The 229,554-nt window shown below is 38.9% G+C and overlaps 18 protein-coding genes across 24 annotated transcripts; 9 read left to right on the top strand and 9 right to left on the bottom strand.

The window, feature by feature from the left end:
• Positions 1–25,943: 25,943 nt before the first annotated feature.
• slc25a4 (solute carrier family 25 member 4) lies at positions 25,944–28,040 on the top strand. The gene is made up of 4 exons (XM_028605842.1): positions 25,944–26,163; positions 26,846–27,332; positions 27,432–27,572; positions 27,682–28,040. The coding sequence occupies exons 1-4, from the start codon at positions 26,053–26,055 to the stop codon at positions 27,837–27,839; spliced, it is 897 nt and encodes a 298-aa protein (XP_028461643.1). The 5' UTR covers positions 25,944–26,052; the 3' UTR covers positions 27,840–28,040.
• Positions 28,041–29,392: 1,352 nt separating this feature from the next.
• cfap97 (cilia and flagella associated protein 97) lies at positions 29,393–37,564 on the bottom strand. Of its 5 annotated transcripts, none has more exons than XM_028598970.1 (5): positions 37,302–37,564; positions 35,539–36,497; positions 33,748–34,028; positions 30,789–30,951; positions 29,393–29,730 (listed from the first exon to the last, which is right to left on the bottom strand). In XM_028598970.1, exons 2-5 carry the CDS (start codon positions 36,470–36,472, stop codon positions 29,630–29,632), a joined length of 1,479 nt encoding a protein of 492 aa, XP_028454771.1. In that variant the 5' UTR covers positions 36,473–36,497; positions 37,302–37,564; the 3' UTR covers positions 29,393–29,629. The 5 variants fall into 5 exon arrangements, with proteins under 5 accessions (XP_028454771.1, XP_028454768.1, XP_028454782.1 ...); XM_028598967.1 differs by having other exon boundaries at positions 37,346–37,564; XM_028598981.1 differs by having other exon boundaries at positions 29,393–29,727; positions 37,346–37,564.
• A 1,621-nt stretch (positions 37,565–39,185) lies between these two features.
• ufsp2 (ufm1-specific peptidase 2) lies at positions 39,186–44,429 on the bottom strand. Its single transcript, XM_028600574.1, has 12 exons — positions 44,331–44,429; positions 44,051–44,141; positions 42,795–42,978; positions 42,621–42,687; positions 41,565–41,719; positions 41,215–41,407; positions 40,948–41,094; positions 40,672–40,836; positions 40,448–40,572; positions 40,271–40,347; positions 39,786–39,910; positions 39,186–39,690 (listed from the first exon to the last, which is right to left on the bottom strand). Exons 1-12 carry the CDS (start codon positions 44,331–44,333, stop codon positions 39,604–39,606), a joined length of 1,419 nt encoding a protein of 472 aa, XP_028456375.1. The 5' UTR covers positions 44,334–44,429; the 3' UTR covers positions 39,186–39,603.
• Positions 44,430–59,895: 15,466 nt separating this feature from the next.
• On the top strand, positions 59,896–68,914 carry gucy1a1 (guanylate cyclase 1 soluble subunit alpha 1). The gene is made up of 8 exons (XM_028599168.1): positions 59,896–60,344; positions 60,610–60,677; positions 61,308–61,396; positions 61,506–62,218; positions 63,946–64,431; positions 65,812–65,955; positions 67,873–68,027; positions 68,338–68,914. The coding sequence occupies exons 1-8, from the start codon at positions 60,105–60,107 to the stop codon at positions 68,480–68,482; spliced, it is 2,040 nt and encodes a 679-aa protein (XP_028454969.1). The 5' UTR covers positions 59,896–60,104; the 3' UTR covers positions 68,483–68,914.
• A 1,745-nt stretch (positions 68,915–70,659) lies between these two features.
• On the top strand, positions 70,660–84,925 carry gucy1b1 (guanylate cyclase 1 soluble subunit beta 1). The gene is made up of 13 exons (XM_028599174.1): positions 70,660–70,770; positions 71,075–71,148; positions 73,124–73,224; positions 73,345–73,463; positions 73,805–74,002; positions 75,161–75,391; positions 75,590–75,706; positions 76,346–76,479; positions 78,371–78,568; positions 79,907–80,144; positions 80,884–81,024; positions 82,507–82,661; positions 83,497–84,925. The coding sequence occupies exons 1-13, from the start codon at positions 70,768–70,770 to the stop codon at positions 83,639–83,641; spliced, it is 1,854 nt and encodes a 617-aa protein (XP_028454975.1). The 5' UTR covers positions 70,660–70,767; the 3' UTR covers positions 83,642–84,925.
• A 6,924-nt stretch (positions 84,926–91,849) lies between these two features.
• On the top strand, positions 91,850–94,980 carry fabp2 (fatty acid binding protein 2, intestinal). Of its 2 annotated transcripts, none has more exons than XM_028601544.1 (4): positions 91,850–91,931; positions 93,813–93,985; positions 94,342–94,449; positions 94,763–94,980. In XM_028601544.1, the coding sequence occupies exons 2-4, from the start codon at positions 93,821–93,823 to the stop codon at positions 94,811–94,813; spliced, it is 324 nt and encodes a 107-aa protein (XP_028457345.1). In that variant the 5' UTR covers positions 91,850–91,931; positions 93,813–93,820; the 3' UTR covers positions 94,814–94,980. The 2 variants fall into 2 exon arrangements, with proteins under 2 accessions (XP_028457345.1, XP_028457339.1); XM_028601538.1 differs by lacking the exon at positions 91,850–91,931 and adding an exon at positions 93,179–93,310.
• A 1,604-nt stretch (positions 94,981–96,584) lies between these two features.
• usp53b (ubiquitin specific peptidase 53b) lies at positions 96,585–116,045 on the bottom strand. Its single transcript, XM_028589348.1, has 18 exons — positions 115,654–116,045; positions 113,963–114,144; positions 113,404–113,558; positions 112,568–112,660; positions 112,155–112,289; positions 111,333–111,446; positions 111,031–111,113; positions 110,229–110,238; positions 110,006–110,104; positions 108,729–108,875; positions 108,173–108,322; positions 107,908–108,076; positions 105,429–105,551; positions 104,241–104,961; positions 101,195–101,256; positions 99,686–99,764; positions 98,737–99,575; positions 96,585–98,053 (listed from the first exon to the last, which is right to left on the bottom strand). The coding sequence occupies exons 2-18, from the start codon at positions 114,048–114,050 to the stop codon at positions 97,977–97,979; spliced, it is 3,144 nt and encodes a 1,047-aa protein (XP_028445149.1). The 5' UTR covers positions 114,051–114,144; positions 115,654–116,045; the 3' UTR covers positions 96,585–97,976.
• A 2,614-nt stretch (positions 116,046–118,659) lies between these two features.
• myoz2b (myozenin 2b) lies at positions 118,660–123,555 on the bottom strand. The gene is made up of 6 exons (XM_028602782.1): positions 123,329–123,555; positions 122,092–122,205; positions 120,969–121,135; positions 119,935–120,028; positions 119,025–119,181; positions 118,660–118,942 (listed from the first exon to the last, which is right to left on the bottom strand). Exons 2-6 carry the CDS (start codon positions 122,171–122,173, stop codon positions 118,717–118,719), a joined length of 726 nt encoding a protein of 241 aa, XP_028458583.1. The 5' UTR covers positions 122,174–122,205; positions 123,329–123,555; the 3' UTR covers positions 118,660–118,716.
• A 545-nt stretch (positions 123,556–124,100) lies between these two features.
• synpo2b (synaptopodin 2b) lies at positions 124,101–132,315 on the bottom strand. Its single transcript, XM_028589335.1, has 3 exons — positions 131,649–132,315; positions 129,403–130,742; positions 124,101–125,834 (listed from the first exon to the last, which is right to left on the bottom strand). Exons 1-3 carry the CDS (start codon positions 132,313–132,315, stop codon positions 125,298–125,300), a joined length of 2,544 nt encoding a protein of 847 aa, XP_028445136.1. The 3' UTR covers positions 124,101–125,297.
• Positions 132,316–137,222: 4,907 nt separating this feature from the next.
• LOC114546829 (solute carrier family 22 member 7-like) lies at positions 137,223–140,473 on the top strand. Its single transcript, XM_028565922.1, is given in 10 exon segments — positions 137,223–137,603; positions 137,741–137,844; positions 138,083–138,237; positions 138,376–138,544; positions 138,637–138,760; positions 138,878–138,987; positions 139,741–139,955; positions 140,039–140,147; positions 140,262–140,295; positions 140,297–140,473. Coding segments are annotated over 10 exon segments (1,578 nt in total).
• Positions 140,474–144,144: 3,671 nt separating this feature from the next.
• On the top strand, positions 144,145–149,279 carry LOC114546966 (solute carrier family 22 member 7). The gene is made up of 10 exons (XM_028566166.1): positions 144,145–144,525; positions 144,613–144,716; positions 146,014–146,168; positions 146,476–146,644; positions 146,858–146,981; positions 147,067–147,176; positions 148,187–148,401; positions 148,584–148,692; positions 148,901–149,107; positions 149,189–149,279. The coding sequence occupies exons 1-10, from the start codon at positions 144,145–144,147 to the stop codon at positions 149,229–149,231; spliced, it is 1,617 nt and encodes a 538-aa protein (XP_028421967.1). The 3' UTR covers positions 149,232–149,279.
• Positions 149,280–151,975: 2,696 nt separating this feature from the next.
• On the top strand, positions 151,976–157,275 carry LOC114562742 (solute carrier family 22 member 7). Its single transcript, XM_028589324.1, has 9 exons — positions 151,976–152,356; positions 152,490–152,593; positions 152,697–152,851; positions 152,988–153,156; positions 155,871–155,994; positions 156,174–156,283; positions 156,435–156,649; positions 156,797–156,905; positions 157,065–157,275. The coding sequence occupies exons 1-9, from the start codon at positions 151,976–151,978 to the stop codon at positions 157,273–157,275; spliced, it is 1,578 nt and encodes a 525-aa protein (XP_028445125.1).
• An 876-nt stretch (positions 157,276–158,151) lies between these two features.
• On the bottom strand, positions 158,152–166,712 carry LOC114568426 (pre-mRNA-splicing factor ATP-dependent RNA helicase DHX15). Its single transcript, XM_028598050.1, has 14 exons — positions 166,416–166,712; positions 164,730–165,066; positions 164,370–164,563; positions 164,082–164,241; positions 163,105–163,323; positions 162,832–162,999; positions 162,626–162,712; positions 162,196–162,345; positions 161,927–162,035; positions 161,635–161,826; positions 160,101–160,223; positions 158,994–159,184; positions 158,725–158,894; positions 158,152–158,601 (listed from the first exon to the last, which is right to left on the bottom strand). Exons 1-14 carry the CDS (start codon positions 166,478–166,480, stop codon positions 158,484–158,486), a joined length of 2,283 nt encoding a protein of 760 aa, XP_028453851.1. The 5' UTR covers positions 166,481–166,712; the 3' UTR covers positions 158,152–158,483.
• Positions 166,713–167,758: 1,046 nt separating this feature from the next.
• On the top strand, positions 167,759–170,428 carry LOC114568941 (extracellular superoxide dismutase [Cu-Zn]). Its single transcript, XM_028598628.1, has 2 exons — positions 167,759–168,017; positions 169,013–170,428. The coding sequence occupies exons 1-2, from the start codon at positions 168,004–168,006 to the stop codon at positions 169,662–169,664; spliced, it is 666 nt and encodes a 221-aa protein (XP_028454429.1). The 5' UTR covers positions 167,759–168,003; the 3' UTR covers positions 169,665–170,428.
• LOC114568930 (coiled-coil domain-containing protein 149) lies at positions 169,922–182,604 on the bottom strand. 2 transcript variants are annotated; one of them, XM_028598610.1, is made up of 12 exons: positions 182,387–182,604; positions 181,269–181,430; positions 181,079–181,117; positions 179,846–179,953; positions 179,457–179,573; positions 178,604–178,776; positions 177,610–177,682; positions 177,398–177,482; positions 174,710–174,857; positions 174,528–174,604; positions 172,696–172,761; positions 169,922–172,598 (listed from the first exon to the last, which is right to left on the bottom strand). In XM_028598610.1, exons 1-12 carry the CDS (start codon positions 182,435–182,437, stop codon positions 172,030–172,032), a joined length of 1,668 nt encoding a protein of 555 aa, XP_028454411.1. In that variant the 5' UTR covers positions 182,438–182,604; the 3' UTR covers positions 169,922–172,029. The 2 variants fall into 2 exon arrangements, with proteins under 2 accessions (XP_028454411.1, XP_028454419.1); XM_028598618.1 differs by having other exon boundaries at positions 181,269–181,412.
• A 1,174-nt stretch (positions 182,605–183,778) lies between these two features.
• On the bottom strand, positions 183,779–190,279 carry LOC114571820 (leucine-rich repeat LGI family member 2). Its single transcript, XM_028603020.1, has 8 exons — positions 190,008–190,279; positions 189,740–189,811; positions 189,431–189,502; positions 188,960–189,031; positions 188,757–188,828; positions 187,806–187,975; positions 186,817–186,981; positions 183,779–186,194 (listed from the first exon to the last, which is right to left on the bottom strand). The coding sequence occupies exons 1-8, from the start codon at positions 190,181–190,183 to the stop codon at positions 185,359–185,361; spliced, it is 1,635 nt and encodes a 544-aa protein (XP_028458821.1). The 5' UTR covers positions 190,184–190,279; the 3' UTR covers positions 183,779–185,358.
• Positions 190,280–196,858: 6,579 nt separating this feature from the next.
• LOC114571830 (uncharacterized protein C4orf54-like) lies at positions 196,859–205,487 on the top strand. The gene is given in 3 exon segments (XM_028603033.1): positions 196,859–200,619; positions 200,621–201,310; positions 204,770–205,487. Coding segments are annotated over 2 exon segments (4,329 nt in total). The 5' UTR covers positions 196,859–196,956; the 3' UTR covers positions 201,287–201,310; positions 204,770–205,487.
• Positions 205,488–215,834: 10,347 nt separating this feature from the next.
• On the bottom strand, positions 215,835–228,823 carry mttp (microsomal triglyceride transfer protein). The gene is made up of 18 exons (XM_028598455.1): positions 228,509–228,823; positions 226,590–226,777; positions 226,219–226,362; positions 224,035–224,142; positions 223,823–223,939; positions 223,594–223,733; positions 223,362–223,512; positions 222,441–222,598; positions 222,152–222,320; positions 221,364–221,471; positions 220,963–221,175; positions 220,630–220,841; positions 220,360–220,457; positions 220,017–220,138; positions 219,562–219,789; positions 219,166–219,290; positions 216,911–217,081; positions 215,835–216,802 (listed from the first exon to the last, which is right to left on the bottom strand). The coding sequence occupies exons 1-18, from the start codon at positions 228,567–228,569 to the stop codon at positions 216,655–216,657; spliced, it is 2,661 nt and encodes an 886-aa protein (XP_028454256.1). The 5' UTR covers positions 228,570–228,823; the 3' UTR covers positions 215,835–216,654.
• Positions 228,824–229,554: the final 731 nt, after the last annotated feature.

The following is a 229,554-nucleotide window of genomic DNA, read 5'->3' as shown; positions in this document are numbered from 1 at the left end:
TTGTGTTGCTTGTGTGTGTGTGTGTGTGTGTGTGTGTGTGTGTGAAGAAGGGGTACAGTTGAGCTTTGGGAGCAAAGGCAAAGAAGAAGTACACAAGCTGTGAGAAATCCAACAGTCAGTGCTGGTTAGTAATCACAGTCCTCCAGTGGCATCAGATCTCTGACGGCTCACCTCAGGTTGGTCATCTGATCCCCAGCATGAAAAGACAGAGACATAGAGCGGGGGGGGGGGGAAGGGGGAGACAGAAGAGAGTGAGAGAAACAGAAACAGTGAGAGATAGAGGGAGTGTTAAGAAAAGGGGGGAAAGGGATGAAGATCATTCCCACAACAAATACCACTATCTCACAGGGTTTAAAGGGCCTCCTTTCTGTACACCTCCCCCTCCACCCCCACCCCCTCCTCCTTACCAATAATGCCAAAACTTGGCAGCCAACCCAGAGCACATGAGCAACAGTTTCCCATCAGAGAGAGGCAGCCATCCTACTGCCTTGGCACCAGCAATGTGTGAAGAATGACGGCCACTGTAAGAAGAGAGCAGACATGAATGGAGTCTGTTAAGAGAAAAGAGCACAGCACATATCAATGCCTTTTGATTGTCTGGGAGTGATTCTGGTGAGAGCAAATCACTGAGCTCACACAGAGTGTAAAAAGTGACATTTGATGTGATGATTTGGTTTTCATAGAGAAAAAGGTACGTTTCTAGAGACAAACACAGAAAATGAATGTATAATCATAATGTTCAAGGCAAATTTTTTGTTTGGCCGAACATATCAGTAATGAAATCTGACTAAGTTGCTTTTTCACTGTCTTCTCTTCCCCCTGCCAAAGGATGAGGGCTTCACCTTCTTGCACTTGGCACAAGCCTCTATGTGCTCACCAGCAATGGCATCAGATTATGCAAATCCGTGGAGATGTCCCATTCAACACTACCTCCATTTAGAACTGAGATATTTGAGCCAAAAATGAATAGAGTGATAAAAGGAGCAGTGTTTTAAAGGAGCGAGAACAGAAGAAGGGTCAAAGACATCTCTGATATAAATGAAAACATAATGAATACTGTACATAATATCCCACTGTGGACCATCATTGCAGTCATACCCACGTGTTGCTTGATCTTTGTCTTCTTCTTGTTTTGTTACTTTTTTCTCATGTAGAGCACACAGACATCTGTGATCTGAGAAATATGGAGGCAGAGAGAGCAGCATGGGAACAGTCCAACAAGCGTGCAACAACACTATAGAAAAGAGTTACAGAAAAAAAAACAACAAACAAAAAGAAACAAACTGGAGCAAACTCTTTGTTATTCATGGGAAAAAAGAGCAAGCTTGTTAACTTGCACAATTAAGGCATCATTTGCCAAGAGAAAGTGCAGTTCTTTGTTTTTGAGGGGACAAAAGGTTGAGAGAGCGTGTTTTAGATGTGGTGCTGGGAGTTCCACGAGGGTGGGTTTGGTTATCTGGTGTGCCACAACAAGGGACACTTTTGTCACGAGCACAGACAGTGTGACATCGGAAAGTGCTCAAGATAAATCAGGTAATTTTGCATGGTAGTTAGACAAAGAGTGCCATACATTCCAGTTCCTGTGTGCGTTTATAAAGGGAGTATGTGTAAAGAGGAGGCAAATATAACAATTACACCATGTGAGTAATTTCACAAGACGTCTCCAATAGAGTGGCATAATTTATAATTTAAGGCCTTTTTGTTAAAGACTAATGGTATTAAGTTGGACAACATCAATAAATTATTCATATTTGTAAGACTATGTTAAATTAAAGAACCCTTAATAAAGATATTTACCTTATTTTGCATTCCTTCAGAAAAATAAACAGGAAAGATGCCATTTCTAATTTCTTTTTGCAACATTTTGCTTTTGTCAAGGCTCTGACTTCTCTCCAGTTCACCAAGCTTCATTCACCGGCCGATATAGGCTTACTGGCTTTTATCAAGGTGATGCCTGACATTGTTTACAAGTCATGAACATACCGTATCACAACTAACTTTTCAAAATATTCTTTACAATGTTTTATCTCAACCCATTGATGGGTTAAGATCTACCAAATTTTTTAAAACACAGTACAACAATCTTTTCCATTTCTAAATGTTAATGGATAATCATACAAGCCAATCTGCAGTTGATCTTAACCTTTCCTGTTGTTCTCAAAAAAATCCTGCTGTTTGAGAACTGAAATTAATTTAGTGGACACAAAATTATAGTTAAAAGTTGTTAATGTAACCCTCTTTGGCTTAGACTGCCCAAATAGAAAATAAAAATGTCTCCATGTTAAGGAGCAACTTCAAAATTGTTATTGGAACTACTTTCTACCAAAGAGCCGCTATGAAATGAAAATAGTTGACAGCCCAAATCTGTGGACCAGAGTAAAAAAGTATAAACCAGTAAATCAGAGTATAAGAGGAGTCATTCTCACCAGAAAGCGATTGTTTTTAAATGTAAGAAATCCCAAATGGTGGAAAAATAACTAAATACATATGCATTAGTACAGTTTGATTTTACATTTATTTGTCAGCTATAGTTACTAGTTACTTCACAGATAAAATATTTTGATGAGCTTTCAAAATATGATGTCTTATTAAAGACTAAACCCACCCAACATAGTATAACTCTGTTAAATTAGCTTAATTTTGATGAGATGACCTATAACACATAACATGCTAAAACATATGTTATAGTAATACACTAATGAATATCTTTTAGTTTAGTAAAGTAACCAGATAAAAGCAAAACTATCAGCATGGATGGATACTACCAGAGTAAGTGAAAAAATATGCTTAATTGTAATTTGGGTAAACCTGTCCTTTAAATGATATATAACAAGGGTTTGTTCCTGGCCAAACTTAATTTGAGTGAAATCCTGCAGGACTTTACTAGAAGATAAGCTTTTATCTTTGCCTAAAAATGGAAATAATTCAATTATCCTGTTGAGTTGTAAACCGCTCTTGTGTCTGTCATCACTTCACTTCTTATTCGCCAGCATCACACACTTAACTCGCCTCTTTCTCCTCTATTCAGCAAGTAGAGCTCAAGATCTCCAGCAGCACTGGAATTCTTATCTTGAGATTCAATGAGAAGAGCCGTCCTTTCAGCTTCAATCACTCTCGTGCTCATGAGGCTGCATTCACGTGTGAATGTTTCTATGAGAAAGCCTTTAGGTTGTACTGAAGCTGGTTTATTCCTGCCAGAAATCTTTCTCAAACATAACGCTTCAGTGGCGAATGGAGAATATGGAATCCGACAACGTGAATCAGGAGAATGCAACATGAAGCTCATTGGGAATGTGAAAGGCTGTGTGTGTGATGTGGTCAGACGGTCACAGCTGAGGCACCTGACAAACTTGACGCCCCAGTCAACTCTTTGCAGGGCCAAAAAGAAAGGGTAAATAAAACCCAGAGGTCCTAATGTGCTCCCTGTGCGCTTGGCTGGACTTATGAGGGGCGAGCATGGTATGTTTGCCCTTTTGTCCGGACGCTCCTCCGTATTTAGCTGTGTTCGGGGCCAGCGTAGGGCCAGCGAGGGGGGACCCCGGGGCACCACAGGTCACCCTCTGAGGTCACGATCTGAGTAACCAATCCAGAAAGAGAAATAAAGCAGAAATTAGATTGGCCGCCAGTAAGTGTCGAAGACTTCATCTCAAGTGACTGCATGCGGTCAAACTGAATGAGATCCAGCAAATACATTTTCTTGTGTGAATGTTGATAGTGTGACTGAATGCTTTTAATTGAGCTGAGAGAGCTTTTATTTTTATTTATTTTAGGGTAAATGAGGATAAAGCAGAACCAAAGAAATCCACACACCGAGAGGAGAGACACGTGGTTTTCAAAATAAGAAACAATATAGTAAATTGAGTGTTTCCTTTTGGTTTTACAGTGTTTAAACAGTCTGATTGGTGTTTTTTGTCAGTGGTCATCGTGGCGGTGGGCGAAGCGGTCATACCCTCAGTGACCTCACTGTGACCTTCACAGCAGGGCACCCATGTCCGACACCAAGAACATGTTGCAGCGCAACACAGGCTATGGAACAACAGCCACATGAGGCAGCAAATCAGTTTGAAACAATACAAGTCACTCATCAAATGAGATGGACTGAGCTGCCAGAAAAAACATATATATATATATATATATATATATATATAAATATTTTACTATCTTCTCATAAGTGTGAGAGTGTTTTATAGTATGTACACAACTGTTAAAGGCAGAAATCAGAAAAAACAAAAGCAGGTGTGAGAGTTTGCGTGTGCTGCTGAGGTAGTTCTCCATTATTATTCAATGTTTTTTTTGTTTAAATATTTATTATGCCTTTGTTGACTTTATGTTTATAGCAGTAGAGAGATGACAGGACATGAGAAGAGAGAGGGAGGATGACATTCAAGAAATGTCCTCACCCAGACTCAGACTGGAGACATTGTGATGACATGGCCAGTCTTAAACCACTAGGCCACCAGGGTGCACTCGGGACTCTGCATTGTGCTAATTATGAAAAGAGACTTAACTTATCTAACCTACACCCTGTTTCTATGGGCACAGTATGTGGATGTCAGAACAGCTTTTATTTCAAGTTAAATGTCGTGGTACAGTTCTTCATTAAAATGACAGAGGAAAAAAAAGTTATCATTTCTATTACAAATACTGTATCTGTTAGTGCTGTTTATCAACATGTATGTGAATTATTTTTTTTTTCAGTATTATTTTTAATGTGCACAGGGATCCAATGTAATTATCAAATCATGTCTTTTGTAGTTTCTTTTTTTATACAACTAAAAATTAAATAAAGTTTATTTTTAACACCAAATTTAAAAATAGTACATTCATTTTTGTTGCACTTTTTTTTCCAACTGGACCAACAGCTGATGTTAAAAGTTCATAATGATATGAACCATCATATAAACTAATGCAGATTAGATTAATTTATACTCTGCTTTCAGTTGTCATACATTTGAATTGTTAATGCTTATTGATCCCAGTTATCATTTTTTCATAGATAGTGAATAAGGAAGATTATTCATAACCTTGGGAACAGTAGTATGACAAGATAATTTTTTGGGCTTTTCCGCCTTTAATTGACAGGACAGCTAAGTGAGAAAGGGGAGAGAGAGGGAAGACATGCAGGAAATCCTCACAGGTCAGACTCAAACCTCTGCGTCGAGGCATAAACCTCTCAGTACATGTGCACCTGCGCTACCCACTGATCCAACCCGGCCACATGATGATAAAACAATCTTAATTTAAAGGTCTGCTCAATAGCTTTTTTACCCAATCTAATCCTCTATTAGCAAATTAAATATTTTAAACTCTATTCACTGAGACCGTGAGATGCAGTTTAAGCTTTGGTCAAAAATATTAAGAGGACTTGAGTTAATATTATTATTATTATTATTATTGTTTCAATAAGTTTATCTGACATTGCTGCAAAATGTCAGTCCATCTCCTGCTATGAGCACATAGCCAACATACAGACAAAGGAGCGTTTTTTGATACCCAACATTAATACCTATTAGGAAAACAAACAAGAGCTTGAGAGTGCATTATTCAGACCTATCTGCTGCACTCAGAGTTGGCAGCTCTGCCCTACTAGCATGCCAACATCGGGGGTGACTCTTTGGCTTCCTGAGGCGGGGCAGGGATCCATTCAAACAACGATCAAACAAACTGCTTCTGTGAATGTCTGAACAGATTATACGTTGTTTGGTATCAGACATTAATTTAAAAAAAAAAAGTCTTCTATGTCACTATTCAGAGCGAAAGTACATGATTTCTGTACGTTTGCCTTGTAAAGACAATACAGCAAAGTTCTGAATAAATTTAAACTATGGGGTAAAAATACATGATGTAAATAGAGATATTACCGTGTCACTATTTGCAGACACTCTCCCTCTGCTCTGTGTAATAAATAGGACATTTAAAGAGGCTCCCATTACATTATCAGTCTCATGCTTGATTTCATATCTAAGTGATGCTGCTTTTTCCCAAGAAATCTGTATCATAAGGAGTGGCTTGCTAAAATAATTTGCAATTTCGAATTTAATTTTTAGCATAAAATCATCATAAAGTAAGAACAAATTCAAAACGTTTAGGTTAGTCAGTGCCAAGAAGTTTCTCTTTTCATTCCATAATAGTGTTGGCAAGAAAATGCATAAAGATGCATCCATTAAAAACTTTGTATCTATTGAATGCTGATCTGAAATGCCAACGGAAACCCTGGTCTGTAGGTTTCGGTTGTGTATTTTCTGCTAAAATCCAGCGGTAGACTACGAAATAGGAGGATTAAAAACTGCCACAGAACAAGCCAGCATTTGTGAGGAGAAGACACCCACAGATAACTTTCTGAATGGCCGCTTACGCTTCTCCTTTTCTCTCCCCATCATAAGATAGGAGAGGAGAGAAAAAGGACTAACAAGATGCACATTTTACATTGAAAACTGTTATTGTTCCCCTCCTAATCTGGCCCACCATCTGAGAAGAGGGCTGCGCTAAAGAGTGAGGGGCTTTAATGGGAGGACGAGAGCCAACTCAGGGACAGGGGAGGAGAAGGGAAGAGAAAGAGGGGTGGCAGGGGGTTGGTCTTTGGCTTTAAGGAAGGGATCAGTTGGGAAGTGTAGAATGGATGTTTCTTTTTCTCTATGGGGGGAACTTTGTATTTGACTGTTGTTTGTATCTGTCTTTCAGGGGCCTGATCCCCGTGGGCCTGGACAGAGAGATGCCTCTATATGTGTTAGCATGTGTGGAGTAGTGAGTATGTGTGTGTGTGAGGCAGAGAGAGACTGATGGTGGGATCTACCCCTCTTCTTTCCTACAGCTGCAGCTCAGCGGATTAGCCGTCATCCACAAGGCAACATTACACAAGTAGCCTTTGAACAAAAGTCATGGATACTATTAATGATATGGTAATCCGTAATGGAGCTACCTCCCAGTAGTGATTATACTGACATGGGAAGAATGTCCAAGAGTCCTGGACGCAACTACCCAAACAACACTGCCCTATTGTTGGCAGGCCTGGTCTGAGGCCTGCACCTATATCCACTGGCATCGGCCGACCGACCAACACACACACACACACACACACACACACACACTGCCTCCTGCTTTCTTGACACCCTTCCCTCCACCCTGATCACCCTATGAATAAAAATGAAAAACCAAAAATGGATGGAGAGAAAGAGAGGGAGGGAAGGGGTGGGAGCGGAGAGGGAAGGGGTGGGAGCGGAGGGGAGAAAAACAAAGTGTCTTGGCCAGGATCAGCCAGGGATTTCTCCCTATGTGGTTCCCACACTGACTCGAGCTGGATCCCTCCTCTCTCTCTCTACCCGGTCCATCCTTTCTCCTCACAGCCAGGGAAGACCACACAAACACTAAATGATTTCATGATTTAATCTCGGACAGTGGTAGAGAGGATCAGAGTTGAGTCAGTGCTCCTCTTTTCATTCCTGGGGGGTGCTACAACAGGCCACTATAGTGGTTGTGTTGGGTGGGGGTGGAGGTGGGGGAGAGGCCACTGTTTGCCTGGGTAAATGTTTTCCGTTGGACAGCCTGGGTCACAGCAGGGTGTTTAACCCTAAAAACTTGTCTCTTTTAAATACAATTTCTCTGTTCACTGCAGCCATTAATCCACTCTGATGTTAGTCCAGTTACTGAGGGGAACCCACTTAGAGTGTAACAACTGTGCATAATGAAGTAAGTGTTTATGAAGTAATAACATTATGTAAAGAAATGATGTGCATCAGTTGAATAATTAAATCAATAACATGCATGTTTTTGCTAAAAATAACAGATTAGATTGTATGTTGCAACTCATGCAATAATTGTCCATTTTAACAGCTCAAAACATAAAACATACTTAATATTGTTTTATTAGCTCAATCAGTCTTAATTTTTTCTAATTTCATGTGATTCTATTCTTGTTTCTTTACAGTTCTCTCTAAACAAATCAATTAGAACGATAAAAACTGAATGGTTCTGGGCCAAAATACATTTCTGATCTGCTGCTACATTATGAACCATCCAGACCTCTCAGGTCGTCGGAGACAGGTCTGCTTTCTGTCCCCAGAGTCAAAGCTAAACATAAAGAAGCAGCATTCGGTTTTATGCGTGGAACAAACGCTCAGAAAATTGCAGGTCCGCTGCAACTCTCAGTGCTTTTAAATCAAGGCTGAAGACTTCAGTGTGACACTTATTATTCCTATATTTTATACCTTATGTCTTATTCTATTTTAGATTGTTTTTATTTTCTATTCTCTTTAATTAATGTTTTAATTGTTTTTGATTGCTCTTTAATGTTTTATGTAAAGCACTTTGAATTACCTTGTTGCTGAAATGTGCTATATACATAAAGTTGGCTTACCTATGAACATGATTTTGAAGTGATGACAATTTTCAGAAGTCTGCTACAGAAAATGATGCCATGGTTCTGTTTGGGGTACCCAGATATAAAATACGGTGAAAAATAATGGATCTTTATATGCTCTATATCTGTGATTGGTGTTGATAGTGCAGTCCACATCTCCCGAATCCCAAATAAGTCTATTAAGATTCTTGTTGTAGTTTAATAAGAGTTAATAAGAGGTGTAGCAGAGCATAGAAATACAGGAACGTCACTGTGTAAGATAACATACTGTACAGTTCTTTGTCTGTGACATGCTGTTTTGTAAAAAAATTATATCTTTTTGGTCATGCATAGACCATATTACATAGTTACAAAAGAAAACCAGTTCATGGTAAACCTAAACTTTTTTTTAAATATTATGTTTTAATAAGAAGTAATTACATTACATTTCTTTATGTGATTAATTTATTGAGCTGCACATTTATAATTGATTCACTGTCTTAACCTAATTGTTCCTTAAAAAAGGCTCAGAGAATATCCCAGCATGCATTAGGTGAACTAATTTCAACACTGAGCTCAGGTCACCTGTCTATAACAGAGCTAACGTTATTATTAGTAGGTATTGTTAGCATGGTGAAGCTTGCTTAGTATTAAAAAACAAGTATAAAGAATAACCTACGGTAGATGAAAAGGTAAATGTATGCCTACATGTAGATATGGCAGTTAGTGTTGAGTAACTCCTGTATGGACCTCACAGGGAGTTGAATGCAAGCAATTTAACATTAGACTTTACAAGTACAGTGCTCGTTCAAAATGGGCCTGTTTGGAATGGGCCGATTGCTTGGCCTGTGGTATTGCTACTTGCAGCTTTCTCCAGAACCATTGTACCCTAAAATTACTTATAAAATGAACAAAGCACTTCATATGCAACCCTACTGTATAGCTGACTTACTGTGTACTACTTCAGAGGAAAACATTGTACTACTACATTTACCTGACAGAGAACATTGCAAATTCAGAATTTACTCACAAAATATCACAATTAAAATGTGGACTAATCACAGACATTTGCCTCATGGATTCATGGCTGTGTGCTTAGAAGTGGGGAATTTACAGCTCACAGCAACTTAATACAATATACATACGTGTCCGGCTTTTGTTTGATTTCTAGTGTTGGCAAAAAATGTCTTTCCTCTTAGCGAAATGCTCTGTGTGAATTTAAGCTGGACTTTTATTGTGAAGGGTAGACACGGAAGAGTCAACATTATGGCAGCGTTTTTTTCCAACCTTTTTTTAATCCAAAATCTAATTCTGTCCAAACTGCTCCAAATTCCAAACCCCAAATTCATTGGGTACCCAGGAAACCAAGTGTGAAGTACATTGAATAAACGGTTCATGAGATATTTCAAAGACACACACACACACACGCACACACACACGCACACGCACACAGATATTCCGATCTATTAGAGCGGTAAAGTGTTAGTCCCCCATCACAAGAGACAGATTAAATAGCTAGGATATCCTGATTTGTAATCCTAGTATGGGTCAAGATATGGAAATTTCCCAAAATGCAACCAATATTTTTATTTGACCCTTCCTGGTCACCTTTCAAATTTCAAAAGTCAGTTTGTAATGCCCAAGCCTATAACTCTGACCCAGATTTCTCAGATTTGGCAAAATTCCTTCAGAGCCACAGAAGACATACTCATACTATGTGGGAGAACAAGAGACTGAGCTGAAGAAAGAGGAGTTTCACATCAGATAAATAAAGTCAAAGGTGTCAACTGTAACATGGAGAAAAAATAATTTTGGAGCAGCTGTTGATAGCACAGAGACAGACAGGTCCAGTGTGAAGATATATTGTAGCAAAAGGTTGCAGGACTCACCCCAACATGTGAGCGCCGCCCACTGAGATTAATCATGCAGATATTATGCCTCCCAAATGCCACACATTCACACAAACAACCCCCCCCCCCCCCCCATCTCCCCTACAGCCATCCACACACACACACACACACACACACACACACACACACACACACACACACACACACACACACACACACACACACACACACACACACACACACCAAGACAAGAGAAGACAAATTCTAACAATTTCAACCACATTTTCCAAGTGCAATTTGCAATTTCCACAACTGCAAGTTAAACTAAACTGATTGATGTTTGAGTTAATTAAAAAATGAGAAATTCTGCTATAAATTCTGGCATGATTTTTTGTAACTGTTATGACTGAAGTTTGTTGTGTGTTTGTTTATGTGTGTAGGCAGTTATTATGTTTTGAACATTTTATATGAACATGTTACATTCAGGTGCACCGTCTCAGGTAGTGCACCTGAATCTCACTGTATGTATAATGCAATGACAATAAAGGAATATTATCTATCTGTGCAAACACTGTAAACAAGTTAACATATCTTAACATGTTAATTGTTTGCATGTGAGCTGTGTAAGAGTTGTAGTTTGATTTTAAGCACTGAAAGGGTTTGAAGTTTCTGTTGAAGTGGGGAAGATGAAAGCAGTTTAAATATCAGTTGCAACCCGGTCTCACGCCAGGTCGTTATTTAGCAATGACAGCAGCTGAAATGTTCACTGAAGTTGAAATATCAGAGATAGTTGAAGTGTGTGCACTGTAAATAGCTGAAGTGTTGATTGGTATGTAAGCAGAGACAATGGGTGAAATGTCAACTGAAGTGTTTAAACTGACAGTTGAAGAGTAAAACCTAAGTCTCAGTTGGTGTAGAGGCTGAAAGCAGTTGAACCGTCAAAAGAGAGTGTGAGATTAAAGTATTTAAATCATCAGTTGAGGTGTAGCAATGAAAGCTATTGCATTTTCTCTTAACGCCCTAAAGATGTGTGAAGTGGGTCCGCTGTTATACAGTTGTATAGTTATACTGTCATAGTTGAAGTGTCAGTTGGTGTGTAAACGGTGACAGCGGTTGAAATGTCAAGTGAATTGTTTAAAGTGATGGTTCGGAGTAATTTCACCCTAGGGTCCTTTGCACCATGACCTCGAGCCAAACACCCCCCCAGAAGCTTTTTTCACCTGGGTCGAACATTGGGAGAGTTAGCGTAGAGTAGCATTATCAGCTGAATAGCTTAGCGCAGGGGCTAATGGACCCAGTGATGTATCTCGTAAATGACCCCACTAATAATGCCCGAAATGATACCAAACTTCTACACTAGTACAAATAGGTTATGTACTCATAAAACGATGGATTGTAAAGTTTGTAAGTACACCAGAAGTGTATGTAAAGTTAGACGAGTGCTTAGGGCCGTCTACAAATTACAACACCGAAAAGAGATGCAACAAAAATATTTATTAATTTAATGATTAAATAAGGTAATGTCTCCAAACTTACCTCAATTATAACTTGTCTCCTGCTAGTTATACTACAGCACTTACTTTAAAAAAAAAGTTAAATTACTGTAATAAATATTTTTGTTGCATCTCTTTTCAGTGTTGTAATTTGTAGACGGCCCTAAGCACTCGTCTAACTGCCGGCAGCAGCAGCAACAACAACAGCAGAGAGCAGAAGCCAGCAGGCAAATGTTATTTACATACACTTCTGGTGTACTTACAAACCTTACAATCCATTTTTTTATGAGTAAATAAACTATTTGTACTAGTGTAGAAGTTTGGTATCATTTCGGGCATTATTAGTGGGGTCATTTACGAGATACATCACTGGATCCATTAGCCCCTGCGCTAAGCTATTCAGCTGATAACGCTACTCTACGCTAACTTTCCCAATGTTCGACCTAGGTGAAAAAAGCTTCTGGGGGGTTGTTTGGCTCGAGGTCATGGTGCAAAGGACCCTAGGGTGAAATTACTCCGAACCATCACTTTAAGGTGAGTAAAAAAATAAAGTGCTTATATTATCAGTGGATGGGTCAGTTGGTGCATAAACAGTGGTAGCAGTTAAAATTCAACGTTATATGAGTGTAATAAGTGTTATTAAGTTGTTAGAATAGAATATTACCTTTTTGTATTACTTTACGTACATTGGTATGTATTTATTATTACACATCCTCATCCACATACAGTATTATTTTGTCTCTCTTCATTTTTTCATGTGACACACGATGTTACAGTACTTTTTGAGAAACAACACACAAAATATCATATTAAGCCTCAAAAACTTTAGCGGAAAAGGTTCTGTAGACGAAGCAATTTGAAGCGGTTCATTTCAAGAGGGCCTGTTAATTTATGCAAATTTACAAACAACATTTAAAATAAGACTTCTTAACCATTAGGCTGGCTCTGGATCAGTACTATTTGTAAAAGCTCTGTCCTTGCTTGACTGATATGTCAAAGTTGAGGACATGGCGAAAAGAAGAGAATGAAAATACCACACAGGCACTGACACAGGGATCAATCCGATTGGAATGATTTAGCATTTCTACGTTTTGAATAAAAATGAGTGCGCTAGACGGTGGAGCAGTTTGATTAGTGGGATCCCTAAGTCCCTAGAAGCCTTCATGGCCCTTTCTCTCTTCCGTCACTGCAAGAAGAAAAGTTCTCTTTCTCTCTTTTCAGAAGTCCCTTGGTACCCGGCTTTTTCCTCACTGTTGGTATTACAAAATCCCCATTCAAAACAACCCTTGTCACCTGTCAACTAAGCCAGGCTGGTTTGCTAGGTCTTTATCCTCAGCACATACACTCACACGTACACAGAGGCTGACTCCCAACCCCCACCCCCATTAATGCACATATCCCCTACATTTATACAAAATACATAGACAGACACAACCGCAAATCCCAACCGCACACACACGCCCACCCACTCACCCATGCTCACACACTAAAACCACATGTCTAAGAGCTGTTACTATAGCAGTTTAAAATTCATTACCCTGATCACTTTAACAAACGTCCACACTGGGATGGGCTGCTTTCAGCTGTGGCCCGAGACTTCACGTGCTCCAAGAAACAAATCTGTTGCATCGTGGGCCAAATCTGCTGACTGAATAAGACAAATTCATACAATCAGGACGTTTATATATATACTGTATATACATGGGGATTCAAAGTAAACTTCCTGATGACTGAACAGCCCCAATACTTACAATACAATAAAAATACAATGTACAAAATGGGATGCTTGTTTCAAGTTACAACTTATAAATCCTTAATAAAATATGCCATTTTGGAAAGTGGTTATCAATAGCAACAGCACATTATTTTAACCACCCACCTACTTAGTGTTTGTAAGCAGCATGTGACCAATTAGTAACATACTATAATGTAGTTGTAATCAGACTTAAGGACATTTTTGAAGTGCATTAAGTGCATATAATGCATCAATAACTGGTGTATAAACAGATAAGGAATGCCTGATAACATAACATATGTAATCACAGATTATGTCAACACATGTATTTGTACATGTTTTAAACCCACCTGCGACAGACTTATATAACCAATTAATAAATACTTTACAACACATTGTAAATATGTGTGATCTAATGTCATTATATATGATTAAAGTCTTGTTGTGTTATCAAGTACTTATTAACTGTTTGTACACAAGTTATGAGTTCTTCATATGAGTTATAATTGTTGACTTAAATAAACACATATATCTTCTTGCAGTTACATCATAGTCTTATAAACCATACATTAGGTGTTTATATACAGCTAGTTTAATAAGGGTGTTAAACTGAATGGTTACTCCAAAATTATATATTGTACTGCCAAAACACAGATAATGACAATGAGTTTGCATTACAGTAGCGTTTATTTGCAGGGATTGTATTGATTAATTGATGTTTGCATTTTTACTATATAATGTATGCAATGTATGTATACATATACTATAATGTGGCCTTGTGTGTGTGCTGTGTTGGGACGAGTATTACTGCATTCCAAACTGCCATGATGAGGGAGTAGTGAACATTTCCGTTGTTGACCAGTGAAATCTTGTGCAGCAGCTGTACAAACCTGAGCTTAAGTCCTGAGTCCAAGCTTCACTCTTGGAGGGGAAGGAAGGAAGAGGGAGGAGAAACACGTGTGTGGTGGAGGTGCAGGGGGTTAACTGATGGCCATAGAGAGGCGTAAGAGTCCGAGCAGAGGGTGGTCATCCGGCACGGTCACTTAGCCAAGGCCTAGCGTGCCCCGAGCAGCCGTCGCTTATTGACCCGCTGACAGGAGCTCCGGACATCGAGGAGCTTCACCCCACACAGAAAGGTCACAGGGTCAATCAGCCCTCTCTCTGCCATCAAATCAGGAATGGACGCAAAAGCAGCGACTTATCCCCCAATCAAAGGGTCAGTGATGTATTGTCAGGCACACAAGCACAACACACACACACACACACACCAAAATAAATTGATTTATCAAAGGTGTTAAGGCTTTTTTAGACTAATCTACTTTTAAGGTTTTCAGATCATCTTAAACTGTGTTTCAACAGAGAGAAGACAAGTATAAAGACATTACATTTGACTGAATGTGTGTGACATTTAGATGTTTTTGAAATAATTAATTCACAAAGGGTGTTAATGTGAAGGAGAGAATTTCCACTCACCTTTGGTGAAGTAAAAAATATCTGAAGAACAAAATCACACTCTGGGTTAGTAACTATTTTATTAGTAATTATCAAACTGTTAATATTAAAATAATTTTTCGTACCTAACTTAAGAAAATATGGGTCTGCAACTAACAATTATTTTAATTAGTGATTAATTGGTCTTTATTTAAAATAATGATTCAATTAATAGATCATTAAAATGCCCTTCACACACCAAAAAAGGGACATCTTCAAATTGCTCAACTAACCAAAACCCCCCAAAGATCTAATCTAAAATGTAGGGCATACCTCCTTGCCGGAACTATTTCCTGGGAGAACTGAATTCTCTGATGATCAATAATTGACAAATTGTTTCAGGTGTGTCTCATTCTGGAAATAAATCATAACACTTAAGATAAATAGAGTGGGATACATTTGGCTCTCTTAAACAGTGGACTTATATCACTTGAAATAAGTTACTTTCAGGTTGCACTTTAAAAATCCTTTATATCTATCACATAATGTCTGTTATATAAAACTGCAACAGAATTTACAATGTCTAGAGCCTTCCTGTGTATAATAGGGTGAAGTCATCCATTTTTCTCACTGTTTAAAGGTTTTTACTCTGAATACAAGATGAACATAAAAGATGTGTTCTCCAAAAAGAAGAACAACCTCTCTACCTCTCTCTCAACATAATGTGCATGATCAAACCAATACATTTACATACTAGCACTATAAACACAATAGAGACACTACAGGTTAAACTCTTAACAAGCTGTGTGACAAAGTCTTCCTCATTACAAACTTATTTCGCAGCTAAAATGACCCCACTAATTTGGGACTAAGGGCTGTTAAGAGGGTTCGAAATCCGTTTTAAATGGATTTAAGGTTTGAAGAGGTTGTTGTCTTTCTGAGCAGAAAGAAGAATGGATGAATGAAGTTCACACACTGAGGTGAGAGGGACCGTCATCTTGAGGGTGCTACAAATATATTACTCCTCTGAATTAATTAGTTTGTCTTGAGCGACCGCTGGTCTAAATGGAATTCTTTTATTGTGAGCAAGAGACGAGTGCTGCTATTTAAAATTTACATTGCATTTACATTCATGCACCTTAGGATACACAGGATGTATTATGGAACAATGATTCTTACGACAGTTTGGCTCAAGGCTAATTAAAGCACCGTCCTATTGAGAACAGGGAACAATTTAGGCAAAGATTAATTATCAGAGAAGGCCAAAAACTTATTAAAACAGGAAAAAAAAATAAGTTTGAGGTTACATAACAAAATGCAGAAATAATAAATGGACATAACATGTCTGCATTTATCTTATCACACACACTCTCCTCTATTTGGACTAACTCTAATCATACTCATCCTACAGCCTTCAAAGTTTACTTTGTCTAATTTATCCAATTTAGGGAAGCTAATCTGTGAAAGGGGCTGTCCCAACATCACAGCTGAAGAATAAACATTGTGACACGTTTGAACTCAGGAAACTACCAAACCGTAACAACAAAAGCAGAAACTGGAACACTTTAAGTCTATGCAATAGTACATTATTTTCATACACATATCTTAAGTGTCCTAAGTCATATGTAATGCTGTGTTGACTGTGTAATTAATAAGAAAGGTTACAAAGATTAAATAAGGGAAATAAAAATGTCTCCCCCGAGGTGAGCTAGTGTTGGGGGAGATCCGTACAGAAATAGAATAGAATATAGTAAATATGAATTAGTGGAGTAACAAGGAAACCCAAGATTCCCAAAATTATAGATTAGCTGTCACATTTGTTACACTGTCCCTCATACCAGGATAAAACAAAGTATCAACGGTGTCCCAATAGCAAGTGCAACACAGTAACTAATATGGTAAATGCTCACATAAAAAAAATATAAAGAAGAAAATATATAAGTATATATAAGTTAGACCAACAGTAAATTAACAGTTACTTAGAGTGTTGTTAGCAACACATTAGCCTCAGCCAGCTAGTATATTAGCTTGCTTGAATAGTAATTCCAACAGCATTTAACTCAATGTCATGCTTTAATATAACAGAGGACCTTTATGTTAACTTCAGCCCCTCCCAAATTGATAATTTTGTAGACGCTGCTACAGCCTGCCTACGGACAACTTTAGACTCTGTTGCTCCCCTCAAAAAGAAGATGACGAAGCAAAGGAAACTAGCACCTTGGTATAACTCCCAAACTCGCAAATTAAAACAAATCTCACGAAAACTTGAAAGTAAAGTTCCACCAAACTGGAAGAATCTCGTGTAGATTGGCAAGACAGTCTGAACAATTATAGGAGGGCCCTCAGAAATGATAGATCAGACTATTACTCATCACTAATAGAAGAAAATAAGAACAACCCAAGGTTTCTTTTCAGCACTGTAGCCAGGCTGACAGATAGTCTGTTATGGTTTTGGTGTTTTGCTTTGCGTTTGGTTTACGTTTGTTCCCTGTTGTGTTTGTTTTCTGGTCTGTGTATTGTGTGTTTTGATTATTTCTGTCTTCTCTGTTGTCCCTTGTGTTGCCTAGTGGTTTGTCAAGTGTCTGTGTTTAGTTGTCGTCATATTTTCTGTCTGTGTTCCTGTTTCCTGTTTTATTTTGATAGTCTGGTTTTCTGTCTTGTCTTGTCCAATTAACTTCCTGAGTTTTCCCACCTTTGTCGATTGTCCTGCCCCTCCCTGATGTGCTTCACCTGTTGTCTCACCTGTTTCTGATTTACCCATCTCCTCATGTATTTAGCCTCTGTGTTCCCCTTGTCTTGTGTCAGATCGTTTTGTGTCCGTGCCCGTTTGGTTTGTGACCATGCCCTTGTGTTTCCGTTCTGTGCCTTGTGTCTGTTCCTGCGTCACTTTACTCTTACCTGTGTTTTGCCCGTCAGTTTTGGTTTGTAAGTTTTCCAGTCTTTGTGCTGCCGCTTTTTGTTTCAATTAAATTAAAACCCTGAGTTCCACCATCTCCTGCCTGCCTGCCTGCCTGCCTCTCTCTGCATTTGGGTCCTCATCCTCCCGCAACATACAACATAGTCACAGCTCTATTGAGCCATCTATTCCTCTAGCTCTTAGTATTGATGACTTCATGAGCTTCTTTAATGATAAAATTATAACAGTTAGAGATAAAATTCATCACCTTCTGCCCTCAACTTCTAACGGTTTTCCTTTAAACGCAGGAGTGCTAGAAATAATGACAAGACCTGACATATACTTAGACTGCTTTAATCCTATAGACCTTCAATAATTAATATTAAAGGTCTCTTCAGCTAAGCCATCTACCTGTCTCTTAGACCCCATCCCAACGAGGCTACTTAAAGAAACGTTACCCATGGTTAACACTTCATTACTAGATATGATAAATATGTCTTTATTAACAGGTTATGTACTGCAGTCATTCAAGTGGCTGTGATAAAACCTCTTCTGAAAAAAAACACCCTCGATCCTGAGGTCTTAACCAACTATAGACCTATATCTAACCTTCCCTTTCTCTCCAAGATCCTTGAGAAGGTAGTCGCTAATCAGTTATGTGACTTTCTACATAGAAATAGTCTTTGAGGACTTTCAGTCAGGATTTAGAAAGACAGGCATAGCACAGAGACGGCACTGGTGAAAATTACTAATGACCTTCTAACGGCAGCTGACAAAGGACTTGTCTCCATACTTGTCTTATTAGATCTTAGTGCTGCATTTGACACTATTGACCACACTATCCTGTTACAGAGACTGGAACAGTTAATTGGCATTAAAGGAATCGCACTTAGCTGGTTTAAGTCCTATTTTTCTGATCAATCTCAATTTGTTAATATCAACGATAAATCCTCCAAGTACGTTAAAGTTAGCCATGGCGTTCCTCAAGGCTCAGTGCTTGGACCAGTTCTATTTTCCTTATATATTCTTCCTCTAGGCAATATTATTAGGAAACACTCAATTAACTTTCACTGTTATGCGGATGACACCCAATTATACCTATTAATCAAGCCAGACGAAACCTGTCAGTTAGCTAAACTTCAAACGTGCATTAAAGATATAAAATCCTGGATGACCTACAATTTTTTTATGTTAAATTCAATTAAAACTGAAGTTATTGTGCTGGGCCCTAAACATCTCCAAAATTCACTATCTAAAGATATAGCTACCCTGGATGGCATTGCCCTGGCCTCCAGCACTACTGTCAGAAATCTAGGAGTTATCTTTGACCAGGATATATCCTTTAACGCCCATCTAAAACAAACCTCAAGAACAGCCTTTTTTCACCTACGTAACATTGCCAAAATTAGGAACATCCTGTCGCAAAGCGATGCTGAAAAACTAGTCCATGCATTCGTTACTTCCAGGCTGGACTATTGTAATTCCTTACTATCAGGTTGCTCAAATAAGTCCCCTAAGACTCTCCAGCTGATCCAGAATGCTGCAGCACGTGTTCTGACAAGAACTAAGAAAAGAGATCATATCTCTCCTGTATTAGCTTCTCTGCATTGGCTTCCTGTAAAATCCAGGATTGAATTTAAAATCCTTCTCCTGACCTACAAAGCTCTAAATGGTCAAGCACCATCATATCTAGAAGAGCTCTTAGTACCTAATTGTCCCACTAGAGTACTGCGCTCCCAAAATTTAGAGCTAGTTGTGGTTCCTAGAGTCTCTAAAAGTAGAATGGAAGCCAGAGCCTTCAGCTACCAGGCTCCTCTCCTGTGAAACCAGCTCCCAATCTGGGTTCGGGGGGGAGACACCGTCACCACATTTAAGAATAAACTGAAAACCCTCCTCTTTGATAAAGCTTATAGTTAGGGAGTGAGGAGTTGCAGCGTACGGCTAGACTGGCGGGGCAGGGTGTATAGTTGCAGACACAGCACCCCTGCTTTTCTCTGCTTCTCTTCATAGTCACCAGATTCATCTATCATATAATCAATAATAGAATAAGAGTAGAGGGAGGCAGGCCAGTACAGCCCGATCCGGTTGGGGAGAGTTTTAGCCCGATCAGGCACCTCTCCTTAACCTGCCTCTCTTAGTTATGCTATTATAATTCTTTTTCTTTTCTTTTTCGCCCAGAATATTGCCTTGGATTAGGGTGGCACCAAGATCTGGGTTTTGGGTGCAGCTGTTGCTGTGGTCCTGCTACACCCTGCTACGCTCTGCGTTTCCCTGCAGTGTCCGGCTGCGTTCTGCTGCGTCCTGCTGCGTCCTGTTGCATCCACTGTGTCCACCCATGCTCTGCTGTGCCACACTAAATCCCGTAATGCCCTGCTGTGCCCTGCAATGACATGAACTACTACAACTACCATTGTAGTCACTGTTCCATTATCTTTATTATGACTATTATTGCCACTGTTCATCACACCCCCAACCGGCACCATCAGACATCGCCTACCAAGAGTCCGGGTCTGCCGAGGTTTCTTCTAAAAGGGAGTTTTTCCTCGCCACTGTCGCAATAGCTACTGCTAATGCTTGCTCTTGGGGGAATTACTGGAATTGTTGGGGCTTTGTAAATTATAGAGTGTGGTCTAGGACCTACTCTATCTGTAAAGTGAGATAACTCTTGTTATGATTTGATACTATAAATAAAATTGAATTGAATTGAATTGAATGAATAAACTAATCGCAGAAAAACTAAACATTCACAAAACAGCGCTGTTTCCCCATAATTTTTCATCACTGATAGGTGTAGTGTCGCAAAATTAATAGTCAGAGCATTGCATTGTGGGACATGCAATGACAACTACTTTTCTTTATATAGTGAAAATGTTGAAGGCACTACATGTAGAATACATCATACACTCAGAATTTGGACAATCAAAAAAAAAAAGGTGGATAGAGAATATAGTGCACTATATAGTATATAAGGAGTGATTTAAGACACAGCCTCTGGATGTGAGTGTAATGTAGTTTATGTACACCATACAACTAAGATGTCTAGCAAATATTCCATGATATCCCGATTAGTTTTTTTGTTTTTTGGATTAAAATGTATTTTCACAATTTCCCATTTGTAAAATGTGGCCACTAAAGTGAAGTCTTTGTTTGGTGTGCTGAAACCATCACTTCCACTCTGTTACCAGTTTTGTTATTAAGACATATGCAGTGTATCCAATGGCAAAAACTGCCTATTAATTCAGATTTTCTAGTCATACCGGGGACTTACTCGTATGTTTAGACCAGCATTCTGCTCTGTGCCGAGCCTTGCCAGACCACACAAGTTGTTAGTATATATTTTTTAGATGATAACCATACAAGGACAACTGTTGGTAAGTTTCAAAAACAGTCATGTCACTCACACATGATCACAGCCAAACAGCAATAACTCCCCCCTTTACACTCATCTTTTTCTCTCCATATTTCCATCTCAGCACCAGATTTGCCCTCATATTCTCCTCCAGTCTTCAGTTTCACCCCACCGCTCTTTCTCATGAACCTCGCTCCCTCTGCCTCTGTGTCTCTCACCCTCCACCCCCACTCCCACCATGTCCATTCCTTCGTCCCCCACTGACTGTGTGTCTCCAGGTCTTCCTGATTGGTCATGGGGATTTCTCCTCGTTCTCCACAGTAGTGTATTTATTTGTGTGTGTGTGTGTGTGTGTGTGTGTGATTGTCCACCTTGGCTGCTCTGCCATGGGCACTGCCCTGACTGTGGTAGAGAAAACGTCAGCTGCATTACGCTGTATCTTTTGTTGTTGCTTTTACACACAGGCTCACACACGTGCTTTTCACTCATATAGTCAACCTCTTTAACGTTAATGAAAACAGGCCAACAGCCAATAGTGGCACCAAAGAGAAGAAGAGGGGAAACACTTAAATAATCTCCTTCCCCCTGAGCCCAGGAGAGCTCAGTCTCTAAGTCTGCTCAGGGATACTTAGTGTGCATCCCAGCCTGTTGAATTTGAGGCAAGAGGATTGTATTAACATTTGGACTAAACATTTTGATTTTAAACAGGAGACCCATGGGATCAAGCATTGTGAGGGAATAAACAGCCAACATGATCTTCTACGAGGAAGGAACTGAGCTTTTGTTGACACATAGCCCTGTTGTTATGTGCTGGATAATGCTGCTTGTATTATTGAATATATCACAAACACAATGTAATATGTAGTATTACTTGTACATATTTAAAACTCCTCCATTGTTCTGCATAATTGTTAAGGTTGTGGTGTTATTTCTTTTAAAAGGGCAATGCTGGCATTAATCTATATTTGTCTTATTGTCAACCAATGCAATGAGAAACCAAACCAGTATTGTTTGTGTAGTATCTTTGCGACAGAGCTCCATTGTGGGCTTAAACCAATTAAAAACACACCAGCCACACCTTTGCACTGGGTGACATGTTCCTTAATTAAAATTACACTAGTTTATTTTCAGTCCCACATGCATGGATTGTCATAAATACTCAGTAGAGCAATAATTTTGCATTAATCCGCAGGGGAAAATAGTCCTCAGCAAATGCACTATTTACTTTTGTCTGAGTAATGTTTGCTAAAAATCTACAGTGACCAGCTGTCTTAGAAAATTAGTCAGCCTTTAAAAAAAGTGAAACTATAAATTTGTGAGCCATTTTTAAATATGTATGTATTCAGTAGGTACCAATGTGCTTGGTCAGACACACTTACACATTGTTGGTTTGGGTCTTTAAATGGGATTTGTTGACAATAACAAAATATACTGTAGAATAACATTAGCCTTAGTGATACAGCAACTAAGATAGACAAAATTATAAAAAATGATATAATAGTAAGTAAATGTATTGTTCACACGTTTATTGTAAGGTGTCATACAAATCTGTGCTGCATCAAAGTAAACCTACTAAACTTAACTAATCTCATTTTATCTTATCTTTCTGAGTTCTTATTTCCCCTTTACAACAAAATGGCTGGTTTTCTAATTTATTTAATTGACTTAGTTTATAAAAGAATAAAATCCTAATCAGAAATTCAGTCTGAATCACATGCCGGAGTCAGAAGCAACCAGTGATCCCATACTGGTGAGCTTTGACCCTAATATTTGTGGTTTTAACCCTGTCTGACACTCATTATTTTTGAGTCTCTACTGGTCTAAGGTCTAAGACAGTAGGGGACCAGAGGAATAAAAAGATGCTCATCACAGTTGCTTCTTAACAGATAAAATCAGTAACTGTATTGGTGTTGGAGCTGTGCGTAACGGCTTTGCGTGTGTGCATGTTTATGTGTGTGGCAGGGAGGGGGGTCTAACTGTCTGACACCTGCAGCTCTTCATACTCAAAATGCAAATCCATGGCCAAACCCCCTCCACGACCCCTCCTTCAATCTCCGAGATGCAAGGTTACTGAGCAACGACTTTCGCAAATCTAGATCAGATTTAAATAATAGTACAAAAAGAGTTTCAACAGCACTAAACAAGGAGTTGAGTAATATGAGAAGCACATTTTCTATAGGTCAACATACTCTGCCAAGTCTACTCCAACCTATGCAAATGGATACGAGATACTATTTAGATTAGAATTATTATCATATGAGCACCAGTTGTTGTCCATTTTGGAAATAATAAAAGGGGGACATTTGCTGAAACTCCCTCAATCATACAAACAGGGATGACAATCCAGAAAACTTGAGAAGTAGTTTACTTTTACGTTTCCTTAAAAAGATTGATAGAGGTATAAATAACTAAAAATAACAATGGCATACAACCAGGCAATCCCTGACAGATCAGAATGAAGATGCTTTAGAGGAGAAAGATGTGAATTGGATAAGTCTATGTGCTGTGACACTGCAAAAAAAATATGATTTTTGCTCGCCAAAAAGCAGGTGCAAGCCCCTGTGTCAGCAAGCATCTGCCTAACTGAAGTGTTGAAGTGAACAAGATGCTGAATCCCTAACCAGCTCTAAGGTTTGCAGCTGAGCCTGACCTCTGACCAGGCTGGTGGGGGCTACTTAAGAATATTTCCCTGCGGGAAACAAGTAAAGTGGTGCATTATTTGTATTGTTGTGAGTGGAGAGTGGAGTAAATGAAGAAAAGCACCTGTTTCACTGGGTACCACACTAGCACTCTAGGGATGCTAATGATGTCCTGTAGAGTCACCCAGCTTTCTAGTGCCACCCACTGACTATTAGACAGCACAACACCGCATAGAGATGGTGAAGTACAACCACAATCAAAGAAAGCTTTTAATAAGCAATTACCCCAGTTTACTTTGTAAATTTACGTCACTCAGTCTCAATGTTTTCTCCCATCATGTTAGCGACAGAAACTCGATTAATAGTGCAAAATAAAATCTATAAAAACACACTACAATTGTTTCATAAGAATTAGTGGGGTGATTCCTGATAACAGAGAACAGGAGTGTATCCTATTAGTTGTTCCATATCATAATTAAGATAAGATAAACCTTTATTTATCTTAAGTTGTTAAAAATGAAGTTACAGCAGCACAAAGACAGCAACAGATAATAGGGGAAAGTAAGAGAATAAATAATAAAGAGGCATATGAAAAACTAAACTAAGAATATAATACAAAAAGTAGAAAAACTATACAAGAACATATGGAGACAAACATTGCAATTGTAATTGTATTAGTCTCAATGTGATATTTGTAAGTGATATTTATAAGAATTGTATAATTATAATTATTGTTATTATTGAGGTTTTATCAGTGGATATTAGGAAACATCTTGAAACGGTTTAAGTTTGCCTTTGGATGACTACAGTCAAGCAGCGCCACCAAGTGGTCATGGGGGGCAGTTACAGTCCTGAGAAGAAAACCGAGGGTGAAACCTCAGAAACTTTACTAATGTATTGTATTTTCATTTTAGTTTAATTCAAGTCTTTGAGATATTCTTGAGTTTCATACTTTTCATCTTACATTTGACATTGCTATAATGAAAATGAAACATTTTGAGACGAATTTTGTTTGTAAAGACTATATTAAATAAATATAGAATACATTTTTTAAATGTATGTTATTGTAAAATCGTTACTGCGCTTCTCGCCACCAGGAAATTTGCAATATTGTATATATTCCATAGCAAATTGAACGCCGTAGCCCACGTTTAGTTATTACATGAATGGAGTAGCCTTGGAATCAAACCACACCGCTGAATGTCTAAAGACTCTTCAGCCAACTTGGCTTCGTTTTAGGATCATATTGCTTTTGTGCACGAGACATTTATACAGTATGTCCCACTTGTCAAGTCAGACAGAATTACATTTCCGGTATGATTTTACGCAACAAAATTGACTAAAACCATGTTGTTGCTTTATGATGGCAACTTATTTTGAAAGAAAATCAGTCTTTTCCGCTCTTCCTTTCTTCCTATCTCGAGTTGACTTGACGCGGGTTTTCAACAGGTGCCAAAAATGAATGTGCAGCAAAACTGTCAGTAAGCCGAGTGGAAAAGAACAGTCTTAAATAAAATAGAATTAGAGCAAGTTGTGGGTGGTGATTTAACGGAATGCTTTATTTCATTATTTTCCTTTTAGTACACTATCCATCTGACCTCTGACCCAGAATAAACAGGTTGTATTCAACCTCTCAACTTGAAGTGACATCCCCCTTGGTCTAATGAAATGTGGGTTTTAATTTGTGATTGTCTTTAGTAGTCTAAAATCATGTTTATATGTGAAAATAATGAGATAAAGGTAATCAGTGTACGCAAGTCTCTGTATTTGTCAGGGTCATATACACCTATGCTGTATAATCGTGAAAATGGTCTGTACTCTGTAGAATGACTGTAAAAAGTTCACCACAGTTGGTCCCATTCAGGATACACTACATATAACTCCTTTCTTTATGTAAAGGCTTCTGGAAACTTATTTGACCCATAAGTGTATGTTTGGATTATGGATGAGAAGGCTGGGCCAGCAGGGATGAAGGTAACATACTTTACTCTGATTAGGATTAAGTTAAATTACAAATAAATACATGTTTTAATCATAATCAAATTCCACATATTGTGTCCTTTAAACGTCCCCGGCTTGGCCTATCTTGATTTCAGGAACATGGCGCACGTCTTGAACTTCAACCTCGGATATTTATTCAGCCTCGTTAATCTGTTTGTCAAAACGCAAATCCATCACTCAAAATTCTCGCGATATATGGCGTTGGTATATAAGAACACATCGGGGGTGCCTCGTCCACTTTGAGGGGCGTTGGGTTTCCTTGAGGACCTTGGTGAAGTTGTTAAAAGTCAGGGGTCTCATATCTGCACAAGAAAGATCCAACCATGTCGGACGCGGTGATCAGTTTCCTGAAGGACTTTTTGGCCGGTGGCGTTGCCGCTGCCATCTCCAAAACAGCTGTCGCCCCCATTGAGAGAGTCAAGTTGTTGCTGCAGGTAAACTAATTGAACCAAATGTTGCCCAATGCATGGCTTCATGTTCATTCTTTTGTGCGTAAAGTGTGCGTAAATGTTCGTTTACTGATAAACCAATCGCTAAAATGTAAATCTGGAATAGGTTTTTGTGGACAAAAAGTTCAACTGTGCTATAGTCTGATTCCTATGGTCTGGTGCATAATGTCAAGGGGCAAGTGAGAGGTCCTGCGTCAATGTGGAGATGGTTTTACGCACTGCACTTTGTAACGTTGCTGCTATGATGGCGATGGTGACGAGGCCTCCTAATTTGTGTCAATAAAATGGACATAATAGTAGTTTGTGAGCTATTGGTACGTTTATTAAGTGTATTATTACTCCAATATAACAGATGTTCGCACTAATATTTAGTGAAATTGAATTGCTAAATTTAACTTGAACTATGTAATTTAATACACAGCAGATTCTCAAGTGACAGGAGTGTGCATGTAGACTGGGCCTACAACTACACAAAGTAATGCCTGACCGACTATGATGAAGTAAATCCAAGAAGTTTTTAAAATTGGAATAGGCTACAAAACATATTTTTTCGTTAATACAACATGAGGCATGACAACGTTCCTTTACACAACATGTTATAAGAGAATTATTTACATTTAAGGTAGTTAATGTGTTTTTTTAATGTTTTTATTTTCTTCACTTGTAGGTCCAGCATGCCAGCAAACAGATCACCGCAGAGATGCAGTACAAGGGAATCATGGACTGTGTGGTAAGGATCCCAAAGGAGCAGGGCTTTATTTCCTTCTGGAGAGGCAACCTGGCCAACGTGATCCGTTACTTTCCAACCCAAGCCCTCAACTTCGCCTTCAAAGACAAGTACAAGAAGATCTTCCTTGGTGGTGTGGATCAAAAAACACAATTCTGGCGTTACTTCGCTGGTAATCTCGCATCTGGCGGTGCCGCTGGTGCGACTTCGCTCTGCTTCGTCTACCCTCTGGACTTCGCCAGAACAAGACTCGCTGCCGACATCGGCAAGGGCGCATCTGAGAGAGAGTTCACCGGTCTTGGAAACTGCCTCACCAAGATCTTCAAAACCGATGGCATCAAGGGTCTTTACCTCGGATTCAACGTGTCAGTGCAGGGCATTATCATCTACAGAGCGGCCTACTTCGGATGCTTCGACACAGCTAAAGGTGCGCACATCTGGTCGACCTTATTTTATTATGTTTTAATGTAGTATGTGCATTTAGTTTTTCATGACGAGCGGGTGACTTAACTCCTCCCTCATACAGGCATGCTGCCAGATCCCAAGAACACTCACATCGTCATCACCTGGATGATCGCCCAGACTGTCACCGCTGCAGCTGGTATTGTCTCATACCCCTTCGACACCGTCAGACGTCGTATGATGATGCAGTCTGGACGCAAAGGAGGTGAGCGTCACTCATGCTTGTGGAATCATGTCCTCGTAGTGATGGATTTGCATTTTACGCATGCATCTATGGGCATTGTGCTTCACTATTCATGTCTCCATTTCCACAGCTGACATCATGTACACGGGCACAATCGACTGCTGGAAGAAGATCCTTAAGGATGAGGGAGGAAAAGCCTTCTTCAAGGGTGCCTGGTCCAACGTGATCAGAGGCATGGGTGGCGCCTTTGTGTTGGTGCTGTACGACGAGATCAAGAAGTTCACATAATAAACTTTCTAATCTCCCAGTCCCCAAGGAAACCCTTCACTTGGTTTGAGTCTTAATTACTGCGATAGAGTGATAACAGCTTGTGGTGAATTACAATGTGGGCATGTACAGGTAGGTATGTATACTTGACCTGGGTTAACATGCCTCCTCATAAATCTGTATATATCCCATCTACAACGCACAAACTGTCTTTTAGTGGGACAAAGTCAAGCCAGTGTTTCAGTGGAGATGTGATGATGCAAAAGATGATGTCACTACCTGTCATATATCGGAGTCAAGTTTGTAAAGCAGTTGCTAAGGCCCATGTGTTGTTATGTTGTGCCCACTCTGACCCATGTATCCCACTTCACACATTATTTTATTAAAAATAAAGATTTATTAATCTCATAGTTGATTATTTCTGATGCATGTTCTGTTGTAGTGGCAACATGCCATCTGCAGTTAAATAGGCCTTTTGTTTCTTGTTTTTTACAGCAGACCTTTTGATTCATTGTAAGACAAAAATGTATTATTCACACCTGCTTTTCCTACTGTGACATGTCAAATGTCTTCAGTAAAAAAAAAAATTAAGAAAACATTGCAATTAAAATACAGTAATTAGGATTCTGTCAAAATATCCACAATCTTTATATTGGAAAATATCCAGTAACTGTACGCTGATTTTCATTTGTGGTAGACTTCTTGGCAAAGATCTGTCGCCTGCACTGTTGACAACCAATATCAAGCAAATTATATCAACCATAAAGTAGCTGAGAAGTTTGTACCACAGCATTTTTGGTTTTGTAAAGAACCTCTAATAATGTTTAAAATATTCAAGTACCACAGAAATATATTTAGTAGTTTCATGTACAAACATTCCCCTAACCAAAAAGCTATTGTTTGTACCAATTGTGGCATGTGCTCAACTGTTATATGTTTCAGAAGGGATTAGAAAAAAATTCTTTCCACCATTACACTCTTTAAAGATGTAAAATAGCAAACTGCTGGAACCAGCAGCTTCACTTTATAAGCAACAGAATAAACAAAACACCCAAATAATATTTCAAATATATATTTTTAATTGTTTGAAAACATAATTCTCTCTAGCGCGTCATCAATTGTACAAATATGAGAAAAGGGGGCAAACAAAAACATTGCACATATACTCACTGAAACAATTAATTGTTTGTTATTTCAACATGGCTGTTGACATTTAGGACATATTTCTTACAAAAATACAGCTAGCTGGGCACCCGGATAGCTCACTTGGTAGAGCGGGCGCCCATATATAGAGGTTTACTCCTCAACGCAGCGGGCCAGGGATCGACTCCGACCTGTGGCCCTTTGCTGCATGTCATTCCCCCCTCTCGCTCCCCTTTCATGTCTTCAGCTGTCCTGTCAAAATAAAGGCCGAAAATGCCCAAAAGATAATCTTAACATAAATACAGCTAGCTGTCGTAAAGAGTTACAGCAGTACTCAAAAGCCACAACTACTCAAATGCATGACAATAGCTCTGAGCTCCTAGCACAATTTGCTATATTTCAGCATCAAAAAAATGGAAAAAAAGTCGTTCTTCTTTATAATTGATAAGCAGCACAACACAAATCACTGAATAGTTGATTAAGTGAACTAAAGGTATGGTGAACCCATGCATGTGAAAAAAAAAGATTCTTTAAGATTAGTACCTTTGAAACATAACATTTTGTGATGAATGGATACCAACAGATACAGTATCACTAAAGGGAAGCAGCGATTCTTTGTAGATTAGATATCTGGCATAGTTCTCAGCACCAGGCTGGTTGGGCTGCACTCAGTTTTTTTTTGACCTGGGTACGGGTGTTTTCCCGGAGTCAGTGTTGGTGGAAACTGCTCTGGAACTGTGGTGGGCAGAACTGGCCGTCCTGGGACCTGCTGGTGTGAACAACAGAGAGATAATTTCGGATTTCAGATGTACTGTTCCATAATAACATCAGAAACCGAATGCACCTTTTGAATTTCTATTAAGAAAATAAATCTTACTTTTAATATTTTAAAGATCCCATGGCATGATAATTTCACTTTATTAGTTTTTTTTTAACATTAATATGCATTCCCCCAGCCTGCCTATGGTCCCCCAGTGGCTAGAAATGGTGATAGGTGTAAACCGAGCCCTGGGTATCCTGCTCTGCCTTTGAGAAAATGAAAGCTCAGATGGGCCGATCTGGAATCTTCTCCTTATGAGGTCATAAGGAGCAAGGTTACCTCCCCTTTCTCTGCTTTGCCCGCCCAGAGAATATGTCCCACCCATGAGAGAGAGACATCATGGCTTTCAAACGAGCAAAGTAGCAGTTGGTCAAGGCCACAAACCGCTCTCCACTTGCAAAATGCGTCATTACTTATGTATAAATTAATGGGGGATTCTTACCAGCATCAGTCATCCACAGCTGCTTTTTACTCTATAAAAGTCTTCTTCTGTTAATTTAATTTCTGCAGCCATCTGATGGCAGCAGCTCAGACATGTGTGGTAAATCTGCAGCCTTCAATTTGAGAAGAACAGCACAGAGCCACATGCTGATCCTCATTGTTTACCTTGATTAGATCATCACATGCAAACATCAGGCTGCTACAAAATAACTACACACACTTCTGCTGGCGTCAGACTGCTCTTGTGGGATCAAAACACTCAGTTAGGGTTGGCAGCACAGGTGCTTTTGTTGTGTGCAGCAACCTCACAAGTGGGATCGTCTTAAAGTTATTATCCACACCTCCTGATACTGTGGTTTGTCAGTTTATATTAAATACCTAAGAGGTTGAAGAGATAGTCTTAATATGACCAAGAAGGCACCTTTTTGTTATTTTAACAGTCTTCCTATCTGTTTGGCTGAGGATGTTGTATGAGCTACTCAATCACCATGTTGTTATACAGTTTAGGGTACATAACACATTTTCAACACAGTAAAAGCTGGAAGATCTAGACCAAAGTTACCTACCTGAGGGTGTCTTGCTGGTAGACCTCTCTTTTTTGGCGGTGGACATACAGACAGAGTATGAAGGAGCTCCGGCATAGCCAATGTGTCGCTGGTAGTCTTCCAGTTGTTCTGAACGCTTTAGGCCAGGTGTGGGCTTGACAGACTCCAGCCTTTTCAGGAGAGCCTGAAAGAAACATTTTTGACGTAGTAAGGAGCGATTCAAAACATACTGTGAATGCCGATTGTCCTGGCAAACAGTTAAAACACACACACACACACACACACACACACACACACACACACACACACACACACACACACACACACACACAGCTTTTTTGTGAAAGTTATCCATCACTTTGAATATAAAGGTGATTCATATATATGCTCTTAAAGTCATCAGTGCCTCGGAGAGTGTTATGCCAGAATTCAGTTTTTTTATGAACTGCTTTTCTAGCATTTTATTCACTGAGCTCACAACATATAACATAACCATATAACATTTAATAAGTGTTTGTATCATTCTGAAAATAAACAAATATTTGACTCAGAAATAAAGAACATAGCCAAATTAAATTATGAAAACAGAAAAATATCTGGTGCTTAAACACAACCAAACAGCACGAGGCAAAACAGTGTAGGCAAGTGGCTGAATGTCATACATGCAGTCAAACTCCCACATGCATGCTGTGCAAAAAATCCCTCACTGAGCAAAAACTCTACATGAAGCAATGCAACCAGCAAAAAGCTCAGCAGTCAAGAGACTGTTTTTCTAAAGTTAACAAAGTCCACCAGAGGTCATAAAGGCACTGAAGGCTTCTAAATGCATTCAGACTGCTCACCTACTGCACTGCCAATATATGAATAATTTCAAATCTCTTCAAACCAAATCTAGCCCTCTGTATCAATATCACTTCCTTGATAGAAAATGAAGATATATTGTGGCCAATCTTGAAATACATAGAAGTAGTTTTACTTGTGCTGGGCAAACGGGGTGTCTTACATGTGTGCTGTGTGGGGTGGAAACACTCAGCAGATTCAATTACTTCACTCTAAGAATAGAGAAGGCATGGAGCACTAATTACAGCGTAGAGAGATGGACGCAAGAGAGAGAACAGTCTGTCCTGAAAATGACTGGAACATATCTCTGATAAAAACATCAATCAGCATTAATGTAAGATCTCTAATCAGCAATAATGAGAAACGTGTGATAATATTGGTGAAGAAAATGCAAGTTTTCATTAGTCAGAGGAGACAATAACACTCTGCTGGCTGCCTATTATCATTTTCTGAATGTTTTTTAAACACTGCTTTTTGTTTGCCTTTATCACAAAGTCGTCATCTGGAGTTAATATATGGGGTGAGAGGCCAAAGCTGCAAAGGCTGAACGGTCTTATAATGTCACTCCGTGGCATTGCTCGTGTCACATGCTGCCATCTGTCCAAGTCCATCTGTGTCTGCTTTTAGGGGTGGTCTTAGTCTGACACGAACTCAACCCAAATAACTAGTATCCTTAAATGAATGTAAACTTCAGGAGGCAAATATCTATTGAAATAATAAGCGATTAAACTGCATAAAATCACACAGGCTTAAGTTACAAAAAGATGTTAATCAATTGTATCACTGTGACAATTGTGACTGATGACTTAAACTACCTCTTCTGCAGATTCATCCAGAAAGTGTTTATCTTTCTGCTTCTACAATAGTTAGAAGAAATTACAAGAAAATTTAACTGCAGGGTAGCTGGTTCAAGTCCCTGTACGGACCAAGTAAGGAGTGTGTGGCGAGGTGCCCTTGAGCAAGGAACCAAACCCCCCAACTGCTTCGGGCGCCATTCTGTGAGGCAGCCTTCTCATTTTGACAATTCTCTATACATAATGCATGTGTATAGGTCCTGTTTGTGCATGTGTGTGTATTTGTTCTTTGTGTGTGGGAGTTAATTTTATGAAAATATGTACTTTAACAGAGATGAAAGCATGGTGTTATTGGAATGGAACAATTAAACAAAAGAACTCAAACAGTATATTCTCATTGACAAAAGTTAACCCAGAGATGAAAAACATTCAAAGAGCCAACAGCAGATACGTATCAGTTTAGTTAGATGTACAAAAATGAGAAATTTGAAATTTCTTTCTAGAGACACAGGAGCCCCAATATCACCTACTACCTGATGCTCAAATTAATTACTTTAGCTGTTTGTTTTATTTTAGAGTTTTGAAAATGTACCATCACAGATTTGTTTCAAGATTAATTTGCCTTTGTTTATAGGTCAATGTAAAGACAGACATAGGAATAAAAGCCATGTGACAAAGGTCATGGATAGATGGTATACTGCTGGTGACACACCAAAACACACTTTTTGCTTCACACTAATTCTAGTCAATGTCCCAAGATTATATGCTTCTTACCTAGAATCTGAGAATCACAGAAAAAACAATTCTGATGTAATTTTGAAGAGCCAACAAGAGAGAACATTGTGTGCGTTATATCAATAACACCACAGACATAAAGCAAAATATCCAACTTTATTTTAAAGGACACTGAATACTAGGGCTGTGCTTGATTGAAGAAATTCTTAGTCAACTAACACTCATTCAATTGTATCGACTAATCAATTAGTTGATTTAATCGACAGATCTGTAAATCAGAGTTTCTCCGTAAAGAGTCATGCAAAAGCACCACTTTAATTCTTGCGTTTACCAGAGATGTGCTCGTACATTTCTTGGAAATAAGTCATTCAGCATGAAAAAAGCATCAAACATGACTAATCGACTAAAGAAATGTAAGTTGACTAAGACCAAAACGACCGATTAGTCGACTAATCGACTAAGAGGGAGCAACCCTACTGAATACCTTGAAAATCAAAAAGAAAAAACGAAGAATTAGAGTGACAGGAATACCCATGTTCATATTAATGTTTAGGGTTCAGTCAGTGTTTATATTAAATTGAGTATCAATCCACACAAGAGACAAAACTCACCAGGTTCTCCCTCTCGATGCGTTGCTGTTCCCGCTGCCTGTTGAGTGCGCTGTGAGAGAGGCGACTAAAAGGCGACTTGTGGGCCATATGGCTTGTTTTCCTCGCTGTACTTCCTGGTCTGGGCCCTGGTGAATGGCGCGAAAGCTCCCGAAGAAGTCGCTGGTTCTCACAATCTATGCGTCGGACCTCAGCGTTGGTGAACGAGTAGTTCTTCCTGTTTCTCCCTCCAGGACAGTGGAAGACCAGTTTAGCTCCAAGCTGACTCTCTGAACTGAGCGAGCCTGATTTGTGAAAAGGATCAAGCATCAATAATAACGTTCTTTGGCCAAACGATAGCCAAATTTGTCAAAATCCTTCACACCTTGCAATATCATAATCTGATCAGTATTTATACCACATATGAGTCTATCTATATCACAGTCATGGTTACCCTCTACAGTCACAAACTTTTACATTAGTCTGTATTATTTTGTAGCAAAATTATTTATTCAGATCAGATGTTCAAAAACGTAAACGTGCATGGTTTGAAATAAAACAAATCTACCTGCATTTCTTTTATTTGAATATTTGTTTGCAAAAGTTAAAATGAAGCAATGCCCTCTGGGAATTTCAAGACAGAATCGAGTAGCGTCTTTATATACTGTCTATGGTCTGCGTCACCGTGGTTGTTGGAAGTTGAAAATTGGAAGCTATACTGTTGACAAAAAACTTAATCGACGCATCAAGTGACAGGGGTGGGGGGGTGGGAGAAAAAGACAGAGAAATATAAGAGAGCACTGTTTGCTGACGTTGAAAATGCTGCAAACTGACTGATTTGTTTTTTAAAGTGCAGCTTAAGCTAGCATTAGCGCTATATCTGAGCCAGCACACCAGGGAGAAAGACAGGACAGTGAGGAATATAAGGAAGAGGAAGAACAAAACGAGCAAGAGGAGGATGAAGAGATAGACACGGATAACGAATCTATGGAACTAACCAACACAGAACAACAAGCCTGCCATGGGTCTGAATGTGGATTACCAGAAGTAACAGAGATGGAGACCAATGCTGCAGGAGGGAGTGTAGGTACAGTAAGTTTGGCTACTTCAGAATATTATGTTATTATGGAGCGGCTGGCTCTGATGATTTATTCTTTTTTTTATATATACGTCTATGTTTTGGTGCAGTTGTAGCATGAGCATGAAAGTTTACGTTTACCATCACTGGGGCTATCAAAAGTGCGTGTTCTTTCCGTACGTCAAAAGTTCTATCTGCGACCCCACCTCCCCCCCCCCACCGGTGGGCCGCTGGTGGGTGGAAATGCCAGGGCCGTTTTTTGTTCCCAGTCCATCACTGGTTATGTTATATTATGTTAAATGTAAGAAGTTATGTTCTTGTCTGACAAATGTTTCACCACTGCATATGCATTTCTGGTCCCTGTGGACGGGGCATGTGAACAAGACGCTTCATAATAAAATAAAATCTAACCACACTCAAATCTAAACTAGCAGTTTTACAGTAGAGATCACTGGTTCCCCATCTAAGGTTCACAACGTCTGACTTTCCTTTAATATATATTTTTTGTTGTAAAGTAATAAATACCTCTTCAGTCTTTTAAACTCCTCCACATCAAACGATATGAGAATGAATATTCACTCTCTCTAATGTCCACACTAGGCCCTAACTTGTGATGAAGTGTGTCACAGGTAGATATTGCTAATTTTAAGGGTTCACGAGCCAAACAGGTTGGGAACCATTGATATTAAGCAAAGAACATAGCAAACATAACTGACAAATAAGAAAGGTTTACTCACACTCATCTACATCCTGGTCCGAGTCCACGTCTTGATGCATGTCGCTAAGGCCACTGGAGGGCACACTCTCCTGCTGCTGCTGCTGCTCTTTAAGGCTTCCCTCTTCGGCCTCTGTGTGGTTCAGGTCCAACGACTGGAGAGGGCTGAAGTCAGGAGATGAGAGGGGGCTTACATCTGTCACTGTGTCTTCTGACTCCTCTGTACGGCTGATAGGCACATCGTGAGATCCTGCTGAGCCCACTCGAGTCCCTCTCTCTCCAGGGGATACAGGTTTGTTGGGCCTGGGAAAGGTGGGGGATTCTAAACTACTTCTCCCATTGCTACTGCTAGAAGAGCTCTCTGAGTCTATGTCTACGCTGCTCTCAGTTGAAGTGGGGGATGGACTTCGGGTGCCCCGATTTCTTATCAGTTTTTTGGGAGATCGTTTATTTCTTCCTTTCAAGCCCGAGAGTTTGGATGGCAATGCTTCTTCTTCAGACTCATTTGGACTCTGGCTGTACATATCCTTATTATCTACCTCTCTGGCCTCAGCCAACAAAGCCATAAACATTCCCTTGGGCCTTTTAGAGTGCAAATTAGAGTCTTCCTCACTATCACTGCTATTATTGATTGCTTTATCTGATGTACAGGCAACAGATGATACAGCGGACGGCCTGTTCTTCTCTTCTTCCTTTGATTGACAGCTGTTCTCCTTCCTTTCTGCTCTGTTGCTGACTGGCTTCAGTTTTTTTTTTGTCCCATCAGTTCTCAGGGACCCGCCACTTTTTGTATTTTCAGTCTGTTTTGCATGAAGGCTCTCATGTGCTGGTGGGCTCTCCTTTTCAGCCTTCAAACTTTTCTCCAGCTGTTCCCCTCCATCTCTGCTGCAATCATCACAGTCACTGTCGAAAAACGAATGATCCACTTCACCTTCTAGCTCCCCGGGGCTAAACATGGCAGTCTTCCCTAACACATTGAACCTGTAAGGCAGTGTAAGATTGAGACGTTAGATTATTTAAAAGTTAAAGAACAGTGCAGTGGTTTTTCATGTTTAAACCATGCCATGCTATTGTGTCTTAATTGATCGCATTTCTTTCTACCACTCCACTGCATCCATTGGGTTTAATTCAGTTTCATACAACATGAAAATCAGTGACCATACTCTTGAAACTTGCTTAAGTTGTGTAACCCATCCAGAGAGAAAATCAAGTCTGCATTCATTTTTGTGACTTATGCTGTGAGGTAACAGTTAAGGCTTTTAGAGCTGCACTTATGCATACTTAACAATAATGTAGCTTTGGAAAAAAAAAAAAAATTCTCTGTGATTGAATACATATCTCAAGCAGGTTTCAAGATTTCGCTAATCAATTTACAAACCATAAAGACGTAGCTAGCTAGCCTATGGAAACCAATGACTTAAAATCTTAAAACATAATAATATATATTATTTTTTTATATTTCACATGATTGGTAGTTAAGGAGACAAAACCTACAAACACATTAGCATGCATGGTCCTTCCATGGTGTATTTTATCCAAAAGATAATTAATAACAAAACAAAAGAACAAATATATCTTAATGTAGCTAGCAGTGTCTGTAACGTTAGCTTAATAAAATTTAGCAAGATATTTGGACAGACAAGCTATGGTAACGGTACTTTCCAAACTTTAACCCATCATGAAGTTAAGGCATCCTTTAAACTTAGAACACACACTTGATAACGTTAGCTAGCTAAAGTATGCTAGCTAACTCAGTCCAACTCATAGACAGGTCCAACTACGTACGTTTAGGTTAACGTTAGCTAACTTCAGCTGTATGACAACAATACCTTACGTTGCGAAGGGTCGCCGATAAATAGTGTTTCACGTTACTGTTGCATTTACTTCTTTAAAGAGGATGTGCTCCGTTGAGAAGACGAGTAAATGAAACGCCAAGTTGCATTAAAAACATTTTTTTTTGTTAGAGGGCTACAGCCTACAGCTGGCTGCTGTCAGCGTGACATGGGGCCTAGTAACTAGGCAACGTCACTTCCTGGCAACGGCTGCTCTGGTGCAGAGCAAGAGCAGTAGTAGTGTTGTGCGCATAGACAGTATAAAAGAAGGTTGTGCGTCAGCTGTTACATTTGGTCTGTCAATGCGAGATGGAACGGTTACATTACAATTTGCTCTTTTATTTTGAAACAGATATGTTGAACGTCTTTTATTTCATTTTCTATTCAAGTTTCCTGACTTATTCCTCTTACTATGTGTATTGTAATGCACCAAAACAAATTGCTTGTATGTGAAAACCTACATGGCAATAAACTTCATATTACATTGTGTGTGTCTGTTTGTGTTGTAAGCAAATTTCATCTATTTATTTTTTTTCGACTAATTCTTGGGTGACAGAGATTTGGATCTTAAGCAGCTAATGCAGTGATTTGCCTTTTATTTAGCTAAAGGTTTAAACTACTGAAACATATCAAGAATCAGAACCGGTAGAGGAAAAGACAAGAGGTCATTTAGTTTTCTTATGCCAAAGTAACTGCTCCCCCTAGTGCATACCCATTAACAAGAAAGGGGATTAAGTGAAGGCGCGTCCCCTGACATTATAATTTGTCACGGGTTTTCTCTTAATAACATTGTTAGACCTAGAAATGACAAACACCAGTGAAATGCCAATGTCCTAGGACAATAGGACTTGGGTGAATCTATCGTATAACCTGTGTCTGGTCACTGTCAGAATTTACATGCCTATGCAGGATGGGTAGAGATGGGGATTGGATGGGGGTTATTTCTGTGGTTGTCCAAAACTAACACAATACACCCATGGAGTGTACACCCATGGACTCACAAAGAATATCAAATCTGCCAAATGAACCGTCCGGTCATAGCTCTAAAAACATTTAAGAAAACTCAACATTTACGCCTACTGGTGAGAAGAGAAAAGCATTCATTTGACTTGGACAACCGACTGGTTGTGAAAACTCAATTACACGGCGTAATTGCTTTTCAATAATGGTCTGTGTCAGACAGGCTGCATTCAGGCACAGCTTCTTCTCTACACAAGTAGTTCTCAGAGTGGGACCAAGGACATTTAATGGACTTTAAATGTTTCTAGGGGGTCCACAGCTAAATGAGGATACGTCTAATTTCACTGTATTCACTAGCAAATGTGTGTGTGTGTGTGTGTATATGTATGTATGCATGCATGCATGAACTTCATACATACATACATACATATATATATATACATACATACATACATACATACATACTGTACATATATATACATACATACATACATACATAACAGAATGCATATGAATGAGTATAGATTTTGGTTTACAAATGAATACAAAACAATAATCCTTCAATAGGAGTCCATAACAAGACATTTGTCCAATGGATGAAACTAACTATTATCTTATTGTATATAAAATGTCATAACATTGTGAAAAAGGCCCTCAGAATATTTGGCATTTTTTTGCTTAAAAAATGGCCAAAACAATTAATATATGTATTATACATATATTAAGCGTTTTTAGCTGTTTTTTGAACAGCTAAGCTATTATAAATATAAATATATTTATATTTATAATAGCTTAGCTGTTCATCTGATAATCTATTAATCAACTAATCATTTCAGCTCTGTAACTTAAAAAGATTTGAATAAGGAACAAAGACAAATTTAGGACAAAATATACTGTATAATTTAATTTTTGTACAATCAGCAATTTGTCTACCGGTAACATAAAGCAATGATAAAACACTGTTGACCTTGATGAACTGTATTTCCAAATGCAATGAGCCTATTTAGTATACATTTTTCACAAGCCTCTGTCTTATTAAACAATGAAAAAGTACAGAACATGATATAAACAATTTCTCTTTTCAATACCAAATTACATCAATCTCTAGTTGTCTTTGTTGCTAAAACAATAGATTATGTAGCACTTGACCAAAATCAAAAACGTTAATTACAAGAATTTAACATCATTACAGAAATAAGCAATGCTGGACACATAAAAAGGTCATAGTGTCACTCCAAAGATTTGCGGCTGCTTTACCAATCTCAGATGATGTTCGTCTGAAAGGCTGTGAGAGCTTAGATGACCTTTGGCCTCTGAGGCAGACACAGATTATAATACGCAGTTTGATCCCAAAAATCTGGTCCTTTCCAGCCACACCAGCCCTGGGAACGATAACATACATAGCACATTCAACACTACACAGTATGTGAAAAGGGCACTTTAGAGAGAGACATGCAGCCAGTGTAGATGCGGTTACCTTGTCTGTGATAACTTGTAAGTCCTCTGCTCCTGTGTAATGTGGATCTAGGATGAGATAGCGGATCTGCCCAGTGGTCTCACTCCATGCCACACCTAGAATAGTGTGAGCTAAAACTCCCCCTCCTGCAACACAGGAAAAAGTAATGTGAAAAGATACCTTCACCATGATTTTACCAAGGCTGTGTATGTGATGGGGAATTAAGATTTGCTACCCTGGTTAGACACACATGCAGACAGCAAAACATAGCCTATGTACGAACGTTAAGTAAAAATTTCTTATTTGTACAAAATATATAAATTCAAGCACTTTTAATGACTCATGTCTGATTTATGCCTATTTTCAAAAACATTCAAGTATTTCAAGGACCCGTGGGAACCATGTGTTATGGTTCTAAAGTTTGTGTAACCTGTTTAAGTTTAATTAAAGGACCAAATGCTTGTTTAGGAACAGCTCTAAAAAAAAAGTTAAGACTTCCAGCTTACCAATCATGATGGGAGTCCCTTCAGTAAGGAAGTGGTTGGCCAGTTCTCTGCCTTTGGATGCCAAGTCAGAACCTTGACTAATTAGTACAAACATGTATCATTAGATGAATCCAAATAATATGTACATGCAGCACATCATCACACAAGTTGCTATCCAGAAGGCGTGACATAACACACCTCACAAACATGATCTTGGAAGTGACCCCAAGCAGCTGGTTTAGAACAGCCTGAACCTCAATGGATCCGATCCACTGGCGTGATCCAACAAAGGATGCCTGTTTGTCTCCGACATCCACTAAAGCCTGGGAAGGTGAGAGCCCATTAAAAGCAGTCACTTGAACATTTCTATTGTATTGTGATAGTTTATATTTAGTATGTGATTCGTAGGACCGCTACTGTACCTGTTGAATCTCCTTGTGAGTTGGCACGGCCCGCTCTACGTAGCCTTGCTGCTGGAACCAGGAGCAGATGGTCTGGAGGGAGCGATAAGCACAGCCCCAGCCATTGTCATCCATGTGGTCCTGCATGTAGTGGCGATAGCTGTAGATCCCCTGGACCAAGTACACCTTGAGAAAAGATACACACATAAGAGAAGATAAATCAAGGTTAGGTCTCCGCATCCATCTTCAAAAGAGGAGATAGAGTGTGACAGACTTTATTTTGGCGATTAGCCGCACCTTTCCGTTGTCCAGGGATGGATGTGTGAGGACCAGATGAGGGTTTCGAAGGTAACCATCTTTGTAAGGCTCATTGGGAAAGTGGTAAGCAGCGGCTCTTCTAAAATAGGGCCAGTCATTTGGTAGGTCAAACTGTTGATGCAGTTCCTACTTAGACAATGGATACAATGTTAAAGGAACATAAATCAGGAGTTAAGCAAAGACAATGCTTTTAACTAACTGCCTTTTTGTTTGGGATTTTAAAGAATCTGGGTCTGAGGCTCTTACCTTACGTTGTGCCTCTAGTTGGCTGTCAGGCACCCCTGCTGGGTAAACCATGGTCACTAGTCCTTTTGGCTCTGGAAGGAGGAAGTGGAGCGGTTCAGGAATCAGCAGCGTGGTCCCCTTCATGTGTTGCAGGATCACTTTTTCCATCTCACACAGCTGATGAGTTAGCGCCTCCAACAGGCGCTCAAAGGCACTGCAACACCAGAAGAAAAAGATCTTTCACAGTGAGCAGAACTACTGTATTCATGGTAGTGGCTGGTGGTGAGTTCAAGTTTACTGACACTGATAAAGTATTATTTTAACATTTTGGTCGGTGATATCAAAACAAATATTTTTAAGGTAAGACATACTCTTTGATTGTGTCATTGCAGGTGGTATGGACGACACAGTCAATGGGAAGAGTCGTAGACAGGAAGTGGGATTTCTGGACTGTTTTGCTGAGGATCGGGGCTGAAAGAGGGCCTGTCTTTGTTGCCTCCATCATCAGGCGAAGGTTAATGACACTCTGAATGACATTGGTGAATTTACATTTGAGCACACAGACGCCATAAAGACAATAAGGCATAGGTAAACATCCTAAGCTTTAGAGCTTAAACTATTGACTACGATATACTACAACAATTTCCATTATCAATTCATTGCTTTTGTCATTTTTGTTAATCAAAAATGCAAATAATTTCCTGGTTGTAGCTTATCATATATGAGTGGACTTGCGGTTTTTCTTAGACTTTTGTGATAGTAAAATAAATATCTTTGAGTTTGGCCTGTTGGTCGAACAAAAAAAAGACATTGCCTAGAACTTGGAGAAACTGTAAATTTTTTAAAAATTGTATAGACAAAACAATTAATCTGCAGTGTTCGCTAAAATAAACAACATTAGACAGACACTGAATATTATGCTTCCCTGAGTGTACTTCACAAAAAGGCTGCTATCCCTGTCCATAGAAAATGAATTTACAAAGAATACGTGTCAGTGTTACTACCACTGAACACTGAGTTGTGCACAGTGGCTCCCTGTCAGCAGTAGCTAGCAGTGACCTAATGGAAAGAAACTATCCTCTGCTATGTTTAACATTTTACACAAACAAAACTGAATGTATTTAGTCTGTTGTATTTTAGTCTTCTGATCAGATAAAACAAACAGGTGAAGGTGTTGCCTTGTGTTCTGCGCAACTGTAAAGGGCACTTTTTCGCCCTTCTTTCAGACGTTTTACAAAACAAGTCATTAGTCAATTAATTGAGAAAATAATCTGAAGATTGATTGATAATGAAAGTAATCGTTGCAGCCCTAATGGGGGAGAACAAAGAGTTTTGCAGTGTTTCACAGCTTTCCCTCTTAGTACAGTTAATACAGCAAAAATCACAAATTCCAACCATCTCCATAAACATAATGTGTAGCTGCATACCACTGCTGAACTTTTTTTGCTTTTCTTTTTTGCAGATCTCTTGCCAGCACTCTCTTGTTCATCTGTCCTGAAATAAATAAAAACCTGAATTAGAATTCATTGTGTTTTAAAACAAACAAAATTACCAAAAAGCTGAGGATTCCATATAACAAAAGTACGTTAAACTGAACTTACTGTATCCATTGGTGTATATCTTCACACAGCATATTTGGAGATATTTCTTCAGGTGTTGCATAAACACCTCTATTTGGCCAAATAATAACAGGACTGTCACAGATTGTTAGAACACAGGACTCAGATTTCACCTGAGAGTGAAGCATCTCAAATGTTGTCGAGATGCATTTGTGTATTAGCAGTGCTGAAAGACAGACAGACAATATTAGTCCATTACCAATTACTACACTGTTTACACATTATATAGTATAGGATAGGCAAAAATAAGGCTTGGGCTTCAGCCTATTCCTTTTTGGGTTGTTGATTGTGTGCGTTAGATTGCGTGAAATGGATAAGTTGTTCATTTGAATGTAGGTTAAACCAAAATAAACTATTTATTCATTAATTTGTATATTTTATAACCTGCTAGTATTGTACTACTCTTGCTTCCATATGCATTTTATCTATTAATCGATTATTTTAAAACATAATGAAACCAGTGCACATCCTTTTGTGTGACACTGCAATTTATCTCTGTTTATTAGTCTTTATCTAATAGGCAGCAGCATTTTACTTTGGTTTTGATTAACTGTCTTCTCTACCAGTTTGTTTTTCTAGTGTGTACAGCACTAAAGGGGTACTGTGAATATACCACGAGGCATCTAGTCTGCCGGAAAGCCAACAGAAGAAGAAAGGGGTACTGTAAATGTAGAGAATGACAATGAGTTCTACCTTGTAATGACTATGATGGTATGGGTCAGTGGTACTGCTCCGCATGTGGCTGCAGGTAGAGCAGCTAAAACTGCTATTCCCAAAGATTTATTTTTACACTGAAACCACCAGGAAGCAGGGCCGAAGCTACCATTGGGAACACAAAAGTCCTTGGTAATATTATATAATATAGCAGTTAAAATCATATAGAAAGTGTGGGAAATTTGAATTTTACAAACATGTCTTATTGGCTTATTAAAGAAATCATTTAGGGTGGGTTTGGTTGCACTGAATGATGGGGGACTCTTGACCTCAGTATTTCTAAAATCCTGGCGGTGACCCTAGGGGTAGTGTTATAAAAGTTACATATTGTTAGCTAGGTTGTTAGGTTGTGAAGGCTTGGAGATAAATGATACAGCAACCGGGAAGGACACATCAGCAGGGAAAGGGAACCCTGTGATCAAAATAGGCACTGCAATCATGCTAGTACGATGAAACCTTACGGTATGTAACTTTGGGAACCACTACGTTCAAATATATTGTAGAAAACATGTCCATGAATATACCATCTGTGCGGTCCAGCTGACATTTGAACTCCAGCGGGCCTCTGACACGAAGGATGGTCCCTGTGTCGAAGGACTGTGAGACTGTAACAACCTGAGATAACACAAGAGAAGTAACGTTAGGTAACCTGAGAGAGAACCAGATGACAGAGTTTATAACGTTAACGTATCAATAAGACGCCAACAAGAAAGCGAGGAGCCGCTGGCAGTAATCTTGTAAAACATAAAGCTGAACAGAAAGAGGCATGGACGTTTCGTTTAGCTAATTTATCAGTAAACTTACCATCGTTGAGTGGAGTAATGTTAAATAACTAAGCTAGCTGCTGTTCTCTACACGCTGAAGGCTGACATATCTGTTGTAGGAAGTATTCTTCAACGTGTCTCTGGCTGCTGCATTCTATTGGACCACACTGACCCCGCCCACTTACGTTGCATTCAGGGTCATTCGTAATCGGAAGAGTTTACTCAATAACTTATTGTGGTACCAAACCTTTTTGGGTCTAAAAATTAAGCATGAAGTGATTTTTCCTACTCATATTTTTCTCAGATGGATTTTCAAAAAGGCCTGAGGAGGTGAAAGTATCTAGACAGTCCGATCTGCCGGTGATTTGATTTCGCCCTTCAGATTGAGCTTACTCTGGTGATAGCCAGACTAGAAAGTATCCACTAGTTCACAAGAAAATAAATTACAGAAACGTTTGAAAACAGCTAGTGGTGGAAAACAAAAATTCTTTGTTTCTAGAAAAACCCATTCAAACCCAGAATGGGCTCTGTCATTGTTACATTACAAGATTTTATACTATTATTGTTATTATTATTATTATTATTATTATTATTATTATTATTATTATTATTAATGCAGTAACATCTAAGATTAAGACATTTTAATGTTGTAGCTGGCTGAAGTAGAGCTAACTGTATTCATTTTTAAACTGTTGGGTGATTTAATTTCCTGTATAACAATGCATAGAATGTTATATGCTCATTAGTGGTTTTTAAAAATCTTCATCTGCAAAAACTTGTAACTACAGGTACCTAATAACAGTCAAGTAAAAATTACAATATTTACCTCTGAAATATCAAGTAAAGTACAAGTAACTCAGAATTGTACTTGAGTACATAACTTGAGTACATGTAGCTTACTTAGTTACTTTCCACCACACCCTTCTTAGTAGAGTTACGTTGTTTTTTTTTTTCCTATTCTGTGCTTTTGCACCTAAATGTGTCCCATTGTAGTTTTAAACATTTAATGGGTCATCTTCCAACTACCAGTCCACAAACATAGCTTTAAACATTCTCCAGTCAATCATACTGCTCAGTGCTCACTGCTAATGAGTGCAGTGTACAGTATTAAGTCCGTCTCTAATGCTGGTTCGGCTTTACTAGGATTGAGGCATACTATATCTAATTATTCCAGCATCAGTGCCCATGACAAACGTCTTATGCAACACTTGAAACATGCCTCAACATTCTTATATTTTTGTTCAGCTTTCTATATATATATATATATATATATATATATATATATATATATATATATATATATATATATATATATATATATATATATATATATATATATATATATCATGTTTTTTTTTTTTTAAAGGATAAAGAATGCAAGGAGTGTGCAAAGAGTCACAAGTACAACCCTGTTTCTTGGCGCATTGCCTGTTTGCCTCAGGCAATTACATGTCAACCATGCATGCTATAGACCAAGCAGGCTGAGCGGACACAGGGTTTGAGATGCTGTATGTAGCTGTTATGCATGAAGAAGTGGAATCTTACTTATCATCTTACTATTATTGCTTGCAGCAAACATAACCACTAAAACTCTTTGAACTTAACAGAAAAATAAAATCATCATCAAAGGCTGCACTTGCAGACAAATCAGATAAGAGTACACAATTAACTGCTTTTCGCCAAACAAAGGACACTTTCTTGAGCATATGAATTATGGGTAAACTGCATGAATATCTGTAGATGAAAGGACCTGCTGAAACTGATTTACATTACAGCTCCGGTACACTTAATATGTTCAAACTTATTAACTATTCTTATTCATTAATACAAAGTCAAATAAAGCACATGCCCGGAAGTGGAGTCGAAAGTGAGGTCAGTTTTAGGTCAGTCATGTTTTGTTTTAACTTTGCTTCTGGATAAAATCATCAAGGGTTTGTTAGGAAAAGTGGGAGCTGAAATGGTCCATCTCATGCAAGCAGTCAAAAACAATTGTCTAAATGTAGCAGATTGTCAGTAAAATTTGAATGAACACATTTAACAGGCCCCATGCACATGGCCGGTTTGTAGTGCTACCACTTATGAACAAACAGATGTAGTGGCTGCATTGTATAGTTTCTTTTTGGAAAGTAGGCCTAACATTTTTGGAAATAACCGTTATTTTGAAAATGTAGAAAAGAAAACACAAGATTAGTTTGGATAGAAGTATCTATTAAAGGGCTGTATGTGCCTGAATGTTGCAATCTGCCCGAGACAAAAGTTCTTCTTGTTAAACTGAGTGCAGCTCTAGTATATACATTGTAACTGTGTGAAGTCATGGCTGTTGAGTTCCTGTGGACTTATTGTGCTGGGCTTGATTTGTGATGAGATTAGCTATCTCTCGCTACGTATCATAAACAAAGTAGCATCTTTGAACGAGTGTGTGCGGGGACTAAATATATGGCAGGCACTATGGAAACTCGAGTTACAAATGCACATTCATCTTATGGACATAAGCAGAGTTTACATTTTGATTTGTTCGGTTATGTAATATTCGAGGAGGAAAGACGGAATTGTTATATTGCTTTTCGTCTCATGCCAGCTCATGACCTCAACATTGGTAATTGTTGTTCTGAGCAGTGAGACATTTAGGATCATGTTGTGCTCACGAGCTACATACACTGATAAAACAAGCTTCTGTTAGTCTTTCACAGCTATAAGAAGAATCTAGTTCATGCCAATCTAATTATTTGTCTATATCAGGCAATGTAGCAAATATAAATGCATCACCATCAGTGAAAACCTTGTCTATGATGTTTTGGTGCTCTTTATGTTCTTGTATCAGTGGAAGGATCACATATTCCTCCATGGGATGAGGTTATGGTACCCTAAAACTTTTCAAAGCCCATCAGATAATGTCAGAACTGTACCGTCAGCAAAACTTTAGACTGAAAGTTTCCATTTTGGAGACATATGGCTATCATTCAACAAGTGCTACTTATACTTATAAAAAAATGTATTGTTAATAGGGCAAATAAGGTGATTAAAGAAAGCCACATATGAGACAGGACATGGAAAGAGAGAGAAACAACAACACAGAACAAAAGAAAGCATATTGGGGGAAGAGAGAAAGCAACAAAGCACAAAAAAGTGGGCATTAAGAACAATAAAAATACGATTTTTACTCACAATATAATCACTTTATAAAATACGCATTCTTACAGATTAAACTTCCCAACAATAGTAGCTTCAGTAATGAATCAGTCAATCAACACTGAGAAGTGAAATTATGCTGAATAATAAGTTCTTTTACCTTTTCCTTTTCAATACTTGCTGATAATACTTCTGTTTACACCTCTCCCTGTTTCCTTGTAGCCCTGGCTGAGAGCGGCCTCCTCCCTCCCCACATCTTGACATCTTCAGCAGCACAGACAACCAAAAGCAACCTCTAACAGCGACAATTCCAGTGATCAACTTCAGCTCAATTCTGAGATCTGTAAGCGGATAAAGATGTTGTGTCTTCACACTAACAGTACTGTAGCACCACTTCTTTCTGTTGATGCAGATCCTCAGTTTTGTAGGAAAGGTGCTTAACAATTCATTGTCTTCTGCTTCGGCGCTCCACATCTGAGAAAATACAAGAAGAAGACACAGAGCAACCCAGAGCCAAGACTTTTCTGTCCAGAAATATGGTCCCACCTTGGCACAGATCAGAAGGCCCATGTTGTACATAGTCATGACAAAGAGTTTTGTTCATGCCAGTGCAGCTGCCATCACCTCCGGGTCCTGATGAGAGGCGGCAGATGGGTCACTAAGACCTGAGTATTGCGGCTGTAAGCAGTCCAAAAGGTGCTGCCGTGAGGGGCTAAACACTGAGAGATACACACTGTGAAGCGCTCAAGATTGTATTGCAATGATTTTTTATTCTTCTTCTTCCACACGTAAAATACACTTAGCACTGCAGTTACCAAATGTAATTGTTACCTGGTGAGTAGAATAATTGCTTTCATGCAGCGTGATGCGGTCAACAAAAGTGTTCACTCCCAAGCTCACCCCCTCTCTGTCAATGCCCAAAACCCAGGTGCACAGGTGAAGCAAACAAATAGACTATCACTTCTGCTTAAACCGCGATAAAACGCCCACCACCCACAACATCAAAGCACAACCCAATAATCAACAAACAACATGAATAAGACCATAAACATCAGCCAATATGTGGCTCCTACATTCCGGCCCCTAATTATTTTACCACAATAATTACATAACTACACATTATGTAGGAGACCAACAATAAATATCCCAATTCCCTCTTTTTTTTGTTTTTGTAAAAAGATAAAACATTCCATTTGAAAAAATGTCCTTTTCTTCTTGAGCTCCGAAAAACAAACCGCATAGAAAAAGTCCCATGGGAAAAAATGGCCCATGAGACAATGTCCAAGTCACAGTCAAAGTCTATAGTTCAAAGGTCAGCTTGATGTCCTCATGGATCTTCTGCTTCCTGTAGAAGACAAATCTTTGTAATAGGTCTGTCCAAATAGCTGGTCTTTGTCTTGATTTGCACCTGACGAACAAGTCCTCTTCTATCAGGGATAGTTTGCACAATCCTTCCTGTAAGCCATGAGTTGCGAGGTGCCGAGTCGTCAATTATGAGCACAATATCTCCAGGAAGAAAGTTGCGCTTGACACTTCCTGAAGAAGAGGCAAGTATTCCTTAGTCCAACGTTTCCAAAACAAGTCAGTTATATACTGAACTTGTTTCCATCTGCGACGAGCATAGATGTCTTCCTTTTGGAACTGTCCCATTGGCAAAGATGGCTTGCTTTTAAGCAGCAAGAGATGGCTAGGGGTTAGTGGTTCCAAATCATTGGGATCTGTGGATGCCTTGGTAATGGGACGACTGTTTATGATAGCTTCTGCTTCACAAAGAACTGTATAAAGACCTTCCTCATCAAGGTTCTGCACCTTCAGGGTGGAATTCAAGACCTTCCTCACAGATCTTATCAACCTCTCCCAAACTCCTCTATGATGTGATCCTGTGGGGGAATTGAAAACCCACTTAATTCCTTTCTGAAGGAGGGTGTTGTTGATTTGAGCAAGATTCCAACCCTCCATCGCCTCCCGTAATTCACGCTCAGCACCAACAAAGTTGGTTCCATTGTCTGAGCGTAATTCCAGTATTTGTCCACGTCTTGCTATAAAACGTCGAAGAGCATTAACAAAGGAATCTGTGTCCAACGACGATGCTACTTCGATGTGTATGGCTCTTATAGAAAGGCACGTGAAGAGAACTCCATACCTTTTCAATATACTTCTTCCCCGTTTAACTTCAAAAGGTCCGAAGTAATCCACTCCAACACGAGTGAATGGAGGTTCATCTGGAGAAACTCTGTCCTGAGGTAAATCCGCCATCTGCTGTTGCCCTGGAGCTGCATGAAGTCGCCGACAGACAATACACTTTGACAGGGTCTTCCTTATAGCCAAACTAGCCCTAGGGATCCAGTATTTTTGCTGCAGTCTAGCTAGCATATGGTTGCGACCACCATGTCCCACCTCTCTATGTATATGCTGAAGAATGAGGTCCGAAATGTGTAAATCTTTTGACAATATGGCAGGATGCTTAGATTCTTCGGGCATAGCTGCTCTGCTAAGTCGTCCTCCGACTCTCAGGATACCGTCTTCCAGTACTGGATTAAGCTTGTAAATGTGACTAGTCCTTTTCACATTTTCTCCCTTTTGCAAGCTGTTGAATTCTTCTGAAATCGCCTTTTCTGACAAAACTTTATAATCTCCATCTCGGCCTTTCTGAATTCCTCAATTGAAAGAGGATCACCGACATTCTGAGCCTTGAGACTCTGCATCTCCTTTGCTATCTTCCTCTCCTGTTGGTCCTTATCCAAGCCACCTTGAGCAAGAGTCACACTCATCTGCTTCCTCTTCTGACTGAAGCACAGTAGCAGGCTCCTAAGCTTAAGGATTCAACCAACACTCTTTTTCAGACGAATCAAGGAGGAGAAGTGATTGATCAAGCAGGTGACTGCATCGATCTTCTCTTCAGCCTGCACAGCTTTCACCATCAAGCTCATCTTGACTTCAGGGTCATCTGGTAAGATTCTCCCAGAGCCATCAGAGTTTTCAGGCCACCTCTCTTCTGGCCCAACAAGAAACTGAGGTCCAGACAGCCAAATGTTATCTTTCAGATACGTCGCCACCTTTACTCCCCTAGAAGCCATGTCAGCAGGATTGCTTGTGGTGTTAACGTATCTCCACTGAGATGTATTTGATACGCTGAGTATCTTTGAAACCCGATTGGCTACAAAGGTCCGAAACCTTGAGGTCTCATTGCTGATGTACTTTAGTACGGAAGTACTATCAGTCCAAAAAATGGAGTCCTGAAGTTTCATTTGCAATTCTTTCCTCCACAACTCATCCATTCGACCTGCAACCATGGCAGCCGTCAACTCCATACGAGGAATGGTGATTGGTTTCAATGGGGCCACTCTGGCCTTACCCATTATAAAAGCACAGTGAACTTGTCTGTGAATATTGTGTAAAAGCAGGTCACTGTTCCATATCCACTCTCACAGGCATCTGCGAAGTGGTGTAACTGAGCAGAGATTACTTTTCCAAAGTCCACTGGTTTCAGACATCTGTCAACTTTAAAACTTTCAAGCTGACGGAGCTCCTTCAGCCAACTTCTCCACTCTTGTACAGCCGAGTCTGGTACAACATCATCCCAACCTAGATTCTTTCTGCACAAATCTTGAAGGATCCTTTTGGCAGACAAGACAACAGGTGCCAAGATTCCCAAGGGGTCATATATTGAACTGACCGTGGAGAGGATACCTCTTCTGGTTAAGGGTTGCTCTTTGATCCAGACTTTGAACTTGAAGGTATCGGACTGAACACACCATTGAACGCCCAATGCTCTTTCTACAGGAAGTGTATCATTATCCAAATCCAAATCCTTAACCTCTTTCGCTCTCTCTGTGGTAGGTATAGCTGCCAGCACGGCATGTCTGTTGCTAATCCACTTCGTGAGTCGAAAACCCCCTTTAGCACAAAGGGCACGAAGGTCTTTGTAGAGTGCCGTTGCCTCTTCCTCAGAAGCCACTGATGTAAGACAATCATCCACACAGAAATTGTGTAGAATTGTTTCAATTACTTTGGAGCTGAACTGTTCCTGATTATCCTCTGCACATTTCCTGAGGGCAAAACTTGCACAACTTGGCAAAGATGTGGCTCCAAACAGATGTGCCACCATTTTGTGCTCTACCAGGTTCTGATTATGGTCTCTATTCAGCCACCAAAGAAACCTCAACAGATCTGAATCCTCAACTGGTACTCTGACCTGATGAAACATTGCCTCGATGTCTGCCATGAGTACAACAGGCTCCTTTCGAAATCTTGTCATAACTCCAACTAGCTTGCTAGTAAGATCAGGTCCCTGCAGGAGCTGTGTATTCAACGAGGTTCCTTGGAAAGTAGCTGCGCAATCGAAGACAACCCTGATCCTTTTCTTCTTCGGGTGGTATACACCATGGTGTGGTATATACCATACCCTACCGTCACTCCGTTCCAGATCCTCAGGTGGTACCGTCTCCGCATAGCCCTTGGAGATGAGGTCATTCATGAATGCAGTATAATCTGCGTGAAATAAAGTATCTTTACCTAACCTCCTCTTGAGGCTCAGAACACGCTGTTCTGCAACTCTCCTATTATTTGGCATGTTTACATCCCTTTTCCTCAAAAGGTAAGCCAATACTGTAATGGCCATCCATCCACTTAGCAGTTTTTGTAACGTATTCCAGAAACTGACTGTCTTCTCTCGATAACCCCATCTGCTCGTCCTGACTGCATTCAGGAAAATCGGTCTTTAGCTGCTGCTTCCACAAATCATCCAGGCTTGCAACAGAGATTCTATTGACCGTGACATCTGGATGTCCACAAGTAGTTTCTGTTATCCCGTCGCCTTTAAGCAGTCCATTTACAGTCCATCCCAGCATAGTTTTGACTGCGTATGGACTCCCATCCATGCTTCGGACAACTTGCCACGGCTCCAGTGACTTTGGGACGTTGGTTCCAATCAGCAGATCAATCTCTGAATCAATCTCTCTTATCTGTACATGCTTCAGATGTGGCCACCATAGAAGATCCTTCTGACGAGGAATGTTGCCTCGATGAACTGGCATGGTTTTCTGTGTGTAGATATCAGGCAGTTCACAAAAACAATCTCCGTCCAGTTCAGCCACCTCCAAATCTGAAACAATATGGCTTCCAACGACCTTCTTCTGACCCATAGTCCGGAGAAGAATATCAGTTCTTCTTCCCCTGAGATTCAGCTTGTTCATCAGTCGCTCCATACAGAATGATGCTGAGCTCCCAGGATCTAGGAAGGCATAGGTGATCAATGTCTTATATCCCTTCTTAGACTTAACTTGAACTGGAACTATGGGGAGTTTACAGTCTTGCTCACCGGCCCCTGTTAGACCACTGGATTGAACAGAAATCAGAGCACTGCTCATCGCTGTCTCAGATTCTCCTTTGGCTTGCACAAAATTTGTTTCCTTCTCTTTTGGGGAAATATGGAGTACACTAGGGTGTCTCTGACTGTATACCTTGCATGAGAGACGCTGCCTACAGTCTCTACTCACGTGCCCAATGCACAAGCAGCCAAAACAAACACCATGTTCCTTTAAGAAAGCAATTTTCTCATTGTGCACCCTCCGTCCCAATTGGATGCACAGATCCAAGGTGTGCGTTCCTCCACAAAACATACAAGCCTTCATATCAGATGAGCTTCTCTCCTTCCATTTTGCTCCAGATTCAACTTTCCTTTCCACTGTTGCTATGGTGGTAGCAAAGCTACTTCCCTTGTCTCTAGAACGAGGCTGAAACTTAGATTTCCTCAGATCCTTAGTTGCGGTCATCAATGGAGTATCCTGTATATCTCCAAATAACGGATCACCTGCTATCTTCACTTGTCTTTCAATGAAGTCAACGATGTCTGTAAACGTGGCTCTCCTGCCACGCCTTTCTTTCTTGTCCATGAAAGAGCCTTTTCCATGTAGGCAGAAGCAATTTTATGTACATTACCAAAATGCTCTTGAAACAAAGCCTTAGCCTTGGCATACCCTCTATCATGTGACATATGTTGGCAGCTTCTGACAAGTTCTCTTGGCTGCCCTCTGGTGTACTGTTCGAGGAAGTATAAGCAGTCTTTTGGATTGCCTACTTTCTCTTCGATGCTGTGTTCAAAAGCCCTTATGAATGTGTGATATTGCAAAGGATTGCCATCAAAATCTTCAATATCTCGTTTTGGCAAAAATTAAAGAGATTGTTGCTGAACCAATAGGGCAGTTATTTCCTTTTGTTTTTCCAAAACTGTAATTATTTGATGGTGATCATTGCTGCTTGGCACCAGTGCTGAATGCTGATTACTGTGGTGCTGCAACGGTGGTTGTGATTGAATGGTTTGTATTGCACCTTCATGCCGCCTGAACTCTGGGCATCCTGATGATGTAATTTGGGTTTGAGTTGGTTGAATGATATTTTCCACTTGAGGTTTCGCACCCAAATGTGGACTTGGCTTTCCATGTACTGGGATATTTATATCAGGCACAACTGATTTTTGCATTAGCACTGAGTATCTTTCATTTGTCCCCTTTCAAAATAAGAATCCATGCCATTGGACTTCACAGATAGATGACTTGAAACACGAGAACCTCCAGAGTCTCTTAGCACATTCACTTCAGCCATTGTTGCGGCTATTTCCACTTCCAGTGCAAGCTGTTCCTTTTTTTTTTCTTATCTGCTCCTCCATGTCTTCTAACTCATGTTTATCCTCCTTATCGTCGTGCAATGAGAGCAGCCATGGCCATGGCCTCAGCTTCAATGCGTGCTGATGAAGTTGTTGGGACACTTGACCTCGACCCAGCCGAGCTCCTCCCATTAGACCTTCTACTTCCAGAGTTTCACACACTGTCATTTGGTTTAACTTCATCTTGTATGACAGAGGTTTGAATATTTTGTCCCAACTGAGAATTATTCTCATCTTGATGTACATCCAGCTCCATAGGTTCCTTTTGTGATACAGACATGGGAACATCATTTGTGGAAATATAAGCAATATTGCTTCTTTGTCTCCCAGTTTCAGAAAGCCATCTTTGTGCATCCTCATGCAGTCCATTGTGATGTTTAAGTACACTCGAAAACCACTCATTTTGTTTTTCTTGTTCCTCACTAGGAAGTAGAGGAATCACAGACTCATGCAACTGAGTAACTTCATTCACTATTTGATTAATATTCTCCAGATGCAATCACACCTGTGAGGCATTGTCATTCATTTTGCATTAGATCCTTTATGGTCTGTGTTAGACCTTTAATTTTGTGAACCTTTCCTTTGCGTTCCTTCTGAAGTTTCTCAATTTTATTCTCCAAAGCTTTAGAGGTGAGTATGCTTTCTCTTTTTTGTTCATCCATCCTTGAGAAATCGACATTCAAAATGGCTTATGATCCACTTGTTGCTTTTTCCCAACGTTCCACATATCACACGAGAATCCACACCTTTAATCACTCAATCCACTGATGCCTCATCAACCACATTAAGAGACCAACATTAAACCACACAAGCATACAACAATGCATCCCCAATGGACATCCCCTTGTGTGTCGGTCAATTAATTGTTTTTATAATTATTGCACAACACAATAATCAACAAACAACATGAATAAGACCATAAACAACAGCCAATATGTGGCTCCTACACTGAGGATTGCCTGCAAGATCTGGTTCAAAATGTCACTGCAGCAAACTTCATTTGCATGTACCTCTTGAATGGAAAAGCACTGACAGAGGAAATCTGGAGTACTTCTGTCATATAGAATGAATTATTTTGACATGTTGTCATGCAGTGATTTCAATTTTTCTTTTGTTAGGCATACTGGGAGCTAAAATGGTTAATCTCATACAAGCAATCAAAATCAATCATCTAAACGAGCAGATTGTCAGTAAAATTTGAACAAGCACATTTTACAGGCCCAGTACACATGGCCGATTTGTAGTGTTGACCTCATTTATTTAGTCTTCATCATCTTGTACTTTTAAGCGAATGTGCTTGTAAAAAGAATAAGTCCTCTTCCTTGAAAAATAAGAGCATGTGAGATGTTTAACAACCTTTATCAGCTCAGTTGGTTTCTAAAAGCAGGCATGTTTGACAGGACCCTCACATTTAGATACAGCATGGTTTTAACGTAGCCCTGACAGTACTGTACGTTCTTAATGTGACAGTTCAGTCTCAATGAACTTCACCCTAAAGCCCTTCTCTTAAATTTAATAAGGATTAAGGAGATTCTTCTCAGAACAGTACATACAAGATTTATACAAAGAATTTTCAATAGACTATGGAATTTTAAAGGTTAAAGAAGTCCAACAAATCAAACCAAGACTCAGTGATAAGGTTCAACCGGGGGCCAGTTTTTTTCAGCAATGTTCAGTACAGACGTCGTATAGATGCAGGCAGGCATGGTTTCAATATGTTTATTTATTGTAATTCATTTAAGAATAATTTGATTTATAAACCTTTTTTAGGATTGTGTCTGAAGGCCATTTTCTCCATTAGTTAGCTTGGGCTAACAGAGTTACAGCGGTTTATAATAATACTTATTTCGAAACTCATATATTTGAATGTGAAATTGTGTAGCACAACGACAATGGATATATAATAACAGGTTAGCAACACATGATAAACAGTTGAATTAATTAGTTGAGGGTTGAATTAAAATACTGTTGTTTCCCTGGGGAAAAAAAGATGTAATCACTACATAATTTCTGACCTATTTGTTCAAGTAAAACAGCTAAAGCCATGGGGTCAAAACTGTGTTTGAATTCAAGGAGAACTAATAAGTGGATTAATTCATTTTTCTATACATTGTTATTTATCTGGTAGCTCAAACAGAACTTGTTATTGTAGCACAGAAGCCACAGAAGAATGTGTCCATGCCTCTCTTCATGTTTACATATTTGTGAGTTACATGAGCCAGATTTATGAAAAATGATTATTTATTTAGAAACAGAAAACTTCATCATGGGGCCAAACATTTTTATTAGAGGGACATATTTGGCTATTTGCCTATCACTGACCTAAAACCTCATCATTTAACATAATGCACCATAAAAGTGTCGCTGATAAAATAACTTGCACATTTCAAAATGGGCAGTTTTTCAGTTTACAGTGAAAACCACAGCTTAATGAATTGCATTAAGGGTGGCCACTCTGGGCCTAATGGAAGAATTCCCCCATTAATCTCTGACCTGTAACCTTTTTGTTGTAGTAGGAACATCCTGGGCCTTGTTGCTGAAAGATTGCCAATGTAAGCTGCATGCTCATCCAAAGTTATCCTGCGAGAAATGAGAAAACTTCCAAATGATAAAGCTGTTCATTATTTAAACTTTGAAATGGATTTATTATGTTAGACTATGAAAGTTCTCTTTTCAGACCAAACAAGGCCATCAAGCAGTGTGGTAGCCTCATCATGGCCAATAAAATCTATTTTTGATCAAGTTTAATAAATGATCACCCAACATGTATAATCATCACTGAACCATTTCCTGAAAAGTCAAACAGAACAAACAGAATAAAATAAATGGAATACTCTTCAAGTTGCAGTTAAACTTACACAGTGTAGTGTTTTCTGTGACATATAAGAAATCACCAGACCTGTTAGTGTGGAAAATGTGCTAAAATTGTAGAGTTTCTATTTAATTTCTTTATAAGCATGAAGCACATTAATCAGTAATGTTTCTGTAAATGTCTCACTGTTTGTTTGCTGAATGTGCAAAGTTTTTTGGCAGGATGTTTTAGTTTCACACTTTCTTTTTTCTTGTTAAAACCTGGTGCCTACATTACCAACAACGCAACTCGACAACAAGTCTCCAAACCATACGACAATATACTGTAGGTCACTTATTCCTCTAAAACGACCAATAGGAGCGTATCATAAGTTAGCGCCCCCTAGTGGTGGAAGGATAACCTTAACCACAGAACGTAGGTCAGGGTTTTAAACACGTCGTTACCGTTGTGAAACAGTCTCAGATTGGAGGTTTAGGCACCAAACTATTAGTTTAAAAAAAGAGCTTGGTTTGGGTTAAAATCAGTACATCAGTAACCTTACTTCACTTCTGATTACGCACGTGATGCAGAATGTGACATTGTTCAGCTTGTTTGGTTTGTTCCTTAAAGTTAAAAAACACACGCCATTTACTTTTATTTTCAAACAGGACACAAACCCCGGTCTCTTGGGTGAAAGTCCTGTGTTTGTTTGACCCATCTGTCACCAGAATAAGGGGGAAATTGGCGCTCTTATACTTACTTCCTGCTTTGCTTACGCCGTAACCACTATGGGCCACTAGAGTGCGCTGTCACTTTAAAAGTAAATATGAGTCGTAATTGCTGCTTGAACAAACGACTTACTGTATGTGGGTGTTTTTCAGGAGAGCAGTAGTGTTTTTTGGCACGGGCAAAGCAGGCAGTCACCTGGGGCGGCATTTTTTCATGACACATAGGGGGCGACATGAGCACTTAAAAAAATTTAAATCCTCTGCGCCGTGAAGCGGTTTTCTATTATCTATCATTTCACTGTGTGGGGAATTGGCAAATTGGCATCCCCTGCAGCTGCAGGCGCCCCTGCTTGCTGAGAAGGTCCCGTGCACAGAAGCTGCATGAGAAGGGGAAAGGGGAAAGGGGAGAGGGGCGCGGGGGACAGTTCACCTCACCGAACGGACAAGGGGGGGAATGGGGGATCCACTGTATAGAGCAATACTCTAATGGAATTAATGGGCTAAAGTCAGTCACACCTTGACTTTCTTTCAAATAACGCACATTTCATTCATACAGGCCTATAGTTCCTGCACATTTTTGTTTTTCTGATACCTCGTTTACACGTACATGGTTATTTTGAAAAACTGAGACATTTCTCTTTGTTTGTGCCCTTTGTTTACACGCAAACGGAGAATTCGCCTCTGAAAACAATTCTTTCTAAAAACTCCAGCCGGAGTGGAGATTTTGGAAAACTTTGTTTGCACGTTTGCATGTAAACTGAGACAAACAGAGTTTTAGGCAGCCAAAGAAGTGAGGAAGAGAAGAGAGAGGAAGTGATTTGTTGCTATTGTTGCTATTTTCGGGATTCTGATTGGCTAACGTGGGCTTGAGCTTCTCGTTACACTGCCACCTACAGGTTTGGCGTGCTCTTGACGGCATTGACGGCATATATACACGGGTACGTGTAAACGAACACTTTCCTGAAAACTGACAGCTGTGCACGAGGTTATTTTTGAAAACGGAGAGGATGAAATGACCATTTATGAAAATAGCCGGCCACGTGTAAACATAGCATGAATTGTGTGAAATGGCTAATAAAAATAGGTAATACAAAACAAGTATGTGGTCACCAAGGTGAATTGGTTTAGTCTTGACTTCTGGTTGTGAGTGACAGTGTTGGGGGGATGGAAAATCTGTTGATTGTCGAGTGCCAAATAAACACAAAGATGGACAGGAAAAGGTCAAAGCCATCAGGTGCAGGATTTGTACTATTCAAAATATTTATTCTATATTTTGTTTGTATATTATTTTTAATATTTTATATTATTGTTGCTCTCTGCTCTTGTTACATTTTTTATATATCTGATTGTATATATTTTTGGCACATTTATGTATATAGTGTATATTTATTTAAGTTCTGATAACTTATACTGTCATATTTTGTGCAGAATTGTGTTCATTTTCTTTTGGCAAGGTGGAGATTGTGCACCTTAAAAAGTTTCCTGTTGTAATTGCTCTTTGCTCTTTCGCTTATGTTGTCATACCCCAAGAGCTACAAACAGATTTTGATGGGTAAAATCTGTGAAGTACCCCTTTAAGTAATTTTTAAAGGAAAATGCCCTAAAATGAGTTGGTTCTTGATCTCAAATGTGAAGATTTGCTCCTTGTATTAGTCTTATAGTGAACTTAATGTGTTTGGGTGTAGAACATGTAAGTCTATAATGTCTTCAGACGACTGGGAACTCTCATTGACAAAGTATTCTTCAAATTAATTGATTAGTCGCTAGTTGTTAGCTGCAGGCAGTCCTACAAAATAACATTAATCTTTCTAGTGATGATTTTAATTCATTTAATACAGCTGGGGGAATAGGGATAGTGTGTGTGTGTGTGTGTGTGTGTGTGTGTGTGTGTGTGTGTGTGTGTGTGTGTGTGTGTGTGTGTGTGTGTGTGTGTGAGTGAAATCATATCAAATACAAATTTGAAACTATTAGTATTCTGTAGGAATATAGCTTGAAAAATCAATATCACCAAAAAGACTAAACACACCGGCTAGAACACCACAGGCACGTGCACGTAGTCCTAAGTGAACATTTAACAGAAACAGGATTATTCGTTAATCGGGGGACCAGTCTCGTATTATGGGACCCAGTCTGTAGGCTGATCTCAATAAAAAAAAGTCTACTGCATGCAAGGAGTCGCTTGGAAATAATGTCTCATTGCTGATAGGTTGTTGAGCTACACCAGCCCCACTTGCACATGGATTGGCCTACTGCTCTTTTTTCTCCAGTTTCTCATTGGCTTTTGGCAATGATAGTTCCCTGCAATCATTTGCCCGTGCAGTTTTCAATGAATATTGTATGCGGTCTCTATCTTTGGAGCTGATCATTTGAATCAGCGGGTCGCGAGGAGGAAGGTATTCTGGATAAGCACACCAGATGATGGAATTTCTCCCAGAGACCAGGTCTGTCTCCTCCCGAAATTAGATAAGAAGAGCAGAGCCAGGAGATTATACAGCGGGGAAGATGTTCTGCGCGAAGCTGAAAGAGCTGAAGATACCAGGAGAGTGTCCTTTCTCCACTAGCGCCCAAAATAATGAGCTCGGAGACTTTGAGGAGCGCTCAACTGGCGCCGCGGATTTATTGCCCATTTCTAAGGATGTGCACGGAAAAATAGGTGAGGATCTACCTCAACAGAAAACAATCAGAGCCAAAGTTAACCTGCATACACTTGGGGAGAGCATCCGAAAATTGGCATGTCCAGAGGTGAGTTATATTATATTCATGAATATTCACATCATGCAACTGCTACAGTATGTTTCACATAGATTTATTTATGAAGAAAAAAACATCTTGACTGCAGTTGTGTTTGTCGCATGTCTGCCTTATCGCTCAGACATCATGACTGTTTATTAAGATTAATGGTTTAATGGTAATGATGCTTTTTTTTTAAAGTATTTGTGGGCGCTCCTTTAATTAAAGCTGCTGTTCAGTCTTACCAGACGATGACCTTTAACACTTTGTCATACAGTTTCAAAGGCTGCACACTGCCCTCCAACGAATGATGAGACTATCAGATCAAACCAGGGACTCTGAGAGGTAATGCGTGTTTTTATATAGTTGCCAATAACAACTATACTCCTCCTAGACTGTTACAATTACTACTACTGCTGTTGTAAATTATAAGTAGGCCTGTACCCACCACAGCTTGTATTCCTAATAACAATAATGATACTACGATTTTACAGAGCCATTTACTCTCTGTTTACCTCAAGAATCCCTTACAAATGTATCTTGCTACTCTTGATACAAATGATGATGACAACAATAAGGTGTGATGCTGCTATACCCGGAGGTAGAGAGACATCCCTTACAAATCTGCTGGAAAACACATTACAGAAATTGACAAACAGATAATGAAATTCTCCAAAAATTTGAGATTTTGCAGCTTTTTTCTGGTCATATATGATAGTAAATGGAATATCGTTTTGAGCTGTTGGTCAGACAAACAAAACAAGACATAGGAAGACTTGAGGTTTGGGAAATTATAACAGCCATCTTTCACTTTTTTTTCTAGGCAACACAACGAGTCGATTAATTGTGAAAATGTTTGGCAGATTGACTAATAACAAAAATAATAGATAGTTGCAACTGTTGTCTGATGTCTTGAACAAAAACATGCTCCACTGAGTTGTTTAACGCGTCTGACTTTGATTTGTCGTCTTGCAGTCCAATAGTTTGCTGTACAGACTATCAGAGTTGCAGTGATGAACCGGAACATTTAGTGGAAATGATGAACATTTACTCAACCAAAACGGGTAATGCCAAATTTGAAGCTCAAATTATTAAATGTGTAATTTAAATTTTAAAATGCTGGGTATTGTTTGGCTTTACAGCTTTACCTGTTTCCCTTCATTTGTCTAATAGCAATCCAGATGGAAGCTTTGAAAGTTGCTCTTGGCGAGGAGCTCTTCAACATGTGTTATGAGGAGGACGGACACATTTTGAGGGTGGTGGGGGGAGCTCTCCACGACTTCCTCAACAGCTTCAATGTTTTGTTGAAACAGAGTACGCCGCCCAACCCGGGCAGAGAGAATTGTGTAAACGAACCTTCGGTGCTGTGCTTAGACAAGGATGCGGGTCTGCTTACTGTCTATTTCTTCAACCCCCGTCCAACCACTGAGCTCTTCTTCCCTGGAGTCATCAAAGCTGCAGCGCGCCTGCTGTATCACACCACTGTGGATGTGTTGATTGACACCCCCAGTGCTAAAGACAGCATCTTGCAGTCCAGCCCGCAGCCCAGTCTTCTGTACACAGTTGCAGTTAAGGATGCGAAAAATCTGACCCCCAGTCCGCTGCGGGCTACTTCAGCTGGGACCCTTCCTACCTCTTTGTTCTCCACCATCTTCCCTTTTCATCTGATCCTGGACAAGGACCTGGGTCTGGTACAAATAGGACACGGGCTCAGGAAGAGACTGTTCAGGAAAGATGGACTGAGGAGGTCTGCTACCTTCCAAGAACACTTTTCTATTGTCTCTCCGCAGATCAAATGTACCTTTCAAGGGATTCTGACCATGCTGAACACACAGTTTATCATTCGGATCAAGCATGGAGTCTCCATCGCAGATAACACAGGGAAGGTATGTCGACATGTCTGGGAGAAACAACCTGAGAAGTGACGTCACTGACTAATGAGGTGGAAAAGGTCTTCCGGCCGTTGTCTTGATAGTAAGATAGAGAGAAAAAATCATGCTATTTATAAGCAGTCGGGCTTATTAGTGTTGTACTCGGGTGCACTAGGCCTGAGGTAAAGATCAACATTTGACCCCCAGCGGAGATCAGAAGCAAATGTCAAACCATTTTATCCATCAAAGGCACAGCCATGCTCGTGCTATTTATGTGATGGTGCACAGCAATTGGTTGCCATGACAATAAAAATTAAATTATTAGTGAGTAAACATGGCAGTGGTATCACAGCATTCAGCCAGAGATACCTCCCCTTATACCACTAGTGTTCCAGTGGTAGATTTACTGCTAGTAGCTACAGCGCCCAATTTAAACAGGTAAATATCAGCAGGTGTCTCAGTCTCTTTCATCTGGGGCTCATTATGTATTACTCAGCTGACAAGTCTACTACACACAAACATGACCAACAGAAGTGACACGTTCAACATTCCTTATGTTACAAATTTAAAATTTTTCCTGAAGCTGAATTTGTACCCATAGCTATTGTTGTTATAACAGTTAAGAAGACTAACAGTTTACAGGCACACTCGTGGCTCTGTGAGGCTTTGATAAGAAAACCAAGTGATAAAAATTCAGGTCCCAAAATATTGTTTAATCTTTAGCTGTCGTGGTGACGTAAATGTAATTCAAGGGAGGTGTCATAGTAATAATAACATAAAAAGTTAGAAGGTAGGAAGTATTTGCCTCGAAATAGTGCCTTTGTTTTTAATGCTGAATCCTTAAATACTTCAAGCTATTGTATGATACATTAGTAGGGTTCTCACTGCTCCCATACTATTTATCATTAGTATTTTAAAGTACAGTAAATGCTGATGGGAATGTCCTACATTTTGAATGGATTTATTCATAAACTAAAGTGCTGGACGCAATGAAACTTTGACCTCATGATGGCGGTAGATAAAAAGTCAGGAGATCACTTAAGTCCAAAAAGACGTATGTACCACCAAATTTCATGGCAATCCATCCAATAGTTGTCGAGAAATTTACCTTTAAACCACAAATGTCAACCTCATGGTGGCCTATAGAAGAAAAGTCAGAGGATCACTAAAGTCAGTAGGTGTCATCCTCTGGGAATAATGAATGTCTGTACTACATTTTACAGCAACAGTTGTTGAGATATTTCGACCATGGCTAGTAAAAAATGTACTTGGGTTAGAAAGTGTTTAAAAATAAATGTGTTCCACTGGAACATAAATAAACCTTTTGACGTTGTTTACTGTTGTAGCTGACGGACTGCTGTATACAGCTTCCCTTTTATAAATACCAGGCAGAATCCAAATTTGGTTTTCTTTATGTCAAATGTTTAAATGTCTACTATGCCTTAAGGAGTATATGTATTTATGCATTGTATATTTACAAGTGCACAGATGCCACTGAGAGCGAAAAAACATTGTCCTTGTTTGGCTGTGGGAAATGTGTACATATAATAAGAATAACTAGTACTAAATAATAGGAGACATTTGCTCCAGGATGTAGCCTACACAGTAATCCTAATCAGTCTTCTTTCAAAAAACAAAGTCATCAGGCTATGAGGACAGCTAGACCCAATATTTACATTCCAACTAAGTTTAGCAAATTCCACAAAAATGAACTTTTCTCATCATCTAATATTTCCTTTCAGCTCATGGACCTTAAAGGTCAGATGATCTACGTTTCAGAGTCCAACGCCATCTTGTTCCTGGGCTCACCATGTGTGGACAAGCTGGAGGAGCTAACAGGCTGCGGCCTCTACCTGTCAGACATCCCTATTCATAACGCACTGCGTGACGTAGTGCTGGTTGGTGAACAGGCCAAAGCCCAGGACGGTTTGAAGAAGCGTCTGGGGAAGGCCAAGGCAGCCTTGGAGCACGCTCACCAGGCACTGGAGGAGGAGAAGAAGAAGACAGTGGACCTCCTCTTCTCCATCTTCCCCGGCACTGTGGCACAGCAGCTGTGGCAGGGCCAAACGGTGCAGGCCAAGAAGTTTGACCAAGTAACAATGCTCTTCTCCGACATTGTGGGCTTCACGGCTGTTTGCTCACGTTGTACCCCGATGCAAGTGATAACCATGCTCAGTGAGTTGTACACCAGGTTTGACCACGAGTGTGGAGAGCTTGATATCTATAAGGTATGTTAATGGAATATAAGAGTACTGTACTGCTGAGCATGATTTTGATTTGCACAAGCTGTTTACAACGTTAACAATTTAGCCTTTTTTTAATCTATTGCAACTGCTGAGTTTAGTATATATGAGACATTTCAGAAGCAGCTGACATTAGACAGTTACATTTATACAGTATTGTTACAAAATGGAAAATAGCATTTTTCTTCTAAATGCTTTTAGTTCTAACACATATATGTACAATCCTGTAGCCAGAGTATTTAAAGAAATAACATTTAAGATTTATTTATTAATCTAACGGTTCAATTATATTTTGTATAGTTTGGCCTCCCCAAATGTTGTTCTAATGCCGCCTCTACGTTGCAGTATAATTGTGGTGGAGAATAAAACATCTGTTTGACTTTTGTCAGTTAGATCTTCTGATGTTCTGTTCTGTATTCTGATATTAAGCCTAAAAAAATATCAGAATCAGCCTCAAAACCCTTCAAATTCACAGAAGCATACAACCTCTGTGTCCTCAACAGTAGCTATGGCTGTATGGCCTCTACATGTATGTCCTGTAGCTCACTAAAAACACACATCTGCTTTTAACTGTAGGTAAAAGGTAACTGTAGCTGCTGACAAAACTGGAAAAAACAACTACAGTAGCAGATTTATTTAGATCACAGATTTAAAAAACAGATGCACTTTTTTGTCTTTTGACAATTGAATCATTTAGTACATCATATGGTGTATGAAGATAAATAATTTGCCTTCACATTTAATTAAAAAAAAGAGAGACTATAGCTCAACCAACTACCACAGTGTCTCCCAAAGGCTGCTAATCTACAGGGAAGCTGGATAATGTAATCAAAGTGTCATGAAAGCATAACAGAGAGAGCAGCATGTTTGACAAATATCTCGTAAAACGCTAGGAAGTCTGAGGTTCCTTCAGGACCCTGTTTCCACTCCACATGTACTGTATGAGGCTAAAAATAGTTTCACTTTGTCTTTGTCACATGGCTGTTGAGTGCTCTCCGGTCCAGATTTACACGTACAAAGAAGAAGAAAAAAAAACCTGTGTGGACTTTTTAATATGACCATGGATCAAGTACTATTAGAGTGTAAGTTTTATTACTCCTCAGCTTTTTGCCCTTTGTCTTAGCTGCAAGATGGAGCGCAAGGCAAATTCTAAAGACATTTTGATGAATATCCATTTCAAATTTGCAATTTTGCTCAACATATACTGTCTATATTGCAAAGTGGAATAAAGTTTAAACTTTCAGATTAGATTATGAGAGCACTGTATAGATTCACTGATAAGGAAGGAGGGTGCACACACAGCTTTTTTTTTTCTTCTCAGTTGCCAGGTTAAAAATCATTTTAATGATCATCTGCTGTATTCAGGTGGAGACCATTGGTGATGCGTACTGTGTAGCTGGTGGCTTACACAGAGAAAGCGAGACTCACGCCGTCCAAATTGCACTCATGGCCTTAAAGATGATGGAGCTTTCAGACGAAGTTATGACACCAACTGGAGAACCAATACAGGTAAGGGTCATGTAATGATGTAACTGTCAACCACCAAAAGAGTTTTCATACAACCAATATATTGGAAGTTTTCATTTAAAAAGAAAAATATCCCATTTGAAAAAATAATATTCCAACTTTAACAGAATATAGTTGCTGTCACTAAGGTGAACGTTTTTTTCAAGTCCGTAGAGATTTTAGGACATCAACCAGTGAATAAATCAAGAAATTAACTGTCTACATTATGCTTTAGCTTGTTACTGTAGTATTAAAAATGCCTTTTATGTAAAGCTACCAAATCAAAGAACTAAAAGCAATAAAGGGAAAGTATAAGCTCAGTTGAATATACTGACCTAATTAAAACACAAAAATGGCAAATTACAGGGAAATGTTTACAAAATTATGCCAAAGATATTCAGTTTTCCATTTGATGCAAATGCGCAGCCATAAAGAAAGTATTGTGTCTTGAGTTTAGATATTTGATTTCTAATAATGTAAGTATAACAGACAGTATATGTGGCATATCTTTTGTTTGCCTACAATCAATCACATTTTAAGATATTTAACCTAAACATATCGTAATCAGCAACATGTGTAAAATCCTCATGTCATTAAACTCCTCAAATTACCAGAAAAATTACAGAGGATTGGCCTCAGTGTCCTCAATGGTACCTAACGCTGCACCACATTCTGCCTTTTCATTCATCTTTACTCTATGGTAACTAGCCGCTGACAACAATGGAAACAATAAACATACAGTATCAAAAAAAGTTAATTAAAAAATCATGCAACTACAGTAGCTGACAGATTCAAAAAGTTGGTTGCATTCAGTAAATTTGTGTATCTTTGAGGTCTAACAAAAAGTGCATTTCCTTCCTTATAAAACATTTGCAAAGCTGTTTTCTAGTAAGTATTTTACATCGTAAATTGCTTACAGTACATCTATGTTTACTTGCTAGTGGTCTTCTTCACAGCCATTTGCATGTTACCCCCGCAAACTGTAAATGAGCATAATAGCATGAAAAGGAGGGCAGAAGTGCCTGTGAACATTTATGTGTGTTGTCATGTGCATGCATGATACAAAAAAGGGGACCCAATCATAAAAACTTTACTCTATAGTAGGCTTGGGCGATCTCTAATATTTTCAAATCATCTAATCATGGTTACTACTCGATTGCCAGCCTGCTTGGCTGACGTGCTTCAGTAACGTTTTTTTTGTCATATTCTTCATACAGCGACAAATTATCCACTTTATATTAAAACTTAATGTTACACTAGTTCACTCAAGCACTCATAGTGCTCTTCTTTTAGTGACTTGCTCGCTAATCCCACAGTTGTTTACACTCTATTAGCTCTGTTAGCTACTTTAGTTTAGCAGTTAGCGATTGCTTCTCTCACAATCCGGCTCTCTGTTGATCTGCACGTCAAATTTAGCTATTTGTCTGCTTCCTAATGTGATAGTTGTACATGTTATAACTGTAATGTTAGTTTATTTGTTGTGTTGGAGGCACCAGGGAATGCTCCGCACCAGGGAAACTCGCTCATTAACGTTAGCTGCTGTATCTTAGACCCCAGTAACACTAATCGGTGCGGGCTGACCTAATGTAGTTCCCGTCCCCTGGCAACCGTCGGGAGGCCAGCAGACCGGGTTACAGCCCGAAAGACAGCCCATCAGGTGTCGCCAATCGGCACAAGCCTACTCCATAGTGCTACTAGTGGTCAAAAACCTGACAGGGTACCTTTAAACTGGAGTAAATCATGTAGGGACTATTTTCATTTGCAGATGCCTGAAGGAAATACAGGGTTCTGTATCAGCGCCAGCACCACAACTCCAATCATGTATGGTTAAAAAGTGGACTGGAAGCCTTTGATGCACTGTAATAGTATTGTTGAACAAAAGACAAGCAGAAGCCTGAATCATGTTGAATGTTTCCTCAGATGCGTATAGGAGTCCACACTGGTTCAGTACTGGCTGGTGTGGTTGGGGTGAGAATGCCGCGTTACTGCCTTTTCGGTAACAATGTCACAATGGCCAACAAGTTTGAATCCTGCAGCCAACCTGGAAAAATCAACATCAGCCCTACAACTCACAGGTGAGGTGACACAGCTAATTCAAGTTGCAAATAACTCTGGTGTTTTCTATTAGATTTACAATGCAAACTCTTAACTTCGCTCTAAAACATTTTTGACTGAAAGAAACAAAGCAAAATAGATGTCAGACGTTAATGAGCTAATACTGTATAATATTATTTGTTGCCAGAAGTGGTTATTGCAGAGAAAAAAACAAAAAGCGCTCTAGTCAAGAAACTTCACTTTTAGAAGAGCACTGTGTTTCCTCTTGCTTCAAATAATTTGCCACATTGTTTTTAGATTAATGTTTTATTTGTGTGCTCTTCGTCCCAGATTGCTGAAGAATCGGCCAGAGTTTGTCTTTGTTCCCAGGAGGAGACTGGAGCTTCCGGCCAACTTCCCAGAAGACATCCCTGGTGTTTGTTACTTTTTGGAGGCGCCATATAAAACTGACTCTGAAGTTAAATCAAGCTGCTGAAGAGCCCGAAAACATTAGATATGACAAAATATAAACATATCCAGTGAACCCAGTGCGAATACCTTGTATGTTTTGGGTTGGGTTGTTTAAATAATGATGATAGTGTCTATAGTCAAACTCTTGCAGCTGCTTAATTACAGACATGTCAGTTTGCTGTCAAACATGAGTCTTGTCTCTGTACAATTATCCATTTGCACAGTTGTAGCCATGGATGTATTGGTTGTAGCGCAGAGAAATACTCACTTCCTTTATTTTTCTTCCAGAATGAGTCATCTCTGTAATATGATCTCATATGATAAACAAATGGCTTTCTTTGACTGTTTTGTTAAATGTAACATTGGAGAGGCACAAAATACCTAAACTGCTTTTGGTTTGCTGTAAAGAATTAAATACATCATCTTGCATAATATGAAATACATTTTTGGATGTTGATCCTCAATGTAATGTTTGATTCCTTTTATCAAGATTTTTTCTGTAAATATCTGACTGGTCCATTTACATCTGTCGAGACCACATTTGCTAAAAGCACCTTGGCCTATTTGTATGGCAAAAGAATTCAAGAAAAAACTGAATTAGCTTTGTGTGTTTCAGTGGAGAATTTCACAACAAATAATTTGGAAAAGCTGAAGGAAATTATAAAGTTGTTAAAAAATTTAGGAGACATCCCACCTTATTAAACGGAGATTCAAGATACTTTATTGTCATTGAACACAACGAAATTCCGTTGGTGGCAATCAGTGCATATAAAATAAAATAAAAATAAAATCCCTCTAATTGAATGAAGTGATGCAGAGAATATTCAGGTGCCTTAATAGAAATATACCGGCAGGATCACAGATGTTTCATGTTATCTTTACTTTCTTTTTTTATTTAGATATGGTTCACCATGAATTCACATGTCAATAACTTCTTCCAGAGGTTTGTGGTTCCAACTCCATATATTTGTGATAACATGAAACTTAGACTTCAGACCATTTATTAGATATAACGCATTCTAAGATTGCATTATCCTAATATAAGTAATGTACGTGTTTTAAATTTTTTTTTCCCCCACTGTACTGTTTATACTGTATTTATTACATTGGGTTCATAGTACTCCTTTCCTATAGGATACAGCGGGAAAACGACACATCAGGAATAAAATGAATGTTCTATCCCTAATAACGATGTGCTTTAATCATTATTGTAATGTAATCAAAGTGCAATAAATATTGACATTAACATACTTACTGTAAGTGACTCCACAGTGTATATAGTAGCTTTTTCAGCAACATAAAAGATTTGCAATGTTAAATGTTACTACTGACACAAACCTTTATAATATGATAAGATATGATATGCAATGGTGGAAAGTAAGTATATTTAGTCAAGTTACATACTTATATCTTTAATTACAATTTTAGGTACTTGCACATGACTTTAGGACTTTAATTTTATGCTTTATTATACTTCTACTTCACTACATTCCGAGCAGAAATATTGTATCATAATAGTTTTAATCTAAATGATCTGACAGCTGTAGTTAGTACTTAATTTGGATAGATTAGGATTTTACATAAAAGAAACCTATGATCAGATCATTATATAGGCTATGGTTTATTGTTAGTGATTAAACAACCCATAAAGCGTATCAAGTTAGTTAGAATTAGCTCCCTTTTGACCTGCTACAACATTAAATTACTAATTATATGTTAAAGCATAAATAATAGCAATTTAATAATGTAATACATTTTGAAAGGAGTCATGCTGTGCACTTATACTTTGGATAGTAGGGCCTACATTTTGCTGATACTTCTTTTATCTCGGGCATTTTTTCTTTTTTACCATTTTCATGTTTTACTTACCTACATTTTGAATGCATTTCCAAATAATGATAAAATACATCTTTTGAAAGGTTTTCCATACAAGTGACTTTTTTTTGAAAAATATCCGCTTTGTTGACGTTTTTGAAGATATCTTATGTTTATTTTTGTGTTACGGTACTCAGATAACATTAGTTGTAAAGTTCAAAGCGTAAAACACGATGTTAAACATCAGAAACTATCTGCCTGCGGTGGTTCATCAGCATCAGTTGGACAACGCAGCTACGTTCTCATTGGTCAGGGATGGCTTACGTAAGACCATGTCTGATGTGCTATTGGACAGACTCACTGTCAGTTGTTAGCTGAGGGGGAAAAAAGGTGGAATGGACGCAGAGACGATCAGCATCTGTACCAAACGATGAAGGTTGAGTCAGATCCAACGGATTTCGCTTAAAAATAAGAAAAAGAAGAGCGGCTGTCATCATGGTATGTTCGAAGATTTTGTATTATGTTTTAATGCTTGTAAATAGTGTATTTGTCGCGCGACGTGGTGCATTTGCGTTTGACATTTCCTGTTAGAAGACCGCTATGTAGCTGTTATACAATCATTTTCCTGATTGAACTGTGCATATTAACAGTTGAGCAGAATATGCATGCATTTAAGCGTATAGTAGGCTATAGAAACACGCATAGCCAACATAGCTAGGCACCAGTATGTTTTAGTAAAATTTTCTGTTTCCATGAAATAATATTCACGTTGCTCGTATTTTTTTTTATCATAAATTTACAGTATGGGTTTGTGAATCACGCCTTGGAGCTCCTCGTTTTAAGGAATTATGGCCCGGAAGTGTGGGAAGACATCAAGTGAGTTTCTGGATCGTGTGTTTACTATTTGGCCCTGTTGGTATCATAGGTTACACTGTGGCCAACCAGACCACCACAAGGATACAAGACAGGGCTATTGTACAGCCAGAACCTTCAGCTGACACACTGTCAGCTGGGAAAGGCTGGCATTTGCCTTTACTTTAATGATTAACCTTCATCCTCTGCATACTCACACATTTTAAATTCTGCCCAATAGAAACTTCACTTTAAGACAAGAGTTTCAATAATTGTAGGCTGACATTTAAGGCCAGAAAAAAGGCCTATTTGTTCATGCTGAAAAGTAACATTACTAAACTCCTGCATTAAAAATCTAACTAAAACCAGGCCTACTCATTATGCAGAAAAATGGTCCTGTAAGTGTTATATATTATTTGATTGTTATTACTACTCCATTAATGTGTGAGTAACATTTTAATGTTGTAGCTGGCCGAGGTGAAACTATTCATCGGTGAAACTAATATATATTGTGGGTAGTTTAATCTAAAACAATTTATCATATATTGTGATATGTTTTGCATGCAAAACCCCCCCAACTAATCTGCAAACTAACTATTAATTCTAAGCTGTCAAATAAATGTAGTGGAGTAAAAACTGTTTCCTCTGAAATATTTTGAAAAAAGCAAAATAGAAGTACTCAAGTTAAGTACCTTGAAACAGGGCCGTAGCCAGGGTTTTATAAATACTGAGGTCATTAGTCAGAGCCCCACCACCCCCCAGAAATAATGTAACCAGGCAACTAAAATTAAGTTTCAAGTTTCTTTTTTAATAATAAGGATTTAAAAAAATATATATTTTATTTATTACTTTAACAGTTTAGAAATAACTTTTATTTAGTAACTTTTATTTCCCAACATCTACTTTTCAATAGCTAAGAAAAACATGGTGGGTTAAATGGTTAGTTTTAAATTGGTGTAAGAAGTAGGAGAAATATTCTCAACCCATAACAGGTAATGCTTAAGTTTATCTGAAAAATTGAAAATCACCAAATTAGGAGACACATGGTCTTTACTGGACAGGGGCTCTGCAGACTGCCAAAAATACAATTCTGGTGGGGAATACTTGTATATATAAATAAAGTAGACTCCCCAATCCAATACTTTTGCTTCATAGAGGTAGAGGAAGAATGTGGTACATTCAACACACACACACACACACACACACACACACACACACACACACACACACACACACACACACACACACACACACCTCTAATGTTAACATATATTTCTTCAGCATGTTGAGATGTTTAGCTCAAACTGCCCTAGATGTGACCCTGCCTAAAAAAAGACAATAAAAAAAAAGGCAGCAGCTGCTTCGTGTAAATGTTTTCAAAGTGGTAATTCTTCAGCCACCATCTTACGTTATTTCTGCAAATTTAACTCACTGTTATTTAATGCACAATTTATCATGTTTGGTCGCATTGAGACCTTTGATGAGCTGAATCATTTAAAAATAAATTATTATTTTCTTTACAAAAGCTTTCAAGGCTTGGTATGTTTTTTCAGCTGTTACGCATTCTGATAGAATGGCGGCTGCTGCCCAGGCCTCTAAATCATTTCTGTTTTCTCTGTTAAACAGTACTAATCAGAACCTCGTTATCTTTTCTGACAATTTTGTAAAAATTGGGTTGTCAAATGTATAAATAGCAGTCAGAGTTTGGCGCTAAACCTGATTATCTGTATTTGTTCAACAGCGTTTAAAACCACACAACCACTTCAAAGCAATATGGAAACCTCTCTTTTGTTACCGTAATCCTCACTGTCTGGCCACAAATTAGACAAATAAGTTGTTATTGTATTATTGCTGTTAACAGAAGTCCCTCTGTGATTTAAGCAATTCCAAAAAGTCAAAGCTATTGGTTTTCAAACAAGCTGCCAACAATGTATTTCTGCCTACTGTTTATTTCTGCTGTGACATTTGCTCACGAATGAAGGCTTCACCTTGTTTTCAGGAGGGAGGCTCAGCTTGATATTGAGGGTCAGTTCCTTGTTAGAATCATATATGAAGATGGCAAAACATACGATCTTGTTTCTGCTGCAAGCAAAGTTCTCAGTAAGTCACAACATGTTTCTTTTCAATTATTGGAATAAAAACAACACTCTATGTGGTGATATTATAACAGGAATTTGTATTGTAAGATAAAATACTGATGAGATCCTTTCTGTATTTCAGAGATTGATGCAGGAGACATTTTGCAGATGTTTGGGAAGATGTTTTTTGAGTTTTGCCAAGAGTCGGGATATGACACCATCTTGCGAGTGTTAGGATCAAATGTTCGTGAATTCCTGCAGGTAGGCTCTCTCCTCTTTGAATGTAGAAGAGCTGGGTGGTGTCATTAACCAACATTGTTTTCACACATGAACATCTGTTTATTCATTACCCGGATTATTGCTCAGCCAGTGAAAACCGTTTTGTGTGGCTCAGGAGGAGAAAATAACTGATGTCATTAGGGTAATCTCAGTTTGGGTTTGAGACTTAGATTTTTTTTTTTTTGTCTCTCACAAGTCCCGTACTTCTTAAATTATTCATGTTTAATGTACAGCATCATCAACCTTTTATATATCAACCAGGTTTTAATTAACTGTGCCGTAATTGTATTTTGCATATTTTATCTTTTAATCTAAATTTTCAGAATTTGGATGCCCTACATGACCACCTGGGTACCATTTATCCCGGGATGAGGGCTCCCTCGTTCCGCTGCACCGATGCAGAGAAGGGGAACAATCTGATTCTTCACTACTACTCAGAGAGAGAAGGCCTACAAGACATTGTGATTGGCATCATTAAAACTGTCGCTCAACAAATCCATGGGACAGAGATAGAGATGAAGGTCTGCTTGCTGTTTTTGTTCCTTTTTTCCCCCGCAGCTCTAAAGGCTCACTCTGCTACTGATGATGAATGAAGATGACTTTATGTTGTTTCCCTGTTCCTCTCTTAATTTATGGTTTGACATTCAATGAAGCCTTCTAGTCTCTGTAATGTTTTAGAATATGTGTGTGTGTGTGTGTGCGTGTGTGTGTGTGTGTGTGTGTGTGTGTGTGTCTCTCAGAATATAATTGAAGAGGTTATAATGTGAAGATTAAACAGAACAGAAACTTCCAAAACATACAAACCCGAATAGTGCAGCACTGTGACAACTGCAGTTCAGCAGTGAGTTTTTTTTAGGCTAATGTCTGTGAGTCAGAGGACATTTTTAGATCTAAGTTATAGAGTCTCTAGCTTGGGAGTTTTCCAGGGAGTTTTTTCTTTCACAGTTTTAGTTTAACTATCAATTTAAATTGGCCATTGACTGCATGTTTATTAGATAATTCACCCTGAGGAGAGATCCATGCTTTTGATCTTGGCTCATTTACCCGGCCACGCTAATCAGATTTTGTCTAAACTAGTATGAATAACTTGATATCATGAACTGTCATTTGTATTTTTATTTGTTTGTTAATGTGCAGTCCACAAATCACAGCCTGTAATCCGTACCAATAACTGCAACACATTATCCTCCAAAAGACAGCCCCTGTACTTTGGCTGGAGTTTTCTCTTTATTTCATAAGCGAGCAACATTTTCTCCCAAACTAATCATCTTGTACAGACAGGATCATATTTTTCAGCAATTGTGTGTGTAATGAAAGAACAGAAAATGGCGCTCCAAATGTGACACCCAATTTCTGGAAATATTAGCCACTGTTGCTGTGGAAACAGGGTGCAGAGACAGCAGCTTGACGTCAGCATGCCTTATGCACATAAACCCTCTGAATAATGTCATTTTACACTGTCTTAATTCTATAAAAGACTTACAGGAAGGTCAATGAGATTTTTAATGGAATATTATTAATGAAACACCTAATTGTGTGGGTGAAATATGTAATTACACTTTATTAATTGCTGTAACTGTGTCACAATATAGGAAAGTTTGATTTCATTTTAACTATTGTGTCCGTTTTGTAACGATAACATCAATATTCAATCCATTATTTCACTCTACGTAATGCAGATGATCCAACCCAAAAGTGCAGAGTGCGACCACATTAAGTTTCTGATTGAGGAGAAGGACTCGGAGGAAGAAGCGTTCTACGAGGACCTGGATGGCTTTGAGGAGAACGGCACACAGGAGACTCGGATCAGCCCGTACACGTTTTGCAAATCCTTCCCGTTCCACCTCATGTTTGACAAAGACCTGATGCTCACACAGTGTGGGAACGCCATATATCGAATCCTGCCTCAGGTGTGGTCTGTTTTACATGATGCAGCAAACACCGTTTCATCACGTCAGCACTTGATTATGTTTAAGTTGACTTGTATTTGTCCCAGTCTCTGTCTTCATTTTGGTTGCCCAGAATGCAGCAGTTATTAATTATATAGGTAAAGCAAACACTTTTAATCTCATGTTACTGAAACATGCATATTTTATTTTATTCCCCAGCTCCAGCCTGGTACCTGTATCCTTCCTTCAGTTTTTTCTTTAGTCCGTCCTCACATCGACTTCAGTTTTCATGGCATCCTTTCCCACATCAACACCGTCTTTGTTCTGCGAAGCAAGGTAGATATACCATATTATTTAGTTTTTTGTCACAGCGTTGTTGGCCAATCACATCAATACATTCTTTTCCAGAACAGGGTTTGCTTGTACATGACAGAATGTGTTTATAGTCTATTATATTAATATTGATAAGCTCACTGACCATTTTAGCTGATTGATAATTTAAGCATCTGCATAACATTTTACATGCAGAGATTACTGAGCATGCAAACAATTAATCAATTAAAGAAATTGATATGTAGCATTTCATATTGCATTTATTATTATATATATTGAGAAGCACAGATTTCAGTGAGCAAACAAATAGAAACTCAGGAGGCAAAATGCATAGGTGTTAAAATAATAGCGGCCGTAACTTGCCATGAAAATGCAATAAAGCAGATTGTAGTCATTGTGAAGAGATTGGACTCAAAGCGCTGCTACTCCTGGGATGCTGCTTAAAAGTTTAATATTTTTTACACTCATACAATCTGAACTAATACTCTCAAATGGTGGATGATGCATGTGATACTTTGGGCAAATAAAAAAAAACATACAGATTTAAAAATAAAGAGTGAGCTAAACTGGTGCCCAGTTTTGAAGCAGATGTAGAGAAGAACATATAATGCAATGTTTATAAGTGTGATGTAATCCTGACAGGAGGGGCTACTGAATGTAGAGACTATAGAGAACGAGGACGAGCTGACGGGGGTGGAGATCAGCTGTCTAAGATTGAAAGGACAGATGATTTACTTGCCAGAGGCGGAGAACATCCTTTTTCTTTGCTCACCCAGGTAAACCCACAGTCTGTCCTGACAGAAGCAGACTGAATATACACACACCAAAAATACAGATTCTCTTTAGCCACTGAAAGGGTACACGCCAATTTATGAAGATTAAAGTCCTGGAATCTGAAATTCCAAGGTGTTAATTTTATTTTGATGAATACCATTGCTGTTTTATGCATATAGAAAATAAATCCCACTATATACATACACCAGAATTTTAAGTAAAACTGAGAAGTTGTTACAATTTGCTACACTTGCTTTCCTCCACAGTTTTGTTTACTGTACCACTATATTGATAATATGCAGGAAGGTCACTGTACCTACAATGTGTTGGTCTTTTGTTTGTGGTGTTGAGTAGGGACAAAATGGCATTGAGGCTGAAGACTTAAATCTTAAAAAATGGATCACAAACAAATTCTTTCATTTAAAAAAGAAAAAGCTCAGTAATTACCTAAAACATCTGGGCACTGTAAATTTTAGCAAATGTTACTCAAACAGAAGTAAATAGTGCACTTGTTAGGGATTATTTTCAGTTGCGGATTAACATGTGATAGCAAGTATTTATGGAAGCAGGGCAGTTTATGTGGGATTAGTCTATATTCTTTGTGTTCCACTTCCGGGATTGCTCCGGTGCTGCAGGAAATTCCGCCGGATGCATGTATTTTCCATTTCCTTCCTCTTTCTTTGTGTTGGAATTTTAAATTCTGTGGATTTATGAGGTCTATTGTTGCCTGCTCAGATCCCTGCAGGGTAAATTTAGACAGCTAGCTAGACTATCTGTCCAATCTGAGTTTTCTCTCGCACAACTATTTTGCCGTGGCTCTGCGCGTGAGTTTAGCACCGCCCATGACGATTGTGATTGCTTTAAAGAAATACCATTAAACCAGAGCACGTTTTCCTCCCATCCCAACTGTTGTGTGGAGTAGCCAGACTCTCCTTCAGTGCACTTTGGAAGAGGGTCTGGCAAAATGCTCACCATAATAAATACAAATGTCACCTAGTGCAATGGTGTTCCTCATTTATTTTGTTTTTTAAAGGATATTCAGGCACTTTTATAAAGTTGGGGGACTGGTTAGTTTGGGTCAAGCTCCAACAACCCTGGATCCTACACTTCCTATAAACTTGATAGCGTCTTCTCTTCCCTGCCTTTCAAATGCCCAAACCAATCAAACTCCACACCCCCAGTTTGTGCAAGCTTTCTGTTATAAATTTCATTATAAGAAGACAAAACAGGATAAGTAGTACTCCATGTGACAAGTAAACAGATCTTTATGTCCAAAATGGAGTACCCCTTTAATAGTTTTTTTTGACAGCAACGGACAATGGTCTATGACACCGAGAAATAGGCTATATCGCTTTCATGTGTTCACATACAAAATATGTATAGATACATGGTCAGAGAAAATAAAACTTTAATTATAATGGTAATTACACTGGTTGTTCTGTTGTGACCTCCATTAGCCTCTCCCTTGTAGCCAATCAGACATTTCTAGTGAAATATGGTACCCAGGAGAGCAGGGTTGAAAAGATCCTCACAGATTGAAGACACTTTGTAGAGGGCAAGATCAGTGTGTTCACAAAGGGTTGACAGGAAACAACAGGAGCTTGTTCACCTGACCAGATAAGACAACACAGTGTCTGACCTCACCATTAACAACAGAACATTTATCTGGAGACAGTAGGCTCGGCCCAGAAAGGACAATGGTGATCTCATTGCTAGTGGTTCACACTTTATGTTCTGTTTAATGTGTCCTGTTTAATTTACACTGATTACTGATATGAACTTTCTACAGTTAGACACAAATCAGACATGTTCTGCCATTTTGCTGTTAAAATAACACTGTAGCACCAACAATAATGAGTTTTTCATTGTTTTCTCCTCTTTTGGTTTTTCTAGTGTTATGAACCTGGATGATCTCACACGAAGGGGGCTTTACCTGAGCGACATCCCGCTACACGACGCCACACGAGACCTGGTGCTGCTAGGCGAGCAGTTTCGTGAGGAGTACAAGCTGACTCAGGAGCTGGAAATCTTGACAGATCGTCTGCAGCACACACTCAGGGCCCTGGAGGACGAGAAGAAAAAGACAGACAGGTCAGATATTTTTTCCTCAGGTGTAAATTGCAGCTTCAGCTTTTAGTTTTGTAGTGAGAATAACAGTAGAGGAATTATAACCACATACCATTGTATCATGTAAATAGTTTAAGACATTATCGACAGACCTGCTAAAGTAGATATTTATTGGATGACTTGTGAACCAAAAGTGAGCAGGTTAAGCAAAGAATGTTTATCTTCTCAAATAGTTTAATTTGAATATTTTTAGAGGCCTAATGAGGTAAAACTACCTGGAATTTGCCAAGGAAAAAGGAATAAGATAAATGTCATGGTGTTATGTACCAGATATAGTTTTATTTCTGATTTTGGTTATTATGTAGTAATCCTTTAAATTCATATTATGACCCCTTGTTTTGTCTTTATTTGTTGGAAAAATAAATAATATTCTCTTGAGGACGGACTTGAGACAAGAAACACTGAAGATACAGCAGGACACTAACAGGTGTCATTCCCATACAGTTGTGTCCTACGTGACAGTAGGACCACCTAGAAGCTATCGTCAGAAGCTATTATTATACACATGCTGAAACTACAAACTACCCAAACTACTCATCAGTCCCTGTTATCGTGAAAACAGTTGGCTTTCAGTAAAGGGCCTGACATAGTAATTTGGCACAGCAGTGGCTGACAGCTGGAGAGGAGCACAGAGGTGGAGGGTGGTCTTTATTAAGACTGCTGTAGAAGCCCCATCTTCTTATAGGAAAATACTTTCACTCTGCCTCTTGGATCCGCATATTATTATTCTCGCCATTCTCCGGTCTCAAAGCGCCTTGGGCCTCCCACATTGATAAGAATTCATGGTTCCTCTCTGAATATTTAAGAGAACTGCTGCTGTCTTTGCCTTTTAAAACACTATGTTTTCTGATAATGAAAACATATTATGCTGTTTCGCTGCCATTCAGGCATGCACCTTACTAAGAGAAAAAAACGCTGTATGCCCTTGTATGTAAGAAGTTACAAATGAATACGTATAGTCTCGTCTCCTGGGTAAATATACTCTATTTCCATGTATAGATTTTTGTGTGGTGACTGTTATCTTTTCTGTATATATCATGTGCCCTCATATTATGATGCATCATGGAAGGTATTTTGCTTTTAACAGGCGGCCATGATCTAACCAGTTACCATAGAAACACCACCCTCCCATCTGAGAGCAGCTTGTATAGCGAAATGCCCAAAAGGTGGTGGGTGAGCAAAGAAAATGCTGATCCAAGAGGATGGACTTCACTCTGGCAGCCCAAGCCCATTACTCTGCTGCTCGAGTACACCATAACTACCCTTTTGCTCAAAATGTTCTTTTCTCTTCTTCACTTTTAGATTGCTCTATTCCGTTCTGCCGCCATCTGTTGCCAACGAGCTGCGACACAAACGTCCAGTCCCAGCAAAACGCTACGACAACGTGACCATCCTCTTTAGTGGCATTGTAGGATTCAATGCCTTCTGCAGCAAGCACGCCTCGGCCGAGGGAGCCATCAAGATAGTCAACCTGCTCAATGATGTTTACACACGTTTTGACATCTTGACAGACTCTCGGAACAATCCTTATGTATACAAGGTTGGAAGCAAGAATCATACCATGACAGTATATCATGTATTTGTGTACATTTCTCTGAAATGAATAAGAAAATAAGGATCTACGCAGCAAACTGATAATAATCAAAGTGTACAAAAAACTTTAAACTACTACACTTTTAACTAAAATTTAGGACTTGAGGGCATTTGACTACTGTGTCCTGTGCTGCTTCTTCAGCTTAGATGCACCAGTGAAGCACACATACCTTCTTGGTGAATAATGTTATGCAATTATGTACATACAAGTCAGAAAGTGAGTATTTATATCAGCTGACTTGAGTTTTTCACCATAAGAAGAGCAGTACTAACTTCTAAACACAGTGTAGTTTTACAGAGGGACTGTCCAATTTTATAGGCCTCGTGGAGCAGATTTACACTCAGGCTTTCAGACAAGAATGCACTTTAAGAAGTCAAACAGACCTTGGCACTTCCAGGGATCGGCTTTAGGCATTGGGTCACCAAAAGAAGTAATATTTACTCTACAAGCTGAATGGCTAGGTGGTCCTCTGGTTTTAGCAGGGCTCAAAGAGGCCCTGAATGTTTTAAAGCTGATGTAAGTGTTTAAGTGTTTATTTCAGGGTGTTTCAGTTTATTTCTAGCCGCACAGTGCATAAAAAAGAAGATGCTTCATGGCACAAAGTAAACCAGAAGTAAAGCAGAGCAAAAAAAGGTTATGATAAAATGCATATAAACAGTAGCAAAATGTTTATTTTTTTATACAGGTGGAAACCGTGGGTGATAAGTACATGACCGTGAGCGGCCTACCAGAGCCGTGCACACACCACGCCAAGTCCATCTGTCACCTAGCTCTTGATATGCTGGAGATTGCTGGACAAGTCAAAGTGGATGATCAACCAGTACAGGTGTGATAAAGTGATCAGAAAAGTTTTCTGTATTGTATAGCTATATACAATTCTGTAGGACAAACTGCCAAAATCTAAATACTGATATTTGTATGTATTTTGTGATGCGTAGCTCACAGAGCACACACTAAGTGATATAATATATATATATATATATATATATATCCTGTAATTAATTAGATACATTTTTTTAATTGAGTCCCAGCCCTAATATATATATATATATATATATATATATTGACATAGATATAGACATAGATATAGATAGATATATATAGAGAGAGAGAGAGAGAGGGAGAGAGAGAGAGAGAGATCATATTTTTAACATTGTAGACTGGCATAATTTTGGGCACAACAATCTTTTTTTTCTAATTAATTAAACACTAAGTATTTTAGATTGGCAGATGGTTTGTGTTTGCACATGAATGCCAATGAGCAGTATTTTTATATTTATTGTATACGGTATGTCTTTGTCATGATTCTCAGACTGTTTTCCTGTTACTGTTTTGTAGCAATGCATCGGTTATTTAGCATATACAGTATAATTTAAGCTTTTTGGAGCTTAGTTTTTTAATATTGCTCTGAAAATTCATATATTAAAAATGCTGACAAATACTGCTAACAGGCATTAAACCTAATATGACTAACACTTTACCCTCAAGAATTTTTGATTGATTTTAGCATAATAGTATGTGTGCATGTGGACGCACAGTGAAATGTTGGATAAAAAACAGCTGACTCGTGTTTAACTGACTGTTAGAGATTGTTATTGTATCAATGACTGTTGAGACTTTGGAAAATCATGTCTGGTTAACAAAAGGCTGTTTATTTGGAACATGGCACTGGCAGAAGAGGAGTCTGGTTTAGTAGCAGGAACAGACTCAAATCATCTCACAATCCGGTGTCTAAAAATAGATTCTCATTTGTCTCAGACACTCTCAGCGGGTTCATGCTCTGTAGACAACAAGCGCTGAAGTGCCTACAAGTTCAAGTGTAAATATTAGTCTGAAGATTGCCTGGTGCTACTTTTGGAATTGCTACTTTATTGCAAACCTAAAGAAAATAAATATCTAATTTTGTGTGTTTTCTGGCAAAGTTAAGCTTGTATCCACCCACCAAATGTTGCACCTTTTCAGTAGATAGCTTTAAGAACTTGTGCCAACAAACTAAGAGAAGCATTTTTATCTCTCTCTCTGTGGAGCACAACTCATTTACCTCCTTGATTAAACATATACACAGGCTTATTCAAATACTTGATCTTCTCAGGTGTCATGTGCTGCATTGAGTAATGAATTTAGCGCAGATGACTAATAAGTGCTCTGTATATCCTATAATACATTTTTAAGCTTGGTTAGCCAGCATTTAACAAGATATGGGGATATATTTTGGCATATTTATTTAATTAGTTTAAATATAACTGACATATGGTGGAATTGCAGAGGACTCTATCAAGACTCTTTTTTTTCATTCTCCTCTTTTCAGATTACTATTGGAATCCACACAGGAGAAGTGGTGACTGGGGTGATTGGCCAGAGGATGCCCAGATATTGCCTTTTTGGAAATACGGTCAACCTCACAAGTCGTACAGAAACTACTGGTGAAAAGGGAAAAATAAATGTCTCCGAATACACTTACCGGTAAGTAGATGGACCTTATTTCATATCCGTGGCATATAGTCATCTGTTTTTTTGTTTGAGTGAAGTCACTTTTGGATTTTATTACTGGCTGTAGAGAAATTAGGTGGGTTTCAAGGAGCTTTGCGAGTTGTTTAAACAGTATTAAAAAAGGATTTGGGATTTGTTAAGAAAATACCAGTATTAGACATAAAGGACAAGTTGTCTCACAAGACATTTACACCAGGAGGTGCAGGACAAAGGCGGAGAGAATCATAAAAGACCTCAATCCCCCCAACAACAGACTACTGCTATACCGCTACTTTAAGACCAAAACAGAGAGGATGAGGAGTTTCTTCCCTCATCCGGGGTCCTGAATTTGTGACTTACACCCATACAACTCATTATACATAATTCACCATTGAAATTCATCCACCATACGTTGCATATACTGTAATATATAAACTGGTTATATGCTTTCAATTTTCTGAAACTCATTCACGGTCATGCGGTTGTCGTTTCATTCATCTAAAACTTAGTTATATTGTTTAATTGTTTCGTCTTGTAAAATATTCTATTTTGTTAAGTACTCTATTCTATTTACTAGTAGCTTTCTGGAACTGTACAAAAGCATATATAATATATTAGTGCTGTCAAACGATTAAAATATTTAATCGCATTAATGTCAGTTAACTTGCAGTTAACTGATTTCTTTTTGTCCCATTATTTTTTCACATGCACAATCATAAAACAAGTAAGGTTGTTTTAGTCGTTTCAGTTGTTGGTGAAAATAAGATACAGAATCCTCCCAGACCGTACAGCGCAAGTGATTTATGATGGTGTTGATGTTGTATTGCAGGTGTTTGCAATCTGCTGAGAACGCTGACCCCCAGTTTAATTTGGAGTATCGGGGCCCCATCACCATGAAAGGAAAGAAGGAACCAATGAAGGTGTGGTTTCTGTCCAGGAAGCCCACCGACACAGAGTCCACCGCAGATAGTTAAAGCTTAACAATTCATATTCAACACTAAAACATCACACGTGTCATCTCACAGAAGCTTCAGTTTTGTACTGTGTAGTCAAAATTTCTTTATAAATTTGTTTAAATTTTGAGGCAGGGATGAGTTGGATCAGTTTAAAAAATAAAAAATGAGTATCTATCCTCAGAGAGATATTTTTAATATGATGAACCTGTACCATTGCTCTTCCTGCTCGTTTCTGCTTGACCATGATTTGTCGTGACCTCACTATATTTTTTAGCGTAGACACAATAGTGAAGTGTTTCATGAATAGTAGAGGTTAGTGACATTCAAGTTTGATACATTTTTGGAATAAAATATTCTCACATTGTTATTGTACATAAAATCACTAAAGGTTTTGATAAGCAAAGCATTTTCCATATATCTTAAATATTTTAGTTGCTAATTTTGTCACGTACTGCATTTGTTCTACTTATCAGCCCAAATAACTAATGTGTATACAAATATATTCAATGACTTGATATCATGTTTGTGCGAAAACATTACTGTCACTATTTGAGAGACCCATTTTTGTTCATTGTCTGTGAGAGTTTTACGCTGTATATGTTACACTGGCATCAAAACCATTACAATTAATGAGAATTTAGATATTATAGGTGTTGTATTTATAAAGATTTATACCACCACATTCACCAGTACTTTGGCAACAACATATTACATGCCATTCAATTTCTAAGAAGTAGGTTTCATGTTGATTTATTTAAAAAAGTCACAAATGATACATGTTCAGCTGTTAGCAAACCTGTATCATAATGCATCTATCACAGAGTTATTAAAATAGTCTGAAATGAGAACTATACTCTTTACTCACTTTTTGTCTGCTTCTGTAAAAAAAAAAAAAAAATTGAATACCATGTTCAGTTATACTAAACGTTGAGATATTGATCTACATATTTAGTTAGTTAAATGTGTTTTTTGAAATGTATTGTTTTTTCTGATAAGAACTAGTAACTAAGTAAACTTTATTAAGGGTGGAACTACTGTTTGTGCCTCTATAAGTTAAACTATGTTGTATGTGTTGGATTAATTTCACATGCGTAAATGTATCACACTTCCTCACTGTATTTTTCAGACAATGTCATAAATCAATGTCCTTGCAAGGAGTCCTCTAACCATGCAGCTTCCTTTGTAAGAAACAGGTGCCTCTGTACTGTACAAGTCCATGTCTGTGCTTGTAAGACATGATTGTTTTTATTTTAATAATGTTTCTGTTGGGAGGTAACTCAATAAAATAGAATTTTAAGAGTGGTCGGTTACCAAATATTTCCTTTGTGCAGCACAAGCTTTGCTATCCGCCTGCTCACTGTGGCTCTTATAAAGACTAAACTTTACAGATGAACAGAGAAAGTTATGCATAGCTTGACTTTCATGGTGGCAGTATTGTAATACACAGCAGAGACATTGGTTCAAGTCTTTAATAATATAAAGTAGATTATTTTGTAAAGAGCTCTCTCTAGTGGTCGGTCAGAAGATAACAATCCTGGGGACAAAACGTACATTTGTGTGCATTTCTGTTATTGTCACTAAAGCAGTTTTTCACTTTTAAGCAGAACATATTTCTTAAAATATACAGTGGGGTTACCACAAAGAGGGTGCAAACTTTTATTTATTTTATACTTTAAGACAGACAGACAGACAGACAGACAGACAGACAGACAGACAGACAGACATACATATGTGTTGTACAGACACAACAAAAACCTTTCGGCATTATGTTTTACTTAATGCATTGATTTAAGACCCTGTGTTTAACATATTACAGTATAACTGTTACAGAGAATAATTGATGCTGTGTCATCCGTGTTGGAAATGAGTGAAATCAGTGTTTTTAATCTATGCATTCAAGCTTGCGCATCTCACTGGGTTCACAGATGACATCTGTAATGACTATTGTTTTGATAGCAGTGACAGGCAATGTATGTTTCACCTCTGCAGGAAATTAAGTTAACCTTTACAACAGAACCCCCCTGGACACAAATCTGTTTGCCTGGTCCAGCTTTATTGTGAAGTGGTTGGTTTTGACCTCACTTAATTGGGCTCTCTCTAAACCTTTTTTTTTCTAAACCTTGGTTTGATAATTGCCTCACAATTTGGCTTAGGAGACTTTTTTCTCACAAGCTTCTTGAGGTTGTGCATTAAAGTTTTATATTTGAAACTAATGAAATTATTCAACACTCCCTGATTTTTTAACATCCTCTGTCAGGTGTATTAGGCTACATTATGCACAATATGAGCCAATTTACCCCCCCATTCAGTTCCCAAAAATGCTGGACAAATAAAACCACAAGTGCATTTGAGTATCCCATGTACTCTTCTGCCTCGGGGGGAAAGAATGAGGATCCCCACAAAAAGCGGCAAGATGTTATGATACATTTCAGTGTTTACAATACCTTTCAAAAAAGGCCCTAACAGAAGCAGTCTAAATATTATAGCCCTCCAGCGACCCAGTTCTCTTAGTGCCCTGGGTCTCTGAGACAACTCAAGAGGGACGTAGCTTGTCACATCTATGAGTTGGAAAGCCTAGCAACAGAAGACAGTTTGCAGGTGAGAGGACCCTTCAACCACAACATTAACTGTCTTACCTCAAGGCAGATGAGATGCATGTAGTCTAATGGGAATCCAGATACCATTCCCAGGGATGTCCTTTGGATGGGAGAAAGGCCAAGATGGTGCTCTGCATTAGTCATCTGATGGAAGTCCTCATAAGTCCTCAGAGGGGAGAAACCCTATGCTCACCTATGCAAACCCTATCCTGTGTGCACTTCCCATAGCCGGAATAGCCACTGTGTGCTTTAATATTTATCATGAATGCACAAGCTAGTGCATCACACACACCATTGAAGACATCTTTAGTATTTGGTGTCAGGGCTTCAAACTCGAAAAACACTCTAACTGAACAATTTCACTGATAAAGTCCTCCAGAAAATCACTGATGGGATTTTCTTTTGTGCACCACAGAACAGTCCTCCATGCAGAGTGGCCCGTTTTAGAATAATGTATATTTATGTTGTTGGATTATTATTATTGATACATTAATGTTGCAGCTGGTTAGGGTGGAGCAAATTTTAATTAGGCCTACTTTAGGCCTATTAGTGCTGGGTGGCATCTAAGGCTACATCATACATTTTGTTGATTTTATTTTAATAATCTGAATTGGGAAAGTATAGCCTACCAAACTTTACCAAATAATGTTAAAAGTAGTTATTAGGTTTCAAAATGTAGTGGAAGTATAAAGTAGCATTAAATGGAAATACTCAAGTAAAGTAGTAGCCTAACTCAAAGTTGTACTTACCTACACAAGACTTGTTTTATACAGCACTTATCACAGACAGTCACACAGTGCTTCACAGGCAAAATAAATAAATTAAAACCCACCGATACCAATAAAGATCACAATAAATCAAAAAGGAACATAAAACACAGTAATATAATGTACAGTCAACAATGTGGCTAGCTAATCAAACTCCTGAATTTAAAGAGATGTCTTGTGTAGCCTACTTTGTTACATTCCACTACTGCATGGTATAAACTATAGCATACCAGTATTCGGGTCAAAGAAGTAACGTTTACCAAGCCAGACCCACACTCAAACTCACCATTGACGGAGCTCAATCCGAGGGGCGGGATAAACGGTTGTCTTTCAAATTCCCTCTGCACGCAATAGGATAGCGCTACAACCAGGCAGCAACGAAGAAGGTAGCGAAGCTAGTTGATAGATTCAACTTTAAACATTTGCCATATCCGGTCGGAAAAACTCCGAACACATCTTTCTTTTTTAAGAATGATTTCTGTGCCGTTCTTTGTTCTTTTCTCAAAGAAAAGCTTAACTCCAAGTCTTCCTGCTCCCAGCAGCAGCAGCAGCAGCAGCAGCAGCAGCCATAAGCCCCGCCCACCGACTCTATAACACGATGTGATTGGCCTGACCAGATTTTGGTTTTTCCAGCTCGCAAGTCAATGGAGAGTGCCTAGACCCCCCTGGCTGCAAATTAAATTAGCTGCCGCTAGGGTGCGTCTAGATTTCTTGGACAACGTTTACCAGTTTCGCTATGAGACAATTAATGACGTTGTTCTGAGGGTATTTTCTGCATCTGCAAAGACTCTTCTCACCATCTGGATAAAAAGATGTTCCGTCCACTGAATGTTGAAAAAGATTTTTCACCTGCTTCTCAAGTTGTGCCTCCGAATCAAACAAGGAGGCTGAGGGTAAAGTAAGAAAGTGGCTGAGGAAGAAACTTGAACTTCTAGCAGCAAAAGACCCAAATGTCTTTTGTCAGGAGTTAGTCAGGATGAATGAATGTTTTTGTGTGCTGGATGGGTAAGTTAAATAGGGCTAATTGTTTGCAAGTTAGCCAGAACAACAATAGATACAGGCCTTTGTCACTGCAGGCAGTTTGGCGTGTCATACCAGGAAACCCAGGGGCGTAGCACAAAATTCCGGGCCCTGTAGAAAGGCATTTTCTATGGACCCCTCCCCGCATCCACAGCTATTCATTCTAGCATATTTTGGGCCCTCCTCACATGAGGGCCCTAGGTACTCAGTCCCCTTTTTCCCCCCAGTCCAACGCTCCTGAGGAAACCTTGGGTGCAAGCCTGCAGCCCATTTAGTAATGTCATTAAATACACTGTGCGTTTTCTACCATGATAAGTGACAAGAATTAGCTGTGAATAAGGCCTTTGTGGTGTTAGCTACACCCGAGCGTATTGTCTGTTTTGAGGTATTTTTCGATTCCCCCCCCTCTAAAGGCTCATAAAGCAATGCTGCAAAATCGTGTAATGTTGCAGAGCGTTTATAAACTACACTGTATTATAAGTTTTCTCTTTTTCAGAAAGGCCCTAGCTGTTCATACTCAGACAGTTGAAGCAGGTTTTTGTTTGAGGACCTCAGGCTGGGCACAGGTCACTAAATAGAAAATAATTCTGAAATGTAACCAGGAGCCTAGCCAAGAAGAGCTGTAGTACTCAAAACAATCTTAAAAAATAACCCTAAAACAAATGGGTAGTTTAGTAATGCTAAAAGCAGAGTAATATGTTCTCAATTCAACCGCAATCTGATCTAATGGCCACATAGCATCTTGGAGCAGTTAGCGGTTATTGCCTTAAGAGCTTCTAACCTTGTTTTACCCCAAAACCCTATGCTTGGATCGATGCTACGAAGAAACCTTCACAGTTTGTAAAATGTTGGAATCCACAGAGTGCAACAGCTTTTACAGCGTTGATTAAAATAGAGTTTGAGTCACTGCAGTGTCTTATCTCCATTTATAGACCATGTTATTATGTAGCTGATACAACAAGGATAACACTTTGTGGGATATAATTGTGTTAAAGATTAGCTTAATCAAGTATGTCTCAAGCTTGCCTGTCAATTTCATCACAGCAGTCATAGTAGAAAGGTCTTTTGTGTGATAAGAGGCAGATTCATTGAGGTGGAAGTGAAGGTCAGGCAATGATCTCTTGAGCCACTTATAGTAAGATGAGAGGAAACTGAGATAAGAAAGAGAACTGACATGTTGTGCATGTTTTAAGACTTGGTAGGGATGTTATAAAAGAAAAACATTTTAATTTTTTTTATTTTAATTTTTTTTATTTAGAATCTAATACGTAGAACAAATTAAGAATTACAAAGACAAAACAAACTTCAATAATAAAAAAAATTCTCAAGTTTTCATAAGAAATAAAATCTCATGATAAGTCTAAAAGGTCATTGACAAAAATTAACCCATTTTTAACACATTCCTCCCACAACAATGGCCTGTCTCCAACCATAATGTTTGAATTCATCCATAGCAACTGTGTCTGAATATCTTGAATTGTATCTGGAGGGTAGTACTGGAAATTCAACCAAGCCTTCAGTGCATCTTTGAATAATGGTGATAATTCTTTTAAACTACTTTGAAATAGTTTATCAATATGTATTGTTTTTAATTGGTAAAAAGGAAATAAATTATTTGAGAAGAAGGAAAAGGCTGAATATAATCTCTGGCTCATAATCCATTGTTTGTTTTGATAAATTTTAGTCACCCAAGAGGCTTTCAAGGAACAGTTCATCATTTGAAGACTTTTTAACTTCAGTCCACCGTTATCATAAGAATTATATAAATACTGCCTTTTAATTTTATCTGGTTTATCATTCCATATAAATTTGAAAAATTTTTGTTCAAAATGTTTAAAGAATTTTATGCTAGGTGAAGGAAGAAGCATTAATAAGTGGACAAATTGTGGAATTACTAATGTATAAAGGCGAGACACTACAGGTGAATAGGGAATTTTTTTTTAACTAGCAGATATCACCATGAAACTCTGCCAGTTGGTTACTTATACTTTATGGATATCTACTTTTGTTATCCTGTAAATCAGAATATACTGTCAATAGCCTTAAAAAAACGATTTTCGCCATGTTTTTTGGAATAAAATGTTATATAAATCAAGCTAGGAATAATATATTTACAAATCCCTCTGTAATTGTCTTCATAATATATGTGTACATATGTATATATGTACAAGACTGGAAAGTTTGGTGTATAAAGTTGCTACTGAAGTGGAGAGTTCGTTCTTGGAGTATGAGAGCAAAGTCATTTTGAGAAAACGGGCTTTAAAGATTTTTATAGCAAAATTCCACTAATTTCTAATGAAAGCCATGAATTACAGACACATATCCCTTCAGGTCCAAGTAAGATCCATGTATCACACTGTTTAACATCCACAACTCATTATTGCTTCATCCATCACTGATCATAACATCCAAAACAACACATCAACATGGCCTTCAACTGAAGACCATTACATCACAAACTTCGAACTGACAGCACACAACCATTACACAGCCTAGTTCCCCCAAGTTAGTTTACAGTCTACATACCCATGCCAGTACCATAAGTAGGGCCCTCCTCCATCTCCTGTTGGTGTCTTTTCACTTTTTTGGCTGTGCTTACACTTTTACGGCTCCGCTTTGCACTGGTGGAATGGACACTATTGGCTTTTGAGATCCTAACCATGTCGTCATCCTTCATTGCATTAACAGTCTGTGCTCTGAAGCCACAATTTCTCCATCACAGCCAGCATGGCAGAGGCACCCTCATTGAATGTAGAAATAGCCTTCATGGCTGCAGTTTTTGGACACTGGGCCCATATAACCAAGTTGAGGCATGCGTTGGCATTCTGAGTGTCTCCATGCTGCACTGTCACTGTCACTGGACATCCGGTGATACACAGGGATGAGCTTCTTATGAATCATTCAAAAGACCAATATTTAGAACATTGGAGAAAGCAATCAAAGTAGACTAAATTGTTATTAAACATATTTTCACACTGTCAGAGATACAAAGAAGAGACGGATCCTGACTAAATACAGGCTCAGTGACCACCAACTGGGTCAGACAGACAGGTCAGAGAGAGAGAGACAGGCTCAGTGACCACTAACTGGGTCAGACAGAGATGACCTTCCTCCTCCACTGGAAAAAAACTATCTTCACTAAGAGATTTACACCTTGGAAAAATAGCCAAAAAAAGTTAACACCAGAAGAGAAGCTGGTAGTTCTCCTAGGAGAGGGGACAGCAGCTCCACTGACAGTTAAATATGGATCTGCCTGCCACAGCCTGAGGGACTCTCAACCACTTAGGATCCCAAAATTACAGATTTGTTTAGTATTTTATAGTAATTATAGTAGAATAGTATATATGTGACACCTACATATTTAATATATGACATGTAGGCCATACATTTCTGTAAACTGCTTGGAGAGAGGGAGAGAGAAAGAGTCAGTCTGATTACCTCCGCTGTCTGAAAACTCCAGTTTTCTGAACGATAGTTGACACATCGACGTACTATGTGAAGACATTTCATCATCTGCTGTCATAGTGTGTGATCCCCTGTGTCTTCTTGCTGATAACAACTGTTCTCTTCTTATCTGAGGAGATATTCGACCGTTTTCGACGCATTTATTTTGACATTCTGAACTACCGCGGAAATGTCAGAGAGCGTCACGTGACCATTCTAAGCGAATCACGTTGTCAGGAATTGTGATCAGCCAATGAGATTGCGCATTTAGCGCTAAATCCCCCCTTTTACTTTCACGATTGGTTGCTGATGAAAAGGAAATGACCAAATTTGGATCCGACAGCATTGTAGAGGAGAGAGAGAGCTTTCCAACGGTATATGTGATGACAGGGTGCAGACAGCGATCGCGGTGCAGCGTGATGATTTAGAACGCCAACTTTTGTTGAATTTAGGAGAAATCTACCGACGCTAACAGACAAAGTATAGTAAAATAAAGACCTTTTTTTTCTTCACCACATGTATGAAAGAAGACATGTTAAGGAACACAATTAGCCGAAAATCTCAAAATTGACCAGTGAAAAAAAAACGATGTTTTTGCCTGCCGTGTCTCGCCTCAATCAGAGTTACTTTTCTTTGAATTGTCAGAGAGTTCCCCCCTCCAAGGTTGTAAAATTCTATCTGCCTTTTCCATCCTTCTCTCATAATTGTATTTAACAATTTCTTTAAAGTTGTCCGGTAAATAAATCCCTAATATATTAACTTCTCCATTAATCCATTTAACAAAACCTTTTAGTTGTTAGTAGTTTTGCTGCCTTACCTCTCTGCCCATTTAAGAGAAATACTTTATTAACATTTTTTGACTCTCCAGTTAGTTTGTAGTCCGTAGATTGTGTTCACATCATTCTGTTCTCCCAAATGGAACTTAACTACGGTAGCCTATACAGAATACTCCCAAACTCAAAACACACACACACACACACACACACACACACACACACACACACACACACACACACACACTACACAGATAATTTTGTCATTCGCATAAGCTTTATGTTTACCTAGAAAAACTATAAAATACATCATATTACATCAATTTAGTGTTACATGCAATGAGTGTGCTAGTTTAATATTAACTTTAAATATCAGAGGTCTCTTTTATCAACAATGGTCAGATTAAGGTCAAAGGTATCATCGAATACGCATTATCAACCATAATGATCACAGCTGTATTTGTACTAAGTGATAAGAGCAAAATGACATCAAGGTCAAATTCAAAGTAGTGGAAAAACTGTGTTCACATATGCTTCAACAGATTTGTTTAGTTATTTTTTTTTTTTGGTCTTAGCTTAACATACAGTGACCAAAACATAAGACATTAAAAACATAATTGTGTTTAAAGTTACATTTATATTTTAGTTTACAGTTAGTAGCTGCCTGCTTAGTTACTGCAGTTCTGCACTGAATTCATTTTAAAGTTATGACCAACACCCTTTGCAAACAGAGATACAAGTTAAACAGGATGTCAACTATTCTTAACGACTGTTATTCAAAAAGTATACAGTATCATATGGTATGGTTTATTGGGTATGCACAGTTTGGTTCAGGACAATGGCATTGCCCAATCAGTTGCAGCTGTGGATATTGCCTTAAGAACATATGAGCTTTAAACGGCCACATCAGCATTGAGATTAGACGATGAGATAAGAGGGTGCGTGGTTTAAAAGGAGGGGCAGACTTTGAGTAAGACACTCCTCGCTGCACAATCATCCAGCTCACCCTCACAGCCACCATGACCTTCAACGGCAACTGGAAAATTGATCGCAATGATAACTATGAGAAATTCATGGAACAAATGGGTGAGTGATGTCAAACTGAGCTAAATAAAATGCTGAGTAGCATATTGGTAGAAAAATCACAGTGCATTACCATGTCTACTCTCTGTGTAATGAGATGACCACAATATAATCAACTCTGATAACGCAGTTGATAAACACTGATACGGTTTTAATTTAACCAAGATAGTTGTTTCTAAGTCAAAATGTCAGTTATGCAGCAAACTGATAATTCATGCGAATGTTTTGTTTTATTTATGAGATTTATTTATGTGCAGTAACAAGTTATTAGTTAATAGTTCTGAAACGCTTACATAGAAGACTGAAACAAACACTGGAGTCTCACGTGAAAACACTTGGCGGCACCTACTGAACATATTTGTGATTTGACTTTTGTACCTATACTTAGCCTCTATAAATATCGAAAACAAAGGAACTGCATGTGCTTAAAAAGTGATTCAATCCTGACAAAATTCCTCTGATTGTTCAGAGCCTATTGAACACATTTCAATGTGTCTGTTAATAGGAATTAACATGGTGAAGAGAAAGCTGGCTGCTCACGACAATCTCAAGATAACCATCCAACAGACTGGAGACAAGTTTCATGTCAAGGAGAGCAGCAATTTCCGCACTCTGGAAATAGACTTCACCTTGGGGGTCACCTTTGAGTACAGCCTTGCAGATGGGACAGAACTATCAGTAAGCACCTTTTCTATCATTACACTTTATAATTACTCAGAAACTGACCTTTACTGACCTGAGAAAAGACTCAAGTTTGTCTCCAATTATCCAAATTTTAGTCATTTAGTGTAATCCTTTGTTTAGTTCTAAATACTTAGAGATGTGCTGGGTATTTCAATCACAAGACTTTGAACCTTTGAGCTGCAAAGAAGAAATGAGTTAGTTCACGGCTGGACTTTAGACTTTTATTGTGGTAACCCTTGTGCCCAGTTGATTTTAACTCACTACCACAAACAGTACCAGCCATCAAACAGTCAACCTTCTGCCCACCTAGCATTCATGTTATGAAATAAGTTTCATGTTCCAACCCGCAGGGCTCATGGAACATGGAGGGAGACATGTTGAAGGGGATCTTCAACAGAAAGGACAATGGAAAGCAACTGACAACAACCAGAATAGTCCAAGGAGATGAACTTATACAGGTGGGGTGAATTTATATACATACAAATTAGCCCACCAAAAATCCACATTTTATATCAAACACTTGGGAAGCTGTTATAGAAGGTGGTGGTAGTTGGTATACAGGATATTCTTTATTGTTACAAAATACTGTAATGTGATTTAAATACACATATATCAAAATCTGATGTATATATCTTATACCGATTTCCATATGTTAGAATTCCATTATTAGTCAGAGTAAACCCTCTTGATAATTCAGCCAGATGCAGAAACTGTGTGAAGAATGTGAAGTTATATATAATAATTGTATCTGACATAATCTTTCGTCAACAGAGCTACAACTATGAAGGTGTGGACGCAAAAAGGATTTTCAAGAGGGGTTAGAACAAACTCATTAACACAACTTTAAAGTGAGATGTTAGACTTCAGGATTACATACATTATTGTGTCTAATTATACCACCATAACCTGTAAAAAGTGCACTATTTGTAACGCCCATAAAGTATATGAAAAAGATTAGAATTGCACAGGATTTTGATACTTGCATTAATAAAGCCATACTCTAACTGCCTGTTTTCTGTGTTTTGCTTTTGTGTATATATTTAAAAATGATCATCTTCAGTGAGAATCTGTGTGGGTTTGAAGTAAAAACAAAAACACACATATTGAAGTGACTTATTTGAGTGATACAATAATTTAAACTTTATTTAACAATGAATAAAAATAAATATATATTATCTACAAAAATATAAAGTGTAGACAGATTTTTTTTTTTTAATTGATCTGTACTAACACAAGTCATGAATTATTCACTGAAGCACCGAGAACTCAATTCAACAGTAATGTCAGGCCAAATCCTAACCACACAGAGGTATGACAATAGGATTCAGTGAGGCATACAGTTCCAACACATCAGGCTACATCAGCTAGTAACTTTTCAGAAATACCAGTGACGTAATAGGGAAAGTTCTCCTTTGTTATTGAGTGTTGATGCAATATAGTCTAAATAGGTTATGTCCCTGTATATTTAGCAAAAGATAAAAGATATGGATTGATGCAATGCCAACTGTGACATTAAGTGACACAGGACAAAAAGACATTTTGTCAAACAGGCCTCTTGAGTATATAAAGCCTTATTGTGACTGAAGACTATGGATCATGAGTGCATGAGGAAAACCAATTATCAGCTTCTTTTTCCAAGCTTACACACAAGCAGACATGAAGGCATGCATGCACATTTGATAACCCAAGTAATTCTTTCAGTTTTTATACATTAAGGCTTTTTCAAACTGGGAAGGTGAGATGCACTTGCCACCTACACGTACCCAACAGATTTTCCTATTTTCTGCCCCTTACATTTGAAGAAGTCAAACCTTTGCCAATTGTAGCTGGATGCAGAGAGAGCAGTGAGTTTTGCCGCTGTTGTTGTAGCTTCTAAGTCTGAAAGGGCTTTTACGAATATTGTAGCTGGCACAAATCCCTCCCCCTGTCACTCCACTCCATTCCATTCCCCCACCCCCCATAACAAGGCCATAACACACACACACACACACACACACACACACACACACACACACACACACACACACACACACACACACACACACACACACACACACACACACACACACACACACACACACACACACACACACACACACACACACACACACACACACACACACACACACACACACTCTTTAGTGTCAGATGGCACAAACGCAACACACAAACAGCTAATTTTGTGACTAAATGTGTGCGGTTAGAATAGTTGAGAAATACCTTATAAAAGGTTATCGTGGATAGACAAAAATGCAAAGTCAAAAAATATGCATGAATGGCAGGACGTTTAGGAAAGGACTTGGCAATCTAGTGAGCACAAAAGAAAATTTACATTTTAAAATTTATCAACACTCAGATTTTTATGTGTACTCGGGAATGTTGGATATACAGAATACAAAGCTTTAAAAAATGCCAAAATCATCTTAACGTCAGTTTTAGTGAATGCATAGCATGTCTTGAAGTTGTTTTCCAGCGTATTGTTTGCATCATATGTTTATATTTACAGTGGATGCCTAACCAAAAGTATGTGTCATTGCATGAGCAAGAGAAGGAAACAACATTCAAGTGTTTCAAAAGTTTTCAAATCATCAAATAGTTACAATTTGCTATTTAATTAGTTGATTTTATTACAATTGAGTAAGATCCAATAGAATTTGTTTGTTATTATCATGCTCATGCTTATGCTGTACACACAGCTAGTAAGACTTTGTAAAGGCCACATGCAGGTTTCAGAACATTAGTCTTATGGACAAGAATAGCTGTTGTGTTTATGGTCAATATCAGATATGCATATTATTTATATTGGCATCATTATGAAAATACCTGCAAATACAGACCTGTTTAAAATTGTCTACTTTAAAAGGAAGACTGAAAAAATACAATTTGACATCACTGTGAATTACAAAAAAGGATTACAAGAACCAGCACAATCGAAGGCAGAATACACAAGGTGATATGGTCGTACAGTGTACAGTGACCTACTGATCAACATGAGGGCTGCCCCCTCTACAAAACGTCAGTCAACAAATTGTAGGATTTGTAGACTGCCAGAAACTGAACACAGTCTTGCAAAACCACATTTAAAAAAGATCTTTACATATTAATAAATAATGACAGAAGAATCTATGCCAACAGATTTTTTACAGTCAAAGAACATGACTCGTACGGGGCAGCCCTCAGTCATTCATTAACACATACATGTTGTAAAATAACTGATAAATGATAAGTTTAAAAGAAATCAGTAACTGAATATATGTAAGTGTTTCAATGTCCCTGGTGACCTAGAGCCCTCAATGTGCATAAAGTCGGTAAGCTGCCCAGATATTATCCTCTGACAGGTGTAAATTAGTAAACTACCTTAAACCTGTTGCTGATGACGCAAACTTTTAACCTGTAGTTTTTATTTTGTTGTGTAAAATGACATCGTATTCTGATAAAAATATCTTTAACATATCTTTTCACGACAACATGGTGTGATCCGTCATCACACTTCCTTCTTTCATCTCTATACGATTACTGTACAGACCACAGTATAATCAGTCTAATTCTGGCTCACCATAATCTCTCATGTCTTTAAATATATTGGTATATCTTTTATTCTGCAGCACTACTGCACAAATAAAAAAATAAACATTTTAAACTTAACAACTTAACAAGGTGATTAAAAAGAACAATAAAGACTCAAGAACCATTTGTGCAAACTGAAAACAGTCCAGATTTTGGTCAAAACTAAATCCTCTTGCAGCAATACAGTGGGACAATGGAAGACGGTACAGTATAAGTGATAGTTGATAATCCTTCAAACGACATGCGACAGCATTTGGAAAAAGGTTTTACTTTTCTGACAAGCTTGCATAAATAAATTCCACTTAATTTGGAGTAGTTGCGCTTTAGGACATATTTCCATTCTGTAAACTCTTTGGCATCCAGTTAGTACTCTACTGACTACTGTCCATCCATGTAAACAAACCTTACCAAGTAACACTCATAAAAAACCACGTTCATCCAGTCCTTTGGCTGTCACTGGGTTCCATTTTGCAGTGGGTTTATTGCTATTATGGCCTGTAAAGAAAACAAAAAAGAATAATCTTGTTTAAATTATTTTTTTTTGCCAAACAAAGAAAACAACTGAATACTGTCATTTTTGTCTGTCTGTCCTTTGATTTTTTTTTTCTCAACCGTTCTACTTCACACTTGGCGGGTGCATTGCTGAGGACCCGAGGAAGTGCAGTGTTGAGTGCAAGCTCTTGAGATCTATGGGACTATTTATTAGTAGTGCGTTATGTACACACTGTGTAGTGTATTGAGAGGGGACCCCTATTAACTGTTACACTGCCAAACGGCATGCTGGGTACAGCTCGCTCTCCATCGCTCGCTACAGTACATTCAAAAACAGATGAAGAAAGAGAATTTGGAGATGTTACATTGTAGCAAACTCAAACATTCCAAGCATCAGATGTAACTTTTGTAATAGACGCTTTTGTTCCCGGAAATAGCCTGGTCCCAAATAGCTAGCGGTTAGCAAAATGACGCGTATACTCTAGCATTGGTATATATCATTATATTGTGATTTTGATATATATGGTAAAACAGTAAATTGTCTTGAAGATAAATTGAGAAACTGTTGAATTCAAACTAACCAGACAGGAATCAAATCAAGGTACTTCATAACATTGATGCATAAATCATCAATCATCTAATGTTGCCATTCAATAGTCCTGTTGATTGATATTAGAGAGTCTTACTTGTTTCAGGTCTGGCTTTTGGCACATCTTGTGAGTGTGTGTCAGTGACGAGTGTGTGGCTGGTATCTCTGCGCTCAGTCACAACCACTGTCCGCGGCACTGTGGCAGAGAGGACAAGAGGCCTCTGGTTGTGGTACTTGAGACGGTATGTTTCCGTCATACAGTTATCCACAGTGAAGTATGTTGTCAGAGAAACCTCTTGAGCTGGCGCGGCCTGTTCCACTCTGCATCCAGTCGGTCTCTCCTCACTTTCACATGATGATGGGGTACTCCTCTCTGGGTCAGAGCCTGACTTGGAGCTTGCGTCTGAGAAAGTTCTGAGGCCTGAAATGTCAGGCTTCCTGTGAGGACTAACATAGGATGTGGAGGGAAGACGAGGACTCGTTGGCAAGGGGTCTTGAAGCATCCTCGGACGAAACACTGCGTGGCTCGTTTCACCCTGGTGAGGAGAGGTCCGCTGGGTCGGTCGAAGGTGAGGCGACCGTGTCGTTCCGAGCTGATGCTGATTGTTCAGTTGGAGAGGTTCCGCAGTCACATTGCTGGGAGGGTGGTATGGCAGGGTCATGCGTGAACAGTGGGATTCAGAGGCAACAGCCTCGCTGTTGCTGGAGCGGTATGCGTTTTCTCTGTCCTCGGAGTCAGAGAGAGCGAGATCGTCGGAGCTGTTCCATTCTGAGCTGCTGGTTTTTGTAATGTGCCTCAGGGCTGTACTTTCTCCAGTGTGCACCCTACAGTTTATCAGCTCCTGCTGCTCACTCTGCCTGTTATCTGAACCGGTGGAGTCCCTTTCTGAGGACACTGCTTTTCTGGAGGAATTAGAGGTGTACTTTGATTTCCGTCTATAAAAGAGAATGACGGAAATTAAAATTTGATTTATTGGAAATCCAATTTATGAGTCCATATATGTACATACGACAACAAGTTAGATATAGTTTATAATAAAGGGCACCTCGAACTTGGACTGCACTTTAGATGTGAATGTGAAACTTGGTCATGGTTCTTTCCCTGAGGTTTGGGTTGATGTTTACCTATAAAATATAAAACAAAAAGGGATCAAAACATAGTAACAGAAAAAGAAAAAAAGAAACTACAAAGCTGTAAAGCCGTCCTCCTTTGGAAAGGTTTATCTATTGTGGAGAGTAACTAGTTACATACTGTAATTGCAAAAGTTCAAAAGGTAATGTATTTTTATCTTCTGACACTACTCTTTAGAGTTAAATTTACCACGACAAAAATCAGAACATAGAAATCTTCAAAACTATGTCAGAAGATAAAAATCTCAAGGATATAACAAATGAGAAGACATTCGGCATACAACAAAATAGGAAGATGATAAGAGCGATTAATGACTTGTTTTCTCAGAATGTAGAGATTGAATTCAGCATCCTGTGAATTGAATCAGAATGATGCTAAATCACAGATTTATTTATTTTCCTAAGTATTCCGAGATTTCTTTCACTTACTCCTAATCTTCTTTCCAAATTATGAACCAGACATACATGCACACACTTACAATGAAGCAAAATGAATCAAAAGTGGAGACCAAGCAGAGACAAAATCATCTACACATCTATGAAACCGATGTCCTCTCAGGACACAAGGTGGCAGTATGTATCCCACTACACTTCCTTACAGCTGGATCAACCAGCCAGCACGAGCAGCGAGAGGCAGCGTGGTGCTGAATTCCTTCCCTTTAAAAATAGATGTCTTTTTTTTTTTTCTTTGCCGTTGCCCTGGAGAGGCCCATGCAAGGATAAAAGCTTTAGTTGTCTGTTGGAAACACTGGCTCTAGATGCATACGGCCTCGATAAAGTATCAAGTGCAGCACACTCAAAGTACTGCATGAGACAGAAAGATAGTTATGACAATGCCAGCAGCGCTGTCCAGCTGTGCTATCTGAATGAGCTTTGTGGGATTATCATCAGATTAATGCCTGTGCAGGGCTGACTGGGTGAAGAGGTTTAAGAAGCCAGTCCAAACTCAGAAATCAATCTTCAATTACTCTCACATTATCAACTCACACTTCATCTGTTATACTAACAGAAATACAGAAAAAAAAGAAAGTAATAACCTTTCTTATTCTTTGAAATTAATTTATGCAGGGTGTGCATTAAGGCAAAAAAACAACACATTTGCACAGACAGAAAACTGGTATATCTTATATTTACAAATCTGATCTGATCTGATTAAAATGACTAAATTCTTATTCTTCCTTGTAAATCGTTTTCTGGTAGTATTGCAGATAACATGTGAGATATAACCAACCCTGACATCTTCTTTTATGCTTAATTGTGTTTTAATTTTCACATCATGCTATTTTGTTTGGTGGTCTCATTCTATACTTTTTTGTATATTTGTTTTTGTCAAGGGTTAATTATTCATTTCCCATTTTGCCATAAATAAACTTATTACAGTACAAAGTACTCTAAGAGGAAGCCCTTACAATCTTGGAACTTACCGTTGTGTGAAGGTGAGGATGTTATACTTGATTTGGCATCGCCACCTTGTTGGTGCAGCTGACTGAAAATAAAAGACTAAAATTATTATTCATGTTTTTATGAATAGTTAAATAGTATTTTAAAAAACAGAGTCAGCAGAGCAACAATCAAACAAACCATTTTTCATGGTGTTCTGAGGCACCAAATAAAGCAAAGCACTTTGGTAAAAAAAAAATACTGGCAGAATGACAGAAACTATATATTCACTGTCTGCTGGGGTCCAACTGGATACAAAAAAAGGCCTTGTGTAGAGTCCTATGTATTGGTTTATACTGATTCAGTTTTTTGGTGACAGTAAGCCTTTAGACACTTCCATTAAATTTGAACTTTAATTTAGATATGTAATTATGTAATTCCTCCTACAGTCACCTTAAGTGCATTTTCTCCAGATAAGTGCAGACAAGGTAAACACATTACCAAGTATAAACAGCTGCAACTAAGTAATCACTTATAAATCCAAACTTGATGAAACCTCTGACATTTAGCATCAATTTATTATTACTACATCCTTCAGTTAAAGGAAAATTATACCATGGATACCGTTATAGCCTGCATTAGGGCTGCAACTATCGATTATTTTCATTGTCGATTAACCTGGCGATTTTTTTTTTTCGATTATTCGATGAGCTATTTGGTTTACACAATGTCAGAAAAAACTAAAAACTGACGATCAATGTTTTCCAAAGCTCAACATGACGTCCTCAAATGTCTTGTTTTGTCCACAACTTAAATATATTCTGTTTAGAGTCATAGAGGAGTCAAGAAACTAGAACACATTCATTAAAGAAGCTTGAATCAGATAATGTTTTACTTTTCTTTCTTAAAAAATGTACTCAATATTAATCAATTATTAAAATAGTTGGCAATTAATTTAATAGTTGACAACTAATTGATCAATCGTTGTGGCTACATAGTGACATTCAGTACATTTCCGGAAAACATTTGTAATAAGATATTGCAATTTACATGCCGTGTTTAATAACAATCTGTGTAGATCATATAAACTTGAAGTTTGCTTCAATAGCTTTCTTTTAGATGCATTGGGATTATATATAGCACAAGTTATTTTAAAGGTAATGTCTTGGGAACAACTGGTGTGTTCCTTCCAGTTTTAGCCTAGTTTCCAAGGAAATCAAAAGTATTTTCCGAGTGAGGATGCATATACACAGTAGCGTCATCAACCATAAAAAAGAAAACTGGTGGAAGAATGTAGTGAAGGAAGTGTACAGAGAAATGGTTGAGAAGCATGAGGTCTGTCTGTGGTCATTGTTTATTAGATAGAAACAGTTTAATTATTTTCACGTGTTTTCAACAAATTACTTAATGAGAATCAAACAAAAGAATGGGGTAATTTGTGGGACACAATTAAAATCTAAACTATTGCTAATATACATCTTACAAACCAATAAGATTTTCTTCCATGAATTAAAAGGGTGTTTTCTCAATTCTTAAGGAAATAGGCTGTTAAAGGATAGGTTTAGTTTTTCTTAAAACAATAGTCAGGTGCCCATTTGTACACTGAAACAGGTTGAGCTTCCTTAAATCACCAGCCATTAAAAGATCCATTTCTAATGTTCTTTCTAGGAGAACAAACTTCACAGTCTTTGTTCTGTACAAAAATGTATTGCATATGGATAATGAAGTTCATCTGAAGCTAATATGAGGCTTCAGTCATCCAAATTAGTCAAATCAAGTTGTTATCCTTAGAAGTTACAGTTTTTTTAGTACAAAATTCCCTTTATTTGTTACTATGCCTCCATGAAGTTCAACAGGGAATTTTGTACTAAAACACTTGATTGTTAATAGTTGATAATTAAAACTGTTGATTTGTCCAGCTCAGCCTGCTGAAGCCTTATATTATCTTCAGATGAATTAGAATGCATTCTAACACAAAACATTTTGTTTCTCATCACTTCCACTGAAAGTGCATCAAAAATTGATATTTTAATGGCCAGATTGAATAATTACAGCAAGCAAACCCAGGTTCAATGTTATGTTTTCGGCTCGGTTTGTTTGATTGTTTGTCAGCCCGATTTTCATGAAACTTAGTGGAAGGGTGTAGCATGGGCCAAGGAAGAACCCATTAAATTTGGAGCGGATCCGAATCAGGGGGCGGAATAATTTTTCACTTTCGTCAATGTTGCGAGATAGGGTGTTTGTGCTGCATTCATGTTGTGTCAGAATAAGAGCTGCAACGATCAGTCAACTAATCAATTAGTTGATCGGCAAAACATAATTGGCAACCATTTGGATAATCGATTCATCGTTAAAGTAATTGTTCAAGCAAAAATGGCAGAAAATGCTTTTTTAGCCTTTCAAATATGGAGATTTCTTGCTTTTCTCAGTTTAAAATCATATGAAACTAGGTTTTGGACTGACAGAACACGACATTTAAAGACATCACATTGGACTTTTTGAGAAAATGAGATGCACATTTTACACTTTTTTCTGACATTTTATAGACTGAACGATTGATTAATCTAGAAAATAATCTGTAGATTAATAGATAATGAAAATAATTGTTTGTTGCAGCTCCATTACCGATCATATTTCATGGCTCACCTGATCTCTTTCATTTGCTCTTTGTTGAAACAGCTATCAAAACTTAACTTGTTTAAACGCTCGGAGCAATAAAAAAACAACACATCTTTGTAGCATCCATGTTGCTTCCACATTATGACTTAAAGCTCATGAACACACCGAAGTTGGAAGAACAACTTCCCAACTTGGGAAATGGGACCATCCGAGGAGCACGTGAATTTGCCTTTGCAGAGATCTGCACTCTCCAAGTGCCATTCTAGTTGTTTATTGTTTAAAAGGCAAACTTGAAAAATCGTGAATCAATTATATTTACCATACTTGTAGTTCATTAAGGTACTCCAGTACTCACTTAGTTACAGCCGTACTAATTTGGTGATTTAGTTAATGTTCCCACTTCTTGAATCTAAAACCTCAATTTGTCCTTAATAAAAAATGCTCATTGAACAACACACAGTTGTTTCTTACCTTTGCAACTGTGCCTCCGGTGTTAAGCTCTGGTCTTTAACAACAAAGCCATCAACGCCAGGCGAGTCGGGATTGGTGGAGCCACTGCTGAGTCTATCGCTGCTCTCATAGCCAGACTCTGTCCTTTGGATGGTCCAGGTATCACTACGCAGCAGTGTCTTGGGGCCACCCTTAAGTCTGCTGCCCCTCTGTTGGCTGGCCCTGCTCTCTGACTCCACAGAGCTGTGGCTCTCAGTCTCATGCCGCTGCTCATCCTCATAAATTGTCATTAAACACTTCTGCTTCCGATCTTCTCTGGTTCGTACGTATTCCCGGTCTCGGCTTTGTTCAGTGTGCACTCTTTCCTGGGATGAAGGCTTACTGTGCCGCGGGCTGTCGTGTTGCTGTTGACGGCGCTGCTCCAGTTCATTCAGCACAGTGTCCACATTTAACACCTCCCGAATGGGTCTCCAAGTGGACTTAGATTTATTGCGGCTGCCTTCACTTCCACCTTTTTCCCACTGCTCCTGGCAGTTATCCTGATCATAGCCACTTAGGGAAGTGTTGTTCCTGCGGCTGTGCCCACCACCCTGCATACCGAAGGATTGTCCACGTGGCTCCTGAGATCCTCTGCTTGAATGGTTTGATGACTTCTCAGTGCGTGGAAAGCTTTTTAATTTTTGGTCCACAGAAGGCCTCGGTGCATTCTTTGGAGGAGATGACGATCTTGCATGTGCCATCTCTAGAGAAAGTGGACACGGATTATTGATCAACATGCTCTGATGTATAGCAGTTATCTACACTAGCTTGCCCCTGTATTAGATTAGATTCAACTTTATTGTCAACTTTTAAGTACAAAGACAACAAAATGCAGTTCGCATCTAACCAGAAGTGGGAAAAAAAGCAGAAAAGTGCAATGTGATATACGAAGTATAGACAGGTGGTGCATAGGCAGGACAAGAAATATATTGCAGTTATAAGAGCAGAATAAATATGGCTATGTAATATGGACAATGTATGAACAACATGTACAGAGATGTGCAATGTAGTAGCAATGACATAATAGTAGTAAGAATAATATATATATATATATATATATATATATATATATATATATATATATATATATATATATATATATATATATATATATATATATATATATATATATATATATATATCTTTGCCTCTCTATTATCAGTGCCATACCTTTGTGTTGTGATGGGTCCATTTTCCGATGACCTCGATCCTTTTTTGATATTTCACTTGGCCTCTGCAAATTCTCCATGACAGGTTCCTGGAATTTTTTAGGACTGCTAAGGTGATGTTTCACTAAAAAAAAAAAAATATTGAAATGACAGATGAGTGGCTGCTCATGGATGTTTTTTAACTTGTGATTTATTTTTTTGGCTCTTACTTTAAATAACCATTTCTGAATGTTGATGTCAATGAAGCAAATACGGTTAAAAAAAAACGGTTATTTGGCTCTGAATTCCTTTTGCCTTCATAAATCATCATGGGGTATGAACGACCAATTAGGGTATGACACAACAGCTTGCTATACTTTCACACATTTACCACAGGTGTTAGAGCATATCTAATATCAGACACATTCACACTGTGTTGTGCCCTGAAGGTATTAGCTTAAGCTAACAGGGTCGGCTACCCAGCCAGGTCATTTTTGATCATGTTTTTGTCATTCATTACAAATTTGAATGCTTTTGCAATGTGGCTTTCTCACCTTGCATATTTGCTGCAAACAGGGCAAGAGCCAAAACAAAAAAATGTCTTACCAAAGAACAGATGCTAGTGCATAATTAACAATGTTAAAATACACAACTGCTGCCACATTTGCCAACATGTAGTGTTTTTTCTTTGCCTCTGTAGCATGCAGGTCACTGTGAGAAACATCAATTGCGAACATCTGCCTTCAAATCAGCACATTCACCCAACAGCTGCACTGTTTCACATTTATTTCTAAACCCCTCCTTTCTGCATGATAGCAACTGTTGCCTCCTTTATCTTTGTGATTCTATTTAATCAGTCCTGCACTTGAAGAAGATGCTTCATATTTTTGTGAAGACCTAGAGTAAAACACAATATAACATACAGTAACAGTGTAATAAATAGCCTCTCTGAAACATGGATATTACAATAGCAGTGAGTTGCAGCAGTGAGTAAACTGCTGTAGTATTATGGACGTCCAGATTTGTTAATGTAGCCTAATGCTGACATTTATGTAGTTCCTCTGAAAATGGATACTAGATTTAAATTGACTACACCTTCCACAACTCCCAAGTAATTTACCAGTACACACTTCATCGTGTAGATTGAAGTTATACATGAAGTTATACAGAGACTCTCAGGCTTAGTAATGCAAGTACACACTGCAGGGCAGTTGTCTTTGTTAATTGAAGTTGTAAGAGTGGATAAGACAAACTACCACCATATTGTACTGCAGGGCAAAACACAGTACTTCAGTAACCTCAATATAAACTAATTTAATAAAAGAGATAACAGTAAATAACACATACAAAACGTATAATAATAAAACACTGAGCCATATCTCACTCTAACAAACAAAAAGAAAATCAATCACTTACTCTTATTTTCATAAAAACAATAATCAGGTCCCATGCCAGTGTAAAAGTGTCTGGGCACCACACTAAAGCACAACAATCCATCTAAACGGGCAAGACGCCATTGCCAAAAAAACAAGCAGATAAATTAATGGAGGCAAACATCGGAAATGTCTAGGGGAGGAGTGAGTACCGTAGAGCAGGAGTGTGCTTGGCCACAAAAGCAGGGATTAGGGAGGGAGGCGTGGGTGGTAATCTGTGTGCAACAGAGGCATCATCCTCATGTCAAGTTCAAGCCAGCACACAGGGCAGGACAATCTTTCTGCCTGCGGTTTAACAGCACTCTCTCAACCCCAATGCAAACCATAACTGTAATTTGCAATAAAAGAACTAAAAGAACATTTTTATATAAATATAAGGCAAATGTGCACATTCGTGAGTGTGTGAGTGGTGTACAGTTGCATCCATACATCATTGTATAGGGTACATACCTTTACAAAGTTGACTTGTGTGTTTATAATACTATGATAATGAAGTGAAAGTAAAATTATACATTAAATGTGCATAAATGTTCATATCAGCATTTTAATTATTTATGTGATCATCTTGGGGTATGTGACCAAGCCATCATTATAATTACATTATGGTAGTTATTGTATGATACCATGGTCTGGGACACACTTGTTTCTGATTGTAGAATGCATGTGAAAAATGTTGTATTACCTGTAGCAATGGTATGCAACATTTTGATTTGATTAACATGTAGTCCAAAGCGTTCAAAAAACAGTAGTGAGAGATTAATTTACTTTTTTTGGCAACTGACTTTGGCCTAAGTAGGATAATCCATGACAAGGTTTGTTTAGTAAGCAGTAATGCATGACAAATTGTCCTGATATAAGAAAATAAAGAACTGTTACTAAAAGAGAAGAGCTGCGTTTATCGGTCACATTGCTTGATGGGGTTTGAAGGGTTGTGAAGCCTCTATATCTGAATAATGATACACCGGTAATACTGTATTTATTTTTCAAAAATGTCTATATACACACATTTTTTATAGTCTGTCAGAAGTGCAAGGATTAGGTGTGCTAATAACTGGAGGATTATCCTACCTGCCGCGTCACCATTTATTTGAGCTTTGTACCGCGGACACATAGTGGTTTGTCTCGGTGCATCCTCATTAGACACTGGAGATCCCTCAGGATTGGTGTAAAATAAAAGAAGTGGCTGGAAATGTCCCCTGATACATTTAGAGGCAACATCTTTCCATTTTGATCCAATCTGGGGAAAAAGCAAAGTGTTATATAAAAGAGCATGTAACACACTATAACACTTTTGAACAGGGATAAAGCAGATTGATAGCATAGAGTTGCTAACCTCCTTTACAGTAGCATCATCAAAAAACATCCATTTTGAAGATTTGGTGTGATAGGCAAAGGCTGAGTAATGTTTACTTGAAAAACAGATCATCCCCACCAGATGAAGCTCACTCCGTTTGGCATTTTCATCCGTGACACGGTTGAAAAGCTGAAATAGAGCAAATTGAGATCAACGTTTGATCTCCACATATTGGTTTTTGGCAGATGCTAAATCCTGTGAGAATATAATCTATGTGTGTGTTTTTGATACTCTGTTGAAGTGTTGTGTGTGTGTGTGTGTGTGTGTGTGTGTGTGTGTGTGTGTGTGTGTGTGTGTGTGTGTGTGTGTGTTTATAAAGATTGCAGCACACTGACCTTCATCATTACTAGTTTATGAACACAAATCATACAATAGCTGACAGCTGTGATCATTGCAATTTTGTACATGAGTAAATGTCATTTTTAGCACAAAACTGACAAAAATATCTCTATAATACATTTAAATGTCTACAGAATAGTGACGCAGATAAACACATTTCTATTTGTCATCTGGTAAAGTTTGCTTCAGCTCTTACCCCACACAGGTTCAAACTTGGGCCAAGTGAGCGAATGACATCGTCCGTGAGATCAGACTGCTCAGCATCCCATACAAATCCAATAGTGACAATCTCTGGACAGTTCATGAGCACACGGCGGATCTTGATACTTTGACCACAGTTGCTCTGCAAAATAATAATAATATCAGCATACATGCAAGCAAAACATTAAGTCCTAATTATACTTTGAAATGTAATAGTATACAAGAACTTTCTCCAAGCAGTTTCTCTAAAGGGTCTGTATATACATTTTGGGAAACAAAATGAGCATTTCAATGTGTGTTCGAGACAGAGGTAGGTTGCTGTTTTTAGCCTACTTGTAGCTTAGCAAAAAGACTGGAAGCAGGGGGAAACAGCTAGCCAATGTTACAACAATTTTAGTATCGGTTTTTTTGACAAACTGCATGTCTGAATTTAAGATGTGTAGGAATACAAAGTGAGACATCTCAAGGAGCAGTTAGTTCAAGCATTTCTATTTCGGTTTCATTACAAACAACAGCTTGGCCCAGTTAAGTCTAAATTGGCAGCTTTTATAACTCTGAACAAAACCCTGCATATTGTTGGATGTTTGGGGGATAAGTTTGATACCTAACTATACGATACAGTAATATTAGTAAAGTTTACACACAAAAAAGTGCTACACAAAATGAATAATAAATCAAAGATACGGGAATAAAATGAACAAGACAGAAACCAGTCGACTGGAGACAAGACAAAAATCTAAAATGTGCAGCGAGTAAAAGTGAAATTGATCTTTGTTTTTAAATGTCAGCACTAAATAAATGAGCAAATTTCCCCAATTGTCAAAGTAGTAGGTTGTAGATTTGTCTCTGCCTCTCGCTTTCTCTCTGATGCCCACTGAAGAGGAAGACACTGGTAGCAAATACAGATGGGACAAAAACAGTGGTTATACCCCCTTACTGCTATTTATATCCTAACACTAGTCTGGCACCGTCTCCTTCAGGCCGCTTCAAGTGCAGAGTCACAGCATAAAGCACAGAGTGTACTCTGCAGGGCTGCAATAACCATATTTTTGTCCATGTTACAGTAGCATGCTAACTGTTCAGCTGAACGGCTAAATTGTTCATTAATAGCTGCCTGTAACAAATTACCATTTACTTTAATTATGGTTGAATTCAGACGGATGTTTTGACAAAACAGCAACACAGGGAAAGATATTGAGCCACTAGTTCAAGATGTCTGATTTGTTAAGAAAAACATCACATTAAAATGAACAATGATGGTAAGTCACATACCGGGCAGCTTCGGAGGTCACCTGTGTTGTTTGCTGCCTGCAGCAGTTCTCCAAACATGTCTGACCTGAGTCGCTCGTTCTTCCCCAACATGCGATCAACCTGTTTTTTTTTTTTCCATAGAACAAAATGTATTTTATTTTTAAACACACTGTACACTGGCAGGGAGAGGGATTAATAAAATGCAGTTTCTCTCCCTGACCACTCATAAGAAAACAGCTCATACCTTAGGAACACTATGACGGAAAATGTTTGACTTTGACTTTTTCAAAACAGTAACCGGCCCATGTCTAATTGGGTTTACGACATGCAGTTACAGACTGAAACTGTTTAGTAATCAATAAGAAATGTTTTAAATTGGGACATACTGTACACTCCCTGACCACTTTATTAGGTACACCTATACAATCAAATGCAATCCAATACAAAATATCTGCCACAAATTCTACCTCGAGGAAGATTATAATGTTCAGTTTTTGTTGATGCTGTCACAGAGGTGTAAATTACCGATGTCATAGTTAGTGGCACTGTTGAACTGGACAGCATTATATTGAAATGTGTTTCTAGTATTCCTCCCCCTTTTTTGTAAACAAGGCAAGACATTAGAAAACGTAACCTCAATATAATGTCAATTAGACACCACTGCAAACTATAACCTCAATAATAACAAATGTATACTATACTCTTCGCTTGCATAAAGTAGTTTGAGGAAGAATTGTGCACTTGTTGCACAAAAGAGAAAAGAATCTTTGTATTTAAACTTAAAATTATGAGGGAAAAAAACAATAATTTGGCAAGGTCAGCCCTTGGGGAAATTAAATGGTATATCTGGTGATATTAATCAACACTGGGTGTTTAGGTGTTACTGCTCAAGGACAGGAAGAATATTGATTTAAGATGCTTAAAATTGCAATCAAATAATTTTCTAGTAACATTATTTAATACTTTGACACTTAAAACGGGATTAGCACTCTAGACGGATTTTTGTATCCCATTTTTTAAGCCATGGCAGTAAATCAAGCACTCACCATAAATTAGTTGTTGAGACATAATGTACGAATTCTGTGAATGGGTGTGGGTCTGAAGATGCACCACAGCAGCGACACACAAACTGCAAAAGAAAAACTGTAAGTTATTTTACAGATTACATTTTATGTTTACAGTTTACAATTAGAACAGCTGTGGAAGTCTTTATTTATTTCATATTTTTATTATTAATACTCTACTTAGTGATTGTCCACATGTACTTCAAATCAATCAACATATTATTGTTATTGTTTTTTTAGCAGATAAAATGACAAACAGTAAACAAAAAAGAAAACTTAGTTACCTGCTCATAAAGCATCATTGCAAACTTCTGATGGGTGATGCAAGATTTGGATGAACAAGCATCAGTCGCAGTGTCTGAAACTATGTGTAAATGAATTCGCTCCAGGATGTTCTCCTAATATATAAGAAATAAGAGCAGACACAGTCCAAATATTGAATCCATGCAAACACACATGCTACACAGCAGTACTACTGCACAGTGTCAGTGAAGTCAGACTGAACTACTTTTTTTACCCATGAGTTGAATATACACAACATGACAACAACTATACGAATAAGTGGATTTCAGATGATCTAGGCACTACACAAAGATCAAGCAAACAAAACTCAGTCTAAGGGCGGATGTAATCAACTAAATCTAATATACATAAAAATTAAATTAAATTAAATATGCCTGGGTCTGTCCGAGGTTCCTCACCACCCGAGGTTTCTCACTAAAAGGGAGTTTTTCCTCGCCACTTGCTCTTGGGGGAATTACTGGAATTGTTGGGTCTTTGTAAATTATAGAGTGTGGTCTAGAGCTATTCTATCTGTAAAGTGCCTTGAGATAACTCTTCTTATGATTTGATACTATAAATAATAGTTATGAATAATGAATTGAAATATTCTAAAAAGTAAGAGGCCAAAATGCATCATTTACATACGGTAGATATAACCGGTGATTACACAGGGCCAAGGCATTTTGTCAGTGGCCTCTGCTTCTTTTTACCTTCAGTGTCACAGAGAAGGAAGTACCATAACATTATTTAGTATGCAGTTACTGGAAATGTCTTCCACTGGATGTTACTTTGATTAAAAGCCAAAAGGCACAGTGTCAACGTACAAAGCACTCAGCAGCATCATCCATCAAGCCAAGTTGGAAGCGTTGCTCATCCTTAAAAGTTTCAGCGAGGGCGTTACGCAGGCTGTCGGAGGGGAGCACACGCTCTCTGCTCTGCTGAAACTGGCTAAAGATGCTCTGAAAAAGAAAAACAATGATTACTTACTGTCCTGAAAATGAACAGCATTTGGAGAACTACATTTTTGACTTCATAATCTCAGAGAATAGTTTTTTTTCGTGTAAATTTACAACTTTTTTCATGGAATATTACCTCCCTTCCCCGGCGCCGTCATTTAAACAAAAACAATCTAAACCTACAATGGCCCTAAAATGCCGTCACAGAAATGATGACTAATGAAATAGAAATATTTAACAAAAAATGCCAGGTTTAGCTCAAAGTGCAGAAACATAGAAACCTTTAAAGCACAGAAGATGCAGGCATCGCCGAGACAGAAGTGACCTGAGAGCTGTCTCAAACTTCTCCTGAAGATATCCAGCTGCCAAAGCACCTGTAAAGTTTAACAGCAAAAAACATCAAAATACTGACATGCACAGAAACCAATTTCAGAAGCTCAAATTGAAGAGAAAGAGAATTTTTGATATTACCACTGAATTAAATGCCTTGGTGTTATATAAAAGAGTTGCTCGTACTGCCAAACCCACTGAAAGTTTACACTCAACTCATCAGCTTTTCTCAGCGTTTAGTCATTTTCAGCTCATTATTTTGGTTTGCTGGTCCACCAACCACGCATAAAAAAAACAGGTCCAGCTCACAAACGTCATTGAGACAGTGCCAGTAAAATAGTGAAAAAAGGAAATCCAGCTAAAGAAGCTAGAGGCAGATATTTTATTCATTAGTTGACAGACCAAACTATTAAAAAAAAAAACACAAGTGAATGTTGGCCGGTGGCAAAAAAGGATTCTACCCATATTTCTGTTTGTTCTGACTAAGTAAAGTGAGGATAATGTTTCCTAAAATGTTTGCCAAAAGAATGAGATTGCAGAAGCTTGCAGAGTTTGTTTTAGGGTCTACTTCTGCTCTCTAGTGGTCACACATCGCTTTATACGGCTATACATTGTAGTGTTTTAAAATTAAGTTTGCAAGAGGAGAGTGCAGAAATGTTTGAAGGAGAATTTGTTGTTTTCTTTGTTTGAGCACTGCGACCGTTTTGTCATTATTTCAGTGGAGTGAAGTAATTTAATTGAAGTATTTTTTTCAGCAATTTGGAGCTGGTAGAAAATGGCTCGTCACCTGAACAGCACTGTTTAGGAAGCAGCTATTTTGCCCGGGCTCATTCAGCAGGCCTTTGGTGAGCGCGAGAGACATCATGCTCCCAGGCTGGTAGGATTTCTTCAGGCCTCCTCCAGGTTTTTTAAACATCTTCACCCATGCCATGGAGTTAGAGCCTGCAACTCATTAAAAAAAATATCTAACATGTACTGTATCTTATGTGTGGTGTTTCACTAAGAGGGTGCTTGTCTGTGTCTTTGCAAACTCATTATATAATATATCACAATAGGTTATGGGTTGTGGATGTTACCCACTCAAAACATTCTGGACTGGAGCCATGTCCCATGTCCCATGTATCGAATACTTGCCCTGCTGTCTAAACATGTTAAATCCTTCAGTGCATTTCCCCATTAATGTCTACAATAGTAATGATTTAAAATGTGATTATCATTGCATGGCACTATGGAGGCATAATAAGCAACCCTGGATACAAATTTGGTTTATCTTTGACACAGTTTTCATTACATCACTAATCCAAATGACTGATTTGGTCGGTTGCCAGATGAATCATGTCATCTACCTTCTCCAGAGTTGGGGGGAGACTTGCTGGACATGCTGGGAGGTGGGAGCTGGTGCACTGGTCTGGCCACGGGCTCCATCCATTTCATCCCCACGCACCTCCGGAGCGGTTAGTTGAAAGCATCATCAGGATCAGCCACAGGGCAGCCTCATACTGGACATTGAACATCAACTGGGCAATATCTGAGGACAGGTGGGAAGGAAGAGATAAACCAGAAACATATTTACACGGTTGAGTCCACAGTGCAGCAAGCGAGGCAGAAGAGCAGAATTGCCACTGTTGAAAGTAGTGCAGTAATTGTTTCCTGCAGCCTAACATAAACAGGCAAGTCCAGTGCAAGGCCTGCTGAATATAGAAAAAAGTTTATTCCAACAAAACCATGGAATGTAAAAACTATTGTATCTCTTTACTTATTTAAAAATATATTAAGAACTGAAGTTTTGAGCTGTGTACCACCTCTGTGACCGGCAGCCTTCACAATCTGCCTTGTGACCACCACACCGGCTGATGCAACAACATGGCAACATTTTTAACTATTATTCATATTTTTACACGTGCTTATAAGACAACCCGATTAACCTTTGGTCCATGACTGCATTCTAATTAAACTAATAAGACTTATAGATCAGGGTTAGGAGTTAGGGTTCAGATGCATTTAGGTCTGTTTTTACTGTACAGTATTTGTACTTGACCGTCCCATTGCTTCATCATTGATACACAGCATTTAAAAATAGAGAAGTAGAATAATAATGCAAGGGACAAAATTACTTTATTTTATGCAATCATGCATTTTATTTTATAAAATTATATCATATAGCATTTATATTCAAATATAATCTAAAATGGTGCTGTATTGCTTAAATTCTAATTTCCTAGGATAGTGAGCAGTTTGGCTTTGCTCTGTAACACTTATGGATATGATAATGTGCCATCACAATAAATAGCTGCATTAGGGAGCTAATAATCAACATAAACTACACATTGTCTTACTTGAAATTTGATTACATGAAACTTTAAGCTAAAATATTGTGAAACCTGTTAGAACTGTGAGCACCAAGGTCCCACACCTCTGGTTTGTTTACATTTGTAATGTTTACGGGGGAGTAAATCTGTATTTCCAATGACGATAAGACGAGTAAGACACACTGTGATTTTTCAACGGGATGTCAAACTTTTACAGGCATATCTTATGTTTTATTTTGTTATAGGCTTATTTGTAACCTATAATGTATATTAAAAAAAACTGATTATAGTACATGCATTTAAATCATTTTTGGGTCATAAAATGACCTCATAATTATTCCAACGTTTTTACATCATGTAAATTAATCTTTAAAGCTGAAATGTGGTGCCAGTGCCCACGTGTTTGTGCACCAGCCTCTCTGACAACATGTGATGCCCGTATAGGCCTGTACGGTCTGACATACGCGCCCATCTTTGCAGTACGGTTCATAAAGATGACATAAATCCTTTACCTAACCGGGTTCCGATGACCATCCTGAGCTTTCCTGTTATAATAACAAAAACAAACCCTAAAGCTTCGATGAGCGCGCTCTTACAGCAGCGGACACGCTGCCAGCGTTGCACCAGCCTTTACAGTGAACTGTATATGAGAACGGTCAGCGACAGTAGCACAAATATGCCGCAACTTGCATTCAGGCATTGCCAAAACAAATGCTCTGCCGACTCACCTTAAAGGGAAGCGGATACTTGATTGCCTCCAGTGAAGGCGCAGGGCGGTCCAACTGTCAACGCGCAAATCCCAACACTTCTCCCCGAATCCTCCAAACAACACGGGCTAGAAAACACTGCAGATATGTCCAGACGCATGTAGCGCACTATCTGTCATAGTGCAGTATTGCCAATCCCTCCGACACACAGGCGGCAGCCAGAGCCACACAAACCCGGGCAGAACAGTGCTATTTCGGTGAAAAATCGTCCCTGTTTTTCTGTACAAACGGGGCCAGTGATTGCCTGTGCCAGAATGTCCGACGCGGATTAGTGATGTTTTGAGACTTGAGAGGTCAAACTCCGCCCCTAGTGTGGCCTCCAGTGCACTGCTGCTGTATTGCAATCTCCAATCCCTGCATGGCAAACTGTGTTAGCGGAAGGTCAGACTTCCAACTTGTCGTGATGATGATGAGAGAAGACATCACATGACTGCACTGGTTTCATAACCATGCAGCACTGTGGGGACTAAACCCTGACTGTGTGTGTTTTTTGAAATGCTCTTATACTTAAATGTCAACGGAATATGGCTTTACATTTTGATTTGAAGTGAAATACTGAAATGCGTAAATATGCCAGAATTGCCATAACAAGCAGAAGTTATCCTGCTTTCATCCTCTTTCTTATCATTGTAACAGTGGTGCAAATAACGAATAATGACAAGCCTTATTTTTTATTATAAAAATATAAATATTCTAATTATACTCTTTCTGTCTCTGTGACTCTGGAGTAAACATGGAAATAAAAAACTCGGAATGTAGACAGTAGACGACTGATGGTGCATTCAAGCCACAGTCAGCAAAAAATGACATGCATTGACTGGAGTATCTGTTTTTTTACACTTAAATTGAAGTGGGTCCGTCCAAAATGATGTTTGGGCACTTAGATTTATTATACAGCACACCAAAAAATAAATAAATCCAAAAGATTAGTAATCTGATGGCGCAGTGACCCTAACACAGTGTTTACCATCCTTATGCCACATGCCAAGTGTTCATCACTTGCTGCTTTTCTTACTTCCTTTAAATACAGTTTGCATAGTGTGTGTGTGTGTGAGAGAGAGAGTCTACAGCATGTGGGCCAGTCTGTAAAAAATAGCGTAAATCACTATTTTATGAGTTGTTACACTGAGAAGTTCTCACAGGCACATCTTCTATTTCAGCGATACACTGTGACTGTAGAAAGTTCTAATAAGGCTTTACTATTATTTTAATACAGGTCCTGCTATATTCAGTGCTATACTGTATACTGAAGAGATACGGGGAAAGTGTGGACCATGTGCAGTCTATGGGATGGTACAGTCTAACTGTATATAGCTTTTCTCTGATCATATCTTGGCTCCAGCAATAGCACTGAAGCCTCCCTTGAGACAGATGCAGTGTTTTTGGTATTATTTATTTTAAGCTTCATATTTCACCCTCTGAATGTTTCACAGCTGAGCTCTGTTCAGATGAGCTGTCAAACTCTACTGTTCTTTAGTTTATTTTTGGAGTCAGTTTTTTTTGTATGTGTTTTGTTCTTTTTTTTCAGTTTCCAGAATATAGTAGTTCAGCCAAAAGTGACTTTAATAGAGTCCCAGCAACTATAAATCAGTGGCTACAAGGACAGATAGACTTTATCAAGTAGTTTTAGTTCAGTTAGTTCTATTATTATCAGGTATTTAGACTTTTATCACAGAAAAACTGCCTCCAATTGACAGTACACCTTCTGTATAAAACAGGATTTACATGTTGAGGTCTGTGTTAGATATACTGGTCGCTATACACATACTCTACCATGAAAATAACCCTGCTACATGTATTGCTGTGATACAAGTTATGGTAAAACCTTGTCAACCTCCTAGACTTTCTCACAGTTCTCAAACAATTTAGTAGCTCATTATTTTTGGGAGTGAGTGAGAAACATTCAAAAAATGCACAGCTACTGTATTAATTCATTTAAAATGATACAATGGACATTTCTTATCATGACAGAAATGAAACAGCTGAAATAGTCAAATCCCTTTTGCACATCTGACTCACAAACCATTCAGTGTGAATGGAAATTTAAATTCTTTGGATTGCTGAGGTTTTGGAGAAATGATAGTCATGCAGTTAGTAAGTTGCTCATGAGTTCCCACTGATCAGAATCACAGTGAGCTTAACACCAAAATGTCACTCACAGACGTTGCACTCATACACAGTATTTTGCACTCACACATTCATTGTATTTTGCAGGTTGTGTTGCTGTAAACTTACACGTTTTAATGCATCTGTGACAAGAAACAATACAGAACAATCATTTAAATTTTTTCTTTAGTGTTATTCCCCTCACTGTCTATATCGATTTTGTATTGATCTGTGGGGTATGTGTTTATTGCTTGTACAGTTATGAAATGCAAAATTTCCGAGTCCATGATTATGCTGTGTTTTTCATTAATCAGCTCAATGCCATCTCAGGTCAAAGTCCAGGTTTCTCAGTCTTCCTCCCAGATTGATGTGACCTCTGATAGTCCCTCAAGATAAAATGTTTCCTACTTGCAATGTGAAATAATTTCTTCTTCTTCAGCAGTCAACAATAAATCAGAGTTATAAAAGAGAGCTCTCTCTGTTGTTTTATTTCTACAAATCCATATATATCGATTTACATTTATTCTGCATATTCAACATTTGCTTGCTTTTTTTTGTTTAGAGTTATTTAGATTGGATCTTTATATATGATGATAAATCAATAGCAATGCACATCATACGTTTATTTGTTCCAGTTGTGTTTCATTAATAAATAAGTTTTAAGCATTCTTTATTTACATTACATATTCATCAATTCATATTCATTAACATTTACAGTTTTGCTTTCAGTATCAGTGGAAACTCTGACTTCTTGAGTTATGTATAGCACATTCATTTTGCTATTTACATGGTTTTCTTTGAATACAGTTTAGGTTTAAACCAAACAAACTAGTTGACATTTTCTGTCAATTAAATGGGGGATTGTGACTGCGCTACTAAACGACTGTTTTGTTGCCACATAATATACAGTAAGACCATCTACAGGTCATCAGACTCTGGAATTTTGTTGGGCTCCAGGATAACAGTGGGTAGGATAAGATGGGTGCCCTCAGATATCCACCCCTGGGCCGTCCTGTTGAAAGTGGGTCGCTTTATCCCCGGCTCCTGCAGATCTGGATACATGGGTGGGTTCAGGTCCACCTCGGGGAGCTTGAATGTGATTCCTCTGGGAGCTTTGTCAAAGCCACCAAAAGGAGTGGCAACCCTGAAATTGACATCAAGTGTGAATGGTTCCTCGTTATAGTGTTCAGTACTAATTCACTAAAATGTGCTTGTAGTTTTCTCACCGGTTAAAGCTTTTGTACTCAGGAAGGTCTGGTTGTCGGTCTGGTGCTGACATTGTCAGTTTGAGAGTTTCTGCGAGGTCAGGGTCACTGAGGATTGCCTGATCCCATGGGGAGTGGTAGGACTTGGGCATAGCTGTGGCGTTCTCTGCAGTCGTGTCTATCGAGGAGCAAACAAAAACAGAGAACCCCAATGAGATCATATTGTGAAGGATTGTCCCAACATTGCAACATAATGATCTGACAGTTTGGTTTGCAGTTTACGGGTTAATGCTGAGCTGTTTCTATTAGCCTCGTTTTTTTTTTGTGGAGGGGGGGGGCTAACGTTTTAGAGTGGATAGGATTATGAATAGAGACTTTGCTTTTGCACTCACACAGGCAGACTGAGTTGTCTGTCATTGAGATCTGAGGCCCTAAAATAGCACATAGCTGAAGTGTGCACTCATCATATAATGTGTCGACATGGGATGACACCCTACTGGAGCATTTAAGAATAAGTACAGGACTCTGTTGGCTTATTAAAATATAATATAATCAAATTATATTTAAAACAAAAAAAGCTGTTCAGGTTGTATAATGAATCAAAGTAACATACATGGTGTCAAACTACTCAAGTTAGTTGCCATTAAACAAGACCAGCTGTTATGACTGCATGATACCAGTTGTCATTATTATGACAGCATTACATAATCAGTCAATTATTTGACTGTGCAGCACAACAGCTTAACAGTTTGTCAGTGGAACATATACAGTAGGAATGATTTTCAATAACCAAATCTTCACAGTGCTAATTTATTTGAACTCATGATTATGACAGATTTTTTGAAATGTATGAATCTTGACTAACGCTATACATTTATGCTCCATATAGGATTCAACATAAACAGCCTCACTAGCTGAACAGCATAATTACCTGAAACAGTGATTTCTGGATTAGCAGTATTTCCATCAGCTGGTGCATCCACTTTAATTTCCACAGTGTGTATATTCTTAGATAAAATATCATTCTGCAATACAGAATAGAGTACAGTACATGTATTGAGTATTGGTTATCAATTGAGTAACAAAGCGTAAAGCTGGCACATGTGTAGCTGCTCTTGTCTTCCACACACACACACACACACACACACACACACACACACACACACACACACACACACACACACACAGATAAAGGAACAACAGGTACTGTTCCTCCTCCAACAAAGTACCTGAGCAGCCTCTCACAAAATTTGGCTGAACAATGTACAGTAAAAGGCACAAGGCACAAGTCTCTGTAATCATCAATGTGTTGTGTAACACTTTTTCGAGAGAGCATATTTCGTGATAAATTTACTTAATGAGTATTACACAATACAATACAATTTTACAAGTTTTCATGTAGACAGCACAAGAAGACAGTATGGAAGCGTTCATTAAATCCAGTCATTCAAACTTATGAAGTGACCAGTATTGTACAAAGTACTTGAAAGCAATACTTGAGTAGTATCTTACCAGAAAATGACTTTGGTACAAGTTAAAGTCTCCTTTTAGAATATTACTTGAGTAAAAGTCTATCAAAAGTAATTTTCTGATATTAAATGTACTTAAGTATTAGAAGTAAAAGTAAAAAAAACTTTGATTATGAACTTTATGGCCAAAGGTGTGTAACGTTATCTTCATCACCACGTCGAGGTGGTTATTGTCTGTTACCATGGCGGCAGAGCCTGCACCAGGTGCTTCCATGACACTATCAGTCATTGTGCTTCCTCCTCTTCTTCTTTAGTTTGGCAATGATTCACCAAACTTGCTTTTTTCCAGTGTAACAAATTTCTTCTGATTTTATTTTGTAGTAACGAGTAACTAAGATGCTTAGGGGAAATGCAGTAGAGTAAAAGTTGACATTTTATTTAGGAAATGTAGTGGAGTTAAAGTAAGTGACTGAATAACACATACAAGTTGACTTACATTCAGCTGTGCATTTGCCTCATTTTGGATACTTTCAAATGTATATTTTTCAGATCTCCTCTGGCGCATTTTGAAAAGCCGGGAACCTCTGTTGGAAAGCAATGATAACTCCTCCAACATAATGTCTTTAGGAATGCTGAGCTTCTTTCCGAGATCCATTACGTCCCCTGTTGAGAAAAAAACATATACAGATGAATATAAAGAGAAAGAAAACAATCTGTATGACATGCAGCTTTAGTAGACAATCATTAATCAATCAATCAATCAATCAATCAATCAATCAATCAATCAATCAATAAATAAATTAGTCAATCAATCAGTCAATCAGTGTATTAATTGTTGCATATTAAATAATGGTAAGCTAACAATATTTTTAAAAACTGAAACATGTACTGTACTTATGCTCACATGTATCAATCAGTCAAGGTATTTTTTCTAAAAAAGGATAACCATGTTATTGGGTTGCCAACAACGGGCAAAAGTCTCAAACTGTCTCGGGAGTCCCAAAGTTTATAGTGTGTGTCATTCATGATAATTTCATTAATTGCACATTTGTTTGGCAACACACACTACAAAAGCCCAATATAGACCGTAAAGGTCAGCGCCTTAACATGGCCTTTTAACCTCATTTATAGGCCATCTTATAAAAAAGTCTACAGTTGGACAGTGGTTAATCGGGCTGGAAAGTGCTGGATTCACAATATAAATACACACTGTATAAATATACTCTGATGAATAAGTTTAAAGGGGGTCCATAAATGATATCAAAGGTGTCACAAAATTCTAATGTTCCATTATTAAAAGCCCTGTCATGGAAAATGAGTTATCATTGTACTTGAGAATTAGTTTTGGATAGACATGATGCTTCCTCATCCACCACTACAGACGGTATGTACCCCAGCTGTCATAAACCTTCACGTTATCCAACAGCTACACACAGTTGGCCCTCACAACTTCCCTCCCCTCTCCAGAAATAGACTTTTGAAAAGGACGACAAAGGATTAGTCTCCATAGGTAGTAAATCAGCCCATTAGCTTATTTATGGCAAGTAGCCTTGACATTTTGAACCCAGATCACAGTGGATATTCTCTTGCAGCAGTGCTTGTCTGCTCTAACATCATACCATTGGTACCATGGACCTCTCGGCAAATAGCTGCTGCACGCTTCTTCCTCTCTCCAGTAGGCATTGTACAGAATTGTGACATTGTGGCTTTGGCAAGATTGGAAACACACGCTTCTGAAAACACATACAGGAGACATGATGTAGCCTATTGTTCTGTCAAAGTCATAAAGAAGTAGTTTAAATCTGAATACTATGACCCAATAGAACATCGATGCAGTGCTAGCCCATACATTGACAGGTTACAGCTAAACACAGAGTTGGCTGTCTGGTGTGCAAATGTAAAGTCATCAAGTTTTCAGGGGACAAAAACTTAAATCAGTGATGTATTATCGTCAATATTAAACAGACAATATTGAGAAGGTGAGAAGGACGGAATACAATTTAGTATACTCAGAGAAATTGCCCTATTCTTTTCTGTAACATAATATACTAGCACAATGTACATAGTTGTTTGAGTCTATAAAGTATGTCTTGCTGTCAGCATCTATTGGAATTTGAAGATGATTTGGAAGGCACCCCATTGAATAAATCTGCGATATTTGTCATGTTATAATAATCTCTTCGTAGAGGTTACATTTAATAGATTATAATGTGTTGCATAACCCTAAAGCCCCATTGTACTTGCATCGGTACCAGACGTAATTCTTAAATCTGGCCTTGTCACCGGACCAACATTTGAGTATCTGAGCAAATATTAGTGGTATCTCCCTTTAATGCTGTCACAAGATAAATCACCTGTGTTAAGGTCAAGGGTGACTATTGTGTCCTAAGTGTGTATGTGTTACGTAGCTGGACATAACACATGTCAAACATAATATCCAAAATAACTTTCCTATTTTTGCAGTGGCCGGTGCAATCGCATATTTTTTTCACTTTTCTTTGTTGTCAAATGCAGGAGGATACATGGTACAACACTTCAATAACTCAATTGAGCGCATTTGCTGACTTTGCAGCTGTTATATTTGTGACACTTTTTAAAATATTTCCATGCAAACTAAAGAGAAAGCAAAGCAATATAATTCTAAAGATAGAAAATGTATCTGATTAACTCATTTGCTGTCAAATGTTGCGTTTCCATAAAGTCATAAGAAAGTGACTCCTATAATTCATAGGAAATCCAAGCCAAATTTATGTTATCACAATACAGTGACTTTCTCGAATGTTCTAACGTAACTTCAACATAATTTAAATAAACCACAAATTCACAAAGTACACCCTGACGACGGTTTGTCCGTACCTGTGATGGTGTCCCTAGTGTGCGACCTGTATCCTTGAAGGGGAGACGCGGAGGCTCAGGGGTCAACCTACAGTAGGTAGTTTGATCTTCCCTGATCTTCACACTCCTGGACACTAAAGCCAAACTGTGAGTGTGTCTCTGTGTCTGTTGTGAATGGAATGCAGCTTACATCAATAGGCTAAATTTAACCTGCCAAACACTCAAAACCAATCTCAAACACCATGGGGCAAGGATAGCCACAAGAGAGAGTGAGAGAGAGAGAGGAGAGGATGGACACACACACATGCCCACTTATGTTCTTTGAGGCAAGGACTGCCCTCCAGAGACATATTTATTTCCTTGTGTTGAATCTTCAAAGTCAGCATGTCTCCGTGGGTGGATGCAACCTCCGAGGCACTGTTACCTTCAAGTTAGGGAAGTCGTTATTGCTTCAAATTGAGTTTTGTTACTGTCATTTTGTCATCCCTAGATAGTGGTCAGCCAAAAAAAGATTTTTATAAAGCAGCATCAAAGTCATTACTCAGTAAGCTAAACCTGTTGTTATACTTCAAACATACTGAAGATTTACTGTAAAATATACTGTTGGTACATGATTGAAGAGAGTCCTGACACAATCTTTGTTATGGAAGTTGCTGTCAATTCTTTTGAACCAGTATTAACTGCATGTTAATTTATAACATTAATATACATTTATTTATTATTATTATTATTTGAATGAAAGGAGAAATGTAAAACATTCAGAGAATGACAAAAAACACTTTAAAGACTGAAAGCATTTTTATGTCTTTTAATTTTTCAGTGTGTGTTTAAAAGGTGCAACAACATAATATTTTATTCAAGAAAATCATCAAACACAGGGTAAAAGCCCACCACAAATTAGGCAAGAAACCTTACTCCATCAGTCATATTGAATGGTAGAATCTGTGGTTCTGTTTACACTTTAACACCACACATTGTATGATTAAAGGTGGGGTACGTCATGAATGTATGCATGCATGTATGCAACATTTATTCCTCTTAAATCTATTTCGAAATATCACGTGTAGGTTATCAGTTCAAATAAGGTCAACATTCAGATGCAACACTTTCCTAAAAATGCACTGTAGCTTCCTTAGAGCAAATAGAATATAGTCTGTATGTAACTAAGCAGTCACTAGAAAGTGCTGCAGATTACTAGAAATGTTTACTCTTTTAATATACGTATCATCGCCACTGCAATAGTTGTGAGAGAAAAGACATTAAAACAATATGAGTAACATCTGTAATGGTAACTTATCGCTGTATGAAATATGCAGATGTGCAGAAGTGATCACAAAGTCACATTGACTTTAAAGCTAAAGTAAACATACATGACTGAATATCCACACATACGATTCTTAAATTGCCACTAAATATTTATAACCAACAATGTAAAAATGAGCAAAGCCACTCTACATTTATAAAAAAGCAATGTACCAAACATTTCTTTCATCTACTGCACGTTCATTTTAGCTCTCATAACACGTTGCTAAAACCTTTCTTGACTGTAGTGGTCCACTTCTGTTCTGTCCTAAATCAGCCTGTTAAAGAAACAAATAAAACATAATGATTTTGAATCTTAGACACGATTGCAAACTCTCCCATCAATGCTTAGCAAGGTTATATCTTATCATCAACACAATAGTGAGTCGTGCTTTTCAAACCAAGTGACCACTCGTACCATGAAGTTAGTGACTTTTATCACTCCCATCAACAATTTAAAACAAACATACTAAATTGTCTAAAGTATGCCTCTCATGAGTCTCAGACCTATTGGAAAAATTTTAACCAACCCATGTCCCAACAACCTCATTGTTCATTATAGTAGAGCGAACATATTCCATCTCTTTGGGCCAAATTAACATTTGTATTCCAAGTTCAATATGCTTTACACCATATGTCATGTATGTTAATATAAAAGTAGATTTATCTTTGTCTCATCTTAGTGGTATTAACTTCTCTGGACTGCACTATGCAAGGGAGAGTACTTTGTTGGACTGGAGCCATGTCCCATGTATCCAATACTGGCCCTGCTGTCAGGCCCCAGAGGCTGGGCAGGTCTGAAGGGAGGCCCATAGAAGGCTGGTTTCTCAGGTGAAAATGTCCTGCTCATGAAAGGTGCCTGAAAAGCTGGGGCCGCATGATAACGACCCATACTGACAGCTGCAGGATCAAGAGACACCCTGCGCTTCCATTCATCTGGAGGCTCTGGCAGAGATCTGCGGTGAGCTGTGGCTTTGACATTAGAGGCAATAGATGAAGGGAGGCTCTGAAACACAAAGGCATCATCCACTGAACCAATGGGGCTTCTGGATGCCGCATCCCACGGTGACAGTGGCTTGTAGACCTTTTCTTGAAAGGATGTTTGCCTCTGTGCGGGTAAAAATGAAGACTGGATTCCAAGTGTGCTCGCAGGTGACCCAACTCTGGGAGAAGGCATCGAATTCAGTCTCTTGGGCAGACTCAGGGAGCGGCTTCTACCAAATCCCTGAAAGGAAAGCACATATTACTTCACTGGTGTGACAGCAGTGTTGCAGACTTTGCTGCCACCCTCTGGCTACATGAAAGCCTGGACACTATTAATGGTAATTTAAATCTTATTCACGTTTTATTTGAAATGAAATGACTAAAAGTTAGTGTTCTAACGTAACGTCTAACGTTAGGGATTCAAACAACTGAATGATAATGTTGCTAAAAATAGTTGTGAATAATATAGTTGTGACCAGGATTGGTCATTTTTGCATCTTAAGAACCTTTTCTATTTCTTTCAATTCTGAATAATTGAAATGTTGATTTTGGCTACATCAACCTGCCTCTAACTTGTGAAAAGCCTGGATCCAACAGTGCAAACATCTTCACCAGTCATTGTCTAGTTACTAGACTAACTAGGATTGATGAGCTCTCCTTTAAATCCCATAAAATGGTTTGAGTGATATAAATGTATGAGTAACATCCGTGTAAAGGTCTTAAAGCAACATTTGAGACACTAACAAATGTTGAAAATAAATGAAGATGAGAATTTGAGAACTTACCTGGTGTTGGTTTAATACACTTAAAGATAAGTACAGTGGCAAAGTTACTACATCAAAGATTTTAAAGATTATCAAACTTAGCTTGGAACTATATCTGAGCCCACTTGTTTTTGGGGAAATCCACTCTAAAATACAATTCACATGTCAGTTTCATTTAGCTTCTAGCCACAACCTATTCTTTCTCAAATCTTGAACACTACTGTTTGAATGATCAATATTCAGGGTAATTTGACAACTAAACCAAAGCTTTCTTTTGTGCAGTTTGGATGCGTTAGTTTGACCTCCTTGTTGCTCATCTACCTACAGTAGCAACCTTTAACAGCTAAGGTATGATCACATTTATTAACCATATCACCACAGAAAATAGCTGCAGTCCTGTTGGTGTTGATTGTTTGTTTTGGTTTAAATCAGCTGAACAACTAACTGCTATATGACAACATGGCTGTATGACATCTTGGTGTGTGGGGGGAGTGTTTTCTATGTGTATATACTCAAACTTAAGCAGAATCAGGCCTTTAAATGTACTTAAAAAAAATACTTCTATGAATATTTAACAACATACTTTTCTGTGATTGTAGATACTTGCTGTCAAAAAATTATTAGAATAGCGATATGTAAATCCTGCTTTAGGGTGGAGTTCTCTTCAATAGACTGTCAGCAACGTCTTACAAAAGTGTGCAGAAAATGTTTTTGAGGCCGAGATCATAGTTCCAAACCTTTCACATTCAGAGTTAAAAGTAAAATGATGGAAATGCTATAAAAAAACAAGTATATGTCAGTGACGTGTTAAGCATCAGCAAATTCCAATTTTAAATTAATATAAGCAATAAGTTGAAAAATTAGCCAACAAAGTAGTGAATCTTAGAAAACTGATATTGCTGAAGGTGCAGTCAATATGAATAAATTCTGTGCAAAAGTGTGAGGCAGTGATAGAGACAATGGAGAAAATATGGGGGACTTAGAAAAAGTAGTGACACAGTAGTACAGGAAAAGAAAATAGAAGCTCATGACACACACACAGGAAGTACACAAGTAGAGGGAAAGAGAAATTTAATAGCATGATTGTGCTGAGAACAAGAAGTGCAATAAACAGTGATATGTTTGAAAGACAGAGACATACACCCAAAGAAGACATTTGTTTCTTTTTCATTTTGAGTTGCTGGCATTGTAAATAAATAGTCAAATCTCTGTGATAACTCATGTTTTACATCAAGGATAAGGATACAGAATGCCTGAATACCTGCAGTCGTGCTGCCATTAAAGTTTGGAATGAGACTGAAGGAATTGCAAATGTATGCATTCAAATAAAGTGTATAGACAGTTTCTCCACAGACTGGCTAAATGATTGAAGCTATTCGATAATTATAATTGTAAAATTGAGTTACTGTTATCTCAGATGGCAGAATTATGAAAATAATTTAATGAATAAAGGTATTATTTTTGTTGTATTTCGTTTTTGGGGTCAGTGATGACTACTACTAGATACAAATGCATTTTCAGGCATGTAATATTATTTCTTACATATGAAAAACAACTAAAGAATGAAAAACAATTCAAACAATTCAGTTGAACAAGGCTCTCTGCACACATTATTGCACACGTAATAGCACTTCCTGACAATCACTCAACATTATCTAGTCTCACATTTCCTTTTTCAAACACACATGCACCTCCTACGTTTGAGGAAGATGATAGTTTGAGGAAGAACATATAATGTTCTAAATTATTTATTTTTGTTTTTATTTTTATTTATGTTCTATCGATTTACAATTTTAGGCTAACTTTGCTGTACATTCAACATGTTTTCCTTTCATTGCCAGCTAAATATAATCTAATAGCTGCATACTGTAAAATATTTTGGATGTGACCTACATTTTCTTTACCACCTGTCTCATAAGACATTTTAGATGCTACCAAGTTGCAGACGTAATTGTGTTCTATCGTCTCAGTGGTGAGTACACCAAAGCATGACCATATACAGTACAAGAGCTAATGAAGCGTAGCAACAGGCTTCCACTGTTTGCCTGTCACCACTGGCTTCTTAGCAGAAAACTTTGGGCGAGGTGCCATTTGACGTGCGCCTCTAGCAATAAGAGATGCAGGAGAATAAGCTGAAGCTATGCTGTCACCAATAGATGAATGCTGCGAGGATGTGCTTGCAGGTCGGGCGCTTGGTGCTTGGTTCTTGGTTATTTGATGGGCTGCAGGTGTGACAGCGTGCTTTGCATCCAAGTGCTTATCAGTTGCAAGAGGCTTAGCTGATCTTGTGTTTTGGCGCACAGAAGAATTTTGGGAACTTACCGATACAGGAGACTTAGCGGGGACTTCTGCCTTGCTTTGAACAACAAGCTCAGAGGCATTCTTAGGAGAATGAGAAGGGTCAGATCTATGTTTAAGGTTTTTGATAACCTCAAACTTCGATGCTGGAGTTGGTTTGGGGCTGGGGCTTTCGGCCTCAGGGACTGCATTATACTTGAATAGTGACGCGTCCAACTGATAAGGCTGATGTTTCATAATATCTAAGGGGTTGAGGTGCTTTGGGGCTGCTTTAGGTTTCGCTTTGGTCTTAGGCTTGATTTTGGGGCTTGTGGAAGGGTTTTGCTTGGCTGCTGATGGAGGGTAGAAAGGAGCAAGAAGGGGATTATATGATAAAGGAGGTGGGGCACGAACAATGGAAGAATACCTATAGGAGTTAGGGAGTGACAGGGTTGGGGAGGGGGATCTTGTTTTGTTAGCTTGCACCGTTTCAGCATCAACAACAAACTTCTCCATACGGGACTGTCTTTTGGCAAATAATTCTGCACCTTTTCCCGCCATGGTTGGACCATCACCAGCCCGATTAATACCTCTGCCTGAGACTTGACCCTCTGGAGAAGCCTGTGATGCTTTTGTCGCGTAGGTGTATGACTTCTCTGCTTGTCGTGGGTAAGAGGCAACCGAGTTTGGAGCACTGTCTAACTTATTCCTTGAGGGTGAAGGTGGGTGATGTGGGCTGTAAGTAGGACTGCAGGCCTGCATACTCACAGGGGATTGTGACGGCTGTTGACTCCAGCTATTTGTGGTTGGCTGAAGATGAAGCTGAGAAGAGGAGTTGACAGGAACCCAGGCATTGGCAGGTGTTTGAAGTGTTGCCTGAGTTTGATTTGGTGCCCAATGGTTGCCCATCTGTTGAGACTGCGCCCAATCTTGCTGCTGTAAGTAATGCTGACTATGAATCCCAACAGAACTGTGAGAAGGTTGTGAAACCGGACTTCTTGGTGGAATACAGGGCTCGCCAGAGGGGCTCCTTCCCATCCAAGGTGGGCAGGATGGGTTAATTGTAGGTTTAGGGGCAACTGGAGGGGGATTCTTGAGTTTTGTTGTTTTGGGTTGCATAAAGTTACAAGCTTCAGCACCTAGACTAAAACAGTCTTCCTCTGTCTCAATATAAGACCTCCTTTCCCCTTTGTTTTGAAGGTGAAGATCTGATCCTTGTGCCAGCATTGATTGCTGTTTAATAGCGGCTTTCCTTTTAGACTCTGGTAGGATGCCCGTCTTTATCGCTGGCACAGATATTCGCTCATCTCTTGAGGCTATAATGTCTCCAGTTGGGGACCAAACTTGCGGGTAAGTGTTAATAGGCACAGGTACTCTAAATCTCGGTTCGTGCTTCTTTGTCACTGGAACAACGCCACCAGGCAAGGCAGGAGTAGTTGTGCTGACGTGAAATCCAAGGAAAGGCTTCGCAGTTCTGTTTGGCACCAAGGGTCTTGGCACATTGGACAGGTGGTTCATCTGTTGAAGACTTTCTTGGTGTTCTACATGCTGCTTGAGATTTGCATCCATGTAGTTGGCCTGATCAGAATGCACGTACATTTCCTCAGTGTCATAAATATTCTGTGCTTCTGTACGTTCGGGTTCTGTTAATGTCTCCACCGGTAATCCTTTATTCCTCAGTTCTTCATGCTCTGACACAATGTCATCCATCCGTTTGCGGCGTTGGGCAAACATCATGACACCCTTTCCTTTTGTTTCTGGTAGTGCTTCCATTTCTCCAACACTTTCCCAATTCAGACTTAAATTTCGCTGCTGGTGATAACCAGAATACTCCTCTTCTAATTCAGATTCACTTGTTGCAATAAAGTTATAACCAGCTGATCGGACTTCAGTTTCCTCCTCTATTTGGTCTTTGCTGTCAAGCTTGTTCTCACCAGTCCCGTAACTCACAAGTGTATACTTCTTGACCCTCTGGCGGCGTTTTTCAAACAGCAAGGCTCCCTTATTTTGAGGGTTAGGGGCATCTGTTAGAAGCCGAGCAATTCGCTTACATTTGGACTTGGTCTCCTTGACGTTTCTTTCTGATTGGCTCTCGTTGTGACTGAGCCCTGAGAAAAAGGAAGAGAGAGGGACAGTGAGAAGAAAAGGGAGGGGAGGAAGATGAACATTTATACACAGTATTTAATTTGGATATTTTGTTAAACAGTGGACATTTAAGAAGCTACAGTATTTAACTGATCAATGCTCAGTAAAGTCAAATAATTGACAGATTAGTCTTAATATTTGGGGGTTTTGTTTGATACAGTACTTATTTGTAATTTCCCCACTGAGGATCAATAAACAGTATAATTATTTGATCTAGTTTGAACGTGAAACCAACCATTATTATTAGTATTATTATTTGAAGCAAGCGCAAGAATAACTAAGAGAAATATTAAAGTTGCCTCCTGCTGAAGCAAGCACACTAATAAAAGCATGATATTTACTTACAGCTAACTTAGGGAGGTCCATGAGGCAAGAAAAGTGAGGAGCTCACTTTCCATTGCCTTCAAGTCTTACGATTGGAAAAGGGATCAGGTGACAGACCGGGGTGACACATGCTGGTGTCTGTCAATTTTTTTTCTGCCAGCCTCATCATATGGTCATAATTTATTCTTATCCTGCTCTGACTATTAAAGCCATGGGAATTCTCCCTGTAAGTCCACCTCAAATAGACCCCACGTTACTGCATGAAAATAACTAGCACCCATAGTGCTTTGCACATGTTATTTATCGATTAAATTAAGTCTTTTTATAACACCAATAATAATTACAGGCAGAAAATGCAATTTAAGATTATTATCAAAAGTAAATTCATGCCTTGATCAAGCAAAGACAAAATTATATCATATGTATTATTAAGTCATAAATCATTCAAATTAACAAAAACATATAGTATATGCTGTACAGTTTGCAGTACTAGCTGCATGTGTCCACTGGAATTAAACAAGTGAGGTTAGAAAATAAATACTTACGTGTGGACCTTGCCCTATGTCTGTCCGGTCTGCACAGATCTGTGTCAGACTCCGAGTTCCACTTCTCTGCCTGCTCAGCAGCTTCGTCTGAAATTCCAAAGAAGACAGAAGCAGGAGGTGCTTCACTACTCCCTCCTTCCTCTGATGATTCAACCCTCCTGTTCCTAGTCCCTGGGCCCTGCCTATTACTGGCTCCCAGAGGCTGCTCTGTGGTCAGGGTCAAGGCCAGGGTCATATCAGCTGCACAGCCAAGAGAAGAGGAAGATGACTGGGAATGCAGCCGTGATATCTGGCCAGCGTGAGGCTCGGACTCAGGGCGCTGTCGGTGTGGAGACTGTGATGTTGGTGAGGGTTGGATGTGAGGAGACTCTGTAATGGACTCCCTTGATTCACTAAGGTAGTCATCCTCTTCTTGGTATGAAATATCCTCTTCACTTCCGCTAAGTTCAGGCAGGGAATGTTGCTCACCTGCAGACTCCCAGTCTTCTGACTGAAGGCGTTCTGTGGACTCGGACATCGGGATGTGGGAAGGTAGAGGGTCTGAAGGGTACTCTTCATCACTGGCATCATCTTCATTGTAAGAACCACAAAGTTCCTGGGAACCATCTGAACCTGACCAAGGGACCAAGTTATCATTGTTGTCTGGGTCTTCAGCTTCTGGTTCCATCTCTGATGCTGTTTCACAATGTCCTGAGTATTACCAATAATACCTTCATTAAGACAAAAAAAACAGTTTCAGGCCAAGGAGACATTTAAAATAGTTAAGACATTTTAGAACAATTTCAATATTTCATGTTATCTATGTAAAACACCTCTGAAAATAATCTCCACCTGGACTAACACTATGAGTGTAAACACTAGATTTCTGTCAAAGTAAACACTTTGATTGTCTTGCAGAAATTTTCAAATTATAACAGTTGTTATTAGAAACTCCTTTTCATTACGTGTTTACTATTCAGATCAAGATATGTCAGCATTATTACACTTTGTCATATTTCATACTACCATGTTATTGTCTAAATTATTCCTATCCCCAATAGGAAGTGCAGCTTTTCTTTGGCACTTGCATCGTGGCTGCCATCGCTCTAAATGGAATGGTATGTAATGTCAAGGGGGAAACAGCATTCACATCCAAGAGGATAAGCAAAACAAGTGGGTGGCTGTTTTCCGAACTCCTGTTTATACAGTAAGATTTCTTTCCCTCCGCTGTTCTCATCTATCACTACAACAAATATCAGCACTACAATCAGCATCTCCATTTAAGAACTAAATCTGAGAGACTATTTGTTTTATACATAGCAGAAATACTAAAGATCTCCTACTCCCTCACTTAAGTTAGTGTTTGTTTTGTTACTGAAGTTGAATTATAGCAACATAATCTATCAAATATACACTACCGGTCAAACGTTTGGGGTCACTTAGAAATGTCCATTCCACTCCATTATAGACAGAATACCAGCTGAGATCAGTTGCATTGTTTTTTTAACCAGGGCAGCAGTTTTCATATTACATTATGTGCTTACATAATTGCAAAAGGGTTCTCCAATGTTTTCTCAGTTAGCCTTTTAAAATGATATCAGATTAGTAAACAGAATATGCCTTTGGAACATTGGACGAATGGTTGCTGATAATGGGCAATGTATATATTGCATTAAAGCTCATCAGCCACTTCTTTCTACAACAGTCGAGAACCCTTTTACAATTATGTAAGCACATAATGTAATCTGAAAACTGCTGCCCTGGTTAAAAAAAACAATGCAACTGATCTCAGCTGGAATTCTGTCTGTAATGGATTGGAATGTGACCCCAAACTTTTGACCGGTAGTGTATACAATCAATGTATTTCCTCAAATTATTCTGGTAATCAGTTACTGTATCAAAATCAATGATAAAAAAATAATTGTATCAATCGGTGCAAAAACAGCTATCAACATTTTTCCATCCAATCAGTTATTTTAGCCAAAAGAGACATCAAATTCAGCAGCTTTGCCGCTTACTTTTCAGATTAGTATATGGATATGAACAGAAAATGGTGCATTCATAACCTAATGTGATACCGTAAAAGTCAATATCGACATCCTGTTGAAATTGTTCATGTTAGTGCGTACACAATGTTGATCTAGACCAGGGTTCAGAACAAAGGACAGTTTGTTTCTGTTTGGAAAACTGCAGCGATTTCAACAGTGGTCCAACAGGGCACACACACTTCTATTTTCAAACACATTCCTGACATCCACCAGAAGGTGGCGCCATAACACTATAGAACATGACTAACACCAATTCACCTCTAATTACCAAAAAAAAATAGTTTTACACTCTATAAACTATCTTTTCATAGTATTAACATACCTAATTCAGCTGTGCAAGTAACAGATTATAATGTGTAAATCAAAAAGGTCAGAGGCTATAATGCACATGTGCATTAGTTCTTCACAGTTGGATATTGAGTGCTTTGGGGGAAAGAAAGCTGCAAGCAATCAGCCCGTTCCAAACAGGCACTGCACTAATTTAACTAAAGGCACTCAGAGAAAACATGTTTTCCTAAATTCATAACAGAAAATAACAGAATGTAATCCACAGCACTCGAGGTCTAAAGACTGCAGTCTGTACTTGTTGCAAAGTCACAAAACAAAAGTATTGAACAGAACAAACAAAAATGATGTTGCTATTATTAGATTCTTAGAAATAGTTGGGTCAAAGGGTAGAGGTTTGTCCTGAGGGTGGTGCTAGAGGAAAGGCAGTTTGGTCAAAATCAAGTTTATGACTTGACATTTTGCCCCGAGAGTGATACTTCACAAAATCAGTGTCCAAAATGAATGTTTTAAATTTAATGTCAATCTGCCATTTTAGATTCTAATAATTCTTTAGTACAAGAGGACTTCATGGTAGCACTAGATTTTCGGTAAAGGTCAAAATGAGGATTCATCCATTGTGGTTAAATGAATAACTGACAATCTGAATAGTTCTGGAACAAAGCAGGAAAGTGAAGAGACAGGCTGACATTACCATCCAAAGTCCACAATTACTAGCGGAATAATTTATTTACATTATATCAAACCTGGTCTAAGCATCTATAATAATAATATAAATGTAGACCAGTTCAAATGAATCCTGTCAAACCAATTTTTTTAGAGGAACATTCTGATAGAAAATCAAAAAAAATATTTGTAGTAGCTTACATGTCTTTTGTAATTTGTACAAAAGTTTGATTGATATTTTTAAACAAACGATTATATTCATTTATTGACTGGTCTTGTGTAAGAAGAAACACTGTAACTTTACAGTATAAGAGGAAAAAGCAAGGTTATTGTTTTCATGAGGCCAGTCATTGCAATTTGCAAATTAACAAACTTGTGTTTAACAGACCACTTTACAATTATGCATACTTATTGTATATCCCCAGATAAAATATTGGAAGACCATGTTTTTGTAATGGTAAAGGCCCTCCTGTCATGCACTTATGAGTGTTTGCACTACAAACTGATTTATCCATTTAAACAGGACAGTAGGTTACTGTAGCTGTTGCTCAACTCCAGAACATCAATGACAACAAAAAGCAATATTAAACAAAAAAAAGCATTGCACAATGACAGTGCCATGCATCATTGCACACATACAGTTCATGTACACACATTTGTTATTTGTAGCATATGGCATGGCTTTGTGTGGTACAACATTTCTGGATCGAAGGTTGTTGAAGCCTCAGATAAATTGCCTTAGACTACATTACTTTTCTTGCATACTTACTATACTAAAGGCCAAAAGAGGCCTATGGCATAAGCAGCTCCAGGATTACTTAAAAGGTACAGACTCTTGGACTCTCTGTCCCATGCCCACGCTTCTCTTCACACTTGGTTCCACTTCATTTTAACACTCAACCATCATCAAGCCTTACTTTGGAGCGACAGGAGTTTCTGTTTCCTAGTATGGCATTAACTTCAGTATGTTGACTCTTTGCCATGGAAACAGGGAGTCAGCATCCTTTACAAATGAGTTAACTCTTGATCTGGGGGATGACCCCTGCAAGGATTGAGCTCTAACGGATTAGATGTTTCCATACACAATTAGACAGCCTTATTTCAACCACTAATTAGAAACATGCCACAGTCTTAAACACCTCCACAGATAAAATATTACTCACATCAGGAGCCTTAGCAAACACAATTCAACTGAATATACAGCTTAGACCAATACTGACCCACATAGATGTTGCAATCAGTAAGTACAAAAAAGTTTTTAACTAAATTATATTTAAACTATTAATAAATCGGCGCAGCAGCAATTAGAGATATGCATCTGACTGTTTAATAGTTTCTGACACAGGAGAGAACCATAGAATCTCAATGAAAGGAATAAAACACTCAAAGACTTTCTGGTATCAAATTTAGCCTGTTTCTCGATTACATATGGGTGTCAATCAAAGCCAAAATCAGGCAGACTTTGAGAAGATCAAAAAGCAGAAGGGTGAATGTAACAAAGAGATGTGGCTTGGGTTACAAGAAAGCTGCTATTAAAAGATTGAAGGAGGATCAATGAAGTAAAGAATTACTTGCCAAACATCGTCCATTACTTACAGCAATCATTCCTGAAGCAACTGTAAAAGACAAAAAAGTTTGTCGACAAAAAAGCCTTTTCAGTCGATATCCAGCATTGTAGACTTCACATCCTGCGGGTTTCCCTGCATGCACTTGTTGTGGACTGCAGATGTCCAGGTCCTTCCACTTTGCTCATTGTCCATGTATGTATGCTACAGTATTTAAACGGACAGAAGAAAGGGTATTCCTGCCCCCAAACCCCTTCAGCCACAGCTCAGATAGCATCATGCAGCTGCAGCACGTGGACATAATGAATGTGTCCTTAGAAAACACTGAAGATGTTTTAGAGTGATTTGAAATGTGCCTTCCGCTTGGTATCAGTATAGCTGTTATACTTTTAACAATAACTTACTGAAAGAAATTAACAAACTGCCTTATACAAAATCAACACAGATATACTACATGTTGATTTTCAACCACTACAGTTACAAGTTACATTGATAAGCATTTGATCATCACTGTCAAATTGGGTTATGAAATAGGGTTAATAGAATTCAGGGTAACATGACACATTATAAAGCTGCTGTACAGTAAATAGATGAGGAAAGACTGCTGTTCTTTGACAGAATGCCCGTACATGCAACTTAATTTGAGTTTGAAACTGCGGTTTGCAAAAGTAATGTGGGAATGGAGAAACTACCCTACTACAGCTGCAGTACAGACACTGATAATCACATTCAGTCATAATTTCGTTAGATTAAAATTCATAGTCCCCTTATGTATTCATTTAGAATTTGTTTTGGAGGGAAACATTGAAACAATTTATGACACAAAGTCAGAGGAAAACTGGCTAGGTTCCAAGTTTTAACAGAATAGAATGTAACAGATTCACGACTGTAACTGTATCACTCGTTTGCGGAAAATAATGTTTAACGTGGTGCTGGTAAATGTGTCTCGTTACGTGTTTTGTTAAGTGTCTAAATTCAGTTCACTGTCGGAACATTTAGCTTATTGTGGACTCTGAAAGCACAGGAGCAAAATGAAATTCGACAGCATACTTTCAGAAATTAATGGATTTGGAAAATTCCAAATCAAGCTTGTCTTGATTCAGATGTTATCTCGAATTACTCTGCCATGTCACTTCTTGCTGAATAACTTCATGGCAGCTGTTCCCCCTCACCACTGTAACATCAGCGCTCTGGATGATGGAGGCTTCTTCCGGAATTTGACTCAGGAACAGAAACTGGCTGTTGGTGTTCCGGCAGAGCAGGATGGGACTCCGAGCTCCTGTCAAATGTTTTCAAAGCCCCAATATCAACATCTGTCAGGCTCGAATAATAGTGAGGATGCATTTACTGTTCAGTGTCAGAATGGATGGGTGTATGACAACAGCACATTCAAATCTACTTTGGCAACTGAGGTAAGTGTCTTCAATAAATTGGACAGTAATATTTCATGTAATGTAGGCCTATTTTTTAATCAAATGTTGACTACTTCTAAGAGTTCAACTTCCATGATGGACAACTGCAAAATTACATATTTTAATGCTTTTTGCAGTGGGATCTTGTGTGCAGCAGAAAAGGAATGAACAAGGCAACAGCCACCATTTTTTTCATTGGTGTTATGTTTGGAGCCCCTTTATTTGGGTTTCTCAGTGACAGGTAATGAAAAGATACAGTATATCCTCCATACGCCTCTCTGTAACAGATGTCAACTCCAAGAAAAATCTAGGAAAATGCAGGTTCCAGTAAAGTATGACCTAGACTTGAGATTAAACTCAGGATATCTTGGCCTCTGCTACAGCCTGACCTAAATCGTTAGGCTTTGATTCAAGAGAGACACACATGTTCATTGTTTTGAACACAATCATTGCTTTTAACATTTTCTTTTCGTGACCAGGTTTGGCCGACGGCCGCTGCTGTTGGTGTCTTATTTGTCGTCCCTGACGTTTGCAGTCCTGAGTGCATTCTCTACATCATATGTTATGTTTGTCATCTTGAGGTTTTTTACGGGGATGTCACTCGCCGGAATTAGTATCATCTCTATTGTTCTAAGTAAGTAGGCTAATGCTAAAACAATGAGATGAGGAAGTACAATATGTTTAGTCTTTTTCAGGAGTTGGTTTCAGTTTCAATAAATTAAATGTGAAAAAAAATTAATCTGACTATTCATCTGTGCTGACATTTCTCTAGATGTTGAATGGTTTGGTATTGAACACAGGACCTTCTCAGGTATAATCATAAGCCTGGATTGGACACTTGGCAACTGGATTCTGGTTGGAATTGCATACAGTGTTAATCAGTGGAGGCTGCTCATTGTGGCAGTGACCTTACCCTTGATACTGTCCATCGTGACTTGGAGGTATTATAGTTTCTTATTTTACACTTTGCAGCATGAAAAGTTGAATCCTATCAGAAGTCAATGAGACACTGAACTGACATTTTTTGCTTCAGGTGGCTTCCAGAGTCTGCAAGGTGGCTCCTGGCAAATGGGAAGGCAGACTCTGCGCATCATTACATAATGCAATGTGCCAAAATGAACAACAGAACCAAGTGTATGGCCACCGTCACACCAACGGTACATTTTAACATTGGTTAACTGACAATGTCACAGTGCTGTAAAGAAAAAGGCTATGGGAAAGTGCAGAAGAGTTGTGAATGAACAGTTTGCTTGTGTTTGTTTACTCTCTCCTAGGAATTACTGGTGTCTGCACAGAGTGAAACTAAAGACAAGAAGTACACTTTTGTGAATCTTTTCAAGACCCCAAATATTAGGAAACGTTCTATATGCTTGGGAATAGTATGGTAAGTGTCAATTTCATGAGATGGGTTAAAGGCGTTTAGTATTTTGGGAAATATGTTTGTTTTCTTTCTGAGAGTTAGATGATAGATTGATACCACTCTCCTTTGTAAGCATTAAATACGGAGCTGGAGCCAAGAGGCAATTAGCTTAGCATAGTATAAAGACTGGAAGGGGATAACTGCAAATATACGCCTACCAGAACCCTCTCACCTCCTTCTAAAACCACAAATTGTTGCTTATAAATTTCTGTTTGTGTATGAATTACACAAGCCAGATAAAACATGTTAATTAGTGAGCCTTAGAGGTGCTGGTAGGTGGTTTGTGAACTTGAGGGAGAGCCAGGCTAGCCGTTTCCTCTTTTTTTTCCAGTGTTTGTGCTAAGCTAAGCTAATTACAGCCTGCAGTTGAGAGGTATCAAAGAAAGTATATACGCATATTTTTAACATAGGCCTACATAGTTTGAGAGGCATAAATCAAATGCCAGTAAATGTAAAATATTGATAGATAATTATCTTTCCAATATGGCCTACAATAATATCAACAAGTATATGTTAATATATAATATATTTAATATAATATATAATATAATGGATGATACCAAATACAATGCATTGTAATTGCGAGGCTAAGCTCACTGCTGTCTGTTATACTGAAAATATCAGCCATGTTTTTTCAGTCAAAGCCTTGCAGTTATCACCCTAAGGTTAAAATTAGCCCGTCAATACAGAGATTCATTGCTTTATTCCATTTTCTAGGTATGGAGTTGCGTTTACATATTATGGGATAAGTCTAAATATCACTGGGTTTGGACTAAACCCATACCTCACACAATTCATATTTGCATCCATCGAAATGCCAATGAAGATTGGTGTGTATTTCTTCCTGGAAAAAGTTGGCAGAAGGTCTAGCCAGACAGGAGCCCTGCTGTTAACTGGTCTCTGTCTCTTCACCAACATGTTTGTTGCAAAAGGTTATTTTATATTTATTAAAACTAATCATTTTTTTCAACATGTGAGAATTATCTTGATCAAATATCTAAACATTTCCCATCAGATAAGTGGGTAATTCGCACTGTTGTGGCTGTCCTTGGAAAATCCATGTCAGAAGCCGCATTCACAATCATGTTCCTCTTCACAACTGAACAATATCCTACAGTTGTACGGTTAGTCAACAACAAACTCACGTAGCTAGTTGGACAACAGACAATGATGTTCTATTCTGTTGTGACCACATGTACTACAGGTTTGCATTGACCTTAGCGCTCTTGTTATTTCAGACAGAATGGTTTAGGCTACACCTCTTTTTGTGGCGCGGCTTGGCGTGTCCATATCTCCACTCATCATGCTATTGGAGGATGTGTGGTATCTCCTCCCTACAGTCACTTATTGTGCGGTGGCAATCGGATCCGGTTTAGTGGCTTTGCTCCTTCCTGAAACATTAAAAACCCGCCTGCCACAGTACATTGAGGATATTGAGAAACCAAGGTAAAGAAGAAAGGAAGATCAAATGTAATTCAATATTAAAGCTACAGTAAATGATTAGCTACCTCTCTGAATGTCACTGCTAAAAAATAATCCGGTCAAGCCTGCAAGGGCAAGTGGGTTATGGATAATTTTAGCATAACATCTTCTTAAATAATTGACATGTTTTAATCATTTGCAGGTGTCGAAAATAAAAATTGTTGTTCATGTCCTTTCCTGAACTCAGCAAAATCCTTCATGATAAAATGATTAACTTAAAATTGTATCTACATTGCAGGGCACAATCAACAAGGAACAAGGAGATTCAATAAATATCACATGTATTGATAATGACAGTATATTTGTTATGCAATTGATTAAGTTTTAATAATGGAAGAGGAGTTGATTTTAAAATTGTTTTGAAACAATAGCATTGTTAAAATACCTATCAATACTTGAACCAACAGTCTGTCAGGATTGTGTACTGTCTAAAATCCAGAAGAAGAAAAAGAGAAGTGTAACTGTAAATTTTTCTTGCAGTTGGCAATAAAATTTTACTAAATGAGAACACAACTATTGGTTTTATTGGAATTGTGTGTTGAACATATACAATACAATATCTACCTCCTTGCTTGAGGACAAGTACTGAAATCTTTACTGTATGTTTAGACCTAAATTGTAATCAAACGGTAGAATACTAACATGCTCTTACTGATGATGCTTATATGCAGATGTTTGGCAGGTATAACGTTTACCATTATTCACTATCTTGGTTTAGCATGTTAGCATGCTAAAATTTGCTAATTAGCACAAAACAAATTACTGTAATGGCATTAGTTTAGCAGGTAGTTGGTCATAAACCAAAGTATTGGACAAAGTAAAAACTTTGACCTGCTGGTGGCGCTACAGGGCAAGTCAGAGTATTACCAAAGTTATTATCATCCTTTGGTCACCACTGATATTTGTAATTATTATTACTCGACTCCAAACCACTGGCCTATTGTTGAACTGATCTTTCATATTTATGGTTTATGTATTATAAAGTATTTTAATTTACATGACGTTTTTCTTTTTAAAGATTATTTGGGGCTTTTCGCTTTATTATAGTGATATGAAAGGGGGCAAGAGAAGGGGGATGACACGCAGCAAAGGGCTGCAAGTCAGATTCGAACCCGGGCCGCTGCAGGACTAACAGCAACGCTCTTACTGGTTGAGATAGAGGCCACCCCATGATGGTTTTATTTATATGCTGTCTTGAAGGTTATCCTGCCTGTCCCGCACTATAAGCTCACCAAGACAAGTTTTTAATGTTTATTGTATTGGCAATAAAGTTAATTCACCCAAACAACTTTTTTTTCCACAAGCATGCTTTTTTAACCTTAAGGCAGTTATGTCACTTTGCGGTATTAAATCTTAAAGCTGGGGTAGGCAACTTTGGAGAAACCAAGGCCTAGTCCACACGTACACGGGTATTTTTATATTTTTTTACGCGGTTCGGCCTTCCGTCCACACGAAAACGCAGTTTCAGGGCCCTGTAACCGAACATTTTTGAAAACTCCGGCCAGGGTGAGCAATTTCAGGAACGCCGGTTACAGTGTTGACGTGTGGACAGTATAACCGGGTTTTTTGCCTTGCGACGTCAGAGTGTGCGCCGTTATCCGCTGTGTTTGACGTCATATTGTGCGCCGCTAACTGCTTTGTTGATGATTCTTTGCAATGGCTTGACAGCGTGTTTTTGCGTTTTCATGTGGACGGAGATTTATTTTAAACCGAGCATGTGTGGACGGGTTTTTTTTTTAAAACGGAGGAGAAAAAACTCTGGTTATAAAAATACCCGTGTCCGTGTGGACTAGGCCCAAGAGAAAGCTAGATTTGAAAGCATCAAACCAAAGAAATCTCAGCCCCTCCTTTCAGGCCTCTCTCCAAAACCACTCCCCTAAAACACATGAAGGCACACTGCCTCACTACTGCAAGAGGACAAGTCGATAAGAGCACATTTGGGACCACATAATTGTCATCGCTAAGGCCCAGGCCACACTGCCTACCTCTATTGATGAGTACCTTTGAGTACACTCCCAAGCCAAGCACATCTGGTCAAAGAGGACAGTCCCAGGGTCAAGGGCGAGCAGGGAGAGGGAGGTTTTATATAAAGCACAACATTTAAGAGCCAGGTGCTTTTGTCAAAGTATCTATCCTGATGGGCAAAAACAATCCATTGCATCAACGTGTGGTTTGGGCTATGCAAAGAGTTAAAAAACGTTTTTGGGTCGTGGTCTGTATTGACCAGAGGAGAACTACCCAAGCCAACAGACTTCAAAATGTTGCCAACATTTGCTCTTCAAAGACTTCATTTAACTTTAGTAACCTTCCCAGTCCAACCTTTAACCCAGTCTCCCCTCAGCAAACTTGGACGCTCCTACGAGCAAATTAAGAGGGAGATTAAAACAGGAAGATAAGCCAAAGAAAGCAACATGGTAACAGTGAGATCTTTTACCGTATTAGAGATATGTTTTTGGTCAGTATGTACACCCAGCATTACACCTCCTGACCCAAAACACAATTAGTACCAGTGTCCAACAAGTGATATCCAGCTAGACAAGAACATTAACCTTCAAAATGACATGTCTTTTCAGAATTACAACTACCCAATGTCACACATATTACAGAAATACTATAACTTATATAAGATATATATACAGGAAGAAAGAAAAGGTGTGTCCAAAGGTTTCTTGACTGTTGATTATAAACACAGGTCAGAGTTGACTAACAGGTCAGACTGTGCTGTGGCAATCTTCTACTGTCTTGGCAGGGATTGTCCTTTAGAAAGAACATCACACATCATTTCATATCTGACACTAATTACTTAATTTGAAAGACACCCACATTACTGTCAAAGAATGATGACACTACAACATTCAACAAACATTCATATCAGTTTCAATGTCACCCATATTGTAGTGCAATGGCCAACGTATTATTTGGCCATATTTTATATTGGCCAGAAATAGGCGTAGGCCTCTGTTATATATCGAAATTTGCACATTCATTAAGCCATTTACAGTCATTTGATAGTTAGCAATTCTAGTTATTTTAAAGTTGGCATCTTTTTCACTTTCAGAGTCATTTGCATAGTTACCTGTCCAACAGAAATAAAGCAACCATAGCACCACATTTATTAGGCCCTTAAACTCCCTCAGCTCGCCATCGTTGAAAAGCCATACAGATGTTGACTCTGCTACTAGTGGAAGACTCTGGTTACACGCAATGAGTGCACAGGCAGAGTGCAATGAAATGATTGGATTGGCTTATTTCTTGTCTCCAACAGCCACAGATACTGGCTTTCTTTTTTTTTGGCAGAGGATTTCTTTTATTGATTGATGTCAGTGTGTAAATAGAATTTCAACAAATATAACAAAAAAAATGCTTTTAAAATTGCCCACCCAAGCTTTGAGTTGACTTGTTTCAAGTCAAAGTATTGCAATGCTTAGGGACATGCACGATCAACAGACATGTACTTTTAGCAAATGATTTATAAAAAAAAATAATAATTTTCTTTTTTTATCTACCTTTTACACATTCTCTGAGTTGACCATTAACCAACAGCCTTTAAGAGGCTCACATTTAAACAAACATCTTGTGGGTCTGTGATATTGTTCTCTGGGTTTCACTCCAAATTGTGTTGTATCGTTTATTCTGAAGATGAAGTTTGAAAATGTGCTGGCAGAGGTGAATGGCTTTGGGAGATTTCAATTAAGGACAATCCTCTTGACTGTAATTCCTCGTGTGACTTTGCCTTTTCACTTTCTGCTGAATAATTTCATCGCCGTTATTCCATGCCATCACTGCAACATCAGCTCACTGGATGATGGAGGTGTTTTTAGGAATTTGTCCCAGGCAGAGAGGCTTGTTGTTAGTATTCCACTTGAGGCAGATGGGACTCCAAACTCCTGTCAGATGTTTGCAGAGCCTCAATATCATCTGCTGCTCAACTCATCCAACATGACTGACCTACCCACAGTGCCATGTCAGAATGGATGGGTGTACGATAACAGCACCTTCAAGTCTTCGCTGGCCACAGAGGTGAATTTTACTTCTACAAAGTGATAAAAATCCCAGATAAGCAACTTCAATCTTCACTTTTTTGTCTCTTGTTTGTTTCCCTCATAGTGGGATCTGGTTTGTGATAAGAGAAGAGTTAACCGAGCCACGGCCACTATCTTCTTCATGGGGGTCATGCTTGGTGCAGCAGTATTTGGCTATCTTAGTGACAGGTGGTCATGGCTTTAACTCTCAAATCAGACACATTTGGGTCTGTATGTTGAAATTACAATACTTTATTATGAACAAGAGAAACTTATACATTGAAAATATGTTTTTTGCTACAGTACAATTATTATTATAGTTTAAGTTTGCATTACACACATTACGCCACATTTTACTAACAACACTAGCGTGGAGTCTGAGGCATCAGTTATGCATAAGAGATTGTGCTTAAAATGGTTGACTAAAATTTAATGTACAGCAAAATGTTTATAAGTGCATCATCACGTACGTGTTAACGCCTGACGAGGTGACCATTATCAGGACATAATCAACGCTGGGGAGGCCAACGCACCAGGCGGTTGCGTCCGCCGGAGTCCATTAATTACCTGATAACGTACACCTTGTCGGGCATTAACCCACCATAGTCACTTACCAATGAACATTTTTTTAAGACCATTAATATATATTTTAACACTTATGCAATGAAAATCAAATTTTATTTTCAAACAATAACACTGTTTCCCTGGTAACACCTGAGGGTTTGACTAATACCTGGAACAATCATTCCAATCCCGCAAGGTTTTATGCAATGGAAACGTTGTTCACTGCTTCAGTAAATAGGACAGACCTTAGATATGAAATATAATATAAAATATTTCTAGTTCCCTCAGCTCATAGAACCCTTTGGCTCAGCTAATGTTATTCTAACAAGATTCATAGTCAATAACATTGCGTACAGTTGACAATCTGTAAATATAATTTAATATACATTTGACAGCAAGACAGGCTAGCTATCCAGCCAGGTCATTGTCCCCAGATCAATATCAAGACTTCACAAACAAATTATATGCCATGTGTACTGTCTGCCGCTGCCTGAAGTAGAGAGTTGCACAGCAAAACGGATGTGACATGATCACTGTGAAACAAAGTAAGTTTAGAGGGGCAGTGTTAATAAGATATTTCAATTGTTTCCATTGAATTTAGCTCATTAATTTAGAACGGTAAACAGACAATTTAACCGGAACTACTTGGTAGGTGTCCTATATCACTTTTAAATGGACACTCTGCAGCCAATCAGAATCGAGTGTTAACCCAGACCATTGTATAAAGACATTACTACCATAAAATTTATCCTAACCCACACATTGACCATCAACTTTTAATTTTACACACTGTGGACACTTTATAAGAAGGAATATGTTTGTTTATCCAAATAAAGTGTGTCACACCCTCTTCTCAATAAATACTAGTGTGTTCTTACTTGACCTATTCTATAGTTTTATCTATAACTATTTTGTCTTGCAGGTTTGGCAGGAAAACAACACTTCTTGTGTCCTATGTGACAACCACCTTCTTTGGATTTGCAAGCGCTTTCTCATATAATTTCACCATGTTTGCCGTCATGAGGTTCTTTACTGGATTTGGACTTTCTGGAATAAGCATTATCACCATAGTGCTTAGTGAGTTTTATGTCATTTATGTCTTTTTTGTTTTTGTTGTTTTTTTTAAAGAGAGAATTTCAAAACTGCAGCAAACAAAATATAAGAATAAAAAAGTAACATACAATATAGCATACTCAGATTATATAAAAATCCAAATTGGTTCAATTAGATGTGAGAGATTTGTATAATGTAAAGGTCCCTTGTGAAATAAAGTTTGTTGAAGTGATGTACTAGATATTTATTTTCTGTTTTAACTTCAATAATAAAATGAGTCTACCGTAATAGTCAAATAATGGATTTGATTTATTGTCATTGTTCTTTATAGGTATTGAATGGGTGGATATCAAGCATCGAACTGCAGTAGGTGTTTTAACAAGCATGGACTGGAGTGTTTCTACTGCTCTGCTACCTGTTGTGGCCTATTTTGTGAATGACTGGAGGTACCTCACAGCCACAGCTACCACCCCGCTGTTTCTGGCAATGATCTGCTGGTGGTTAGGAAAAAATAATTGAACTTTCAACCATAACAAGCAATTTTCTGCCTTTTATTTTTTTCAGTATGAAGCTGCCCTAACACCAGCAAGCCGTGTGAATATTCAAAACAATTTTACATCGTATAAAGATCCTTATTCTCATTAACAGTATGACTTAGTTTTCATGAGGCAAAGGTGTGACTCTATTTTTTTTCAAATCAAACTTTGTCGCAGGTGGCTACCTGAGTCTGCCAGATGGCTGATAAGTAATGGAAAGGTCAACAGTGCTCATTTCTACTTGAGCAAGTGTGCAAAAGTCAACGGCAGAGAGCAGTCCATGGCTGACATAAAGCCTGAGGTACAGAATCTTATGATCTGATCACTTCTAGTCAGAAGCCGATACGCACTACGACTCTGACCAAAGTTTCCTTTTTACTCTCCAGACTCTGTCCAAAGTAATACTTGTAGAAAATGAAAACAGAAAATATTCCTATTTGGACCTTGTGAGGACTCCCAAAATGAGGAGACTGGCTCTACTTACTGGCATTGTTTGGTAATTTTCTTTGTATTTGCCTTAAAACAACCAAGATTTTCAGCTTTAAAACCTCAAAAAAAATTTATAATCTGTACAATCCACTCTCCATATATGATTGCACAACCTGAGAACAAACAAACTTTAAAAATGGGATGACAGTTTGAACACAGCTGTTCTGTGTGTCATTGTTGACAACTTATTGTCATTGAAACGGTATGATAATACAATTCAAGGCACTGTGTATTATAGTGGTTGGGTCCATTTCACCATGCAGTGCAAGTTGACTTGTAGTTGTAATGTAACACAAAGTACTGTTGCTATGGTTACCCACAGCTACCTTGCACACTGATTTACAGTGGTTTAACTTTTGATTGTTGGGGTATACTGTTGCAGTTGCCAGCCAATCAGAAACTACTCTTTTCTGGACTAAATGTGGAACTTGAAAGTGCTCATATTATGCTTTTTGGCTTTTTTGTGTTAAATATCTTTTTTGTGCACATTAAAGCCCAAAGTCTAGCCCAAAGGCACTTACCGTCTCCAACAGAAAACACTGTTCACAAACAGCTCCAAACAGCTCTGTTGTAGTCCAGCTTTTACTTCCGTGACAAATGTGTGTCACTTTGTAACACATGTTATCATGCTCGCCTAGTTGCTAGCGTGGCACGCCCTCATATTTATATAGTGGTGGTGTAGTGGATATGACACATGCCTGTAATGTGGGAGATCTGTGTACAATTCCCACAACCAGTGTGTCCCTGAGCAAGACACTTAACTTAGTTGCTCCAGAGGCATGCAACCATATGCCAGCCAAACTTAGCCACGCCCATAAAATTCGAGGTCGGGAAGTTCAATTCTGACTAGAATCTGAGTAGGACCACGTCAGGCTAGTAGCAATGTGGAATTTTTTGAAAATTAAACCATGTAAACCTATTCTGATATAACCTCTAAATACAATTATGAACCTGAAAATGAGCATAGTATGAGCACTTTAAGAAATCAATAATAATTTGCTTACTCTCTGTTGCTAGGTTTGGAGTGGCCTGTACGTATTACGGAATCAGCTTGAATGTCAGTGGATTTGGTGTGAACATTTATCTCACACAGTTCATCTACGGCGCAATTGAACTTCCGGCAAAAGCATTTGTCTTTTTCACTTTGAACAAAATAGGCCGAAGGTTGAGTCAGACTGGAACACTCGTTATGACTGGACTGTGTATATTCTGCAACATGTTTGTCCCTCGAGGTAAATGATCAATAGTGAGATTAGGCCTACTATATAATAGATGACAACAGCAGATAAAGCTAAACTTGGAATACAAATAGTGCACTTGCATTTTTGAGCATTGTTATGAATAGTCTAATTCTACACATGGTGGCTTCAAATAATACAAGGTGGGGTTAAAATGTCCTTTCACAACTTTTTAGATAACGCGATGTTTCAGACAAGTGTGGGAGCTTTGGGCAAGATGTTCGCAGAGGCATCTTTTACAACTGTATTTCTGTATACAACAGAGCTTTACCCCACAGTAATGAGGTCAGTATACAGTCTGATATAGAGCTTATATTTTGCACATTTTACAAACAGTATCTGTATTCAGAGGCCTAACAGTTTACTGAGACATCTGGATGACTTGACACCTTGATATGCATCAGTCAGTGTTCCAGACTCTAAGGAGTTGCAGTTGTATCTTGAAACTGATTTCCCTGATTGCTACAAATGTGTTGCATTTTTGCTTATGCAGGCAAAATGGATTGGGTTACTGCTCCTTCATGGCCCGTGTAGGCGTGTCTGTTTCCCCTCTGATCATGCTTCTTGAAGAAGTGTGGGGCCATTTACCGAGTACTATCTTCTCCCTGGTGGCTGTTGCTGCAGGGCTGTCAGCTTCTCTTCTTCCTGAGACACAAAACATCCGTTTACCAGAGACTATTGAGGATGTGGAACACACGAGGTACTGGGCCTTCATTTGGATTGCATCCAAACATTTAAGTAAAGATTATATTGTAACACAAACATGTCTTTTGTGTTTCAGAAGAAGATCAATCTCCACCTCTGACGAGAAATCTCAACCCTAAATTTTTTCTTCACTGCAACCAAAAGGCATTTGGCCTTGAGTTGCAGGGCATATCAGTGGTGGTAATATGTTTTAAATAATAAAAGAAGAAACAAGTGTTTCTTAGATAACCACAACCTGTATAACCTTTTTTTCAATATAATATTTCAATAAATGTGTGAAATATTTTATAGTACCACTGATTAATGATTGATTTTTTTGTACTGTGCAATTTGTTTTGTTGTTTCGGGTATTTCTCTCTTACTTCCCAACAAACTGTCAGCTGCTTATGGTGTATTCATTCAATTGAAAATAAGATGTGAGTTAAAAGCGACTTTATTGTCATCCATCTGTGTAAAGTGCAGTAAAGTTCATAGAGGAACAAAATTGTGTTTCTCTTGGTTCATAACAAAAAGATAAATGATGCAACATTCATTGAAAGTGAAGCAAATATTTAGACTACATTTAAGGCACAAACATGTAGTGCAATAACAGACAAATAAATATAAGTAGTGCAAGCATAAAGTGAGGCAGAGCAGTAGTAACAGTAAAAGCAGTTTGTGAAGATATTTATGTATGCATGATTGTACAGTATGTTGTAAGGTACAAGTAGTCAGACAGTCCAGTATAGTGAGGTAGGGTATGACAGGTTCAGGTTTTCATCCACGTAGTGCTTAGTAGTCACTTACGTGCCCATAAATTCATGCATCTTGCCAAGATAGCATTCACTGTTTTATCTGGTATATGTCATTAATTCATTCATGAATTGCCTAGTGTTGTACTTATCTATTCATGCCTCATTGCAATCATTCATTTATTCCTACCCTCATTAATTATGTGTATCATTAGTAGGTAAATAAACATTTGATTGATAAAGGATTTGATTAAGTGGTGTTGTGGCGACTCCTTCACTCATCTTATTTTCCTTAGTCACCTTTTTGAGTAGGATTGTGACTCCTATGGTAAATAAGCACTCGCAGAGAGCCTTACGTTTCGTTCAAATAACGCAAGATTTATTACGCCAAAAAAATAAGAAACTTAAACTCACTAAACTGTTTTCTGTCCACCACTCAAACAAAAGAACTCCTCAAGCTGTCACCCAGCACCTCATTATACCTGCGAAGGTGACCTAATTAGGAGGAGGAGCGGAGGTTGCCTTTATTTCCACAGATTTAAAGTCCAAAATGTAATGTAACAATTTAGAAAGGAAATAGATAGAAAATAAAGTAAATACAAATCATCTTGTTGAATGAAATTAATAAATTGCACTCATTATGGCTCCAACAAGTGGTTTGTGTGTGTGTGTGTGTGTGTGTGTGTGTGTGTGTGTGTGTGTGTGTGTGTGTGTGTGTGTGTGTGTGTGTGTGAAGTATTATGTACAAGTCAAGAAGAAACTAGTAGAAACCTACAAAATTGGCTATCATTTCTTTTGTTGAGTGCAGTGCAATCAATCTACTTTACATCATTTTAAATATAAATAAAGGCATTTACACTACGATGGCAACTGTCCCCCTTTTTCTGGACCCTATTGAGGGACCAAGATAATGACGATAATAAAAAACGAGTAAACATTCAGGTAGAGAAAAAAAAGGTGTACAATATGCAGAATCTAAGTATATACGGGTCACGCAAGAGAAGTTGCTTTATATTTTATTCATGTATTGAAATAAAAAAATCTTAAATAATAATAATAATAGAAAAACTCTAGTAGTAGTGTCTTGCTCAATGGCCCCCAATTGAGAGAAGAGGCCACTAAATGACAAGGGGACTGTTTCATGTTTCGGATTTTATTGATTGATTGATTTCATTGTTCCACCAATCATGTGCAGGTGATGCCACGCAGCGCAACTTTAATTATTGTCGGCAGGCAGAGAAAAGTAACCTTAAATGGTTTGACATTTGGGACTTAAGTTGCCGGATTTTGTTGGTTTGCAGCGCAGTCCATTGTGTGTGTGCAAGAAACTTAACTATGATTATGGTTCTTGAAGAAGTGTGGCTCCCTCTACTGAGTACTGTTTTCTCCCTGATGGCCTTTGCTGCAGGCCTTGTTTACTTTCAGACTACCAGAAACTGTTGTAGATGTGGATAAGACAAGTTACTGGGTACTGAATTTTGAAGTCATAACATGGATGTGTTACTGTAAAGATTATACTTGTATTGTAGCCTGGATACCAGCCAAACTTAGCCCTGCCCACAACATTCAAGGTCGGGAAGTTCACATTCTGACTAGAATCTGAGTATGACCACGTCAGGCTACTTGTATTGTGTTTCATAGGATGATCAGTCTGGACATCTGATGACACTTCATTGTTTTCTTCATAGCAATGAATAGCTCCATACAGTGTTGGAAGATCATTGATGGTAACATGTTTAAATAACAGAACTGTAAGCAACATCTGTATACATTTTTTACAATATGCTATTTAAAAGCAAATGTGATTACACTACCACTGATTCATGGCTTCGTTTTGGTTGGTAATGCAATAGAAGACTATATTTCTTTAATACAATGTCATAAAATGATGAGTCATTTTACCACGTAGAGGTTACTGATCCAACTATCACTACAAATGCATACTTTGCGTCACAGTCAGACAGACAACATAAAAGTTATTTTAGTGGTTAAGTGAGGTAAAATATTCACCAATTTCAACTGCAAGCCAGCAGCCCATTGGTTGGTTAGCTGTCTATATTAGTGTGAAGGCAGGGGTGTTTGAGGACTTGTTTCTCTATTTCAAAGGATTTTGAACACAGTGGGAGGTCACAATGAAGTTCGAGAACATTCTAGCCAATATAAATGGATTTGGAAGATTTCAGATAATGATCATTGTGATTAGCTTCATCGGCCGCTTCACAATGCCCTGCCACTTCATGCTAAACAACTTCATAGCTGCTGTTCCCGTTCACCACTGCGACATCAGCCCTCTGGATGACGGAGGTATTTTTAGAAATTTATCCCAGGCAGAGAGGCTTGCTGTTCTTATTCCACTCCAGGCGGATGGGACTCCAAACTCCTGCCAGATGTTTGCAGATCCTCAATATCATCTGCTGCTCAACTCTTCTGACATGACTGAACTACCCACAGTGCCATGTCAGAATGGATGGGTGTACGATAACAGCACCTTCAAGTCTACTCTGACCTCACAGGTGAACTTAATTTCTTGTCATATGTAAATCATCTAACAACATAAAATGTACTGGTTCACCATCATGAGCATCTTTAAAGGAGAAGTCACTCATGTTCATGTGTAAACCTCTGTCTTTTATTTTCTTGTACAAGTGGGACCTGGTGTGTGATAGAAGAGGGAAAAACAAAGCAACTGCTACCATCTTCTTTGTTGGAGTGATGTTTGGAGCCTTGTCCTTTGGAAGTCTGAGTGACAGGTATCGTAGCTTGGCTACTTGGCATTTAGCTTATAACTTTGATTGCCAAGTGCTTCAACCAATCAGTCAAATTTATATTTAGAGACTTTCTGCCTTTCCGTAGGTTTGGCCGAAGGATCATGCTGCTGGTGTCATATGTGTCTGGAATGTTCTTTGCTGTTACAAGTGCTTTTTCTACATCCTACGTGATGTTCTGCGTGCTGAGGTTCTTCACTGGGTTTTGCATTACCGGCATCGTCATTGTCTCAACAGTCCTCAGTAATAACATATTTTAATTTCTGTTTATCAGCATACCATGTATCATCACCTCAGAAGCCTAGGCTACTAAAATGTTTTTTAGTGTTTTCTCTGAATTTTGATCCTTGCAAAGTGATGAGGTGTTTGTTCTCTGCAGCTGTGGAGTGGGTGGACATTGAGCACAGGAAATTGGTTGGAGTGCTCGACAGCTTATCCTGGACATTTGGGAACACAATATTTCCAGCTATTGCTTACTTTGTGACTGACTGGCGGTGGCTAATTGTCAGTGTCAGCTCACCTTTAACCTTGGCCATCATCACTTGGAGGTAGGACTCAAAAGCTCAGATCTTTTAGTCTACCAGATGTCCCCTACTGTAAGCCCTGGAAGCATTTTTTGGGGTGGTTGGCATTTCCACGAGTTAAAGATTAACGTTGGCGGGAAAAAAAAACTATGTAGTTTGCACACTAATATTGCAAACTCTCAAATACTGAATTAGACAATGTTCCATCTTTTAAGGGTTCATGTCCCAAAAGTTTAACGGCGGTTTAAGAACAAGTACAAAATCAAGAGTATCCCATAATCTTACAGCCAACTGGACAACATCGGAATGTAAATAATCACAATATTATTTAATTAATATTATTATAATCTTATAACCTATCTGTCCCCTATTTTCTGCCATGCTCGTATTTTTTATTCAAGTCTGATCGGATAACAGGGGAATTCTGAGATCATTAAAAATTCCTACTCCATTTTTCTCAAGGCTGCAATATTAAAACTGTTAAACTGTCACCACCATCAATTTCTGACTTTCATCACAGCCAAAATGCATTTGGATGCAGGTTTTGGATATCATCGTATTTATATGATAAACTTATGCTGCACAGCATGGCGGAAAATCAACACGGCGGAAAAGTGATGTCACTTGAGTCAAATTTAATCAGGGCTAAGTGCAAGTTTGAAAATTAAAATAAAATAAATCTGGTGATGTAGTTATAGAGTTAGTAGCATTAGTTATTTGGTATTTTAGCTGGAAGTAGATTTGGAGAGGTGTGAGGAAACTTTATCTAGAGATTGAACCACAGACTGTAATATTAACCAGTCCCTCCAGAAAAACGCGATTATGGGATCGCATAATTCAATGCATAATCAGCCAAAGTCCGCATATTTATGCGGGGGCCGCATTTTTTCAATAAGCCGCACTGTCGCCGCATAAATTTCCGATTTCCACGCAAAATATGCGGGGCTAGCATGATTTCATAATCCCCGCATTTTCGTTGCAAAAAAGTCACATATATCTTAGCAGAAAGTGTTGCGTTTACTTCACACAAGAGCAGCCATTTCCCCCTGTTGCCATGGGAACGTTATGAAGTGACGTAATTGTGCGACGTGAACATCATCAAAAAGAAAGGGGGTAAGCTTCACTTCAGAACTCGAACCTCCTATGGCGCCATTTTGATGCTACAAAGCGATCACCTCCCGTTAGCATCCCATTGACTGCCATTCATTTTGACGTCACTTTGAGAGCGAATAACTTTACATGTGAAGCGTTTAAAGACTCTATTTATACATTGTGTATTTCTAAAGAAACACGACAATGTATAAAAGGTTCCATTACCTTGTATCTCACATAATGGCTCCGTAGCAGACGTTTTTGTAAAAATAGGCTAACGATTGTGTCATAACCAAGCAACTTACTGTTGCATAGTAGAGGAATTACCGTACAGTACAGGGGAAGCTCGCAGGCAGTTTCAACTTACATGAGCTGTTTAGGTTTAATTACTAATATTAACTAGCATTTTAGTTAGCAATAATTAGCCTGTGCCTATGTTATCTCCTTACATATACCTACGCTCTCCATCTCTGCAAGATTCGCAATGACTGAGATTTCTCTTGGCACAGCTACCAGAAGACTTACAACTTTCAGACAGGTTGCTCACGTCACATTTACATCATCTCTCTCAGTTCGAGGCTGCGCAGTAAAGCTAGCGATCACCGGAAAAGTGTTTCTAATATCCTTCACTGGTCTCCGTCCAGAGCAACGGGATCTGTTGGTCCAGTTTATATACAGTCTATGTCGAAAAGCAGGGTGTTGGGGGAATCACTTTTTTTTCTCTTTTTCATCAAACCGCAGTTTTTGCAAGTTCCCGCAATTTTTGCAAGTTCCCACAATTTTTGCAAGTTCCCGCAATTTTTGCAAGTTCCCGCAATTTCATCGCATAAAATTGCATAAATATCCTGCATATTCCATCGCATTTTTTAAGAAAACATGCCGCATAATCAAGGATTTTTGCCTGCAACAATCATAAAAAAACTCCTTTTTCTGGAAGGACTGATTAACAATGGATCGAACACAACCGAAGGAAGAATGTGTGGAAGAAAAAGACAATGGCTAATTCGAAACTGCCTACTACAGACTTTACTTTACACAAACGCAGTATGAAACTGTTAATAATAATGCTTTTTTTTGGTAAATCGATTTATTTACTATATTGGCCAGGCTTAGTCGGTTTTGGGAAGTGTATGTAAACAAGTTGTTGTGACCGTTCCAGCGCTTTGCATTGTGGGATACAGTAGGCGAGGTAGACTGGTCCGATGCCTACTGGAGATTTTTCCGAATCAGTGTAACATCCAGGTATTTTTGGCATACTGCAGATTTTGTTTTTGTTTACTACATACTGCATAGTACATGCTACATTTTGGCCAGATCAGAACAAACTGCTAGTAGTTTGAATGCGGCCCAAATCTCTGGTTCCACTGCATTGACTTTGATCATTGTGAGTCTAACAATATTATAGTAGTGAAATGTTAAATTGGTGGAGTACTCTTAAACTTTCAGCTCGCAGTATTCAGTGTGCGGACTACCTCTATTTTGCCTTTGTATGCTACTTTTGTGCTGCCTCTGTACCCAACTGAGGTTAGATACACAGGTTAGGGTACATATTATTCATCCAATTGGTTTTTAATGTAAACATGCAATAAAATTAATTATCATGTCATACATCAGGAGTAAAAATCATCTTTGCCTTCAACATTTAGGTGGATGCCAGAGTCGGCAAGGTGGCTCATTGCCAATGGAAAGCTGGAGCAAGCTCAGAAGTATTTGAAAATGTGTGCCAAGATGAACCGAACAGAGGAGTTCATTCACACGCTTAAAACAGAGGTTAGCATATTCCAGATAATGGTTAAATCTCACCAAAAAAACTAAACAAAAATCAGCAACAGTCTTGTAATCTTTCAGATTGCAATTAGTTTGTGTTGTCTAATACACTATTATAGTTGTTAATCCTTTAAATGTTTACCACATGGTTTAGAGAATAATGCTGCTTTGCATTCTTTCAGACGCTGTCCACAATTGTTGTGACTGAGAAAAGAGATCGGCCCTATTCCTACCTCGATCTGATAAGAACAGCCAAAATGAGGAAACTGGCCCTATGCACTGGTATAGTGTGGTCTGTATTCCCAGTTCTATTGTGCTCAAGCATTTTAGGTTGTAAAAATATAGTTTGTCTTATGTTTTATGTTACAATTCCAGGTTAATCATTTTGATTGTCGCTTAACAAACTATTTGATTTGAAGAGTCTTTACTTTATCTTCCTCTAGGTTTTGTGTGGCAACTGCGTTTTATGGCATCAGCTTCAACATCACAGGCTTTGGGCTCAACATATACCTCACTCAGTTTACCTATGCTTTAATTGAGCTCCCAGCCAAAGGATCAGTTTACTACTTACTGGATAAGATAGGCAGGCGAAGAACTCTGGTGGGAGCTCTGCTGGTGGCCGGAGTCTGTCTTGGAATCAACATTGTAATACCTAAAGGTAGTCTCGCATCCAAGGTTTAGGTTATTTTGTTTTTAAATGTAACTGTTTCAATAACAGAGATTAAAGTCATTATTATACACAGGAATATATAAGGACGTCTGCAACAATAAAAAGCCATCTCTCAGTCACTGATCTTGTTTTCAGATATGTCTGTTGTCAGAACAGTGGTGGCTGTCATTGGAAAAGGGTTCTCCTCTGCATCATTTGCAACTATTGTGCTCTACAGTTCTGAGCTCTATCCCACTGTAGTAAGGTAACCATGCATGCCTTCTTTTTTCACAATTTTGGATTTGTAACATACAGTATATACAGAGCTATATCCACACAGCCAGACAGAGCTGCTATTTTCTACATAAAATGAATAAAATCCTCATTTAGAGGCCTAAAGGTAGTCTCTTCTGTGTCTTTCTAGGCAGAATGGTATGGGTTACAACTCTTTCATGGCTCGAACTGGTGTAGCTGTGGCTCCTTTGATTCTCTTACTGGATGAATTATGGAAGGACCTGCCCCAGGTCGTCCTGTGTTCTGTGGCCGTACTGGGGGGAGTAGTGGCAAGAACACTGTCAGAGACACGCAACAGGTGCCTGCCAGAGACCATAGAGGATATTGAACAACAGTGGTAGTGAAGCCGTCTCTGGCGTCAGCGACGGTTCAGTCAACCGATGACACTATGTACAGTCTATTTTAAATTAATTTTCAATTTATGCTTGAAGTAGAATTACCTTCAGCTTGTATCTACATATTGGTTAGTTATAAGGTTATTTTGGGAGGTGTGATAAAAACTATCTGGAAATTGAATTCTTAATTCAATAATTCGTATTGATTGTGAATTTAAAAAAGAAAATACTTTGATGTGACCATTGATGACAATGTTATGCCAACATACAAGCTTTTGTTACAGGTTACTGTGAGCAGTTTACCCATAGAGTGATGTTCCCTCCTCAGATTGTTTGATTTGAAAACGTTTTTGGAAAAGGTAAAACTGCCCAGTATTTAAAAATATAATTATCTTCATATATATTTTTTCATCTTGTTATTCATCTCTTAGCACCAAGTTTTTCTGTTATAATCCTTTGGGATGTCCATCCAAACTGTACCACTGTATAAAGTGAATTATATGCAGTATACACATTTGTGATTAAATACATTTTAATGAAAGGTGAGTTGGACCTGTCCTTAACACACCTTTAGTATTATATCTGTACAATGCATCCTAAGATGAGCTCCATGTTAGGCAATATACATTTAGTTGAACTGTAATAAAGTTGCCAAGACTATTTATATTATAAAAAAAATAACACACACACAAAGAACCAATATGTATTCAAATATAAAGCATACTGAAATAATACAAGCCTGTACTTGTACCAGTGGTGGTATTATCCCGTGTATTAATTCATCATAAACCAGCCTGAGGACTTGGTAGGGCAAACAAACACCACGAGGGACACCACCACTTTTACAATAACAGGATTTACTAATTAATATGTACACAGAAATTAAGTCAAAACTCCTTTATTAAAGAAACAAAGCAAGCACAAATCTTTATGACTCAGCAATCCCCTTAAGGAAAGTCGACCACATCTAAATGACATGTTTCTGATATTCCTTTAGAAATTCTTTTACAGCCAGGTCTAATATTTGTTGCTGATATTTCATCTGACATTACACTTAGTTACAGAATAAACATTGATGGGAAAAAGAAATAAGACAAAAAGCAAACAAAATATAAAAATCAAAATGCTAAATTGTGAACATTAAGATACAATGATACAGAAAGATCTAAAACTAAAGTACGCAGTTGTTTTCCAGGACACTTCTTGGCTATTGTTCAGTATTGGGAATACTCCTTGCTCTCTAGTTTGGCAATGATTCGCTCCAGCTGTCTTTTAGCTTCACATTGTGGGAAGTTACCCATTTCGTAGTACTGGGGTGCAATCTTCACCAGCCTGTAACAGAAAAAAAGTCCATGAATAAGTCCGTCAGGAGATCATTTACCATCAAAGCTGAATTATATAAATTTCTTCTTTATGAAACTGTATTACTAAAATTTGAGATCTCTGCACACATACCACTCTGGTTTGATGTCCGTGCACGTGCGGATGTAGTTTTTGGTGGTGAGGACAAATTCATTGTAGAGCACCCACTCAGGCTTGTGGTCCAGGACTGTAGATGGGTGCAGTTGGACCACTTGGTTGTCTTTGACTGTGAGGTAATGGCCTGTACGCTCCAAATGAGCCACCTGGAGGATAAAAAAAAAAAAAGAAAGAAAAAAGTATTATTAACAGATAAATAATAACTAGAGGGGTTTTAGTCCACACACACACTAATCTGTATTCACCTGCATGAAGAAGCCGGTGCAGAGTGCTCGGCGGATGTTGGTGTAGTAATCTCTGCTGGTGAACTCCGTGCTCCGACGGGGCAGGTTGAAGCGGTCCATGATCCTGGACAGCTGCTGCCGCACGTTGTCGGCAGACATCAGTGAACGGTAGTTGACAAAGTTATCATAGCACCACTGGTTAGCCTCGTGGTCTGGAAAAGGTATAACAAGGATTCAGAAATTTGGGTCAAGTGTCTTTGCACTTTAAAAAATAAACAGGTATGGGAAGCAAAAAAAATATACAACGCTGCACTAATCAATGTTTTGCATATAAACAATGGATCAAATGACTAATGTAAAAGAAGCAGCTTATAATGTGAAACCCACAGAGAATTACTAACCAAATTTTCAATCACTTGCTCAATGAAGCATTTGTGAATCTTTGAATGATATTTTGGATTTTTTTGGCCTTTAACTTCAAGCTAAATCTTCTTAATTTTTATTGAAAAAGCTAGCAAAGCCACTGTACGCTACCTGCTCAGCAATAAACAGCAGACAGACCAAGTTAGCCACTAGCTGTTGAACACGTCAGAGCATCTATGGAGCCAAGAACACATTTTTCTCGCGACTCAGTGGAGACCAAATCAAAGCATTTCAGTACTTTGTGCAACACAATGCAGACGACTTAAAGCACCCCACTACTAAACAAACCTATTGTTAATTGGATATTTGACTTTCACTGAATGACGTATGTGCAGTTTGACACACAAAGTCTGTTTTCACATTCATCTGATTAAGAGTAAAGGTTTCTCTGTGCTCACCTTAAACCAGAGTTTAAGATGTGTACGTACGAGCATGACTTTGTTACATCACAACTGGCCTCGGAAGGTCCAATGTCCAAATGACACAAGTCTGATGGTCAAATTTGAAGCCTCCGATGTAGGTTATGAGAATTGAGGAACCCAGCAGTTTACATATTCATAGAGGCAGAGTCGGTGTGAATTTCATAATTTTGAACAAGGTAATTTAACGTTGTTTGAGGAAAAAACCACCTGACACAAATCATCATTCCAAGTATATTTAAGTCTTGAAACATGTCTCAGTGGGATCTTTAAGACTGATGCTCACTTTGTTTGAAGGCGTGGTAGACGTTGAGCAGCGTCAAGTGGTCTCCGTCGATGTGAGCAAACCTCATCTTGGACTCGTCTGCTGCCTTCTTAGCCTCCGTGGGGCGGACAAAACACTGTGGGACTAAACAAGGTTGGTATGGGCCCCAACAAAGCCGCCCATAGGGATGAGTCAAATATTCACACAAAAATGGAGCAAAGCCTATGATGCTAGGGCACTCGACACTGCGTTGGGACAGGGCAGGACCACAAGCTCTATCAAAGGGGCTGCAGCCTTTTCACATGGTCATTCCCAACTGTAATGGCTATTAGCTCGTAGAGAGGGGGTCATTTAACCACATCTGTAAAACAAGAGTTTTCACACAACTACAAAGTGTTAGGGACACCAGCAATGTCTTAACTTTTCAAGATTCAGAAATTTTACTTTTTCGTATTTAGAGCAGAGAATTAAAATACTTTCAGCCTACATATATAACTATGCATAATGATTATAGGTAAAATTCACAATGCATTATTTCAATAAAAAAAAAAAATTCTGATAAATGCGATGAATATGAATACAATATTAAGTGGTGCCTGCCCTATCCACTTGCCTTGGTGATAGAATACTCATGAAAAAGCTCACTCACTATTCAAAAAAAAAATACTGGGCATATTGTGGCCATAAATTATAAGCTAAAATTAAAAGCCAATACAAAATTAAGGAAGAGCTTTCAAATTTAAGTGGAGCTGTCCAGAGTGAAGAGGTATTCCAACCAAAAACTGAATTTGTAGATTGAAAAGGCTTTTTGATGATGAAATACAAGTTCATATGTGGGCTGCATGGCTATGAAAAAACAAAAAGGCATTTAGATTGTTATTCAATATCATGAAAATATTGATTATTGCACATACACTATAATCCCAACACAATACTTCCCTAGGATTAATGAAAAGCTGTGTTCAAGACTTTGGTCTGCACCTCACTGTGTGCATTCTCAAAGATAAACCTAAAATCTCACATTTGCCACTTTCTCACATCTGGATGTAACTACAGTTCAGAGGGTAACTTGATATACTGTACAAACTGTATGTAGTTGTTGCCAACTGGTTTAAACAAAATAAAGTTGAGCATTAAATCCAGAAACATTTTCACATTTCATTGGGCCAATATGTTATTTACATTATGGTTTTGTTTATGTCCTGCTAAAGGGAATCTGCTTCTCCATTTTAACACTGTCATGTCTGTATATGTTGCACATCCAAAGGCATTAACAGAAGTGCTTGGGATACCACATCTAGACTTTCAAAGCAATTAAAAATATATAAAAAAAAAAAAAAAAAAAAAACTTCAGTAACACCAAATTAAATATACAGTTAAGTATGCTTAATAGAAATGTCTTCATTCACGTGTTCTAAAATGCTGTGCAAAAAAACTAAATTCTAGGTGGGACACTTTTCCCCCAAACTACCAGTGAGTAGTGTTTAACCCCCAAGAGACTTGGCACTTGGCCTACAGAAGGGAAGGCAGACGTCAGCCCAGTCCTGGGCATTACCTGACAGCATGGCAGTAATGGAAAGGATCTCGTTAGAGCAGTTAAACTCGCAGCTGGCAATGACCATCTTAGCAAGCTGGGGGTCCAAAGGAAACTCTGCCATCATGGAGCCCAGCTCCGTCAGGTCACCGTCATCATTGAGAGCTGCCAGGTAATTCAGCAGCTCAAGGGCCCTCATCAGTGTCTCAGGAGCTGCAGAAGAGGGAAGAGACAGGTAGAAAGGTCAGAGAGTTAGGGCAATTCATAAATGCTTCATCATTAAATCTACTGTAGCTGCTGCAGACTAACTCACCTGGTGGATCCATGAAGTCAAAGTGCACAAGGTCGTCAATACCCAGCTTCTTCAGCTGCAGCACAACAGATCCCAAGTTGGATCGCAGAATCTCAGGGTATGTGTTATCCTGGAGTGGGGGTGTTTACAATGTTAATAAACCAAAACAAATCATGAATGTGCAAACACTGGGTATTCATTCTGAACAGGCTAAATTGAGGCTTCGTTTTTGTCTAGCGCCAACTCTCAAAAAAGGTGAAGACGAGACGTCTGTAACTGTTGTCACTTGCCTGCATCTCTGTTTTGTAGGCCTTCTCTGTGTAAAGGCGGAAACATTTCCCTGGACGTGTTCTGCCGGCTCGTCCCGCCCTCTGCTGGGCAGAAGCTTTACTGATGGCCGTGACGAGCAAAGACTCAACTCTGATACGGGGATTGTAAACCTGGACACACATTTGACAGCATTTTTAAATTAAATACAGTGTTTCCTTTAGGATTTTTTTTTTTTTTTAGCAGTGGGGGCAGGTCAGGAAATTTTGCCATGGTGGACCGCCACTACAAAATCAAAAGAGGAAACACTGAAATAGTTGTCCTGAGATATACAAGGGACCTCCAGCCCCGGTTAAAACCAACTGCCTCTGTGTTTATACTAAGGAGTTTTACAGGATCATCCAAGTTTTTATGCAGCACCATATAACACAAACAGAATTATGCTCCCCCCACCTTTTGCTTGGCAAATCCAGGATCGATGACAAACACCACTCCATCAATTGTCAGAGAGGTCTCAGCGATGTTTGTCGAAACCACAACCTGAGGATGAAGCAACAGGCCATAAAATATCTATTACCAAAATGTGACAAGTAGGTGCAAATGGACACATTACGTAAAGCCACATTGTATAATACATTGTTCCATTAGTTAAAATGTACCTTTCTTCCTATTGCACCATTTGGCTTTCTTGGAGGAGGCGGCTCAAAGATCCTTTGCTGTTGCTGTGGCGGCAACGTAGAATACAGTGGGATGATTTTGATGTCTCCGACTTCAGGTCCAAGGTCATCTACCTCGCGCTTGATCCGCTTGCAGGCCTCATCAATTTCCTAAAAGAAAACAGGAGATTAAAAGTTGTGTGCTGAGGAAATCAGAACCATGCAGCTATACTGAGAATTCACCTGGACCAGCAATGCTAGCGCAACAAGTCTTACCTCTTGACCAGTGAGAAAGAGAAGGCAGTCACCTTCATCTTCCTCACACATGTGAATTTGGATGACAGTGCGGATCGCTGCCTCAAGGTAGTCCCGCTCTGGTTCGGGGGTGTAGAAAATCTCGACAGGGTGCGTACGTCCAGGAATAGTCAAGAGAGGACAGTTGTCGAAGTACACCTGAAACTTCCCAGCATCTAGCGTGGCACTCATGACGATAACCTGTGCATGAAGGAAAAACGTTGCTGTAAATGTTGCTTTCCTGACTTGTATTGTCCCATTTAAGCACCAGTACGCTTGTGTCTGTACGTTTAGATTAGTGCCAGCCCCAGTGCACTTTTAGTCAGATCAGTAAAGAAACATTGCACTCTGCAGATATTTTAATGACATTTGCTTGATCAAGATGATTTCTGAAGTTCTTCCTTATGGCAGACATTGCTCTGATGTAGTCTCCCCTATATGCAATTCTGTGTAAATAACTGCACTCCTTCTCATCTGTTAAAAGTGTTCAATACTAAATAATTTGTGTATGGCCAGAATAAAAATGTGATCAGATTTGAAAAGGACAAGCTAAGTCCTCAGCCTGTGCTGTTAAGCATGTATTTCCTATTGTATTAATTATACACCAAGCTCTTGATCAAGTGTCTAATTCAAACAAACGATAACTGAGTAATTAAATTGCCACATTTGCTGATTAATTTATTGTGCCTTTCAATGACTGTGAAACTCCATTTGACATTAGAAGAGGCCCAAGCCAACTCTTTGTCCGGTACAGAGTTTTGATTTCTATTCGGAAAAGTGCATTTAACAGTGATGCGAATCTTTGGGAGGCACAAATCTGCACCTGTGTTTTGCACAATGATTCATTTTCTTATTGGCCTACCTGTTTAGTAAAGCACTGTTGCAGCAAAACATAACATACCAGGATAGAGTCAAACAAATAATTCATTTCCGTTATTAAAAAAAAAATTATCTAGTACCTTCAGATCCGGTCTTTGACGCACCACCTCCTTGAGTACACCCATCAGGATATCTGTGGCCAGAGTTCGCTCATGAGCTTCGTCCAGAATGATCACACCATATCGCTCCAGCAGCGGGTCATTCATAGCCTCTCTTAGTAACATACCATCCGTCATGTACCTAATGAAATTACAGACATGCTTTGTTAGACTGAGACATTTTTGATTAAAAAAAAAAAAAAAAAAAACTGGTTGCTCTGTGCCTATAAAACAAAAGTTATTGTGCATTAGGAGACCTCAACCACTTACTTGAGTATAGTCTTAGCAGTGCTGCAGTCCTCAAATCGAATGGAGTAGCCAACTTCCTGCCCAAGCATGACGTCCATTTCGTCTGCCACTCTTTGAGCCACGCTCATAGCTGCCACTCTCCTGGGCTGAGTACAGGCTACCGCCCGCTTAGGCCCAGGCAAGCCCCTCACCATATCCACACACCACTGTGGGATCTGGAGATTGAAGAACAATTTTCAATTAAATAAGATATAAATCACTCTTAAGCAATACTGTGCCATCATAGTAGATATGCTGGTACTCTAAAAGCTTTTAAAAAGCCTCACACAAGCTTTTAGTGTCTAGCACATAAGAGACAGGCTGATTTATTGCATTTCAGACCTGTGTTGTCTTCCCAGAGCCAGTTTCACCAACAAGGACAAAGCTCTGATGACGTGTGATGATATCGCTGAAGTTTTCCTTGTACTCCCACACTGGAAGCTGTAACCGCTTCTTCAGGATCTCGTAGAAGCGCGGCGTGTGCGGCAGGTTGGTGAACGGGTTGATCTGCTGTTGCATAGCCATCTGCTTGATGGGCGCCAAGCACGGCATGGTCACGGGCACCGTGCTGTTAGACGGGACACTAGGCGGCTTCAGGTCTCTGTCCCGGTCCCGGTCCCTATCTCGGTCCCTGTCCCTGGAGCGGTCCTCACGGTCTCTGTCCCGGTCCCTGTCTCTCCTGTCAGAAATCATCAAGAAGCTACTTTGTGATTATCTGCCTATATTGCTGTCATTGCAAAGGGAAAAAAAGGACTTTGATTTCATTTTATTAGGCGGCACCTAAAATAACCTTATACGTTAACCTTCACCAAGGTGTAATTTTAGCTACCTAAAAAAACTGGTAAATGAGTAAAAATATCTGAACTCTGGGTTGCCAAGTGTCAATTATGACTTGGGTGTTGATGTGATACAAGACAAATACTGCAAACACTGAGAGCATTAACCTGCTCTAATGTATACTGTAGCCCGCCAGGTAATGGAGTTCAGAGTCAGATACTGATGTCGATATATGCGAATTGTGGTTACAGTTATAGAATTAAGGATATAGTGATTCATTTTTGCTTAACCTTGGGTCATTTTAGATGCGTTATAATATTTAGCCAACTCTCTTGATAGGTTGGACAAAATAATATACACACGCATCTCAAAATACAATTCAACTGCATTACAACTTAACTTAACCTTCCAAACAATAGAACCGAATGAACACCTCTATAAAACGGTTTCACCTGCAATAACCTATACGTTAACCTTCACCTAGGTATAGCGTTAGCTGCCTTAACAAAACTGGCAAATGAGTGAAGCGACTTAGCTAATAAAACAGTTTTGTCTGGGTAATATCAGCCCACAAAGTTTCGGTTAGCAAGCATGCTGGCGCAATGGTACGTTAACAATACGTGATAATTTCTAATAGGAACCAACTCACATTATTTTAATTTGTAGCTATGCGATTAGCCAGATAACGTTCAATCTACTAAATGTAGCTAAGGGTTGTTAGTGACTCGCTGAGTGAACTTTAGCCACACACACACACACACACACACACACACACACACACACACACACACACACACACACACACACACACACACACACACACACACACACACACACACACACACACACACACACACACACACACACACACACACACACACACACACACACACACACACACACACACACACACACACACACACACACACACACACACACACACACACGCCTCACTGTTAAAGGCATCGTTTGTTAGCGGGAGCCGTCCTCAGTAGCTAACAGCTAACCCAGCCTACATCTAGCTAGTTATTAACACAATGTAGCTAAACACAATACATTTATAACCCTGTATTAGACGAACATCCGGGTGCCGTTAGGCAGCGGCTAAGAGCAGAGTTACAAAATGAAAAGCTAGCTAAGGTTAAATTGTCTCATCCATAGTGGCTATTAGCCATATTAGCTAGCATCAGCTAACAGTTCGCTAGTACTAACTGGTTAAAGCAGACATGTTAACTTAGGAGCTTCACCTACCCTTCAGACCTCTTCTTAGTGGACGAGTAATCATCACCCAAATCCAGGCGATGTCTTTTGGACATCTTTAGGAATTAATTTTTAATTAATTAATTTAACCTATTTAAGCGTGCACAAGTCTACCAGGCCCGGAGCTACCTAGCTAGGTTTCCAGATTCCGGTGTGTTTTCTTCTTTTCAAATTTTGTTTTACAGCGGTTGTGCAGATTACATTACCGCCGCCTGCTGGTGTGGAGTGTGGAAATAATATGGACTGGCATTTGGCTACAATATAGCCACAACAAGGTGGAGCCCCAGAGCTGCATGTTTGCTCGTCAAGTGGTCTGTGATGAGTTAATTGAAAATGTGTATAGGATTATGCATTAGGACTACTATAGCACAATATTCACTGATATAATACGTAAAACATCAAATAACTAATTTTAAAAACATTTAGAGAACCTCCAGGAAATGTGCATTGAAGCTTCGCTAAAGGTTTTTACATTTCCTTTTACTGGTTCTCTAAAGGTTCTTTTTCAAAAACTTGTCAACCTTTTCAGCTAAGCGCAGTAAAGACAATCGGCAGAGAACGAGGCTGACGAGAGGTGGAGCTGCCCGTGGCTACAGGTATATACTCATGCTTTCTTTAAACCTTTCATCTATAAAATGTAAAAATTGTTTTTGTAATAAATAACCTTAACCCCCCTGTTGTCTTCGGGTCAAATGTGACCCATTTTCAAAATCTCTTTATCAGAAATATGGGTTTCTTTTTAACCACATTACCCAAACATATCATGGATAGTTCCCTGCAAAGCTTTCCGCAAGTACAATTACTGATCATTACTCTCTTTGAATTTTGAGTGTTTTATTTAATTTTATAGCCTTTGAAAAAAAAAATGTAAATGATTTAAACGGTATATATCCTGACTAAACTTTGACATATGCACATATACACCAGTCTCTAATTATCCATCAACATACGTTTCTCTAATATTAATCAAACTTATTCTAAGTTTGACTAAGTTTGATTAATATTAGAGAAACGTTAGAAATCGTATTATTATTATTATTATTATTATTATTATTATTATTATTATTATTATTATTATTATTGACCATGAATTCCAAAAAGTTGGTGTTAGTGGTAGTGGAAGTGAAAAGTGGTGTCAAAGGTTGATAAAAACATGACAAACAAACGACAAAAAAAGTGAGAGACAGCTAGCTCAAATAGTGGCATCGGCAGCTCGCAGTGGCATTTCTCTGCTGAAAAAAGTGTCAAAAAAGGACATGGTCGGTGGGAAGACCACATAAGGGTTAATAATATAGGCTACCATATGATTACAGTCAGCGTCTACACCAGAGCCATTGCTGAACTGAACTCCACAAAACAATGCTCCCACCCCCCTCACAACAGGGACATGAAGAAATCGGGTTCAGCTGCACGTGAAAAAACTGAAAACCTCTGCTCCACCCTCAGCAAATAACAACGCCTATACTGACACCCTTATAACACTTATGAAACATATCGCATCTTGACTTGCAGACGATCGACAGCGAACGGCTTATCAACAGTGAAGATTGTAACGTTTTTGTTTTTGCAGAAAACTGGCATGCGTCTACACGGGTAAGTACATGCAGCGGTATAGAGTCCGCGTTTGGCTCGTTTAACTCCATCTGCAGAGTAGGCTGTAATACTGCGACATTGTACTTGCTAAATATGGCTTATTTCTTATTTTTCAGAGTTAATACACTGTAGCCTGTATACAGTCAATATTATATTGTGTGTGCATTTAGGCTATGTGGAATATAGACATGCAAAGAAGTTTGATACGCAACAGGGTGTTATATTACTCTTTTTGACATCAGGACAAAAAAAGAAAAAGACTAAAGCATGCAAATTATACTTAAACAGTCGCAATTTTGAGTCAATGGTGCGAAACGATTGTGCTACTTATACGAAATATTCTAGCTACGTTTTTAATAAATTAGGCCTACATTTACAGTGGAGGAAAGTAACTTTGCAAAAAGTGCATTTTAGTATACTAAAGTAGGCTCTAGGCCTATGTACTTTACCCTACGTGAATAATTCCTTTTTTTTATGCTTCAGCCCACATCTTAAGGGGACTTTTTTTACTCCATTTTTTTTTATTGGTTTTTGTTTTTACAACTATTACTTTACATTTTTCTTTTTAAAGATTTTATATACAAAACGTATTGATATAGACTATGATAATCTTAAGATTAAACCACTCAACCGTGTAGAAAGTGAGCTCCCTTATGCTAATAACAATGTAAAAAAAAAAAAAGGATTTTTAAAAGGATTTTTTTATGACTTTTAAACTTGGGTATTTTTGACCTGGACCCCGTTTTCTAATGTTTTTGTTTCACACACACAAATACATATTACATTAAAATATGTATGTATATGCGAGGGTGTGGTAGAAACCTGTAATGGTTGACTTTGTCTCCAAGTTACTAATAGGGACACATTTTGAATACTTTTACCTAGAAAGATTGTTTTCATAATGTCTAAAGTCTTTGTATACTTGGTTATTTTCATGCAAACCATTTGAGTTTATTAATATGAGACAATGTCCTAATAATTTTAATATCTTTCAGGTCAATATTGGGAGCAGCACTGTTGGCTCTGCTGGCAGGCTGTCAACAACGTGTCTTAGCTGACAGTGAGACTTTGGCTCCACCAGAGGTCTCACAGTACAATGGTACTCTGTATGCATCCTGCAAAATGAGACCCAGCACCACACTACCTGATGGTCTGCCCAAAGTGTACGGTCAGGTGCTGTTTAAACAGGATTATCCTGAGGGAAAACTCCAAGTCCTTTTTCGGTTCAATGGTTTCCCCATAGAGGGTAATTCCGAGCCCAGAGCGGTGCACATCCATCAGTACGGAGACCTGAGCCAGGGGTGTGATTCCACTGGTGGCCACTACAATCCCCATGGTGTAAATCACCCTAATCACCCTGGAGACTTTGGTAACTTTAAGCCCCAGGAAGGAAAAGTCATTACGATGATAGAATCTGAGGCAATGCTGTTCACGGGTGTGTCTGTGATTGGAAGAGCAGTGGTGGTCCATGAAAAGATAGACGACTTAGGCCGTGGTGGAGATGCTGCGAGCCTGCTGAATGGAAACGCAGGCCGGAGGCTTGGCTGCTGCGTTATTGGGATTTCCTCCCCCAACCTCTGGAATATGCACTATAAGATGTATAATAGGCGGCTGAAGAGAAATTTGTTTTACAGTAATGGCATGTAGGTCAACTTACAGATTTGGCCTTTGAATTCATTCATTCATTCATTTTAGCCATTGTATTGTTTGTCTGATACCAAAAAAAATCAAACGACTCAATCAAATTCTCTTTTTCCAAACATAGTGGCTTATCAAAACTAGTGGAAACTTGTTTTTCAAATTGGACTGCTCTACAGTCGATGGCGCCAAATGGAACTTTTTCCCAATTAAAACCCTTTTAGGGCTTACTTTGTATTCTATACTTGTTTTTCAAACAACAAACCAGCAGTTGAAAATCTTTTATTTTACAGAAACAAATCCATTTTTGTACACATTCAACAGAAACACATAGCTCTAAGTACTAGTACTAGTAATTTCTATCTTGTGAGTTAATATTTTTCACCACAAAAACACAACTGAGACATCAGTGCTGGTAATCTACATGGTTTGGCTTCATTGTGTTACAGACTCACATGTTCTGTAAATGTATTCTTAACTAAGGTGTTCTTGTAAATTAAATATAAGTTTTGAAGATGCCTTTCAAGGAATTAAATAAGAGCATGGGTTAAAGAAAATGCAGCTTCCTTTTAATCAATAAATATGCAACATTTTGTATAGCTTTCATACTATTGTGTTTCATTATTAAACATAAAAACTTGTATAAGAGTGCTTAGCTAGAAAAGCAAAGTGTCCCACATTGTAAAATTCAAGACAATAAGAAATAAAACTGTTGGGAAATGTTTTTATGTTTGAAGAAACAAAATAAAGCTGCTGCTTATCTTAAATCACAACAGCTGGAGGTCTGTTTGTTGACGTAGTGATCAATAAGATATGGTTTCTTTAACGTTGGAGGAAGCTTTTTTAATTTCTAAAACACGTCTTACTCTCAATGTATTGTTCATTTATATTAACCTACATGTATACTGTATAGTGCCTTTCACAAATCCCAAGGACACTTTACAGAATTGACTGTACATACAAAACAGTCTGAGACAGAAGAATAACAACATAGAAACAACATTTCTATGTGAAACCTGAATCAGTGTCTTACTTCAGAGTTAACAGCAGAAACCGTTTGCAAATTACATTCTCCTTCACTGTGAAGTTCATAGGCAAAAAAAAAAAATTAAATCCTCACACCTTTGTAGCATGATAGCCATATCAGCCTCATTCCACTGCTCTTTTTCTACTTTTTATCACCATAAATCACAGTTTTTCCACACTACACCTCTGATACATACACCATGTAAAGCTTCAAACTTTGTGGCAAACAGTTTGGGAATAACCCTTTCCTGTGTCAACATGACAATGGTGTGGAAGAACTTGAATGACATACACAGAGTTCTCACTTCCAACACCTTTTGGATTAACTGGACTACGAGCCAGGCTTTATTGCCCAACCTAATGCTCTATTGGCTGAATGGGAGCAAATCTCTGCCAATGTTTGTTCCAAAATTTTGTGGAAAAACAATCCCAGTAGAGTGAAGGTTGTTGTAGCAGTACATTACTGTTGGGCAATCACATTCGGGTGTTATGTTCAGATTTTGACATTCTTTGGGCCATGTATGAGACTCAAAATGGATCAAATGAAAGGAGGAATTAGATAATCAGTTACAGACAGTAAGATTTATTTTAGCTTTACTCTTATTGCTTACTACTTTGACAGGGTTACATTAATGAGAAAATCCTTCATGTAGTGTCACAATAATTGGTTTTAATTTTTTACTTGAGCCTCCGCCCCCCCAAAATGTCTGTGCACGTCCCTGCTGTAGAATAATACTTAGGGGGACTGCTGTTTTAACCCAAGGCATCTATATCAACAAGTAGTGTCACTTTCTCCAAATGTTTTCATTATTCATAAAAATAAATAAAGTAACATCATATTACAAATGCATTACTCGTCCTTATGTTTCTGAGCAGTGTTACCTAGGCCCGCCACTGCAAAATTATTAAGGCCACAGTTTCAGAATTTTATGAAATGTCATGGAGTTGCAATTATACGACTCTGCTGAGCCGTCTGCTCTACTGAACTCAAAACATACGGTTGTCCGCACTCTCTCCGCTGTGAGGATGAGCAACTGGAACAGTGATAGGATGTCAATCACACTCAAAGTCCACTTTTGCTAGCTAGCCCACCCGGAGAGCTCCGGAGACGGACCTTCAGTTAGCGTCTATAGCAACTTGAATTTAGCCAGCACAGCGTGCTGGTGGCCAGTGGGTCTAACCTGTGTAACAGCGGTAACAGAAAGTTTGCTGATCTGGCAGGGAGTCGGGGCGGTCTGGGATCAGCAAACTTTCTGTTAACCCTAACCCTCCCCCTCCTGCTGGAAAAAAAACCCTAGAGGAAACACTGCTGAGGATTTCTCCCGATGCTCTGCAACCTGTCAGCGGCTCATGAAAGACTTGACATTTCCTGACTAACACAAGCATCTGTCCCATCTGAAAGCTCTTTCTCCTGGTTTGTCTGGAAGTCGGCCTGCCCTTCGTCAAAAATTGCAGTGGCAGCACTGGATATTGTGCTTTTGATTTTTTCCTCGGTTTCAACAGTTTCCAACCCTTCTGTGCATTCATCTGAGTCATTCTCTCCTCCTCCTGTGGGGTCAGAGTTCTCTAAGGTTTGCTGTAAGTGGCAAAGGTCTGACGGATGGTGTGTGGGAGAAGAATCACTTACACACTTCTCTTCTTTTGACCGGTGACTCGTTAAATCTGTTAAATCAGTGGTTACCTGTGATTGACCACTTTCATGACACTCTTCACTGTCTGGTGTTTCTGTCTGAGGGCTGACTTGCTCTTCCTCAGCTGACTGGTACGAGAGGTACGGCTGGTACGTCTCCTCGCTGGATGGGGTGTCCTCAGGAAGCTCCTCTTGACTGCCTGACACAGCTGGTGGTCCACTCTCTTGGATTGGGACTTCTGTGGAGCTCTGCTGATTGACAGATATTTTTTCTGAGCCTTCATCACCTGTAAAAATAGAAGATATAAGAAATATAATCTCACCTACACACAGAACAATAGATGGCGTACACTGACAGAAGTATAAGTCACATCGAATATTCACCTTCCTGTCCATGAGACTCTGCTGAGTCAGCCTGTTGAGTATGCAGGATGATGTTGTCTTTTCCTCCTATTATGACAGAACATAATTCAGTGTAAGCCTTTATAAAAGCGGTAGAAATTCAGTCATCTGTCTACAGTGGTGAAAGTAACTAAGTACATTTACTTAAGCACCCTACGTATATACAATTTGAAGATACTTAAAAATAAGCCCCACCTTTACCAACTGCAACATGAAAGGTCCCATATCATGCTCATTTCCATTTCATTTTTCATTTCTACTGTTTACATGGTTAATGTTCAAAAAAATAATTTCTTAAACGGTCTGTCTGAATATACCTGTATTCACCCTCTGTCTGAAACGCTCGGTTTTAGCGCCTGTCTCTTTAAAGCCAAGTTTAGACAACAGGAGTATTAAAATTAGGGGTGGATATCACAGTGTACCTCACGATACCATACGATACACGATAATCAGTTTATTGCTAGACAATCCTATAATGATACATCACGATATCGGTCTAAACTATGAATACAAAATGCCCGTGAAAAGGTTCAGTGCAGGTTTTCTCTCTTTATTCACTTTGAGTCCAAACTGTTAGAAAACAGCACAATTTCCTCAAACTGCTGTCCGTCATCCCATTGAAAACCTCTTCCTCTTGGGCTAGTTAACTTATGTTCGAGTTTTCCTCCTTCGTGTGTTGAACATCACCTCGAGGAGCCACGAAGTAGCAACGCTGGGAGCAGGGACATCTATTTAGAGCACCTTATTTTATTAATAAAAATATTGACATTTGGCGCCAGAGTATCGATTCTCGTATTGCAGAAGAAGGACAACGATATATTGCCGTATTGATATTTTTGTCCCACCCCTAATTAAAATCCTAAATGATTGTGAAATCAGGTTGCAACACACATAAGGGCAACCTTCACAGATACAGATTTGAACATAATGGCGCATCACAAAAAGAAACGAGTAGGCAAAGCGAGTGTGGATTAAAAAGTGGTTAGGGAGACGTGGTTAACACGGATTGCCTGTCCTCGGTTTTTCAGCGAGAACACGTTTCCTTCTCCCGTTTACTGTACATAGGCTATTGTGAAAGTACTGACTTAATCATACAGATTTTAACTCCTAAATATCAAATATGTTTGAAATTATCGGTCGGCCTCAATGCGGCTGTGAACAGTTTTGGAGGTTTAAGCTTGGATCTGTAAACCGCTTACATTATCAGATAATTTGGGCCGAACTTTGGTACCGACCCAGGTCCTGGACCAGATTTCTCTGCAGATTATCGGGAACAGTGAATTGGGGATAAATCATCCCAAAACTACTGTAGTCTGAGCCCGGCTTAAACCCCCCCATTCCTGCTCTGATTGGTCCGTGTTTCAAAGTCTTCCGCCATTTGCGCTGTCATTGCAGCCAGGGAATGACTGGAACGGCACTGCAGCAGCACTTTCTACCTAGTACTTTTACTTGAAAAAGAGTATTTATACACTTATTTGCTATTTTTACTTCAGTAAAAGATCTAAGTATTTCCACCACTGTCTGTATGTCACTACTTAAAACTGTATAGAAAGAGAAATGAGTAAATTTCATTTGGGTAGATAGAGGAGAAATGGAAGAAGATGAAGTTCATAGGTTGAACGTAGTTAGAAGGAAGCAAAAAGGAACATACTTCCAGATATTCCCAGAGACACATTATAAGTCAGACCTCCAGGTAGCAAGAAGCAAAAGGAAAGAAGAAAGGAAAAGGAATGTAAATTATTGTAAACAGTGAGTAGAATGCAAGCTTCAATGAAACACAATAGTCTCAGGATAATTAAAAGACTTATGTTCACCTGGCAGGCTCCATATTCCAGACATTTCTAATGTTTTTAGTTTCTTCTCCAGCTCTGCTACTCGATTTCCAAGAATCCTAAAGACAAAAGGCACAAAAACAATGAAATTCACAAGTTTTGTCCGGCAAGTTGATATGAACAAATTAGAGTGTGTACAGAGTGTGAAGTATGAGATTGAGTACTTGTTGATTTGGCGTTGGTGCTGAATCACCATGTTCTTCTCGTGGATGGTTTCCAGCAGAGCTGTGGCGAGTGACTTGAGGTCTGAGATGGACTGAGGAGTCACGGGCAAACTGCAGCCGTTTTCTTCAGACAGTAACAATTCCTTCACTGCACACACATCGTTAGTCACAGTTAAACCACAGGCACTAGAGTTGCCCCGATCACGTTTTTTTGCCACCAATTGGCCGATAAACGGCCCGATAAACTGCCAATAAATGGCTGAATTTTGGTTCGGGGAGCGCCACCTTGTGACAACGCAACTGTGCCTGCTTCAGTAGTTACCTGCTTATCTCGTTTGGTTAGACTAAAAGGTTGTTTGCAAATGGTCAAATCTTACGGGGAAAAAAAGCGGTCACAGGTAAACAGAGCACGTCTTCACAAGATGGCGCCCCTTACAAAAATTTGTGACGACAACTTCACATTTAAAAAAACAACAGAGCAGTACCAAGGACTCCCAAGGAGCAATGCAATAAGTAACGTTATCTTACAGTAAGTCTACAAGGACAACTTAAATATGCAATGTAATTATACCATCTGACTATCTTTTTTCTTTCATTCTCCGCTGTCAGTTTCACAAACTCGCCCTGCTCCGATGCGTCTTCAAGTGCCTATTAATTGCAAATAGCTTCAGTATTTGTTTATCCCGTTTTGCTTCTGCGTCTAAAGGCTGCCCAAGTAGCACTGCTTCGCCTGTGCTTCCACCCAATATAGTTCCAAATCAATATCTGCCTAGGAAATCGTCTAGTCTTAATCTGCATTGCTATTTGTACTTGTTGTGAATACGCAGGCCACAAGAAGTAATTAGGTTTTTTGTTGTTGTTGTCACGACATGCTAACCGGCAACAAAGGATTCCATTTACTACGCTAAGCTAAGCTAGCGGCTGCTAAGACAAAAATGCGTTTGCCCACCTATATAAATATAGAAGACACAGTGAATAACCCTATTTCAACAAACGGTGGCATATTCCTTTAATAAGACATAGGCTCCCCTGAAAACGTGTTTTGTGAAATTTGTTGGGGGTTCTCAATGTCCTTGAAATCCATTCTGCAGTTAGCATCATATAGCCATGGCAAAAAGAAAACATGTCAGTTTAATTCATTTTGGTTTTACTAAGAAATTGTGTAGCGATGACGTTAATAGCACGACCGATTCACCTGCTGCAAGTCCTGTTAGCACCCCTCCCGCCGGGGTGACAACGTAAGAAGAAGATGAGGAAATAATGTCCTCTCTGGCTAAAGATGGAGGTGGTAACAGCTCATCAGAGGCCGGTCACGATCCTAACCCCTCTTGCTCCTCTCTCCCGTTAAATTGGAACAGCCAGCAGTGGAGAGACTGAAAGAGCCCATATACACGGCTGTTTGTTAACCCTTGTGTTGGATTTAACCCTTGAGAGAGATTATCTATTGATGGAATAGCTGACAGTATAATGCCTTTGCATCTTGAGCAAAGTCTCACTTGCCCATTGGCTGCATCCTTTGGTTTTATTCAAAATAGATGCAAATAACAGCTGCATGTTTTTAACTTCACCTTTTCACATTTTAATAGCAAAGTTCTTGTTGTTTATTTTCAAGCTGGAGGCCATTCCAGGTGCAACTCCCAATACACTTTTGTTTGCAGAGTAAAGTTGAAGCTCAAACCCCTGCAGGGAGATCACAAACTAAAACCTAAGTTTTGCTCCTCCAAAAGGCCTCAGGCAAAACTGTAACTACAGTCTGCACACACTGTGGACCACAGCACTTTGTTCAAATGCTAACACGCTGCTGGCAAAACGGTTAAGGACGGAAGCTTGGGGTGTCGCTTAGGTCTAATTGAACGGAGGAATTATGGTATTCTTTGGTAGACCGAGTAACTTTAACCGTTGTTCATGTGAAATCTCAAAGACAGCCTGATGGTTTGTTAATAGACTATTTGTGGGTGTCCGTTTGCTATTTGACCTATCAATTCCTGTCGATAAAGTATAATAGAGTATAATAAAGTATAATCCTGTATAGTGCATACACTTGTAGCTGTTATGTATCCTTGTTGGTCATTGTAAGTTGCAAGCGCACAACCCCCGTGGTGAAAAAAAAAGTGGGCTCCCCCAAAGGCCACGGTATCGTTCGAACACTGATCCCAGTCTGCACATCTGGGTAATGCAGTTGAGTAAGTGTAAGCGTGTTGGATGTGTTTTCATTCATTACAACGGTGAAGCAACGCCGACACACCATCCTCGTCTTATACACAACTCTCTCTCTGTTGCTGTTGTAAGCTGACAGGGAACCTGAATGCAAGTCTTCCAGCTCCACCGTTTCATTTGCGTTCTCCATAGTGGCTGACTAGCACAGCAATCCGCTTGTTGCACCAACCTCAGTACATGATGCTTACTCCAAACAGCTTATATAAGTGTCCGGGTGAAACTCGTGCATGTGGACTTTGGTTCCACATTATGTGCTAAATCGGTGACTAGAAAACATTAATGCCCATCCCCTGATTGCATATTTTTACTGAATATCGGCCGATAACGACAGGTGGCCAATCAATCGGGGCATACACACCATATGCTGTCTGCAATATAAGGATTGATTAAAAACGTCTTTTCCTTGTTTACATTTTGTGACATTGCACATACTGCAGTGTGAGTTTTTTTTTTATAAATGATCCTTCTGACCTTGTTTAGCAGAGAGCACCCCAGTCAGTGCACTGCTGTTGGGTTTCCCACAGATTTTAGAAGTTTTCCTACAGTCCAGGGCACTCTGAAATCAGTGAAAATCCACTTTAACATTTGCAAAAAGTTAGCTCTCAGTCGTTGGATTAAGAAACAATTCAACATACTTAAAATATAACTGTAGGAGTAAAATATTGAAGAAATAAAAATGTTACCTTGTACTTCACCAGGTTTGTTTTGAGCAAATTGATTTCCTCTTGACGTTGACAGAACCGTTCATGCAAATACCTGAAAGATTATTTTCATCCAAATCCCATTATTAAATCATTAAACCTCATCAGTTCTCTCATCAATCTGTTTACTGACTCAGCAAAATCCAAATATCATTATGTTGTAATCTCATTTATTTTACAGCTAAATATACATAATATATAGTATATATCAGGGTTTCTACAGGTTTCACCATGTCAAATTTAAGACTTTTTAAGACCATTATGAATGAAATTTAAGACCTATATCACGACACAACTCAGATTTTAGAGTTTGGAAACATTTTCTGAAATAATTCCCAGATTTCCTCATTGGCATTATAGGACATGTAAGATTGTCTGCAAAATAAGTTGCATATTGGTCTCATTTGTAGTCTTAATACAGCAAATTATATTTGCACTAGAAACAGAAAGAACTACAATACCACAGAATAAAAAAAATAATAATTGTAAAACGCTACAGGAACATTTCAATGAGCATTAGAGGTAGCGTTACATTGACGTAGGAAAATTAAGACCTGTTTAAAATTATTTAAAACCTAGAATGCAATACTTAAATTTTAGACTTTATAAAACTGTTTTAGACTTTTTATGATTCCGCGGAAACCCTGTGTGTGTGTGTGTGTGTGTGTGTGTGTGTGTGTGTGTGTGTGTGTGTATATATATATATATATATATATATATATATACACACACACACACACACATACACTCACACATATATGCATATTGATTGAACTAGTCAAGTAGTAGTAGTGTTTCAACAGCATGCTAGACTAATGCAAAACTTAAGAGATTGTTTTTTTTTTAACTGTGGACTAATTGCTGCAGATACTAATATATATATTAGCAGATAAGATAATATATATATATATATATATATATATACACACTAACAGCAAGGCAACAATAAAATATCTTTAAAAAAAGAGTAACAAACCTGTTCTCCATGCAGAGTGCATCTATGTCTAAAATGCGTATCTCATCGTTGCCCAAAATGTGGTTCATTTCCACATTAAGACGGTGAGCTTTCTGCTGAAACACGTCGCGCTCTGCTCGTACGTCCTGAAGCTCGTCTGTGAGAGACTTAACGCTGTGCTCCAGTACCTCGTTCTGCAAAACACAAAACACACCGTGTAAGTACAGAAACTTGGATTAATGCTACGCATAGAATATTTCTCTATATTTTTTGACTAACTGAAGAAAACCATCACAGTAGTTGTGTCATGTTTCACTCTTGTCTCCAGAAAACATTACATATTTGGCACACTTTTCCATTATTATCATATCTTCTTGTGATTTATCACAGCAATAAATCTGTCATAGATATATGAAGTTGTGCACTTGTGCCTCTGAGAGAGCCTCCGGTACTTGCATAGTGCCTGTTCAGAAGAAATACTGACTCTTTGGATGTGAAAACAAAGCAAAAAATTTTCGAGCAAAAATGCCAAACATTTAATGGTTGCAGCTTCTCAAATGTGAGGATTAGCTGCTTTTCTTTCCAATTATTTAATTCATTTTCAATAATTTTGAGGGTTTATTACTTCTTTTTTTTGCAAAGACTACTTTTAATACTTTTTGGACATTTTCCACATTTTACTTAGATTCTTTTACTTCAGTAATATTTTCAGTCCAGGACTTTTATTTGAGTGTTTTTACAGCGTGGTATTAGTACTTTCTGTAGGCCTATATGTTGATGGGACACTGTCAACTACAAGTCATTAAATGAAAGTCACCTGAATTTTTAAAAACAAAAGAGAGAAAGCAGCAGACAGTCAGCCCCTTGTTCTCACCTGCTTTCCGGCCTTTTCTAACTGTTTGACCAGATCCTCTCGTTCATGAGCAGGGAAGTGTCGAGAGCCAACCTCCTCGTCTCCCAGCCTCTGTTTGGTAATGGTCATTCGTAAAAGCTGTTGCGACGGAGACACACATCGGTCACATTTTCTGCACAGTTTTACAATAGGTGATTCTGCTTTATTTCATCTGATAAACATATTTTGTTGCATTTAAATACACTTGAACGCTACTCACTTAAATCAGATTAATTAATTTCATGACCACCAAAACTATTAATAAGTAATGTTATTTTGGAGATATAATCAAGAAACACAAAGATGAATAAACATACATTATAACATAACGTATTGCAACTTTCAGTGTCGCTCACAGCATGTCATGGTACCTTGTTATCACCTTGAGCTTCCACCAGTCGTTGTTTTAGCTCCTTCACCTCCTCAGCAAGTTGACTGTTTTTTTCTCTGGAGTCTCTCAGTAGCTGAGCTAAATTCACCTGAAGAAGACATGAACGTACATGATTGACATTTAAAGCTATACAGAGCAAGATTTGTTTGTAATTATTCCCTCATCCCTTAACCTGAAATGATTAAGGGGACAGCAGTGGTGAAGAGCATCCCAATCACCCTGGTAAATGTGTCCTTCTTGCCCAAATAAAATGATAGGGTTGTTATCAACACTGGCTGCAGCCAGTGATCAAATAAATACTGTTGGTATTACAAAACTGTGTACAAAGCAGAGTTGGTCCACCTGGAGACAGCTGGGTTGAATGCTGTGATTATTTTCCCCTTGGAATATTTTAATTTACAACTTAAGACCAGCCTCATACACACACACACACACACACACACACACACACACACACACACACACACACACACACACACACACACACACACACACACACACACACACACACACACACACACACACACACACACACACACACACACACACACACACACACACACACACACACACACGGTATTAAAGTAGTCATTTGGAGCCTAAGCTGCAAAATGCAGTATTAAGGAGCCCTTTCTAACATATTATTTACCACATTATACATTTTTGTAAGACAGCGATTAGGGCTGCACAATAAATCGTTATAAAATCGCGATCTTGATTCACCCCTGTTCGCAATTTCATTTTTAATTCAAATTCAATTTTTTCTTTCTTTTTTTTTTCCTCCTTCAGTTAATTTATTGAAAGCATTTGACAGTAACATTGACATGTTTTAATTATTGAATACATGTTCAAGGAGTTCAGATAGAGCCTGTATCAGGGCCATATTTAGTTCAGTGTGTTATATGTCACTATTTTTGGTAGCCTACTGTACTTAAATGGCCAGTGTGTACTTCTATGAGCCTCTATGTTTACAGGCTCGTGGTGATGCGCAATGTAATAGGTGCCAAAGAAAATCTATGTTTGATACTGCGAATTTGTTTTGTTTTGTCATGTTTCATGTGTGCAATAAACATTACACTTTTTTGATTAAAATATCGTGGCAGAGAATCGTGATATCAATTCTAAGCTAAAAAATCGTGATTCATATTTTTTCCCAAATCGTGCAGGCCTAACAGCGATGCACAAAGATCATCTGCAGGTTGACATCACTTACTTGATTCCTTTTCTCAGGAGGCAGAGAGGGATCTCCATCCTATTGGTTGTAAAAACAACAACAACAGAAACTGTCATTAAATGCAACATCTCCAACATTTAATAGTGGACAATAGCCACTTCTGTTCTCCATTTTTCTGCCTATTGTAAAGCTCATGATGAATCTTTCCGACTGTACTAGTTCTACTTACGATGAGTTCTCTGTACTTCTTCTTGAGTCCTTGGTGTCGCTCACGTAGCTGGTTGGCCATCAGTTTGTACTGATCCCTCTCCTGCTGGCAGGTGTCCAGCTCCTTTGACAGAATCAGAAGAGCTTCTTTCTTACTCTCCAACTTCTGCTTACAAATGAGGAACTGCATGTGAGAACAAATGTTTCACAAGGGAGAGAAAAAAGTTAAAGGCAGCGTTATGTGAATATTGAATACTGGCTAGGAAGGTTTTATCATGACATCTGTTAAGGTAGGGAAATGACCTTTTTAGGAGCCCTGCAAATAATGATTATTTTCATTACTGATTATTCTGTCGGTTACAGTTTTGATTACAATTTTCTATTAAATGTCGGAACATAGTGAAAAATGCCCATCACAATTTCCCAGAACCCAAATATATTCTATTTGCAATCATATGAAACAAAGAGAAGTAGCAGATATTCACATTTCAGAAGCTGAAACACATGAATGTTTGGCATTTTTGCTTGATAAAATAAACAACTGATTAATCAGTTGTCAGCGCTGTTGTCAATCGTCAGTGAAAATATGGCGCATAATTTGTACAGCATAGTTTTCAATCATGCTTCAGAGTAATATGACAAAAATATCCCAAAATAGAACAGTAAATGTCAGTCATAAGTATTATGTGCTGTTACTACATTATACTGGATCTGTGTAAAACACATTCATCAAGAGCTGTCATCTAAATGTATTAATTGTGACAGAGTAGTCTGATAACCAGTAAAAAGCCAATACACCTGCAGTCAGGTGCATACAGTCTTACTGTAGGCTTCATCTCATCATCTTTGTATGGCACCGGGCTCTGCAAGTGCAAATATCTAGCCTACTTCCTTATCCACAGGCTGAGGGAAAACAAAGCAGCTGAGATTTAATCCTCTTTACTCTGTTTTATCTAAACAACATTTTAACTGTACGTGGCTGCGAACAGGAGGCGACACACAGCGACACACAGCATTTAAAGAGTGTGAAACGTCACCGATTTACCGCGAATGTTATAGTTTGGTGTACAAACAGGAGTGGATAGAGAGTGTAGGCTATATTCACGCTTTTCTCTCTCTGCGTCTTTCGAGTCGTCTCACCTCGTTGACCAGCGCCTGCCAGTCGCTCTCGCTCCTCCGGGACGGATCCATCTCTCCGCACGGCAGGAAAACAAATATGAATAATGACGCACGGTTGTTTTCAATCAAGCATCACCATGATGTGATCAGATCTAGGAAAAATTTCCATCATCAACACGGATTAGCTGATCGAGGAACACACGAGCTGCATCACTTCCGTCCCCTCCCGACGTCAGAGAAGCGTCACGACGCATTTGGTAACCCCCGTAGGCCTACATGTAAAATTGGGAACTATAAGGCTATAAGTCTGGGAACGTATCTCTGTCATGTATACGGAGACCTAAATTGTTCCAAAAAAGAATTAGCCTATTTGAAATTAATAGGACAATATGCCATGTATAATCATATGCATATGATCATATGATCAATCATATACATTTAAATGGTTCTACCTGCTTATCTGCTCTTTTCAAAGTCATTAACCAATCAGTTTGACCTGTCATACTAAAAAATGCAGGATAAAATAACGTCAAAGTGAGGTGAGTTGTACAATTATTTAGATTTTTTTTAAATAATTTCATGTATGTTGTCTGTATTTATTCAGGTAATTATTTATGCCTTAATGCCTTATCTATTAATTTAATATTACAAACTTTGGGTCTCCATAGTTTGTGGCATGAGTTTCTTGAATGCCAATGCCATGTTGCCTACATGTACTCTCGCACAACAATGACAAACAGATTATTGACACCTAACAAATACTTTTTTTCCAAATGCAATAGCCTACAAATCCCGAGTCACAATAATTCCTTAAAAATTAACACAATGTATTGCATTATTTCTAAATTAACAGATTGACTGACAATAAATGTGATAGTTGTATAAAATGTTGTGTTTTAAGGTTCGGAGTCAACTGACTCTCATATGCAAACCAGACGTTTAATAAGTCATGAAACTGCAATTATGAACACCTGTAAATAATTTTGCTTGTGTGTTTGTATCTGTTGTTCAGTAAATAGCTGTTGATACTACATAATGGACAGAAAACATATAGGCTACTTGGCAGCAGTGCTCAGCACAGAACGACTCAACAGAGTCTGGGGATCAGATGGGGAGAGATTTGACAAAAGTATATCTCTTTTAAAACGGCATCAATCACATCACCCCTTAACACTGAATGACAATAATAACAGATGATGATGACACTATGTGTCTGTTCTTAAATAAACCATAAGATTTCATCATTTGTCCTCTGTTGCTGCCGTTAAAAGAAAATGCTGTCTCAGACGCCAGATGCTGACAGCACTATCAATTTCAAACATGCTGTCTGAGGCACTTTGTCTTTGCTTTATGGACATTTCACAGGCTTCTGCCAAGAATGGAGGACAGAGTGAAACAGATGAATACAATGCATGTGGTTATATGTTCTTTTAATGCATTTACACAATAATATACATCATTGCTAGGTAGGACATGAGTATAGGGCAATAATGTATTTTCATCCAAGAAATCTAAAATGCAAACAAAAAACATATTGCTTATGCTAGATCTTGTTAGCATTTTGTGAATTCAATTCATATGTTTGACAGTCTACCAAGACCATGGTCCAATTTGCACATCATGCCATTGTTATGTGTGTGAAAAATATTTATATTCCAAGCCAAACAGACTGTAGTTAAATCTGTACAATACATGAAAAATATCAAAAGATTAGTAAAGAAAAGCCCACATGTGTGTCTTAAGACCATGTACATGTCATTTGAAGTCATATAGCAGCACACAATTAACCTCATGATTGTAATTCAGAGCAACACTCAGTATTAAACATTTTGCATAGGAATCAGGAGTGAATTTTTTAGTTCTGACACTAATCAGGCACTGTTAATACTGTAGCTTGTTATAAATGCTGTGCAGTTAGGCTTAAGCTTATAATATTTAGCTAATACACTCAGCTGTATTTTGAGGGAAAATATTTTGAAGAAAATCTCTGTTCCATGCACGTTTAAATCATTAGCCATGACAGTTAGTTACTAGGATAAGTAAGTAAGTTCCAGTTGTCTCAAACAAATCCTTCACCCACTGAATGTAAAGCATATTAGGGTACCTTTTGACACACACACCTTTCCAACTTCTAAATTTTTTGAGCTTCATCCAACAATTTCTGTAATTTTCCGAAACCAACAAACCAACAAGCACAGTCCTCCCACTGTGTGAGGAAGTGAGAAAGAAAGAGGGTTAGAGCTCTCTTTTTCAGTTTTAACACAATTACTTCTTTTGGTATGTACAACTGAGTGCAACACCATGATTACCTTGCAGGAGACCATGAAAAGTGAAAGTGTGTGCAATCATCCCTATTTTTAAACGATAATTGCATCTCGCCCCTTTCAATGACAGTAGGTTTTTCACCCTGCTTTCAAGTGTAGCTGTTTGGAAGAGCTTAAAACAGCATACCTTGAGTGTTTACTTTGAGGGGGCACAGAAATCAGTGTTTTAGTCTGTGCATCGTGATGCAGCACCACAGGCCAAATAGTAACTATTTCAGGCTTCTCACTTTTAAATGAGCACCAACTTAACATGTGCCCCATTAGGAATCATATATAATGGCCTTCAACGTTTTTAGAACCTTTGATGGATAGGGTTCTTACCACCTGTGTGGGGCTGTGGGGGGGGCAGGTTATAGCCATGGCCAGAATGGACATCATTTGGCTCGGCCATTGCTTGCTGGACAGAATTACCATAAATAACACCTTTTAAGATAATATCTAGTATGACATTATGTTTTTTTCTGTTTTGATTTCAAAGATTGCCATATTTTATATTCCTTTCAGCCTCCATAACTGCTAGAAATGCATAGGTGTTGCAGAAACTTGCAAAGAGGTTTTTCTCGAACCAAAAAATATATATCTGGTTGCATAAGGAAGATATACAGCATTTTAGACTCCTTTGTAGCATACACGCAAATATTGATCAATTAGTCATTATTTTGCAAGGCATTATAAGCTTAAATCTACAATAATATTCTCAAAAACCATCGATTTGCCCTTGAAGCTGGAGGAGAAGATGAAATTCCTCCGGCCAGTGGTCACTACTGTAAAAGAACGGGGCGACTGCACATAAATGTCCTTGAACTTGTGGAATGTTTTGGTCTCCGCATCCCAGAGGTAGATTTGTGTGAAAGAATAATCACTGCCAAGAGCAAGGTAGTGCCTGTCTGTGAAGGTGAAAGGTTGGAGGATCATCGCTCCCCGAGAAGGCAGAGCCTGCACCTCAGTGAACTGCTTATTGGTCCACTTGAGGACTTTGGAGTCACCAATGTAGCAAGTCATGGCCAGATACAACTCATCCTCCACCCGGAAAGCTTTGACTGCCACCACATCGTCGACATTTGGGATTTCACCATAAAATATGAACTTCTGGGTGCTCTTGTTCCAAAGGTAGATGACAGGTGGCTGAGAGCGGCTGGTGAAGATGAGGTAGGACTTCCCGTCCAACTGGACAAACTCAGCATCTGTATCACGAAACCACTCGTGGAGAAACTGGTAGGAGTAGAAACCAGTTTCATTGCGGTCCGGTTGGTCCGTCCACTTGTACAGAGTAGACATACCTGCCTTGGAGCTGTCCACGATCACAAAGTACCACTGACTGTCCATTTGGAAGACCTCAATATCATTTGGCTTGGAGATGTTGAAGACTTCAATAGTTTGAAATTTTGTGAACTTATTCTGTTGATCGTCAAACTTATAAATATGGGAGCCACCAAAGAGCTGGGTAACAATTATCAAGACATGGTTCTCGATCAAAACAGACTTGCATCCAACAACAGACTTCCCTGTGAGGATAGAAAAGATGTAAGTGGTAGTAATACAAAACAGACAATGACATTGAAATTGATCATTAACTGACACTAAAACAATAATTTCAGTGTAAACTTAATCTCTCAAATTAACCTTAAAATATATTTAATTTTTGTTTTTATCGACAATTCCTTTGAAAAGACCAAAACCAAGAATGAGTTAGTCCGTCTCTTAATACTTTTCAACTGATCCAGTCTGTGGCTCTCATCCCTGAGCCCATTGGTTCCTACTGAAGATGTCAATGTTTAAAAACAGGTCATGAATACATACGCTAATTGCTGGGGAGCTGGGCACTGTAGTTTTTAGCAAACGTTCTCAAACAGAATGGGGACTATTTGTTGGGGACTATATTCAGCCGCACTTTAATACATATTTGGGGCTCTTGACACTATTTACAGCAACAAGACGGTGTTTGTGGGATCAACTTAAAATAGACAACTGTGCATGTAACAAGCTGTATCAGGCAATAATTGTTAATAGGATTAATTCATTGTGAGTTTTAGCCTTTTCACGAGATTGTCTGACTATAAGAAAAATACAATATATCACCAGACTCATTCTTTGAAAAAAAAATACTTTGGGTGGGTGTTGTCAAACCTGTTATATTGTCAAATTTCCTGAAATTCATTTCAACGTGATCCCACTCCATGACCACACAGCTGTTGGAGTTGGGGGCAGCCATCGCCACGTAGATGTCCTCTTTAAGGGAGAAGATGTCCGCTGACATGGACTGGATGGGAATGGACTGATGACGCACAAAGTCTGGAGATGCAGACAAAAACAGAAACTGCTACTCTGCTGACAAAGTGAAAGAGTCGATATTTAGAACCTCACTGCCTTGATCACTTTTTATGCTGTGAAAAGCTCCTGGATGACACTGTGTAGAGTCATCAAAATCATATTAAGTAAGTCAGTATTATGCAATGATTTGAAGTGTTCTTTTATCAGTTTACAATTGCCTTGTCTGTCCACATTGCATTGATAATAGTTCTGCCCATGATTATTAAATAAGCACAGAAATAAAACTAATGTGACTCTGGCATAGCTGTGGATGTGTGTCTGTGTGTGTGTGTGTGTGTGTGTGTGTGTGTGTGTGTGTGTGTGTGTGTGTGTGTGTGTGTGTGTGTGTGAAAGAGAGAGAGTGTGTTTTTAGAGGCACACATGTTAACAGGCCTAGAGTCTGCTTGTTTGTTTGTCTGTCCACATTGCATTGATAATAGTTCTGCCCATGATTATTAAATAAGCACAGAAATAAAACTAATGTGACTCTGGCATAGCTGTGGATGTGTGTGTGTGTGTTTGTGTGTGTGTGTGTGTGTGTGTGTGTGTGTGTGTGTGTGTGTGTGTGTGTGTGAAAGAGAGCGAGTGTGTGAAAGAGAGAGAGTGTGTTTTTAGAGGCACACATGTTAACAGGCCTAGAGTCTGCTTGTTTGTTTTTCAGTGCGTGTCCTGTTGAATTATTTAACAGTTGTATTGATTTTGTTCTTTTTATCTTTCATTCTTTCTTTTCTTTTTTTCAACATTGCATCTTCAGCTGTGCCTGTGACTATTCATAATTGCCTTTTATAAAGTACTTATAATTTTACCTGTGGAGATACACTTGCCCGGTAGAATAGGCAGGTCATTGAGACGCTTGCCCTTCATGTCACTGGGGCCTGCGCAGAAGACATCTGATACTGTGGCATTTGTGTTTTTCAGCCACGTCATCAGCCACTTGTTCTCACAAATACACTGGAAAGAGTTGCCTCGCAGATCCCTAATGTACGACATGACAAAGCCAGCTTTGACACATTAACTGAACAATAAATATATACATATATATATATATATATATATATATATATATATATATATATATATATATATATATATATATATATATATATATATATATATATATATATATATATATATATATATATATATATATATATATATATATATATATATATGTATATATTTATTGTTCAGTTCATATATATATATATATATATATATTATTTTTTTAGATTCATTAGAGGAAAAGACAGATGGTTGAAATACCAAAAAAACTCATGACATGTGCAGTAAGTCATTTAAAATGATTCTATATAAGTTCATGTGTGTGACATCATACAAATAAAAACCTTGCATCTTCCAAATTTAAACTTTTCAGGAACAATAACATACAGTAGGCTATTTGGTTTAGCTTGATGATGAAGAATTGTAGAATTTCGTAACTGGCACTGGGTGATTGTTTTAGACATACATCAACAATCATTTTAGCTACAGTTTATGTTACAAATAGGTTGTTGTTTCAGTTGTTCACCAAGAAGCACTTTTTCGTCATTGTAAGGACAATTTTTTACTAACGTGTATTTGAAAAGATAATAAAAATGCACTATAGAGGAGAACAATGACGGAAATGTAATATTTGTGCTATCCATATCATTCTTGGGGTTAAATGCTACCAAACACAAAACCCAGCCTGAGTCATCTTCACTTAGGAACGCACACACACACACACACACACACTGCTGACACAACTGCTTACTCACAGTTCCAGCAATGAATCCAAGTCAAAAAACAGATCTCTTGGCAGAAACCTCATCTTGTTATTGGCAAGCGATCTAAACCAGAGACACAGAGAGGCCAGAAAATGTACATTACTGTAATTTCTTTCGTCTTTCTCTGTAATAGTAAGGCGTTGCTGCTGCAGAGGCTGCATGATTGGTGGTAGAGAGAATGACAGCAGACTTACAGATGAGTCAAATCTCGTAGACCACGAAAGGCATTTTTGGCGATTGTTTCAATCTTGTTCCCTTCAATAAATCTGTTCAATGAGTCATAAGATAGAGGTTTAATCAAAGCAAAATGTGCGTAAAAGATACAAGGTAATATATGACATCATGTTACAGTAAATGGATAAATGTGTAGATTTTGATACACGTGTCAGAATATTTTGAAGGGTTTTGGACATTGAGATGGGTGAATTGAGGAATTTATATATATACACATTGCAGTTATTGCAGTTATACCAAATACAGCATAATGTAATACAGGCCCATATAATAATTATTAATTAGTATGTGGTATATCCAAGATAACGGTTATGCATCCAATGTATTAATTGTGGATATGAATTAATAAAGAAAATCAAACAAAATAAACAAAAAACAAGATTTCATTTGACATGTTACATTAAGAAAGCAGTTTGTGAACCAATACTCACAAATATTCTAGGTGTGGAAGACCAGAGAAAGCATCATCTTTGATTGTTGTCAAAGAATTTGCATTTAGAAGTCTGTAAAGGAAAAACAAACCCAAACAACTGAGTAAACTGAAAATTAAAACTTTTGCTAAAACTTGTCCTTTGTTTAACTTTTTTAAATAGCCTAACCACCATACAAAGAGACAGAACAAGTAAGCAATATTAATAATACATCTACTTGTTGTGTTTGTGTGTGTTGCACTGTACAAAATGTCAATTGCTAATCATCAATAAATCAATGACAGTATCTCCTGACAAAATTGCACTTACAACAGCTGAAGAGAAGGCATTAGTGAAAACATTCCCTCTGTGATTTCAGAAATAGACCCATTGACCATGCTCCTGTTGGAAGATAAAACATACAAATCAAAGTCTTACTCGGCTTGGGACATTTTAGCACACTGTACCAGACACACCAAGAGCCAACTCTGCAGGAAAGCACAGAACAGCAAGCAAATTGTCTCCTTGACCGCAACATTAGTTGCCTTATGCTTTACTGAAGAGATAATCCACAAATAGGCTACGACGTGTTACTCACAGTGAGTTGATCTCATTCGGTATAGTCCGTGGGATCTGTAAAGTACCGACGCAGATGATGGTCTCCTTGGTGCAGGAGCATCCTGAAGGACATTTGAAATTCCGTTTAGATTCAACTGCTCCATAAATACACAGAAGCGCAAAACCGGCAAGTAGCCACTGCTGAGTAGTTGACATGTTGCTTCTTGAACATTAATAATAGTAAACGAGGCCGTAGTCGGTGGTGCTAGCAGCAGCTTTTAACCGCCTGGCCGACATCAAAATGCAGCACTAGTGGAAAACCCTGACACAGGCTGATACGGCTGCAGCTGCGCCCCGGAAGGCTGCTTCAGTTTCAGAAAAACGCCGAGTCGTAATAACACTGATTAAGGAGAATGACACTAAATGTGAGAATGTGTGTGTGTGTGTGTGTGTGTGTGTGTGTGTGTGTGTGTGTGTGTGTGTGTGTGTGTGTGTGTGTGTGTGTGTGTGTATATATATATATGTATTTAGTTATCATATGAAGTATTGCACAAAACATAATTTTTAAAGTGCTTTTCAAGGTGGGGGAAATCAATGCACCACAAGGGACGATATAAAAGCCCCAACATGATCTGAAGGGGTTATTTCAGCACCATGGAGAGCATTATTTACATGCACTATATATCGTGATACATTCTGCATACCAGAGCACTTTAACTTCATTAGCACAGAAAGTCCCTTAAAGAGGAAAATACATTAAAAGGTAATGCAAACTGTAGGCCATACATTATATAATCATTGTTCTCCCTAATGCATCTGCCCCCAAACATCCTCCTTGTCAAATATTCTCCTATCGGTTTTCCAGCTTAGTTTGATTGGGATGGATATTCCTGATGCCTGTCTGAGTTAAGAGCTCTACTCTGGGCTAACTCCAACCCTCCACACACACAGTGGTGTAGGGGTGGTCAATGTGTGCTGTTACATCGTTATACCACTAGAGGGTAGCTGATGCTAACTAAAGTCTGAACAAGTCACAGATTGGTTTACAAAGGAAAAAAGTTATCTGTATATCTCAACATATGTGATGTGCTATGATGGGTAATAAAAGCGGAACATAATTGAGAACAGCATAACATACATACAACACACACACTGACATACCATACAAACTGCTTAAACATACCAGAAGGCCCTTTTCTGGTTATTTTCTTACAGTTATTTTCATTTTTAGTGTTAGTAGCCTATTTGCACTATTGTAACTGTTATTAATGTGTGATAAACTGAGGGTTATTCAAGCAATGTTTCATGTAGTAGATTTATGCCAATAAAGTATAAAAAATTATAAAACAATAAATAATATATGATTTATATTAAATAGTGTGAAAACTAATTATGAAGACACAGTGGGATACACTTCGTTTCACTTGATCCTTTGGATTTGCAATTCCCAATCATGACCCTAAAGCTATAAAATGAACTACATTATCTTTGCTCTAAACATTACCATTTTTCATAGAAAGAAGTATACAATAGGGTTGTTAGTTGTCCCAGCAGGGCCTAACAAGGTGCTGACCTTTGCTGGAGGACCAGCAGTTAATGAGCATGAATGAAACCGAATACCCATTGCCAGAAGGGGGCAACCGTACATGTCTGCCATTGCTGGCATAATTCATGACAGCTCTGCATCTAGCATTGCTGTTTTTAGGCTAGAGTATCCCTGAAACACTTGGGACACGTGCAAGCAACCCGAGGACGCCACAGCAAGCAGCTCATGCTATTTCTTACTAGACAACCATCACCAAATTATGACATTTTGCTCATGTTTTGGATGTCTGTACAACTTAATGAACTTGGTCTTGTGTCAAATGAAACAAGACTCCTTGCTATCAAACATTTTTACACAGATAAAATTAAAATTAATTTAGTATAAGTGCATGATGTCTGTAGCATTTTTATCATTTGGACAAGTTTTAAAATGAACTAAACCAATTCTGAAGTGTATAGAAGTTATGTTTATGAAGTTAAACTTCAGTAATGCAAAGCTTAAAATACTCTAAAGAAGCAAATAATGACTTTGGATTAAAAACAGCTCACAATATGTAACATAAGTTAAGGGACTTGAAAACTTGAATAATACATTTTATTGTACTGTAATATTTACTCTGTATATTTGCAGATACTTTGTGTTCAGCTACAGCCTTCAGATTTTTCACTTTGGTGCCATCCAATGGCAGTATCAAGAAGTCAAGTCAAGTCAAGTCATTTTATTTGTATAGCACATTTAAACGAACAACAGTTGACCCAAAGCGCTTTACAGGTAGAACAGGGAAGGCAGAAACAAGAAGGATGCTGTGCTTTTAACTGTTACAAAGTAAATTGATACCAATAAGGCTTATTATAGGTGGTGTTTAGTAATAATGTAAAATAAATCTCTGTAATGTATTAATTCAAATTTACAGATTTTTTTCTAACTTTCTAATAATTCTGCAGTTCTAAATGTTAATAAGTTGCTAATTTTAGGACATTGGTACAGATGTTATTAATAATCTATAAATGATTGGTAAATTATTTATTAACTGATAAACCATCCCTTACACCATATAAACCCTTTAAGGTGTCTTGTTAAAAAAAATGGCAGCAGTAGTTTGAATAATCTGAGTTTTACAAATTCAGAGGCTGGTGTATGCTGTACAGATAGTAAAAACATTTGAGGCAAATTTGTGATTTGTTTTGGGCTATATAAATAAAATGGACTTTACTTAACATTAAACAATATGGCAGGTTTTCCTCAATCATACTCTTTAGGCCACATTTTGATATGAATGTGTTGCTTCTTTAAATTTGCAATATTTATAAATTGGCCAACCTGCTGAATCTTTCACCAGTAGGTCAGTAAAAGTCACCTAAATACTGTACTCACAGTGATCATTTGTCCTCCTTAAATGAATTGTCATTATCGGTGGTTTAGGGTAACTCTCTAATCCCTTACATCCAGTTAAATAGCTCACATATGACACTTTCAAATCCAAAGACGACCTTTGACCCTTTGAACCATAAAACCCTTGAGGGCTGGGAGGGGTAACCTGGAGAAGTGCGGTGTCTGGCTGCTGGTGACTGCTTCACAGCAGGTGTTCAAGCTCTCTAACTTCTCCAGTTCCCACTCAGGAGCTGCAGAAGGCACGATCCCACAGGAAACACAAACATATCATACTGGAATTATGCATATATTCAACAAGTCTGTGTTGAAAGTATATTACAAAATCCAGAGTAATCTAATATATTTCAAATTAAGTTTTTTTTTTTCTCATCACTGTAATAAAGTAAAAAGATATTTTTTTAACACCTTGACATACAGTTTTGACAAGTAGCTTTAAGATTTGGAAAAAGTATCTTAATCCCCACAGTCTGACAGTATTTGATATATATTTGAACTTGTTCCAACTCCTCATTTATCAAAGCTATGATGTTTACATTGAGTGAAATCTTTCTCGCCATTTTTAAGGCTGCACCATTCCATCAAATGGAAATATTCTTGATGTCTGTGTATCATTTTAGAACGTAAAATAAAATTTTGGGTTTGAAAAATATTTGGCTGCAAGCATGAGGTCATTTACACTTTCCATCACATATTCACTTTCATTTAAGGATGTGTGCCGTCTGGTCAGCTTTTAATCGTTGGTAGGAGACTTGCCAATCAGAGCTAATGCTTCTGGTGCTAGACTAATTTTAACTTTTTTATAATTACCATAGAAATGTACAACTACTTCAGTGGCAGACTCCTGGCTCCTTAAGTACACACCTATCACTTTTTCAAACGCTTACAAGCAGCCCATAGAGTCACGTCTGCTCTGTGAGTGGATAAACAACTGTCTGACCAACGCTTGTCAACTCTCAAACTCTCTGTCACTGTAAAATCAACACTTGTTAACGCTGGAAGATTTGCTGTGTTACTGTTCAACTTATCCTTCAGACTCAAATGGTTATTTTTAGAGGAGGTATATATTGTGTATTCTGTACCAACATCTGATGGGAGCAAGGGTTCAAAAGGTCTTCACACGGACAGTTCATGGCGTTGATTAATGGTGCTCATGATTTAACACCTGCTGTTTTAATGTTGCCACTGTAAGAAACTGATCTCAACATGCTTGCGTGAGCGGTGTCCCTATTTTAAATAGCTGCCTAAATTTATCAGCTTTGTGGAGGTCAGTTAAACCTGTATGTTCATATTTTGGCACAGAAAGAGAAAATCTCATTTTTAATAGCTCTGACTTTTATAAAGTATAAGGGAGGTGGTTGTACAATAATTGAATGGATATTTATAGAATTATCGTTAATTTGCATTTCTTTTATCACTATCAAAATTGAAACATTCGATGGAGAAGACTAACTGCAAACTGAATAAACGATTTAAAAGTATTCAAGCGCTGTTATTTCATTTAATAGCTGTTTGTCATTGCAAGGCAAAAGATAACAGGCTTAAAGGAGACATATTATGCTAATTTTCAGGTTATTTCCTGTATTGGGGTTTCTACTAGAACATGTTTATGTTTATGTTTAAAAAAAACATTATTTTTCTCATACTGTCTGTCTGAATATGTGTTTTAGCTCTGTTTTAGGGCCTGTCTCTTTAAGCCCCCCTCCAGAAAAAGCCCAGTCTGCTCTGATTGACTTGCAAGAAAAACATGGCGCACCTTTGCAATGGTAGTTCTCAAGCCATGGGTAGAGATACTCAGATGGGGGTGTTATATTCTAAAAAAGTGAGGTTTTTTATATGTCTCCTTTAAGAAGAAGTACCAATACACTAATGGAAAAATACTCCATTACAAGAAAAAGGCCTGGATTAAATGTATACTTAAGTAAAGTATTATCATCAAAATGTGATTTCAAAATGAAAGTACCTGTTCTGCAGAAAAATGACCCCAGAGAGTGATATATCATTCAGTAGATGCAGATACAGAAAACTGTATTAATCCCCAAGGGGCAATTCATTTTACAGTCTATCCCATCCATGTCATAAATAAGTACAAGGTCATCATATTGAAGATACTGATGCATCAACATGTATGCAGCATTTTACTGTTGTAGCTGGTGGAGGTGGAGCTAGTTTTAACTACTTCATACTGTATACAGTTGAGTATTTTAGTCTTGTGGTTCCCAACCTAGGGGCTAGCGCCCTCCAAAGGCTCATAAGATTATTTTGAGAGGTCGTAAGATGATTAATGGGAGAGGGAAGAAGAAAAAACAAAGTTCTACTACATACATGTACTGTATATTCATTTTTACAAGTACCCTAAAATTGTACTTAAGCACAGTACTTGAGTAAATGTTCTGGTAAAACAGATTGCTTCTAAGAGGCTGCACCACATTAATGACTCTGAGGGTAAATGTGGGATTTGAGGGTGACAAAGGCTTTATACTGGTGGCCTCTGTCCTTGATATTACTGTCAGTGTGCCCTCCACATGGAGCAACTGTTCGCCCAACCCCTCCCTGCTGCATACCACCAAACTAGGGCCCCATCCAGAAACAACACTTGTGTCTTCAACACTTAGAGCTCTAATAAATAGATCATTACTGTGCAAGATAACATTATTCAGCATTGTCCCTGATAGCAATCTAAACTAAAATTATTTTTCGCCCTGTCCTTCATTTACATTTGTCTAATCTCCCATGAGTCCCGTATGGCCCAGTGGTGGCAGCGGATTAGATTCGACTGACACAAATCTAAAACTACGTCTACCGACGACTGCATGAACTTGTAGTAAATTCTTTTAGCTGACTGGCACCAGCTGGTAGGGAACATTTTTCTCCATCAAGGAAAGGCAGCTGTTTCAGTGAGAGGGGCAGAGCACTGACGGCATTCTCTGGTATACATATATTATTAGTACTCTTTATGTTTACCGTCATTTTTTATGTATTTAAAAAAAAAAGCACAACTCCCCTTTACATGTGTAAAATAGTATCTGAGTTAACATTACAGTTTTCACAATTCCTTAAGCACATTTAGTGGAACACAACAATAGGAGCAATCACCCACGCCATTTTATATACTGTGCAGCACAACACTATGTCCTGCAAAAGGCTGTGACTCACTCAAAAAGTTTTAATTCTTCAGTCAGTGCATCGATGCCACTTCAATCTTATTTCCCTTTATTACTGCTTTTGGGACAAGGCGGCCATGTCTAAGGAACTGTGACAAAATGGCAGTAGTTATGTCAATTATACTAAACCCAGCTGAATAAACTCATGTCTGTCGTTGGCAATGTCCATTCACAACAAGCACTTTATATAAAGTTATATATGAGGGGACAACTGAAATACTATAAACCCATGTGGTGATTCCTTCCATGTTTAGAGAAATGCAAATGTTTCAGAAAATGTGCTTAAGAAATTCTGAAGGAGAGGGGAGCTGTTCCTCCAGGAAAGGTGCTGAATCTTGGCTTTTTTTTTAATTTTCTTCACAAGGCCTCATGCTTCATGTTCACGTTTGAAAATGGTACACAGCCTCCCATAGGCTAATTTGCAGGGGGGGGGGGGGGGGTTACAACCTCCCCAATAATCCAGTTTGGCCCAAAAACCTATTATAAATTCCTTCACATAAATAAAGACGTGTGCACCATAACATGATGCAGAAAAGGCACAAATAGTTGCAGAAAAATTCACCAGAATGCAGAAAATGAAATGTTTGAAAGTGGAGATCGACCCCCCCACCCTCCCAATGTTGAACCCAAAGTTACGCCCTTGCAGCCTCCCCACACTGAGATTCACACCAGAGAGAAATCATCGTGGGATTTTCCTTGGGACTCCCCCAATCTCTCTCTCTCTCTCTCTCTCTCTCTCTCTCTCTCTCTCTCTCTCTCTCTCTCTCTCTCTCTCTCTCTCTCACCGTCCTCGCCTTCCACCCTCCTCGTTCCTCCAGCATGCAGAGTTTTCCGTCCTGTGTCGGGATAACATCGTAAACGAGGACCACCTGACGGTAAGACCGGTCCAAATGGAAGCAGCGGAGGAAACTCTCACTTACCGAGATGACACCCTACTTCACAGGAAGCTGCTCCCAGAGGACAAGCATAAGGACAACACGCGCAGTAAGGGCCACGCCAAAGAGACAAAAAGCGACGAGTCCAACTATGTGGACCTGGACATGAAACCGGACGGCGCAAAAACAGTGAAAGTTTCTTTCACTGGCGAGGGAAACCAGCTGTCTGTTATCAAATGCGATAGTTCCAAGCAGGGGGAGCATGACGAGGAGGGTAAAATGATTTCAAAGTACATTGTTGAAGAGCAGTTAGAGGACAAGCAGGCAACCTTCCCCGGGCCTGTTTCGGGTGAGCCTCCTTTGGAAACTCTGACCAAACGTCCCAACGCCGATCAGGACTTGGAGAATGAGAAGCAGCGCCAGGTCGAGCTCGACCCGAGCGACTGCAGTGAACATGTATGCAGTGAGAGTGATGAGCTCCAATACACGGACATGTATCTGAACAGCAAGACGGAGTCTGATGATGGTGCCAGTGCGGTGCTGTCCGACCACTGCGGCTCCGACACCGTGGAGGACGAGTCTCACTATATCACCACGCACGAAATCCAGCTGACCGAGCTCGATCACGACGTAGATTACGACCTGGGGAGAGGGACCTGTTGGGATCTTGAAGACGACAACCTGGTGTATTCCTTTGTGGATTACGCATCGTTTGAAAGCGATGAAACGCAGGAGGGGACTTTGATACTTGAGGGCAGGAGCCAGGCGAAAGTGCAGGCTAATCTTGGTGGAGCGGTTGTCAGCACCGAGCAGGAGGACAGTGATCTTTGTGACTCGGACAAATGTGCCAGTTCAGATGAAAGCGTGTGCAAAAGTTACAGCGGAGAAGCTAATGCGGGGAAAATTCATTTATCAATAAAAGCATCCTCCAGGGCGGTAAATGAACCTGTCAATTTCTTTGATAACAGCACCTGTGGGTACACAAAACACTTTGGAGACGGGAGCCACGTCTCTTTTGTGAGCTCTGGCTCCAGAGTGGGGCCCTTGTGCGACAGAGCCCAATACTTCATCCCTGCTCCGGGCCGTCAGCACCTTGCATCCAAACTAAGACGGAAAGATATTAATGAGTATTCCAGCGGAGCGTCCAGCTCCATCAGTGAGCTGGACGACGCTGACAAAGAGGTGCGTAATTTAACCGCCAAGTCTTTCCGGAGCTTGGCATGTCCATACTTCGATGCCATTAATCTTAGTACATCTAGTGAGTCCTCTATGTCTGAGTATGGGCTAAATAAGTGGTCAGCTTATGTGGACTGGAATTATGGAAACATATCGCGGGGAAGAGAGCGGAGCGTAATTGCGCACAAGACTTCCAGCGCAACTTGGGAAATGAATAAGACTGTGGAGAATAAGAGGCATGGTAAGTCTATTACCGGTATGAAAGCTCCACAAACCAAAATGTACGCACTGCACAAGAGAACATCTTCTCAACAATCATCCTCTTCTAGCAAAAAGATCGAACTGAAAGATCCTGTTCAGTCAAAGCAGCATGGAGTCACGCTGAATTTCCGCTATAATGTTGAAGCGCCTGAAGGCGCCAGACGTCCAAAATGCTCCAAGAAAGCACAATCCAATAAGGTTACTGGGGCTGTGTTGACCAGGTCAGGGTGTGAGATGCAATGTCATCACGCAGATAGCATGGAGGATACACACAAAAGAGCTGTTTTTGCATCAAGTCTATTAAAAAATGTGATTTCCAAAAAGATGCAGTTTGAACAGGAGCGCAAAATGGAGAGGGGTGAAATTTGTGACACATACCCAGCTCTCTCCCCGACTTTTCACCTCAAAGATCAAGATGGGATGAAAGACAGTAGTCAAGGAAAAGGCTTGCAAAGACAGACATCAGAATCAGGTTCAGGTTATAATTCTGCTGATGATCAATGCCTGGTGGGCAGCAGACCCGCTCACTGTGAGTCTGCAGAGGAGCAGAAAAGCAACAAAGATGATTCAGAAAAGGGACAACAGGAGCCTCCAAAAGCATCCCTCAGCCACAGTCAAAGTAGTGCATTTAATTTACTGAAACAAGATGAGCCAGAACCTGTAAATGAACCATCTGTAACTGACACACAGACCACAGCAAAAGGATTAGACACCAGCAGCATGCTGACAAGACTGCTTTTTGTTCCAAGCTGCCAGCTCCTTTCAAAAGAGAAGGATTTTACCAAAGACTTGCAAAGCTGTGCACCTGTCACAGGCGGACCTGCTGGCCCACAGAAATGCGAAAAAGAGTTTCAAACAGGCAATAATGGAAACATAGTAGGCAAAGAAGAAAACAAAAAGGGGGGAAAAACGCCTGAGATAAAAATATGCCTGAGGAGTGTGAAGGAAGATAAAGGCTGTACACTGAATATTGCCAACCTGTTAACCCCTAAACTAAGTTTCAACACTGTGAACACATTCAGAGCAGCAGGTGAAGCCAAATGCCACGTTTTGTCTGCTTCAGATAAAATCCCAAACTTCACAGTTAGAGACATAAGAGACACCAAATGCAAGTTTCAAACCCCAATATATCAGGTCAGAGATGTCCGTAAATTGGTAAAAAGTTCATATCGCTTTGTTTCATTGGAAAATAGTGAGAGTAAATGTTCCACAGCAGCTGATAAACTTGAGGCCACAAAGGAGCCAGTTAAGCATGTATCACCATCTCCTATTGTGATTAAATGTCACTCTGTAAAAACAAAGGTTAAACAACAGACAGCTGAGGTGTTACAGACACAAGCAGAGGCAGGCATCTCATCTAAAACATCTCAAAGTGAAAATACACCATCACATTGCACAGCCAGTAGGGTGCCAATTGTTGTGTCAAAGCAGCTTCCCCCTGACCAGTCAGAAATTCAGCCAAATATTGAAACCAAACTGACAAAACAGAGGCAGGAAAAGTTTGCATGTGAAACGGCTGAAAGGAGAAACGAGCCCAAAATACCAAAACAGGCCGCGTTAGAGAAGCTTAAAGCTGCAGTCAAAACAATGGAGCAGCTTTATGTTTTTGATAGAAATGAATGGAAGCGTAAAACTCATGCTCCACAACCAATCACAGATAGCCATGTGTTGTCGCTTATTGCCAGAGAGGAGCAGGGGGCAGAGGAGCTTGAGACAACAAACACTGACAGGATTCCTCAGTCACAGGAAGATAAAGGAGCTCTGAGTATCATACATGTTCCATATAACCATGACACGTTTCAAACACAATCACAGCAAAGTAAAACATTTAGTAACAAACACGTCCTTCATTTTGGCAATAAGGCACGTGTCAGCATTAGTTCAGATAGTAACCCTATTCCACAAAGTTCTGTGCCGCAAACATCAACTATGAAAAGCTCCAAGACACCAGTGGCTCCACTGTCGGTGAAAATAGAGCCCCCAAAACACAGCCAGGTGGAGCCGGGAAAGGTCAAAATCATTGCCACTAATCCCACTGTCGCACAGGCCTGCTCAGACTCTGAGAACTATTTAACCATACCGGGGCTGGGGTACACAAATGAAATCAAACTGCTGAATCAAGAGCCTGTTTTGAGGGAGGTGATTTCAAACAATAGCCAAATCAAAACATGTGACAGGCAGACACCTGAGCAAAAAAAGATATCCGTTAATCATGGAGTACCCAGCTTCAAGCATCTACCACTCGGGGCCAAAAACAGGGCCTCAAGCACAGCAGCAGGTGTTGTGTTTCTCTCCATCTGTCCCGACTGTGTCACCCACACCTTCTACTGGAGAGGCAGTCCCACAAACCCAGCGCAAGATGCTCTTGGACCCCACTACAGGCCATTATTACCTGGTTGACACGCCCATACAGGCCGCCACAAAGAGACTATTTGACCCTGAGACAGGCCAGTATGTGGATGTACCCATGTCCCATTCTCCTGTGGCACCTGTCACCTCTGTGCCTGTCTCTTTGTCCCCCCTGGCCCTGAGCCCAGGAGCGTACGCCCCCACCTACATGATCTACCCAGGTTTCATCCCCTCGCCCACTCTGTCAGCCCAGGCGGTGTTGCCACAGTCGCCGTGTCACTCTGAGGATGCAAGTGGAGAAAAGGTAAAAAACGCCAGAAGCCCGAAGCCAGAAACGAATGCAGCAGGCGCAGAGAATGTGTATTACAGTGCAAAAGGTGAGGTTCCACAAGGACCACTGCAGCTTCCTGTAAGTTTGGGACATGTGAGCGCCAGAGGAGGTGCAGCAACCTCTGACAGGAAGCCAGTTATCAGCATCACAACGCAACAAGGTCCAAGAATCATCGCACCACCCTCCTTTGATGGAACAACAATGAGCTTTGTAGTGGAGCATCGGTGACCAAGGCAACATCTCATCATACATGTAAGTTAGCACATACTCACATATGTCCCCTTGACTCCTACTACCATTCTTCTTTGTGTCTGTAAGTGAATGTAAATGTGATTTTATTTATTTAACATCTTAATACATTTGATTGAAACCAGATAAAATATGTATTTTTATATGTTGCACACACGCTTACTGTCAACTTTACTGAACCCATTAAATCCATAATGTTAAATGCACAACAACTGTTGTGTGTGCTATATGGTAATGGAGGTGTTTAATTCAGTCACATTCATCATATAGCACAGGGGTGGGGTGGAGAACATACTAAGTACATGTATTATCGCTCAAAGTTGTAATGTTACTCAGTTTAAATATTTCTTAATATTTGTTTCATATTGCTGAAGTAGAAGTATGTTTACTTGTATGCAAAGCTAACGATAACTTAAAAAGTAGTCTCATTTGAAGACGTCTCTGACTTAGTTGGTTGCATAGAACCATAAAAGACCATAGCCTAGCTTTGGTCTTTTTCCAGAGCTTTCATCTGTGTCTCACTGATCTTCATCAGTGGATAGCGTATGCTATGTGGAAAGGGAACCTTGAGCTAAGATTATTTTGTCAAATTAAATTAAGATAAAATGCTTATTTACAGGGATTTAGGAAATTGGCCATTGTAATAATGAAAAATAAAAATAAATAAAAAAAATGTCATGAAGGTAAAACATTTATCAAAAATGGACATTTTTGAGATCCATAGTTTTTAGGGCCGTGCTCATAAAGTCAAAAAGCGACTCAATTACAGCAATGAGCCTAGTTTTGTAATTTGTCCCGTTCCACTCCTCTTAATAAGTTATCCATTCCCTAATTTGACAGTGAGATTTATATGGTTTGGTGTTTCAAGGTTGTTGAAGCTGAACCAAAGGCTCTCATTGTACAGTGCGGTGTAACACTCGCACATCGTCATCACGTGTACTACATACGTTTTTTTCCTTTTTCGGTTGTAAATGTTGCTAAAGCAGCAGTCCAGCTCGGCTGCTTCAGCAGTGGCATGTCTATGTTAATAGACATGCAGTAGCTTCATGACAGGTAACCTGATTCCACTGGGCATGCTGGGATTTTCAGCCTCGGCCCGGAGCGAGTCGGTTGAGTTCCCTTTTCTCTGCATTACACATCGTCGGGCTATTTCAATAGTGCGAGACAAGTTTGTTTACATGCTTTATTCTCAGGGTTGGAAAGTGTTACAGGAAAGTATTCCAGTCAGTGACACCTTACATCAGGCTTTTCTTATCAGTCAGTTTTAGAAATGCTTTAATTACTTGGATAACATTACAGTTAATAAATGTGTTTGTTCCTTATTTGCATTTTATGCTAACAATCAGTCAAAAAAGAGCTAAACATGTAGCTTAAAAGTTCAGTTCAAACAAATAAGGAAAAAACAAAATGACCACTTACCTTTATGTAGCAGACAGTTTTAGTTTTTTTGTAAAGGTTTATAGATTGGTATATTCCACAAACTTCAATAGATTTATTTTAAAACTTTGTCTGACTGACTTACATACTTAAGTAATAGCATAGCAAGGTCTGTTGATTTTCTTGAGTGGCCGAGAAATTGTTTCTCGTACCACAATTCAACTTTACTTGCACTGACTTAGTAACATAAGTATTAGTGTTAGAAATCTCGAAACCTCAGTAAATAAAACCAAAACGTTCTGTGTGTACAGTGGTCACTTTGGTACATGTCAGACATGTCAAGCTCATCTATAAGCTTTACTTTTTCAGGGTCAGCTCCAGCTTGACCTTTAGCTGCAATGTGTACCTCTGCTGTGATTTGGGCTTAATGCTAGCTTGTTAGCATGCAATACTTACCATTAGCAAAACATTTACATATATCACATTTACTAAGCTTGCTTGGAAACAAAAATTCAGTTTTTCAAATCTTGTAGCTGTCTCAAGTAGAGCTAAGTTAAATATTAACATCCTGTTTAAAAATGTATTACACACACAACACACTTACCACATTTAGTATGTAAGGGACAATGTAGAGCAAGCCAGTTATTATTCCTTTCTCACAGCAGACATTTTGACTCGTCACAGCAGAAAAGGCACAAGTGTGACGAATAACAGTAATTGAGTGTGGCAGTAATCCGTGAACTGCATGCATAGTGCAAGTAACTGTAACACCAATGTGAAATACAACCATTATTATTTTATTACACCTGTGCTTTTCTCACTATATTTCTCAAACATTATTAAAATGTGTTCCATAATCAAAACTTTATAAACAATCAAAAAACATGAACACATTTTAAAGACGAGAAGGATAATGGAATTGATTAAAATAGAAGTGCGGTTAAGAAAATAAATCAGTCAAACGGACCAAGGTATTTAGAGGTTGGCCCTGTCGGTGTGAAGAATTAATAATGTTGCTTTGCCATTGTTTGGTCCTGACTCTAGGCAGTTAAAGACAAGGGAGCATACTTTGCAGCAGTGCAAAGATTTGAAAATAGTAATAATGTCCTCAATTCTCCTGGTTCCTACTTGCTATCCAGTAGACATTTTGGTAAGGTCTGACAGGAGACAACTTCAATAATCTATCCAGCTGGTGATGAAGTTTTTCTAAATGGACAAGCAGGCAGAAATGCAGAAATATAGAAGGAAATACAAAAAGACAGACACAAAGAGTAATTCCCCTCTCTCTTTACACCGTTAAATGCTGTAGCCCAAAAAAACGTAACATTAATTCTCAGTTTCTCATACACTTATATACAGTATATAAACAAACTTACAACAAGTCACAGTCCATTCTCAGCTAATGTGTCAGAGCAATAATACAACTGCAAGAGCATGAAGGACACATGTCAGCTGGATGCGTGGCAGGCAGGGGCCTAGCATGGGGTTAAATAGTGGTGTGAAGAGGAACAGAAGGGGTGTGTGTGCATGCGTGCATGCGTGCATGTGTGTGCGTGCCGGCATTCGTGCGTGCGTGTACCTAGTGGTGGTGGGGGTGTTAGTCGGAGGAGGGACGCGGGGGCATGGCTGGGATAGTGATGCAGGAGGAAAAGGTCAGGCAATGTAAAGTATTTGTTGTGCTGATACAGGAAGAGGACAGCTGCTTGGAGAGATCAGATGCTGCTGCAGCTCCAGCTTGGAAGCGAGTCTGCGGGGCTGAAATGGGGTCAACTTTTTATAGCCCCCTCCCCCTCTGCTTTTTCCTAAACGGGGAGAAGGAGGTGGAGAGCACTGTCGACCTCCAGCACTCCTACGTAAACAAATCGAGCAGCGTGCCCCTGGCAGTGATTTGACTGAATCTGGTCAGCTGACTCAGAACCATGAACTACAGGCTAAAAAGTCACATTACATTGCTTTAGGATAATGACTTCTATCATAAACTGGACAAAAACTAAATCATGTTTTTGCCTCTAAAATCCCAGCTTTTTTCATTGCATCCATCAGAGTTTAACACTCATTTTATGTCTTCTTTTATGTCACCTCCAGACATCTCCACCAAAGAATCTGCCTTCATTCACCGTAAGTGCAGTTTTCACCCCACCCAACTGTGATCTACCCCGGAGGGCAACTTTCACCAACAACAATATTTTTATCCCCACTCTGTTGTGTTGTTTATCCTTGCAGCAGACATTACTGTAATCCCTATGCATTGCAGCACTTTGTAGGGTATACGCATTAAGCCACGTCCTCTGGCTGATGCTCTGCCATGTTGCTATATGAAGCTGCTTTGTAACACTTTCCATTCAGCTGCTGTCTAGAACTTTTGAAATGCTGTTTGGGCCCTGCAACATGTCTATTCAAAAGGAAACAAAGCAGGCATTTTATAACAGTTCAGTGTTAGTCATTATTTGCTAAGCCACTATTTTATTATTATGAATTTAATGTTACCATGTCTTTAAAGCGAGTCTATGTAACTTTTGAAAGGAAAAACTTAATTTTTAAGCAATAAAGAATAACCTTGCTGAACTCAATAGACTCAGGGGATTTGATGCTACAACTTCTCTTGTTTTGGTTTGACCATGTTACATTAGCTAATGTTGGCAAACTTGATAGATATAACTGACATTAATGAGTCAGTTTACTGACATTATGTCTCCAGTTGTGCTACTGTTACACTCTATTTTAGGATGTCATGGATTAAAGGTCCCATGACATTCTGCATTTTGGATGCTTTTATATAGACCTTAGTAATACTAAGTACTAGTACTAATACTGTATCTGAAGTCTCTTTCCCAAAATTTTAGTCCCACAATGAGCTTTCCTTAGGACGTGCCATTTCTGTGTCTGTAGCTTTAATGCTATTGAGGAGGAGAGAGGTAGAGGGTGGGGGTGTGGCCTTGACCAACTGCCATTTTGCTTGTTTGCAAGCCATGATGTCTCTCTCTTTGGCATGGGCGGGGGAAAGGGGAGGTAACCTTGCTCCTTATGACCTCATAAGGAGCAAGATTCCAGATCAGCCCATCTGAGCTTTCATTTTCTCAAAGGCAGAGCAGGAAACCCAGGGCTCAGTTTACACCTATCGCCATTTCTAGCCACTGGGGGACCATAGGCAGGCTGGGGGAACTCATATTAATGTTACAAAACCTCATAAAGTGAAATGTTCATGCCATGGGACCTTTAACGTTTCATTGGTTTTACCAAAAAGCCTTGCTGCCTGTTTATTCCAGCGGCCTAACAAGGTACTGCAACTAAAATAATCCCTAAATGTCCAAAAATATTTTCCATATAAACCGCCATTATTAAAGAGACATCGGTAAAACTCCCACTTCCCGAATAAGTTTTCCTGCATTCCAGGAAAAGCTTGGGAAATTGAATCAAGAGTGTGCTACTGTATGTTTAAAGCCTCCATTGCAGAAGGGACTCCATGGAGTTGTGGCTAAAAGGTCAACCAAAGAACCTGCCAGTGGCGAAGGAGGCTGTTAAACTGAGAAAGAGGTCCTTTCAGGCTTGTTTGGCAAAAGGGATTCCTGAGGGAGCAGACAGGTATCAGGAGGATGGGAGGACTGGAGCTTCTGTAGTCACAGATGCAAAAACTGTGTAGGAGGAGTTTAAGTAGGCCATGGAGAACAACTTTTGGTCAGCCTTGTCACTACCCGATTTGTACCAATCTATTCAGGTCCTATCTGCTAACCCAGTGGTTCCCAACCTGGGGTCTGGGCACCCCTCAGGGGGGCGGCAAAGATCACAGGGGGTGCGCAAGTCTTTATCTGGTTTGAGGTTGAGGTAAAAAAAAAATATTTGCACATGTTAAACAAATTATGATAATACACTAGAATATATAATGTGTACAAAAGTCTGTATAAAAACTATATATTTTTGTTCTCGCTTAAAATTGTAGGCAGGCTAGTATGCCAAACCTCCAGGACCTCTTAACCTTTGACCCTTGCTGTCATCAGGTCAGCTGCTAGCTGCTATCATCCTCGTTTTGCCGCCATGGCATCACTATTTTATGAATGAAACATGGAGGAGAAACGTCAAAGTGCTGATAACTCCTCTGTATCCAAAAAGAAAGGAAGGCTCTATCTCGAGAGTTACCTCAACTTCGATTTCGGGGGGGACATGAGCAGGGGGGGGCGCCAAGGAAAAAAGGTTGGGAACCACTGCCCTAACTAATTGGCTATCCTGACCCTAACCATTCGAGTTCAGTGCCTAACAGAACGAATCGGATCTTAGGTACAGATCAGGTGGCCAACCACTCAAAGAGGTTCTGCCACTAGACTAACAATATTGGTAAACAGTTGAAGGAACATTTAAGGAACTCCTGAATCTGATTGAGACATCCTCCATAAAGGAGGAAGAGCTAAAAGACTTGGGGAAAGCCTTGTCCATTTCACTAGTGGAGATCACTGAGGTAGTAAAAAAGCTCCACATGCTCCTGATGCTGAAAGCTCTGGACATTGTGGGGCTGTCTTGATGCCACCGACATGCCTCCTCAATGTCATTTAACGGTCAGGGTTAGTGGTTGTGGACTGGCAGAAGTGGGGGGTGGTACCCATTTTTAAAAAAGGGGACCAGAGGATGTGCTCCAACTATTAGGGTATCATAATACTCAGCCTTCCTGGGAAAACTTATACCATGGCACCAAAGAGGTTACCTTGTACAGCAGCTGAATTATTGCGATATCACGAGATATGAAAACAACAATGGCATGCGTTCATCCAATCAACTGCCGGGTATTTTTTGAAAGGGCCTGCCCTTTTCCAAACAGTTTCCATGACGGCTTCTCAAACAGTTCTGTGTAACAAACTATCTGGCTTGTCAGGTTACTGGAAAGGAGGCTCCGACCAAACTTAAGTTTCAAGGAGCAATGCCAATTACGTCCCGGTCGTAGAACAGTGGATCGACTCTTTACCCTTGCAAAGACACAAGAGAGGTGATGGGAGTTTGCCCATCAAGTCAACTTTTGTGTATTTGGAGAAGGCTTGTGACCCTTTCTGTTTCCCTCGAGGTACTGTATCTTGTGTTGGGTAATGCAGGAGTGTGGGGTACTAGGCGATTGTTAGGAGACTTTTTTTTTTTAATTCTAGGCACAATTTCCAACATGTGGAGTGTTCAGTATGTTGGCCTCAGGATTGCATCTCTGCTTTTTGTGGATAATGTGGTTCTGCCAACTTAATCAGACTGTGACTTCCAGCATGCACTGAGATGATTTGTGGCCAGGTGTACAGTAGCAGGCACAAGGGTCAGTACTTCCAAGTCTGATGCCATGTTACTCTGCCAGGAAATGGTGAATTGTTCCTTTGAGTTTTGTGTGCAGCACTGCCCAAAGTAAAGAACTTCAAGTATATTGGGGTCTTTAACACAAGTAAGGGTAAGATGCAGTCAGAGACTGACGGATTGGTCCCACGCCAGCAGTAATGCAGATGCTGTAACAGACTGTTGTTGTGAAGAGATAGCTGAGCCTGATGGCGTTGCTCTCCATCTCATCAGTTGATCTATGTTCCAACTCTCACTTGTAATTATTAGTGTTGGGTAATTACTGAAAGAATGAAATGGCAGCGTGAAGCCACCAAAATTAGTTCCCTTTGCAGGTTGGTTGGGCGCACCCTCAGAAAGGGTGATAAGCTTAGACATCTGGAAAACCTTGGAGTAGGACCGCTGCTCTTTCATGTTGAAAGGAGTAAGCTAAGGTTCTTCGGGCATCTGATTTAGATTCCTCCTGGATGCTTATCGATGGAAAACAATTAACAGAACGCTGTCACATCTTGGGAAATGATGGGGAATTAAATGTGCCATTATCCTACTTGCTATTGTGGCCACAGTGGCCACTGGTATTTAAAAAGTTACATAGTCTTGCTTTAATTCACACAATAAGATAATTACTTATGGTGAATACAACCTATAGTAACAGTTTTCTGAGGACAGGGACCATTTGTCTGCACTGAATTTAAAAGAAAAAGCAGATTAAGGGGTTATGTTGAATAACCCCAAGTTCGATTATTTTATTTCAAAATAATATATTTTTAAAGATATACCAAGTAAAGGGTACATATCTGACATTGTTATGTATCATTTTATTACTCTCCAACACAAATTTTCCATATTCACAATAACATTTCCATGTTCTACTATGTATGTGTAACCTCTGTCTCATGACTTACAAAATGCTGCTAATACCTCTACAATTGACATGCTGTATGAAGTGGTGTATGTTTATATTTTAAAAGCACGCTTCTTGTATGTTAGATAAAGAAAAAAAGAGGAACACACCAAGTGTGTTGCTCAGATGAAGCGGAGCTGGGACTCTGGTTTAACAATGTACTTAGGTCAGTATTTCCTAAGTAGTGTTGGGCCTAATGAGTCAGAGCCAGCTGAGACATTTAGGGGATAACATCCTCTATTGGTGTTGGTATATTTTACACTTTTGTGTAATGTGGTGGGAGTTGGTGTGTGTATATCTGAATGTGTCCGTGTTCGTGGCTGGGAGTTATGTACGACATTTCAGTATTCTGTGAGCATACAACAAGGAGTCATGTTACTTCACTGTAGACAGGAGCGTACAGACTGCACATGTGTTGGGTGTGTCTTTACACTTTACACACAGCAATGTCAGTTTTTCTTTTTTAACAAGGGGGTTAAGACCTTTTTAGTTTAAATGTGTATGAATTGAGGTTTTCATTAAAAAAACACACCAACTGATGACGTCCTTATTACTGCTTTCTGTATAGTGAAGTTCTTAGGTTATGTTTTTGTGTGTTCTGTTTCCTTTTGAATATGCACTGGGGCAGCATAGATCATTGTGCATCATTTATACCAGCATCCCATGTAGGATTAATGCAAACTGTTGATTGCTATTTTTAATGTTTCAAATCTAAACACACATTGAAGGTATTTGGAGCTGCTGGTCAGTCTATGTACCGTAATTCTGTAAAATACATGTTAAAATTACCATGTGAGTTGATTTCATTTTAAGTGATATGAATTCATGCAGTGATTTGAAAGACTTGTTGACTGTGCAGTAGATTGGACATGGTCTACTCTTACAACTTGATGTAACAACATTTAATGCAACATTTAATGCATTTTGAGGTGAAATGTAACTTACATTAGTACATTTAATTCATAACCCACTATACTAAACTTAATATTTTAATTATAATTTAAAAGTAATGTGCCCTAAGGCAGTTGTGAGCAGTGCAAAGAGTTTTTTTGAATCTTTTGTAAAGAAATTACTTTAAAAAAAGGTTCAGCCAGACATTTTGCCAGATATCCAAATATGAACAAATGAAAATTGTGAGATATGATATACTACCTCATGCCAGTAAAATTATGTTTCATCAGCAAGTTATCCAAAACACATATTTCTCTCATTTCAGATGATTCATTAAAGCACATTTACATATCTTTTTGAAACCGTGTGAAGAATAACATAAATAAAATCTAAATTATAATGTACAAGCTCCAGTAAACCAGCTATTTTAATGTTGTCATAAACATAAAACTTGTCAAAAAAACTTACTCCCATATGCAATTTATTAGTTTCTTTTAAGACCTTTATCTGTGAGTAATAATGTACTTAATGCACTTGGATTATCACTCTTTTGTCACCAACAGACAGCAACAAATGGCTGTGAACATTGGTGATAGCAAGAGTACTATATAGACTTGTTAATTGTAAAATGAAACATTGTTAATTGTTTCTGATGAATTTTGCCCAAAGATGCACTGTAACATAGATAATATAATTTGTTTTAAAACATTCTTCCAGATGTCCCTCAGCAAACTGCTGATTTTGAGGTAACATATATGAAACTGACTGTATCAAAGTTTGTTTTTTTATGAAGAAAGAGAGTTAACCAAAGGTGAGATGGTCTGATATAAGTGTATTTTATGAATGTTCATAGAAAAAGGGCACATATTTGAATGAAATGCCCTAATGGCCATTCTAGCATGTGGCATTGCATATATTATATGCCTGATGTCAACTGTGACTAGCCCAGAAGAAGACAGAGGTCAGGATGACAGCGGAGAGATGCCTTGAAAGGAGAAGTGAGTGCTGCTGTGTTTGCACTTACATCTTGAAAAGTAATGAATATGATAAATGAGTGTAATATAGACTGACAAGCCTTCATATGTTTGCAATAAATTCAAAATCAAGCTACTCAACATTTTGTTTGTGTCCATGAATTTAGGTCAAGTTGTGTTTGAATGAAATACATTTTGCTGCAGTCTGAACCTAACGTGACCATTAAAGAAAAACCCACATGAAGTCTTTGTTAGAGAAATAAAAAGTAAATATGTATTCAAATCACTCTTTTTTGTTTGTGTTACAGCTCAGAGGGATGTAAGAATAGTAAAAAATAGTAAAAAGAAAAAAGAGTTATACTTTCTAATGTGACATTCTATTTAAGGGTTTAGGAGTTGTAACTAATGGCTTGAGTAATGATTAAAAAACATGTATTAATGTATGATAAGCAACTGATATGAATATATGATTAATAACACAATTGTAGTTGCAAATTATAAACCCTTTATGAATGGTGACTTATAAGAAAGTAGTACCAAAATAGTATATAATTTGATTTAATTTCCCACGAGAAAATAAATTAAACACCACACTATGTTGTCCCTCAGTAAAGCTTAAAGTCTGGCTGCAATTACTTAAATTTTTAAAATGAACAATCTTCTTCCTCAAACAAAAAAAACAACTTTTTGATAGATTGTTTCTGAGCATAGCACACATTTTTATTCTGTTTTTCTTTGTTGACCATATTTACATTTCATTTCCTTCTATCTCCCTGACCTGATTATCGTGGCCATCTGCAGTTTGATACACGGCTGATAAAGTTTAACCAATAAAAACCTACAAAAAATAAATAAATGACAAGGGTCAAAGGGAATCAAACAGATTTATGCCAACACTTTTGGCATTTGCGGGCGTGCGAGGTTAGCTTTCTGGTAACACTGAAACATCACCCGGGCCGAGGCTTAAGTTTAACCTGACAGTTTGCTGCTGTGTTTACTCGGTTGCTGTGGATGCAGCGAGACTGGCAGACACTGGTTTGCCCCCAGCTGCTCCCTGTGGTTTCTAAAGAATCTACATTAAGGCCCAGTTGTTGTATTTGAATGCCAAGAGGGGCTCTGATGTCACAGCTGTGACACAAGAAAAGTCAAGATTTATTGCCTCACCTGGATCATCAAGTGTGATACATTTAGGTACATTTTGTCTCCTTGGACATAACTATCAACACAAATGAGTGCTATTAGTTTACGTAAGAGTACAGCAAACAAAAACACATGCTAATGTGGAAAACCTTACAAAATCAGCTGTAATCTATATAGGTTCAAATTTATGAGTTTGCCATCTTAAAATTATCTAATTGCCAGATAAGTGGTAAATTCTCACTTGAAACCAACAGGCAATGCTAGAACTTCTACATTGGGATCACTGGTTTCTAAGAGGGCTACGCTAGTGGCTCTGTAAGGACCTTACTCCGGCATAGCGGTGCTTTTTGCTAAATGTAATGTCAGCATGCTTATAGGGACAGTCGTATCATGCTGATGTTTAGCAGATATGTTTACCATGTTATTCATCTTAGTTTAGTGTGTTTGCATGCAACTGCCTGACTTTTAGAGCCCCTATAAGTACTTTGTGGTGATTTAGCCTACTCAATTACCTCCACCAAGGACTTGAACTATCTGGCAGGGGAGAGTTCCAAGCCCAAACAGGCTCCTCTCCTTAAACTGCCTGTCTCTCTTAGTTATGCTCTTAGTTATGCTGTTATAGTTTTAGACTGTCTGGGGGACTTCCTTCCTTCCTTCCTTCCTTCCTTCCTTCCTTTGACTCTCTCCTCTCCTCTTTCCTTTGACTGCTCTCTCCTCTCACTTTTCATCTCTGTGCATCCCGTCCCACGGGATGCCTGTTACTAAACGGGCTCTGAGGAGTTTACTCCCCGGAGTCCTTGTGTTTTGATTTTTTCTCACCCAGAAAATTTCCTTGGAGCACGTTGGCACCAAGATCCTGGTTGCAGCTGTCGCCGTGGTCCTGCTACACTCCCTGCCAAGCTCTGCGGTGCCCTGCAGTGTCATGCTGCGTCCTGCTGAACCCTACAGCTTCCTGCTACGTCCATCCATGCTCTGCTGTGCCGCGCTACATCCTGTAACGCCCTGCAGCGCACTGATATAATATGAACTACTACGACTATCATTGAAGTCACTATTCCTTTTCTTAAAGTTACTATTATTGCCTCTGTTCATCGCATCCTCAACCGGCACCGTCAGACACCGCCTACCAAGAGCCTGGGTCTGTCTGAGGTTTCTTCCTAATAGGGAGTTTTTCCTCGCCACTGCTTGCTCTTGGGGGAATTATTAGAATTGTTGGGGCTTTGTAAATTATAGAGTGTGGTCTAAACCCACTTTATCTGTAAAGTGTCTCGAGATAACTCTTGTTATGAATTGATACTATAAATAAAATTGAATTGAAAATTGAATTGAATTGATGTCTGTCAGTAGGATTACGGGAAAACTACTGGCCTGATTTTCATGAAACTTGGTGAAAGGGTGTAGCATGGGCCAAGGAAGAACCCGTTATATTTTGGAGCGGATGCGAATCACGGAGCGGATAAACACTTTATTTTTAACTTTCATTAACATTCCGAGATAGGGCACGGCCTTGGCAGAGGTCTGCAGTCTCCGAGAGCATTTCTAGTTTCTAATGCATTAGCGAATATGCGCTACTAAAGTACACAAATTGAGGCTTTAAGGTAGGTCCCTTATTTCCACCTAATGTTAAGGCCCTGTGTTGTGGTATTATGCTTACTTACATGGTGCAAATACCTAAATACATTTGTGTTTAATCAAATATCCCAAACTTGACACACAGTGAACCAAGGGCCAGATAGAATAAATCCCAGGAGTACCAGTTGGTCTTTGAGGCTTTAGGCAAAATATTATCCAGTTGCCATGAACACTGTAACTGATAAATACTCTTGCAATTTTGTTAAGTAGGCCTGTGACAAAGTAGGTGATGCACTCACCACTTGTCCCTTGTGCTTATGTACATTTGTCCATATTTATTTTACACATTGCTGTAGTTATTTTACAGGTCCCATGGCATGAAAATTTCACTTTATGAGGTTTTGTAACATTAATATGAGTTCCCCCAGCCTGCTTATGGTCCCCCAGTGGCTAGAAATGGTGATAGGTGTAAACCGAGCTCTGGGTATCCTGCTCTGCCTCTGAGAAAATGAAAGCTCAGATGGGCCGTTTTGGAATCTGCTTGTTATGAGGTCATAACAAGCAAGATTACCTCCCCTTTCTCTGCTTTGCCCGCCCAGAGAATTTGGCCAACCCATGAGAGAGAGACATCATGGCTTTCAAACAAGAAAAGTGGCAGTTGGTCAAGGCCACACCCCCACTCTCCACCTTGCCCCTCCCTCTCTCCTCCTCAATAGCTTCAGACACATAAATGGCACATACTAAGGAAAGCTCATTGTGGGACTGGCTCTAGTGGCTGTAGTTCTGCACCAAAGCTGAATTTCAGGAAAGAGACTTCAGATACAGTATTAGGGGACCACTAAGGTCTATATAAAAGCATCCAAAGAGCACCACGTCATGGGACCTATAAATGGTATTTATTTCACACACAACTACTGTTTAGTTTCAGTTAGATTTATTAAGTTGCAGGTTTGTACAGTTAATGGTTTCTTCTTCATACTTACCTTTTCTTTGTTTTTTTGTTTGGTCTACTGTGCAGAAATGTTTGGGGAGGAGCCACACATCAGCATGGTGTATTTATTGTAATGATGATGTCATCAGTGACATCATAAGACAAAACCAAGCCCAGGGGGTTTTCTCTGTGTAATTCATTTTTAATGTGTTTGGTTAAGACATTTAAGGAGTAATTGATATGAATTACGACCCTCGTAGAGTTTTCTATATTGGGTAAATAAGTGCAAATGTCTGGCTTTGTCCAGATTTTGGTGAAGTTAGAAATGTTTGGTAGACTCACCACTGAAAGATAGTGGTGCAGTCCAGGGCTGATTGAGAGTCCTATAAAGGCAGTGGCATTTTGCTGCTTAAGGCTGTTTTATGATTCTGCGTCGATATGACGGCGTACCCCCACAGAGCTTTCTGCGTCGACGCGAACCCCCCTCCGAGCCCTCCGCCGTAGTTTGATGTGCACCTCCAAGTTTTTTTTACTTTGCGTCGAGGCGACGCAGACCGCAAGGACTGTGATTGGTCAACTTGTCCTGTGTGTTGATAGTCGATGTTTCAAGCAGCCTACTGTGGGGAGTAGTAACATGCTATTTCACTGACATAAGCTTTGCAAATAAACTCAGACATATTTGGTTACAATGACAGGGTTATCCGTTTGTAAAGTGTCTATTTCAGTAACGTTTTGAAATTAGCACTTTGCCAGCAAGCAATACTTTGTGGGCAGTTGTGCTAAAGTTTGTTTGCTAACATAACATAAACTGTCTCTCTCTTTCGTTTCGTTTCGCGATTGACCCTCCGGAAACCACACATCCCCTAGCGTTCTGGCGGTGAAATGCACCGCAATGCAAAGAAACGCGTTCAACCCCGATGCAGAACTCCGAAAGGGTTACGGGTCATGGGTCGTGGAGTTGCTGCAGAAGCATAAAACAGCCTTTAGGGAGAGGGAAGCTGTGCTGATACAAACACGTGCTTCAGTGACTTTTTGGTACAGCCTATAGACAAGAAGTTGTGCTGCTAGAATTGCATGCTTGTCTCATTTTGTCAAGTAGATTGTTTTGCTCCAGTTTTCTTCTGTTAGTTTCAACTTTTGTATTTTCCATAATTTATATGTGCTGGCACCTGGCACCCTGTAAACAAGAAATCTCCCTGCCTATCTTTGATGCTCTGGCTACGCTACACAACAAGACCTACTACCATACATTTGTGGGACTTAGGCCTACATGGGTCAATATCACATCAGCAGAGACCGTGCTATCCTGATAGTGACTTTCAAACTTTATAATCCCATTTTTGGAACAGCAGGTTAATCTAGCCCTACATATAATCTAGCCCTACATATTGTACAATTCATACATATTTTGCTGTATCTAAATCCATAAGCCAAGTCAAAAGGTGTGCGTGTGTTTCCACTGCACATTTATTGTTAGCCAGTTACAAATCTAACAGACTGATCCCGGAATATGGAAACACAAGTTCAGAGTAGCTCAAAATTCTCAAAACTACCCAAATGTTTTCAGACAAACAGAGCAATTACAGCCAAGTACAAACAAATATATTCAAGTGTTGATGGATTCACTTTTGGAGATTCCAGTTTCACCTGAAATCTTCAAAGTACAAAGTAAAGACGACACACACACACATCATCTCTGTAGGAACAATTAAATAAATCACCAACATGATTATAAAAAATGGAATTAATGGATATTATTTTTCTAAATAAGTTATTTCAAGCGTGTGAACAGTGACATAAAACAATAAATTACTGCAAACATTTAATCAAAAAACAAAAGGAATGTTAACAGAAAGGAGCGTTTCTATTCATGGGGGGCAGTTAATCCACTGTCTCCAGTGTGATATTTACATGTACATTTTTACTAAAACTGTGTTGGGATAATTACAGTGGTACTATTTATGCTGAGTATTACCCAAATAAGACATAAATCCTGTGTGTGCCCATCATAAATACATTTTCGTGGAAATCCATAAAAAGACAATGCAAGAATTCCTGATTTTAAACAAAATGTCAAATTGAAAATGACTTAAATATTCACAGGAATGTAAACATTGCATGTGCTGTTAAAAAAAAATACACTCACCATTTTCTCTCTTGGGTACCTTAACTGCACGAGGCTTAAGTGTGATAGCTGTCCCTGAATGTATTAAACCCTCTTTGAGTAATAAAATTTTCTCCTGGATAGTTCATGATATCTCTTCTACCAGCTGGAGTCAAAAACTTTCTTGCACATGTTTGAGTTCTCCTGGTGAAGAGGGAATTCAGAGCCGGGGACGAGCTGCTTCCTGCTCTTATGCGACACAGCGCTCTTTCCTGATGGCACGCTCTCATACTTGGTCAGGTATTCACTGAAAGTAGAACATCAAGATTAGAAAGTAAGTTTTTGTATAAGATGATTCAAAAATAAAACCCCAAAGAGTACTGAATTATTTTTATGTACAGCGGTGTCACAATACCTGAAGGGGAAGGTAGTTTTGTCCATCTGCATGCACACCAGGAAGGGATAATTGGAAAACTGGACAGTGGTGATAAAGTCCAGCGATGCCTCGGTTTCGAAGCTGACCTCAATGCCCGCTCTCATAAAGTCCAAGTCCACTGTAACATTGCCAGTAAGCACTAACGCTCCCCTGAAACCATAAAGGGAAAACCAAGTGAAAATGTGTTTTTAAATCTTTGTTAACCAGCAGTTACCACTCAACTAGTAAGCATAATGTGAAACAAACCAACTGTTGTTATGGTTACCTGTAGTTCAACATACTAGCTGTGTTTGAAAGCCTTCACTTTCACGGAAATAGTGCACTATATAGTGTGTTTGCCGTTTTGGAGTGGTGTTCAAATTCAGTGTCAAGTGTTCTGAAATATTCTCACAGACAGCTTCCAGCCAATCAGAAACAATTATTTTCTTTAGCCTTGTCTCAAATCCTGTGGCACATGGTCCTTGTTTGTGAATATGTATTTGTAGCATACAGTTTGTATTAGTGGTTTAAAAGTCCGGTAACACTTTACTTGAAGGTATCTACATAAGAGTGACATGACACTGTAATGAACACATGACACTGTCATGACACTGTCATGACACTGTCATGACACATGAACCCTAACCCTAACCATAATTTGTCACGACAAAAACTGAATGACACTTACTGAAAGAAGCGTTGTCATAAACGTTTAGGCAAGGCAAGGCAGCTTTATTTGTATAGCACATTTCAGCAACAAGACAATTCAAAGTGCTTTACATAAAAACAATTAAAAACTACATTTAAAAGTTTATGACTTTTTTATAATGTTTATGACACATTCATGACAGTGTCAGGTCACTCTTATGTAGATACCTTCAAGTAAAGTGTAACAAAAAGTCCACTATATCGCAGACACTAACACATGTAGAGTTTAACTACACCATGTAAAGCAACAACTCCCCCTTATTTTTCAAATCGAAGTGTGCCAGTTGAACATCCAACGTCTGTAACTTTGCCCGTGGAGTGGAGACGTGCAAAGATGCCAGTGTGGTTTGTTCTGTTTCTATAGATAGCCTGCCAGTCTATTATCAGAGTGGAAGAGGTACAACTATGCTGATCCATTCACCTGCCTCTGCCCTTCCCCTGCACACACGGGTCAAATCATCCTGAAGTTCAAATTCAAGATGTGACCTTTAACAGTGGTCAAAAAGTGGGAACAAATACCAAAACAGAAACATATTTTTTTTTTCCTGTCTTAAACCATATTTTCGTTTCTCAGAATGCTGTTCCAAAAAAGTAGCAATCCCACAGCATCAAAATCACCTAGTTATTCCTATGGAAACTTATAATCACGAATGTAGGCATAACTGTGAAGGCACTAGGACACTGTGTTGTTTAACATTTGATGCAGTGCCAGTACAAAATTTATTTTGCTATATATATTTTTTTTTTTCTGCAAAGAACTTCGTCCATTTAGCAAAATAATCTTAAAATAAATTAAATCAGAGAATAGCTGACCATAATACAAGTGAACAGGATGAAGAATCTGATCTGGTTCTTGAGTTTGGTTTTGAAGGCAGTTATGGACAAAATGTGGTCAGTACTTAAAAAGTGCTGAGGTGCATATGCAGCTCTGACTCACACAGGAAAAATCAAACTGTATTTTAATCTTTCTCTTAAAGTCCTATTTCATCACCAGATGCCGCAAGCTAACTGACCAGCATGATGATGTGCTTCATTTTCTGCAGCTACTGTTGTGCGTTGACTGTAATGTTTAAATATAGAGAACCAGACAGAACTGACGTTATATCCACACAAACCTACAGTTGAGACAGACATGAGGCACAATACTGGAGCGTGTCCAACGTGCCGGTGGAACAAATGAATCAGACAACACTTATAGACCATGTAAAGATCACATGAATCCAACATCAACAGAAAACTATTTACAGTGCAGTGACATTGGCTTGAACCTCTTAAACAACTCTCCTTTCAGCCACAAAGGTTGTTTCTAAGAATTGTCTTGTCTATCACAAAGGCCTTTGCCCTGCAAGTGTATTTCATCATACTGTACACACAATACTTAAAACATACTCAGTGAGATATTTATCATTCTAAGTCTGTACTTGAGCTTGTGACATATAAACACGGTACACAACATTATTAAAAAGCTAAGCTGATGCCCCAATTCGGCTGCAGACCAAAAACATCTACCACACGTGTTTTTTTTGTGTGTTGTCTCTGGACTGTACCTGTTGTTGACGCTGGTCTTGGACTCCCTGTACCACAGACTGATCTCCATGCCTCCAGAGATGTCAATAGCTAACCCTCCTTGGAACTCTGCACTCGCCTTCAGACCGGACTGCAGCTGGATCACCTGGAGGGCCGAACATGAGCGGCAAAGAAAAACAACAAAATGGAAGACTCCATTATGTCTGACTCCCCTGATAATCCCCTGACAGCTCATCACTGGGCATCAAATACCAGTTGTTAGGTCCTGTTCTCTTTGATAAACTTCATAAGAATTCAGAATTTACCAAGGACCACTTGTTGCATGCATGACTCGTTACTACCGGTTGTCGCTCTCGTTCATAACCATACTGCATGTAAACTAGCATTGATGGGAGGACACGGTTGTAGCTGCTTACCTCAGAATGATCAGTCAGCAGGATGAGACCCTTCACTACATTAATGGGATCCCCGGTCATGGAGAACATTTTGGACATGAGGTCACTGTAACCCTTGAAGAAGGTGACGGGCCGCAGCTGGACATCAAACAGCAGAGCCGACATCCCAGCAAACGACTCCAGGTCTCCCTCTCCCTCGTCAGGTGTGGCAGCAATCAGTGACTCCAGACCCTGGGCCTCAATTGCCACCTGGAAGAGAGGAAGAATACCCACATTATTTAAAATCAGCAATTTGATAATTATCCATAAAGATCTTTAACACACACACTTAATATATTTCATTAGGAAAGGCAAGTTTTTATCTATATATCTATATCTATCTATCTATCTATCTATCTATCTATCTATCTGATCCCTGTTCCTGTTTCTGCTAAGCTTGTTACTGCAATTTTAGTTTCATTATGTGGTTTCCTTACCTGTAGTCCATGTAGCATTGCTCCTTTACTTGCACCATAAATATTCATGTTGCTTCTCCTCATGATCCCAGAGCCTGAATACAGGATGTCCAAACTGTATGTGGAGGTCACATCAGCAGATTCTGTCGGAGGGGGAGGGGTTTAAAATGCAAATAACTGCCAGACTCAAAATGATGAGTTTTGAGGAGCCAAATAAGCATAAATGTGCAACTACCCTAAAAGTCATTTTACTTGGTTGACTCATGAAAATTTGTTGTCACTCTTGAATTCTATTGACATTAACATTTTTCTTCATTTCATCTCAGATTGTAAATTATCTTAGAGATGAGGATGGATTACTTACGTGCCATGAATCCTGAGAAAGCAGACGATGACCCGACTTTTGCAAAACGGTCGTAGTTACAGGAAACCGTGTCCTTCATAGCCTGTCGTAAAACTTTACTGAAAAGAATGTATATATAATATACAATAAATGGCTGCAATATGTATCGGTAAAATCTTCCTATGTTATGTTCTCACACAAAAATCTCTTTATGTTTGTGTTTAGCTGAGAAACCTCTATAAAAAAGTTGTATTTTTTTGTTTGTGGTCCATTATATGTCCCATAACACACCTGGCAGGCATCTGGAAGCGGAGGATGTCCTGGATCTTTGACAGCATGTACTTGTTCATTTCTTGAGGCAGGTTTCCAATAGAGAGAAGCAGATTCTTGACCTCCATGTATGAGGGGTTGCTACTGAGGATGACGTCAGCAGCGGCAGCTCTCACGTTTTTCTCATAGACTCGTCGATTCTGGTGGTAAACCCTGTTCACGGTCTGCTTCACCTAAAAGTGAGAGAACATATTTGGTTTCAGTATATGTTATATGCTGATTAGCTAAACATACTGTAGCAGTAACACACATAAACATCAGTTCAAAGGAAGTATTATGTACATTATGGCTTACCGCATCGGTCATGAGATTGACATTATATCTCTGCAGGGCAGTGAGGGCGATGGTGCTGTAAGCTCCCACCTCTGACTCTGCATATTTGGTAAAGATGGGAATGGCCTCAGGAAGAAGAGAGTTCTTCAGAGCCAGAAGATACATCTGGATCTCGGACTCTACCTGCGTGCTGCCAGGACCGTCTAAAATCAGCTTCTTCACCTGTACCACTGTCTGAAAGGTAAATACACAGTAGATATCAACACTCAGGTCTTAGAATCATTCAAATTTGGTTTGTATTCCAGAGTATTACACAAAGGAAATTTCAGGACTGTAAACAGACAATTCAACATCAGTTTTACTTTTAAATAGGCACTACATTTCTATCTAACATGTCATTTGTTATCTTCTTGGAAGCTCACCGGTAAGTTGCATCCTCCTTTCTGACACAGCTTATGGACCAGGGCTCCCATAATGATCACCACTGACTCTTTAATGTCTCTGCTGCCAATCTTTCCCTTTGAAATATCCTGAAAAGGAAACAATTCTCATTAAAATTAACCGAAAACATTCAATTGGCATTGAATTGTATAGACTTATTGATAAAGGGTTAAGGTTAGGGTTAGTAGTGAGGCAAATTAAGTGGCATCTAGCGGTGAGGTTGCAAATTGCAACCAGCTGAATAACCCTTCCTTTCCAAGCGTGTAGTAGAACCTACGGTGGCCTTCAGGTTACGTTAAAACGCAAAAGGCCCTCTCTAGAGCCAGTGTTTGGTTTGTCTGTTCTAGGCTACTGTAGAAACATGGCAGTGCAATACATCAAACTCCGCCTATGTAAATATAAAGAGATCATTCTAAGCTAACGAAAGCAACAAAAACAAACAATTCTTTAGTTTTAGGTAATGAAAAAATAATTATGAATATTATATTCCATTTCTGCCGATAGAACCCCCTAAATCCTACACACTGGTTCTTTAAGACTAAAGTTTTTAAATTTGAAAACATATCATTTAAAATAGCAGCAGTAAGCAATATATTATATATAAAGCAATTTTGGAAGAGACCATTGCTAGGTAATGTGTTTGTTTCCATTCAGAAGAAAAGTCCGTGATCCACTGGTAAAAAAAGCAGAGCACCGGACTGAAATTCCGTCCAGGTGAAGCACACCTTTTCTTCTTCACTGATTCTGTTATTGACAACATGATGCTCACCAGCAGAACCTGGAGCATTCTCTCATTGGGATGTGAAGCAAAGCCACATGCGTAGAGAAACCTCTCCTGCAGAACCAACCCTTTGGCATCGGTGAAGTTAAGGAATTCCAGCATTGCATCCAGAGATGCATCTGTCTGAGAGGAGGTCACAGCATCCACCACCTGAGGTCTGAGCAGAAAGAAGGCAAAAAACATTGATGGTGAGTTTATAAAGTTAGACTAATTGAAAGAAACAACAGGGCGATGGAGTCAGTAAGCAAATTAAGATGTAAGAGTAGAGTCTGTTTACAGAGATGTCTTGCTGGCACTCTTCAGCACTGTGAGGATATCGCCCTTGGACGCCTTCCTAATGCTCTGGAGGAGGGCCAGGAAGCTGCGAGGAGCCGTGGCTTTCGACAGGCTCGCTGGCTCCAGCTGCTTCTGTTGAGTCTGCCAATGTTCAAAAAGCTAAGAGGGAAAACACAGGGCACAGGGGATTAGAAGAGAGACCGTCCTCAGTCTATGATTACACTACAATAATATACAGTATCTATTTACTATTACAGTGTTATTCAGATAATTTTATAATAATGGCCATATATGAATTGTACCAGTTACTAATTCGTTTTGTAGTTTGGGTCATTGTTCCGGTCATTAGTCTCTAATTCCTGATATTTGGAAATGCAGCGACAGCGCCAAAAGAGGTCAAACAGTGCAGGAAACACACGCAGTCAGATGATCATACAGATTTTAACAAAACCTATTTGGAAGCAATGCTAGCAGCTCTGTAAGTTTGTAGTACATGCTAAATGCCAACACTAGCATGACATTATGCTAACAATAAGAGTGCTAATATGCTAATTTTTAGCAGGTATAATCACTACCATGTTCACCATCCTAGGGTTTTGCTAAGTTAATTAGGATTCATCCTGAGTGGGTCATGAACGTCTGCACCAAATTTAATGGTAATCCATCCAATAGTTGTCGAGACATTTGACTCAAAACCATACATTTCAACCTCACGGTGGAGCTAGAGGAAAACTTGGGATCAACAAAGTCATTAGGATACACCCTCTGGGGATCATGAATGTCTGTACAAAATTGCAATCTATTAAATACTAATATTTCAGTCTGAATCAAAGTGGGGGACCAACATTGCCATCCATAGAGCGTGGCTAAAATGTGTTTGCAAAAGTAAAAATGTGTTGTGTGAAACTCAACAGGTACTCACTGATGGACAGCCCTTGCACTGGGATTTGACCTTCTCCGCAACGATACCAACAGCTGCCAGTTTGGCATCGATTGACTTGACAACCCCAGCCACATCTTTCCCAGCGGCCTCCAGCGGTCCAGCCTCTGTCCCTACAAATGTGAAGGTTTGCCTGGGAAGCAAGAAATTGAAAATTGAATGTGTGCCCATATAAGAAATGGCAGCACAGTTAATTCTTTGTTAAGGCATTTACCTGGACACAACAGTAGCTGCAGCAGATCTGCGGGCGTTAACAGCCAGTGAGTGTGTTTCTTCAGCCACGGCCGAGTGGATGAAACCATCTTCAAGTGTGAACGTTGTTACAGAACTGGACTTCCTGCTCACACCCAACACCTGAAGGTTGACACATCAAGGTGTGATTCATTAGTGATTCAGTAATGTTCATACTTTAGTATGGTGAGCTTGTCTGGATACTGACATACCTGACTGTGTGTGGTGAATCCAGTCTCCGCCGTCTTACACGTCTCAAGGATCTTGGTTCTCGTCACTTGACCTTTTACTGCCTTGTACTCGACTGTGCACCTTCCAGACACGTCATTCTGTGCCCAGACATTAGGTTTGTTCACATTAGCTACATTTAATTAAATATGAAAAGCATTAATAAATGTAATGGGTTCATTATCATGCCATTTACCTCTACTACTTTTCCAGTGTTGAGCTGTACTTGCAGTAGGCTGGCCAGCCCTCTTTTTAGGTTCTTGATGGTTGCAGGTTCAGCCCAGTAGGAATAAAATGCTTTTGCCTACAAAGAAAGCAACATGTTGAACCAAATTGTATGCTTTTGAACAAGGGATACAGAGGCATTTTGTCCAGCACATGAAGAGGGAGGCGACCCATAGCGCTTTATGTGCTGCATCTCACGAGGGCTTTCAAGTTCAGTTTATCTTTGCACAAACACTAAGAGTACACAAATGCATGGTCATGATATCAGAGACTATTTACACTGCATGCAGAAATAAGATATTCTTTGAAGTGCAGATCAAAAACAAAACCAGAATACTTTGGTATTATCACTTTAAATTTAAAAAAAAAGAGTCTACCTTAACCTCTAATTATATCCCCAATACACATAAGTACACATCACTGACCTGTATGAAAGATCAGTCAGTTTTATGTTTACTTATGTTGCTGACAACATGTTAAAATAACGGAACCAAAGCTCAGTCAAATGAACTTGGGAAATGTGAATGGGAAATATCATATCACACCACACAGTTTGGTTTTCCCAAGAGGTTTCAGTCTGGCTCAATATTGGACTCTGTGTCCTGCTCATGAGTGGAGAAAGCAGCCTATTACATCATCCAAAAGTGTCACCTATACAGTATGTCATTTATTTGTGGCACTCAACCATGATATCAGCTAGGACCACCATAAATAGATTGTCCACAGCTACTCTGTATCTTTCGTGCCACAGCCTGTCATCAGTATAAAGAACATAACACCAGGGGAGACACTGATCTATCCTGTTCCACACTGTCCAACCTTCTTCTTCTTCAACTTTCTTCACTCCACACTGAAACATTATTCATCCTAAAACATATACTTTTTTTAGCTGCTGTACAACACTTACACAACTGTGTCAGAGTAGGATATAATACACATGGTACATTGTACCTCTATACACCACTGAAGGCCTGGCCTTGTGTGAAACCAATAAGAACAAACATACATTTCTATGTTGACTGTACTTCATACTAGAAATATTGGTACCACTTCTTAATAAAATGTTGATAAGTTGTTACCAACTGTTATTAATGGCAATTAAGCATTTACTAAAGCCTGAAAGATCAGTTATAAACATGAATAAAAACACACTTGATTGCCAGGTTGTACCAAAGTCCTTTCTATTTTGTAATAATGCAATTATAAATGTTCAAATCCATTAATAGATGCATTATAGCTTGTCAATACATTGGTTTTGAGGACTCCAGATCCTCTGCAGCCCTTTTCCATTGTTAAGTGTCTTACAGTCCAATTAGTCAAAGGGATTTTTTAGTCACGATCTATAAAGCTTTAAATGATTAATTAACCATTAATAGAGCCCTTAGTTACTTAACTTATAAACTCTTTTTAAAGTAGTACCCAAGCCTTCCAAAGAAACATTAAACATTGTGTCAAGGGATCTTTACCCTTGTTGGCAGTTTTTATAAACTAGTATGATTCATGCCCTGAGATTTTAAATGAGATAACTATCAATCGGCTTGCTGTTATTCTTCCGATGGCAATTACCAGTATGCATTATTGAATAGCATACAGTGATTATGACGTGATAACAGCGAATGACGTAATGACAGTAAGACGACAGCATGAACCTTATCCACCGACCCGGAGCCACTCTTTAAGTCAGGCTTATTAATTAATTCATTCATTGACCATCTAAACTGCTGACCTTTGCCCACACACACACGCACACGCGCGCGCCTGGTATTTCCCCTGCCAGCATCATCACTCCAGCACAATGAAAGTAAACTCACTAATTCTCTGAAGTTAACAATAGTGAGTGCTGGAAGTACACTACTGACTTTCTTACATATAAGATCATAAATTGTCCAAAAACTGAAATTCTTGAATATTATAAGATTTGCTGTTTTCGGACAATTTCCGGCTGTTATTATTTGCCTGGAGTAATTATAAACTGTTAATTTGTACCAAAGCTCTTACAGTAATAGACTATGAGGTACAGATAATACCAGCAATAAGTGGTGTAGCCACTCATAAGGAGTTTTTTTTAAACACATAATGTTTAACCTCAAAGGATCTAAACTTTTGCATGCAAACTGCTAATAAATCACAGACTAAAAAGAATGAATGCTCTTACCTTTCCATTTTTCAGATGCAACAAAAAAGGTTTAGTCAGTGCTGCTAGTTTTGTTTTCCCCAAAACACTTTCTGCAGTGGATCCATGGAGGACATTCTTCTTTTCTGATCGGTGGGTCGCATGGTCGATCCTCACATTTGAGATCTATGAATGAGAGATTAATTAAACTAAGCAAAAGGCTGCATTTTTTTTTTTTTTTTTGGCAAAACATTTTTTTGTGTATTGTCAACACACCACCAGCTACACTGAAGAAAAAGGAAGCATGCAGACTTTACTATGAATTTTATCAGAAGTGTATTTGTAATAAGAAATTATTCTAAGTCTTGAAATGACATCATGTCCTGTCTCTACATGTGACTGGACAGACATACCGCCAGTTGAATCAGTTGGTTGTCTTTGCTGCTGGGATCTCTCCACACTAGGTTGACATTCACATCGCTTGAGATCCTGTAGCCAGCACTGCCCTCTTTGGACCCCCGGGCCCTGTCCAGCAGCACCTCAGTGGTGTAGCCGAATTTGTACAGCTGGTTGTTGTTCAGCCGGGGTCCAGCAGCACCACCTGAAGAAACACAGGAATCACAGCTGCTGAGCACGAGTGCAGAAAGTGAGAATGAGCTGCAATAAGACTGTTATCATATTGCAGTGTGAAGACAGGTCTGCTAGTGTACTGGAGACTTAAAAGAACATGCCACTGGTGTTTTCACATTAAATATGCTTTCAATTTTCCAAAGCTACTATAGTATTTTAGACATTTCTCACACCTAACCACTGGTTTCATTTTAATGTCTGCACCTCATGAATATCAGCTAGTAGAAACCTGAAACTTGACACAGCAATCCATCACCATGGACATTCAGCCATCTTCATTTGTTTGTCACTGTATTCTTATGTAATAATACAAGGTGTGAGCAGTGAGTGACTGTCGCTGTGTCGTCAGAAATTAAAAATGGGAAACAAACAATGAGCAAACATGGATAAGGTGGGAAGGATGTCATTTTCGTAGCTTCTTACATGTTTTTGGAGCAAACTGTCAAATCTCAGATTTCAGAGCTTCTCATTATCAAACTACCAAATAGGTGCAATATCAATTTAATATAGAAATCCACACTTTCAATTGCTTTGCCATCAACGGTAATACAAATAAAGATTACTTTTATGAATGAAACTAGAATACTTGAAAGCTCTATGTCTTTAATTCAGGTCATATTTAATAATAAATCCTACTGAAACCCTCTCTTAAAAAACGGTATTTTTATATTTAATATCAAACATGCTGTTGCATTGTCTTATCCAGTTAATTCCAGCTATCTTTCACTTGTGGCCGTATAACCTCTCAAGTGCTCTGGTTATAGATTCCCCAATACACTTGTGTTTATAGGAAAGTATTTTTCAAAGAAGAACTGCTCTCTTTCATTTTTGGATTCCATTACAGAAATAATATCTGTGCATAGCATTGAGGTAATTCAACCAGCGGCCATTTAAACAAGGTGTGCTTAATCTGAGAGATATGACATAGATAGGACATTTGGCCTCGAGGGAAGGCAAACTGACGTGTCAGTACTTGATTTCATCACCGGCCGCTGAAGAACGTGGAGCTGAAATTCAGCAAATAAAACTCCGGGTCTTTTGTCAACAGCTGACGGAGATTCTTAGGGAACTTCAGAATCAAAACACCAACAGAAACAATGTGTTTTTTGTTTCATAGTGCTGTGTTTTATCTTTCTTGATTATACTCTTTCACTTCTTATCAGTCAGTGATGTCACAAAGTAGTAGGCCTACTATGTGAAGCTGTAGCCTACTCCATTTATAATGAATGGGGAGACTGAGCCCATTGTAAGCTAACCTAGTGTGATTTCTTGCCCGAGTTCATTTTAAATCTCTGTGGCCCAATATAATTAAGATTTACACCTTTGATCCAAGCCCGCTGTTAGGAATTATGCAGGGGACAACATTTTCCAAATAGGGCCCCTCATCCAGCACCATAGATCTTTGCATGGGCCTTGGGCAGGGGTTATCGGTGCCCTTTGACCACCCCTGACAGCCTGCTTAGATCATCCATAATTTCCAACTTTCCCTCTAAGTAGAAGCCTCGAAAGCACAGTACAGTTAGCTACAAATAAAGACTTTTGACACATTTCTACTTAGTGAGCATGAAGTCGGTATCTTCTGGCCCCAAATAAGTTAATTCAACCTTTATTAATTAATCGTCTAAAAGTGTCTGATGGCCCCAAACATCACACTACCACAAACTAGCACTACTCACAGAAGAAGAAGAAAACATCAACTCACCTTTGGCAGAAGCTGAGGCAGAGGAGGCTGCACAAAGCAAGAGCACAGCTAGAGTGAACATTGTGTGTCCTCTCTCTGAAGCCGGGACAATTAAGACCAACACAAAAACCGAGTCAGTGGCTGAAGCGGCACTAGAGGGCCAAAAAGAAAGGCAAAGCAAGTCCGAGCTTCTCCTAATACGTTTTATCGGAGGGGAGGGCAGACTCCAAACTCCACGCGCAAGTACTAAGTACGAGATAACCAGCAAATCATTAACCTGAGGAGCACAGATTTGACAGGAGATGCAGCCAGGAGTCCCCCTTTTAAAACTGCGGGGCAGTATCTGCGTCTGCGCGCGGCCATGTGATTGATTAATCAAATGAAATGGGATTAACTGATTGATTCAATTGATCAAGGGACAAGTGAGACTCGCCGTCTGGATTTGAGGTTTCCGGTAATGTGCATGCCCTGACTAGTCAACAATCAATAAAGTTATTTTGATAGAAAAAAAATCGTACATAATCGCAAAAATATCTTAATAAGAGCATTTATATTTACCAAGAGTTGGCAGAGAGACGTCCTCATGTTGGATACCTTTCACCTAATTTCTTCTTGGGATGAACAGCCAGTACTTTGTCTGTGTGTCTTGGTTGGAGGAAATGGGCAGTCTGTCAGTGAAACTAGCCCTCTGGCTCAAATTACAGCATCTCAGTGGACCCAAAAGTGTGGCAAATTTCAGCAGAGGGTCAGTCTGAATATGTGATATTTTTAGAAATCTGTTTAGGTCAGTGAGTTCATTGTTTGAGTAAGGATAGCCCTACTGCTAATTTCTCCAATTAATTAGAAATAGGTTAATCTACATACAGAGAGAGAGAGAGAGAGTGTGTGTGTGTGTGTGTGTGTGTGTGTGTGTGTGTGTGTGTGTGTGTGTGTGTGTGTGTTTGTGTGTGAGTGGTTGGATGGGGCATTTCAGGGGCAATTCCACTTGATGGCATCATTCATCACTTTCACCAGGAACAATATACTTCACACACTTTCTCATGATTTCATTTAGATTGAATGGAATC

The sequence above is a fragment of the Perca flavescens genome, chromosome 2 (assembly GCF_004354835.1).
Source record: "Perca flavescens isolate YP-PL-M2 chromosome 2, PFLA_1.0, whole genome shotgun sequence".
In the NCBI taxonomy this organism is placed as follows: domain Eukaryota; kingdom Metazoa; phylum Chordata; class Actinopteri; order Perciformes; family Percidae; genus Perca; species Perca flavescens.
This window is presented reverse-complemented; position numbering and strand designations above follow the sequence as displayed.

What these genes read in the sequence shown, in the direction of transcription:
- slc25a4 (XM_028605842.1), top strand. Translation starts at nt 26,053, where the DNA reads ATGTCGGACGCGGTGATCAGTTTCCTGAAGGACTTTTTGGCCGGTGGC. An exon ending in GAGTCAAGTTGTTGCTGCAG is followed by an intron (nt 26,164 to 26,845) that starts GTAAACTAATTG and finishes CTTCACTTGTAG; the next exon opens with GTCCAGCATGCCAGCAAACA. An exon ending in GCAGTCTGGACGCAAAGGAG is followed by an intron (nt 27,573 to 27,681) that starts GTGAGCGTCACT and finishes CCATTTCCACAG; the next exon opens with CTGACATCATGTACACGGGC.
- cfap97 (XM_028598970.1), bottom strand. Translation starts at nt 36,472, where the DNA reads ATGTTTAGCCCCGGGGAGCTAGAAGGTGAAGTGGATCATTCGTTTTTC. An exon ending in GCATCGAGAGGGAGAACCTG is followed by an intron (nt 30,952 to 33,747) that starts GTGAGTTTTGTC and finishes TGTTTCTTTCAG; the next exon opens with GCTCTCCTGAAAAGGCTGGA. An exon ending in TACCAGCAAGACACCCTCAG is followed by an intron (nt 29,731 to 30,788) that starts GTAGGTAACTTT and finishes TGTTCACACCAG; the next exon opens with CAGGTCCCAGGACGGCCAGT.
- ufsp2 (XM_028600574.1), bottom strand. An exon ending in AACTAGAGGCACAACGTAAG is followed by an intron (nt 41,095 to 41,214) that starts GTAAGAGCCTCA and finishes TTGTCTAAGTAG; the next exon opens with GAACTGCATCAACAGTTTGA. An exon ending in CATCCCTGGACAACGGAAAG is followed by an intron (nt 40,837 to 40,947) that starts GTGCGGCTAATC and finishes TCTTTTCTCAAG; the next exon opens with GTGTACTTGGTCCAGGGGAT.
- gucy1a1 (XM_028599168.1), top strand. Translation starts at nt 60,105, where the DNA reads ATGTTCTGCGCGAAGCTGAAAGAGCTGAAGATACCAGGAGAGTGTCCT. An exon ending in CAAACCAGGGACTCTGAGAG is followed by an intron (nt 60,678 to 61,307) that starts GTAATGCGTGTT and finishes GTCGTCTTGCAG; the next exon opens with TCCAATAGTTTGCTGTACAG. An exon ending in TCGCAGATAACACAGGGAAG is followed by an intron (nt 62,219 to 63,945) that starts GTATGTCGACAT and finishes ATTTCCTTTCAG; the next exon opens with CTCATGGACCTTAAAGGTCA.
- gucy1b1 (XM_028599174.1), top strand. An exon ending in GGACAGAGATAGAGATGAAG is followed by an intron (nt 74,003 to 75,160) that starts GTCTGCTTGCTG and finishes TACGTAATGCAG; the next exon opens with ATGATCCAACCCAAAAGTGC. An exon ending in TCTTTGTTCTGCGAAGCAAG is followed by an intron (nt 75,707 to 76,345) that starts GTAGATATACCA and finishes TAATCCTGACAG; the next exon opens with GAGGGGCTACTGAATGTAGA.
- fabp2 (XM_028601538.1), top strand. Translation starts at nt 93,244, where the DNA reads ATGACCTTCAACGGCAACTGGAAAATTGATCGCAATGATAACTATGAG. An exon ending in GAAATTCATGGAACAAATGG is followed by an intron (nt 93,311 to 93,812) that starts GTGAGTGATGTC and finishes GTCTGTTAATAG; the next exon opens with GAATTAACATGGTGAAGAGA. An exon ending in AAGGAGATGAACTTATACAG is followed by an intron (nt 94,450 to 94,762) that starts GTGGGGTGAATT and finishes TTTCGTCAACAG; the next exon opens with AGCTACAACTATGAAGGTGT.
- usp53b (XM_028589348.1), bottom strand. Translation starts at nt 114,050, where the DNA reads ATGAAATGGATGGAGCCCGTGGCCAGACCAGTGCACCAGCTCCCACCT. An exon ending in CAATGATGCTTTATGAGCAG is followed by an intron (nt 111,114 to 111,332) that starts GTAACTAAGTTT and finishes TTTCTTTTGCAG; the next exon opens with TTTGTGTGTCGCTGCTGTGG. An exon ending in AAGTGCAGTCCAAGTTCGAG is followed by an intron (nt 99,576 to 99,685) that starts GTGCCCTTTATT and finishes TCTCTTTTATAG; the next exon opens with ACGGAAATCAAAGTACACCT.
- myoz2b (XM_028602782.1), bottom strand. Translation starts at nt 122,173, where the DNA reads ATGTCACAATTCTGTACAATGCCTACTGGAGAGAGGAAGAAGCGTGCA. An exon ending in AGAGGTCCATGGTACCAATG is followed by an intron (nt 121,136 to 122,091) that starts GTATGATGTTAG and finishes TTTTCTCAACAG; the next exon opens with GGGACGTAATGGATCTCGGA. An exon ending in TCCAGAAATCACTGTTTCAG is followed by an intron (nt 119,182 to 119,934) that starts GTAATTATGCTG and finishes GCTCCTCGATAG; the next exon opens with ACACGACTGCAGAGAACGCC.
- synpo2b (XM_028589335.1), bottom strand. Translation starts at nt 132,315, where the DNA reads ATGGAACCAGAAGCTGAAGACCCAGACAACAATGATAACTTGGTCCCT. An exon ending in ACATAGGGCAAGGTCCACAC is followed by an intron (nt 130,743 to 131,648) that starts GTAAGTATTTAT and finishes CCTTTTTCTCAG; the next exon opens with GGCTCAGTCACAACGAGAGC. An exon ending in AACAGCCGTCACAATCCCCT is followed by an intron (nt 125,835 to 129,402) that starts GTGAGTATGCAG and finishes CTTTCCTTTCAG; the next exon opens with GGATTTGGTAGAAGCCGCTC.
- LOC114546966 (XM_028566166.1), top strand. Translation starts at nt 144,145, where the DNA reads ATGAAGTTTGAAAATGTGCTGGCAGAGGTGAATGGCTTTGGGAGATTT. An exon ending in CATTATCACCATAGTGCTTA is followed by an intron (nt 146,169 to 146,475) that starts GTGAGTTTTATG and finishes TGTTCTTTATAG; the next exon opens with GTATTGAATGGGTGGATATC. An exon ending in CAACATGTTTGTCCCTCGAG is followed by an intron (nt 148,402 to 148,583) that starts GTAAATGATCAA and finishes ACAACTTTTTAG; the next exon opens with ATAACGCGATGTTTCAGACA.
- LOC114562742 (XM_028589324.1), top strand. Translation starts at nt 151,976, where the DNA reads ATGAAGTTCGAGAACATTCTAGCCAATATAAATGGATTTGGAAGATTT. An exon ending in CATTGTCTCAACAGTCCTCA is followed by an intron (nt 152,852 to 152,987) that starts GTAATAACATAT and finishes TGTTCTCTGCAG; the next exon opens with CTGTGGAGTGGGTGGACATT. An exon ending in CTATGCACTGGTATAGTGTG is followed by an intron (nt 156,284 to 156,434) that starts GTCTGTATTCCC and finishes ATCTTCCTCTAG; the next exon opens with GTTTTGTGTGGCAACTGCGT.
- LOC114568426 (XM_028598050.1), bottom strand. Translation starts at nt 166,480, where the DNA reads ATGTCCAAAAGACATCGCCTGGATTTGGGTGATGATTACTCGTCCACT. An exon ending in GCTCTGGGAAGACAACACAG is followed by an intron (nt 164,564 to 164,729) that starts GTCTGAAATGCA and finishes TTCAATCTCCAG; the next exon opens with ATCCCACAGTGGTGTGTGGA. An exon ending in CATTACTGCCATGCTGTCAG is followed by an intron (nt 160,224 to 161,634) that starts GTAATGCCCAGG and finishes AACCTTGTTTAG; the next exon opens with TCCCACAGTGTTTTGTCCGC.
- LOC114568930 (XM_028598610.1), bottom strand. Translation starts at nt 182,437, where the DNA reads ATGGATCCGTCCCGGAGGAGCGAGAGCGACTGGCAGGCGCTGGTCAAC. An exon ending in CTCCTGAGAAAAGGAATCAA is followed by an intron (nt 179,954 to 181,078) that starts GTAAGTGATGTC and finishes TGTCTTCTTCAG; the next exon opens with GTGAATTTAGCTCAGCTACT. An exon ending in GCACTCTGCATGGAGAACAG is followed by an intron (nt 177,683 to 178,603) that starts GTTTGTTACTCT and finishes ATAATCTTTCAG; the next exon opens with GTATTTGCATGAACGGTTCT.
- LOC114571820 (XM_028603020.1), bottom strand. Translation starts at nt 190,183, where the DNA reads ATGTCAACTACTCAGCAGTGGCTACTTGCCGGTTTTGCGCTTCTGTGT. An exon ending in ATGCCTTCTCTTCAGCTGTT is followed by an intron (nt 189,503 to 189,739) that starts GTAAGTGCAATT and finishes TTTCCTTTACAG; the next exon opens with ACTTCTAAATGCAAATTCTT. An exon ending in GGGCAAGTGTATCTCCACAG is followed by an intron (nt 186,982 to 187,805) that starts GTAAAATTATAA and finishes CTGCATCTCCAG; the next exon opens with ACTTTGTGCGTCATCAGTCC.
- mttp (XM_028598455.1), bottom strand. Translation starts at nt 228,569, where the DNA reads ATGTTCACTCTAGCTGTGCTCTTGCTTTGTGCAGCCTCCTCTGCCTCA. An exon ending in ACCAACTGATTCAACTGGCG is followed by an intron (nt 226,363 to 226,589) that starts GTATGTCTGTCC and finishes TCTCATTCATAG; the next exon opens with ATCTCAAATGTGAGGATCGA. An exon ending in AGTGCCAGCAAGACATCTCT is followed by an intron (nt 222,321 to 222,440) that starts GTAAACAGACTC and finishes CTTTCTGCTCAG; the next exon opens with ACCTCAGGTGGTGGATGCTG.